Raw genomic sequence first — 273,978 nt, 5'->3', positions numbered from 1 at the left:
ACAGAAGAAGTCCTACTGACACATTTCTTCAACTTGAAATACCTGCAAATCATCCAAGCTTAGGTTTAGACTTCCGGCTTGAAATATATAACATGCAGCTAAATCACTTGCACAATACAAAGTCAAAATGGAAAGAAAGAATACTTCAGTTAAAGTCTTAATTTCTTAATATCTGATAAAATTCTAAGAAACTGAGAATGCATTTTGAGAAGAATTACCATGCATAACTTGGATCATCTGATTCTTGACACAATTCAAGCCCAAACTCATTCTGGTTGGGCAGACATGATTCTCCGACAGGCTTCTTCCAAATGACAGTGTTTCCATCAACAACAATCAACTCATAACACAAGGCTCTTGCCACAGCCTGGAGGTCTGCCCACTCCTTGTCTTGTTTAGGCCACTGTACTGGGGGACCAGAGATGACTAGGTATCCACCAGGCCTAAGTAATCGATCCACCTCAAGGAAATAAGTGGCATCTGCAGAAGCAAGACTTCTACATAAAAGGGAGCAAAATACAGGAAGCAAAGATGATATACAAACCAACAAAACAAAGAACTCACTATAGGCAGTAAATGGAATCAAACATCGAGAGCAATGTACAAAATCAAATGAGAAGGCAGGAAACGGAAGTCTGCGTGTGCCAAGCATGGCAACAAATGCTGGTATCCCTCTTTCTAATGCAAACTGTATCTGCGCTTTGTGCGAATCTCTGGGAGCGAAGGAGAGAGTTAAAATATCTTCCGCCAACAAAGATCCCCCAAAACTGGCAACCTACAAATGGATTAAAATTTCAAAATCTTCAAATAAAAAAGAACGAAGAAGCAATAAAAATGAAAAATACAAAAAGATTCGTACCCCACATCCCATATCAAGGGCAGTCCTCAGACTTCCCCCATTTATGGGAATGTACTGTTTCAATTTGTCAATGTATTTGTCGGCACCATCGGTGAACATGGTGCCGCCACCAGGAAAAATGAAATAAAGGCCACTTTCTTTCATCCAACCTTGGTGACCTTTTCTGTCTGCAATTTTATTGTATGGCATGTTGGCATGCCATATCTGCACATCACAAAATTAAACTTTTAGGAACTCTGCTCATCATGAACAATTAATTTTTTTTTTTTTTTTTAAAAAGAAGCAATCTTAAACCTTGCCCAAGCTCTCAGGCCAGTGAACAGGAACTCTATAGCCATCGGGAGGAGGAATCAAACAAAGCGGGGTTTCATCGGGTAAGGGACAATGCCTTTCTCTATAGAAATTCATTTCTCTACTGAGTTGGCTATTGCGCCTCGGATCCTCACACGGCATGTAATCTACTGAGTCAGCAGGACAGGACTCGATAGGTTTATGGCGGTGACTGGCCTCAACTAAAGCCACCAATCTCTGGCGCTGACGTGGATCGGAAGTGGAAAGAAGCAAAGCCTGTCGGCCCGATGCGGCAAGAGAATCGCCGAGTGGAGTGAAGACTAGGAGGAAGAACAAAAGGACTAATCCGAAGAAACTGGCGGTGACTATGTCTAGGAGTTTCCATTGACGGGCGTTGCGCTTAGATGCAGGTAAGTTAAGGTGACCCATCTGAATGTGATCTGCTTTTGACTAAATGCAGCACATTTGGATGCCCACAAACAGGTTTCTTCTTCTTCAAGGGTTTGTGTTTAAAGATCAAAAGTAAGCTAAGCTGGAACACAACACAGACACTCACAAAGAATGCTAGTGTTGCAGGGTTTTGATCTGAGAGACTGAACTGCAGTGTGTCAAGCGTGACAGTAACAGCTAAAACAAAACACTACATGAGGATGACGGTGACTCAAACAAGAAATCCTCTATAAAAAAGGTCGGATGCGGTGAGGTGGGCAGCCGGGGTAGATTTCAGTGGATTGGAGCACGAAAATTTTTGAACAGTGGGACTCAACGCTACCAGATAATTTAGTATTTAAATTTATAAATTATTCGGTTAATTAAAGAGCAAACCTTATCTATCTTACATTTGCCATTAAGTCCTGCGCACTTATAATTAAATAAAAATCTATAACATATAGTAGCTAATAACTAAATAGCCACGCCACCAGAGTATTTAACATCAAACTTTCCAATTTTTTATTTATTAATTATAAAAAATTTAAATATTTATCAATCAATTAAATTTTATTATTATTATTGAGAATAAAATCATTATTTAAAAATTTTATTTAAACTTATATTTTAATTTATCCTAAAGTTTTAATTTTTTTTTTATTTCTAACCTTATATTTTTTAGGATTAAAAATGATATTTTTCCTATAACTCTAAGGTTTTAAACTTTTATATTTTTTTCATTATAATTGCCCCCCTAGCTTTTTAAAACATTTTAATTCACCCCTTCTCTCTCTTTCAGTTTTCAAATTTGATCTTCAACAATCATCCTTGTCTCAAACCGTTAGTTCTCTCCCTCTTGCCTTCCCTCCCCCTCCCCTCTGTAGTCATCTTCAAGACAATTAGTATTCATTTGACGAAAACTCATTTGATGAGACTCTGTCAGACAAAGATGAAGACAGTCAAAGTTGGAAGGGAGAGCGACCAGTAAGATAGGAGGGAGAGACCGACAGAAAGAAAGAGAAAGAAAGACCAGAGTGCAACTAAAATTTTTTTAAAATCTAAGGGGCGATTGTAATAGAAAAAAAGATAAAAGTTAAAAACATAGATTTGGGGGACAAAAATAAATATTTTAAAACTTTAAAATAATCAAAAATATATGTTTAAATAATAATTTTATCCTTAATAATAATAATAAAATTTAAGAAACAGATAAATATTTAAATTTTCAATAATTAACAAAAAAAAAAAGAAGTTAGATTTATATCAAACCTTGGGTGAAAATAGTCATTTGGCGTAACTAAATTAGTATTTACTATAAATAAATATAACATTATAAAATATACTTTAATTGCCTCTCAAGTAGGGTTAGATCTAATTTAAACCAATCCCACATAAAGGATGATATGAAATCTATCAAAATTTAGATAAATCAATTTGAGATAATTAAGTTTAGACAAGAACTTAGTTAAAAAATATAATAAAATTATGTATATATTTTTTTTTATACATAATTTATATATATAGATGTTGTGTTATTATATAATTAGATGATTTTGAATTAAATATATATATATATATATATATATATATATATTACTCTAAAAAATAATATAATTTTGAAATCAATTCAAATTAAGTCGATCTTAAATATTTTAATTAATTAAAATTCAACTTATTTTTTATATATAAACTCAATTTTTAATTTAAATTCAACCCCAGTCAATTTCAAACTCAAACATCTCATATCAAATATAACCCTAACCATAAGAATGGTAGGGACTATCAGCCCCACAGACTAAGAATTAATCTTAGAAAAGGCGCACACAAAATTATTTACAAGGCGAAAGAACTATGTCCCACCCAAAGTTTAGTGAAAAGACACAAACCTATGGGTGATCGAAAACTCAAATACCCATGCAAAATTTACTTCATTATTATACATCCAAAAATTTTCAATCAAGACTATTTTACTAATAATATTAAAATAATTAAAATATATCTCTTTTTTTTTATTCGAAAAATTAACAATTTATTTTTGGGATTTAATTTTAAAAAATTCACTTTTTTCTCAAGGCTATTTTTTAGTGAAACTTCTCCCTCTCTAGCAACAGACATTATCTAACCATCTTTTTCCCTTTTTTCAACCTTATATTTGTCGAAGAAGATGAGTTTTTGTTTAGATAAAGACAAATCATCTTCATCCAAACAAATCAATGAGGCCATCGATTCAGCTTCGTTGGTTGGAATCAACAACCACATCTGGAACCATGGGCTAGGAGAAGACCAGAGGGTGATGAAAATGCTACAGGTTGCGATTGATTTAATGGAAAGCGACAGTCTTTGATTCGTCTGAAATTTGTTTTCAATTCATCATCGACCGAAACTTCTTTGCATGTCATCAAAGTCGTGCGGTGGTAAAGGGAGAAGGGAGGACAAAGATAGTAGTCATCGTTGGAGAGAAGAAAACCTAAGAATTTAAGGGGAGAATCGTTTTTCAAAGTTGAGACCTGAAAGTAAAATGTCACTTTTTAAAACTTGAAAAAAATAAGTAATTTATATATTTTTTAATATTATTATTAAAATAATAATTTTCTCTTTATATTTAATGATAATTTTAAAAAAAAAATTAAAGACAGATAAATGTTTGAATTTCTTAACTCCCACATGTATGTTTTTGCCCATTCACCAAACGTTGGGTGGCACAAGATAAGTTTTGTTCTACCACTTTGGGAAATTCATTAGACTCTCGAAGCAGAAAATTATGTTTCTAGATCAAGGACTAGGTCTCCAGCTAAGTGAACTCAATTTAACAAGAGTTAATAGATAATTAGGCAGTTTACATGCCAATCGCATCTTGACTGCTTGACTCCGGTTGGATTGAGAGTCCGTCAAAATTCTTTCTACCCTGTGCTTTTATGTACAAAGGCATATCAAATCTTACGAGGGTTACAAAAACAAGTATCCAGTACAGTTTTCAATTTTAGTTGAATACATTCAACAAGACATTACACTCGGAAGGCGTAACACAGGAAGCGAAAAATCCTAATTAATAGAAAGTAACAACAAATAGAAAAACGAAGAATTGCAACTTTGAAAGTAATTCTGTGTATATACAGTAATGAAACTGTCGGATGTTTGTAACTGTTGAACATGAATCCTAAAATCTTCCAAATTCAATTTCCCATGGACAACCAATCTTCTTTCACTGTGTCTAGGGACCTTGCTTCCATGCTAGTAGACCAAGCAAAGGAAATAGATCAAATGATAGACAACCTCAGCCAATTGCCCAGCAGTATTTGAGATTCAAAGTTTCCTAGAAGCCCTAAGATTGTATTCATACTTCAGAATATTTGCCCTCAGCAACATTGCCCTTAAATCCTGATCAAATTCTTTGCCAGTCTGCAAAACCCGTTGAAAAGTCGCATTTCTTTGATCAGCATGTCTTGCATACAGAATCTTGTTGTGTGAGTCAATGCGAGCCTGCAGAGGTGTGAAGGCTTGATCAAGAAAAACAATTCCAAACACTTAACCCAAATCCTCCTATAAGAACTTGATTCTAGGCCAGGACTCACAAAAATATGATAACTAATTTCTTTCACATTGAGATTCATTGACATAGCAACAAATTTATGTATATCCACAGCATATTAAAAATTCTAACGGAATTGCAAGGGTTGTTTGTCTCACAATGAGCCCCTAAGGATAGAACAATCAGAAGAAAAGGGGTATTGTATTGTTAAAATTCTCTGAGAATTGCAAGAGTTGTTTGTCTCACTATGAGCCCCTAAAAGATAAAAAAATCACAACAGGGACTACCATACTCTTGGGATACCGAAACTGTTCCAATAACACTGTAGACAGCAACAGAAGTGTATAACTGAGTTTTCTGTGCTCTCATTACTCATGGAATATTTATCATATTCAGATTGAAGCATCTTAAAAAGAGAGAAATATATAAGAAAACAATAATCAAACCTGTATCTCGTTGTCAGTAATCAAGGTTTCCAGTTCTTTCTCTAACCCCGCAACACTTGTCTTGAAAGCATTTGCCATCATTTGCAAATCAACAGACACAAATGGATGTGTATACTGGATAAGGGCTTTATTACGGATTTGATCATATAACGTCTCAACATGGTCATGCAAATGGATATCCAGTAATAGGTTTGCTTTAAGATTTCCAAGGTAATCCAGACATGATGCGTAATGGCTGAAATAAGAGGATAAATTATAAAAACTAGAACAAGGCAGAGGAAAGAGATATACTACCCAAAAACACACCATTCACTCAAAAGGCCTACCAACAGTCGATCAGGACATGTACTCATGTCACTACATAGAAAGTTAAAAAAAAAAGCTCTATGCAATGATAAAACTAGTTAAACAATCTACAGATTAAGTTTAAAAAAAAAGAGGCAATAGAGAAAAAGGGTAAAAAGAACTTGTGCTTTGAATTAACAGAAATGATGAATAAAAGAGTTCAAAAGGGCATTTATGTGCAGATAAGTTAAATTTGAACAGAGTGGAAAAGGAAAAGAAAGCTTCTCTGCATACAAGCTTGAAGCACAACTACAGAATTCACTAATTAGCTGATCAAATTTTAACAATGAGACTACTTTTTACCTTGAGTGGAAATCATTAATAAGCTCCCTAACTTCGGGAACCAACTCCAAGAAATTCCGGAAGCTCACACTGTCTATAACTTTGCTCTGCCAAATAAAAACATCAAGTCAATAAATGATCTCTAAAATGCAAACCAATGGATTTAAGATAAACACAATTATTAGAGAGAAAAAAAAATGATGCATGCCTTGAGCTCAGCCCGATCAAAACTTGCTAAAGCACAAAGTCCCCCATATGTTGCAACATCTTGAGAAGCAATCACCTCGTTGTAGCTACTTCCCAGATCAGGACCCACTTCCAGGAACTGCACGCATGTGAAATACAAGTAGTAAAACATTTCTTAAAGAAAAAAATACAAATTATCTAAACATGCCCATCATACAATTTCACCACCCAAAAAAAATTCCAAAAGAAACCAAAAGGGACCAGACCTCAGTTCATTTAAGTCACTTTCCATCTCCAGCTGAGATTCAGTTAACTAATTTTTAACACTTACACAAGTTAAGAACAAACACTATACTAGCAAAAGTTCAGTAACAATCAAATTGAGACAAGAAAGGATGTTAAGATATGAATTGACATACCTTACGAGCTGCAAGCTTGTACTTTTTAGCCTCCAAGTGAGCCAATCCTGCAGCACAACGTAGTTTTGCAATTGTAGTAAGTTCAAGAGCCTCTGGCGTTTGCTCTGCTTTGCTAACGTAGCTTGCCACATGAGTAAATTGACCCATCTCAATGCTAACCAAAATCGTACTCATACACATATGAATAATATGCTTGGATGTAGTGCAATAATCACGAGTACGAACATAACTTTTAAAAGCATCCCCAAGTGCACCATGAGCATAGTAAAAATCTCCAAAATCGTTGTAACCCATTCTTATGCTCTCTTTAATTAAATTTGTCTGCATCGACAGTGTATAAAATTAAACCATTTGTATATGATGATGAACAGATCCATGAATATACATATATATAACTTTCGTAACAATAATTAATTTATAATACAAACATAACATTATAAAAGCTCATACCCTATAAGCATTGAGTTCGTTCTCAAGCTTCTCCTTTCGCTGTTCAGCTCTGCGATCCACTGAATCGCACCATGCCACGTCCATAGTATAACTGGGGCCCAGTCTTCCATCAATTTTCTGCACAACCTCTCTGAAGAGTTGTGTGTTCTCGCCTTTCTTAATCTCGTCGTAGGCCATTCGTAGCGCCTCGAGCTGCATCGAAGTGTTGTCGCAGTGTTCGGCAATAAACATAAGGCGAGTGATCTTTGTCCGCCCTTGGTAAAGGCTGGCGTAGGCTTCGATGTCTAGCTGCTCACCGCTTATGATTGGCCTGTTACGTGCCGATTCCTCACCGCCGTTAGAATAGATCTCCTCCATCATTGTATTTGATTGTTCGTCTTCCGTTTCCATAGCGTTAGAATGGCAATTTTATGCTTAGGGTTTGGCTGATGGAGAAATTTCTTTCTAATTCACCACGGCAGTGACAGAGTTGGGATGATTTCGGTGCAGTCCGTGGAGAGGGAGATGGCTTCGCACGTGTTCTGCTTTTACCTTTATGTGCATCAATATCTGATAAACGACCCGTTGATAAAAGGATTACTCAATTCACCCTTCAAGCCCAAGCCCAATACTTGAATTTGTACATTCTACTTTGCTGACGTGTTAATGTGCACACCTTTGTAAAATAATAATAATAATAAATAAATAGATAAAAACTACCTCCACAGCTTTATTAGTATAAAACCTATCACGCTCGCTATTGTAATTCTTTTTTTTTTTATTGATTTAAATTTCAATAAGAGTGATTTTAGAAAATTAAATTATCTTATTATTACTAATTATTTCACTCTCATTACAATTCAGATTTATCATTTACTTCCTCTCCTCCCTTTCATTATCACTCTTTCTTCCTAGTAAATGATCTGGATGGGTTTGGATTTGGATTGACAACGATTTTGATGGGTTTGGATTAGGGTGAGTAATGGTTTTGGTGGGGTTGAGTTTGGATAGATAATGGTTGTGATGAGGGGTGGATACGAACCAAAATCGAATCAAGTCTGAACATCTCTCACTCTAACGAAAAATGACTCGATTCAAATTCGTCGAGTCAATATTAAGAGTGATTTGAGTTTAATTAGCATGAAAATAGTTTAGTTTGAGTTTGACTCAAATTTATTGCTTAAATTCATGGCTAGGATTGTGGCTTCAAATTTGTAAGTCATTTACTAAACGATATTGTTTAACAATTATTTAACATAGTTCAAATCAAGCTATGAGCAAAGCTTCAATCGAATCGAGTCATTTATCTAGTTCGTAAGTCAAACTGAATCAAACTCTTTATAGTTCAAGTTCAGTTCGATTTTAAAATAAGTCGAACATTTTAACTCAAACTCGATTTATATTTAAAGTAAACAAATTTAAACCGAATCAAACCAACTTTTTAGTTCGAGCCAGCTCTATTGGGGTCCCATCTCAGTGATGAATAAAGGTTTTCAAACTTAAATTATAAGGATTGAACAAAATATTTTCATACATATAAAAGAATTATATTATCATATTTGAGTGCGTCATTGTGTTCAGGTTTAGGTGGGAAGCATTTATGATGGTCAAACTATCATGTTTAAAATAAATTTTGTAAAATATTCAGTTTTCTCCTAATTTTTTTTTAAATAAATGGACTCAGATTTTAGAAATTTTAGGAGAGAAAGAGTGATTTATATATACATAGGCTAAAAAAAATGTTTTAATTGCTCTTTCAGTAATGGTTTATGGCTAACCCTAAACCTCCACCCTGTAAAACACTATCGCACGTGCTCTATGTTTTCAGTATAGAACAGTTCGTTCTGTAGCTTTCATTATTCAACTTTCAAAAGTATTAGCCATCTATATATGTATATGCACTTCATACACTCGAAAATACTGTAACAGAAAAGCTCATGTTAAAGTAGAACAGAGCTCTAATTTCACGATTATACATGTACAGTTGATGGCTTGTTATACATATTATCTTTGTTGGAATATGTATCACTGGCCAGACTATTATTTATTCTTACTAGCTTGAGATTACTCTCTACACTGTTTACAGTATATCATGGCTTCTGTTTTTCTTCTCCAGAAAGCTTCTAATCATGTCTTCTCTCCAGCAAATTTATGTGCTTTGCATTTTACAGTCCGACTCCGGCCTCCTCTCATTAGTTGAACCATGACCTGACGGTATCATCGGAGGCTTTTTTTAGTATTAACAGTAAACAATATGAGAATATTACAGATTTTTTTAAAAAAAAAAAAGAAAGGTTTTTACCTGTATCTTGGGAGGTGTTAGTGGAGAAATCCTTGACATTGATTTCAAGAACACAGAGAAATTGATGATCTTGAACATGGGTGACAAGTAGTTGGACCCAGTAACAAATCAACTGGGTAATAAGTAGCAAAACTGCTACCAGGCAAGTACAAGCGACGACCAGCATGCTTTCTTCTTTATTTATTGGTAAGAGATAGGGGAAGCAGCTTGCTTTTTATAGATAGAAATGGCTTCGTTGGTGGAGCTTAATATAGAATCATTTTTGTCAACACAGTTGTTGGATTATAGTTAGGCGTTAGCGTACATTAAGAGCATTTAATATAAATGGACGTAAATAAAACAGTCTGAATAGTCGAAGTTCAGGCAGATGCTGCTATTGGACTCCTGCATGCCACTTGGTTTCTTTATATATACATTAAGAGAACGTTTGATTTGAGTAATATTTTATTACCAAAATAGAAATATTACCTTGAAGATAGATTACTTAGAAGATTACTGGATATAAATGATTACTATGTTTGATAAAATTTGATAGGTATAAATAATTATTGTGTTTGGTTAAAGATAATAAAAGATTATTGATAAATTATTTTACTTAAATACACTTGAATATAATTATTTTTAAATATTTTTTATATTATTTGTCATATTAATTAAAAATAAATTTATTTTTATCTCAAAAAATTAATAAATAATAATATAATTATAATAAAATCAAGATTACCTTAGTAATCTTTAAATACCTAAAGTGAATGTGGTAATCAGATTACCGCCTATATTACCTGTCACGTCAGCATTAGTAATAGAAGATTACTGTAATATTTTATTACTGACAAACCAAACAAGGGAATAAAAGGTAGATTACCAAAGTAATCTTTAATAACTTGAACCAAACGCCCCTAAGAGCATTTAATATAAATAGACGTAAATAAAACAGACTAAATAGTCGAAGTTCAGGCATATGCTATTGGACCCCTGCATGCTGGTTAGTTTTATCAGATTTAAAAGGGAAAATGACTATTTCCCACCCAACTTTTAGGCCATTATCAAACCTACACCTACAGGAGATGAAAACCTTTTATTCTCACCCATGACCAAACTGTTGTCCAAATTTTCAGTTAAGCATAGGGATAAAATTGTCATTTTAAAACTTTAAAATTTCATCATTCCCCCTTTCAGGTTTTAAAAACTAACACATCAACCAATCCTCAAATTTTAAAAAGTTTAGATTTCACCCTTAGGGTTTGTTTCCCTCTTCGGCCACCACCGACGGCCAACGTATTTCATCGATCTCTCATCTCTAACTACAAAGGATAACCCTTCGTCTTCCAGATCTGGATGACGAAGCGTTGTATAGATCTGAAAGAACAGATGAAGGATGACGCTTCGTCGTCGCGTCATCTAGCAATGAGTAGTCTTTTGTTGTCTGGGTGGAGCGACAAAGAGAGACCTCTTTGTCGCTCTGTGCAACAAAGAGATCTTTGTCTCTTTGTTGCATCGTGCGACGAAGAGATCTCCATCTCTTCGTCGCACCATGTGATGAGGAGATGAAGATCTCTTCATCGTACCACTGTCATCCCACCAGGAGGAAGAGGCCAAAGACGACGTCAGAAGATGAAGTTGAAGAATGACATTGAAACTGCTATTTTTGAAAGTTATAAGGGGTGATTGCGCTTTGAAAAATATGGAAATCTTAGGTTTAGGGGTAAAAATGTTACTTTTTTAAGTTTAAAAACTTTAGGTAAAGATGAAATGTTAGTTTTTAAGACCTAAGGGGGTGAAAAGTAATAAACTTTGTAACTTTTTAATATAAACAATAAAATAACTATTTTATCCCTCCCTTTAACAGAAAAAATTAATAGAAGTTTACCCATGGGTGGAAATAGGGGTTTTTCATCTCTTGTGAGTGTAAGTTTGAGAATGACCTAAAATTTGGGTGGGAAATAGTCCTTTTCCCGATTTAAAAACTCTAAAATTTCATCTATAAACTAATTATTATTAAAATTTTCTATTAGAAAGATAGATAAAATTATTATTTTATTAATAATATTAAAAAATATTAAATTTATTAATTTCACCCATAATGTTTTAAAAACTAACAATTTCACATATATATAAAGTTTTCTAACTTTGAAAAATCATATTTTCCCGTAAATTTAGGGTTTTTTCTTCTCCCCTCTGACCACTATTTCTAGTGTCGACGACCTCCTCTCTCTATCCTAAAATGTTGACCGATGAATGATGAGACACGACAACCTCCCCTTTTTGACGAAGAGATCTCTAAATCTCTTGGTTGGAGAAGAAAAGACGAAGAGATTGATCTTTTTGACAAAGAGATCTGAAGCGAAGAGGTCGTCCTATGTTGGCCAATGTTTTAAGGTGAAAAGAGAAGGTTATCAATGTTAAAGATGATAGGTGGAGGGATGAAGAAAAAAACTTTAGGTTTGGAGAAAAATTATAATTTTTCAAAGTTAGAAAACTTTAGGTAAAAATAAAATTATTAGTTTTTATAACTTAGAAAAATATATATAATAAATTATATATTTTTTAATATTACTAATAAAATAATAATTTTATCTTTACTTTTAATAAAAAAAATTAATGATGATTTAGTTATAAATAAAATTTTAAATTTTTTATGAGTATACTTTTGAAAAATAATCAAAATTTGAGCCAAAATAAGTCCTCTGGCCTTGAATATGTAATAAAGATGTTTGAAAATAGAGTGAGCTGAAATCTTTAATGATCTCCATGGAATATTATGCAGAAATAACATTGTATTGTACTTTACTACCAACAAAGCCCGTTTGGTCTACCCTTTTCAGCCTTTTCAATTGTCTCATCCACCCCTATGACTTTGCACACTCAAATAATTAAGATATCATTCTTGTTTTTAAAACACCATTTAATGGGGACCCAATGTCTAATATTATTCTAACCAAGTTTCAAATTAAATTTAGTCAATGAATGAATTTATTATTCGATTTAATTCAAATAGAATAAATTTATAATGTTTAACTTGCATTTTACTAAGTTGTTAGCAACATCATATAAAAGATATCAACAAAGTAAATAATGTGGTGAATAGTTGAATAGAGAAGAGGGTAAACAAAGTTCCTGAAAGATGTTATCAAAATGATCATTATGTTTAATTAAAGTTAATAAAAAAATATTAATAAATTATTTTATTTAAGTATTTTTTAATATAACTTGAATAAATAAATCAATTAATTATATTTCACGTCACACACACACACATATATATATGTTCTCAACCCAACATGTTTGAAATATGGGTCAAAGGACTATTTCCCATCCAAGTTTTGATGTCGTCAAAATTATATTTATCAAATTTAAAAAACTCAAAATTTCATCAGTACGTCAATTATGATTAAGTTTTCTGTTAGAGGTATGAATAAAATCATCATTTTATTAATAATATTGAAAAAATAAAATTTATTATATTTTCCTTCGTAAGTTTTAAAAACTAATAATTTTATTTTTATCTAAAGTTTCTAATTTTGAAAAGTTATATTTTTTATCTCAAACATAGGGTTTTTTTTTTTCTTCTCTCCAACTACTATCTTTGATGTCAATGACCTCTCATCTCTACCCTTAAATGTTGATCGATGAATGATGGGACATGACAACCTCTCCTCTCTGACGAAAAGATCTCCTCTAGATATTTTGATCGGAGAAGAATAGAAGAGATAGTCTCTTCGTCGAGACGAAGAGATCAATCTATTCATCAAATGAAGAGATCTCCTCTACATCTCTTGTCTTTAGTGAAGAGATTTGGAGCAAGGAGATTATTATGTGCTAGCCAATGTTTTAAGATAGAGAGAGAAGGTCATTAACACTAGAGATGGTGGCCAGAGAAATGAAGAAAAACTCTTAAGTTTTGTAGGGGGGAATTTGACTTTTTAAAATTAGAAAAATTTATGTAAAGGTGAAATAATTAGTTTTTAAAATTTAAGAGAAAAAATATAATAAATTTTATATTTTTTTAATATTACTAGTAAAATAACAATTTTACTCTTATTTATAATAAAAAAATTTAACAATAATTTAGTTATTGGTGAGATTTTAATTTTTTTTTTAAATTTAATGAATATAATTTTGAAAACGTATGAAAACATAAACAGAAATAAGTCCTTTGGCCTTGAATATATATAACAAAGACGTTTGGAGATAGATTGAGCTTGAATCTTTAACGGTCTCTCCGTGGAATAGCTTGCAGAAATAATATTGTATCATAATTTTACCGGTACGAGAGCTCACTTGGTCTACCCTTTTGAGTCTTTTCAAGTGTCCCATCCACCTCTATGTCCTTTGCTCACTCAAATAATTAAGATATCTTACTTATTTTTAAAATTGGACCACACTATTTAATGGATACCTAATTATCAATATAATTCGAATCAACTTGTAAAAATAGAGTAATCATTCTATTAAATTCGAATAGAATAAATTTAAATAAAAATTAGTTTAAGTTTCACTAAAATTTATAATATTTAACTTACATTTTATTAAGTTGTTAACAATGTCATATAAAAGTTACCAACAAAGTAAATAATGTGACAAATGGGTTAAACAAAAAGAAGGATAATCAAAGTTATTGAAAAATATTATTGAAATAATTATTATATTTAGTTAAAACTAATAAAAAAAATATAATAATAAATTATTTCACTTAAATATCATTGAGTATAATTATTATAAAATATTTTTATATTAATTAAAAATACGATTATTTTTATATTTAAAAATTAATAAATAATAATATAATTATAATAAAATTAAAAATATATTAATAATTTTTTAATAATTAGATTATCATTTATATTATTTGTCATATCATCATTAATAATAAAAAATTATTGTAACTTATATATTATATAATTATTTAAAATTTTTATTATTAATAAATCAAACAGCCCATCAAATTAAACAGTCAATTTTATTTCGTTCAAAACAAATATAGATTCGAATCCAAGTGGAATTAGGTAGAATGGACCGTAAGATTTGAGTTTCAAGCCATGCTATGAAGCTGGGCCAAAGACGGCAGCTGCGACAATCAAAAAGAAGAGCGGGTAGTAGCATGGACGAATTTCTTTATACGTGTACGTTGGATCTGTTGCCACGCATTTCCTCGGATGCTACTTTATCGGTTGATACGAAAGTTAAATAAAGGCGCGCGCAAATAATTTATATCTCTACAATTCGCATTCTTACATTTCGTACACAAAATCCCAATCCAGTTGAAAGATCTCTCATTTTAGAACGTTCTCTGTTTAGATCCAGAAACATCATCGATACAGACGGTAATGGCGAGACCAAATCAAGAATCAATCGAGACTTTCATGAGAATCACCGGATCTTCCGAGTCAGTCGCGCTTCAAAAATTGGAGGTGCGTTCGTCTTTTTCTTTTACTTGCTCAAGTGTCGTCTTCATCGATCAGATTAATCTGTAGAAACAAACATTGTGTATTTTGAAGAACGTAAAGAAGTTGTCTCCGTAAGATTCTTTATTTAATTTTTTCTTAATATTATAGTCACTGTTGTAATTATTTAACTATAAAAATCAAGAAAGAGTTCTCTGTTTATTTTCTACGGTTTCTTGGTTCTTTTGACTGAATAATGCTTATAAGCAGAGTAGATATGCAAAATGTGGTTCGTGATTGTGAATTACTTCGGCTTTTAACTAAGTTTTTATTCGATGTTTAATTCTGCTACTTCACTGAACTCTCTATAGCTTCCTTGATCTCTACGGCAATAACACTTTATATATAAATGGTTGGGTATTAACGGGTACAAATAAATTGGTGATTTTGAATTATAAATAAAATAAAGAATTAAATCATCAAATCTCACGATGACATATCAAATTGTTTGTACTTGTTAGTATGTACTTTTGTTCATATAGTATTACTTTGTTTAGAGTTTGTAGTTGCTTTTACAGCTTAATTTACTTTATGATTTGTCTTTTAAGCATCTGTAAGATAATTTTTGTAATGTGTTATACAATGTAATACTCATGCCTTAGACTAATCAAGATTATTCACTATAATCCAATTTTTACGTCTCATATGTATAATACGATAATGTATAAAATATGTACTCTCAAGATATTTGATTGCTTGTTACATTAACAGGCATATGGAGGCAATCTAAATGAAGCTGTAAATGCATATTTTATTGAAGGGAACAGATCCATGTATGGCATTTCTTCTTGTAGCTTTCTTCTGTAAAATTATTTAATTTTTTCATTTTTATTAATCCTAGATTCCTCTTTATATACTTAAATTTGGCATTATGTTTAACTTGTATTATCTGCATGTCTGGTTGTTCATTAGCCATCATTTTCACTCTGCATTTCTGTTCAGTTCAAATCCACCAGCTGGGTTTTCTCCTCCAAATAATATCGTGGATACGAACAATCGAGTTCAACCTGGGCCAAGCAGACTTTTACAACTTCTATCTGCAGCTAGAACTTTCAGGCCATCATTGTTACTTGATCCCAGTTACAGGAGAAGTCTAATAAATGAGTTTGGTGCTTCCGCGTTAATTAGCCATACACCTGTTTCACGTACAGGAGGAATGGTGGGGCTCCCTGGAGAGTTCAATAGTTGGAATGAGCAGCCTCATCATGCAGGATTTATGCCATCTGACTATAATGGACGAATATCTCCATCATATCAAATTATGGGCACTCAGGGGAATGTCTCAAGAGATGATGATTCACATTTGGATGGCAATGATATAGAAGAAGAAATGATTCAAGCTGCTATTGAGGCTTCAAGACGAGAGGTTAAAGAGGGTTATCTGAATAAGCAATTTGGTTCCTGGATTATGGTCCATAGATTATTTTACTTTTGATTGAGCCCTTCGTTATCTTTTTTCAGTTCTTTCTTTTTACTTTTTGATGCAGGATTCATCTGGTATAGGAGTTATGCAAAGGCAACTTGACTTAGAAGATGATGAATTATCTTGTGCAGTTTCATTGTCTTTACAGGTGTGTAAATATTGCCTATTGTTTTCGTTTATATTTCTTGGCTGCTTTTCTTTTCTTACTGGTCTTATTCCTCATGACTTGTATCAGACAGCAGAGCAAGAGAAAGCGATGCGTGAACTAGTTTTGAAAGACAAGGATCAACAACTCAGAGTTTGCGGTTTAGGTATGCAAGTGGATAAAAATGACTGTAGCAATAGGAAGGTAAGAACTAATCTTGTTTCTCATCTTTTCATATGGACTCTTGGGCATATCAATGTGACGATGTCCTTGACAATTGATATCTCTGATCTGATGGAAGTTGCCAATAGTATATTATATTTGTGTATCATTTCATCTAAGAAGAGATACCGTTTTTAGTTTACACATGGAAACTCATCAGTCCAAGAGGGAGCTAAAGATGTGCAAGCACGATCATCTGAAAGTTACATGTATAATAGACACAACGCTGGTGATCATTCTCAAAGCAATAAATATGTTTTACCTTTAGATGAGGTATTCTTCTTTGTTTAACAACATTGTCCAATTTACTTTGATGATAAAGAGACTATAATACAAAATGTATGACTTCTATGATTACTTGTTTGGATCATGTCCTTCTTCTGGACATTCAAGTGGGGTGGTATATCTCCGGAAGAGCTTGATGAAGCAGTTAGGATTGAGACAGAACTTTTTGGTGACATTCCACATCGCTCTAAGCATGAACCTCAGCCACAAAGTGCTCCCGACACAAGGGTGGGTCCAAAGTCTCTGCCAGCTCCCCACCAACCATCATTATCCTTAATGGAAAAGCGGTTATTACGTGAACAACAGGTGAAAATTTCCCTATATCAGTTGCATGCTTGATGATGTTTTATTTAAGACATGTTGTCTAAATGTGCTTGCAGGATAATGAGTATTTGGCATCTCTGTTGGCTGACAGAGAAAAAGAAGTGAATGCTTTGAAGGAAGCTGAATCTCTTTGCTTGAAGGAAGATGAGTCTTGTAAAACATTGCTTGAGGAAGAGGTGATGTTTCTATTGATTTGGTTACCTGATCTATTAGATTTCAGTGATAAGCATCCTGACAAGATAATCAACTGTCCGTTTTTTTTTTTTTTTTGGTGGAATTTATGTTAATTGATATCTATCTGAAGCTCCAAGGAAATGGTTTGTACTAACATGAAAAATAATTAGAAATATTGTCTTAAGGAAACTAATGTGAAAAAGGTGATTGGAAGAGTAAATCAGTTACTTTTGATGCTTCCCTTTGTATTTTGACCCTTTTTTTCCTTTTTTCAGTACTTGTATTATTAGGAGAAGTCATTATGGTATGTAAATCAACTAATTGACTGGGGATATATTTGGGCAGATTATGTATGTGGTAAAGGGATAGTATTAACTTAAAGCTCACATAAGCATGCTTGATCAACATACCATTGTCTTTTGCCTGTGAACTTGAATATAAAAAAGGCTATGCTTAGTGAAATGTTGATCATAGCCAATTCTTACTTAACTGTTAAAGTCCTTTTAGTGTGTGGTTCAGTATATGTGTTATATAACTTGCTTCCTGTTCACATTTAAGAGAGAGAGAAAGAGAGAACTGCCTTTTCATTTTGGTTGTTCATGTTGATGCATTGATTTGCATTTGGATTTCACCATTGACAGAACTTGGAAAGGTGGCTACCTGTAAAAGAAACTTCTCTCCCTCCTGAACCAGCATCAGAGGATGAGAATGCTGTAACTCTTCTTGTTAAAATGCCAGATGGCAGCCGCCGTGGCCATAGCTTTCTCAAGTCAGACAAGCTTCAGGTAGAATGAAATATTTAAATGATTGCTCCATTGTCTTATGGCTCAATTGACTGTGCTTTGTTCCTTTGTAGTTTCTATTTGACTTCATAGATGTTGGTAGAGTTGTGAAGCCTGGCACTTACAGAGTGGTAAGTTTTCTTGAACCCCTGTTCTAGTTATTTTCTATTATAACCAACGGTGGAATGATGAAGTCAATTTCTAAGTGGCACATATATTTTTTGTATTTCTTTTAACGTTAAAGAATCATATATGCACTTCAACGAATTTCTCGATTCTCCTGGGCAGGTGAGGCCATACCCACGACGTGCTTTTGATATTTGTGATGCCTCGTTAAGTTTTAGTGACCTTGGCCTGACCAGCAAACAAGAAGCATTGTTTCTAGAGCTCATATAGCATATCAACTATTCACCCAATGTTTGACACGAAATTTGGTTGGATTTCAGAGGTATGTGGGCTTTGGTTTGAATGGTTTAATCTCAAGCTTTCAGCAGATAGGTAAAAATTTGAAAGCATTTTTGTATGTTGTGGGTAGATAAGTGCAATGTTCATAGCAATCATGCTACAACTTCACAAACTACTCCAGAGCATGTAGAAATATTTATGGTGTGAGAAAATATTCAGTTGTTTGTAGAAGTAAATGAATACTAGCAGAAAGCCCATCATGACAGAATCAAGGCCCATGTATGTTATTTTGGCATGGGATTGTATAGTTGTCAGTGGTGGATTTAATCCAAGCTTCTCTAATTCAGACGGCCAGCGGAATTTGAACTGAAGAAATTTTAGCTAAAATTTGGTTCAGTTCAAACCATCTCTTTTTGAAGGTATCGATGGTTGAGTCAAACTCAAAATGCTTAACGCTGATGCAAATGTGAGAGTAAGATTATTTACGTTGCTATCGCCCAATAATTCGACATTACCGGTTGACTTAAGGTTTTTGTATAAAAATAATATTTAAAACAATCGTACATAATTATTAAAATGAATAAAACGAAAGTGACCTTTAATTGATGTATAAAAATATATATTTCTACCAACAGGAGCAGATATATATTGACTATGAAGCTATACCACCGGTCCCTTGGTCAGAAGCGGGGGCTGTCCAGTACTGTTTAACTGCAAATAGGATCTTTTGCCTGTGATGGGGGCCTTCTTCATGATCGGCAATCCTGCCATCCCATTGCATGCCATCTGTCAAGCTCTTGATCTTCACCAATGTATCAACATCGTCTCTGATAATTACACTCCCTTCTGGCCTTAATAACCTATCCATCTCTATCAACATATCTTCCATTTCACATCTGTTACAATGAGTTACAATTAGTTCTTTTAACTCTCTGATATGAGATCGGCACCAATGGACACCATTTATATTATTACCTGTCCTTGTAGAGACTGAAAACAGAGTCAGCATGTATGAAGTCGTAAGTCCGTGGATAATTTGACATGGCCTCGCACCTACAAAAAGACATGGATGAGAACTAACGGATTAACAATTATATCATTCAATTATATTATGATATATTATTGAAAAAATAATTCCAAGAAAAAATAATTTTAGATGTATTGTGGGCTAGGGGTTAGTTTTTCTGCTACGGTGCTACCAAGGCTACTAACATCAGGCATACAAATAGAAATCATTAAGGTAGACATCAAAGGTCAATTTTCTGGTGAACTTAACATGTGCAATTGTTTATTAAATATTATCCAATGTAACGTACCAATTCTGATATGATCCTATCAAGCCACGTTCATAGATGATTCCAAGGGTATTGATCTCAGCTTCAACAGGGACCATGTTCATGACCCACACTGGATCATCAACTAAGGCTGCTGCAAAGCCTCCCAAATAAGAATTCATATCAAGTAAGTTCCTGTACCTCCCTTTTTGTGCCAACTGATGGTCCACAGCTTTGTAACGTGCCACTCTTTTCTTCCACAGTTCCGTGTCTTCTCTAAACACTTCAGCTGTAATTCCGTTCAAACTTCCTCTGTAAATCCTAGGAGGGACTGCAGTCAACCTCTCTGGCCATTTTGCTAATTGCCCCCCTGCGATTTCCTTTACATCGGACACTTCAGGCAATTGGGTTAAGCAAGCCTCCATTTTGGTGTACCTGGTTGTAGGAAACAAGGCATAAATTCAACTGAAGTGTTAAATTTTGAAGGGATAAAGAAGGGATTAATGGTGTTACCATGCCATGTCTGGATCTTGAGCTTTACAAAAGTGTGGCTGTTTAAAGACCTTTCTGTTAGCTTGACAATGGAGATGATTAGTTGGCTTTTGCCAAATAGCGATATCGCCCTTCTGCTTCAATTTTTTCCAGCATAAACTCTTGGCAACAGTTTCTATTCCTGACTGTTCTGCTTCAAGATCCTCAGCCGTTCTGTTCCACCCTCTCCAATGATTTTCCCAGTTCACCGGTGGTCCGGACAGAATCCAGTACCCACCAGGCCGTAAAATTCGATCAACTTCGATCAAGTAAAGTCCATCTGCTCAAGCCAATTCATTAACACTAACTCAAAACTTTACAATTTGAAAGTTGTGAAAATCAAGAAGAGTGATTGATTTCTTAATTACCGTACTGGCCCCAAGGAATGAGGCAACGAGAACAATGTGCCATGTCAAAAGCTCTTGAAGGGTAAGGAAGTCTCATAGAAGCCATGATCCCAACCAATGCTGGAACTCCTCGTTCTAAAGCAAACTGCACCTGCGACACATGAGTGTCTGTTGGCGCAAATGACATTGCTATAATATTTCTTGACAGAAGAAAAGCTCCCCAACTCGCAACCTGGAAAGTTTCAATTTTGAACATCGAAAATATAATAATGTCATTCAATTTCAGTTGCCAAACGGTTGGTAAAAATATGGTATGAGTTCGTTTCATGTCTAATATGGTACGTAATAACGAAGAACTAAAGTTCAGAGAATTTGTCATAAAAAGTGTGATAAAATAATTATTAATTTTGGTCAGTTTTAGCATTCAGTTGCATTCAACTGCAATGGTTTGGGTGGAAACAGCTAGATGGTCATCCAAAAACAAGAATCGTGAGTGAGACAAGGTTCGATTTGAGCCAAGTTAAATTTCAATTGAAATGTTTTTTGTCAAACCTGACTCGTTTGAGTCGAATAATATTGAGCAACTCGCATCAAATCCCCCCCTACATAAAAATCCCTCTGTATGTTATCACTTTCAGACTAAAGGCATCTTTCCTAGCATTCAGTTGCATTCAACTGCAATTTAAGTTTTATTTATTTTTAAAAACCATATTATAAATAATTGGAGAAATGGTGAAAACTGAAATCATGATATATCTAAACTTAGAATGGCCCAAGTGGGTAACTGTTTAATGTTCATAATTGGGAAAAAAAAATAGCATTAATTCTGAGATCTAGAATTATATGGTAAGGAATGACAAAAATGGCATATTAACTATATTTCCCATTTCCTTCTTTCTTACCAAAAGAATAAAACAAGAGAAAATTCTCAAACCATCAGAATTCAACCTGCCCCGCCGGCCTAACCTAACAAGCAACAACTTGCTTGCTCAACTCTGGCAAAGCAAGCATTTTCATGAACCAATGAACCGTCCTGCTCATCTTACACAGGGAGGGGCAGTCAACCATTGAAAAAATATATAATAATGATGGTAATGAAAGAAATATTATTATTATTATTATTATTTATTTATTATTATACGTACCCCGCAGCCAGTATCAATGGCGGTCCTGATGGAGCCATCTTTGAGATTGATCAACTTGCCGATATCATCAATGTAAGCATCAGCACCACGAGGAAACATTGTCCCGCCTCCTGGAAACCTGAGCCGGTCTCCTTCAACCCGTACCCAATTCTGGTTTTTTTTCTCCACTGTCAACTCCTTATGTGGCGCATTAGCGTACCAAGCCAACTCTCGACTTTCTGGCCACTTAAACGGCACCTTGTAACCGTAGGGAGCCGGTATACGACACTTCAACAACTCGTTCTTTTCAGGGCAATGTCTCTCTCTATAAATAAGCCTGTCTCTATCAAATTTCAACGATCTTTGAACGTCATGGCATGGGATGTACTCTGTGTACTTAGAGCCACAGGGAGGGATCTGGGTGACACGCGCCGTCGTAGCAGGAGGGTCCGCGCCGTAGTGATGGGCTGAGAAGTCAAGAATGTGTTCTGTCGTTGTTGTGTTTGTTCCATATGAGGCGCATGAAAAGGATTCGATGAGGCTGGATTTTTTTGCCGAAGGATTTAGAGAGCCACCAGAGTGGTGCCATACGCCAACAAGAAAAGAGATTGTGCACAAGATCGTTATCAGAATTATGTAATACAGATTGGTTTTCTTGGTTTTGACATTCAAATATGATGATCTCGATGAGAAAGACATAGCCATTGAAACTGAAGCAAAAAGATAGAAGAAAGAGAAAGATGGCAGATGAATGAACTGAGACTACGTCTGTGTGTATATGTAGAGACTGGAGAAGGAGAAGCAGGGTTCAACTTAAGGGTGACGACGAGTGAGCTTTTCAAGGCTCATGAATGAATTGGTGGCTGGTGGGAATTCAGAGAGAAATAGGTATGTAAAGGAGCGTGACGGTGACGCTCTCTTCTTATTGTAAGAAAACACAAATATCGCTGAACAAGAGCTTGCTTGTCTGCATTTATATAAGGTCTGCGTTGAAAATCAATGTAATGGAATAAAATAAAGGCCAAAGGTCAAATTTCCCACTCGAGGTTGAATTCAATTTCAAAAGTATATATATTATTGATATAAAATTTAAATACTTATTTATAATTAATTGTTATTAAAAATAAATATAAAACTATTATTTTATTTATAAATTTTAAAACGCTCAAAATTTATTTATTTTCCTTCTTTAGTTTAAAAATTAACAATTTTTTCGAGAATTAAATTTTAAAAAATGCATTTTTTCTTTTAAGGTTTCGATTTTTCTATTAAATCTCTTTCTTTTTGACAACCATATTGTCTGGCCATCTCTCTCCCTTCTTTTAGACCTTTGATCTTTTATCAAACACTTAGAGGGGGATAGATATTAGCTAGCATCTCCCCATCTTTTGTGTGAATTGTCTCCCCTTTTTTCTCATGATTCGTCTTCTTGGAATCATTGTCATTGTTGTCCCAATGTCTCTCATAGTTATTCGACATAATCCCATCGTCGTTGTGTCTGAGATCGATGAATCGCACAATGTTACCCCGAGCGTTAGACAAAAGATGGGTGATCGTCTTTCCTTCTTCTTCGGTCACAGATGAAAAATGGGTGGGGAAAGCCAACTTTGATAGCTGGAGAAAAAACCCTAAAAATTCCAAACCTTAGAGAGAAATTGTAACTTTTCAAAGTTGAGGTTTAAGATAAAATATCAATTTTCAAAACTTGAAGAGGAGAATAAGATAAAATTATATATTTTTTAATATTATTATCAAAATAATAGTTTTACTCTTACTTTTAACATAAAATTATAATAGAAGTTAACATACGAGTTAGTGTTTGAATTTTTAAATGCCTATAAATATGTTTATAAAATTGAGTTAAAACTTGAATAGAAAATAGTCATTTGGCCTAAAAGAAACAATTTTTTTACCCTCCAATCGCACATGCATCCTTTAAGATGGAGTAAATTTCAATCAATATCAAATTAGAATAATTAATTTTGCTCTTAATTAATTTAAACTTGAAGACTCAATTATGAAAACAAATTTAATTTTTAAATTAAATTTAGTTTATTTTATCTAAAATTGAATAGTTTAATTAAATTTTAATCTTATTTAAAGATTTGATTGAAAGAGAGGGAACGAGAAATATCTCGTCATCTTAAAGTAAATGCACATGCTTGGTGAATATGATACGGGGCTATCTTGGCAGCTACGCTCGACCTTTCTATTATCAAATAAACCCATTTGGTAATTAGATTAATTAAGAAGACATTATATGGTTTCAACATTTTTATGTATGTTAATAAGCAGCACAAGAAAGTGCGATACACAGTCTGAAAGCGCGTCTAATAGAATGTCCCCCTTCTCATTAGTCCAGTCCAGTCCAGTCCAGTCGTAGCCTGAAACCTGTACTTATTTCTGTTGATGATGTATTCAATTAATCTCCAGTTCTCCATTATGGCCTTTTGATCAAATTTTAGCACAAAGACTAGTCGAACGAGAGATGCCTGAAACATGAATGTGTTGTTGATGATGCAGTGGGGGTTTTGTTTTGGATTCGTGCGGAGTAATCCATAGCTTTGGGGCTGAGAAAATGCGATTTATTGTGGATAGTTTTTGGGCGTCGTTTAGGTAAGATGGGCCATGAGCATGACAGTGGTTTCTTCTCGTTTATTAGTTTGACTTTTCATTTTTTATATGGAAATATTTTATGAAAGTGGATGGTTTTAAGACTCGAAATCTAATATTAATTACAAAAATTAAAGGGGCCACGTGCATCCATTGAAATTACAAAGGGCTGCGCCACATGTTACTACATTTTTGGTTGGCAACTTGGCGCCGAATAACTATTTTCGATTGAAACTTCCATGAACTGATGACATTTCTTGTCCTTTAAGTTTGAGAAGATCATATTTCACATGTTTGTAAATTTTATTAATAAATTATGTTTTTTTTTTTTTATAAATAGAGACAAAAAATCTTTTTCATTTCTATAATAAAAATAAGACAGAGATGAAGATTAATACCTTTTATAAGAATGAAAACAGAAAAAAGAGTATTCAATTCTATCACTTTTTGTTGTCATCTCTATTCTTTAGTATTTTATTTCGATCAATAAATGAGAAAAAAAAAATGAAAAAAGGAAGATGTGAAGAAAATATTTGGCTCGGGGTAAAAATATTCATTGACTATTAAAACTAGCGTTTAACTTTTACAAATGGACAAGGAAATAAGCTTTCTAAACTTTAGAGGTAGGATTCTGTTGAATCAAAGTTCGGGTGGGACATGGTAATTTGGCCTTTTGGCAAAATTTTATTGTTTGGTTTTCATTCATCATGTTTGTACTCTTATCTCTGGTTACTTATTAAAAAAAGAGGTTCAATGATTGGTTAATTGTCTCATCTTGTATGAGGCATTTGATCTTAAAACTCTAGTACAAAAAAAGGTGGGGTGTTTATGTTCATGGCTTGTTCTATTGTATGCCATGACTACTACACAATGACGAAAATGCAAATGATTAGTTTAGTCTCGTGATGGCATGCGATATGAACATTAATAGCCTATAATTAATAAAAAAATATTATATTATATGTATTTAATTTTAAATATTTAAATAATATATAATTAGATATTATTTTATTTTTAGTTTAAATTAAAAAAATTTTAACGATTAATTGGGTTATCTGGGCTCCGCACTACTGCCTTCATCATCTTGATTAGGCCCAAACAGGACATGACCAGCCAACTAGTCTTGTTGGATAATGAATTTACTTTAATTTATCAAAAAAAAGAGGATAATCGTTTCTCTGTCTCTTTCTACATCTCTCCATCGGGTGACCATATTACACGTCAGATGATTGCCACGTGTTGCCTTTAGATTCTGCTGGCTCATCTACCCATATATAATAATATTTCATTTCTTAATTATTACCTTCCAGTGAAAAGTAGTGGTGTTATTAGGACAAGTGTCGTTAGGAAATTATTTAGAAAAAAAAAAAAAAACACAAGTTTTCAATTGGGTGAAAGGGAAAGAAAGTGTAAAATTATATGATTTGATTGTTTAATTACAATTAAAATGTGGACAAGTAAGAGCTCAATTGGATATCATCACTCTTAATTTTTTAAATTTAATTATGGACCTCTTTAATAATTAAATATATTAGAGCTAGGTATATAGTTCGATCCGAATTTAAATTTAAACAAAACTTAATTTAAAATTAACTAAAACATAAAAAAAAAAAATAGTTCAAAATGATCTATCAATAAACTAATACTTAAATTTGACTTTAAAAAATTGAACTTTAGATTTAATATGAATCTAAAATGAAAAATTAAAATTAGCCCAAATGATAAATAATAATATCAGATGAATTATAAGAGAAAAAAATAAATTATTTAAAAAAAAAAACTTCGAAAACTCATTAAAAGAGAAAAACCTCTAAAAAATAAAATCGGTTAAAGAATAAGGATAAATTGAGGTTTGAATTTTAACTTGAAAAATAATTTACCGATCAAAATCTAAAATGATAAGCACAAGCCAATTTGAACGATAAATATGATAAATTATTAAATAAGGAAGTTAAGAATAGTTGCTATAGAAAGAGAGTTCCATTAAACAATTATTGATAATTTCTTAAATTCAAATTAAGCTATTAAATTAAAAATTTAACTCGGATTTAACATGGTGGAATTTAATATGGATTTGAGCTCGCCAACCCACCCCGGCCAAGACAGTAAATTGCAGGCCCATCATATAAATCATTGGGCGACAGTGACGTCTCTGAGACACTGCTCAGGGAAATCATAAAGAACTCTAAAGGCCAAAGCACTATTCCCACCCAAGGCATGCCTTTTCAACCCTACTCCCTTCTCCCAATTAACTTTGAAAATCTAATTTATCTACCAATAAATAATTTTAAAAAATGATTATAAAAATAAAATCATCATTTTATTTATAATATAAAAAATAAAATAAAATATTATTTTTTTCCTTCAAATCCTAAAAACTAATAATTTTCCTCTAATTCAAGTTTTTAAAAACAATATTTTTTCTCCTAAGGTTTTTAAACTTTCAGATTGAATTTTTCAGCAATGATCAACAATCTCCAGGTGACGTTTCTTCCTCCCCACCGTCTTCTCTTTTCGACATTGTGACATCTTTCCCTCTTAAGTGTCATCGTCTTCGTTTAGAGATGAAGACTCTTCGTCGTTGATGATACCACATGACATCAGAAGATATATGATCGGAAAGAGGGGTCATCAAAGAGAGAGAGTAGATGCTTAGAGATCATCGATCGTCATCAGAAAAATGAGATCTGGAGGTTTGAAAACTCTAAGGGAAAAATATAGTTTTTGAAAATTTGGGATGAGAAAAAATTGTTAGTTTTTAGGGTTTGAAAGAGAAAATAATATGACTAATAGATTCAGTTAATTTTAACAACTCATAGGTGGATAAATTAGATTTTCAAAGTTAAAAGGGGGAAATTTGGTTAAAAAAAGCACACCTTGGGTGGGAATAGTGCTTTGGCCAACTCTAAACTATAATTTATGTCTTCTGTCTGCATCCCCTCCATGGCGACGACCATCGGCATACATTTCTTTCTTTTTTTCTAAAATTTGTTTTTACTTTTCTTTCATGCTCTGGGTTTTGGCCTTTTCCAGATTTTACTCGTATTTCTCAAAGGTAAGTATTAATTTATCCTGTCCCCGTATTATATTTTCAGTTTTTTTTTTTCTCTTTTTCAATTTTCATTCTAATATCGAAATATTTGTGTCTCACAGTTTATGTACATTCATTTATTCAACCTTATCCGCTCCATTGAATCATTTATCATCCGAGTTCCAGTTGATTTCTTCAAATTTGTGTTGGGTGTATTAACTCCATTGGAATTGTTGTTTATGTCTTTTGAATTTTCTAGTAAATTTCATGATTTTAGTTATGTGATTTTTTCAGAGCGCCTGTGTGTGCCTTTTGAATTATGTGGATTTCTTCAATGTTTATTTATTTTTCTTCGATTAATATTTTAAAGTTATCTTATGCTGTGTTCTTTGCTTCTGAGTTCAGGTTTTGAGGTTCCAAGAGACAGCTGGGCTGCTTATTGTTTCAGTTTGTTTTGTAAAATGGAGAATCCTATTGATTTTTTGAATTGTCTTCATCTCGATATGTCAATGAAGATTCTCATGTGTTTGGATGATCTATCTGATCTTGTTCGTGTTAGCTGTGTTTCACGTTCTTGGCGACATCATGGTAAGTTGAAGTGTTTGTTATATATTTATGGATTTTTGTCACTGCTTGCTTTATGGGAAAGAAACAAGAAATTTTTTATGTATAGCCTCGCTCAAGAAATCATGTATTAGCCATTCCCAATTGTGTTATTGTACCAACTTTATGATTGTAATAATTTTGAAGTTTAGTGTTATTGTGTGTTTATTTTCTGATTGTTTTTCTTTTAGTGATGGAAAAGAGTAAAGAAAGCTACCCTGTTTGCAGAAAAGATAGTAAAGGAACTTTTAGAAACTGTTGTATTGTTAATTAAAGTAACATTAACATATGCTGTTCTATGTTTTGCAGTGATTGCTAATGGTCTCTGTAAGCAGCTGTGCTTGAGAATGTTTCCGCAGTTATCTAAAGTTGATCGTGTAGTTGAACCAAGCTACAGTTTGAAAGAGCTTGCTGAAGGTGCATCTGAAAATTTTGTGGAAGGGCAGAGTTTAGAGAGTGAGAATAGAGTTTATACCTTTTTAGCTCGAGGCTGTACATCGTATCCTGTAAGGGGATTGATTTTTGAGCCAATCTATGCTTCCAGCACTGATAATTATCCAGAGGAAAGCATTCACAATACTCTGGAATCTAGGGATAGGGTTCGTAGGACAGCTTCATACTGGTCAAGCAAAGGCCATAGCAATCCTGTGGTGCCTGAGACACTGATATATAAATTGGTTGGTGATCTGTGTGTTATTTCTGAAATCAACATACAACCTTTCCAAGGTTAATACTCTAAAGGGTTAGGGAAATATCCACTCTTCCAATCTATCCTAAACTTTAAATTCTCATAATTGATGACGTTGTGTTTTCGCTTCCAGCTTATTTTCAGTGGAATCAACCCATATACTCAGCCAGAGCTGTGAGATTCCGAATGGGTCATGCCAAGTCTCCAATAGATGATCCAATGGGTGAGTCGATCAATGATTATGCTGATGATAAATTTGAATGGACTTATACTTCACAGGAGTTCCCAATGGCTCAGGTAAGCTGTCACACTTGGTTTCTTTTCTACTATCGTTTTAATTTTACTTTCCCCTTTTGTTGCAACCACCAGAAGAGATTATGATAAATTAAATGCACGCTCTGCTAAAATTTTTTCCCCAAAACTTGACATAACGATGATATTCTTTATTTTTACATTTAAGCTGCCTTTCATGTGCCACTGTGAAGGAGTATAGGGCTGATGAGATGTGCTTTTGTAGCCCGACCAACTTTGGGAAATTAAAAATAGTAGCTTTCTAACACACGTCTGTCTACATTACTTTAATTAAATTAGACTAAACAATGTATATAGCATGCTCAGGGGCAGCTGGTATAAAAGCTGTATTAAATATGAGATGCTCAAACTTGGTCTGCATCCTAAGGAAAAACCATCAAAATAATCTTTCTTACCCAGAACTTACTACTCTACCAATAGAAGATTGTCTTGGCCTGTAAAATTCTGTTACATTCTGTGCACCAATCATGGTGGAGCTTCCAATAAATATTTGATCATGAAGTACAAATTTTGCTTACTGACACACAAGTTTCATTATCTAGTATTAAATGGTTTTTTTTCGAGGCAGTTCAACAAAATTTATGCATATATTTGTCTGTCAGAATACACCTTTTTGAGATCTTTTCTTTTTTCCTTCATTTGATTTCTGGGAAAATGAACTACAATTTAAAATCTTAGCAGCTTACCCTTAGATGCTGGAAAAAATTTTAGGTTTGCAAACTCAGTATGCTTAATAAAAAACTGTTGATGATCTCATGGCTTATGGTTCAAATTCTCATTATTTATTTTTCCATTATACTTATTTGTTCTTTGAGTGGCTATGCAATTCTCATTGTGATTACATGGTTTCTTTTCCTCCTTGAACTGCATGATAATGTTCATTAACAAAAGGTTAATCATTCGAATGACATCGTGAACAGGAGAATAGGTTGCAAAATTTCAAGCTTCCAGAGCCGGTTATGTGCATTGGTGGGATTTTGAAGATTGAGCTTCTGGGTAGGGTTCAGCGACAAGAAATAGATGGCTTGTACTATATTTGGTTAGTAGCTTGCCTGCTTTTTACCTGGCTTTTCTTAAACTTATTGTGAAATTGTTCTGTTGAAATTGATGGGCATTTGCATGACTGTTGGTTGGTACATTGTTGTTGCAGAGTTAGATGATTCATTTTGGTATGATTTTGCTGAACTATTTAATGACATTAAAAATTCCTGCACTTTATTGGCATATTGCAGTGTGTCTCATGTTCAAATTCTGGGACGCTCATTGTCACCTGCCTTTGGGGTTGATATCCTTGAACCCTCGGGAAAATTTCTGTTGAAGGTTAACAGTTATGCCCGACCCAGTGAGTGTGAAGATTTGTGTGAAAACCATAGTGTAAATTTGCGCAGTCGGGTAAGAGGTTTGGGACTGATTATAAGCATATTGCGGGGCCCACGCTTTTGATGCACCGGGAAATGAGTTTGCTCTGTAATGGCTGTTATATATAAATTAATAAGATCTTTTGTTTTGGTCCCAACTTTCGTACTGAATAAGATTTCCTCTGGATTCTGGAGAGTGAAGAGACATTTACCAAGCCTCTCTAAATGAGGGTGGTGAGGCAGAAATGTATGTCTTTTTGGTTGTTTGTATCTCCTTTACCTTTCAATTTGGAGGTGTACTGGTAATATCACCATTGTCAATTAAAAGTTTCCAATTGTGGTGGTAGCCGGTATAAATGACATCTATGGATGCAGCAAACTGTGAATAAATAAGATGGGTATAAATAAACTGATTTATCATTATGTTATTGTATTATTTTGAATTAAAATTAAAGTTACACTTGCTCCCATGATGAAATGTCAATTTATTATATGTTAGGATTTACTGTTTGAATATTTAATATTACTAAAAAGTTATGGCTTAAATGAGAATAAATATAAGACTTGAAATTTCAAAGATTCTTAATCTCAAAATTGGCATTGATGACTGAATCATGTAATTTGATGTAATTTGATGGTTTTAAAATGAAAAAAATAAAAATAAAAATTACATCACTCATGAATAAATTAGTATGTAGTTTTATTCTATAAATCCATCAACCAGTCTCATTTCCTGGGTAACCTGAAACATAGATTAAGAATTACTAATGGAAAAACAACATATATTATTACTACTATAAAAAAAGACAAAATAAAGTGTGACTGCCAAGTTGCTAAACGTAGAATTTAATGTCGCCATATAAGGTGGCAAATTGCTCAAAAGCTTACACCAAACATTTCATTTATATAACAAGTAGGAACAATTATTTGAATGACATCCAAGCTTTGTTTTAAGAAGAACAAGCTTCTGTTTCAGTGTGCCTTGGCTTTTGCTGGAGCTGGAAGTAACTGCATTATAGAAAGCAGAAATCTTATCACCACTTGAAACATCCTTTTACAAGATGAACTGGACCATTTACAAGTACAAGCTGACCCAGAGGACTAAATTGCGCACAGGTTACAATCTCAATTCTGGGTATAAAACTTGTAGCTTGTATTTTCTATTTACCAGACAACGAAGTTTTACATTTAAGTATTTCACACTTGACATGACAACACCTGTTTTGATATGGTAATTATGATATCCATAAGAGATTAACAGTATAGAATTGGTACCTGGTAACAAGAGATGAGAGAACTAACAAACCCAAAGGCTCCAGTTACACGAGGAGTGACCTTTTTGGGTGCTAATTGAAGCAGTCCAACAGCCACCACAATGTCCATAGCCGCTTTGACAAGGGCAAGGGACCTATCATTTGATTTTTGAAGTTTAGCCTGGTATTGCTCATTCTGCATTAATAGAGCACAAGGAAAAAGAAGAGGCAAGAGAAGTTGTGGTTAGTTGATATCTCATGGGGCCAAACATATAAATTGTCAACTGATCATGAAGATCACTTGAACTCACTTTATACTTATCGCTGCCCTTGAGATCCTTTAATTTTTTCACAGATGCAGAAAGCCTACTCAGCTCCCCAATCTGCAGATGACGGGATAGAATGGATAAGCAAACTAGCAATCAGGGAAAATATAATATAATCCAGCGGTTAAAAGAAACAGTAAGCTACAAAGCACAAACCTCAACCAAGGTGCTGCAAATTGAGGAACCCATCCAACAATAAAGAGATATCTGACCAATCAACTCAGCACGTTCTTTGTTCTACAGCAAATAAAATCTCATAGTTAAGCCTTGCTAAGATTTCAGGCAGAAACCAATAAAGAACCTTAGGAACTGAAGAAAATGCGAAGCATGACTCACCTTATAGATGCCTGATCTGCCAAGCCAAACAATTTGATCCAGAAACAAGAAAGTAGACAATAAAGCATTTTTTGACTGCAAAACACATAGGATTAAAATATCAATAAGACAAAGAGGAAGAATATATACAATTACCAGATATAAACCATTTCAGTAGTCTATTCATACCTTTCCCAGCAAAACTAGATGAAGGGGACTTCCTTGGGGAACTGGGCTAATAAGTGCATGCAAGTCATTCACAAACTGCAAAATTGACACAGAAAAAAACACATTATGCTAAGTTCAGTATCAGTATTTATCCTAAAATTTCAATTCTAAACGTGAAATAATATAAGTAAATATCATATCAAGGGTATTATCGTTCAGTTCTTATGTTTCTCGTTCTCTACAGAATTAAACCAAGACAAAGGAAATGAAAAGCAACTTTATAGCAGTTAGTTGATTGACGCAGGAGTAGAGAATAAAGTACCTTAAAAAGACGGAAAACTTTCCGGGCTAAGCTGGTGTTTTTGTCAACAGTTTGGGCAGTACCAGGCTGCCCATTACTTAAGAATTTTGAACCATATTGTATAGCCCTGCATATCTTATCTCTGGTTTCAGCCTTATTCAAATACAAAACTAAAAGAGCAAGCTCAGCTCTAGTTGCATCTAGTGTACTCATTTTTTAAACCTGCAAATTCAGACTTCATCAATAACCAAACAAAGAAAACTAAGGCTAACTGTGTACTAAAATTAGACCAATAACCTAAATATTAAAAAGCATAGCAACAACCCTGAAAGCAACACCCATATACACAGAAAGGCAATCACAAAACTCAAACAGATTAATCAAATCAGAAAATCCCAGTTTAAACCAAAACATACATTAGTAAAACCCAATACTAAAAGAGCAAAAAAACAGTACCCAATTACAAATCAAACCAGTACACAAATCAATCGAAGCAAAGCACAAAATAAACAAAATCCCAGTAAAAACCGACTCTTTTCAATACCTTGACAAGGGAAAATGAATGAAGAAAGAAAAAATGATTTTATATTACTGAGAAGGACATGGCTACATGGGTTTATACATAGATGGATAAAAGCGAGGATTACCGAGAAAAGTGCCCCACGAATTGGCCTCGAAAAGCACAAAATTGAGTGATATTTCGTAAACTATTTCAGAGAAAGAAACGTTCAAGGCTTCTCCGCAGAGCTTAGCTTTGTAGCGTCAGCAATCTTGTGCTTTTTGCTCTTGCTGTTGCTTCTCTGTCTCTCTCTAATTCTATCCACGCTTACTTCTTCTTGATAAGGCCTCGTTTGGTCCTCTCTTCTCCACTATAATCAAACAAAATTTTAATTCACGATACGATTTTATTTTTTGACCTTTTTAATCAGGGCCCACGTCAATCCATCATTGATATCCTCACCGTCCGTTCAGTATAAAAATTTAATAGACGGCTATTTTCAACGAGTCTCTTTCACCACTTACATGTATTATTAATTAATTAATTTTTTATAATAATGCATGATGAAGTTTCAAATTTTATCATGACCAAATTATTGGATCCCAATTTCGAGTTTGGACTAAATGAGAGGACTTTAGGTCAATGAATAAATTCATTTTCATAAAATGAGTTTTAGTTAGATTTTATTCAAATATTCAAAATAAATTTAAAATAAAATTATTTTTAAACTGAATTTATATATTAACTTGTTAATCTTAAACTATTCGTAAAAAAATTCTTTTAAATTTATGTTAATCTAGAATTGAGTTTTATTAGACTCTTGTTGGATTAGATCCAAACCTTTTTTTCAACCATACATGAATTGATATAATATAAAAAAACCGTTTAAATTTAAAATAACCAAACTCATGGGTTCCACACTTAGATTAGAGGTTGGCCCGATGATGGGGCCCGATGAGCCAACCAATGGTCAATTTGGTGAACTATTTAAGGATAATTTTGTCTCTTTTATTGTTAAATTGATATATATTTGATGGTAATCTTATTGTTTTTATTTTGTGCAGTAACCGAAGTGAAAATTTCATTTAAGAGTATAAAAATGAGAGATATCAAAATCCCTAGCCACGAACAAGTGATTATTTAGATTTTTCTTTTCTATCAAATAATTTTTCTCATTTCTAACTCTATTTTGTATTGATATCTTTTTTTATAGCCCCTCTTACATTAATTTTTATTTCTAATTGTCATCACGCTATTCTTATTTCTAATAAGTCCATCTCATGCTGATCTCATTATTTTCAACTACGTTCACTTATTCTTACTTTCGGTGATTTACTCAAAAAATCCTAGTTAAATCAGTGATTCACTTGTGAACCAAAACAAATTTTACTCTTGAAAACCAGTTCAATAACTAAAACTATTAAGTTGTCACTTGAAACCCCTGCTACCTTGGATCTTGGTCGACCTGGTTGAACCAGTAATTTGATCCAGAGTCTTAAAACCATGACCAAAACACATCAAGTAGTGGATTAGGTTTTAATGCATAAAGAAGTATACAATATCTCTGGTGATTTCAGGTTTGTTCCAATATTTAATTAAGCAAGGCTGCCTCACTACTGCAACAATCTCAGTTTTTGGGTTCTGGAGAAATATACTCCCTCCCTTTCCTGTAATCAAGAACATTCATTTCAGAAGGTAATCAAGTTATAAATTTTATCAAGTAGCATTATTGTAGCCATAAACGTCAAGCAGCTGCCTTTTTTTCCCATGTTTAAAGTTCAATTCCAGTCACTGTCAGCAATGAGAATTATGGTGACTCGCTAGAGGTGCAAAATATGGTTTCTTTCTTGCAAATAAAGGAAAGGTTGAAGCACTTGGAAGAGATGTATTGGCGGCGTGGCTGCTGGTGCTGGTAAACAACCCTGTTCAAGAATTCAGTTACATACTTCACCCTTCTTAATATATTTATACATACTTTCTAGGCATTTAAATAAGAGACTGGAAACTCTGTCAAAGCAAAAGTGCACAATTATCTTCGGTTATGTAATCGGGAGATGTGAGCAGCAAGAGGACTTGGCTGCAAAGCGTCATCGACTCATACAAGAGAAGTGAAATAAAGAAAAAAGTTACACATTTATAAATATTATTGCATTGATATCTTAATTAGCATAAAATTCGGCATCAACTCTTAACAGATATCAGTGATACCCATGTTTCATACAGATAATGAAACAGCAACCATACACAGAATTATCCCTTTGTCTATTTCCTGGAGAACAAACTTCTCAACTTCCCTCTTTCCAATCGCTCAAGTAGCTTCTTACCACCTGGGATGTCCATCTCTGAAAGCTTTTTGAGATATCCAATTGCTCCATATGAAATCATCAGCTTCTTACATTTTTTACTTGACGCGAGAGATGCAAGGCAGGAAACAGCATACTTTTTTGCAGTGTTTTGTGGACTTGGGTCAAGCAATTGGACTAAATTTGGCACACTTTTAGCATCCCTTTTTACTTCTCTGCAATTGTGAGAATGAGTTATCAAGCTTGAAATTGCTTGGGCAGCAGCCTCTCTAACACCGTTTGATTTAGCCTCAAGCATCATGACAAGCAGAGGAATGCACCCTGCTTCACCCACCAATTTCTTCATCTCTGATGTGGTGCTAACCTTACAAATAGCTGAAGATGCAGCCTGTTGTGCACCCAATGATCCAGCTTTAAGCATGTGAACTAATCGAGGAAGGAAATTAAGAGAGATCAAAATCTCAACAGAAACTGAACCAACTAAATTCCTCAATGCCCCAACTGCAGACTCTTGAGGCAAAGGACCGTCCAGGTATGCCAATAGGCTTCGGACTCCACCTTCTGAAACAACTGACCTTCTTAGCTTCTCATTGCTGGCAGTGAGATTCTGCAGGCACTCTGCGGCATATTCTTTGGACCCTAACAAAATTCCACAATCTAATAGATTTATCATGACCTGGATGATCCCTTCTTCAGCTAGTGTTTGTCGAACCTCAGGGACAGCTGATATGTTCTTCAAAGTACATGCTGCAGCTGATTGTGAAACAGAATCACCAGTTTGACAAATCTCAATCAGAGGTCGAACCCCACCATGCCCAACAATTGCTCGGGCTGTTTCTTCTGACATTGACAATCTCTGAAGAGAAATTGTAGCCTTCTCCTTACCCACTGAGCTCCCAGATTCAACAAGCCTAATTAGAGGTGGCAAAACACCTTCTGAAACAAGCCAATTTTCACAACTACCTGACTCTGCAAGTGAGCACATTACTGTTGCAGTTTTTTCTCGTATTTTTGGAGAGGTTGCTGTCAACAGTTGGACTAAAGCAGCAATATTGCTCCTCCCTAAAACTGACAAAACATTCTTGTCATCCTCTTTCATGACCTCCAACAGGCTATCGAGAGCTCTGTGCTTCGCCTCCAAATGCCCAATCTGAAGCCGTGCAAGTAATTCCCTTAAATTGCCATGAGCTGTAGCAGTTTCACCTTCCGCTGAAGCACCAGCTACAGACAAAGGCAAAGTAGCCTCACCAAGCACCCCTGTCTTGATCAAAAGTCCACAGTCTCTTAAATTCAAATCCAATTTCCCCAATAAGGCATCAAGATCACTCTGCGTCTTAAGCTTCCCTTCATATTTCTCCTTCACACACAAGTCTGCCAATTCAATTACTTCCTTCAAGGTCTTTGACACTGCCTGCAATTGCTCCTTACAAAGTGCATTTTTGGAGAAGCAAGGATGGCTTGACAAGTCAGATAAATGAGATGGGATCTGCTCCAATTTCAAAATTATCATCTTCCACCTACCAGGAAATCCTTTAACTTCTCTAGCCTTGTCAAGAGCCACTGGAACAAGCTCTTGTGCATGTAACAACCAGTCATCAGCTGATTGAATATCTGCCAAGACCCTATTGCCACCACCTTCCACCATGATTTATATCTGTTTTCCAATCAAATAGGTCAGCGAAGTTCTTTCAACTGAATTTAAGAGAAAAATCAAACCTTTAGATGATACCCAGATGAGAAAATATATAAAGTCATATTTGGATAGAAAATCAAAAGGAAATGGAGCGGTTGCAATCATCAAACAAGTAAATTATCAAAATTAAGATTGCAATTGAAACAAGACAGAAATAAACAAACAATTAGGCCAACGCCAAGAGCCTCGAGAACTTTGTATGATCACATAAAGCTCGTTTGCTGAAAACAATAACAGACCAACAAAATCTTAGTACCTATAGATGCCCCACAATATTTTCCATCGCTTCGTCAAGTGACCATTAAATGTCAACTGTAAACAGTACTACAATTATATTCGTGAAAACGAAAGAAGTTACTTTTTCACTGCGAAAGAGTGCTGATGAAGAACGTCAGCTAGTAATTTATTAAGCATCAAAACAACCGATTTTCAATCAAAACCGGTAGGTATGGTTATGTATCAAGCAAAGCCAATAAGTATTAGTCATTTCGTGGGGCATATTGACAAGAAAGAATCAAGACTGCAACTTTACTTTTCAACCCAGAAGAGATTTTATTTGGCTTTGATCTACATCTAACGTCAAGTTTCTTTTGAAGGAGAAATAAAATTTTAAGTCTTAAATGTATTACTATTGTTGTCCCTGCCAACTGAACTAGCCAGTTTGAGAAAGAAGGAGGCTTTACTTGGAAGAGAAGACAGAAGTCTCTATCTACAGTTGTATACACGTAGAGTGTACTTAAATTCTCCGAGATGGATCAACCCCACAAAAAATTGCTTTGACTTCCCTTCAAATTTAAATCACACACACAGATTGAAGACTACGACAGCCAACAAGTTTGACTGATTTCAAAGAAATAAGAGATGAATAAAACAAAAGAAACCCAACTGCAGAGGAAAAGAACAAAAATTAGAGAGCCTTTTTCTTCTACTCACCGAGTAGGAACCAAAGAAAGCTAGAAACCAGAAAAAAAAAAAATTCAGGACCAACCTTTAAGACTTAGAAACAGGTAACTTGTTCCTTTATTTTCCGCCGAAAGCAACCCGAATATAGCTTGATCTTCAAACTTCTCTCCCAACTACACCAAAGAAATGATTCCAAGAATGGGAAACTCTATTTTCAATCCTGTTCATCTCTCTGCCTCTGCACTTAATCCCAATAATGCCTCCAAACTCAGCAATCAACAACAGCTAGGTCATCAAAACTCTCTCTCTCGCAGACTCTCAGAACAGAATCAGAAGTACCCACAAACTCTTCTTGTTTCCTGTCAGTGAAACAGACACCAAACGGTCGAAATTACTCAAAAACAACACCAAAGAAAACCACAAGAATCTTCAACTAAGCAGAAACTTAGACTTGCATAATAAAAAAATGCAATAAAATATTTAAGCTTTGACAATCACAATAACATCCAAAAATCAAATTACTTCAAATCTCTATCTTCTTTCTCTTATCAAACAAGCTGGCTGTGTAAGTCTCTCTGTCTCAGTCCCTTGGATTCTGTCTGTAAAAGAGATTTTTCCATTTTTATATTCTACACACCAGCAATTACCAATTTTGGAGAGAGAAAGTGAACGTTATGGAGAGAGAAAAGCGACATGATTCAACACAAAGATGCTTAACAGTGGAGCATCAATGCTATCGTACGGTCCTGATTGCTTCTAGAGAGAGGATTCGATTTTGACCGTTGGGATGGGGTGAAATTTGAATCTGCTTTTCGAATTTTTCCGTTACCGAGATGATGACGATTATGTGGCTGTTAAACGCCACGTGTGTGTATGACTTTTCAAAGTAAAGTTTAGTGTTCGAGGTTGGTAAAGTTGGCACATGTGTAAACGATAATTCGTGGAAAACGTTATGACTGTGGTATCCAATTACAGTTGTGCACTTAAACAGTAGAATAGAATTTCGAAAATGCCACTAAGAGGTGATTAATTTTTATAATTGGGATAGATGGGGCCTGCTAATTTATGTAATTTGATCCAATCATAATGTATTATTTTTTGACAAGTTGGCTTACTGGTTTATCTATGGCAGACTTTTTTTTTTAAATTTATTATTTGATATTTAAATTTATAATCAAATTCAAAATTTTGAATTACGCTCTTATTTTTGTTCAGATTCAGACCATCCTTGGCAGCATGCACGAGAGTAATGCAAAAAAAAAAAAAACCCTACTATTGGGAAGTAATGCCAGTATGGCCCAGGCAGTGCGTAGACAGGACATTAATCTCTTTTCTGTATTGTGTAGGCCTGTTCACTGACAATCTTGGCTTTTTGTGCCCACCACCCTCACACTGGAAAATAATCCCGAGTCCCTGAAAGGTTAAGAACGACTTACGTTAATAAAATTGAAACAGTAAAAAAGAGACGGACGGAGCCATATGTTTTTGTTACTACATGGCTCATCCAGCGAAGTACAGGAGAATTTGGGGGAGTCGGTAGGATAGGGCCAATTAAGTGATGACCACATATGCGAATTGAAAGCTTACCAACTCAATTATACGTGGAGATCTTACCAAATGCAATATGGTTATCTTTTGATGTTGGATCTGGAAACATTCAACCTATGGACTTTTGGCGTTTCATAAAAATGTTTTCATATGTATACCAAAGTTATTCGAATCCGACAGCACTACTTGTGGAATTTGTATTGGCCAATCCCCGAATCCAAGGGTGACAATTTGATGTATAAAATTTTACTTGATGCTGAGAATTGAACAACTTATAGAGTATGGGAGCATGCATGAGTATTATCAAAGTCCAATGCCTCGTGTGTCGGTGCGTGTGGAAAAACTGCAAAAATGGACCCATTTTATTTTTCTCACCTCCGAAGGGTTACCTAGGAGGGAGGATTATGAAACGTGTCAACTCTTACAAGCCTAATATTGAATTGATCTTGGATTAGAGTTTTAGTCTGGTCAGATTAAATTCAGGCTAATTCATTTATAATTTATCAATTGATGATATGATTTATTTTATTAATAATATTATTTATTTATTTTTAAAATAATATTTATTTTAATAGTAAACTTTTTATAATATTTCATATCCATTCGAATGAATTCAAACACAAATTTAAAGTTGAACATTATAAATATGATTTAAGCTAAAACTGACCCGTTACATGGCTTAATCAAATCCACCCCTGCTTGAACCTCGAGGGTGAACTCTTAAATAGGTTTTCCAAGATTGTAACTTGTTGAAAAAGTCTCACAAAGCCACCAGCACTGGGAAAAGTGAATCCATATGATACAGTAAATCAAAGATTAAAATAAAAGATTGATAAAACATGACCTAGGGCAAAGGACTTAATCCCACCCAAGTTTTAGTGCAACTTCAAACATCCACATATGGGTTTTAAAAACCTATATATCCATCTATTATTCAAGTTCTATTAAATTTTTTGATTAGTTATAAGGGTAAAACCGTTATTTTAGTATTAATATTAAAATTAATAAAATTACATCTCATTTCCCCCTCTTAGTTTAAAAAACTAAAAATTTTCTCTCACTTAAAAATTTGAAAACTTGTAATTTTCCCTTAGTGCTCAATTTTTTTAAATCTGGTGATCACTCTGGGAAGGCTGTAGCCCAGCCTTTCCACCATCTTACCCCCCAGTGGTTTTTTGATGTGAAAACCATTAAAATAGTTGGCAACATTGTATAATTGTCACACAGATCTATGTAACGTTGCATAGATTTGTGTGACGTCATTGGCCACTTTGACCAGCTTTTTAGCGATTCTCACGCTAGGAAACCACTGGAGAGAAAGGTGGTGGGAAGGTTGGCTAATGGTCTTCCCAGAGTGATCACTAGATTGGAAAAAATCAAACTCTAGGAGAAAAGTTGCAAGTTTTCAAACTTTTGAGTAAAAAAAAATTATTAGTTTTTTAAAATAAGAGGGAAAACAAGATGTAATCTTAATATTAAAGGTAAAATGATGGTTTTACCCTTATAACTATCTGAAAATTTTAATAGAAATTAGTTTATGGGTGGGTATTCGGAAATATACTAAAACTTGGTGGTAGGGCTGGATTGGTCGAGCTCGAGCCGCTCATATATTAACAGAGCCGAGCTCAGCTCTGTTAATATATGAGCGGCTCGAGCTCGGCTAAGACCGGCTCGTTTCGGGCTCAAGTTTGACTCGTTTTTCGTTATCAAAACGACATTGTTTTTAATATATATTGATCAAAACGACGTCGTTTTGTATAAAAAATTTTAATAAAATCTGTCAAGCTAGCTCGAGCTCGGCCAAGCCTGGCTCGTTTTGGGCTCGATCAAGTCGAGCTCGAACTGGCTCAGCTCGATCGAGTCAAGCTCGAACTGGCTCGGCTCGAGTCCAGCCCTACTTGGTGGGAATAAGTCTTCTTGGCCCCATGATCTATCCAAAGTTCACAGAAGCAGGTATTAAAAAAAAAAAAAAAAAGTGCCCATTATCTATAAATCCACTGTCTAGCTTTATAAGCCATTGAGTGAGAATGACAACCCACTTCCAAAAAAGTTCCAAAAACACTTTGTCGAAACTTTTACTTGTCTAAGATTTTATAGTTTGTAATAGCTTACAACTGAGAATCTTTGCCATTAATTGATCGTTATTATAATAATTGATTTTGTGAAAACAAAGTTAGGCAAAGGTACGTGTAATAGTGAGCTTGATTTTATCGATTTGGTAAGCGATAGAATACTTTTATAATCTAAGTTTCCTCTTCACCTTCATTTAAGAAATTTCTAAGAGATCATCACAAAGATTGTTAATCTTAATATATTACTATGTAACAAGTAACATGTGAACTGAAAACTAACCATGATTTAGACTGATTGTGCCATGTATAATTTACCCCGAAAACACTCTAGTAAGAGAACTATGGTGTTTGTCCTTCACATGGTTTGTTCTTGCGTGTATATGGTAAACTCCAACATGTGAATTAACAATCCCAAGAGTGACTAACCATAGAATCAACATGTCTCAATTATCTTACTACTATAACCTATTTTGTTTAAGGCTATGTATTGCTTTACTCTTCCCTGACCTAAAAGCGTTTCTCTTGACACAGGACTACTCCTGATCCTCAATTCCCTTCTTTCGCAAGCCTAATAAACTACTGCAAGTTCTGCGAATTTAGTTACAATTATTAATCAAAGTGAGATTCTCAAGTGTACCGCTCTTGTACCTTCATATTGTACAGTATGTCAATACAAAGACTATAAGTATCGGAACCTAGGAATTACATCCAAGCATGATGTTAGCTCAAAGAAAGCTCGAAATTGTAGTATAAAAAGGCATATACTGTTGGAGATATAGCAATCAGAAAGGCCGCCAGACGTCTTGTTGATTACCACTGCTGCACGGCTAGCGCCGCAATAGGAAGAGAAAAAGAAATTTATAAGTTACAGTAAAACATTTCAAGAACTGTGCTGGGATGCTTGTTTCGCTTCTTTCTGGGCTCTGGCTATGACTTAATCGTTAAGATATTATTGCAGATCACATCTCACATAATATAAAGAGTCTCCAAAGGAACATTTAGAATATATAGTTATCAGGGCCGCTAGCTATAGTTCCATTTTAACCATGCATGTTCAACGGTCTCTTATTATTCCCAAGGGTCATAAGTCTTACTGTAATTGTTGTCAAACTTATGTTCATCATCAGTCAAAACAGCATGCAGCAAGTTCAAACTTATTTGATCTACATGAACATGATTCATAGCCATTACTTTATTCTTCTATAATAGAACTCCTTTCGTTTCTCCAGCACTAGGTGGAAGCCCACTAAATGTTGGAGGAACCACAACTGAAGAAGAAACCTTTAGCCTTTTACTCCCCCAACCCTCATGACTGCTATTAATTTCTGGGTTATCAATCCACCCCATCATTTGATCCGTGAACCCTTGATCGCCAACGCTAACTTCTCCAGCATCTGACACGTATGAATCCACCCCAGGTTGCCGGAACCCGATCCATTCACTACTCCAATCTGAAACACCATAGCTTTCCCAAGAATATGGCTCGTCCGCTACATGGGGCACGATTATGCTAGGTTGCACCGCTTTTTCAATGTTCTTTATATCCATTGGGCTTTGGTATTGGTAGCTCCTGAAGTGGAATATATTAGCAAAGGTACAGTGATCACTCACTCTACTTTTTGTTGACTTATTATTTTCTGAATTCCTAGCCACGATACTTTGTAGGTTCTTGCTCAATTTTGCCTTCAAAGTAGAGAAGCTAAGTCCAGCCTGCTGATCATTCGATTCAGATATGAACCTTCCGTTTGGAGGGGGCGAACCTGGTTGACTCGAACGATTAACCAAGGCAAAATTGGTTCGAGCATTTTCCCCACGTAGGGCCCGAGCCGCTTCGTCATAGGCTCTGGCAGCTTCTTCTGGTGTATCATATGTTCCTAACCATAATCTCACACGTTGAGACGTGTCCTTGATTTCCGCCACCCATCTACCCGACGGCCTTTGCCGGACTCCAACAAACCTACGAACCGTTTTCCTGGTTGGTTGAGCCTGAACCGTGGTCTTGCTAGTTGCTGTATGTTTACTTGTTTCAGGCCCCGCCATCAAAACCTAAGTTACGATGAATCCAAGCTCTAGCTTTTGATTAGGTTTTCCAAAGTCAGGTGAAGGGAGAATAATTTTTTGTACTATGAATGAAGGGTACAAAGTACTAACCTGGTACTATATATATATATATATATATATATATATATATATATATATATATATATATATATATATATATATATATATATATATATATATATTGTGGTCACTAGCTCAGACTATTATTTATAAGTGAATAATAACCATATGCATATAATATTCGCTATATTGTCTTCTTCCTCAAACATCTTTTTAATCTTCAATCGTGTACATGATGAACTTTGCAAGCTCCCATTGCTTGGCTCAATGCTGATGAACTAGGCTTTCAATAATTTCAGAGATCCATAGTAATCTTTCATTATCAATTAATTAGAAAAGCAACTACTAAATATGAAATTTTATTTTCCAAATTGATATAGCCAATAGCTTTCAGATAGAAAGCAACTCCAATTACGTATAATTTACTTAAGTTAGTCAGAGAACCCCATTTCCAGCATGTAAAGATGATTTAAGTTCCGTAGTGGCAAGAACCACTAACCCACTTGCTAGAGAAGGCCATCAGCTTAAAAGTTCAAGAGCAGCGGCTTGATGAGATTAGAACAAGCTAGATCTCTCAATGGTGTAAAATTACAGAGACAAAACGACAGAAGAAAGGCGGTCCGATTTTGTCAGCTTGTAAATGAAGAAGGGATTTGGAACGTTAAATCCCAATTTCCAATTTTAATAATCCGGCAGGAAAATTAGTTTAATTGAGAGTGACGTGGAGTTTACCGTTGGATTTTAGCCATTGGTACCTGAGTGAGTTGCGTGTGGGTTCCATAAACAACTCTGTATCGTGTCTTTTACACTGGTTGTTTACTTTATTTACTAAATTGCACATGGTTTTGAACAGAATTACAAAGTTACTTATGGGTAACTAATTTGTTTTGGCATTAGATTTGTGGGTAATTAAGGAACAAAACTTTGTCTTAATGTTAATCCGTGGCCCTTGGATTATGACTATAGTCGTGTAATGCGGCCTTAGATTCCCAATAGTTTCTTTCCTGTAAGTGAGAATTTTGGTGATTAGTTATTGGATTTTGTGGTTAAGACACGTGTACGTCCCAGAATTGTAATTATCATATTACTTTCCACTAAAAATTAACAAGAGGGTTATAACAAATATGAAAAAAAAATTTGAAATTATCATATTACTTTTAATTATATCATTTATTAGAGATTATCATAGTATCTTAACTAAATTTATATGTAATTAAAATATTTAATTTTTTTCTATGCCTCTTTCATTATCTCAAATATTATTAATTTGATGTATTAATTAAATATTCAGAATAAGAATGATTGTTTAACTAACTCTTTAAAGATAATTTCAGTTTAACTGATAAAAAAAGAAATTTCAAATATAAGAATACAACTCACATCAGTCAGAAATCTTATAAACAAAAAGGTTTGCTCTTTTTTTTTTTTTTTCACAAATATATTGCCATATGATAGAACAAATTTATCTTCTAATGATTCCATGATCTGTTGGCTTTTTTACTTCCTGCCACTTCCCAGCGGCCATTCATAAAAAAACACAAGGTATGATCTCGATTAAATGGAAAAAGTTACGATAATTCCATGCTAATACCCATTTGTTTTATAGGATAAGCTCTTCATACAACCACCAGAAAAGCTAATTGAATATTTGGGCTAAAGGATAGAATGCGAGCTTCTATTTCATCATACAAAAAATTGGGCTTCAATTTAAAGACTTGTTTGGCTCTGGTGCTTGACCTGGTAGAGTGGTAGCTGCCTGCATCTAAATTTTTGTGGGATGGCCTGTGGTCTTTTAGAGGTTTGGATTTTAGATGGTAATTGGTGGAAACAACTTGTTTCTGAAGGATGTTTGAGTTAGAGGTGGCTCTTTGTTGATGGAGAACTGGGTTCACTGAAATTAGCTAAATGCATTTTGAAAAAAAATAATAATAGTAATAATAATAAAGGTTGGTTTGAGTGAGATGTGAGTCATTTCATATTTTGTGTGATCAGACATACATTCATTCTCAGAGTTTATCTATGTATACACCTATTATAGATTGAGCTCATCTTCGTATGTGACAGTCATTTCGTATATGACAAAGAAAATTTTTTGGCCAGAGTAGACCACTTTTATAACAATAAATTGAGCTCATCTTCTGAATTTTCCAAAACTATGACAATTCTATTGCAACAGCTCAAATAGGCTTACATTGGAAACATTGCCAAAGAAGCAAAAGCAATAATCTTCTGAATTTTTTGATGAGTTGATTCTAATACTGCAGAATCTTTTTTTTTGTTAAATTTAATAGTAGAAGTAAATCGTTTACTTTCAGTCTTTATTAAAGATTTTAAATGGTGAATTGAAGTCTAATAATCATTACACGTAACTTATCTTATAGTTTTTTCTCTCAAAAGATAGATAAATTTTAATTGTATTTTTAACAGAGAAAGAAAGTGTGAGACACTTGGAGAATTGGTGAGTGGTTATAAGATTAGAAATTGTTCCTGTTACCCTCATTAAACAACACAGGAGTTAGAAATTTATAGAAGTAAAGTTTTGGTTATTGTAATTTTGATTCAAATTTTATATTTGAGAGAAATAAGATGGAGAATTTATGAACAGCTGAGGAAGTGTTGACATGATAATAACTTTGACCAAAGGACAAATCTATCTCTGGTTAGTGCCCATTAACCTTGATACCAAACACGTCTCCATGTTCTCAAACTGAGCTCAGCTTTCTCTGAAATCAAGCCAATAGAAAGGAGACACCACACAGACACAGGCAAACCACCGCTAAGTCTAACTGTGTCGTGTGAATGAGATAATGGTTGCAATAGCGCACATGGGAATTCTCTCTTTTTGCTCTTGCTATCCTTGTCTTCCCTCTCCTCGCTCCTTCAACAAACGCACAACATTTGCTAGTAATTTTATTCTTTATCCTTGTCTTGGTTTAGCTGTTTTTATAATCCTTTTTAGATAGTGAAATTATCTGTTCTTTATTTTATCACCCCTTTTGATGAATTCATTTTTGAGGCTGTTGGGAAATTTCTGGACATGGGTTTTGTTACTTTTCTGTTGTAATTTTACTTCACAAATTACAATGTCCGCTTTGGAGGCACCCCATGTATGTAGCTGTTTTTGAACAATTTCAGGGTTGTAAAAAGAGTTAATATAGATTTTGCTCTATCACACGAGGAACAATCTTGAATTGCAGAAGTTATAAGCATCATTTATGTGTCTGTGCTGTGAATTTCTGTTAAAAATTTTGATTTTTGGATATCTGACAGTGGCGGCAATGAGTGATGACCCAGTCCGTGAATGGATTCTCTCAGAAGGAAAGGCAACCCAGATTACAAAGATTAGTCCTATTGGTGGTGGCTGCATCAATCTTGCTAGTCGTTATGACACTGATGCTGGTTCATTCTTTGTTAAAACAAACAGGTGTGGTATGTGATGCTTATAAATTGAATATATTATGTGAGTTGAATGGGTTCTTGATGTTTCATTATTACTATTTTTACAAGGAAGAAGAGATATTGGAATGATATATTCGATGATGTTGAAATGTTGGATTATCAGGGGTATCGGACCATCAATGTTTGAGGGAGAGTCTCTTGGTCTTGGTGCAATGTATGAAACCAGAACAATCCGAGTACCTAGACCCTTTAAGGTGAGGAAGTCTTAGCTTATTCTAATATAGAACTGCTTTCCAGCCACAAATCAATATTTCTTGGTGGTAGTTCTAGTATTTTACTTGGGGGATAAAATCTGTGCATAACTGTTGTAGGTTGGAGCCTTACCAACTGGTGGATCATATATCATCATGGAGTTCATTGAGTTTGGTATTTCTAGAGGTGATCAGGTGAGGCTCGGGAGTTTTATGTTAAAATTATGATGGCACTATTGATTTCTTAACCCTTCGTTGTTCTGCAGTCTGTTTTAGGGAGGAAGCTAGCTGAAATGCATAAAGCTGGGAAATCCAGTAAAGGTTTTGGTTTTGATGTTGATAATACCATTGGCAGGTTAGTTCAATAAATTTTATTAGTTGTCCTAGACTAGTGCTAAAGCTTTGAGGAATTCATGATGGAAACTAGACTTGAAAATTGATTGATTTCTAGCTGCCTCATTTAAATTGCTTATGTAGTACTCCGCAAATAAACACATGGACGTCAGATTGGATTAAGTTTTATGCAGAGCATAGATTAGGTTACCAGCTGAAGTTGGCATTAGACCAGTACGGCGATTCAACTATTTACCAAAGAGGTAATGGCATTCTTGACATAATTTTCTCCTTGTCGAAATTTCTGCCCATATGGTGTGTTTTAGCTTTTCTCGAACTCTGCAAAAGTTGATGCTTAAGTGAAACTTTGTTAACAGGACAGAAACTGATGAATAACTTGGCACCTCTTTTTGAAGACATTGTCATAGAGCCATGCTTACTACATGGAGACTTGTGGAGTGGGAATATCAGCTCTGACAAAAATGGCGAGCCTGTTATTCTTGATCCAGCCTGTTACTGTAAGTCAGCTTGCATACCATCTAGTGGATCAACAAACGAGACTTATGTTGGCTTTATTTTGACAAAACCCAGAAATGGTCTGGAGAAATCTGGTTTAGAACCGTAAAATGTTGTGACATTTCTATGCTTTTTGCCACCAATAGCATGAAGTCTGACCTCAAGAAGTTAAGATTGAGAATTTGTTCCTTCGCTTTGTTCATTGAATCACTAAAAGCATGAACTCGTTTAGATTCATGATGCAGTAATTCTCATGTATTTGCTGATAATGTGATTCTGTAGATGGACATAATGAAGCCGAATTTGGAATGTCATGGTGTGCTGGTTTTGGAGGATCATTTTACAAATCATATTTTGAGGTATCACTGTTTCCATACAAATAAACTATGATGAACTGACAAGTAAACACTGCATTGACCAACTCTAAGGCTAGATTGGTGTAAATCTCATTTCAAATTAGATTTTGCACTTTCAGCAACAAGGAGTATAAAGACGCTTGACACCGGTGTCAAGCTAATTAGTCTCTTGACTCTTCAAGTTGCAACTTTGTCTCAGACTGAGTTGGAGACTTGGTTCTATTTATCCTCCTCTCTTTTTATCAATTAATAGGCTATTTGCATTTGCATTTTACTTTGTGTTTTCATAGTTGGTCTTTCAATATCGTGATGAAGTATCTTTAATTTATCAGGTGATGCCGAAACAACCAGGCTTCGAGAAAAGAAGAGATCTTTACATGCTGTACCATTACTTGAATCATTACAATCTCTTTGGTTCTGGTTACCGTTCATCGGCCCTGTCAATAATAGATGATTATTTAAGGATGTTAAAAGTGTAGGCATCTGTTAAAAAGCGATAGCCATATGTAAGTATAACCCTTTTTTGGATTAAAATATACGTATGCTTTGAACCAAGCTGAGGCTTATTTGTGTATATGTGTCTGCTTGGATATATTAACAAACTTAGCCCCATCTTTAACAAATTCGTAACTGCATTCGTGAATGACCCTAAATGTTTTTACGGTGGGTTGGAATTTGGCAACTCTAAAGTACGACATTGAGACTGAGGAATGTTTCCTTCTGATACATTGACAAGGTTTCGTAAGTTGCTGCAGAACCAAGCCAAGAAGAGTTCTTTATTGTAGACGGTGAAGAAGATGTTAGACTATCTCTGCACAAAATGGGTCGAAAATTAGAGCTATTTTCTTACCAATAAACCTCAAATCAATGGGTGACTATTGAGTAATTTTAACCTGTAAATTTATCCCGAATAATATGCAATGTCATATGCAGGGATGAGATCAAGCTGAATTGGTTCAGATTTGAATCCATGTTTGGTTTGAATGAGTTATACTCTAACTAAATCTCTAGTTTGATTTGAGTTTGAGAGTTTATCGACAATTCTTTATTAGAGTTCTTTGTCTTTAATGAATCTCTTTTTCTATTTACAGCTTTACCTATAAGGTTGGATTTGAACTGAGTTGACTAGATCTTAAAAACCGGTTCGATTTGATACGAATTTGAATTGAGTTCGATGCAAAGGAATTGACTTGCATTTCAAATCAAGTGAAACTCAAGTTAGTGGGTATATGACTTATGTGATTTGAGGTTGGTTCAAATTCATAATTTAAATCTATAGTTTAGATTCATGATTTAATTTTAGTTTGAATTTATAAATTGAGTCTAATATAATTTAAATTCGAGCTAAATTTATAAAGTAATATTGTTTTATCTGTTATTGAGTCATGGTTTCAAATATTCTCACTAAATTATCACCCTTTCCATGTCTATTTTATTTTCTAGTATCGTAAAATTATACTATTCTAATTTAGAATCTATTAAAATCATTTGGTTTTATTACAATCATAATATTTCCTTATTCTAAAAATTATCATAATCTTGAATTAAAAATGTAATTCCATTATTTCTATTATTATACGATATAGTAGTCCAATCAGACTGCAACGAGATGACTGGGCAAGTAAAAGATGGACCACGGTTCTACAATGGATTGGGAAGTATGCGTTAGAGGAGTAATGGATATAAAATTTGGGAAGGGTACTGAGGAACAAGAAGAAATGCTGCAAATTGGGATTGGAATGTTGACCCTTTTGTGGACGAGGCATTGGCTGATTTCTTAATATGCTGAATCTAAAGCAAGACAACAGGCACAACTCAGGCCTACACTTGTCCCCATGCGGCCACCAGCCCATTCTTTGGGCCTCGTTAATAACAAAAATGACTCACTCGCAGATTTAAAGGTCGAACAGTTCATTATTTTAACCATGTGCATATATTTAAATTCCATTTAAAAAATAATTTAATTATAAATTTGATTTAAATATAAATATTTAGATTATTTTAAACTTATCTTATTTTATAAAATGAATCTAAATTCTAATTTAAACTCAATTTATTTAATATAATTTCAAATTTTAACTCGAATTAGTTAAATTAAATCCAACCTTTATGATAGTTTTGAAGAAACCAAATAAAACCAAAATCGAAGAGCAACGGCATATGCACTTTCCTGTGTCAACGGACCCACCAAACTTTGAACGGCGAAAGCAGTCTATGCAATACAAGGAAGGATTGGATATTTTCCAGCTGTAGGCGGTTGTTGATTGAAGTAGAAAGGAGAGTGTAATCTTTCCATTCCTTAAAAAGCTGCCAATCTGCCATGTGTTCAAACGGCTCCACGTGGCATACAGTCTCGATTTCGAGACTCATTATATTGGGTCCTCAAATCTGACTTCTACTTGAAAAGTAATGTACCTTTATTACCTGCAGCCTGTCATATGACATCATATTTCCTAACTTATGATTGAAAAACCTTTTTTAAAGAAATTAATAAAAGAGACGATTTAATTTTTTTTAAAAAATTTCTTTTCAAAAAAAAAAAAAAAAACAACTCGAGCCCTTAAGTCTAGGAATCTCAACCTGAACTCTATATATTTTTTAAATGGGTTATTTGTAAATAAAAAATATTGATGGAGTCATCTTATTTTATTTAAAATATAAACAAATTTGAAGATTTGAAACAATCCAAAATTTTTCTTAAAAAAATTATCAAGACTATATTATTAAAAATGATGTCATATATAATAACAGCTCAATATTTGGGTTTAAATTATGTTGGATATGCACAAAATTATCTTTCCAAGTTTGAATTTCTACTTAAAATGGCCCACCATTACCATGAATTATCAAATTATAGAGTGGAATAATCCTAAAATTTTTAATTAAAATTTAAAATAACAAGAAAAAGGAAAAAAAAAAAAGGCCTAAATCCCTCTTTTATTTCAATCTTAAAATAGGCTATGAGCATGTTTGGTTGGAATTTTCCCTTGATCAAATTTTTTTTTTTTCTCTTATAAGCAATGTTTCGAATTCAATCCAAATTTGAAGAGGAATATCAGACTTTTTTTTTTTAAATTTTCCACTTAATAATTTTCTAAAATATTTACATGAAAAGAAAAAAAAAAAAGAAAATCTCTTATAAAATCTTTAATTATTACTTTCTTCCCATATAACATTTTTTTTTCCATAACAAAAATCTCTTTCTTCATTATTCTCTCCCTCTCCTCTGCAATCTCTATATTTTTTTTGTCATCTTTTTTTCCATATTACACTAAACTCTTCCTCTTTGTAGGACTGTGATGTACAAACTATAATTTTTATAGGTTGTTACAGTCACCAAACCGACTCTTTTTTTTTTTTTTAAAAAATTCCTTCAGTTTGCCTAGAGAACAAGCAAATGCATTGCAAACTGGGTTGATATAGTTACCGTGTTTTGATCAAGTTTCATTTCCAAAGTTCAGAAGTTCCTTCCGCCTTTGAGTACTCAACAGGAAATTGAAAATGAGAAACGAAGGACAAGCTCGGTCTTTGTTTGGAATTTCTTTATCTAATAGACCCAGTTGGCAACAATTCCTTATTTGCTCTTCTGGTTTCTTCTTCGGTTACCTTGTCAATGGTATCTGCGAGGTATTTATTTCTCTATTTTTTTTCCTTTCAGTTTTATTAGAATCTGTGTTCCTGATTACAAAGAAAATAAAAAATGGAACTTGGCGTTTAATGTTCTTTTTGTTTCCGTTTTCAAGTATTTTGATACGGCGGTTGAAAGATATGGGATTTTTTAGTCTTGCGAAATATGTACTCTATTATTTTTTTCCCCTCAAGTTTCTCGGCTGCCAAACAGAGTTGAAAAAGCGAGAATGTTACAGTCTCTTGACAAGAGTTACATTTTGTTCGTTCTAATTTCCTAAATTATCTGATTCACATGATTGTAAATTGATTATCATGTAATTTGCAGGAATATGTATACAACAGACTCCAATTCAGGTATTTTTAATGCGTGATCCGGAATGTCAGTAGTTAGTTTGTGAATCATGATTAATAATCGACGCCTTTTATTTTCCCAGTTACGGTTGGTACTTTACATTTGTTCAAGGATTCGTTTATGTTGTTCTCATTTATCTTCAAGGCTTCACCACTAAACAAATGGTGAATCCATGGAAGACTTACGTGAAGCTCTCTGCAGTCTTAATGGGTTCTCACGGCCTTACCAAAGGGTCTTTGGCTTTTCTCAATTATCCTGCACAGCTCATGTTCAAATCCACAAAGGTAAATGACTCAAATTAGCTCATTGACTCTTGCTATGCCAATCAAGTTTGGTTATAATTGGAAATTTGCTTTATGCTTTTGACTTTGTCATCTCAGGTTTTGCCTGTAATGGTTATGGGTGCTTTCATACCGGGCCTCAGAAGAAAATACCCAGTTCATGAATATGTATCTGCACTACTTTTAGTTGTGGGGTTGATCCTTTTTACATTAGCAGATGCACAAACCTCACCAAATTTCAGTATGATTGGTGTTATAATGGTGTCTGGTGCTCTAATCATGGATTCTTTTCTGGGTAATTTGCAAGAAGCAATCTTTACCATGAATCCTGAAACCACCCAGGTGACTAACATGTGCTAGTTTGCTTATGTGTTGTCCCTTAAATGTGACAAATATGTGTTCCATTAGAAGATTGTGACTCTTATGTTGGTTTTTGTCTCTGTATCCAGATGGAGATGCTGTTTTGCTCAACTGTAGTCGGTTTGCCTTTCTTGATTCCTCCCATGATTCTCACAGGAGAGTTATTCAAAGCATGGAATTCATGTTCTCAGGTAAACAAGTTCAATCTGGGTATTATGGATTTAATCTAAGCTCAAACTGACTCAGAATAACAATGAATTCTCTCTACTTTCATCCACATAGTGTATAATTTCCAAATAAATTTTGTTAATGGCAATGCAGCATCTATACGTGTATGGGGTGCTGGTCTTCGAAGCTATGGCCACCTTCATCGGCCAAGTCTCTGTGCTTTCCCTTATTGCCCTGTTTGGTGCTGCTACTACAGCCATGGTACATCCCCACCAAGGCCTTCTGGTTTTATAATATCAAATCTTATGATCATGGATGGATTTTGATTCTGTTGTTTGGTTCTTTGGTTGGTTTGGTTACAGGTGACAACGGCAAGAAAGGCAGTAACATTACTGTTATCATACTTGATATTTACAAAACCATTGACTGAGCAACATGGCACTGGACTTTTGCTGATAGCTATGGGCATTGCATTGAAACTCTTGCCTGATACGAAACCTACTAAAAGAGTTGCAGCCTCAACTACCATTTCCAAGACTGGAAAAGATGAAGAAGAGTGTAATACTGGATTGGACCATGAAGCGGAAGAAGAAAATAAGCCATTGATATAATTTTAATACATTCTCTGATATTTAATTTTCTTTCAAATGAATTATACTGAGGCCTACAACTTTTTAGTCTCAAATTTGTATATTTTCTAAATTTTAATTGAAAAAAAATTAAAAAGAATAAAATGTTTTGATCAATTGATAGATATCGGAAAATAAATATTCCTATTAGAGGTGGATTTGAATTGGCTGCTTAAAGTCGAATTTAAGGATAATTAATTCAAGTTTAAATTTGAATAAATATTCATTGAAATACGATCTTAAGTCAGTTTGTATCAAAACTAAATAATTTAAACCTTAGAAATCCATGTTTACTGGCTTGAAAGGACCTCATTTTTTGTTTGGCCACGTGTGATTTGATCTACATGCATGTTGACACGTAAGTTTTAAGTTTTAAGTGGCATTAATGCCTTTATATGGAGCGGTGAAAACTGAACAGGCGAGAGAACTGCGGAGGGTAAACACCGGTTGGCAGCAAAAGAGTAAAAAGGACCGAACCAAATCAAGGGCTTGACATGAGTTGGCATGATTATAGCGCCACCGTGCTACCACAATCAGATAACAGGGAAAAAAATAAAGAAGAAGAATGCAGCCATGCAGCAATATTCTTCTCTCTCAACTCTTCCATGTCTCCTCTCCGTCGTTCTTCTGGTAATTACCTATCCACTTTTATCTATTTTTTCAAATGAAAAATGTTATTGCTTTGTACAGCGACGGTGGCACAAAAGCGCCCACCGTGGGGCTCGAACCCACGACCACAAGGTTAAGAGCCTTGCCCTCTACCGACTGAGCTAGACGGGCTGTTTGCCGTTGATGCTCATATTGTTATATTGATCCTTAGATAAAGTAAGGATTTCCGAGTCCTGTTGCAGTGGCACACGGGATAACCATGAAGTTTTTAGATTTCGTGTCCAGCAGCTCTTAGAAAGATACCGCAGCCAATGAAAGGGCATCAATGGCCACCTGTTCACATGAGAGGCCATTTGAATTTCATTGGACTTTGATTTCTTGCTTCAGACACTATTTTGCACCACACTGTAATTAATCCTTACCTAAAGCAATTTCTGTGTGTGTTTTCCATCTAAACTTTAAGCTGCATTATCTTTTCTTGTTGCTTGCAATTGTAAATTATATTCACTATCTGACTGTGTTTGCAGTGACTGTCCAGGAGATGCTCCGGCGGTTTCAATGAATTTTCTTTCTTGTAGAAACGAGTGGAATAAGATGATGACCAAGTCAAGCTTCCAGCTTCCAATGGTTGAAGCACCAAAAGAAGAAGAAAAATAACTTGCCTAAACTAATCATTGACGTTTTAAGTTTTAAGCAGACCAGCCGAATTATTTGTCTCCTGCCTTATAGTAGCATCAAATCAATTCATTCTTTGGACTGATCAGAAAAAATTGCTTCATCTCAGTGTCATACCGTATTGCAGAACTTGCTTCTCGGAGACCTGTATCAACGGAAAGATTGCTAATCATTGTAGACCCTTGGCTACGCTGGGTGGGCCGGGCCCAATTTGATCTTGACTTTATTTATCGATTCAATTCTTCCAACATGTACCGAGGAATCAACTTTATTTACCAATTAATCGTATAAATAATAATAATAATTGAAAGGAGAATCTATTATCACGAAGGGGAAACGGAAATCCATTAGCAAATTGATTGTTTTTAATTCCTTTACACGTAGTTGATGAGAAGTGGATGAATTCTGGATCAAATTCAAGTTAAAGTTTTAGAATGATAATCCAATTCGAATTTGATTTGTTTTATCTTTCAATATACTATTTTTTTTTTTGAAGATTTTGTTTATTTTATTAATAATATTATTTATTTTATAAATAAAAATTTGGTTTTTTTTGATGTTATGGTACATTAATTTGAATCAATCTAAAATTAAAAATAATAAAAATTATCTGCAAAAATCCAAGCACGGCTCAGGACCCGGTCGGGCCTCAGATTTTGCTATTCTGACAGCCCAACATAGCCTCCAATTTGGTGGGCCTTAACTCGGCAAAGCCATTGAACCCAGCTGCCGTGCCAAATCAAGCACGCCGGGTCCAACTACTCCAACCCACAGACCGTTTGAACCGTATATATACCCTTCTGAGCGGTAAGCACAGGACAACCAAACCGCTTTTAAGAATTTTCCTTGTTACTTGCTTAAGTTGTAACATGCGTACTTGATGGTTTTAACTATCAACGCATGTACTTCTAAACAATAGGGACGTGGGTTAATTATATTATCTCATCCAGATGGCAGACATCCAATGGCAAATTGGTGTAGTAACCGTGTCCCTTCTCTGCAGAGAATACGTGAAAGCAAGTTCCATATAGATTCTCTCTCTTTAAACAATCAACCATATCGATTTTGTTTGTGAATCAACAATTCTCCAAAGTCAGAGCTTCACGACTGCAATTTCGGTTTTCTTTTTCGGTTTCTTAATATCAATCGAGGGTAAGTTGTTTTTACTTAGGGTTTCCTTATTGCTGTCAGCCATTAATGGATATCGAAGAAATTATTGTCGCTAATATCATATTGATCATAACCGAAATTTTACATCCATCGGAATACAACTTTGTAAAAACCGAGAACATCAATCGATTTATTTGGTCTCATGCTATCAATTAAAGTACTACCTGTATGTAAACGGCCGTATATGAAATCTAATTTTTTTTTCTCGGTTGTGATTAGTTAATTGTTTCCGACAAATTCATTATAAGAGAATCATTTTTTTTTTGTGATGTTGGTTGACAGCATAAGATTGGAATTTAACGGATTGGGTGTTGATAAATATTTTCAGGTAGAATTAAATTCGTTGCTTGTTGTATGAGTAGGGATTGATATTTTCAGGTGAATTTTCTGTTTGTTTCTGGAAGCCAAACAGACAATTTTGACATGTGATTCTCGTATCCTTTTATGAAATTTTGTATAAATGGTACTAAGTGTGACTTTTGCTTGTGGAGAATTGCTTAGTTTTTATGTGATTTCAAGGAATAAGTACCTTTTATTGCATTTAGAAGATCTGCTGTCTTCACATTTCGCCCAAGAAATCTGGTAATGGTTTTTGTGATATTTATGGGTCACCCCACTTGCCTAAAGAAATCTAGTAATTTTTATTTGATTGTCATATATAACCCTCTAGCCCAAGTTGTAGAATTTTTTATATTTACTGGACTTTATTTTGTACATTTTTAGCAAGATCTTTATTGACCCAGTAAAGGGAAAGAGCAAGGTAGGGTAGCGGAATCACAATTAAGTTATTGTTTCTTAGTATGGTGTTTGAAAGCATCCACATGTTTTCTCACCGTAATGTTTATTATTTACTATTTTTTTTATGCATAAAAATGACAGAATAATACATTTTGGAGGATGGCTGATAGTGAGGAGGGACCTGGGAATGCTTCTCGTGGGAATGAATGGGAAGTTGTATCACTTACAGCGTCTGCATATGCTGCTGCACCTGGTCCTGCAAATGTTGAACCAAAGAATGATGATGAGGGTGATGCAAATGGGGAGACTGAAGCAGAAATTACTCGGGCATTGTTCATGTCTGGGCACTTTGTCTTTCCACCCAGTGAACATGAAAATCTGCCTTTGGATCCTGGACCTGCTAAGAGTGAGATATGTAATGAGACTGTAGGTAAGGATGTAATCAATGAAGTTGGAGCTGATGAAGGGGCTAGATCCAGTGGAAAAGATGATGATGAGAATTGGACTTTTAAAAGGTTGAGTGTACATAATGAGTTTCCAGGAATCCAGTTTTTAGATGAGAAGGGCAACAGGCTATCCATTCCTGGCACAGAGTTTGAAGAAGGGACACCTCTACCTGGATTAAATTTGAGTGATAAAGAAGGGAGTATTTGTAGTGCAGCTACATTTGGTTCATTTCATAGTGAAGCAGTTTTCGGTGGATCAACCATGTATGATGAGAACATAGAAACTGAACAAACTGAACATTCTGAGCAAGGCATTGATCTTCCTGCAGATGCATCAAAAGCCCTGAAGCATGTAAAAGATGATAAATGTGCTGCATCTGACCTTCCTTGTGAAGCATGGTGGAAAAGAAGGGCAAGTTCCTTGTATGCTCATGCAAAAGAAGCAAATGCTGTTTGGTCCATTTTCATTGCAGCAGCTGTCATGGGTCTTGTACTTATTGGGCAGCGATGGCAGCAAGAAAGGTGGCAAGCCTTGCAGCTGAAGTGGCAGCTTAGCATCAGTGAGGAGGTACGTGGATTGCTGCTTTCCACTTAAATAATTATGAGTAAACAGTCAACTATATAGTATTTACAAGTCTGTTCTTTTTGGTGTTTTTCTTCTGTCCTCTTTCTCTATTTGCATTGCAATGTCGTGGGACTCTATATAATTAGTTAATATGTTAATAAAACCAACATGCTTGCATGGTACATAAACTAAAATGTGAAATTGGGAGCTTAAAGTTTTCCAGATATTATTTTCTTTGTTACTGAACTGGAAAATGAGAGGTTTAGAAATTTCTTTTTGGTTATTTACTAGCATCTTCTGCATGTTATGTATTAATTGAGTTTCTGCATCACTGCGCTTGACACAAGTAAAAATCTCAGGAATTAGCTCTGATCCTGAAAGTTTCGGCTTAACTTTTTTTTTTTCCACAAGGAATAATGCAGTCTTACTCTCTTGATTTGATGATTAGTTGGATGTTTAAAATTCACTTAATAGAGTTTACAAGCCAATCATAGCATTGCTATCTGTAATGATATCCTTTGATAGATTTTGTAATTCAATAATATGGAGGACTTAAACCAAGATGACTATAAAAAAAATGTCATGTATGTGATATTACACATGTAAGTCTATTGTCAAGATGATGTAAATAATTAACTGCTGATTCTTCAAAAAATAAACGATTCAATCTTCTTTCATTATTGTGTGACATATGATTCTTTTTTTACATCGATGATAGAGTTGACAGTCTCTCCACTGTTCCTTTATTGTTGAGAGCACAAAAATTTTCCTGCTGCTCTTAATTGATAATTTGGTTTTGGTGGATTTAATCCTGACATCTATCCTGAATCAGTGTGAAAACCCACCTGATAATGCTTCTTAACTTTGAAAGCTCATTGCTAATTTCTGATGACAATCATGCACAAACATTTTCTACCTTCTTGTAACGGTTTCAGTTAATTTTGTGGGAAGTACTTCTAGTTCTTGATTATATGTAGCTTGCTAAATATGCTCAACTTAAGCTCATTGCTAGTTTCTGATGACAATCATGCACGAACATTTTCTACCTTCTTGTAATGGTTTCAGTTAATTTTGTGGGAAGTACTTCTAGTTCTTGATTATATGCAGCCTGCTAAATATGCTCAATTTTGAAGAAATAAAATTGATATGCTTTAGAAATCAGGATTGATTAAAGCTTGTAGGCAAACATATAATTATTTATCATTGTCCATGTGGTAAGCTGCTCATTGATGTGTGTGAGTTGTTATATTTGAAAATCTGTTAGATGTTTGTCTCTGAGTTTCCATCAACTTTTTGTTATTTCTATTGACTTTATTTGTAATCAACATTTGAGCAGAGGGCTAACAGGATGCTCCGTCCGATAGCACGCCTTAAAGATGCCATTGTGGGTGGCCACCGCCGTGGTTCTTTTATCAGGAGCAGCTCTTCCTATGATAACTGAGATGATGAACCGGCAAAAAAAAGAAGAACAAGAGATGAGAGATTGGTGTCAATGTTGTTAATACTGTAGTTTGCTGTGTGGTTCACTCATTCTCACGAAAATGTTACACTTAGCTACATGTCAAGAGCTTGATGATAATGTTATGCTGTTGTATTCTATTATTACTATTGTTAAGTTGTGCTATGTAGGTCGATATTCCTACTAATAAAATCAACCAACTGTTGCTGCATTCTGAATTATAGTGAAAAGGGCACTGCCATACGGCAATATCTGCTGTTTCCTCATGATTTGGTAATGGGCAGAAAAGACGACAATCATGTATATATGTCAGACACTCAATTCTTCATCTGAACTAAATAACGAGGACCTTTTCAAATCATACAAAACCCAATTTGTTATCTACGTTTCCACAAGCAGACTCAGTATTAATTTGGTAAGAGGTCGGCTTAGGTATTGAATGATTCGTTCAGAGACTAGATTGGTTACAGATTAAATAAACACGAGATCATTGTCAATGGCTAATATGTCTATGCTGCTCATTGATCCTCTCTCTATATCTTTCTTCATTATAGTGTCGACGTTAAGGTACCAGGAGACTTTCATATCGAAGGAAACGATCATCTTTACTTGTTGGACGATAGCCTTCTAGCAGCATATTTTGTAAATTCGATATGCTTAAGAAGTGCAATATGGAGAACCCTGTAGTCTTTTGCATTCACAACCAACAACCCCTTGTATTAACCCTGAAATTTCAAGTGAGTTACCTGAAAACTGGCCGAGGAAACATCCCAACTATGGTAGCCGAAAGAATGTATGGACTTCCAGTGGGTCAGAAGATGGAATTAGGCGTAGTCGAATCAGAAAGATCCCTGATTATAACAGACCAAAGAACCCTTTGACTTCTTCTACTCGAAATGTTGAGTCAGGAAACGAAATAAGTACTCTGAATACTCCAACAAAGGTCTGTCAACACTGGCTATCTGGAAATTGCGTGAAAGGTGATAACTGCTGGTTTATACATTCATGGTTTTGCAGGATTGGGATCTCAATGCTGGCAAGGCTTGACCCGGCACAAAAAGGTATGCTTGTGGTCTCTGATCTGTTTTTCAGGTTACGTTTATTTTTAACCTCTGTTTGGCTTCAATGAAGGAGGTAATTTGACAGACGTGTACCAGTTCATTGCATGGTTGATGGATATAATGTTTTGGTCTCATATTTGGCTTGTCAATTTTTATTATTATGGTTTTACACTTCTATAATTTATTTATGATTTTAAGGAAACATGTGGAATGTTTAAATATTCAATGGCAGGCTTTCAGTGGGATTGCCCTTCCTTTAGGGTCAGACAAGCTTTATTCAGGCAGTAGAGACGAAACCGTACGACTTTGGGACTGTCATACTGGTCAATGTGCTAGTGTAATCAATCTTGGTGATGAAGTTGGTTGTTTGATTTGTGAGGGGCCATGGGTCTTTATATGCATGCCCAATGTTGTTAAGGTTAGCCTATAGCTAATTATATTTCTTTGATTCCTTTATTGTAATCTATTCCATCTTTTAACTTCATAGCTTTGTCGTCAAAGTTGATTTTGTGTTTGTTGCTAATGTTGTAGGCATGGAATATTGAGTCCTCAGCTGAATTTAACCTCAATGAACCAGTCGGCCAAGTCTATTGCATGATTGTTGCTAATGAAATGTTGTTTGCTGGGGCACGGGTAACTTAAACAATTTAGATTATTTTCTGCAATTGATATAGTTTTTAGTGTGTTCATTATCAATAAAAGTTCTGTTGATCTTTTGACAGTGAAAACATTCTTGATGTCTTTATTCACCACATATTTTTGTGAATTTGATGTGCCCTGTTTGTTGTTTAACACATCAAAATCAAATTTGCAATTTGGATTTTTGCACAATCTTTTTTGGTCATTAAATTGGTCTGGAAAGTTAATTGATTCATTGGGTTTTGCAGGAATGTTGGTAATTTGTTATGGAAAGGCAGTTCTGGAACTGAGAATCCTTATTTTTGAGCGGGATGTCTAAGAGGTCACTGTTGTGACATATTTAATTGTTGGGCGCAAAATGCTTTACTCTTTCTATGGACAGTACAATAAGGGCAAGTTGTATTTTGTTATGGAGATGATGTCTATTTAATTTTTATTTTAATATGCATATGATATTGAACTTATCCATATATATGTTTAACCTGATGTAGAAGTATTAAGAAATATTTGTTGTTTGGTCTAGTTTAAGTATTTCCTGATTTACAGTGTGTTATGACACTAGACAGCCATACTGATACACCAATATCTCTTCTATGTTGAGATCAATATATGTTGTCCTGTTCTTTGGACCAGACGATAAAAGTTTGGGTTGCTACTGAAAGAGGAAACTTGGAAGTAACCTATACGCATAACAAAGAACATGTATGTGGTAATTTTATTTTGTACTAAATGATTTTGCTTGTATGTTCATTTTCTTTCTGCACTTGAACTGTGGGCTCCTACGTTCTTATTCCTCTGCTTTTGTTTCACCTTGTAATTTGATCCCAGTTCTCTTTAAATGTGATGCATGATAGTTTTAGGATTTAATAAAAAATATCCCACCTCCCACTTTTCCAGTTTCTACCTTCTCTTTAAATGTGATGCATGGAAGTTGTTGACAAAGTCGAGTAGTGTGGATGAGCCTCACTAAAGTTTGTACAGTAATTTGCCTTGGATCGAACATGGGGTCTTTTAAGGTTAAATATTATTATATAAAAAAGATCACAATTGGATTGTTGTAGTTCTGTGGGTTAGGAGACAAGCAGGTGGGTTACGTTCACTAACACTTGACTATCGCTGCCATTTTTATTCAATATTCCAACTACCATCCATTAAAACCGCCAAAACTGACCCTCATGCCTTCAACTTCGCTGCCTTTATATATTTAACTCCCCATCATCTCTTCTTTCTACTACTTTCCCTTCTCTTCTCCTCTCTAATCTCTCTCCTATTTTAAAAAAGTTCTCCATGGCTTCCAAGCTCTCCAATTCAAAGAGGCATATGCTCACTTCCAGAGCTGTTGCTGATTCTGTTGCTTGGTACTGTGCCTTTGTACTTGTAGCTCTTTTTTTGCTCAGCATTTTTAGAGAGTCAAGAAGTAGTACTAGTCGTCCTAGTATCACTTACGATGATATAAAAATCAAAGGTAGCCAGTTTCTAGTGCGACCTTGTGATGAAATTTATGTTGTTGGAGAAGGAGAAACCCTTCACACCATCAGCGATAAGTGCGGCGACCCTTTTATAGTTGAGCGTAATCCTCATATTCATGATCCTGACGATGTGTTCCCGGGACTTGTGATCAAGATTACTCCTTCTCAACCTAGCATGCTCACAAGGTAGCTTGCTTGTTGAGATCATAACATTAAGAAGTTAGATTAGTTTCTTTTTCTCTTTTGCTCTTCTGTTTTCTCCTCCGTGAAAAAAACACAAAGTACCTTGTAACAGGATGCAAAATATCACACAAAAACTTTGTTAGTAGAATTTGCCCTCTTTTCCTTTCTTGTTGGGAAAACCCGATGAAATGTATAATAATTTTGATAAATTTGTCGCATTGAGTAACCATTCTATAACAAAAACCGTATCGATATAAAATATATAAAAAACAAATATATCATGTTCATATAGAAAAAACGCCATGTTTGATTTTATGAGTTGGTTTTGAGTGATAAAAGGCTAAAGATCATTTACAAACTTTCAGAATTCGAATAACCTCAATATGATATACAAAGTGCAAAAATATGCATACAAAGTGCACCTTCCTTTGGCACAGGCTGCACGCAAACTCAATAAAACAGGAGAATCATTTTCTTTTCTCAGTATTATATAAAATAATTAAAGGTAAAGGCAACAAAAGCACAAGGCAATATTATATAAAAAACAAGATGCCAACAATCTTTCCTTCTTCATCTCCAATATTTGTTCTTCATATATCTGTCACTTTGGCCAGTCCATGGGTTGATACTAATGTCTCTACCGCAAATCAGTTCGGTCTGATAATTAAAGTAAGTTTTAATTGTGACTCAAACCAAGTTTGTTATGAGTTCCCGGCCGGTCCGATACAGGTCGAAAATGCTGTATAGAGGATGGTAGGTGAAGAGATCCATTTGCCTTTTTCCAATAGATATATACTTTTCGAAGGAGCACATTGATGATAAAGTTTTCTTTATTTGTATTCAATTTAAATGAGCTATAATTTATGTTTGTTTGACATTATGTTTTGGATTTATGGTGTATAAATGTAATAGTAGGTGTTTTAGTTGAAATAAATATTCAACTTGTAAAAATTGTGTTACATGCATCATTTTAATTGTTCAATTTATGGTGGTCAAAAAGAAATCTAGAAGAGCTTTCCGGTTTGTTTGAACGTGCCTCTTACATAAGGGGGGTTTCACTGTATTGGAGTTATTGTATTATATTAATTTTTAATACATTCTAAATTACTTATGGTTCTTACATAAGTATGAGAGATTGAACCTTAATACAAGTCAATTGATTTTGTGTAATATAAATTTCGATTTTTCACACTTATACCTTAATTCCATACTTATAATATATTGTATATTTATCAAACATGTAATAAACTAGCAAAATTCTACTCATTACGTGACAGTGACACATATGCACATCAAACACATGGGAATAGGGCTAGTTTTTGTTGGTGGTATATCATAATTCCAGTTATGAAATCTATTGGAATATTGACATAAATAAACTTAAACAAAACAAGAACACGCAGATTTTCTCAGAGAACTCAAGGAAGGAAAAACCAGTTCTCAAAGAGCGGTTGAATCTGTCTCTCTTCTCTGGATACAAAAATTGAAAACCCTAAAAACCTGCTAATCTTTATAGTACACACCACCCTTTAATACAAGTAGACCGCTGTATAAAGAAAGGTTCATTCAGAAGTCACCAAAATAGAATACAGGGACGCTGGCAGGAGGGATAATTGTACGTTTTTCATTAAATAAATGATTATGTGGATTGAGAGTCGTTTTTGGGGTCAATAAAAATAGAAGAAGAGTGTTGGAAAGTTGGTGATGGGGTCGATTCTTGAATCCAATAGATGTAGATGACATGATGTTTCCTTTGACTTGTCATATAAATTACATTCCATTCAGAATTTAAAGTTTTAAGCATATCATGTCTTTTTTTGTCATATAAAATGTAAAAGTATTCGTCAATTATTCAATCCAAAAGTAAGAAGAAGAAGAATTGTAAGCATCTTGAATCACAAGAATCGGCTTGTTATTATCCACTCAAAAGTGGAAAACGATATTTACCGGGTGGGCTTGTCTTGGCCACATTATTGGCCCAAAAAATCTGTCCCCATCAATTCATGCTTAGCTTGAGTCATAAAAAAAACCCTAATTGTTGATGAATTCACTAAAGAAATTATCTAAAAACATTGAAATGAAAAAGAATAATTATTAAAAAATAAAAATATTTAAAAAAAATGAATCTGTTGGTGACTTTCTAATTTGAGTTTAACTCATTTTAGTTAATATATAGTTGAATTTGAGTCTATTACAATCCATTCTTAATCCCTATCTTAATATTACAAAACCACATATCTCTTTTGTCTCGATAACCATCTACCACTTCAACTTATTGATTATCTTCAAAAAAGTTGGATTTTCATCAGGGTTAACGCAAAGTTAAAATTAGTCTAACTCTTTAAAATTCAAGCTTAAATCAAATAAGTTAAATTTGATTTCAGATTTTTGTTTAATTTCATCAACCGAGTTAAATTCAAACTAATTTGAATATTTAAGTTCGATTTGTTCAAATCAAATTCAGAATTAAATTGTTTTATAACTTAATTTGAGTTTTATTTTATTGATCTTAAACAAATCTCATATCAAGTTTATTCTATTTGAGTCAATATCAAGATAAGTCTTGTAGTTTAGCCCAATCTATTCCAGCCATAGGTTAAAAGTTTGATTTTTCTTTTAATCGACAAAATATCACATATTGAAATCTATCGATATCAGTATATATTGTAATCGATTTGATGATCTGAAACCTCCACTTGGAGTGATTGCTTTATCTTAGTTATGTCTCAATACTTCCATGATGGAGTTTTTATCCACCAATGGATCCTTTATCCTAGCAATACTAATCAGTCAATTTGTCACTATGTTCTCCTCCTCCTCCACAAAAACAATAAAGAGACCACAAGATTCAGGTTTGCACAAAAATAATCTATTGCCACTCACAGTCAGATGCACTTTGTTTGGCACAGAATCTTTTGTTAGTGCTGGTGTTGACATTACAAATTACAGAGACCAGGAGAGGAGACGCACAATCACTAAACAACTGGATAAGATCAAGTGAACAAGTGGAATAGGGTCTTCCACCTTTTTAACTAATGTTGTTTGTCTCTTGCTAATTAAGGCACCATAATAATCCATTCTAGTTCAGCTTTTGGTTTCCCCTTTTTCCACAGCTTTGGCCAGTATTTTATTTTGATGCTTGAGAATATGCCATATCAATCATTCCAAGTAACTACATTGCAAACATCCACACTGAATTATTAAAACCAAGAAAGTAATAAAGCTCTTTTTGGAGAATTTAAATACATGAGTTGGTAGTGGATTTCATCCTATCTTAATTGAGTTTCACTCATTCGAATTTGAATCAAAGCTATAATATCAATTCAATTTTGAATTTAAGTTTGTTTGAATTGATATATATATATATATATATATATATATATAAAATCAAATAGTCATCAACCAAATAAAAATTTTCGTAAGGAGGATAACAATATTATCAATGAAATGAATATTATGACTAAATGAAAAATAAAATTGATCTCAAATCAAACTATTCAACTAATACTTTAACTTGAAATTAGCTAGTTTGAACTAAATTATTAATTTGATTCAAATAATCTTGGATCGAATCCACCTTACCTGTTGAAGACACTAGTGGAAAACAGGGTTGAACTCGAACCAAATTGTCTTGGGCTCAAAAGCCGATTTAGCTTTATTTTACTTGGTTCGAATTTATTTACTTTCAATATAAATCGAGTTCCGATTAAGAGCTTCGACTCTTTTTAAAACTAAGTCAAACTTGAGCTATACAGAGTTTGACTCGCAAGCTAGATAGATGGGTGATGTCTCAATTCGAATTATGTTAAATAATTATTAAACGACGTCGTTTTATTAATAAGCTACGAATTTGAATAATAAATTTGAACTATAATTTTAAATTAAACTTGAATTAAATTATTTTCATTCTAATCAAACTCAAACAATCTTTAATATTGATTCAATAAATTCAAATCCAACAATTTTTCATTTTAATTAAACTTGAACTAAAGAGTGTTCAGGATCGGTTAGGTTGGGAAAGATTTAAAAAAACCCAACGAGTGAAAGATTGACACGTGTATTGGTAGTGGTGGCAAATAGCGAAGACTTTTTACTCGTGAACCAGCAAAGAAGAACAGTCATTTCCCAATTGATCCATATATCTCATCTTCCCCTCTTGCTCTGGTGCAACTTTTGTTAAAAGTATAACTACACCTTGTGAAGCTTCCTTTCAAAGCAAATTCGGTCCCGTTTGAAGCCTTCATAATCTGCACTTCTTCTTCTCAGAAAACACCGACTGTAAGTCAACTTCACACCGCCTGCATGTGCATGCATGAATATTATAAAGAGCAAGAGTGCAGGTTTTTCATATTTCTTTAATCTGGAAACTACAGTTTTAAACTTCTCAAGTTTCATTTTCAAACAGAGTCACCATGACCAGAAGTCTGAGCTTTGTAAACTAATGCTGGTCAATTTTTATTTTTTACATGGCCACAATTAATGGTAAAAATTAATATAAAATATTAAGTATATAAATATTCAAAAGGAAAATAAAAAAAGGGTAGGAATTGTACTGGGGTCACACAATCATTTGAGCTATATACTCATTCTCGTATAAAGATTTTATTAACTACAATACAAATTTTTTAGCTGCATTATTAAGTAGTGATCGGTGATATCTCTTTTTACTTATATTATTTTTATCTTTTGCATAAAAGTTAGATTTGATCTGAGCTTATAAAATTTTGTTTTAAATAGGTTTGAATTTAAAAGAATAGTTTTGAGATCCTTAAACTAAAACTTTTGTTGCGTTGAATTCATTCAAACTTGACTTCTTATATCCCAACTCAAATTCAAATTAGGGTAACTCAGATTAAATTCAGTCCTATAGCTATGTGTCAACATGATGTTCAAGAAAAGGGTTAATACTGGTAATTATTCTTATAGTGATAACTAAAATTCTTTTTCTATTTTCATTGCTTGATTTTATTCTTTCTTGGATTTTCTTTATTTCCATTTTTGGGTTTCTTTTCCTTTCCCAGCTCACGTGACAAGTGTAACATTTCAGGGTTTTTTTTTTTTTTTTTTAAAAATAAACTTTGTACCTGAATATTTTTAGTGAATATCTGAATATTTTGTACCTAAATATTTGTTTTCCACTGAAATCTGATAGAATTGTGTTCTTTGTTGTGTTTGACAATCTCAGTTTTTTCCCTGAAAGATGGTTGCCTTTGGAAAGAAGTTGAAAGAAACACAAATTCAAGAATGGCAGGGGTATGTAGAACATGTAACTTTCAGAAATTATTATTGACAAATTTCTCATTATTTTTTTCTGAATGATTTTTTTTCAGATACTATATCAATTATAAATTGTTGAAGAAGAATGTAAACCGATACGCGCAACAAATTCAACTCGGAACTGAAAATCGCCTTCATGTTCTTCAGGATTTCGCAAGAATGCTTGATGCTCAAGTAAGTGTAATATTTTTCACTTCCTTCCCACTTGAATTTTCATATTGAAAATATTTTGCTTCTTTCAAAATTTTCAGATTGAAAAGATTGTCTTGTTTCTGTTGGAACAACAAGGAGCAATAGCTAGTAGGTTATCAGTTCTTGGAGAACAGCATGATGTCCTAACAGAGCATCAAGATGCATCAAGGATTTCTGAATTACAAGAATCTTACAGAGCAGTTGGAAGGGATCTTTTAAGGCTTCTTTTTTTTGTTGAGATGAATGCTACTGGGTTGCGTAAGATTTTGAAAAAATTTGATAAGCGCTTTGGCTACAGATTTACAGATTACTATGTCAAGACCCGAGCTAATCATCCTTATTCCCAATTGCAACAAGTGTTTAAGCAAGTGGTAGTGTATCCAATTTCCAATCAAAATTCTTCTTCTCAATATAATTGTTTATATCATCCAAATATGTATATGTAGGGCATTGGAGCTGTTGTTGGAGCAATATCTCGTAATCTTGCGGACCTTCAAAACCACCATGGGAACTACGTATCAATATATGATCAGCCTGCTTTATCCCACCCGGTTTTCTCTTCCACCCATTAATATTATTCTATGTTGTTATTCTTCTTTTCCCTTTCTGAACAATGTGGAGTTTAAAATTTGAACGAATTCTTTTTATGAGAAATGGTTGAACAGTACGAGAACAAACTTTTTAGCTGATAGACACAGGACACAGAATTACAGAGGATGTTTAAGCAGTCACCGCATGTGTTATTCTAGGAAGGCTTCATTAGTCCTGAATTTGAGTACGAAGAAATCCTATTCAGGACTTCAGCATGTGTGTTAGGACATGATTTTTTTTGACGTTAATATTGAGCATAAATTTGCCCTTATAACTGTCTTATGTATCTATTTACTGCATTTTATGAATCAATAATCCATGTTTTTGATTGTTTCAAATTGTACTTGGTAGAATTGCATATTGAGTGAAGAATATGCTCTGTTAAAAATTTGCAGGATCCTGTGGTTGATTCTATTAAAGCAGCTGTTAACAGGTTATCAAACTCAACAAATTTCCTTGAGTTTTTGGGAAAGCATGCTTTTATCATGCCAGATGAGTTACCTAGTCCATCTGAAGACTATGTTGTTGAGCAGAGATATCATTTTATGTCGCTTCTCCTGAACTTGGTGAACACATTTCTATATATGGTCAATACATATATTATTGTCCCTACTGCGGATAACTACTCTCTCAGCCTTGGAGCTGCGGCAACCGTTTGTGGTGTTATAATTGGGTCAATGGCAGTGGCACAAGTGTTTTCCTCCATTTATTTTAGTGCATGGTCAAATAGATCATACCTGAAACCCCTTGTTTTCAGTAGCATCGTTCTTCTAATTGGAAACACCTTGTATGCACTGGCTTATGATCTTAATTCGATAGCAGTTCTTCTGGCTGGTCGACTATTTTGTGGGTGAGTGATGCATGACCAATTTGGAACTCATTTATCTTTGACAGTCTAACCGATTGCTGTTATCATACTTCAGGTTAGGTTCTGCAAGAGCTGTTAACAGGCGTTATATCAGTGACTGCGTTCCGCTTAAGTTGCGAATGCAGGCTTCTGCAGGTTTTGTCAGTGCCAGTGCACTAGGAATGGCTTGTGGCCCTGCTCTTGCTTGCTTATTTCAAACTAATTTTAAGTTTTACAAATTCACATTTAATGAGGACACTTTGCCTGGTTGGGTCATGGCTCTTTCATGGCTTGTCTATTTATTGTGGTTGTGGATTTCCTTTAGAGAGCCTGCTCTAGAGACAAAAGAGAATTCCATACAGCAGGATTCAAATGCTGGTTCGTCAACAAGATTGAATACTTGGGTTCTGCAATTTGCATAATACTTTTTCTACTTTTATTTTTTTTTAATATTTAGTTTATGGCATTCTATCTCTTCTATATGTTTAAGTAAGGATTTTCTTACCTCATAATCGATAATTTAAATTTATCAAGGTATCATCGAGGCACATAAAGAGACATGTTTGTTATTAAAACTTTATTGTTTCATCTTATTCTACTCTCAGTCCTAGTCCTACTTCTTGTCTACATCAGTCTAGTGGCTGATAGTATTAACTATATCAAGGCATATTTTACTCCTTTTGACTTGGAACTTTACAATGAGTAGGGCTGGCCTAGACACGGTACATTGCTAAGCAGAAAATGAGCTGGGCTCTTTCAGATATTTATGTTGTGGTTTTATGTAATTGATTGTGTCTTGCTTCTTGCAGGGCTATTGGTAAGTTATGCTGTAGAAAATGGTTCTACCCATCCTTTGCTTTTGAGCTCTGAAGCTAAGCAGAAAGATGGGCATGAAAATCAAGAACTTGATGATGATGACTACGACGATGAGTCTGAGAAAATTCCCAAACCTGTCACTTCAATTGTGTCAGCATATCGGTTACTTACGCCATCTGTTAAGGTGCAAAGGAGCATAAGCTACATAAAAGTTTGACAATCTTATTGCGTATTGAAGCTTTACTGATTTAGAGTTACTTCTATTTGCTACTCTGTATGCACTAGTTAAGCATTATACATGACTTCTTATCATGCTTTTCTCTTACTGTAGGTTCAACTGTTTGTTTATTTTATGCTCAAATATGCAATGGAGATTCTGCTTGCTGAATCAAGTGTCATCACTCAACATTACTTTATATGGTCAACCAGCAGCGTGGCAATTTTTCTCGCATGTCTTGGGCTAACAGTGCTTCCTGTAAACATCATTGTTGGGAACTACATCAGCAATATGTTTGAAGAAAGGTAAATCTTCAGTTGTGAGGAAGTCACTATGATTATGCTTTTTGCTCATATTAAAATCAACAGCATATTTATTTCTATGCCGATGGCAGGCAAGTTCTTCTAGCATCTGAAATTATGGTGTGCATTGGCATACTCCTGAGCTTTCATATATTGGTCCCTTATTCAGTCCCTCAATATGTTGGCTCAGCACTTATCACCTTTGTGGCAGCTGAAGTTCTTGAAGGTAAGGGCCTATATATAATACTTAACAGCTCAATGCACTTGTTCGATGCGCCTGCAGTTGTCCATTATTAAACTGAAACTAACTGGGTAAGTACACAAATTCATTTCATTCAGGTGTGAATTTGTCGCTGCTATCTCGGGTCATGTCATCGAGGCTTTCGCGAGGAACCTTCAATGGTGGACTACTTTCAACAGAAGCTGGAACCCTGGCTCGAGTAATTGCAGATGGAACAATAACACTATCTGGGTACTTGGGTGAAAGTAGGCTGTTGAATGTAACCTTAATTCCTTCACTCTTCATTTGTATTTCCTCCATCGTTGCCACCTGCTTTAACTACAACTCTCTCTATTAATACGTTATAGCACAATTACAAATATATCCTCTGATCTTTCGACCATGGTGATGTACTTGTCCCTCTTTAGTCTTATATCTTTCGGTGATTGATCCCTCCGTAGACTGATCGTTAAATAATCTAACGGAAAATGACAGATGTCAACTGGACAAAGTGAGTGGAATTGAAGAAACTTCAAATGTCTGTAATGCCCTTGCCTTGCCTGTTTTATATTTTCAGTTGAAATGTCACATGTGCCCTTAAATTTGAAATTTCTACCGAATAGATTTCTTCACGATCTTTGTGAGCTGTTTAATCATGGATAATATGTGAGAAGACAAAAACCGCAAGTATACTAGGGTTTTTTTCTTTTTTAATTTTAAGGTTATAAAATATAAAAGATATAACTAACCTTTATGTAAACTTTTAGGACAGTATAATTATTAAAAAATCTCTCTTAAATTCAGTTTCGAAGCTATATGAATAATGATTGATAGCTAACCTTACGAAAAAGTTATTTATGTTTAATTAGTTTCACACCCTAATAAAGGGTTATGTGAAAATAAAAGAAAAAAAATCTTGTAATATAAGTTTAACACATATGGTATAATGTATCTTTTCGAGTTCAAATAAATTTAACTAATTGAATTATATAAATTATTAATTATATATTATTATATAATTAAATAATTTTAAATTAAATATAAATCGACATGTATAATTAAATGGAGACAACTAAACTGAGGAGTGGGTTTTGTGAGTAAATTATGATATATTTGGATCCATCCGATAATATGACAATCATGAGGGGTATTTTGAACGGTTAATTAAGTGGAAACTATTTACTCACCGTTGCGTTCTTCGCATGGTTAAATTGATTGGAATCGTTTCTTCGGAATTGAGATTGAAAAGAAGCAAACCGTATTAATTGAAAGAATAAAAGATGGAAGATCAAGAATTCCCTGAGGGAAGCGTAAAGAACATATTGGAGCAGGACAGCCTCAAGTGGGTCTTCGTTGGAGGCAAAGGCGGTGTTGGCAAAACGACATGTAGTTCGATTCTCTCGATCCTTTTGGCCGAAGTCCGACCTTCTGTTTTGATCATATCCACTGACCCAGCTCACAATCTCGGCGATGCCTTTCAGCAACGCTTCACCAAAACTCCTACTTTGGTTAACGGCTTCTCAAATCTTTATGCTATGGTACCTTTTTATTTTTCCTTACCGCTTATCGGGCTTGTTTAATTTATTGGGAATTTCGATTTTTTATGATAAATTTGTCATTTAAGTATTTGTTGGTTCGCCATTGTGGGTTTCTTGGTCAATATCTGAGATTTCTTTGCTGGGTCTCAATTGTCTATAGGAGGTGGATCCTGCTGTTGAAGAAGACATGGGATCTAGTGACGGGATGGATGGCTTGATTTCTGAGCTGGCAAATGCAATTCCTGGTATTGACGAGGCTATGAGCTTCGCAGAAATGCTGAAGTAAGATTCTTGCTTCTGTTCATTTGATTGCATATCTTTATTTTTCCTAGTGGATTAATCATTGTAAGGATCTTAGATCACTTATATTTTATTCTTGGTCTTGGAACCTACATTCTTATTTTATCTCTGAGAGCTAATTCGAAATATTAATTTATCTAATTTTGCTTCGATGCCAAGAAATAATTAAGTTTACAGGACTCAAGGGCTTTCATTCATTTTTAGTTTCTTGAACATTAGTTAGAGTTGAGTAGACTAATCAAATAGAAACTGGGGAAAAGTAAAACCTTGATGTGTATCCTCTCAGCTTGCTTCATATTCTATTGAATTAATTTATTTACCATCTATAATCTAATTCTGTCTGCACTTATAAATTCTGCACAGATTGGTACAGACAATGGATTATTCTGTTATAGTATTTGATACAGCACCAACAGGCCATACACTCAGGCTATTACAATTTCCGTCAACTTTAGAGAAGGGGCTTAATAAGATGATGTCTTTGAAAAATAAGTTTGGTGGATTAATGAGTCAGGTACGTACTTACACTTTGTCAAGTATAATTTTGAGGTTGTAGAAAATAGAGGTTTGGCCATAGCATGTCTGTGGTTAATGACATGAGGGGTCTACATTTGGGAATTGCCAAAACTTAAGCTTCTATGTCTTTTACGTTAGCAACCAGTTTTTCTTTTCTTCATAATTTATATGGAATTTGGTCATTTGTCTGATTTATTATTTGTCTTCTCATACGATAATTTTGGGAATTACTCAAGGACATAGGATGCATCAACTAGTATGCTTCGCCACTTTGAAGTTTCTGTTACCTCTCTCTGATCATATGGAGTGTGTAATCTAGTGTAGTGTAACAGTAATGCCTAATTTTTTCATATTTAAGCTTCCTTTCTTGTTAAGATTCTGATACTTGTTGTTTTTGCTTATCTATTATCACCAGCTGAAACCAATATTTCTCATTTTTGTTACACTGTTTTGATTTACCTTTTCTGTTATCAGGTTTTAAGAGGTGCTTACTTATTGGTTGTCATCATATTAGTCATTTAACATGCAATTTTTCCATCTAGGTTTTCGTTTAAGTAAATTTAGTTCAAATTTAATCCACCACGAGAAGAAGTGCTAGATGTGGGGGGTGGGCTTTGTGTGTGTCATCTTCTTTATATGTTACCGTCTAGCTGAGATGTTTATTCGTTTAAAGCTCTTACTTTTGATATCTGAGAGTAGTAAGGTTATGCATCTATCATGTGTGATGGTCAGATTTCTTCTGTTGTTCTTCTTTCTTTTCACTTGGACACAATTACACTGTTTTCATATGCAACAACTACTAAACTTCTGTAAGAACAAAGATGGGCCTTATTTATTTTGTAATTGCTGTTGAATAGCTGGTCTTGCATAATTGTTATATGCTTGGTTCCATGTGAACTTGGGAAACTAGATGTGATTTTATACTTTTAAGTGTTTAGATATAGACTTATCATTGTCTTCTATCATTTCAACTTCTGGTTAATTTTAAGATGTGATTGGTTAATTTTGAAACTGTTCATTACAGATGACCCGTATGTTTGGTATGAATGATGATTTTGGGGAGGATGCTCTCTTGGGAAGGCTTGAGGGCATGAAGGATGTGATTGAACGAGTTAATAAGCAGTTTAAAGACCCAGTAAGATCCTGTGCACAAGTTGTATCTCTAATCAGAATCTATTGCTGATATAAGTAGATTTTCTTATAAAAGAAAAGAAAATACTAATTTTTTATTTATTTTTTAATGTCACATTCTTTTATGAAGTTCCCATACCATGTTTCTCTGCTGGCAGGACTTGACAACATTCGTCTGTGTTTGTATTCCAGAGTTCCTTTCTCTCTATGAAACTGAGAGACTGGTGCAGGAACTCACCAAATTTGAGATAGATACACACAATATTATCATTAACCAAGTACTTTTTGATGAGGAAGGTTTGTATTATGGCCCTAATTTTGCCCTTTATATTCTTGTTTCTATAAAAATCTTAACCATCAATAGGTTTGTAATGCAATTGTAGATGTTGAATCCAAGCTGCTTAGAGCTAGAATGCGGATGCAACAAAAGTACCTTGATCAATTCTACATGTTGTACGATGATTTCAACATAACTAAGTTGCCATTGCTCCCGCAAGAGGTAAATTACTAAGGCTTTATGTTGAGATTTATAAAATTCTCAACTTTTTATTTGCCTCGTTGGTTTAAGCATACAGGATGCAGTGTTATCTTAATTTTATTGATCTGATAATTTTGTGAATATCTGGATATCTTAACATTTTTTTATTCCAAAGCATGACTACCCATTGCCTGAAAAATATAAGCCCATGGTATTCCTGTGATCGCTCCAGATTTATTATCAACTTAACTGCTCATTATCTCTGTTCTTTCTGCTCTTAATTCTGGCTTCTTTAGATGTATTTTTCCATTTAATTCTGTAATTTGTGGGGCTTGCTCCATAATGATTTTTAAAAGCTGAAGTTGGTTATCGTGTATACAGTTAAGCGTCACTATGACTATATATATATATATATTAATGGTTAGATTTTGGTTATAATAGGTCACCGGTGTTGAAGCTCTTAAGTCATTTTCACAGCATTTTATGACACCATATCAACCATTGACTAGTCGAGGGTCAGTAGAAGAATTGGAACGGAGAATAAGCAATCTAAAGAAAACGTTGGAAGAAGCTGAAGAAGAATTAGAGAGAGTAAGAAAAGGAAAACAGAAGGCATAATAATGAGCAAAATGTTTACACCCCACTTGCTACTTTTTTCTTATGCAATTTCCCGAGTTAACAAAAGGAGGCTGGTGACCTCTCATTGAATTGAGCTGCCAAATGAAACCCCTTTTTGTTGTTTTATTTCTCTTTGGTGGTTTCGTTACCATGACAATCTCTATTATTTTTTTTTATTTTTTTTAACTTAATTGTTGCATGGCACAAATACGAATACCCTTGATATTTATATGGATGTGGTTTGATGTATCCAATGGCACAGATGTCTGTGTCTCGTAAGGATATCTAAACCACATACAAAAGTTGAAGTAGGTCTTCAGCTGTAGATTTGGTATAAACCAAATGCCAATTCTGCCATGCGTGCCAGCAATGTTTTGTCTGGCATAGGCAGTTTTGAGTCCCCTTCGATTGAAATGAATTGTTGTGCAGTGGCAATTTAAAATATAATTTGTTTTGATCTTGTAATTATTAGTCTTAGCGTTTGCACTTATCGTCCAAAGCTGACACAGCCGAGTTGGTCTAAGGCGCCAGATGAAGGTTCTGGTCCGGAAGGGCATGGATTCAAATTCCACTCTCAACATTAGTCGTATTTTTTATTTTTTATTTTTGGTCTTTTGTCATATTCTCACTGATTGACTTCACTCCCCTTTTATTTCAAATCCCGCCCTCAAACATTAACATACGTATACATACACCCCGTCACTCAACCTCTTAATATAAAACCCAATTCAAGTCAAACTCAATTCGAAATTGATCGAATACAAAAAAATCAATTTGAGATCAATGAACCAACTAATGCATAATACTTTATCACGCAATTCGATTCAATCCAAGTCAAACCTAAATGAAACTCAATTCAAAATCAATCAAATACAAAAGAGTCAATTTGAGATCAATTAACCAGTAAATGCACAATACTTTATCATTTGATTCTAAGACAAGGTCTGATCATCGAGGTGTCTAGGTTTGTATCTAACAATTGTGATTGAATTTGATATAAGTCAAATCCGAACAAAACCCAATTTGAGATCAATCGAATAAAAAAGAGTTGATTCGAGATAAATGAATCATGGCTCAAACTCAATTTAAAAATAATTTAATTTTAGATTCAATCTGAAATAACTCAAACACAAATATTTAGATCAATTCAAACTTAGTTTTTTTTAATAAAAATAAGTCTAATCATTGAATCAAACTCAACAGATTTGATTCAAACTCAAAATTTGCATTTGAAAAGCTCAAATCAAATCCAACCTTAATGGCAGGCTAGCAGTCACAGCATTTCACAAGCTTCAATAGTTGACCCAAACAAGTCGTCTGGTGCAACCCACCCATCCTGTATCACAACTCAAACACACTGCTTACCATCATGCTACACAAACAGTCGGGGTTCTGCCTGGTTAATCTTAGTACCTGTTTGAGCATAAATGCTAGATCTGAAGAAGAATATGTTTTTAGAATGAGCTTGATGTTTTTACAGGGCCAATGATATTGTACTAACATTGCACTTAAAAGAACAAAAATTACTGGGGATTTCTAAGTGTGGAATGTGCTGAAGCCTTGCTCACATTCCACCCACTTCAATACAACCTTTCTTGCAGAAGAGTGTTAAATCCATGCCACTAAAAACTACTCATGTCTTTCATGCTGTTGCTTGAAGGCTGTGTGCGTGATAGAATTAACATGAAATAAGGCAATTAGAGGGATAATAAGATAGCAAAATCCTTCATTTCACTCTATATGTTTCAATAATTCATCTTCAATGCCCAAACAAGGCTACAATGCAAACTTCAAGAATCTTCTAATAACAAGTGAAGTGCCTATCATCAAACATTTTGACACTATCCACCATGTAAAGTTGAAATAAAAACAACCACATCCTTGTCTTCTAATGTCATGTCGAGCTGGCCGCTCAGCTCCCAATCACAATCATTGACAAGTACTAGAACACCAGGTCTCCTGCTTGACATCCCAAAGCCTCAAGTAAGAAAAATGCATGATATTAGTTTCTAATAAGAGGTCCCAAATATATTTGGTATTATATTGAGTAAAGGTAAAGCTCCTGCTTTCCTCATTACTGCAATATTTTATAGCACCAACATAACTCAAAACTTACACAGTATCCGCTTTCATGAACATTTCAGGCCTCTCCTTTATCAGATTGGTGCGAACCCAAGAAAGCAAATATTTCATAGTTAACTGAAAAGTACAATAACAAAAAATAAAAATTTAATATACTAGACTTTTTAGAACAATTATGCATATGAAAAATTCACCTTCTCTTCTTCCTTTGGTGGATCAACGTTGACATTATGGACCTTTATAGACTCACAAAGAAGCTCTAACCCTCCACTGCATTATGTCAAAAAAAAAGAATTTAACCAGAAAAAGTTTCAATATTTCATATGGCAGGACACGATAGAGTGCACCTGAATTCACTGCAGATATAAAGCGCATGCTTGATAACACTTATGCTTGTTCGAATTTCAATATTTCATATGGCAGGATGCTTATACTTCACAAAGCATGGATTTTTTTCCTTATTTTTTCAAAAATAAATTGAACCCAAAGAAAAAATTAAGATCAGAGTCAAAACATAGATAAGTTCAGATTCTTCAGAATAAAGACAGAATAATAATTTACCCGAATTCCAGCGTCAGTTGCATGTTTGATGATTTGAAGAAAATTCAACAGAGTTAGAAAAACCCTAGAAATACGAATAGTGATCCTCTTCGAGCCTCCGCTTCGTGAAAATATATCTTCAGTGAATCCAACGACGTCGTTTCTAGTTCCCTGAGGCGCTCTCACTCAACGTAATTGAATATTTTATTTTATTTTAGTTTCTTTGAATTATCTCGGTTCGGTATTATACTATTATGTTTGAAAAGAAGCACAAATTGTAGATTTGATTAGGGTTACTCGAACTCATACTTTGTGTTAGTATTAGGATTGAAACAAATTGAATTGAGTTGGGAAAGACTAGTTAGAGTTCGAAGTAAATCCATCTGGATTTAGCAAATCATCAAAACTTCTATCTTTTTTTGGGACTTTTTATGTAATATAATCACATGATAATAATGTAAATTCTATTATTAATGTGATGTCAATTGGATGATGACGAGAACTACTATCATATAATTAATATGTAAGAAATATAATATTTATTTATTTTTGAATAATTATATTAAAAAAGATTCACATGTACGAGATAAATTTGATTTGAAAATACATGAAATGAAAACGATTTATCATGCTAAATGGGTTTGTCAAAGCTTTGATAGCTAATCAATAGTGGATTTGATTAGAGTTACTCAAATTCATACCAATGTTAAACTCTCAAGAATTGAGCTGAAATTGAAAAAATCTTAGTTCGAGCTCAAATTTTTTTATTATGTCGATGTCATCACACTAAAAAATTTACTCACTAAAATGATTGATTCGGAAATTCATGAAATAAAAATGATTTACCAGGTTATACGGGTTTGTCAAAGTTTTGATGGCTAATCAGTAGTGAATTTGATTAAAGTTGCTCAAACTCGTATCAATGTTGGACTCTCAAGAGTTTAGTTGAAATGGAATAAATCTTAATTTGAGCTCAAATCCTTTTATTATATCAATGTTATCACATTAAAAAATTTACTTACTAGAAGAGTTGGATCCAAACTAAGTCAGCTCGACTCAATGTTTGGTTTGATTTAAGATAAATTCATATTAAAGCTTCCATTTGATTGAAGTTTAACTCAAATCTCTTTTTAGTAATACTATTTATCCTATTAATGATATTATTTATTTTATCAGCAACTTTTCAATAACATTTTCAACTAATTTGAATGAGTTCGAGTTTAAAGTAATTATTATAGATTTGAGTCGAGCTTGAGTCAACTCATATTATATTAAACATTAATCAAATTTTATTTATTGGTGATTCTTCTTATTCTTTATAGTTTTTAAACAATTATTGATTATTCTTTTTTTTCAAAGATTTAAATAAGTTGAGCTAAAACTTGAACAAGTCAATTCTGGAGCATTCTGACATCACAACAATCTGGAGCATTCTGGAGCCAGACCAAAGATTCAATATAATAAGATTGATCTCCGTACGACCTGACATCACAACAATCTATATCGTCCATTCTGGAGCATATGTAAGAGGTGGTAGACACTAATCCATGGGATAAAAGTCTGAACTTTATTTTTGTTTTTTAATGTGGGGTATGAAGAGATAGTCCGGTATATAAAAAGGACCAGGTCCAGGCCCCATAAGTAGATTGGTACCCCCACCAAATTGATATAAATTAGAGAAATGCGTGTCAAAATTCCATTAGTGGGGTGGTGTCGCTAGGCAAAGTGGGTTTGTATAGGTGGTGGGGTCCAATAAGAAAACACAAACAGGCAGGTCCATCCGTAACTAGGGTCTCTATCCAATAAAACTGAAACGGGCACCGCCTTGAGCAAGTGGGTCTGTACCCACGTCCTTAGTGGCTTACCCAGGTTGTGGTTCCCACTACGGTCGGAGCAAACCAGTGAAGTTGTATTAGGGCCAAACTCATATTAGGTATAAACTCAATTTGATTGGATATATATATCATGTTAAATAAGTTTAAGATTTAAATATTTGAATTTAAATTTAAATTTAAATTAAAAAATATTGATTTTAAATCAACTTAAAATATTAATAATTAAATTTCATAACTTATATATTATTAATTATATATTATATATTCAATTAAAATGGAAATAATTAATTCAAATTTGATTTAAAAATTATAATTATATTTTGTAATTTAATTATTTATTAATTATTTTCTATATGCAATTTGAAGAAATGAAATTTTAAGACAGGCTGGTTAGTGTCATAATTGAACCGAATAGCGAGTCTGCTCGAGGGGTCGTCCCCATGCCTGTAAAAATGTAGGATCCGATCCACCATCACAATTTGGTCCACAACAATTGCATTCCACTTGCACGGATAGGGAAGAAAGGAAGGATGGCCTATTTACTTTTATTAATTAATTATTAGAATCTAAAAATAACGTGGTAGGGTCCACCTAGAAGTGAGATAAATGGTCGTGAATCCATCTGATTGACAGATTGGCATAGGTCCCACTCTATATTTGTCGCCGTACACAAAAAGCTGTTTTGACATCCCAGCAGCGGAGTCCCCAGGATTAAGCGCAACTGTGCAAGCACTGCCGTCTGTAGATTTCCTTTCTTTTAAAGTCAACCGAAACTTTACGCCATCTTCGTCATCTCTGGTATGTGCGTCAGTACAAATCGTCTTAGTAGTCTATGGCAGCCATGGAGCCAAGACTATTGGTGATAATTTTTAATATAGTATAAAAAATATAAGATTATGATTAAAATTTTTAATATAAAATTTATTTTAAATTAATCTAATTATATTTAAAATTAAATTAAATAGTATTAATATTTATATAAAAAATAATTTAATATAGTTTGAATTGATATAAATATTTTACAAAAATATTATTTTAATAATTATATATTTATTTAATTATAATTATTCTTATTATTTTTATTTAAATATTTTTATTTTATTATTAAATAATAAGAATTTGATTTGGTTAATTAGATTATTGACGTATTTTAAAAATTTTAGTATATAAATTTTTAGAGTATTTGTCATTAAGACAAATATTATATCGTGTATTTTATTAATAATAAGTTGAGGTAATTTGGTTAAAAAAATAAAATGATAAAAATACTTTAAAAGTGAAAATAATAGATAATTTCATAATCATATTGGATCGGATCGGATTAATTCAAATATTATAAGGTCAAGTTGGGGTTAAAATTTTTAACATAATTTTTATCTAGGTCAAGTTAGAGGTGAAGGTTTCTGATACAAAACCTGAATTGACACAATATGAATATAATCTCATGACACAAACTATCAGATCACTTCTCATCTATGTGTCATATCATCGCAAGATGTTCAGATTCATTGTATTATGATATAAGTGTGTGAAATTATGTATTTACCCTATTAACATTTTCTCTTTTCCTATAGGATTAGGATTGCATGGAGACAAAGGAAGAGTAATTTGTAATCAAAACTGTCACATAATCAAATTGACGCTAAAAAACTTAAATACCATATCAATAAACTTAGATTTTCAAATAGCAAAATAAACAATTTTAAAAGCATATTGATTATAATCAATCACTTGTGAGAGATTACGTAATTTTCATTGGTAGAATTTCATAGTACTTGTTAGATAATAGGCCAAATGACTATTTCCCACCCAAAGTTTGATGTTTTCGCAAGTTTTCGCAAGTTTTCACCCTTTAACTATAGAAACACCAAACACTCACGCATGACCGGTTAGATTTAACAAAACCCTAACGGTGGTAAATTTAATCTCATTTTCCACTCTAAAAATTTAAAAACTAACATTTTTTCTCAAAGCTAAGTTTGAAAAGATTACATTTCCCCCCTTAGGGTTTATTTTCAAACCCTTTCACTTTCTCCGGCGTCATCACCGGCCGTCTTCCTCTCCCGACGGTTTCTCTTCCACCGACGACCGCCCTCAACTATTGCACTACGCATCCGACGCAAAGAGAAGTCGTCTGGGAAGAGAAATCATCTTCCCAAACGACGAAGAGGAGATTCTCTTCCACCGACGACCGCCCTCAACTCTTGCACTACGCATCCGACGCAGAGAGAAGTCGTCTAGGAAGAGAAATCGTCTTCCCAGACAATGAAGACCAGATCAATCGATCTCGTCTTCGTCGTTTGGGAAGATGATCGTCTTCCCAAATGAAGACGACTCGTCTTCCCGAGGACGACGAGTCGTCTCGTCTTCGTTTGGGAAGACGAAGAACTTCGTCTTCCCCGACGAAGTTCTTTGTCTTCCACGGCTTCTCCGACTCCGATCGGACGTTCAAATGGGAGGAAAGAGTTCGTCGGAAGGAGAGGAAGCTTCGGGAGAGAGAGGCCGTCGGCAATGGAGCCGGAGATTTCAAAACGAAACCCTAGGGTGAAACGGTGATTTTTTAAAACTTAGGCTGGGGAAAAATTTTAGTTTTTAAAGTTTAGGGGGGCAAAATAGATTCTATTTTAGTTTATTTTTAATATTATAGCGAAAATAACGATTTTACCCTTACCACCGTTAGAGTTTTGTTAAATTTAATCGACCATGGGTGGGTGTTTGGTGTTTCTATAATTAAAGGGTGAAAACTTGAGAAAACATCAAACCTTTAGTGGGAAATAGTCATTTGGCCTAGATAATATACCACTCCAACTGTCTTAGCCTATAACCAACTGAGATATGAACTCCTAGATCCCAATTTGATGGAAAATTCTTTTCATGTGGATGTGGTCGGATGAAATGGATAATATAAAGATAGCTACATATAATAACATAATTATCATACCACCTATCATTTGATGCCACGTGTTAAGAAAAAAAGGAAACTATTGGAAACAAAGTGTATTTTCCATTTTATAAATAATGAAAGGGCAGAAGAGACAAATGAAAGAAAGAAAGTAATTTGAGAGCATCCCGGGAGTCTTCTTCTTTGGGGCTATCGTCACTGCCCATGCACCTTGGAAAGGTTAAATTCGTAATTCGGTACTAAAATTAAATCCAAGAATTTGTCCTTGGGTTTGCCTCGTTGGATTGGAGCAATCACCACCTTCGACCCTACCCAACAAGATTACCTCACAATCCCGTGAAGTGGGGACACAATACGTGTCATCATCTTCTGGGTCTAGACACTTTGCTGAAGGATGGACAGCCGTTGCTTTTCAAAGCAATAATATTTGGACGAATACATACATTGAATTCTATATATACATGCAAGGTTTTCTCATCATTTACAGAAATGGTTGCGGTTTAGAAACAAAGTTGAAGAAGACGAAGAAACGAGAACCGTTGAGCGAAGAATCAACGATTCAGAATACATAGAAAAAATTCATAATCAAAACTGCATGGACCCCACGTCAAATTCACCACCGACTCCACCGTTTGAGCCCAAGGAAGAGCCAGCCACAGAAGAGAGGTCACCTTCAGGGTTAGGTATTATGCCGGTTGCAGTCCACGTGCCGGCGGCGATGCCTCTGCCGTTATCTTCGGCGCCATCTGCGCCAAAGAGAGTGTCGACGAAAGACCGCCACACAAAGGTGGAGGGTCGTGGTCGGAGGATCCGAATGCCAGCCACGTGTGCAGCTCGTATATTTCAGTTGACCCGGGAACTTGGCCATAAATCGGATGGGGAAACAATCAAGTGGTTACTTGAACACGCAGAGCCTGCAATTATCGCGGCGACCGGAACCGGAACAGTTCCCGCCATCGCCATGTCGGTAAATGGAACTCTCAAAATCCCAACGACAAGCAACGCCAGTTCCGAACCAGGTGACCAAAGCGTTAAAAAGACGTGTAAGCGACCGGTGAATAGCGAGTACGTGAATGTAAACAATGTCGTATCAGTCACATCTGGTCTGGCTCCTATTAGTACTGCTAATAGTGCCCAGCGGCAGGCTAGAGTAGCACAAGTGCCACAAAGGCTGGCACCCATGTGGGCCATACCGTCAAACGTCGTCGTTCCCGGTGCATTACTCATGGTGCCACAAACTATAGCAACCATTGCTAGACCTTCCAATAATCAGCCTCAGATATTCGCATTCCCTGCAACTGCTACGCCACTAATAAACATAGCTGCAGCTAGACCCATTTCTTCTTTCGTTTCCTCCATGCAACATGCCACTAATTTAACCACCCCACTTCAAATTCAAACAAACGCAACAGCAACAACGTTAGGTTCAACTGTTTCCGCTTCAAAATCATCCAAAACAGTTTCAGTTATGGCCCCAAGTTCAGCTTCCGCTACTACTACTGCTACTAATACCGGGACAACGCAGATGCTGAGAGACTTTTCGTTGGAGATTCAAGATAAGCAAGAGCTTCAACTCATGAATCGCTCTGCAAAGGAATGAAATCAAGGAAAAAAAAAGTGTTTCCCGTGTAATATATCTAAGATAACAGTTCATGGTATCATGCTGTACTTGTTATAACTATATCCGCCATTAACGAGCCTCGAAGTTGGCCTCCTTTCTCAATAAGAGCCTCTCTCTATTACTCATCAGAGATGGGTGAAGGGGAGAGAGAGAATGCACGTGCTCACGTGAGGGAAGTTGAAAAGGCGTGCACGTGTAATGTGGGGTCGAATTAGGGGGGGAAAGGGGTCCACTTATGTCGTGGGTCAACACTCAACTAAAAAGCAAACGGACGATGCTCCGTGGTGGACCGTGCAAAACCAAGATATTATTTATTTTTGGCAGAGTAGAAAAACAGGCGCACCTCATCTCCCTCTCATGTGATGTGGCGCGGGTCCCAATGACAGGAGAGAAGTGAGCGGACGTGGGTCCAGTCTATCTAGCTAGCCTAACGGTACCGTTTCCACATTGTTTCCAAGGCAGCCGCCTACTGGTTCCCATATTATTGGTTCGGTGGTCCGTCGCTTTTAAGCGACACTTGTCTTGTTTAGCTGTTTTTGGTGCAGTTTTTTTTAGTTGGACACGTGGACTCTGTTTTTGGATGGCCCACATTTCACGTAGGAGATGCTTTACAAAAGAGAAATCATGATAACAATGACGACGAAGATGATGATAGCATCAAACGCCACTGGATTTTTCACTTTGCTTCTGAACTGATTGTAAATAAATAATAATAAAATTACTCTAGTCCTTCCTGGTCTGTTCACCGCCATTTCTGTGCGGCCTTTTTATCGTGATCTATTAATAGGTGGAAGGATTTGATCCAATTCTGAGCTGAGTTTGGAGAGCGTGGATAATAATTTGTATAAAATATTACTGTAGAGTCGTTAATTAGAAAAATATTATGTGTGTTGAAGATTGAATATATCAATAATAAAATATACAATATTATCGATAAATATACAAACCAATTTCAAATTAAATTAAAGTTTTAAGACTCAGCTTAGTTATTATTGTAAAAGCCAGTCGTGGAGTTGGCTCAAAATTGAACAATTGAAAGCATGGTGGTGGCAGCACTTTCTGCGCAACGTGGCATTAAGTAGTCAAGGTGCTTCATTTGGTGGCAATAAATCTCGACCGTTTAAGTTTAAAAGAGTCAACGGTTGATGGCATACAGTAATCGCGTGAGTAGGTAGTAAAATATAATATAAAAATGTTCCACCGAAAGCTGGGTCCACAATAATAAGACAGTCTGGATTTACACATAAGTGGTCCAAGTGTAAGTTAAATATTGGCTTTGCTCTTTTACCCAGTTGCCTATCCGGATCCTACCGCGTGACAACCACTCTCTCCATTCCTGCACAATGATTGGCGGAGCGTGGAAGAAGAGGTAGGTAAGGTTGTGGCATAAAACTGTCGTCTGAAAAATATTGGGTCCCAATTTGCTTTTGTGATGGACCATCGACTGTAAATATAAAGTAGAAAGATGATAACGGACGGACAAGAAGTAAGTCTGAGAGAAGAGGGAAAGGGGTTTCATGTCTCATAATAGTAGGAATAAAATCCATTTGTTTGAAGGTTAGAAAGTGGATTGGAGAGGTAAGCAGGGTAACAGACTTATTGCGGCCTCTTTTTCAGCTTTCAAGTAACTCTGGTGGGCCATGGATCAATGGGCCCCGTTCATAAGTGAGCCCAATTGGAGTATGCGTTTTCGAATGGGGTCCACATAAAGAAAGTCAGAAAATAGAAAAAGTTTTGGGCCGTGTTGAAGTAATCAATGCTCCTGGGCCAATTGGTGAATAGAATATTGCATATCAATGGATTTGAATTCAGCCACATCCAAACAAATTCCAGCTCCCATACAAAACTGTCAGCACGAGCTCAAACTTATAAACAGTAATATCCAATATTTTTAATATTTGACTAATAATCAAATGGGATAAAAAAACTAATCAATTTAATTTATTATTAAATTATAATTAAAATTTTAAATAATATCAAATTAATTAATAAATTTTATTTAAAAATTTATAAAAAATAAAATTAATTAGAGTACTTAAATATATAAAAATTAGAATATATCTTTTTTAAAAAGTGATAATTATTCATTTGATTTTAATATAATAATTACATAAAAAATGTCTTCATCTCATAATACACAGAAAAAAATATAATTTTATAAATTATTATCTATATAAGACATTATAATAGAATTTAGGATAATTTACGTATATGAATTGTTATATCCCCCAACCCTCAACAAACAAAACACAAATGATTTTTGAATTTGTGTCCAATTTCTGACTATTTACCTTGGTATTTGGGTTGTTTAAATGGTGAGATTCTCCTGAATGGCCAAAAATGAACCAGTTATACATCCTCCTACGTCTGGGAATGTTTCATGTCCTGGAATTGGCTTCACCTTGCCCTTTCGATCAACTTCAAGAGGATACTTTATAAGGTGACTCCTCATTTCCGTTACATCGTCTGCTACAAATTGTTTCCAGTTCATCTCCCCCATTGTTCTAACCCTTTTTACACATTCCAAACTAGCTGGTTCCATAAAGCAATCCTCGATAGTTCCAAGATGTTCTGCCCATAGTGACATTCTATATCCGTAGATCTACCAAACAAGTTTCCAAACCAAGATGCATATCAAAAACCAGAAAATAAGTACACACTACTTTCTCACTTTATTTCCATTTATAATTGCGATCACATGCATAAATAAATTTTGATGTCTTTTGATAACTAAACAATATAATAAGATTTACTTAATGCGGAAAATCTGAATAATTTAATAAAAGTATGTGTATGGACTGTCAGGGTTTTTCCCCTAAACATTTTATTTTCTCTTTTTCTAGTGAATCGATTACCAATATTATTATAAATTAGCATGTTTGATTGGAAAAGAAAAAACTTAATCTCCATGATTGAATAACAAATTTGGAAACTAAAAATAATACACAGTTTACCTGTCCATATGGGTTTGATAATTTTCTAGCCCATGTATATTGGGGTTGGTAGGCTCCCATTGCAATTTCTGTGTCTCTTGTGCCTTCCATAGATCGTTGATTGATATTTGCAGATCCCAGTAGTACATATTCATCATCAACAATCATTCCTTTAGAATGAACATAAATCATGAACCGACGGCTCTTTTGACTAAGGATCTGAAAAGTGTAAACATAGTCATTAAGAAATCTACAAATAAAGTGGCACAATTGGCTAAGGTTACCCAGTAAATATTGAAATGTTATCTCTAGACGTCTTGATTTAGGGGGGTTGAAGAAATACCTCAGGGGTATTTACGGCGGGAGGACTTCCCATAATTGTAGGTTCACTCCCATCCACAGCCTCTCGATTGCCAAGACAAAAAAAGTTCAAGTAATCTTGTGGTGAAAATGCATCTTCAAGCCCAACCTCCACTAAAGCCTTGTAAATTGTCTCATACATCATTTGCATGGTTTTGTGCTGCAGTAATTGATGACACTTTCAAACACATAAATGACCCCAATATACTCATTCCTCATCAAATGAGCCGTACGTATCATTGATCGGCAGAGCATAGACAACACAAGGGTTAAGACACAAACCTGCCAAAATAAAATCCTCTGTGTAGCAGCACCAGTTGGAACACCTTCAGGCCACATTGGAAGAACTATATATGCAGCAAATCTCTCATTCGCTCTGACTTTATTGGCAATCTTAAGAGCGATTTCCATAGGAATCAAATTATTAGCACCTAATAATAGAAAGTAACATTATGATTCTCTCTATCACTAACCAAACTGACGATAAGACATACAAGCATTCATTGAAATACATAATATTATCCTTATGTGAAAAATATATACTCACCCAAGTCTTTATATGTACTCCAATTATATGAGGACCCAATAAAATATTGATTCTCTATATAAATGAAGTGTTGAGCAGAACGAATAGCCTTCACATATGCAGAATGTATGCTCATGTCAATGAGTACATTTTTGCCACACATTAGATTCTGTTTCAAGAAAAGATAACTGATCAATTTTCACATGTGACAATATGCTTAGAAGCAAACAAAAGCTTGCATATTAAAACTGCATACATTAATTAGTAAATTTATCACCAAAGCTTTTCTTACCTTGCTTGTAGCAACCTTAGGATCCTTTGGGAAGCCTTTAACTGAATTAGAATCAATTGAACGGAAAATCTGCATTTGGAGCACACAAACAAATGATACAAAGATTTACCCTAAGACACACACTATCCTATCAAATCTAAATACTGTTCAACGAGAAAATACCTGAACATGCCAACCTTCAGGATCATCTGCATCAATAGAAAGAGAATCAGCTGCACTTATGATATCTGGAATTCGGTCTAGCCTGAGCAAAGCATCATCATATGAAATTTTCAGCTTTTTGATCCCATGAGGTTTTGCGGCCTTTAGCCAGCGCTCCTCAAAGTTGGTTAAAACATCATATGCTGCTGGACCATCAATTCTAGAGTGCAAGTCATGCCAAGGTTCTCTTGGGCAACCAACAGTACTTCCCTTGTCAATCAATACAAGTCATGACAAGATAATTAATAAAAAACATGATATAGTCAAACAACAGTTAGCCAACAAAACAAGCCATTTCTTGAGCATGAAGTTATTAACCCCACCGGTCATAAAACAAATATATATATGACTCCATGTGCTGATTAAACAAAAATTCAATTCTGAATGGTATAACACTATTGAAATCCATAGATACTATCAATACAAACTACCAGATAAGATAAGGTTTGGAGTTACCGTAAAGGTAGGGTTGTGATAATCATCCATATGTAGTGTTTCCAATGACCTAAAAATAGGATGATGTGGGTTGTCATACCGCCCATCACATAAATCAAGGCCACCGACAAAAGCTATGATTTTCCTTCTATTATTTCCAGCATCAGCGTCCACTATGACTGTTTTCTGGTGGTGTGTATAGATTGTCCCAACTTCCTGAAAATTTTAAAGGTAAGAAGGAACTCAGTGCAAATTATCACAAGAAATTCCAACTGATTTAAGACATTGATTCAAAAATGAATCGTACATTTAGTGTGTGGCTGACAGACAAACAACCAAATGCATCCCATCTCACTAATCCATTTATAATATGCAATTCAGATAATAAGCTACTAATTCCAAAATATAGGTGTATCAGTCGATGGCCTAACTTAAAATAATACAGATGACGCAAGTGTGGCCATCTTTAGAGTTAAGAAAGCAGTGAAAAAAGTCAATACTTAAACCTCACCTTTTGTTTGGCCCAACTATGTCTTTTTCCGGCCATGCGGGGACAAAGAAGTACTTGCACAGATGAGTGCTTGAAAAAACGACGTGTTTCCTCATCATGGGTTTGCATGACTCCATCCTGCAATCAATAACGTAAAGGAGGTTCAATAGAAATTTTTTAAATTTTTTGATAGGAAGTTTAATACAAAACCTTTTAATTTTTCGATCGGAAGTTCAACAGAAAACTATTTCCAATGAAGCTTTTTAAATAGGAGTTTCGTAAGCATGAAATGTGCAGAAAAATTCATGAAAGAGTTTGAAAAGCACAACTAAATTCCAGAATTATGGATAAATTCAAAGATATAGAGCTAATCAAGTCTTACTCATGGCTCTAGAATAGAGTAATTTTAAAATATATCAAAGCAGTAACACACAAAATTAAAAACAAAATACCGGGCAAAATTTTTTATTAAAGAAAGAAAAAACCCGTTCTTCAAACCAGCTTATGAATCAATTATTTTTGTAACAGCTAACCATATACCAAAATTATAATTTCGCACACTTTAGTGACAGACTTTTATAAATATGATAGGCATGTAATGATAAACTGAATTTATGAGACCATTTTCTGAAACAGTTACCTCAGTTTTCAACCAACAATATTCTGTTAATATGCCCACCATTATATACCTATATCTGGAGTAGGCATATTCTTTAATCTGATATATATATATATTTTTACCATCTGAATCTACTTATCTTAATTGATCATATGCCCCCACAAGACACAGCACTGACATGGAGGAAATTAATTAAAAATAAATTGCTCTAATTCCTGTTCATTTACAAAATTTGTAATAAAATACTCTCCATCCACACTGCTGTACAAGTCTGCAAATACAATCTTTCACTATCATTCGAAGTGTTAAACACATGAGGTCCTGTTTGAAAGTGTTAAACATTAAATATTGAAAGCAAATTATAAATGCACTTGCCTAAACATAAGGAATTAAATTTATTGTATAGCTGCAACAACTAATTCTTACAGGCATAATCACTGATTGTAATTCCTGAAGGTAGTTATTGAAATGAAATGGGAAACTGGTAACTCACCATCTTATAACCCAAAATGCTCCTTGAAGTAGGGTCATCCCAAACAAGAAGTAGCACTCTTACTCCTTCCTGAGACTTTGATCTTAGAAGCTCCCCTAGGGTGGAATCAAATGCCGGACCAGCATCCCGAACCAGTTTAACTTTGTGCCACACTGACCATCCTGTTATGTAGATTAAACGATGTGCCTCACTTATGGCAGTTGAGATGTCAGACCAACATTTCCCATGCTCACGATAAATTCCACGATTAAGCTTTATTTGTGGGAGACAACCATCGGGAACATGGGCATCTTGATAAAGAGTTACAGTACCACCCTTCCTAAGAGGAAAATATGTGCCAGGGACACCAATATATTCAGGACCTGCTCCTACTCCTTGATAATATATGCTCAGATTCTCCATCGGGGTGTACTGTATTGAAAGAGTCAGAGAAGCTCCAGGCTTACAAGGTTTCCCACTGCCGTTTAGGATTGGATAGATTCCTTCAACCTTTGCACCCGAGTATATTTGTTCTACTGGAATTGCCACAACTCCTATCAACTCTGATCCAACAACATCACTATCTTTAACAGAAAAACGCACTTCGGCAGCATAATGTGCAACCGGAACATAAAAATGTTGCTGCCAAGCAGGATCTTCGTTATTGTTTATCACATAGGTCCTTCCAACCACAGAACCTGCTACTGACACTGTAACATATGGATCACTAGTAATCTTCTCACTCATCTGTGACCCAAACACATCCCCAAAAGTCTTATGAAACTGATCCATGTTCGGAAGATTCATAGCACCGTAGATCCAAATATCTAAATTTCCATGTAAGAGCAAAACCTTAAAAGACCCCATTGGCACAATCTGTGAACTTGGACTATGTTGAGATCCATCAAAAGAATCTGAAGGTGCTTCATAGTGACTCGAGAAGGAATCATTGTTATTTCCATAAAAACCCCCATGACTGTTCAAATTTGAACTCTGATGACTTAAAGGGAAATCAGGCAATAGTGGCACTGAAGGTGCAGGTGACGAAGGAGGGACAGATGGGCAATTATCATTTTTGTTATCATGATTAGTATCAGATATTCGGATCTTACTCATGTGATCATCAATTGTAGGAAGAGTATCTCTATTAGATATAGCATCCAGCCTATGAAAATTAGGCAAACTATCGCCTCTAGCCCGCAATGGGGGATCAGTTTCAGGTTGCTGATAGTGGTAATGTGACGAGCCATATTGAAAGTTGCTATGACGTTGGAGGTACGGTTGTGGAGAATTGTACGGATACTGATAAGGAGATTGGTGATATGGATCTGGATCAAGCGGTAGCGGTGGCGGTGGCGGTGGTGGAGGTGGTGGTGGATGCCCATAATTTAGTTGAGGAGGCGGAGGAGGATCATAAGGGTAAGTATATGGCTTGTTATCATTATTCGGGTTATTTTCCATGGATAAAACACTCAATTATGCTTAATTATCTTGAAAACATAAACAATGCACATGACTACATGAATTAGAATTAAAATTTCAAACCAAGAAAACTATTGGTCAACCAAACACAATAAGAAATTTCAAAAATGTTGAAAGACAAGGGAAGTTTACCTATTTTAATCTGATTCTGATGATGACATGATAGAACCTGAAGAAAAAAATAATATAAGGAAGAAGAGTAAAATCCTGTCCGTGTAATCGACAAACAACTGAACACAGTCTGTTCAATTTACGATCTTCAGCTGAAAAGGAAGAGCCTTCAAACAAATAGTCATTTTATCGTCATTTTCAACTTCTAAAAAAGCTCTTCAATTGATGGGATTCACAACAGCATCTACGTAATTTTATGGGAAATTCCTAGCTCTACGTAATTTTATCAACTTTCTAGAAAGTAGTATATATAAGGTGGTGTTTGTGCGGAAGGTGGCAGGAAGGATTCGAACCGAGGGTCATGCAAAAAATTAATTTAAATAGATTAAAATAATGTAATTTTAACTTTAACCAATTATTTTTGTGTTTTTTCCCGGTTATAATGCAAATATCAAACTCACTTTGGCTAAGTACTTTAACCCAATTCAAACTCAATTTTTCTAATTTGAATTGAATTTAAATTAATTTAAAAAGAGTTTGACAAATTCAAACTCGAATACCCTTAAATCAAATAGAATTCCAATTGATCAAATTGGTTATTGTCATTTTGCTTATGAAAGATAATAATTTTCGCTCACAATGGAAATTACAAGCTTGACCTGCTATTCATGATTTTTTTTCTTTTAAGTAAATGTGTATAGTAATAAGAAAGACAACAAGACTCCCAAAAGAGATTCGAGGACTATACAAGTTTAATCTAACTAAAGAAATATTAGCACAAAATTATAAATAGTCAAAGCCTACAAAAACCTGAAATCAATGTTATTCATGATTTGGTCATTTTTTTAATACTTATAATAAGTATAAATTTAAATATTAATAATAATATAATATGAACCGTTTTTAATTAAAGAGGAAATAATATTTAATTACAAAAGATATAATATTATTAGTATCCTGATTGATATTTAGGGTAAGCAATATCACAACTTAATAAAATATTACCATTGAGTAAGATGAATATTTTGGCAGCAACTTGAAAAACGAGTTGGGGCAAAGGACCCAAGTGATGCAATTGAATTTAAGCATGGCAAAAAGCCTTCACCTTTGAGCAATTATTTGCTTTCTTTACCCATCGAGAAAAACTACTTCCAAGTTACTGCTATGGGGCTTCTTACTCTATATTTACCATAAACCCAAGTTAAGGATCCAAAAGATGGACTAAACAATGTTGCTGTTGGTCGTTTTAAGGAAACAAAAGTCACCTTGTAGTTCAATTTCTCCCCCAACTTCTGAAAACTTAAAGTCTCAGGCTTCACACTCATCAATACTCCACTGGGCTGCTCAACTTGAACCGCATAAGAACACTCAGGACGACCAACATTTGTCACTGTCCTCTGGTGTATCTCAGTAATATTTGGGGCATTTCCCTTGAAATTCACTGCAAAGGAAGGGTAATTCAAGTCACTTGGCTGAAAGGCTCCAGCTTTAGGACAAGTGAAATTCCCCTTTGAAAATACAGATATCTGAGAAGAACTGTAATTTAGACTACATAAAAAGTTTAGATAATCTTCAGTGGTTAAATCATAGATTATTCCTGGATCAGAAGCCCTTTCTGGGTCAACATGGCCTGAACCATAGGCAAAAGGTGTAGCCACAGAGTGGTATGAACCAGCATCAGAAATTGGAGCCCCTTTGTTGTTTAGAGTATATGCTGTAGTCATTAGAGCTGATTTAATGGCGGCTGGTGACCAATCTTTGTGGGCTGACTTGAGAAGGGCAGCCAGGCCACTAACATGAGGACAGGACATTGAAGTACCTGAAATTATGTTGAATAGTTCACTTGCGCTGGTCTTCGAGGGCCATGCAGCCAATATGTCCACCCCTGGTGCAGTCACATCTGGTTTGATCACTTGCGGTGCAACGGGACTTGGACCTCGTGACGAGAAAGCAGCCATCACTGGTGCAGGTTTACCAAAAACTGTTCCTTCGAAAGCAACGGAAGCAGTTGGATCTTTTGTGGAGTTCAAATAGTTGGTAATGTTTACAGCTGATGAGGGTCCTACTTCAGCAGCTGGCAGAACGTGGGGTTCAGCCACAATTTCTTCAACTTCATTAATAATATTTAGTAATATCATTCCAGCTCCTCCAGCTAATTTTACTTGCTCTCCTGTTGCAGTTCCGCTATTTTGCCCTCTTTGGCAAACAACAATCTTCCCTTTCACAAGCGTTTTGTTGAGTGAACCCTCAACACAATATTCAGCTCCTTCGCCTCCTGCACTTTTTCCATAGACAAGCGGCAGTTGATTTGTTGCATTACCAAAATATAACGTTGAACCTTGAAAAGATTGTCCATTGCCAAGCTTGACAATAGCCAAGAAACTTCGATCAATGTAGTTTGCGGCCACTGTAGTAATCCATGGTGCGGTATTGTCAACAGTTGAACTAAACGGGCCCGAATTGCCTGCTGAACATGAAACAAAAACCCCATTTCGAGTTGCTTCAAATGAGGCTATAGCTATACTGTCCTCATAAAAATTCTTTGGTTGTGCGTCTCCTATAGAGATTGATAACACATCAACCCCATCAGCAACAGCTTTGTCAATTGCAGCTAGTAAATCAGAGTAAACACAGCGAAAAAGCCCAGTTATCCAGCAGGCTTTGTAAGCAGCAATTCTTGATGTGTAGCTCATTCCAGCAGCAGAGCCATTCGCTAAGCTAAGAAAACTGGCATTTGCTACCATATTACCAGCCGCAGTTGATGCCGTGTGTGTACCATGACCTTGTGAATCTCGGGCAGATCGATAATCCAATGTTTCATCGATTCTTCCATAAAGGGACTCATAGCCTTCGAAGAAGGCTCTTGCACCAATGAGCTTGTTGTTGCAAAGTGATTGTGAAAAGTTGGTACCTGCTTCGCAAACGCCTTTCCATTTAGAAGGCGGTGGAGTCATTCTTGTATCTTGAAAACTGACGTGTTCTGGCCAGATTCCAGTATCTATAACCCCAATTATCACATCTGATGCTAAGTATGTAGGATTCCAGAGTCCTTTCCCAATCTCTAGGCCAAGAAACTTGGGGGAGTATGTGGTGTGGAGAGTTAGAAATTCATCAGGAGTGGCAGAGATAAAAGCATCGACTTGTTTTAATAAATCAAGTTGTTTTGTCGAGAGTTTTGCCGCAAAACCAGAAAAAACAGTTTCATACCCATAAAGGACCTTAGAAGGTATGTTTTTTTGTTCCTGTGCATCGGTTTGGGATGACAATTCGGTGATGGAATTGAGCATTGCTTGATAAAATTGTTTGGAACTGCTGAGAGAATGATTACCTAGCGCTGCCATCCTGGTCCTGTCCATGTGAATTATGTATTGTTTGCTTGTAGTAGCAATGGATGAGCTAGCCATGGCCATGAAGGCTATCAACAACAAACACATCTTTAGCATCATGCTGCTGCAAAAAAAAAAATTACAGAAGAATGAGGTCAAATATGAATCCTAGCAACTAAGATTTCCATGTATAATAAATGTTAAGACTAAGACAGACAAGAAAGCTCAACCATATATCTGGGCCTTGGCTTCAAAGATTAGAAGAGAACAATAATTTCTAAGTTTAAGACAAGAAATAGGAACTCTTATAGACCAATATATCAAGCTTTTTCAGTCACTGATATCATGGTTATCATTATTGTTTTTATCATATGATTAACTTACCATTATATTAGCCTATTTATGGAAGTACAGGTAGTTATCCTAATTATGGTTCTATTGTGTTACCTTAAGTGATTGATTTAATTATGATTTGTAATTATACCAATTTAATACACAAAATGCAGAAATTATTGTGTTCAAATCCAATACACAAAAATACAATTTTTAAATTCAATGTTTCTAATCAGTTGTTTTATCTACTGGTAACATGTTATCGTATGATTAAAATGTTATTTTATCTCTAATTTGAAACTTTATAATCATATGGTGATATATCATAGTTTGTGTATAAAGTTATACATATTATTTGTGAGTTTAATCATTGGGGGTGGGGGGGAGAAGTGAATTTTTCAAAGTTTCATCATAGAGAAAAATTGTAAGTTTTATAAATTAAAAATAGAAATAGTATAAATTTTTAAGGTTTTAAAATTTAATTTTAAAATGAAGATTTTTTTTTTGAAACAGAAATTAGTAAATAGATAAATATTTGAATTTTTAAAATATCGAAACGTGTTTTTAAGGAAACGCTCAAACTTGGATGAGAAATAGTCTTTTGCCCTTTAATTTATTTGTCAAAAAGAATTTGACGAAGCACTTCTTAACTGTATAAGCTTTCTCTTTCCTCGTATATATATATATATATATATATATATCAATTCCATTACGCCAAGCTCAATCATAAATATTTTGTCTCACCACATACAAAAATTCTTCCAGCCAGGACAAACTTGGTGACCAGGGAGGCATAAGATAGTATTACTGTATTCGTGTGAAAAAAGAAATTAAAGAAAACCCGTTTATTCATGATCCATTTTGAGAAAAATGGAAATTTAAGTCTAGCACAAGCAACCAGTTTGTATCAAGGCGGCATCTGAAGGGGCAAGCTACAGCCCAGCACAGCCTTTTACTTTGTAAGGATGTGGAGCTTAGCTTTGCATTGTTAAATACTCAAGTTAGTGGGTGATCCATTATCTATGATTGTTGCGTTTATACATTTAAACAAATTAGTTTTGTTACAGTGATAATATAATAAAACTGTAAGTAAAGTGGATTCGAGCCAAACCCAAACAAAGGGTAATTCGAGTTTGACCCGAATCAATAATGTTTAACTCAAATTCAATCTTGTTCAAATTAATATATAATATTATTAGATGATTGTCGAAGATGTAAAAAATATTATAAAAAAGTGAATAGTATCATGAGAAGAGTAAACAATGTCATTGGAAGAGTAAATAACTACATTAAACCTGAGCTATCAAATTGAAATTCTAACTTGAATTTGATTTATTCAAACTGAACATGAATTTAAGCTTGAACTGGTTTGGTTCAAATTCTCCCAACATAGAAGTAGCTGGTAATAAAAGTTTAAATTGATAAGGCTTTTTCACTGAGCTGCGAAGCTATTTCGATAGTGCATTCTTCCTAACAAACATTTTTCATTTTGCTGCAATGCAACCATTCTGTCTTGACCCCTCAGTTAAGTGGTGACAATGTAATTGAATAGCACTGTATCTTTCTGGTTAAAATAATGGGTTCTAGCTTATGTCTATCAGTTGAAGCACTGTCTAGCGATTTTACTTTAATCTTATCAAAGTCATAAAATCTTAGAGCACCATTCGGAACTTGAACTGAATAAGATAAGAGATTGAAAATTTGAACTGAACTATCTGTGTAATCAGCAAATCCACTGGTGATTAGAAAAAAACCTCTATTTTTTTTTTATAATACCACTATAAGCGTAAATATATTGCTCCAGGAGTTGGAGACAATTTTAGTAGTGTTTGATGAGAACATTATGCCTGTGCATGATAAAGAACAATAGGACTCCTAACAACATGTCGAGAGCTTTTCCATACAAGTGAGCCTGACAACACTTGTGTAGAAGCCGGCACTGGATTTGCTTTCACCACAACTGTGAAACTCCTTTTCTGCTTCCTGCGAGAGAAGGAAAGACTCATAGGCTTGACAGAGATTTCCACTCCTTCTGGAGCTTTTAACGTGGCATTGTAGACGGAAATAGGAGTGCCTACATTGGTAACTGTCCTCCGAAAAATTGCAGTGGTCGGTTGTTTTTCATTATTCAATTTTACTTGCATTGTTGGATAGTTAAGAGCATCATAGCCAAATCCAGGAATTAATGAGGAACAATTTATGGATTTCGAACCAACTATTGCAGCCAAAGATGATCCATTATAACCCTCATGACACAAAAATTGGATGTAACCCATTTGATCTGTATCGTAAATTAACCCAGGGCTCACAGCTTTATGTGGGTTCAATTGGCCAACACCATATGAAAATTCAGCAAAACGGTCCATCCTCCGGCTCATAGGTGTAGCTTGATAAAGATTACACAAAACCATAAGTCATGGTCAAATCGAAATTTTTTTAACGTTTCCAAGATTCCAAGAAGAATTAAGAAGCTTATCAGTCTCCTACCAGAGGTCAAGATAGCCGATTTTATTGCTGCTGGGCTCCAACTTGGATGAAACGACTTAACGTAGGCTGCTGCACCGGAAACATGAGGACAAGCCATGGAAGTCCCAGACATGATGGTGAATTTTGAAAACTGGGTGTCTCCTTCCAATCCGGTTAGTGACTTCAAAGGTGTGTAAGCTGCCAAGATGTCAACACCTGGTGCTGCAATATCAGGCTGTGTAACACACGTCAGACAAAAGAAGCAACTTAAGTTACTTAGTCCCAAAACACGAGAAAAGTATCGCGTAGATGACTCAGCAGAGCAACCTTAAGAATGCGTTCTGACCCAGGATTCGGGCCACGGGACGAAAAGGAACCTATAAACGGAGCAGGGATTTCTAATTGCTCGGTTTTGTATATAACGGCTAAAGGTTTCCTGCATTGAACAAGAAAAGTTCATCATTCATTCTGTCAAATTACCATATTCATGAAAATTTAATACAATTTTTGTTAGCAACACAATAAAGGTGTCATTTGAACAGAGAATTTATCTATCACTTTGTGGAATTAATATAGCTGGTGATGATGTTGCCATCGCTGTAATTGACCATGGTCCCTGGTGCCATAAAAATCTGGGCTGTATCAAGAAATAGCTCACTTTCAACTATAGTGCCTACCCCTCCAATCCCTTTAACAACAGAATCAACACCCCAAATCTCTAGCTGGCAGAAAACAAGCTTTCCCTTCACCTTTGCAGGGTCCAATGAGTCCGAAATACAGAACCTGTATTTATTGTTAACTGTTATTAATACTTCATTTCTCTTTAAATAAATAGGCATTACAACCATGGAAATTAAAGAAAGCTAGTACCTTGCACTCTCTTTTTGGTCGTCGTTTCTGGCAACATCAGCCCCATTAACTAGGGGGTATAGTTTCTGCTTTGGTTCAAATGAATTGAGACCAATTCCCTAAAAAAACATGTAAAATAATAATACTGGTAAATTACATACTCATATAAAGTCATCTTAAAACATTATAATAATTCTTCCAGCCATTTCACATCCTCCTCTCTCTGTGAACTAACCGATGAACCCCGTGAGAGGATGAGTCTTCTGACTCAACATATAAAAGATACTGGCAAATACGGAACTTACTGAGATAATCTTGCCACTGCCCAACTCAACTTTGCTCCTAAACTGCCTATTAATGGCACTAGCTGCAACGGTGACAAGCCACGGAGCGTGGTTACTTACACTGGCCAAATTGGGGCCATCATTACCAGCTGAAGCCACAGTAATAATTCCCTTCTTCAAGGCATGAAATGAACCAATTGCTATTGAATCTGAGGAGTAATTTCCATTGGTGCCACCAATGGAAATCGATATAACGTCCACACCATCATGAATAGCAGCATTAAATCCAGCAAGTATGTCAACATCAGAGCAACCTGAGCTGACCCAACATACTTTGTAGGCCGCCACTCTAGCACTTGGCACTGCACCGCGTGCGGTTCCCTTGGCTAGCCCAAAAAGGTTTGCGTTTGCTATATGATTTCCTACCGCAGTTGATGATGTGTGGGTTCCATGGCCTTCCACATCTACAGGCGATAAGATGTCGTTAGGATCATCTGTGCCATCCAGTTTGTAGTATTTTGCTCCGATAAGCTTGCTTTAATAATCGCCAAAAATACAATATGTTAAATCCTGCTACCTTGATGTGTCTATATATTTGATATGTAAAAAACAATGAGCCCATTACTTGTTGCATCCGGAGAAATTAGCGTAGTGTTTACAACTTCCTTTCCATTTTGTGGGCGGAGGACCGAACCCAGTATCCTGAAAACTTTCTGATTCTGGAGTGATCCCTGCCAAACCATCATTAAAATTATTGGGAAAGAACTTGATCGCATTCTTTGTTAATTATAACAATATAATAAAAAAAGTGAAGAGATTGAACAAAAATTTCCAAAACCTGTATCCAGGAGACCAACAATTATATTACTCTCTACTTTCAAATTCCTCCTCGCTGTTAGCGGAAGCCCGATGAAATCCCATGATTTTGTCGTCTGCAACTTGTGATACTGATTCGGGTACACAGAAAGCACTTGGTCCAGCTCTAAACATTAAAATATTTATTTAACTCAGTTGATTTCAATCCGAAACTGCAAGTCCTCAAACATTGACCAGATTGTTCAAGCAAAGAATTTTCACCTACCCATCAATTTGTCGACTTCATCTTTTGATAGCTTTGCTGCAAATGCGTTGAAACTTTTTGTATAGCTATAGAGTATGGACTCTTTCGCTTCATTTTCAATAGCATCGGAACTGGATTGAGGCTGGAGACTGCAGTCCAAGAAAAGCACCATATTTGAAAATAAAATGTCTAATATGTTTTAAATAATAGAAAAAACTGCAGTCAATTTACCGGATCACTGTGTTATAATTTAAAAATTAAAAATTTCCCAATTTTTCTAGCCAGACCGGAAATTGGGTAGGTCAAACGGTCGGTTTGGGTGTTAATAAATATAAAACTATATATATTAAATATATTTATCATAAAAATTTAAACGAAAATGTTTACAGCTTATTGGTATTTGTATTTGATCAACATAACGGTTGAACCGACTCTTATCTAAAGACTAAAATAAGTTTTATCGTTAATTCAAACTGAATTGAATTAATGATCAGGTTTTGATTAAACTGATTCAAATTTAAAAAATGAGTTTAGTTTGGATGTACCATAGTTTTACGGATGTGAGGATTTCGATGTGTGATTGATCAATCTTAGAATCATCGTCATCGTCCTGGTGCAGTGGATCCCGGTTCACCGTATCTCCCAAGTAAACAACATATAGATTCTGTAAATTTTACATCGTGCAGAATTACTGGACATGGACGATGAAGATAGAAATAAATAATTAAATAAAGCATGGGAAGGAAGAGATGACAAGAAGAAGATCTGCGAACCGAATGCTCTTCTTCATCAGGAGCAGCTGCAAGAAGACAATGAATTAGAAGAAGTTGATAAAAAAAGAAACATAAAATTCTCATCAGCCTCTCCTCCATGCTAGCACCATGCAATAGTCCGTCAAGCTTTATATATATATATTAATAGCACGAGACTGTAAACACACTTCTTATTGATCAAACTGTTGGGAATTGGACATTTTCTAGCTACAAGATTATTTTCAAGTTCAGGAGTTGCTTGAAGATAAAGAGCTCATTAACCCCCTCTGCCTTACATTCCAATTCAAGCAATGGCGCTCAACCTTTCAGCATCACAAAACACAATTACTCTAAAGACTTCTCTTAGTAGACTTGAATCATTGTGGTCAAATAAATTGATTTAGTGTTAAAATATATTCATTTTAGATAGATAATTTGTCATAAATTTGTTTTTTTTGTGCTTGCAACTCAAAACTCATCTCGTATTATCATATTCAAGTTACATAAAATTTCACTAGAGATATGTTATTAGGAAAATAAGAATAAAAAATTGTCTATATTTTATTACAAGTTAAGCTTGATGTTTAACATTAAGACCTTTACAAGGATATTATAGAAATGTAAACCCTAAGGCAAGATTATTGAAAATATAAAGAGTTACAGTTCTTGTGCATAATGAAGGTTTCTTAATTATAATACTACTTGTAATTTGTTCCTTTTATATGTATTTATAATAAGTATCAATAACGATGTTTCATTATATGATTGAACAATTTTAAACTAAGGATAAAATAAAACTATTCACACGGTAAAACATATTATTGATTCTCTCATTAATATTCATTTTTTTAATAAAATATTTCAGATGAGTAGGTTCAAAATTTTGGCAACTAAGTTAAAACAAGTTGGGGTGAAAGATCCAATCCAAGTGATGATGTTGAATATCCGCATTGCAAAAGTCTAACAAGTATATAAAACTTTAGCTGGGGTTTTGGCCTCTTATTATACGGATTACTTTTGAACATTCCATGGTCAATATGAACCTTCAAGCAGTTTTTGCATTCTTTGCACACCAAGAAAAACTACTCCCAAGTTACTGCTATGGGGCTTCTTACTCTGTATTTACCAAAAGCCCAAGTTAAGGATCCAACAGATGGAGTAGGTGGTGTTGTTGGTGGCCCTTTCAATGAAACAAAAGTCACTTTGTTATTCAATTTCTCTCCCGACCCCGGGTTTCACACTCATCAGTACTCCATTGGGCTGCTGTACTTGGACTGTATAAGAACACTTAGGAGGGCCAACATTTGTCAATGTCCTCTGGTGTACAGCAGTAATATTTGGGGAATTGCCCTTGAAATTCACTGCAAAGGAAGGGTAATTCAAGTCGCCTGGCTGAAAAGCTCCACCCTTAGAACAAGTGAAATTCCCCTTCGAAAATAAAGATACCTGAGAAGAACTGCAATTTAGACAGCACAAAAACTTTAGATAGTCGTCAATGGTTAAATCATAAATTAATCCAGGATCAGAAGCTCTTTCTGGGTCAACATGACCTGAACCATATGCAAAAGGTGTAGCTGAAACAGAGTCCCCTGAACCAGCATCAGAAATTGGAACCCCTTTGTTGTCTATATGCTGTAGTCATTAGAGCTGATTTGATGGCGGCTGGTGACCAATCTTTATGGGCTGATTTGAGAAGCGCAGCTAGGCCACTAACATGGGGCAGGACATTGAAGTACCTGAAATTATGTTGAATAAAACTCCTCTCGTCGGTTTTAAATCCACTTTGGCTGATCATCGGAGGCCATGCAGCCAATATGTTCACCCCTGGCGCAGTCACATCTGGTTTGATCACTTGTGGTGCAATGTGACTTGGACCTCGTGATGAAAAATCTGCCATCACCGGTGCAGGTTTACCAAAAACTGTTCCTTTAAAAACAATGGAAGCAGTTGGGTCTTTTGTGGAGTTCAAATAGTTGATGACGCTTTTAGCTGCTGAGGCTGCTAATGCAGCAGCTGATAGAATGTGGGGCTCAGCCAAAATTTCTTCACCATCATAAAAAGAATTTACTAAAATCATTCCAGCTCCTCCAGCCAATTTTACTTTGTTTCCCTTAAAAAGTCCGCTAAATGGTCCTCCTCGGCAAACAACAATCTTCCCTGTTACAAGCGTTTTGTTGAGAGAGCTACCAAAACAATACTCAGCTCCAACGCGTCCTGCATTTTTCCCTTAGACAAGCGCCAGTTGCTTTGTTGCATTACCAAAATATAAGGTTGACCCTTCAAAAGATTGTCCATTGCCGAGCTTGACAATAGCCGAGAAGCTTCGATCAATATAGTTTGCAGCCACTGTAGTAATCCACCGTGCAGTGTTTTGAACAGTTGACCTAGACGGGCCCAAATTGCCTGCAGAACATGAAACAAAAACCCCATTTCGAGTTGCTTCAAATGATGCTATAGCTATATTGTCTTCATAAAAATGCTTGGGTGTGCCTCCTAGAGAGATCGATAAGACATCAACCGCATCAGCCACGGCTTTGTCAATTGCAGCTAGTATATCAGAGTAAGCACAGCCAGAAAAAGTCGCAGCATTCCAGCAGACTTTATAAGCAGCAATTCTTGATGTGTACCTCATTCCAGAAGCAGAGCCATTGTCTAAGCCCAAAAAACTGGCATTTGCTACAAGATTACCAGCTACTGTTGATGTTGTGTGTGTACCATGACCTTGTGAATTTCTGGCAGATCGATAATCCAATTTTTCATCGATTCTTCCAAGCTCGGACTCAAAGCCTTCGAAGAAGGCTCTTGCACCAATGAGTTTGTTGTTGCAAAGTGATGGCGAAAAGTTGGTACCTGTCTCGCAAACACCTTTCCATTTAGAGGGCGGTGGAGTTATTCCTGTATCTTGAAAACTGATGTGTTCTGGCCAGATTCCAGAATCTATAACCCCAATTATCACATCTGATGCTAAGTTTGTAGGATTCCAAAGTCCTTTCCCAATTTCTAGGCCAAGAAACTCGGGGGAGTGTGTGGTGTGGAGAGTTAGAAATTCGTCAGGAGTGGCAGAGATAAAACCATCAACTTGTTTTAGTAAATCAAGTTGTTTTGTTGAGAGCTTTGCCACAAAACCAGAAAAAGAAGTTTCATAGCCATAAAGGACCTTAGGAGGCATGTTTTCAGGTTCTTTTACATCAGTCTGTGGTGACAATTTGGTAATGGAATCGAGCATTGCTTCATAGAATTTTTTGGAACTGTCAGGCGAATAATTAGGTAGCGCTGTCATCTTGGTCTTGTCCATGTGAATTATATATGTGGTTTGTTTGCTTGTAGAAGCAATGGATGAGCTAGCCATGACCAGGAAGGCTATCAGTAACAGAGACATCCTTAGCATCATACTGGCTGTAAAAACAAGAATGCAAAAGAATGATCAAGGTCAAATGTGAATCCAAGCAAGTAAGATTTGCAAGTGTAGTAAATGTTAAAACTACAATTACATAACTATGATGATGAGGAAGGTTCAACCATGTAACTATGCATTCAAAAGAGTAGAAAATGCATAAACCTCTGCCTTGCCTCAGTGATCAAAAGAGAATGAGAACATTAAGTTTAAAAGAAGAAATGTATAGACCAAAATGTCATGTTTTTCAGTCTCTGTTGTCATTGTTACCATTATGGTATAGCATGACTGACTTATCATTAGATAATCTATGTATGACATGTACAGATAATTAGTCTTATTATGGTACCATTGTGTTACCTTACAAGTGTGTTTGGTTTGAATAATATTTTATTATTGAAAATGAAAGATTATTACAAAAATAGAGTACCTGATAAATTATTAGCTATAAATTTATCACTATGTTTAGTTATGTTTGGTAAAATTGATATGTATAAATAATTATTATATTTGATTAGAAGTAATAAAAGAATATTAATATATTATTTTATTTATTATAGGAAAGATTAATGAGTATAAAAATATTTTTTATATTATTTATTATTTTAATTAAAAATTAAAGATATTTTTGTCCTAAAAATTTAATAAATAAGATAAAATATTAATAATGATTAAAATTATATTGATAATTTTTTTAAAGATGTTAATCAAATTAAAATTATTGTTAGTAGCATAAATAAATAATCGACAAGTTTTGTACTGGACAGAAAAGCATTGTTGTGGCTTATCTCCTTCCTAGCCCATTATTATATTTCATAAAACATCTCCCAACCATGCGTTTTGACATTTAGTTCAGGTGATAACAATCAAAATGCACCAATCACGCCAAATGTATGAGCTATCATTTTCATTTCTGCTTGGAATAAAACTAGAAGTTGCTTTACTCTTTAGATTGAGTTAGAGCTGGATTCGAGCGGAGCCTATTCAAGCTCAAGCTCAAAACGAGCCAACCCTAAGCTAGCTTGAGCGAGCTTGAGCCAATGTTTTCGAGCTTGAGCTTAATTGTCAAAATTTATAAATTAATATTTTTGATACAAAACAACGTTGTTTTAATCAATATGTATTAAAACGACATCGTTTTAATAACAAATATTCAAATTCGAAACGAGCCGAGTTTGAGCTCAAGCATAATGAGCTCGACAAGCTTGAGCTATATTATTATTAAGTCGAATCGAGCTCGAGCTCGGTTCAGATCGAATCCAACCCTAGATTGAGTTATAATACCATAAAAAAATCCCTAAACTAGAAGTTTGATCTTGGGTCTGAAAATTTAATATTTTCAAATTTGAGCTAGAGGTTTAGGGGTGTTTAACTTGTCAAGATCACAATCCTAAAAAAATCGATATAAAATAATATTGTTTTGATTAATATATATTAAAACAATATTGTTTTAATACTAAATCGAGCTTAAAACTTGATTTGAGCTCAAATATTTTTCAAGCGAACTCGAACTTAATTTCACGGAAAACAAGTTGAGCTTAAGCTTAGAGGAGCTTAAACTTAGTTTGACTCTAATCCAATTCTACTTAAAAGTTAAGTTGTCATGTTCCTTTCCAAAATTTTGTAAAAATAATAAATGAAAAATAAATCAGAAGCACACAAGAAAATATGTTGTTTGACAAATTGTCTACTAACACGATCATTGTAGGGTGGTAATTTCACAAAGGAAAATAGTTCAAGATAATATGTTTTCTCTATTCTCTTTTCTGTTCATCATGTTAGGTTTTTAGTGAAAATTTATATTTTAAGATTTTAAAGAGCAGAATTTTGTGACTTTTTCCAAACCTTGGGTGAGAATATGATATTAATACCTTTTTTAAATCAATATTTCATCGGTTAGTTCCAACCCTTTTTTTCTATATTCCCACCATTTTATCACTAATAAACTTTTTAATGAAAATTTAAGAGAATTTCAACTGTAATTAATTATCAATTTCAAATACAAGATATAAGACTTAAACTTTATATCAAATTGTCTGACCTCCTCAATTAAAGTAGTGCCCATGTAATTGAATAACTAATATTTTATATTAGCATTATATATATATTGGTCCAGAACATTGGACTTCGAGATATTTTTAATAGTATCTTATGAGAGTCTTATGCCTTCTTTGCATGATAAAGAACAATAGGAGTCCTGATAACATGTCGAGGGCTTTTCCATACAAGTGAACCTGATAACACTAGTGTTGAAGCTGGCATTGGATTTGCCTTCACCACAACTGTAAAGCTCTGTATCTGCCTGTTGTGAGAAAAGGAGAGACTCATAGGCTTAACAGAGATTTCCACTCCACTTGGAGCTTTAACGGTGGCACTATAGGCGGATACAGGAGCACCCACATTGGTGACTGTCCTCCGAAAAATTGCAGTGGTTGGCTGTTTGTCATTATTCAATTTTACTTGCATTGTTGGATAGTTAAGAGCATCATAGCCGAATCCAGGAATTAATGAGGAACAATTTATGGATTTCGAACCAACTATAACAGCCAAAGATGACCCTTTATAACCCTCATGGCATAAAAATTGGATGTAACCCATTTGATCTGTATCGTAAACTAAGCCAGGGCTCACAGCTCCATGTGGGTTCACTTGGCCAACACCATACGAAAATTCAGCAAAACGGTCCATCCTCCGGCTCATGGGTGTAGCTTAATAAAGATTACACAAAACCATAAGCCATGATCAAATCGAAAATTTCTTAACGTTTCCAATATTCCAAGAAGACTAAGAAGCTTATCAGTCTCTTACCAGAGGTCAATATAGCCGATTTTATTGCTGCCGGGCTCCAACTTGGATGAAACGACTTAACGTAGGCTGCTACACCGGCAACATGAGGACAAGCCATGGAAGTCCCAGACATGATGGTGAATTTTGAAAATTGGGTGTCACCTTCCAATCCGGTTAGTGATGCCAACGGCGTGAAAGCTGCCAAGATGTCAACGCCTGGTGCTGCAATATCAGGCTGTATAACCCAAGTTAATAAAAAGAAGCAACTCAAGTTATATAGTCCAAAACAACAAAGAGAAAGGTAAATGTGCAGATGACTTCATAGAGCTACCTTAAGAATGTGTTTTGATCCAGGATTTGGACCCCTGGAAGAAAAAGAACCAATAAACGGAGCTGGGACTTCTAATTCCTGGGATTTGTATATAACTGCTAAGGGTTTCCTGCATTGAAAAAGAAGAGTTGTTTATTATTCATTCTGTGAAATTACCATATTCATGAAAATGACCATTTAAACAGATAATTTCATCATTTTACCTTGTGGAATTAATATAACTGGTGATGGTATTGCCGTCGCTGGAATTGACCACGGTCCCTGGTGCCATAAAAATCTCTGCTGTATCGTAAGATTGATCACTTTCAACTATAGTGCCTACCCCTCCAATACCCTTAACAACAGAATCAACTCCCCATTTCTTTAGCCGACAGTAAACAAGCTTTCCCTTCACCTTTTCAGGATCCAATGACTCAGGAAGACAGTACCTATATTTATTGTTTAACCGTTTTTATTGCTTTTGTTTTTTTCTGTTTTAAAAGAAATTTTCTGCTCTAATGGACAGACTGGTACCTTGCGCTGTCCACGTCGTTGCTGTTGGCAGCCTCAGCCCCACTGATTAGTGGGTATAGTTTCTTCTCTAGATCAAATGCGTCAATCCCAATTCCCTAAAAAACATGTAAAACAACACTGGCAAATTACAACAAGAAGCATTGAAAGTAGCCCTTCTAAAACCGTTATAATGCTGAAGAACCAAACTTACTGAGACAGTCTTGCCATTGCCCAATTCGACGGTGCTCCTAAACTGCCTATTAATGCCACTAGCTGCAACTGTGACAAGCCACGGAGCATGGTTACATAGAGAAGCCAAACTGGGGCCACTATTACCAGCTGCTGCAACAGTAATAATTCCTTTCTTTAAGGCATGAAATGAGCCGATTGCTATTGAATCTACCGAGTAATTTTCCTTGAAACCGCCGACGGATATTGATAAAACGTCGACACCATCATGAATAGCGGCATCAAATCCAGCCAGTATGTTAACATCAGAGCAACTTGAGCTGGCCCAGCATACCTTGTAGACGGCCACTCTAGCACTTGGCACCGCACCACGTGCAGTTCCGTTGGCTAGCCCATAAAGGCTTGCATTTGCAACAGCGTTGCCTACTGCAGTTGATGATGTGTGAGTTCCATGGCCAATGACATCTACTGGCGATATGATGTCATTAGGATCATAATTGCCTTCCACATGGAAGTATCTCGCTCCGATAAGCTTGCTTTAAAAACCACATAAGGTACCCAAAAAACAGAATTATTTCAGATCCTGCAACTTTGATGTAACATTTGATTATATGATTCTAAAATAAGAAAAAAAAATTAAAAAATTGTATCAATCAATCACACGTTACATGGCGACATATGTGAATAAGTTAATGATTTCTAAAACAATAAGCCCATTACTTGTTACATCCTGAGAAATTAACATAGTGTTTACAACTTCCTTTCCATTTTGTGGGTGGAGGACCGAACCCAGTATCCTGAAAACTTTCTGACTCTGGAGTAATCCCTGTCAAATCATCATACAAAATACAAATTATTGTACAAGAACTTGTTACCTTCGAGGGAAGTTACTTAAAATATAATGATATAAAAACTTTATGATTAAACCTGTATCCAAGAGACCAACAATTATATTACTCTCTGCTTCTAAATTCCTTTTTGCAGTTTGCGGAAGCCCGATGAAGTCCCATGATTTTGTTGTCTGTAACTGGTAATGCCTATTCGGGTACACAGAAAGTACTTGGTCCATCTCTAAACATTACAAATTCATTTTACTCAGTTGATTTCAATCTGAAACTTTGAGCCAAAATACATTCACCAGTAACCTAAGTAAAGAGTTTCACTTACCCATCAATTTGTCGACTTCATCTTTTGATAGCTTTGCTGCAAATGCATTGAAACTCCATGTATAGCTATAGAGTATGGACTTCCTGGCTTCATTCTCAACAGTATCTGGAGTGGACCGTGGCTGGAGGCTGCAGTGCAAAGAAAAGAAATTTGAAAACTCTATTGAAAATTAAAGTCTAGTATTGTCAAAGTAAAGAATAAACTTCTGGCACTCTAATATGTTTGTGCTTGCAAGTTTGCAGGAGGATAATGGAATGAATGTACCTTAGTTTCACGGATGCAAGGATGTGTATGTGTAATTGATCAATTATAACATCATCATCATCCTCCAGGTGCAGTGAGTCTTTGTTCACCATATCTTCCAAGTAAACAACATACAGATTCTGCACATTTAGCACCATGTAAAAGCACTGGACATGGATGATGAATATAAAATTATGTAAAGCATGGAAAGGAAGAGATGATAAGTAGAAATATACGAACCAGTTGCTCTTCATCAGGAGCAGCAAGAAGACCTGTTATCAACATATGAATTAGGAGTAGATAAAAGAAGAAGCACAGAAATCTGATCACCCACTCCATGTTAGCAGGAAATTGAAGATTGTTTATTAGTCGTAATTTTTTAAATTATTTTGAAGTGTTGTCATAAATAGTCAGATTATATGCAAGAGCTCTCACATATAATAATGCCTTAATTTATCAATCTTTACCTTACATTCCAATTCAAGTAATGGTTCTCAACCTTTCAGCATCAGAAGACATAATTACTGACTTTGCTTATCTATGAAATTTTAGCATCATCTAGAGTGATTTACATTTTCCCATCCAAGGTTTGACTTTAAAATACACTTCCACACATGAAATGTATAAAACACATATTCCAATCTAAAACCTAACTCTGTCAAAATAATTAATGTCACAAAAGAAAAATAATAATTTTTTCATTCAAAAATTTCATAAAATTAGAAAAATAGTAATTTAACTTTGTGATACAATATTAAGATTATTTTTTGTTGATGAAATTACATTTTAAGTGTATAAAAAAGGTTTTCAAGGCTAAATCTTAGGTGGGAAAATGTGAATCGCTCATGAGAAAAAAAACTTACCTATTTTACAGCTAATTGAGTTTGATTCATAAAACCGTAAGGCAAGATTTTGAAAAAAAAATTAAAAATGTACCATCACCACCCACTAATTTTACTGTTAAGTATAGGTTCATTGTAATGATAAAACTTACATCCTCCTAATTATTTATTTATCTATTAATCAGGTTTCAAAAACCTTTTCATATTTACTACATAGTTTGTGATTTAAACATTATCTGTTAAGAATGGATTCTTGTACCAATATAAACGGCAAAGTTTCCTATGTCCCTGTTTTTTCCCAACACCCCTAACAAGAATTATCAAGCTTACATTTACCCAAACAAACAAATGAAATTTCAATAAAACTCTGATTATACAGTTTTGAGTAACTAATTGAGTATTTAGATAATACATTTGATTGATTGATTTTAAATTAATTATATGTAACACCGTATCACATAGATTACATATCGTCTAAATACCTAATTATATAATTCAAATAGGTTCTCATCATAGTTAGGTGCAAAAAGATTAGAGTTGGAGCATGTTGAGCATGGCATTGATTACTCCATCTTTAAGATATAACATACATGGTAGTATTGGATGTGAATAATACAAATTCTATCAGCTTTGTGCTTGATACTGATACAAAAGAATAGGACTCCTAATGCGATGATGAGGGGCTATCTATACAAGTGAACCTGGTAGCACTGGAATAGTGATAATTCTGACATGAGCTTCTCTGAAACAGGCAAGTTGTGCGGCACTTAACTATTTTTCCGAGCTAAGTCAGTTTTTTTCTGTTCTGTGATTGATGCTGAAAATACTAAAGGAATGGAGCAAAATGGTAAGGGAAAGCACCGAGAAGAGAACACAGAAAGTGAGAATTGTGAATACGGGAAAGTGTGCTCTATTGCTTGTATTAATTGTGCATACAAGATTACCAGCTGCAGTTGATGCTATGCATGTACGATGACCTTGTGAATCTCTGGCAAATCGATAATCCAATTTTTCATCAATTCTTCATGCTGGGACTCAGAGCCTTGGAAGAAGGCTCTTGCACCAATGAGTTTGTTGTTGCAAAGCGATTGTGAAAAGTTGGTACGTGGCTGGCAAACGCCTTCCCATTTAGAGGGCGGTGGAGTCATTCCAGTATCTTGAAAACTGATGTGTTCTGGCCAAATTCCAGAATCTATAACCAATATCACATCTGATGCTAAGTTTGTAAGAATCCAAAGTCCTTTCCCAATTTCTAGGCCAAGAAACTCAGGGGAGTGTGTGGTGTGGAGAGTTAGAAATTCATCAGGAATGGCAGAGATAAAACCATCAACTTTTTTTTAATAATTCAAGTTGTTTGTTGAGAGCTTTGCCGCAAAACCAGAAAAAGCAGTTTCATAGCCATAAAGGACATTAGGAGGCATGTTTTCCCTTTTTGTACATCGGTTTGGGGTGACAATTTGGTGATGGAATCGAGCATTACTTCATAGAATTGTTCGGAACTGTCAGGCGAATAATTAGGTAGCGCTGCCATCTTGGTCTTGTCCAGTGAATTATATATGTGGTTTGTGTACTTGTACAACCAATGCATGAGCTAGCCATGACCAGGAAGGTTATCAGTAACAGAGACATCCTTAGCATCATACTGGCTGTAAAAACAAAAATACAAAAAAAATGATCGAGGTCAAATGTGAATCCTAGCAAGTAAGATTTGCATGTGTAATAAATGTTAAAACTACAAATACATAACCATGATTATGAGGAAGGCTCAACCATGTAACTATGCATGCAAAAGAACAGAAAATGCATATACCTTTGCCTTGTCTCAACCATTAAAAGAGAATGAAAGCCTCAAGTTCAAGAGAAGAAATTTATAGACCAAAATATCATGTTCCTTTCATTGATTTACAATCAAAATACATTAACCAAGCCAAGTGTATAAGCAGAGTTGTCATGTTCCTTTCCTAAACTACAAATATGAAATCTCTACGCAAAATTCAACTTATTAAAAAAAAAAAAAAGAGAGAAACTTAATGTTGTAAGCAAGGGTTGTCATGCTCCTTTCCAAAAGCTTGTGAAAATAAAATTTGAAAAAGGAAAAAACAGAAACACAAGAAAAGATGCACTCCCACAAATTGTTTGCTACCACAATCAATGTAGAATACTAATTTATCAGTTTGACATTGTGTTCATAAATTTTTTTTTTATTAACTATATTCGATTTTGAGTGCAAAATTGTAGATTAAAATTTCAAAGGGTAGAATTTTGTGATTTCTCTAAACCTTGGGTGAAAATATGACATAAAAACCTTTTTTGAATTATATTTCATTGGTAAGTTTGAACTTTTTTTTGTTGTTTTCAGTCATTTCATCACTAATTGATCTGATCTTGGTTAGTCAAACCCACAATCAGAAGATATAATCCAAACATTTTTTTAATGTATGTGTTTTTTTGTGCTGCAAAACACAGTTAAATTATTCTCATACCAGAAATATTGAATATTATTAAAATTATGAAATTTATATTATAATTTAGATTGACTTATGTCCTTAGAATAAATATTTTAATTGAAAGAGAATTCCAACTAAAATTAGTTAACGACCTCAAATTCAAGGTAAGAGCCTTAAATCTTAAATCATATTGTCTTTTTCAATTAAATAGTGGTGATCCAATGGAATAACTATTATTTTATATTACCATTATAATCATAAATATATTGGTCCAGAGTATTGGACTTTGAGATATTTTTAGTAGTATTTGATGAAAATCTTATGTCTCTGTGTGATAAAGAACAATAGGACTCCTAACAACATGTCGAGGGTTTTTCCATACAAGTGAAGCTGATAACACTTGTGTCGAAGCTGGCATTGGATTTGCCTTCACCACAACTGTGAAGCTGTGTCTCTGCCTGCTGCGAGAGACGGAGAGACTCATAGGCTTGACAGAGATTTCCACTCCACTTGGAGCTTTAACGGTGGCATTATAGACGGATAAAGGAGCACCCACATTGGTGACTGTCCTCCGAAAAATTGCAGTGGTTGGTTGTTTGTCATTATTCAATTTTACTTGCATTGTTGGATAGTTAAGAGCATCATAGCCAAATCCAGGAATTAATGAGGAACAATTTATGGATTTCGAACCAACTATAACAGCCAAAGACGATCCCTTATAACCCTCATGGCATAAAAATTGGATGTAACCCATTTGATCTGTATCGTAAACTAAGCCAGGGCTCACAGCTCTATGTGGGTTCACTTGGCCAACACCATGCGAAAATTCAGCAAAACGGTCCATCCTCCGGCTCATAGGTGTAGCTTAATAAAGATTACACAAAACCATAGGTCATGATCAAATCGAAAATTTCTTTACGTTTCCAATATTCCAAGAAGAATTAACAAGCTTATCAGTCTCTTACCAGAGGTCAATACAGCGGACTTTATTGCTGCCGGGCTCCAACTTGGACGAAATGACTTAACGTAGGCAGCTACTCCGGCAACATGAGGACAAGCCATGGAAGTCCCAGACATGATGGTGAATTTTGAAAATTGGGTGTCTCCTTTCAATCCAGTTAGTGACCTCAAAGGCGTGTAAGCCGCCAAGATGTCAACTCCTGGTGCTGCGATATCAGGCTGTATAAACCGAGTAAAAGAAAAGAAGCAACTCAAGTTATATAGTCCCAAACAACAAGAGAAAGGTAATTTGCAGATGAGTTTGTAGAGCTACCTTAAGAATGTGTTTTGAACCAGGATTTGGACCCCTGGAAGAAAAAGAACCTATAAACGGAGCAGGGATTTCTAGTTCCTGGGATCTGTATATAACTGCTAAGGGTTTCCTGCATTGAGAAAGAAAAGTTGATCATCATTCATTCTGTTAAATTACCATACTAATGAAAATTGCCATTTAAACAGATAATTTCATCATTTCACCTTGTGGAATTAATGTAGCTGGTGATGATATTGTCGTCGCTGGAGTTGACCGTGGTCCCTGGTGCCATAAAAATCTGTGCTGTATCGTAAAATAGATCACTATCAACAATAGTGCCTACCCCTCCAATCCCTTTAACAACAGAATCAACACCCCGTATCTCTAGCTGACAGTAAACAAGCTTTCCCTTCACCTTTTTCGGGTCCAGTGATTCAGGAAGACAGTACCTGCATTTATTGTTTAACCGTTTCAATGCCATCTTTTTTCAGTTTTAAAAGAGTATTTCTGCTCTAATGGACAAACTAGTACCTTGCGCTGTCCTTGTCGTCGCTGTTGGCAGCCTCAGCCCCATTGATTAGTGGGTATAGTTTCTGCTTCGGATCAAATGCGTCAATCCCAATTCCCTAAAAAACATGTAAAACAACACTGGTAAATTAAATCAAGTATGAAAGTAGCTCTTCTAAAACCATTATAATGCTGAAAATCAAACTTACTGAGAGAGTCTTGCCATTGCCCAATTCAACCGTGCTCCTAAACTGCCTATTAATGCCACTAGCTGCAACGGTGACAAGCCACGGAGCATGGTTACTTAGACTACCCAAATTGGGGCCACTATTACCAGCTGCTGCAACAGTAATAATTCCCTTCTTTAAGGCATGAAATGAGCCGATTGCTATTGAATCAACCGAGTAATTTTCCTTGAAACCGCCGAGGGATATTGATAAAATGTCCACACCATCATGAATAGCGGCATCAAATCCAGCGAGTATGTCAACGTCAGAGCAACCTGTGCTTGCCCAACATACTTTGTAGGCGGCCACTCTAGCACTTGGCACCGCACCACGTGCAGTTCCATTGGCTAGCCCATAGAGGCTTGCATTTGCAACAGGGTTGCCCACAGCAGTTGATGATGTGTGAGTTCCATGGCCACTGACGTCTACCGGTGATAAGATGTCATTAGGATCATAGTCGCCATCCACATGAAAGTATCTTGCTCCGATAAGCTTGCTTTAATAAACCAAATAAGGTATCCAAAAAATAAAATTATTTTGAATCCTGCAACTTTGATATAACATATGATTATATGATTCTAAAATAAGACAAAAAAAAAAAAAGAAAGTGAATATTCGCAATGAGCCCATTACTTGTTACATCCTGAGAAATTAGCATAGTGTTTACAACTTCCTTTCCATTTTGCAGGTGGAGGACCGAACCCAGTGTCCTGAAAGCTTTCTGACTCTGGAGTAATCCCTGCCAAATCATCATACACAAAACAAATTGTTGTACAAGAACTTGTTACATTCGAGGGAAGCTCTTTCTATTGTAAGAAAATAAAAACTTTACAATTACACCTGTATCCAAGAGACCAACAATAATGTTACTCTCTGCTTCTAAATTCCTTTTTGCAGTTTGCGGAAGCCCGATGAAGTCCCATGATTTTGTTGTCTGTAACTGGTAATACCTATTCGGGTACACGGAAAGTACTTGGTCCATCTCTAAACATTACAAATTCATTTTACTCAGTTGATTTCAATCTGAAACTTTGAGCCAAAATACATTCACCAGTAAGCTAAGTAAAGAGTTACACTTACCCATCAATTTGTTGACTTCATCTTTTGATAGCTTCGCTGCAAATGCATTGAAACTCCTTGTATAGCTATAGAGTATGGACTCCCTGGCTTCATTCTCAACAATATCTGGAGTGGATCGTGGCTGGAGGCTGCAGTGCAAAGAAAAGAAATTTGTAGATTGTATTGAAAATTGAAGTCTAGTATTGTCAAAGTAAAGATAAACTTCTGGCACTCTAATATGTTTGTACTTGCAGGTTTGCAGGAGGATAATGGAATGAATGTACCTTAGCTTCACGGATGCAAGGATTTGAATATGTAATTGATGAATTATAACATCATCATCATTGTCCAGGTGCAGTGAGTCTTTGTTCATCATATCTTCCAAGTAAACAACGTACAGATTCTGCACATTCAGACCCATGTAAAAGCACTGGACATGGATGATGAACATATAATTATATAGAGCATGAGAAGGGAGAGATGAAAAGTAGAAATATACGAACCAGTTGCTCTTCATCAGGAGCAGCAAGAATACCTGTTATCAACATATGAATTAGAAGGAGTAGATAAGAGAAGAAACATATAAATCTGATCACCCACTCCATGCTAGCAGGCAATTGAAGATTGTTTATTAGTCGTAATTTTTGGAACTTTTTTGAAATGTTGTCATAAATATTCAGATTATATACTGCAGATCTCGCATATAATAATGTCCTAATTGATTAATCTTTACCTTACATTCCAATTCAAGCAATAATTGTCAACCTTTCAGCATCAGAAAACACAATTACTGACTTTGCTTATCTATGAAATTTTAGCATCATCCAGATTAATGTACTCTTCAAGCCCACTGTTTGGCCTAAAAATACATTTCCACACATGAAATGTATAAAACACATTTTCCAAAGGAAATATAATAATTTTACCATTTAAAAGTTTTAAAAAATTAGAAAAATAGTAATTTAACTTTTTGATACTATATTAAGATTATTTTTTGTTGATGAAGTTAAATTTTAGGTGTAAAAGATTAATTTATACATCCAATGGGTTGTTGGGTTATGAATCAAAAATAAAAAACAAAATACATTACCTATTTTACCGCTATTTGAGTTTGATGTATAAAACCCTAAGGCAAGATTTGAAAAAATAAAAAATAAAAAATGTACCATCAACCACCCACTAATTTTATTGTTAAGTATAGGTTCATTGTAATGATAAAACCTACATCATCCTAATTATTTATTTATCTATGAATCAGGTTTCAAAGACCTTTTAAATCTTACATGAATTTATCCATTTTCAAATAAAATTAACAGTATATAGTTTTGAGTAATTAATTAGGTATCAAAATGATTCATTTGATTGGTTGATTTTAAATTAAATATAAAAAACATTTTATCACATAATCATATATCAGCTAGACCTAATTAGATCATTAAAATAGGTTTACATGATAGTTAGGTACAGAAGAACAGAGTTGAAGCATGTTAAGTATGGCATTGATTGCTCCTTGTTTAAGGTTTAACATACATGGTAGTATTGAATGTGAATAATACATGTTCTATCTGCCTTGTGCTTGATATTGATACATATGAGTAGGACTCCTAATGTGATGATGAGGGGCTATCCATACAAGTGAACCTGGTAGCACTGGAATTGTGATAATTGTGACACGAGCTTCTCTGAAACAGGCAAGTTGTGCAGCACTTTACTATTTTTCCGAGCAAAGTCAGTTTTTTTCTGTCCTAGGATTGGTGCTGAAAATACTAAAGGAATGGAGCAAAATGGTAAGGAAAAACACTGAGAAGAGAACACAGAAAGTGAGAATTGTGAATACCGGAAAGTATGCTGTATTGCTTGTATTAATTGTGGGTAAGAGCTGTACAATTGAGGCTTTATATACTCATGTCCCTTATAAGAAAAATCCTAGTATTACCTAAGGATTACTGCACACTACAAACAGATATCAGACCCAGCCAGCAATTTTTGGAAGCTTCCTCTCAACTATCTCAAATGTTGGCTGGAATCTTGGGCTGTCTCTTGTCTTTCTGTGTGGGCTAGACACTAGATTAAAAATAATGCACTGGACGGTCCACTGGACAGGACAAAAACTGGCTGGTGGCGTTGGATTTGCCTTTACCTCTCAGTTTCCAATCCAGTTAGTGACTTCAAAGGCTTGTAAGATGCCAAGATGTTAATCCACTTACTAATGCTGAGAGGAAGCGGCAATAAAATCCGCTACAAACCCAAGAAAAGGCCTGTGATATCATTAATGTTGTGGAGACCTCATGAGCCAATATTTCCCAGGCTGATCAAAACTACAATTGATGGTCTCAGAAAATTATAAGCCCTCAGAAAATGCAGGACACTTCCTCATACATAGAGAATTATTTGAGGCGTTGGACATAATCACTCAGGCTGGAGCGCCAGCATACAGGGCTTCCTCTCTGATGAGATTGAATAGTTGTAAGCTTCAAACTCAATGTTGTTTGTTGGACTTGGCCAGTCAGCCAGTTTGCTCCTATTTGCCTATGTAGAATATTACAGGAAAGGAGTGCATTTAACTCATCGAAAGCACAGTACGTATGTTCAATTCTCTTTGTTGTGTTTTGAGGTATCACTCAATTGGTAGACCTCTTAGATCATTCCAAAAACAGTATTGGGCATATTTTCAATATTGGTTTATTCTGCCCAGTGCCCACCATTCATTAGGTGAACTAGTGTGTCCTAGAGCCAAGATTTGTGGACCCATAAGAAAGGAATTGGGAGAACAGGTGGTTTACAAGGAAAAAAGGAGTGTTAGCCTTGCCTTTTGAAAGCTAGACAAATTAGAAAGCGATTCTAACTTTTCGAAAGCTAAACCACGGAGGGAGGGAAAATTATTGGTTTTGAAAGCTTGACTATATTTTGTTTTCATATTTAAATGGTATGAATAAATTTATAATATTTTTTAGGCCAAACGGCTATTTTCCACGCAAGGTATGTTAAAATGTCAAATTTTCATCTTTTATCTTTTATAATATCAAATACCCACTCATGAACAGTTAAAATTAACGGAACTTTAACCCCTTGAAATTTTATCTATTTTTACCTCCCTAAATTTTAAAAACTAAAAGTTTCCCCCGCTTAAGTTTTAAAAAAGGGAAATTTTAAAAATTAGTCAAAATTAAGGGGGTCTAAGCGAAATTACCCAAAATATTTAGGTTTAAGCAAAAATACCCAGGTTTTGTGAAATGACGAAACTGCCCCCATATATAAACTCAGCAAATTTCGTTCCTTCCCACGTTAATGTTACTGTTTAAATTCAAAGAAAATTCAAAATTTCCAACTCTCCCACGTTTATCCGGATTTCCACCGATTTTCTTGGTTTCCGGCAACCGGAAATGGCAAATAAGATTAGTATATCTCCCGTAATATTGTTTGAATCAAGTTATTGCTCATATTATTGAGATTTGATTGAGAATTTGCGATTTGAAATTTTAGGGTTTCGAATTAAACAATGCTTAAAATGTTATGATTTTTGGTTGTTTTGGTTGAATTGATTGAGGGGTTTTATGTTATACAACGTGTAGATTTGATTTATGCAAAAATCGGAGGCCGAAACAACAAAATTTTGGCCGAAAATGGTTGCCGAAGTGATCGGCAGTCCGACGTGGGAACAGTGTTTCCCACGTCAAGCACTTCATCCCACGTTCAGCAGATTTTAGGGAGGGTAAATAAGCTTTTTTAAAGTATTGGGGTGTCGTGGGAAAGTCTATAGCCCACGTCGGGTTTTTTTGAAATTGGTCACATAAACGTGAGTTTGGCGAAATTACGAAACAGCCCCTGGATATAAACACAGCCAAATTTTCTTATTTCTCACGTTAAACACAGCCAAAACTCACGTCACCACGTTCATCCCACGTTCGACCAGATTCCGACGATTTTCTTGGTTTCCGGCAACCGGAAATGGCAAATAAGATTAGTATATCTCCCGTAATCTTGTTTGAATCAAGTTATTGCTCATATTATTGAGATTTGATTGAGAATTTGCGATTTGAAATTTTAGGGTTTCGATGTGAACAATGCTTAAAATGTTATGATTTTTGGTTGTTTTGGTTGAATTGATTGAGGGGTTTTATGTTATACAACGTGTAGATTTGATTTATGCAGAAATCGGAGGCCGAAACAACCAAATTTTGGCCGAAAATGGCTGCCGAAGTGATCGGCAGTCCGACGTGGGAACAGTGTTTCCCACGTCAAGTGCGTTCGCTCACGTTCTAAGCAAATTTTGGGGGTATAACTTAGCTTTTTTAAAATATTGGGAAGCCAGGGAGATTCCTTAGAACAGAGCGGGTTTTTCTGAAATTTTTCATATAATAGTGGACCTTTTTAGAATAGGAATTTTCATGAGGGGGTAAATTGAGAATTTTCTTATCTAGGGTTTCTGATAGGGTAGTTTTCAAATTTTATATCCGTTTTTTCTGTTCTATGGGTTTTCAACTTTTAGAATTTGAATTTCAATTCCGTTTTTTCGAATTTCACCGTTTTATGAGATATCGACTCGTATTTTTCAGATTTCTGAAAGATTTTTCGATTGTTGCTATTCTAGCGTATTTCAACTTTTAAAATTCGAATTTCAGTTCCGTTTTTTCAGATTTCACCGTTTTACGAGATATCGACTCGTATTTTTTAGATTTCTGAAGGATTTTTCGTTTGTTGTCATTCTAAGGTTTTTCAACTTTTAGAATTCGAATTTCAGTTTCGTTTTTTCGGATTTCACCGTTTTACGAGATATCGACTCGTATTTTTCAATTTCCGAAGGATTTTTCGTTTGTTGCCATTCTAGGGTTTTTCAACTTTTAGAATTTGAATTTCAGTTTCGTTTTTTCGAATTTCACCGTTTTACTATATATCGACTCGTATTTTTCAGATTTCCGAAGGATTTTTTTATTGTTGCCATTCTAGCGTTTTTCAACTTTTACAATTCGAATTTCAGTTCCGTTTTTTCGAATTTTACCGTTTTACGATATATCAACTCGTATTTTTCAGATTTCCAAAGGATTTTTTGATTGTTGCCATTCTAGCGTTTTTCAACTTTTATAATTCGAATTTCAATTTCATTTTTTCAAATTTCACCGTTTTACGAGATATGGACTTGTATTTTCCAAATTTCCGAAGGATTTTTTGATTGTTGTCATTCTAGGGTTTTTAAACTTTTAGAATTCGAATTTCAATTCTGTTTTTTCGAATTTCACCATTTCAGGATATATCAACTCGTATTTTCTAGATTTTTAATCGATTTTTCGTTTCTTAACATTCTAGGGTAGTTGAACGTGTATAATTCGAATTTCAGTTTCATTTTTTCGAATTTCACTGTTATCAGGCAGTTAAATCTTGTTTTTTAAAGTTTCTCATTTCCTTTTTGATTATTTGATATTTTTCATCTTTTTATGTTTTTTCCACGTATACATTTGTTTACATATTTTTTTTTACGCATGAATCCACCAAATCCAACAATCCTTCAAAAATCTGGAAAATACAAGTCGATATCTCGTAAAACGATAAAATTCGAAAAAATGAAATTGAAATTCGAATTGTAAAAGTTGAAAAACCCTAGAATGACAACAATCAAAAAATCCTTCAGAAATCTGAAAAATACGAGTCGATATATCGTAAAACGATGAAATTCAAAAAAACAGAACTGAAATTCGAATTCTAAAAGTTGAAAAATCCTAGAATGGAAACAATCGAAAAATTCTTCAAAAATCTGAAAAATAAGAGTCGTTATCTCGTAAAACGATGAAATCCGAAAAAACGGAACTGAAATTCAAATTCTAAAAGTTGAAAAACCCTAGAATGGCAACAAACAGAAAATCCTTCAGAAATCTGAAAAATACGAGTCGATATCTCATAAAACAATAAAATCTGAAAAAACAGAACTGAAATTCAAATTCTAAAAGTTGAAAAACCCTAGAATGGCAACAAACGGAAAATCCTTCAGAAATTTGAAAAATACGAGTCGATATCTCGTAAAACGGTAAAATCTGAAAAAACAGAACTGAAATTCAAATTCTAAAAGTTGAAAAACCCTAGAATGGCAACAAACGATAAATCCTTCAGAAATCTGAAAAATACGAGTCGATATCTCGTTAAACGGTGAAATTCAAATTCTAAAAGTTGAAAAACCCTAGAATGGCAACAATCAAAAAATCCTTCAGAAATCTGAAAAATACGAGTCGATATCTCGTAAAACGGTGAAATTCAAAAAAATGGAACTGAAATTCGAATTCTAAAAGTTGAAAAACCCTAGAATAGAAACAATCAAAAAATTCTTCAGAAATCTGAAAAATACGAGTCGATATCTCGTAAAATGATGAACTCCGAAAAAACGGAACTGAAATTCAAATTCTAAAAGTTGAAAAACCCTAGAATGGCAACAAACGGAAAATCCTTCAGAAATCTGAAAAATACGAGTCGATATCTCGTAAAATGATGAAATTCGAAAAAACGGAACTGAAATTCGAATTCTAAAAATTGAAAAACCCTAGAATGACAACAAACAAAAAATCCTTCAGAAATCTGAAAAATACGAGTCGATATCTCGTAAAACGGTAAAATCCGAAAAAACAGAACTGAAATTCAAATTCTAAAAGTTGAAAAACCCTAAATGGCAACAAACGGAAAATCCTTCAGAAATCTGAAAAATACGAGTCGATATCTCGTTAAACGGTGAAATTCGAATTCTAAAAGTTGAAAAACCCTAAAATGTCAATAAACGGAAAATCCTTCAGAAATCTGAAAAATACGAGTCGATATCTCGTTAAAAGGTGAAATTCAAAAAAACGGAACTGAAATTCGAATTCTAAAAGTTGAAAAACCCTAGATTGGAAACAATCGAAAAATTCTTCAGAAATCTGAAAAATACGAGTCGATATCTCGTAAAACGGTGAAATCCGAAAAAACGGAACTGAAATTCAAATTCTAAAAGTTGAAAAACCCTAGAATGGCAACAAACGGAAAATCCTTCGGAAATATGAAAAATACGAGTCGATATCTCGTCAAACGGTGAAATTCGAAAAAACTGAACTAAAATTCGAATTCTAAAAGTTGAAAAACCCTAGAATGGCAACAAACGAAAAATCCTTCGAAAATCTGAAAAATACGAGTCGATATCTCGTAAAACGATGAAATCCGAAAAAACGAAACTAAAATTCGAATTGTAAAAGTTGAAAAACCCTAGAATGGCAACAAACGAAAAATCCTTCAGAAATCTGAAAAATACGAATCGATATATAGTAAAACGGTGAAATTCGAAAAAACGGAACTGAAATTCTAATTCTAAAAGTTGAAAAATGAAAATGCCTTTACAATGTAAAATATCCAAAAACCCCTCATATTTATCTAAAATTATTTAACCCCCATAATGAGTGAGGGGAGTTATATAAATGAAGGGAAGGGTAATTTTGACATTTTAGAAAAAGTTTGAAATAAATAAATAAATATCAAAATGCCTTTATAATGTAAAATATCCAAAAATCCCTCATATTTATCTAAAATTACATTAAAACCCCATAGTAAGTGGGAGAGTTATATAAATATGAGGGGAAGGGTAGTTTTGGTATTAAAAAAAGTCATAGGCATTTTTTTTTTTGGAACAATGATTTTGGGCATTTTGGCTTGAAAATAGTGATTTTGGGTATTTTTGCTTAATGGGAGGATATTTTGGCCATTTTTTAAAATTTCCCTTTAAAAAATGACAGTTTCATTCTAGGGTTTCGTTTTGAAATCTCCGACGCCATTGCCAACGACCTCTCCCTCCTGAAGTATCATCTCCTTTCGACGATCTCTTTCTTCCTATTTGGAGGTCCGATAGACGTCAAAAATGCCTTGGGAGATAAAGAACTTCGTCGGGGAAAAAGAAATTATGAGATTTTTAATCCTAACGTGAAAAATATGATAATTTTCTAAATTTTTTAGTAATTGATTATTTAACTCCCGATTTTAACTAAGATTTTTAAAAAAAATTAAATCATTAATAAATATTTAAGTTTTTAAAATTTTATTAATATGTGTTTATCTTGACATTAAAGTTTTGGCTTTTCTTTGACACCAAAAATAATCTGCCTCACATATAGAAAGTAAATCCTTGGTTGCCGACTTCAGCTTCAACTCTTTCTTTTCCGTTAAATTCAAACCACTCAAAAAACAAAAAATTATCTGGCAATATTAAATATGTTAAATTATTGATTTGTGACTTAATAATAGTATATTATCTTATATTTGAAAAAATTAAATAGTAAATACAAGTTTAAAAAATATAATTTACCCACGTGAAAAGCACGTGACCAGAATATAAAAATTATCTATATAAATCGGAAAGCTGTTTTTCTTCTTTCATCGTCGCAAGTTCAAACTCCGAAACTCTCTGCTTTACCCTCCTAGACCTCAATAATGGAAGACCATGATATTTCTTCTCCTCTCCTGCAATCTCCACGCGCAGATCATTCCCAAGTTATCATCGCCGTCGATGATGACTCCGTTGCCGAACCGTTGGATCAACTTCAACCCTCCACAATCGAGCACGACCACAACCACCTTTTTCCTAATTATCAATCCGATAACTCCGGAAACCCTTATGAGTTTATCGGCTCTGAAGGGTTCTCGGTATCTGGTTCGTCCACTTTGAATCCGTTTCTAAACGACACGCCGGAGATTTGTGGTTTTTATGAGGTTTTAAAGATTGTCTTGTGTTTCCCAATTTCATTGATTAGGCTTGTGCTTTTTGTGCTGTTTTTGTCGGTGGGTTACCTAGCTACGAAGTTAGCGTTGGAGGGTTGGAGAGACAAGCAAAATCCTATGCCCTTGTGGAGGTCTCGTCTCATGTGGGTCACTAGGTTTTGTGCCCGCTTTATTCTCTTCTCATTTGGGTATGCTGGTTTTTTAACTTTTAATTTAATTTAATTTAATTTTTTCATTTCAAAACTTTTTTATCAGGTTTTGGATTTCAAGGGCAATGAATTGGGTTCTTGTTAATTGGTATTTTATTGCTTGCAGCTATCAATGGATAAGACGGAAAGGGAAGCCTGCTTCAAGGGAGATTGCCCCTATTGTTGTATCTAATCATGTGTCATATATTGAACCAATCTTCTATTTTTATGAATTATTCCCTACAATTGTCGCGTCAGAGTCACATGATTCTATACCCTTTGTTGGAACTATTATCAGAGCAATGCAGGTAATTTTAAGAGGTTTAATTTAATTGTCTTTATATTTTTAGTTTCTAACACTTTCTCTCCTTCCCTTTCAACACTCCTTATTTTTTAATTCACTTTCTCAGGTTATATATGTAAATAGGTTCTCACAATCGTCAAGGAAGAATGCTGTTAATGAAATAAAGGTAAAAGGTTTCTATAGTTTTTTGTTAACATCTTCCATTGCTTTGATTGATATTGTTTTCTTATCTATTTGTTTCTTGATGGGCTCTTGTCATGTCTCCCCTGTTCTTTCTAAAAATATCATTAAATTTGAAGAACTCTCAATAATCATGTGTAGGTTGTGCTAAAAAATCAATTTCACAAAGTGTCTAAATGGTATTGAATTTGTTTGCGTCAACTTTTTAAAGACTTCTTGAAAAATGGGCACAATCACATTCAATTATGTTTACACTAAAGTTAACTTTATGAAACTAAATTGGATTAATTATTATCAATTCATAAGCTATTTGATATAGAAATGTGCTTTCAAGGATCTGAATACAGAGAAAGGCTTCCTGCAATAGATTTCCTCGTGTGCTATTATTTCCTGAGGGAACCACAACAAATGGGAAGGCTCTTATTTCGTTCCAACTTGGTGCATTCATCCACGGTTTCCCTATTCAACCAGTTATTGTCCGCTATCCCCATGTGCACTTTGACCAGTCTTGGTATGATCCTGTTTCATTTTCTGTTGGAAATTTCTTTAGTTGCTGTCTCTATAGTATTTACCTTACTGCCTTTTTTGTTTGCTATGTCATCTTTCTCAGGGGCAATATATCCTTGGCAAAGCTCATGTTTAGAATGTTCACACAGTTTCACAATTTCATGGAGGTATATGCTTTTTTACTATTGGCTTAACTTGAATTTATGGTAACTTTCAACTTTGTAAAGATTTGTATGGGTTTATCCGTTAACAATTATTTTAATTTGAACAGGTAGAATACCTTCCTGTTATTTATCCAAATGAAAATAATAAAGAGAATGCCATCCATTTTGCTGAGAGGGTGAGTATTTGCTTGTAATTGATTTATTTTGCCACTTTGTTGTGCCATTTCCACATATTTTTGGAGAGTCTAAGTGTGCAAACCCGTAATATGCCTGTTGTAAACCTGTTGGAGACCTTGGTATCGAATAAATTGTGTGCATTCTCTCTCTTGATTTTATTAAATATGAAAAAGTTGGGATTAATAGTTCCTTCCTACATCATTGTTTTTTTGCTGTACAAATTACTTGCTTTCTGTTTTGATATGTATTGTTGATTTATAAGTTTATTCGAAATTGGGTGTCAACAGACCAGCCATGCTATTGCTTCTGCTCTCAATGTAGTACAAACGTCTCATTCGTATGGAGATCTAATGCTACTCAACAAAGCATCTAACTCGGAACAGGTATATGTCCTTCTATAGACAGATCTTTCTTCTTCTTGTTTTATGTTTTTGGGGGTTAAAACAGCCATAAGGTTTCTGCCATCATGCTTAAAATTCGTTACTTATTGTTGAAGAGGCACATGCTAGTATACTATTATAGTTTTCTTCACTGCTTAAAAAGCATGTTTCTTGGGCCTTCTCTTCTCTTTGTTGCACCTTTAGTTTGAGTTTTATCTTCTTATTTGTGTATATTTTGTTTAGGTTTGTCTGGTAAAGGGACATCACGCATCATAGAATCATGCAAAATTTCATCATTCTAGTTTCAAGGACCCTCCCTGTTTATCTGCATCTCCTCGTTGACATGCTTATCGAATATAAAGTTTGCTTCGTTTTTGGAGCTACCTGACAATGTTGTTACTTTTGTACTGATATTGTTAATCTTAATCTTTGTAGAGGAATTCGTCAAGTTATATGGTTGAAATGGCAAGGGTTGAATCTGTAAGTCCTTACACTTGAATGCCTTATTTTGAAATGTTTTCTTGTGTTGCTATTTTAAGAAGCTAGAACCAAGTTCATATTGGTGGATCTTTGCCTATGCACAAATGGTTTTCGTTATAGGTTTCTTTTTTTTTCACAAAATTGGACGCTTCATCTTTCAAGTGACTGCATATTACAAGCCAATTTTTTGTTTTTGAATGCCAGATTATTTTATTCAAATTTTACAGATTTAGGAGTAGAAGAAAGCCTTGAAATATATTTACATTTTGATCAATTATTCAGTGTTGCCTCTTATAATATCCTTTTAACAGAAATATGATCCAGATATCTTTTTTTTTTCAGTTATTTCATATAAGCAGCTTGGAAGCTGTAGACCTTCTGGATAAGTTTCTGTCTATGAATCCAGACAGCAGGTATTGTTGAATTATTTTATCTTATTGATGAAAAGAAAATTTAGTGCTCTTTTAGCTTTGGAGTTAAATGTTATAAATCGTTTTCAGTTGTGAATAGTCTCTTCTTTTGGCTGTTAAGGATGAAAATGTATTAAGTCCCACATAAGTAATTTGGCCGTAAATAGTAAGGGACAGACCCAAGTTCTTTTCACAGTTTCCATTATGTCTTGTATTTATTGGGGCCAAAATAACTTTTGATGGTATATATGTGCTACCTTTTGGTGGAAGACCATTAGGTATTTGAATTTTGATAGCTGTCTTTGGTTTTCCTGTTATTGGATTCCTTTTTTTTTATTAAAGTTGCTGCCCAAGATAATGAAGCATGTTTGAAGCATTTGGAATTGTACAGTTTTTAATGTGAGGCTGTTATCTCTTTTTCATGACTTCTGATTAAAATGCAATAAGTTATGGTCATTACCAGAGTGACCATGTTTTATTGAAGTCTCCATTATGCTATTGGAATCTTTTCATGATATTGATGGGAATAAATTTCTGAGTCTTTTCCTATTACCCATACAATGTGGGATTCAATGTGTCTTTTGCACTACAATTTGCATAAATACTCTGATAATGCACATGAAATAATAATTATAGGACCCTTTTTGCAAATACAGACTCATATAACTCACTGTTTAATTGTATTTGCAGTGGTCATGTTAAACTTCTGGACTTCTTGAGAGTTCTACGACTCAAGTCTTGTAACCTTTCTCAGGAGGTTTGTGTCATGCAATTATAGCTTCTTCTGGTTGACTAAAATGTGTGTTTTTGCTCTTTTAGTACTCTAGAACGAATGGAAAAAAATCCAAAGTGGCTTGTGCAAATGATTATGGGTACACAAGTTACAATAAACTGCATATGTAGAACATAGATGCTTTTTGTTGCATCTAGATATGAAATGTTGTTCTGGGAGGTATGAACTACTCTCTGTATTTATGTTGGAGATTTTCAAACAGCATTTGCAACTGTTCTGTTGACAACTGCTTTTGTCTTTATTCCAAGTAGTGTAATCCTTTTTTCTGGTATTAATGTTTGTATCCACTGTTCTTATTTCATATCAACTGGCCTTAATTTTTAGTTGGAAAGTATTTGCTTTGCATTAAGAATGTGGATACACATATTGAACTTGATGCATAGGACCTGAAACTTATGCATCGTCATTTGATACTTTCTCTCATGTGTTGGATTTCAGATATTTGGATTTGTTGATGTAGATAAGAATGGATCGATCACATTCAAGCAGGTAACTTCTGCTACTCTTCTATTGTGTGCTTATGTATGTGCTACCAAACTTGGTCTACTTTTAAGGGATGTCTTGTCATGAGAATAAAATTATGAATTAAATTTGCGAAAAACCGTACTATGGATATCTCCCATGCACTGGCATTACATCCATGTATCCACACATCTTCATTCATCTCTTTGGTGTTGATTGCTGTGGATTTCACCAAAGGCCTCTTGTGCTGCAAATCCTATTGTCATAGATGGTTAACTTCATACTATTTTATTTATGTTACAGTTCTTATATGCGTCAGCCCATGTCATGAAACTACCATTATTCAGTCATGCCTGTGAACTAGCCTTTGCTGAATCTGACACTAAAGGAAATGGCTACATTTCAGAGCATGAAGTACGTTGCTCTTTCCATTATAATTTTGCTGAGCCTATGATCTCTGGTATCCTTTGCAAAAATTATGTTCAGATGAATTCTCACTTGCATTATCTTGGTTTCTGTTTGATTTTGGAAAACAGTTGGAATTAACCATAAGAGCTGCTATCCCAGATGTGAACAAGCACGAGGTAAAAAAAAAAAACCTTGAAGATATCTGTTTAAAATATTATTGCAGAAATGTTTTGATAATTGTTTAAAGAATAATACTGCACGTACAAACAGTTGGTACTACTAAAGAGTATAAACAAATTAGTGTATCATCGTATAATTGGATTATCTAGTTGTTTATTCAAGCAGTAATTCAAAAGCACCCAACCATTTGTGCATAAAGTATTGTTGAATTGCATAATAATATCAGAAGCTATCTTATGTGAAATTTGGTGCATGTAGAGCCATGGTCTTTTCAATTTATTTGACAGCAACGGCAATGGGAAGGTGAGCAAGGAAGAATTCGTGTCCTGCCTCAGAAGGAATCCTCTTTTAATAGCCATTTTTTCACCTAGTTTGTTGCGGAAAGACTTGTCAGAAGCTGACAATAGTATGGGGGAGATTGTTTGATTTATAAGTTTTTATTGCTCCTACTGGTTGGGTGTTGTTGTGTACCATTTGTATCCATATTGGTTGCTGGGTTTGTAGCTGGGGAAGTAAGAGGGAAAGTATTTTTAGTAGCAAATGTAGCGGCCCTTTTATATATTAACATTTCCCCATAAATTTTGATAATCTATTCAAGTATATAACTATTTCCCACCTAAAGTTCTGAGAAAACTAAAAGCTTTGACCCTTTGAATTCTTAAATATAAATTCATATAAAAGACGTTACTTTGACAGGAGGAAGATGAACTTTGTCATTTGTTACACTGCACTAGGTCTGATGCGATTCTCATAATTGCTCTAGATCTGTCATTGCAGTGGTTGGAATCGCACTATGTCTATGATTCAAGCCTTACATAGGTGGATCAGGGCGGTGTTTGTGATTTTAACACAATGATGTAACCGAATGATTTAATTGCTCATCTTATATCTATCTTGTTTTTTTTTTTTTTTTTTTAACTCTTGGCGTCCTGCAGATGGCCGAGAAAGTAAAGACCAAGAAGGGCTGGATAATTTATCAAAGTGTTTTAAATGTTTAACAGTTTTGGTTGCAACAAACGTTATAAATGAACACATAAATCGTCAACATCGCACATAAATAACGTGTACAATAGTGGGGAGTAGTTGATTTTATATGAATTCCAACTACCTATTTGTACCACATTAATAAATAATACACGTATAATAATGAATTCAACCTTTAAATTGTCAGGTTCAATCTTTTGAGTTGATACACGAAGTAAATAATATTATAAATTAGATAAACGATATTATTTGATGAATAAATGAGTCAACTTAACTTAAAGTATAGGATTTATCCCACCATGCTTTATTCTTATACCAAATTTTTGTTTTAGAAATGAATGATTATCTGCCCTACCTGTGTTTGATGAGACAAGAATTTCCTTGTTGCGTCCAGCACAAGGCAGCACCCGCGGGCTTTATTTTGGGTCATTATTGAGCGCCCAGTGTTGGTTTTGCCTTTTCAGCGAAGCAAATGGATTGAGTTAGTTGATACTGATTATACAAAAGAGTCAAAATATTATTATGAAACATGCCCATAAAATCTCAAATTCTTTTTAATATATGTAATTTTTGTCAGAAAGTTAAAATCTTACAAATTAGGGATAAATTTAAATTAAATTGAACTTAAAAAATAACTAATTGGAAATCAAACTCAACTTATTTAAATTGTTAAATCGTTAAAAAAAAAAAAACTTGAGAAGAATTAGCGAAAAAGGATAAGAAAGCTTTAGTACTTCAATGCCGACGAGACAAGAAAATTGAAGTTGATCCAAACTTGAGCTATTTCGGATCAGATTTAGACTTATTTTAAAATTTGAAAATGGATAAACATCTTATAAGAATTTGGTTTGTGTAAAACATGGAAAGTTTTGCTTCAATTATTGATTAATTTCCACCGTAAAACCCGGGATGTTCCGTTTCATATATATCACGTCTCTGTTGAAAGTGTGATAGAGGATTGAGACTGAAGGCTCCTGGTCTTAAACCAATATCATTCTCATCACATGTTTAAATTATGTGAGAAGTGGTCCAATTCCTTTCCGCCGATTATTTTCTTTCAAGTTGTATTCGGGCGGGGGCCCAATTTTACAAGGACCACATCTTCACATTATTCAATTCAATGAGACGCAAACGCAATATATTACAATAATAATAAATACATTTTATACATTAAATAAATTTATATATATCCATCAATATTATCACACCCACATCAAGAGGTCATTCAAACCGATGAATTATTTAAATAATATATGTGTGTGTATATATATATATATATAATATTATTATTTTGATAAAGTGATCTTTGACTAAGTCAAAACTCAATTTAATTATTAAAATATTGATTAGAACAATAATAATTATAAAAAATTATCACTTGGTGATATGTGGGGTATAATATTTTTTTATTCAAATTATAAATAACATAATATATTAATATTATTCTGATGATTTTAATTTAATTATCAAATTGTAATTAAATTAGTTTAACCAAACAATTTAATCTAAATTTTAAATCAATAATAAATGAGACAGGGCCAATAATGTATCGGTCGAACGTTAAATCTGGAAGCAGCCACATTTGGGAAAAAAATGACGCCACAGAAGTTCCAAGTGCATGACGTAAAAAATATTATATATATATATATATATATATGAGTAAATTGGAAAATAAATAAAATAATTGCCATGGCATGCCATTGGTCCCAACTCCCAAGACAAGCCACAGATGACTAGACGCTTGGGCCTCTGAATAGTCTGACCAAAACATATACCTTAAACCAGAAGAAATGTTCGTCGGTGTCGACATGACAGAAAATTAATCACCACCCCTTATTTTTCAGAAATTATTGGAGAGTGATTTTCCGTTCTACCCATTTCCCACCTTGAATCTTAAACTCTATCACACACCGCCCTAAAATCTGGAATCATAAGGTATTACATAGTTTTTTTCACAAAATATTTTTATTTTTTCTTTAAACCAACTACCCTAAAACAGGGCCAAATTGTTTTAAAAAGAATCATAGTCTAACAAACAATGACAACCCAACAACCAACAAAATCAAACAAGTAAATTGGTTAAATTTGACACATCTATCAATGAAAATCTAGAAGAGTTAGGGTTTAGGACGGTGTGTAACATATTTATTTAAATTTAGGGTTCAATTTTATTAAAATTGAAAAATATATTAAAAAGGTTAGTTCTAAAAGTTCAAGGGTGTATAGTGATTTTTTACCTTCTCAAACGCTTCACCATTTGCTGGTAACTGTCGGCAGCAATAAAAACAATAATAATTCCATCAACACAAAAAGCCAATTTTCATACACAAAAATACCCAAATAAATATTACAAGACTTATTTTATTATATTTATTAACTAAATCAAATATTCATATAACATGTGAATAGAGAAATAGAAAGGCGTCAGGATTACCAATTGACCCCCAAAGTTTTAACTAGTCTCTCAAACCAACTTTTCGAAATTTATATGATAAATAGAAGATATCTTTTTTTTTTTTTTTTTTGTAAAGATGAGAAAAACATGTAATTGCAAAACAAGAAGCACATGTGCTATTGACAAAATCACGTGCCACCAATCAATGTCAGGCTGCGCATGATAGGTGGGATCCAAAACAAATTGTTAACTAAAGATTAGAGATATTTTTATGAAACACCTCAAAAATTCAAATTTAAATTGATTTTAATTAAATTTAAAATAAAATTATTCTGAGCCGAGTTTAAGTTTTAAATTCTGTTTTATTCATTTTCTTTTTTAAGGTTATTCTTTGATGATTATACTTTTTTTTTTTAATTTTAAGCAATTTTTTAAAATTATTTTTTATAGCTTTTTTCCAACTATTTATTTCATTATGTTTGAATTGGGTTTTTTTTTATATTAATTTAAACTATATTTTAATTAATTTGTGGTACTAAAGTATGCTTTATATTGTTATAGTAATTCGTTTGAAGTGAGTGGGCAAATAGTGGAGGAAGATGAAGAGAAAGAGTTTTGTAAATTGGGTGGGGAGTGGATGGAAAAGTGGTAGATAATGTCTGACAGACACAGACCACAAAACTAGGTCTTGGATTTTCATTACAGCCATAATGATGTTGGTCTTTGCTTTATTCGTTTTCCATCTGCTATTGGCTTAGTTAGTACGGTCTTTGTACGGACGATGTTGATTGGTTTGCCATTTCTATTTCTATTTTAACCACTTGTGTGCCCCCTTTTTTTTTTTTGGGAAATTATTTATTACTATAAAAAGTATTTTTTTTTTTTTAGTCTTCATTGCACTCCTCCACTTTTCCTATCTTCCCTCTTTTAACCTTTATTCTTCTTTGCTTCGACTTTTTTTTTTTTTCCTTTTCCGTATAAATTTTCTATCCAGGGTTTGTATTGTAAGTGTTACCAAAAGAAGAAAAGGAGGAGGATCTGTAATTTTCGTATATTTTGCCATTTATTTGTTTTCTTTAAATAGGTAGACTTTGAGGATAAAGCAAAGGAAAGGTGGTTGAGTGAGTGGGCGATGCTTGCTTCCCCGGTAGTGTTTTGAATAATTATTTTAGAAATTACAGGGAAAAAAAAAAACCCTAGTCATTTTTTTGTTTTCTCTCTGCAATATCTATGGCTGAAAATCCTTAGATTTTACTTATTAATTTTGCCCCCTTTTTCTTGCCAGTTGGTGAGTAATGTTTTCTTTCTTTTCTGCTATGTTTTTGGCTTTGTTCAGATGTGCTTGGATTGAGGAAGAGTCAATCAAAACTGATTATATCTGACTTATTTGTCTGATATTTTCTTACAGCTCTCAGATTTCCTTGTCTATTTGGCATTTTCTCTTCCCTTTCCTCCCATTAACGCCTTGTTTGCCCAGCTATTTGGTAAGTTGTTGAATCTGAAAGCCCAGACGTAGATAAATTTCTGATTTTCTCACTCTTTCTCAGCAAAACTTTTTTCTGGGTTTTGCCCAACACTTTCAACTCGTGTCTTCTTTTCACACGAATATATTAATGAATCTACCTTTTTTTTTTTTTTCTTTTTTTTGAGTAGGCTAGTCAAAATGGTGAGAGGCAAAACCCAAATGAGACGCATAGAGAACAATACTAGCAGGCAAATCACCTTCTCAAAGCGGCGAAATGGGCTGCTTAAGAAAGCCTTTGAGCTCTCAGTTCTTTGCGATGCCGAGGTTGCCCTTATCATCTTCTCTCCTAGAGGAAAGCTCTATGAATTTGCAAGTTCCAGGTACATATATACAAACCTTTATCGTACTTGATATATAGGACTGAATGATCTAATAAGTATCTTCCTCTAAAATCATCTCCAGCACAAAAGAAATTTGAATCCACATATATAGTTGATGATAGATTCTTGTTTTCTCCCATCTTTATATCCCAGTACTCACTTGTCAAGTTTTTTCCGGTATGATAACAAGAGGGTACATGACATATGCTATTTAAGGCCAAGTAAAGGACACAGTGTTATGGTCAATCTCAGTATGGCGGAGTTTATTCTTGTTAATAGTTTTTTTTTTTTTCTTTTTTGGGACCAAATGACTCCAGTTGTCTGGATAATTACACTGTACGTTCATAGAATTTGTACAACTCTAGAGTTATTGGCTGTTTAAATCTTGGACTTAGTACGCTGCACCGAAATCACAAACAATAAAGTGGAAAATCAAGGAGAAGAACACCTTTTCATGGAGTAACTTCCTCCAGTAATAATACATGTTTAAATCAATTGGGTACCAACTGATACTCACATGATATTCCGATTAATTAAATAAGTTTATAGTAACCGGGAAAAAAAAATCATGTCTGTACTAAATTACTAGTATATTCTTTAACCACTTTTATGGCTTGTCTTGTAATTAAGTTCATTTTTTTGGTAATAAGTTAAACATTCTCAAGAACATAATATCTTTTCGATCATAAATTTTTTGAGGATGGATTATCAAGAGAAATTAATATTGGATTAATAAGACTGCATATCAACAATAAATACTGTATTATATACTAATAATAATAATAATGTGTTGTTATGATATTAAATAACTTTTAATTTAAAGTAAAACAATATTTAATTATATTATAGTAATAAAACACATGCTATTACTTTAGTATTAGATAACCTTTACGGTCTAATCACGCTTATGCATTTGTGACTTTCTCACTGACAAAACACAATCATGGAATGTCACCAGTTCCTCAACTGTATGAATTCAATTGTATTTCCTTGTGGAAATAATGTTACTGCCAACAGTTTTTGTCCTGCTCTCTTATGTACTACTAATGAAGGTAGCTAGCTGGGTAAAAAAAACCACAAAGGTAGTATGGTTCAACCATTGTGTTTTTCTCTGATTGATCTTAGAAATGTTTAAGTTGTGATCATCCCTTGAGCCTTCTCGTGCTAAAAGGAAATCACTTAATTATGGTGTCTAAAATTTAATAATCTTGTTCGCTTGTTTGTAAGTTTTGGCCATTATGAACATAGATAAACGTAGATATGATGAATTTTATCTTAGCTATTCAGGATTGATTACTTTTGTGGCTCAGTTCAAATCCTTCTCACTAACATTTATATTTATAGTATTAGCATGGTAGATAAAGGTGGACTTGATCCGAATTATTTGAGTTCGAATTGTTGTTTGACTTAGATTGAACCTTTTTGCAAAACACTGACATTGTTGTATTAAAGCTCATCTTTCTGAGGATTCTTCTTCTTTTTTTCTTCTTTAATGATTTGTATTTTTTTTTCGATGATTTGAGCAAGCATAACTCTATCCCAAAGTGATCGTTTTGAATTTAAACCGAATTCAAAAAACCCTTGTTCGAGACCAATTTGACTCGAATCTACCTATCAATATGAATAGATATTATATTGTATGATTGTTTGGGGGTGTCATTTTGATTTTAACTCAAGCTAATATTATAATATTTTGAAATTTACAAACCGGTATATAAACCTGTGATGTAAATCAATATTATGGGAGATTTTCGATTTACTTGAGGAGGCATGATAATATTTTGCAACCACAAATGACACTTTAACACATGCTTTAAAGCAGTCGACTTTGTTAATTCTATCTAAACTAATTTCTCGAGAAAAATTATTTTCAATTGGGCATTATATTACGATCTTTATTCTTTGAATGAATATGACATAGTAAATATATGTAGTGATTGTGTTGTGGTTGGACTTTGTAATTCAGCATGCAGGAGACGATAGGACGTTTTTTAAGACATACAAAAGATTCTCGAGCCAGCAAGCGGCCGACTGAAGAAACCATGCAGGTTGCATATTTATACACTCAGCCTCTTTCTCTTTGTAGTTTGTACTACCATAAAGTGTTTGTAAATAGAATGTCTATTCCAGCACCAATTAGGAGTGGAAGGCCATCTGAGCTGGGTCCTTGTTAAACTCAAATGAATTGAGTTTGATCTGAAGAAATTTTAGCTCGTTGATCCCCGAGTTTGGTTTGAGGTTGATGCTTTGCCTGTGTAGCCTCAGTTCGTTTTCTTAGCTATTTTCTCCTTCTTCTCTACCAGCAACTTTTCTTCTTATTCTCCAACATTACCATGCACCAATTAAACAAACTAAATTCGATCATGAGTTAGCTATTTTTTATTTGAATGGAGCCCAAACTAACCCTTATTCAGACTCAGTTAAGTTAGAATCCCCTTAGCTCCATAAAGTTTTGATTGTAGACATTAATGAAACATGAATCATAGTTATATATGTATGTATTAATTGGTTGTTGGGATGTATGGCACGTCTCTGGAAACATTCATTTTTTGTTTTCTCACAGACGTTGCTTTGAAATGGCAGAATATGAAGAATGAAGCAGCTAACATGATGAAGAAGATCGAGCATCTTGAAGATTGGAAACGGTAAAAATCTTACTGGAACATAATTTTCATGGTTCCGCGACTTAGTTTGATCAAAGAGAGAGATGAAATTTTTGTTGTGAAATGCCTTAGGAAACTGTTGGGAGAAGGTCTGGAATCATGCTCTATTGAAGAACTACAAGAGATAGAACAACAGTTGGAGAACAGCGTAAGCAACATTCGCGCGAGAAAGGTTAGCCTTACTATCCGTTTCTCCTAATCTCCTTTGTTTATTTAACCTTACGGATGGAAGAGTTGGTTAAGATGTGAAATCTTAAGTGTGGAGTAGAAGGTTCAGATCGACTCCACACTCGACTTTGGTACACGTATTATCATCTTTTTATATATATTTGTATTGAAGTGGGTTATTAAAATAGTCTCTCAGGATTTACAATGACTTAGTAGTCAGGCTCCCCAAAGTGGGTTCTTAGTCACAAAAATAAATCAACATACTAATATTTTTCTTGTTATGTTTCAGACAGTACTTTTCAAGGAACAGATTCAGCAGCTTAAAGAAAAGGTAAGATTCGGGACTTGAAAAAATTACTAATGAATGTTAGCTCACCCCATATCAATCAATATCTAGAAGACAAGCTATTGTTTCTCACTCTCATTCTTCTAAAAAGAATAATAACTTTAGTGACATACTCTTTATCTGACTCTATTGGAGAGAAGGAAGAGGATGTTTTTATACTTCATTTGTGTTGTGCCTGGTTGTTGTACGGTCAGACCGTAATTACTCAGGATCATACCTCTGATTCTGCCTACTTTGTGTTAAGTCCTGAAAGAGTACTTATCGCTAACTTGGTACATTATTTCTTTGTAATTATATCAGGAAATCGTCCTAGCCGCTGAAAATTTAAGGCTGGCTGAGAAGGTGAGCTTCCTATATATAAATTAATCTCTAGTAAACTGAAGAGAGTGAAGTATGTGTAAAAAATGAAGAAGTATGTTAATTTGCAGTGTGGTGGAATGCAAGTGGAAACATTGAATGGATCAAAAGAGCTGGGAGAAAGCGAAAACATTGGGGATGATAGTAATCCAATTTCTGATGTGGAGACTGAGTTGTTCATCGGTCTACCGCCGGAAAGAAGAGCAAGGCGTTTCCCATTCCGCCGCCCATGACCTCAACACCCCAACTCTTTCTGTCACTGTCTTCACTTCTATCAATAAATATACTTTCTACTATAGTGTTAACAGTATAGAAAATAGAGTCAAAGTAATTGTGTGCCTTTATCATTTGAAACACCTTTCTCATTTTTATCATATAATGCTTCTGCTTAATTGTATGTAATATTAAAAAAAAAAAAAATTTCTTCAGATTGCTTTTCAAATGGTAGTAAGTAATTTATTTAGTTGTTTAATTCAATCATTGTGTTTGATTTAATTTCATGTTAATGCCACAGTGACATCGAATGATTAAAATTTGTTTTAGAATTTTCATTGATCTATCAAATTCAAAAACCAAAAAAAGAAGTTATTTTTAAGTCAAATTAAAACCTTAAATCGTCCTCAAACCTACACTTTTAACATTTGGATAGTGGTAAAGATAAAAAACCAAAACACGGGAAGACAGATAGTACAGAGAAATGGTAAGCAATGTCAATGGGAGATATCTTCCCGGCCCAATAATTCGGACCAATCCCAGTAGAGAGTTTGCACATCCCAACCCACTTGAGTCAGAGAACCACAACAATTTCTCTGGTCGGTAACTTTCAGGCTCATGCAACATTCAGCCCACATCAAAAAATGTAGTAGTCAAACGATTATATTGCATAAGATATGTCTTAGAAGCATTTTAAGCACATTAAATGCTGTATAAGTATGTGCCAAATATCTCGCCAGATTAGTACTAATCCTACATTATTTAGTAGAAAGAAAACTTCATAAATACCTACAGATCTATATAAGGCATGATTATGATTTCGTTTCTGAGTGTTCAAAGGACCCATCCTTGGATGAAGTTGGTCTCACCAACCATAGTCTTAGGCCCCGAAGACCCTTCAGCAGGAACATAGTGCTGGTACCTGCATCCATAACTAACATTTTAATCTTGCTGAGATTCTGTAAACATTATTTTATATATATATATATATATATATATGCATGAGAGGAGTGTACCCAATCTGTAAAGTAGGTTCGGGTTCACAGTTGATGGTGCTTTCATGAGAAGGATGAAGAGGGAAGTTTGTAGTTCCAGCAGCTGCTGCACTGGAACCCCATAAATCTTGAATGGCTTTCAGATTTAGTCGTTCTGTCTCCAGCTGAAAAGCAATAAATATATATAGGGTTATTCGAATGATTATAGAGACTGACTTATTCATTGTCATGATTAATGAAAACAGTTCAAGAACAACCTTCATCTTGAGTTGCTTGTTTATGTCTCCAAGCTCACGCTCCTATCACCATTAACCAGAAGAAGGTTGCAATTATCAGACAATGATAACAATTAAGTTTACATTAGACCCAAAAAAAAAATAATAATAATAAAACAATAATAATAGTAATAATAACAATACATAGATACTTGGTATGATTTCTGAATTTAAAGATTTACAGAATAAAGCAAAGCCAAATGAATTAAATGAAAGATAGCTATAGATCAAAACTCATATTTTTTTATAATTATTATGAATAATACTATATGCATTAATAAATTATACAAATGCAATCAATCATTATATAATTGAATATTATTTTATATTAAATTTAAAATTACTAAATCATATGATGACATGTCAATTTTTGTATTTTTATCTATTGTTAGTGCATAAAGTATTATTATTAATGATAAGCTTCTGACAAGCATGCATCAACTTTTTTACACAAAAGCTTCATTTATCCTTTTTAATTAACTTAAAAAAGTGATAAAGATTCTTAATCATTGGTCCAAACATGAGTATAAACATTGATATACTATCAAATAATTAAGTAATTATGAACTAAAATTAAAGTATTAACCAATCATATATAATAACACATTAACTTTTGTATCCATTATTAGTGCATACACAAAAATGAGATATGACTTAGGCATACCCTTTTGCGAAGCTCTTCCATTTGTTCCACCATAATCTGAGTCTGCAGTTACGATAAACGAAAAGAATAATAAAATCTAGAACTTAAACTATAAGATCAGTTAGAATATGTTCTTCTTATTCCTTTGGCATACATAGGCAATATTTATGACTTCATCTATATGCTTGTACAGTCATTACAAAAGTAGAATAATAATTATAAATGATAGTTTGCATATACTAGTTGAGCACATGCATGCATGCACCTTCCTCTGCCTAGCCATCGCAAGAGCTCCTTCAAGCTGTTTCTCAAGATTTTGTAGCTCTTTCACACTCAGTGGTCCGAGATCCTCTCCAAGCAAATTCCTAAGCAATTTATACATCACTTACAAAGCAACGAAAAACACAACTAACAGCTTTTCTTTCTAAAACATGTACATATAATTAGTGAACTGAACAAAACCTTTGTGTGCGTTGAAGAGATTCATATTTTGATTTCAACTTTGTCACCTCCTGGTACCAGCTCTGCCAAAAATTAACGTAGTAATTAGAAACACAGTAGCGAATGTGTGAAGTTCTGAAGTATTTATATGAGTCTTTAATATTGAACGACTGTTTACTCGATTGGCAAGCTTATGTCAATCAACACAACCTTTAAGTATTCTGAAATGAATTTTGAGGAAAGATTATCATCCCATGATTTGGAAATAATGTTCAACTTAATATTAAATATAGGAAACATGACAAATTGACAATAAGTTTATGAAAGAATAGAGAAAAGATAAACCTGCGTTTCACGTTCGATGCTGTTGTCCTGAGGGTTGAAGCAGCAACGTTGGTATCGTTCAATGGTTTTACTTATCCTATAGAGACAAAAGGCAAATCGTCAATTAACATGTGTTTGTTCAGTTGCTTTGCAATATGAATGATTAGAATATTGAATAGATAGATAGATGTATAGACAGAGAGAGGTAGATTTGATCTGGAAGGCTGGCAAGCACCTCACATATTTTAATAAAACAATTATGTTTTGACCAATTCAAAATAACACATTTTGTGTCTCTATTACATTATGTAAGCAATACGAACGATATCCATTCACTATATAACTTAATATTAAAATGACATCATTTTGTTTTAAGTTATTGAGCTTGAATTTGACTTGCATGGATACCAAATCCATATGAGATGAGTTAGAGCATCACTGTTATATTGAGCCCGAGTTTATGTCCTTCAAAACTCATCTAAGTTAAAAATTATTATATGTGAAACAGACTCCATAGAAAATATGCAACACATGCTTCAAAAAGTTCAATCATCAACTAAAAAATGCCCAAGAGAAAATACGTTGCAAATAACTACTATTCTAACAACTTAAGAAAATGGCTAATGAACAACTTCAATGAATTTTTGCTCTCTCAAAACTATATAATATGTATATCATTTGGAAATTAGACAATGCTAAGCTAGTATTCTTTTAGCTGTGGACTGAAATGTTGTAACTTAAAGTTGCAAGCAAATTGTGAATTACAATTCATCATACTCTAATAATTTAGAAATGTACATATGAATTATTTCTAAATAGCAATATAACTTCCAAGGGAAAAGTTTGGGTTTTAGCCTTTACAATACTTGTGAATCCTGAATTATCTAATATAATAATTATAGGTTTGGTTACTGTATTCTGAAGTTTATTCATCCAATCAATTCAGATAGGATATAATATTAATTATATATAATAATATTTTAAAAAAAAAATAGTTAATACTAACCAATAAAATAAAATTATGAATAATTATATGATCAGATAATTTTAAGTTGAAACTAAATAATTAAACCCCTTATCATAAATAATACCTCTATTTAGTAGTTTCCGTTAGTGTATGATATTTATAAATATAATATTACTCTAAAATATAATAACAATCCATATACAAACAAAAATCTTTTTGTTCAGTATATCTTTTGAGCATTTGCTATTTAGAAACAATAGTATTAGATGTACTGAAAGCATACGATTCTCTGTTAAAACTTTGTTTCATATACAAAATCCAACTCCATAGAAATCATTCTGAAAAAATTTTAGAAAAAAAACTAAACATAAAGTCATTTTCATTACTCTCTCTCGTCCTAATCCTTCATTAGCCGTATGCTCAGAATCAAACCCCAATTAAGATCTGCCTTGACACAGAAATGGGAAGATACACTTAGGCTGGAAGAGTTACTAAAGTTTTAGTTTTTGTTTATATATATATATATATATATAAATAAATAAATAAATATATATATATATATATATATATATATTTATTTATTTATTTATTTATATATATATTTATTTATTTATTTATTTATATTTATATATGTATTTATGTATATATTTATAAAAATTGTAATGTTTCGGGAAATAGAAGTAATGAGGTTGCTCAAAATCCACTCCTGAGGAAAAAAAGTAGCAGCAATTTGTGCCATCAGAAGTTTTGTTTCCCGAAAAATTGCAATTTTTGCGTTACAGACTTACAGCATTACATATCTATAGCAAGCCTAACAGTTTCCACTTGATCGATTTTTTTCTCAGTTATGGGCACACGGCACACATACAAATGAAAAAGAGCATTTCTATATATGAAAAACGTTGAAGATCTGGGAAAGAGCATAGAGAAAACAAACCGGCGATGGAAGCAAGAGATCTAAGAGGAAAGATTCAGTAATGAAAGTTGAAGTTCTCTATGTCGCTACCCAGTTTTAGAGTGAGAGAAAGAGTGATAACAAAGAAGACGTAAAGATCAAAACTATGATATGATTCATTTTCTAAATTTGAAGAACACCAGGCACCAGCTATGGCGGATTTATATTCCAAATAAAAAAACCCTTATGGCAGGAAGATATAAATTTTCTTTGGCTTGATTTGCCACGATTAACAATAGAAAAAAATATTATTAAACAAGGGAAGAAATGGGGAGAACATTTAAATAACCAGAAGATCAAAGGATCAAAAGTGAAGAAGACAAGAGTCAGGTCCATGAACTTTCTGCTAAGTGCTTGATAGTCTACCACTGAACAACAGTGTGGAAGCTTTATAAATTATAATAATGTTTTTGTGTAGTCAGATAAAAAGGGGCAAAACCCTAGATCTTGCAGTGAAAAAAAATTGAAGGGGAAAAAACCTAGTGGAGTCTGAACAAAAGCTAAGTTCAGTTATGTGGGTATCTCCTACAAACGCCAGTCTCAGGCTCAGCTTACAAAGGACTATGAAACGTATCGATCTGTCATTGCAACAACAGCATGCTGATTCGAACAAGAAACAAGCAGAAACCCACCTCAAAAGCCCCAAAAAGTGATATTAACGAAACAACCTGAAGATAAAATCAAGAGTTCTTGAAGAAAAAGACATACATACATGCATGGTGTTGTTTTTAACAGGACTCACAAGAAAAATTCTACAGATAAAATGAGAGAAGCAAATGATAGAAATATACCCAGCACTACCAAACTCGTAGAGTTTGCCACGGCTAGAAAAGATGATAAGAGCAACCTCAGCATCACATAGTACAGAAAGCTCATAAGCTTTCTTCAACAACCCATTTCTTCTCTTAGAGAAGGTCACCTGCCTGTTAATCTTGTTCTCAATTCTCTTAAGCTCCACTCTTCCTCTACCCATTTTTCGCAATTTTGATTTCTGTTCTAACAGGTGTTTTATATAAGAGATATATGTATCTAAATGTATCTTCTTCAAGAAATTAATTTGGTGCTACACGAAAATGGAGCTGAGAATGAAAGTGTATTGATGGTTCTTTGTATATGAGAAAAGGAAGTTATAGGTCGTAGTAACAGAGAAGGCAGACTGAGATCTTCGTGAATTTGCAAAAAATGGAAACTCAGTTATTCCTGTGTCTTCCTTAGGCGAGAAATTCAAGTTCCACCCCACAACTCATCTGAGATGCGTGCGCTCACTCTCCAGCGAATGGTAACCACTACGATGTCGTTTCTGATTTCTTTGTGCCATGCCGCTGACAATTATTTGGGTACGATCTAATTATTATTTCTGGTCCAAGTAATCATCAAGAACCTAATTAGTATAATTCTTAATTATAAGAGAAAACATACTATAATTTACATGAAAAATTGCGTTTAGCTTCTTATTTCCAAAATAAATTCTAAATTAATTTTTTATGAATTAAACCTAAACTGTTTATAGGTTAAGATGCTCTCCTACTCGCTTGTTAAAAATTAGGGCTCCTAACCACTGAATGGTCAATGAGACCCTTATGCTTCACACTTTATAGGGTAGAAGGTCACCAATTTGAACACATACTGCCCGAAATATTTAACTTTATGAAGTTAACATATGATTTATAAATCGCATTTAGGCCTAATAACAATACTTATCATTACCTTATCAAATGTAGCAAGTAAAATTAATATTTAGAGTAACAATTTTGTGCACTTGGTTTTGAACATTTAATTTGACATATAAATGATATGTTATAATGTGATTAAATGATTTTAAATTAATAATAAAATAATATACAATCATATGATGATTCATTATTTGTCATTATATAATTTGATGATTTTAAATTCAGAATAAAATAACATTTAGTTACATTATGATACAAATAAGTTTATATATATTTGTATTCAATATATATATATATATATATATATATATAAAATATTACTTTTTATTTAACATTTTATTTTCAAAGATTAAAAATTAAAAAAATTAAAAACACCATAAATTGCTTAAAGAATTGTTGGACGATAGTTGTAGGTACTAGACAGATTGTTGCCAACTTGCCAAACATCTGAGCACCATCGTTGAACAACTGTTTGAGCAATTTACAATGTTTTTAGTTTTTATATTTTTATTTTACTTTTCTTATATATCATTTTATAGAATTGAATAAAAAATACTAAGAAATTAGATGCAAGAATCCCAAAATAAAGTTTTAAGTAAATTGAGAATTATTTAGTGCAGTCGATAGGGGGCAGAGCAGAGAGAGGATGAGAGGGATATTGAAGGGTGACTGATAGATATGGGTAGTGGCATCATGTCGACCACGTGCTGTCATATGACAGGTTTAATAACTTATAATGGTTATATTTGAGGGTGGGTATTCAAAATATGTCCATTTTCCCCATTTTCATCATTGTATATTGCGATTTCCTGTGGAAGCACGAAATTACTGTTTCACCACCTTTGAGTTTTCCTTTTAAAAAAAAAAAATTTATTAATGAAGGTTTAGGAGGGCTACACTGGAATTTTCGTTGTTTGATTTTGATAAATTATTCTCAGGCCCGCAATAATTTTAGACTAATCATGCTAAGGTTGAAGAATCGGTGAGAGAAGCCTGTGGCAATGGTAAACGAAAGGGTGTTGGAACAGCAGCAGCAGCAGCAGAAGCCAAATGGTTGAAGATTTGATTCTAAATCAATTGAACAGATTAACAACCCATACATTGGAATTCTTGATTTGATTCTAAAAACATTGGTTTGTCATAGATATTGTGTCTTTGATAAAAATGAAAGGTAATTCACCGTCACCGCCTTTCCGACCGGCAGCGTGCTAGAATCCAAAAACAGGAATTATCATTAAGCTACTATTTCGCATGTTCATAATTCCAAAAATTAAATTCAATAAAAAATGGGATGGAATGGCAGTGACGAAAGTCAGTAAAATGGCATGGGCGTGATCAGTCACATTTCACAACACAGTGGAATCGAATTACTTGGACGGTTGGACAAGAATCCAATCTTTAATTAGGTCTAGGCGAAAGACTATTTTTCACCTAATTTGGTATAAATTTAATTTTTTATTTATTAACTATTAAAATTTTAAATAAATATTTTTTTATTAAAATTTATTATTACTATCAAAATAAAATTGATATTTAACAAAAATATTTTAAAAAATTTAAAAATTTATCATATTTTCTTTTTTTAATTTAAAAATCTAATAAGTTCTCTCATCCAAAATTTAAAAAATAATATTTCTCGTATGAGATTTTTCTAACCATCGTTGCCAGTAATCGCATTCTCTCTCCCTCTTATCTTATTCCTGCTTATCACTAACTCATGAAAAAGATTAACAAAGTCTTCATTTCCATATGAAGACAATATATCATTGTCCTCTGAGTGGCGATGAGAATGCATTGAAAACATGTCTAGAGATAAATGAATTGTTTTCGTTAATTGATAATAATCAGAAATGAAGTATGACTGAAAGAGAAGCTAAGAGAGATGTTGTAACATCCTTCCCTAGAAGTACTACCCACCGAAGGAGAAATGTTACGAATTAATATTCGGAGCGTCTATTTTTTTCTTTTTTAAAAATACTTTAAAATAAACGCATCATTAAAAGTGTTTAAGAAGTATTCTAAGAAAACTGAAAATCTGAAAGCGAATAAAAGATGTATATACTCATATGAAGACTCATCTGAAAGTATCTGAAAATAGGGAGTAATCATATGTAATTGTACCATAATCTGAAAAAGTCAAAAGTCGATAAGAACATGTCACTGTATGCATGTAATATAAACCAGAGATAACCTGTTCCAACCGGATCTACCTACGCTGACCTGACCCTGCCTCGCAGCTACCTCGATCACCTGTACCTGCAATCAGGAAAGAAAAGAGAATGAGTGATAAGAACACTCAGTAAGGGGAAAGAATCAAGTAAACTATCTTTTTTCCTGTTCTAACTCACTTTTGGGACTCAACCTCACATCCTAACCTCTATAAGAGATTGAAGGGGTAATTTAGTTCACTCTTTACTATTTAGGTCATACTTTGTCCCATCTGGTGTCTATTTAATACTTTCTGGAAGCTAACTATAGGGATTTGACACTTTTCTAAGCTCAAACTCTTTTTCTTTCACTACACTATTTCTGAATCTGAATTGAGCTCTACTGCGAGCATGCTCTACTGTGAGCGGACCCTACTGGGGGTCTATGTCCTACTACGGACGTGTCCTACTGCGGACGTACCCTACTACGGGCGGTGTAGTGTAAAGTGCCCCCTCATAGTTTATAGCATGCATGCGACTCTTATATCTTACTAATTTTGCTTCCATATAAATTTATTCATAACTCACCAGACATTACTCTTGGGACGACCCTTGAATCTTGAGTCCCAACCTTTTCTTACTTTTCTTTTTCTTTTCTTTTTTTTTTCCTTTCCTTTCCTTTCCTTTCCTTTCCTTTCTTTTCTTTTCTTTTCCTTTCCTTTCTTTTCTTTCTTTTTCCTCTCCAAACTGTGAAATACTGTTCACAGCCCTGTTCATTTGACAGGGCAGCCTTCTTTTTCATACAATTTCACATTCCAAACGGTTCCTAATTCATACAAGCTATATATCTTTGAAAAGAGGATTCAAAGAGCTTTCTAACAAGCTATAATAGCACTCATAATTCATTCAATCAGGCAGTCAAAACAGCAGATAAAGTCAGTGGCAAAAACTGCCTCCCCTGTTTATTTGATAAAGCAGTCCTTGTGGTTCATGCAATATTTAACAATCCAAATGATTCCCAATTCATGCAAGCTATATATCACTGAAAAGATAATTCAAAGATCTTTCTAACAAGATATAATATCATTCATAATAGATAAGACAGTCAAAACGTGAGATAAACTCAGTGACAAAACTGCCTCCTCTGTTTATTTAGTAAACCAGTCCTTTCCGGTTCATACAAATCTTTAACAGTCCAAATGATCTCTAATTCATACAAGATATATATCATTGGAAAGAGGATTCAAAGAGCTTTTCAACAAGATATAATAGCACTCATAATTCATCAAATAAGACAGCCAAAACATGGGACGAACTCAGTGGCAAAAACTGTAAATATTATGTAACTTTCTGTCATGAACAAAATCACATACATAGACATCCCAAATGGCAAAACAATATTCCTCAACATCAAAATCAACATTTATAACATAGATCTAAGGAACCAAAAGCCTAAAACATGTCACATATCAAGGATGATATCTCTTACCTTGTTTCAAGTCAAATCTTTGCAAGTTAGTTTCCTCCTCTTTGTTTTACTTCCTTTATCACCAAGATCACTTTAAATCAATACCAAAACACACTAACATATTCACATAACATGCATATAAACATAGATGAAAGGGAAAGGAAAGAGATCTTTGGTTCCCAAAACTTCCAAGTGCTTTGTTTTCTTTTCTTCTTATTTTATCTTCCAATATCCCTTCAATTTCTTCCTTTGGCTTCAAGAAAGCAAAGAAAAGGCATGAAGAAATGGTGGCTGCTGGAATATGGACGGAATGATGGAAAAGTCTTCTCTTTCTCTTTATATAATAAGCCTTATCTCTTTCTCTTTTTCTCTTTGTCTTTTTCCTTTTCTTTTCTTTTCTTTTTTCTTTTCTTTTTCTTTAGCTATATATATATATATATATATATATATATATATATATATATATATACACACACACACACACACACACACACACACACACACACATATACATGTAAAACAAATATATATACTTAAAATGAGAAATATCTCTAAATAGAGTCAAAAAACATAAATACCTCTAGAACATATCTGAGGGTATTACAGATGCAGAACGTTATCATCACTGGTTGCCAACAATATATTAGAAAAACTCAAAAGGAAAATATAAGTGTTTTAAATTTTAAATAGAAAAAAGTTTTAATTTCTAAATTTAAAAATAAAAGTATAACAATATTAAATTTTAATAAATAAATAAATATTTAAATTTTTGATAATTAATAAACTTCGATGACATAATCATATGGCCATTGGTCAATTCGTAATTTTTAAGACACTCAGATATGTACTGCAACGCAACCATTCACCGTGTTTGTCACCTCCATTTTTTACTTATATGATGCTCACTTACCTCCTGATTGGCCCGTGTTTCCACGATTGTAACTATTGGATTTGGCGTCTGTACTGTAAAAAATTCCGGGACCAAAGGGTGCAGACAGCCTTCCCTGCAACTTACATAAAGTGACAAAATCGAATTATCAAACAAGAATATATATTGATTATTTAGGAATGAAACTATTTCAACATTTAGGCCAAAATTATCACAAATTAAATAATTAACATTCCTTAAACATGATTTCTACTAACTTTGTTCTTAAGTTGTCACCTGTGTTTATTTTGTAAAATTTTACAATTAATGAGCTCGACTCATATACACTCCAATATCATACCACAATTATGTTTATTTATATATATTTTTAATATGTTTTTGGAAATTAGGAGAAAAATATTAATCATAAAATTTTGTTAAAAAATCTTAACAATTGCAAAGAACATACACTATACTATCGTACCAAAATTTTGTTTTATTAAAAATTATTTTAAAAAATATATAATATCATCAATTTAATTTATCAAAATTTAGATCAATATCTGGATTAACTCAATTCTCAATACATATATAAAAACATTAGTTGATAACAATATTGCCCGAATCAAATAAAAAGTTGTTTGGCTAAATTTAGATTCAGCGTGCCATACATTCTCCAATTCAAGCCAATGTGTCATGGTTTAGGTTAGTTCCTACATGCATATAGCTTTACCTTATGATAAATTTTCTCTGTAGGTGCCATAAGGGTTGCCCAGCGTAGGGCTGGATTCGAGCCGAGCCGAGCTCGGCTCACAGCCAGCTCGGGCTCGGCTCGGCTTTTTAAGGGCTGGCTCGAGTTCGGCTCGTTTTCAGTTCGACTCGGTAACGGCTCGGCTCGGCTCGTTTTTTATATCAAAACGACACCGTTTTGTATATATATATGGATTAAAACGACGCCGTTTTGTATAAAAAAATTTTTAAAAAAATATACCGAGCCAACCCGAGCCAGCTCGGGCTCGGCTCGAGCTCGATCGAGTCAGGCTGAGCCCGGCTCGTTTCGGGCTCGAACCGAGTCGAGCCGAGCTCGATCTCGAGCTGGCTCGGCTCGAATCCAGCCCTAGCCCAGCGTGCTAAATTTTAACAACATTGGCATATGAATGTATTCGCTTTTTGTTCCAATGTATAAAACCAAGCCCCCCTTATTACCCAAAGTCAAATTTGCTACAAATAGTTCAAATAGGACAAGGAAAGTGATTAGTCCCAGCATTAAAATTGGCTCATAATTTCATACTACTTGTTTGTGGTCCAACTAACTTTTTGAACAAGGCCAAAAGACTTATTCTCACGAAGGTGCGGTGAAATTTCAAGTTTATATCATTTAATTTTCACAAATTCAAATATCCATCTATCATCTAAAATCTGTTAAACTTTTTTATTAGAGTCAAAGATAAAATTGTTAATTTACTAATAATATTAAAAAAATTATAATTTTATTTATTTTTCTCCCCAAGTTTTGAAAAGTAACAACTTCATCCTTACTTAAACATTTCAAATTTTAAAAAATGACTATTTCCTTCTATCAAGGTTTTTCTCTTCTCCCCTCTCCGGCTACCGCATTGTCATCGGCGCCATCTTCTTCCCACCCTCACTATTGAAATCGTCCGGACAACCATTGTGGGAGGCTATTTGACGTCTCTTCGTCTCAGAGAGGGATGATCATCCTTGTCCCTCTCTATCTCTTCAGAGACGCATCTCTACTTCAAATGAAGAGACGACATCTCTTCGTCAAACAGTCTCCTACGAAGGTTGTCTGAATAATTCCAACAGTGAGAGTGGGAAAAGGATGGGGCCAATGACGTTGTGATGGTTGGAAAGGGGAAAAAAGAAAAACCTAGGTGGGGGAAATAATCATTTTTTAAAATTTAAAATTTAAAATATTTAAGTATGGATAAAGTTGTTAGCTTTTAAAATTTGGAAAAGAAAATGAGATAAAATTATAATTTTTTTAATATTATTAAAAAAATAACGGTTTTACTCTTAACCCTAGAAAAAAAATTTAATAAATTTTAAGTGATAGGTAAATATTTAAATTTGTAAAAGTTGGAGATTATGAATTTAAAATTTTATTATTCCTTGGATGGGAATAAATCTTTTAGCCTTTGAACAATTATAAGAGAGAAAACTATTCTTATAGCTTACGGCAGGCAACAAGATGGTGGTTTAGGCTTTGTCATTTGAAGAAAACTTTGATTGCGCTGAATAAAACTTCTTTAATGCAAAATTGTCTATTTTTCGTATTGGCCCTTCACTGTCATCTGAGTCTTACAACTATTGCTGCTAAGCACGCTGTGTTTGTTTCCTTCATTGACAGAATAAAGAACCAATAGTACACCGCTAGCTAGCCCAAACACAAGACTTCTATGGGTCGTCTTCCCTTTTATGGCAATGCAGCTCATGTGCGTGGGGCATATATATCATATGTTTCAATTCCTCTGTATTAATTGTTTTGTGACCTGTTCTCCAGGATGCAATTAACCTATAAATGAATCCGAATTAAATCAAATATAAATAAACATCAGTTTGTGCTCAATTGGGATTTAGAGTAGTCAATCAAATTTAAACTCAGTTCAATTAACTCGTAAAAGGAAAAATTATTATTAGCATAGAAGAAAAATAATTATTAAAAAAGTGAGAAAATTATCAAAAAAATAAAAGAATTGTTGGCAAGCTGGTTTTCCTATACAATGAGATCGAATCAAATTAAACATTGATATGAGTTTGAGTAATTCAGATTAAATCCATCCTAAATCAACCCACTAACCATCTTAATACTTTGTAGTCTAAAAAATAACACAATGTTAAGAATAGTTTAGATTTTTATAATAGAGAGTTACGTCAAGTGAAACATTTATTTTAATATAATGATATAAATTATGACAAAAATTAAATAAGTATAATTTATAATTTAGATATCTTTAAATATTCAAAGCCTTTTATCACAATTTAAAAAATTTTTCCTGTTATATGTTAAAAAAATTCAACACTAAAATTTTAAAATTTTTGAAACTTAAAAATAGGGTTGCCTTGAATTCAAACTGCCTAAGTTTGGATTGAATGAATCTATTTCAAATAAAGTATTAGATTTATTTTTATAAAAATAAATCAAGTTTCAATCCGATTCAAACTAAAACCAAATATATAAAATTATTTTTTAACGAAATTGTTCACCAATTGCAAACTGATTATATTAGAATTGCTCTTACATAAAAGTTTATTTAGACCCGTTACTAACTTTTGTGAAGTTTTTGTTACGCTGGTCTTACTCTTAGCAGCCCAACAGGCCCAAACTCGTTGGGCGAGCTCAGCACCGAGCACATTTTCAGATTTTTCATTTATGTTTTGGCAGCCGAACTGCCTACAAGAGACGAGCAATGAGAATTAGAGAAACAGGAACTAGGAGAGATGGCGGGAGTAACAGAAACAGAAATGAGACAAGGAGGCAGGCCGATGTATCCTTCTGCAAGGGGCCCTCCACAGTCTCGACCTCGTTTCGGGCCTGTCGATCGCGAGAAGGTTCTCACTTCCTATTTTCTTTCATATGCCTTGTGTTTTAGGGTTTTAAAGCATAGGTTATTTTAAGTGTAATGTACTGGTTGAATTTCTTATATTTCTTTTGATTCATCTAGATTAATGAGTTATTCAGTTGTTAAGTTTGTGATTAAGATCATTTGGAGTCTTAATTTATAACAGCTAGATTATTTTTGTACCAGATTTGTGTTTTACATATACTGCATGCTAATGTGCTTTTTTTCCCCTTTGTAATGCAGACTTGTCCTTTATTGCTTCGAGTTTTTACTAAGGTATTTCTATTGTTAAGATTCCCAGTTGTATTTGTTGCTCCAGTTGATATAAACACAGGTTGTTGTTGTCTTCCAAAATTCATACTTGCACTTATGAAGGGCGGTTTATTCATTATTCTGCGCAAATTATTATGTGTTATTCATTGGTTCATCTTGTTCTCTTATGTGTGATATAATTTTACTGTTTTTTTTGTGTTAAGTGGGCTGTTTAATAAACCCTATAGTGCTCATTCTTAGCACCTTTTATTCTCCATTTGGTTGAAGATTGTGTATACTCACATTTTTCTTTTCCTCCGGCCACCGCTTGGAAGATAATTAAGACCATTTCTTTTTATATTTTGTTCATGCATTGTGATTTTGTGTTCTATGTGAAAGTTACATTTTGGCTTATTCGTTAGAAGCTTTCCAGATTGGGGGTCATCATTCCAGGGAGGATTTTGCAGTTAGAGGGAAGGAGCCTAGGGATGAGGTTCAAATTTACACATGGAAGGATGCTACTCTCCGAGAGTTAACTGATCTGGTATGTTAAAACAGTGTTCTGCATCTCCCTTTCACTATTTTCTATTTACTAATCTCTTCCCTTCTTCCGTTTCTCTCTTTGTCTTGGTGTGGTGAAGGAATTCTGATAACTTATGAGCCTTCTTTAGGAGCTTGTGCATTTAGATACTATGAGATAGAATATGAAGCTGTTTAATTTCATGAAATGAACCTGAGGGCTGTTCTGATTATTTTAATTTGTTCAAGAGTTTCTAAGGAATACATGGTTTAACATATTTGAGATGAGAAGACACAAGATTTCTTTAATCTTGATGTAGAAGCTTGTGTGCCATTGCTCAGAATAGGACTTTCTTGTACTGACATTAAAATAGGAGAGTAGACAGAGAGAACCAGTAAATTTTTACTGACATTATAACATTATCAATGTTTCATACTCTTATCACATTGAAATGGTTACTGAGTATTGCAAAGTTGCAAGGGATGAGTATGTTGTGGTTTCCTCTTCTTAGTTGGTAATTTAATACTATTTTTCCAGTTATTTTGGCAGCATTAATTAAACATGGTTCCTTTACAGGTCAAGGAAGTAGCATCAGCTGCTAGAAGAAGAGATGCGAGACTGTCTTTTGCTTTCGTGTATCCTGATAAGAATGGTCATTTTGTATTGAGAGAGGTCTGGCTGTTTCTCTATAAACCATTTGCCTACATTTTTTTTTCTCATTTATTTGTTTTCCTTTCTGTCAGAGTTGCACCAAGTAAATGATTTTGCATGCTCGTCACCAATTTGCTACTTTTCATGGTTTCATGAATATTTTCGTGGTCAGAGCGTGCAATTAATTGGTGAAATTTTATGCACACCTTACTTTTTGTATGGGTCTATACAATGTTGGTAGTGAGCACGCATTAAGTGCGCTGGTTGATGACTTTGCAATGTTGGACTGAAATGTGATTTATTGAAACATATTGGAGTGAAATGAATAAAAGGGTTACAATAATAGTGTGATTTACTTGTTTGTGAAGGTGGGGAAGACTTTCTCATATGGAAATGGAAGGCGACTAGATGATGGCAAAGCATTGGCTGAACTTGGTTTTGAGGTAAAAGGCAAACTGCCTTTATGCTGTCTGTCTGGATTATATTTTCTTTTTGTTTTTCCTTATAACTCCATATTCCTCTTATCCAGATTGGAGACTACTTGGATGTGGCGATTCTTTAAAAGAAGTTTTCAACCGTAATAACTCTTTTATAGATTGGTTGTCGTGATTGTGAAACATTATCATGGAAGGCTTTGCCTGCAATTTTCGCTGATCTTTGGCTTCACATGTGCTTGAGGTGTATGGTGTTATTAACATGAGTTGATGTTGTGGTGAGTGACGTTTTTAGAACATTAGGAAAGAAATTGGCCATGGTAGATGATTTTTACTTTCAGTTTGGAAATCAAACTCCCCGGTGTAGAATGAATCAAAAAACCCCCCACGATGGGTTTAATAATTAGAAAACTTGATTAAAATGTTTTTAGGTCATCACATCTTCACTACCATCACGATTTTCTTATAACTAGAGTTAAATTTAATCTAAATCGAATCTAAGTTTAATTTGAAATCAGATTGAATGTAAAAGAGTTATTTTGAGGTCTATTGACTGAAAATCTGAAACAAAAAATTATTATGTGTTTTTGGGCCTAGATATCTTTGTTAGTTATACTGACGCATATTCGTTTGAGTCAGTGTTGCTGCTGGTGGTCGGACTAGCTTTGATTGAAACTGCATTAAAATTGTATATTTAATTGCATTATTAGAGATTTTCTTGTTGATTAGATGCAAATGTGAACCTAAATTAAGATTTCAAATAATAATAATAATTTGGAAATTAATTAATAATTCTTTATAATTCGCCTGAGAATGGAAAAAACTAACAAGTGATAAAGTTGAAGATAACGTTCCTTTCCTTGCCCTACTTATATAAATATATATTTCTAATTATATGATAACTTTATGTCTACGTATACATTTATATAGCAAAAATGTGTATACTCATGTCTGGTCCCAGGCCCAGCAGAGGCGCAGCGCTGAACGACGCCGTCTAGTCCGAAAGCGAAGATCCGGTGCTTCCCTCCATTCCATGCCATTGTTGGCTGTTAATAATTCTTTGAAAATTTATATTGGCTCTCAATCATATTATCCCGCACTGGTGTCCGCTTTTTTCTTCGTCTATTCGCTTTCTTATGCCTTGCTGCCGACTCTTACTCAACTCGTCCGCCAGTATTTCTCGTCTCCACATTCTTTCAAAATACGCTCTATCAACTCTCTCTCAGTTTTGACTTTTTTTTTTTTTCCCTATTACTTGATTTCAGGAGGTTTTGATAGGTAATGACGTTAAGCCGGGGAGTATCCAGTACAGGTCTTCACAGAAAAAATGGTGGAGGACCTCGATTGCCTATTGTACTCGTCATTTTCTTCTCAGTTCTAGCGCCGTTAATTTTCTTCATCGGCCGAGGGATTTACACTTCTACATTCTTTGGTTAGTTTAGTTCTTTATTAATTCTGTAATTAATTTCTCCATTTTTTGTCTGTGTATTCAGATCTCAGTGATTTCACTCGCACATTTTACGTTGTCTTTAGTGTGTGTTTTGAATATTTTGTCCGCCTGCTTTCTACACATACTGTCCGCTTTTTATTTCATTTTGGAAAATGCTAATTGTTACATTGTCGCTTTTTGATTATCTGTGTTTCTTTTCTTGTTAGCAAAGTTCAAGGTGTTACAGTTTCTGCTTTTGATAGTAAAAATATTAGGTGCTCTAATTGACAAGAATTACAATGATAGTCACAGTTTACAAATTTCTCGGCTCAATATTTTCGTTTATCACCCCACATATAGTCAGTATAATTTATTAAATTGTTAAAGGTATATGCTTTATGGTACTGTAAAAAATATATTATTTAATTATCATTATACCAACCTTAGGCATCCTTAGGCACAAATAATATAGTTTTAGTGCTATTATTCAGTCATCATTTTTTGTTATGCATTGTTGCCCTAAAATAGAAACTATTATATAATTGGATGTGAAAACTGTTAATTTATACATTATTGTGTTCTTGCCATGTTCATTTTTCAAATCTTTTGGGTTTTGTGTTTGTTTTAACTTACTCTCATGCTTAGACTTATTTATATTATTTTATTTTCAGATTCAAACATATGTACTGTTTTGTGGTTATCTTTTGGATGATAGATTCTAGTTTCTCTTTTATTTCCTGCGCTAAGGGAAAGGATGAAAGAATTATTGATAAGGGAAAAGTTTTTGGCTGAATGGTGCAGACTTTACATTGGAGAGAAAGGTTGGCATTGGCAATATGTTAAATCTATTTTCTTCAAAGAGGCATGTGCAATTTGGTGAAAAAAAATTTTCAAGTTTTTTTTGTTCCTAATTTCTCAAATTAGTTGTAGTATCTTGGCTTTAATTTTATTAACTACTTGGAGCTCTATTTTAACAATTTTTAAGGTCATTGATGTTATTGAGGCCAGCACAATTGATTTGGGCCCCTTGAGTTTTGATTCTTTGAGAAAGAACAACATTTCTGCTTGATGGAGATTTGTTGCAGTAGAGACTTCTGTTGAGAATAATGCTACAACTTCTGAGGTTAGGATAACTTGGCTGTTTGGTTTAATATAGCACACACTTTTAATTATTCTTTGCTGCAAACTTATCACCTTATAGTTGCTGACCCCAATGATGTTTTGGATTGTTATTTTGTTCAAAGCCAGATCAGATAGCAAATGTGAGAAGAGAAACACCCAAGTGGAAACATGACAATTTTTTGGCTGGTAATGTCTATTGTTATGATTATGTGGATGTTATTGTTGATACTTTATTGCCTGTGGGCTGATCTGATTGTGCCTTACAGATCATTCTCAATTCATTGATACACCTACAAATCAATATCGGTGGGTAAATGGTCTCCATATCTTTCATGCTTTTAATAATCATATGGTTCTTGTACTGCTTATATGTATCTTATTGATTTGATGTTATTAAGATATCATTTCAGAAACAAATAGCAATTTGATTTTGTGAGTTTGGTTTTGATGGTTAGGGCTAGACTCAAACCGAGCCCGTTCGAGCTCGAGCTCAGCTCGAACAAACCCGAAATGAGCCAGTCTTAGCCGAGCTCGAGCTATTCACCAAATTTTCCAATTAAAAATTTTGATACAAAACGATATCGTTTTGATCAATATGTATTAAAACGACGTCATTTTAATAATGAAAAACAAGCCGAATTGAGTTCGAGCTTGGCTGTCACTAACTCGAGCTCACCTATATGTAAACCGAGCCGAGCTTGAGCTCGGTTCGGCTCGAATCCAGCCCTATTGATGGTGAAAGTTCATCAGTCTCTGAGTCATAACATTGTTTCTTTGAGGCATAATGCAGCAATTGAGAGATAAAAGGCATGAAAAGCAGGCTGCTGAGATGTTGTGACAAGATGATGAAGCTATTGTGAAGCTGGAAAATGCAGCCATTGAACGCTTCAAATCTGTAGACTCTGCTGTCCTGGGAAAATACAGCATATGGAGGAGATAAAATGAGAATGAGAATTCCGATTCTTCTGTGCGGCTGATGCAAGATCAGATGATAATGGCAAGAGTATATTTAAGTATTGCAAAGGTTTAGGAGAGGCAACAACTGATGCGGATTTACATATCAGGTGGCTGCACTTTGGATCTTTAATCTTGACTGGATTCCATTTAGTTTGCTTTCATTTTTTAATTTTTCCTGTGGTTCTGGCTTTTTTAACTTTGTTTTATTCGATGTCTTTCATGTGTGGCGAACCTGAGAAAATTAGAGCAATGGGTCAAGTTCTGTCAAAAGCAAAGAGAGCAATTGTATGACTGTAAGTTGGTTACTGCAAAGCTGAGAGAGCTATACTTCAAACAGCAGATGAACAAGTTAGAATCTTAAAGAAACAGAGCACATTTTTGAGTCAGTTGGCTGCCAAAACAATTCCAAATGGAATACATTGCTTGTCTATGCGCCTTACCATTGAGTACTATCTTCTTCCTCTAGAGAAAAGAAATTTCCTAGAGGTGAGAATTTGGAAAATCCAAATCTCTATCATTATGCTCTCTTTTCTGATAATGTCTTGGCTGCATCAGTTGTTGTCAACTCAACCATCATGAATGCCAAGGTGATGTTCACTGCTTGGCCTGTCATATTGTCATAAGTTCACTCTATTTTGAAGGTTTAAAATATTGTGGCACCCTTCAATTATTTCTGTTTTTCTCATTTTCTTAAATTTCATTGAGACTGAGTTCTCCAATCATTAGGCAAATGTCATGTATCTGCAAAGGGGAAGTTGAGCATTATGAGAGCTTGACCACAATATGCTTCTTGCCTTCTATTGCAGGATTCCTCAAAACATGCATTCCATGTTGTGACCGATAAACTCAACTTTTGAGTGATGAATATGTGGTTACTTCTCAACTCTCCTGGAAAGGCAACTATTCATGTGGAAAATGTTGATAAATTTAACTGGCTTAACTCATCCTACTGCCCTGTTTTGCAACAGCTTGAATCTGCCTCTATGAAAGAGTATTATTTCAAGGCAGATCATCCTGCGACTCTTTCTTATGGGTCTTCAAATCTGAAAGTATCGTAACCCAAAGTATCTCTCAATGCTTAACCACCTCAGGTTCTATCTCCCTCAGGTCTATCCTAAGTTGGAAAAAATCCTGTTCCTTGAAAATGATATTGTTGTCCAAAAAGACTTGACCAAATTGTGGTCAGTGGGTCTTCATGGAAAAGTGAATGGTGCTGTAGAAACCTGTGGTGAAAGCTTTCATCGTTTTGACAGGTACCTAAACTTTACAAACCCACATATTGCAAGACACTTTGATCCAAACGCTTGTGGATGGGCATTTAGGATGAATATGTTTGATCTGAAGGAGTGGAAAAAGAAAGATATCACTGGCATATATAACAAGTGGCAAAATATGGTTAGTCTTTCAAATCTCTGATCTGTCATAAACGGGTTTCTTTTCTCATTCCATTTACAAAGATTATTATGCATGCTAAAATATAATTTTTACTCAAGTGTGACAAGGAAATTCTGCAACTTCTACTTTTTTTTTTATATATATATATATATACAAACTAGCTTCAAACTGATTCATTCAATCACATATATACTAAAAGTGATTTTCTGTACTGATTTTTGGCCTTGAAATTAATATTGAGATCTTAAAAGTTAAACTATTTTGTTTCACCATGTTGAATTCTAACACCATGCAAATAAAAGAGCAAACAAGTACAATCTTACAACATGATGACTTTCTTTTTTAATGTTTCTTTCTGTCCCCCTAATTAGAATGAAGATAGGACACTTTGAAAGCTTGGCACATTGCCTTCGGGACTGATTACATTTTATGGTCTGACTCATCCACTTGAAAATCATGGCATGTCCTTGGTTTGGGTTACAATGCTAGTGTTGATCAGTCAGAGATTGATAGTGCTGCAGTTATCCACTATAGTGGTAACATGAAACCATGGCTGGAGTTGGCAATGACAAAGTATCGATCATATTGGACCAAGTATATAAAGTATGTTCATCCCTACCTTCAGAGCTGTAATGTAAGTGAATAAACCTGGTAATGGGCATTAAGGTAGTGTCAAATGCTCTCTTTCTTTCTCTCCAGGGATGGAATTCAGTTTTTCATGCTACATGTACCTTCTCTCTATTCGGCATTGTTTACTGTTCTTTGTAATTCATTAGATTCATTCTTAGTCATCAACTGAAGCAAGATAACAAATTCTATGTTTACCTGTAGAATCACCATTTTTTTTGAGAGATGTTCAATTTGAACAGGAAATAGTGAACCTTATATAAATGTGAATTTTCTGTGTTCATTAAACAGATCTTTCTTTAGAGAATATAATATGTTTTTATTTCTCTACTTCTATCAAGGCTTTCTTTGCTTCTATCAAGGCTTGCTGTCTTTCAGCCATTATTATAGTTAACTGATCATTGGTTTTCTAGAACCTGACTGCTTTAAGGAATGCATATGCCTTTACTTTTCTTTGATATTTTCTCTGTATTATCCCACTAAACTAGGTCATTCTTCAATGCATGGTTCTGATCAAAATTTCTTTTGCGCCAAGTTCCACTTTTGATTCATTATGTAAAATTAGCTACTCTTATTTTGTAGTTATTTTTTTAATTTGTTTATATAAGTTGATTTAGTGTTCAGTTTATAGTAAGTATATCATTTGATTGGGGTTGGCGAAGACAGTGCTGAGGAGGTCAATTTGTGCACTCAAGGTTGCTGCTAAGCTAGTATTCTTAGAGCTGGGATACTTAACAATTTCATGTACAGCAATGAACCACCAATGTCTGTGAGCTATTTTAATTCCAACAGAAACAGCATAAGAATTATGAATCATGATTTTAATTTCAAAATACTCTTTTATCTTCTGAAAAAATAATATATATTTTCAATATTTTTTTGAGGACTTGGTATTTACCAATGCATCTCAGTGTAATTCACTCGGAACCCTCTGGTTGATGCTGTTAGAAACATGGATTATCTTGATTCTAGGTTGTTTATATTTTAGATTATATGCTCTCGACATTATTTTTAATTTATGGTTTTAGAGGTTGTAATTAACCACTCGGTAAATTTTGTCAAGAGTTTTTCTTGTATTATTTAAAGCAGATGTAATCCCAGTACAGGTAACTGCCGAAGGGAATGGGTCTTCTACCTTCCTTTCAATCCTTTGGATTTTTTATTCACTATTATTATTATTATTTTTAAGAAGAGAAAGCTGTGAGTTGATCACATGCATATGTTATGAATCTTATTTTCATAATGATGGCAGTTTTGGCCTGGAAATTAGATTATTATGTCCCACTCAAAATCTAGCCAATGGTGCGGTTTTAGAATCAGGGTGTAGTTTTTGTCATTGCTGTTATGTTCTTCTAATTGATGATTTTTTTTTTGCTCTCTTGGAAAAGTAAAGAAGTTGCTGGGGACTCAGCTGTGCTAAATGAAAAGAAAGAAAAGGAGACGTGTAGTATTCTGGGCCGTTTCTTTCAAGGCTTTTGTAAGCAGTACCTCAACATAAATTGCTATTTTAGGACCTGCCGATCTCATCTTTGCTCTGGATGTGATTTGATTCACTCTACTGGTACTAACTTCTTTTCTGGAACACATACATTGCATGAAACTGTGTTTTCTCTCTCAAAATTTTCAAATTCGAGATCAATATCAAGATCATAGTTTTACTCTTCAATTGAATCCAAACTCATTTGTTCAAGAAATCCGAGAATTTGTTCTCTGTCCCCCATTATAATTAATTTTGTGGACAGTGGAAGCCTTGATAATGCCATTATCTTTGGACATGTCAAACGATTTTATTGGGTAAAACTGAGAGTAAATATTAACTGTTTGTCTTCAGAATCTTCTTGTGTATGTAAAAGATGTATGTGCATAGAGTAAGGATAGGAAGCATGTGCAGCAGGGCCAGGGAATTTTGTCAAACTACCACTTGTTGGTTGCATCCTTTAGTAGTCTCCTGTGGACTAGTCAATGCTAATAAAAATATGGTGGTTTCATTATACATTCTTTAATAATTTATGTATTATCAGTTCAGTTGAACCGTTGTGCTGACAAACCCATTTGGTAAGAAATATGTGTTATATATCGTAAGTCACAATTCTGTTTAGTTGAATATTCAGTTTGACCGATGATTTGATCAGTTAGATTGGCCAAGACTAGCCCTTTAATTTTGATATCTATTATATTTTTCTGTTGTTACGAGTATAAACTATGCTCATTTGAGTAACATATATTCCTGTTTTGACAAAATATAGCTGGTTTGATTGGACAATGGGTGAGGGATTACGTGGGTTGTTCAGGCACCATGTAAGAATGGAATGAGCTAGCTAGCTTATATTGAGCTGCAAGATCCAAACAACTATTGGAAACGTGATTGTGATTGTGATTCAATGATTTGATCCATCTTCTTTACAAAGAAAATGCCAGAACCCCACTGACTAAATGGATTCTTAAAGGGTAGATGTCCGAATAACTTCAAACTTGGACGTTGGAATAATGGGAAAGCTTTATACTTCTATTATCTTCTTCCATTAAAATATCGTCAACAGTATCATTATGATTTCTAGAGCGTACTGCTACGACTCTCACTCTCACTCTCACTCTCGTCTTTAGACGATGCCTTTTATTTCTTTAAAGAATTTCCCAATCTGCTCAAGTTCTATTCAACATTTAAGACTGAGAGGTTCCACTCCAGACCAAATGCATCCACCGCCGGCCGATCTCATACACTTGTAGGCCATGATGCGACCTGAGCTGCTTTGAGTTCAACTCTTAACTTAGATTAACTAAGTCAAATTCGAAATCATAATGATTTATCTCAAGAAAAGGATTAGGTTATTTTTATAAATCAATTGATTCAAATATTCAAGTTTAAATTCAGTTTGGGCGAAATTTAAAATCAAATTTCTTCTGTGTTTAGTTCAAGTTTTAATTTTATAAATTAAATTGAGTTTGAGTTAAAAGAAATTTTAATTAGATCTCAAATTGATTTTAAGTTGACTTTTGAGTTTGATTACATTCAAATCTAGCTCTATTCACTTGATCATCACGTTGTGCGGCTTATTTTGCATGGTTTAATTAAGTATGAGTTAGGTTCCCCATTTAATATGCAATGTATATTCTTATTGGATCTTTACTTTATAATTTATTAAATATTATTATCTTTCAAGAGTAAGTAATTAATTATGATTAGGATAATACTATCTATTATAACGGTAAATTATCATATGGTTTTGATAAGGAATTAAAGAATCATAGATGAGCATCAATTTTTTTAAATTTAATAAGTAAAAAATAATAAAAGATTAAAGTTACGTATTCCAAAAATAGTTTTTTTTTTTTTGGGGGTGGGGTGACGTGAAGATGTAGTACAATAGCATCATTGCGAGCCTCTTGTCTTTCTTGGTGAGGATTGGACACAAAAATTTATATTATAAAATATATATATATATATATATATAAAATTAAAAAAAAGGACTTTACATTCGTGAATGGAGAAGAGAAGTTGGGGGGGTGGACAGAAGCAAAAGCACGGCGAGTACCCATTTTGGTAATACCAACGCGCAATGGAGCCCATGCATTCAGCTCTTTAATTATTTCTAAATATGCTTCTTGCTTTCAGATACGATTCTCCAACACAAACACATCATTACACAAAAATGACCTCTTTTTTTGCTGGTTCTGTTGCCTTTTCTTTTAGTACTTTTTCCACCATCATAATACAAGCACCAAGCCTCTCAATCTGCATTATAATTAATGTATATCTCCCTTCATATTCATATCTGGCCCTCCAACTGATAAAATCCTTAACAGTAATTAATATAACTCTTCAACTTTATGGTTACCCTCTTAATACTTGCTGCTGACCATGAAGCCAGTGAGAGAAGGCATCAAGAGTTTTCATGTCAGCTCGATAATATTTCTGTGTAAATTCCAGCAAACTGGCCCACACGAAGTCTGGATACATTCTTGGATTATCAGCATCAACTAAACCTTTTGGGGGTGTCACCACCTTGTCCATCTTTGGACATAGAAAGAAAGCAAGAGATTTCCTTACAGTCGTATTATTCACCACCGCTCTGTGCAAGCAACTCTTGTAAATGCCATTTGATAGAGCCTGCAGAAACATCAGACAGAAAAATAACCACAGTTTAATCATACTTCATTCTAATTAATTTCTTAAATATTTACGACCTTGATTAATTACATCAATTAATTTAATTACCATGAATGTGTCGCCAATGTTAACAACGAAAGCTTCTGGGTTGGGAGCAATGGACTGCCATTCTTCATCCACAAACACTTGAAGTCCACCCACTTGGTCCTGGTGAAGGATTGTTAAGGATGTGGGATCACAGTGAGGGCCAGTTCCTAGTGTCAAATTAGGTTTTTGGCAAGGGGGATAGTAATTAAGTCTCATTATCGAATCATTTCCTTGAAAAAACTCCTTAAAGTATGCTCCCCCGACCCCTAGACTAGTTCCCAACAGCTCCATGATCCCAAGTGAGAGACTGCTCATGGCCTCACAATATTCTTGGTATACCTTTCTGCACAAATCACACATCCATATAAAATAAATTAAAAAAAAGACAGTTGTGATTTTTATTATATATGCTAGTAATCTGATGGCATAAAAGAAGATTTCTCCATGTTCTTACCCGAATTGCCTGAAATCTTCAGCCATTGAGTTGGAGAAATATTCTTCCACAATGTTGGAGGACTGTTTATCAGCGCAATATCGAAAAGAGAGTGTTTCTTTCCATGGAAGTTTAGAAGAGAATCTACCAGTGAAACTACTGGCATATCCACAGTGTTCTCCAATCTTTCTTTGAACTTTTTGCTTCTGTGAGATTTGCATGCCAAAGAACAAGTCCATGTACTGGTGAGCTTTTTTTATAAGGCTTAAATCAACACCGTGATTTACAACTAGAAAGAATCCATGTTTCTTGCATGCCTCATTGATAAGATGTGATGTTTTTGAGATGGCAAGAGGTTCTCCGGAGAGGAAATCCCCCAAGTCAATAGGAGTAATCATCAATTGTGGAGGTTCAAGTTCTGGTTTTTCATGGTCAGGCCATATGAACTGTGAAGGTATGCTGGACTGATATTGAAGAAGTGATGCATCAAAAACCAAAGGCTCATGTTCATCCTTTGCTGTCTGCAAAGAAGGGTTATCAGGAGGCGGCATTGTCATAATTGAAGAAGCTCGACAATCTATTGGCATAAATATATAAAAATGTGCACCCACTTTCCTCACTTCTATAAGACAGTTTTGGCTTGAGAGTTGAGAGAAAGTTGATAGCTAGGTAGAAGTTGGAAGGGTTTAATAAGAAGAAGGCCAAGGCCAAGGCCAACTCCGCTCACTGGGGGGATTGGGTCGGCAAACAAATATATTGGGAATCTTATTGTATCACTGTTGCGTATTTTAAATATTTGTATTATTATACAGAAAGGGGAAAAAAAATCTTAATTGGAAATCAAGAAGAGAAAATTAATTACTTGAAATAGGCTGTTTTAAAATATAAGTGGAGGCCTATGAAGATGAGGTTTATCTTTCTCCGATGCCAATTAATTTCCACCACCTAGACTAGATTCTCCTTTCATCCAGCCTACTCGAATGAACATCTTGACCAGTGATCAACTAAAAGACCAATAGGTAAGAAATGCGGGTAGGTATACCAGCTTAGACAGAAATTTATTCATAATAATCTACAAGGAATTTTCAATTTCTTCTATGAGACATACCAAGAGGTCTCTGGATAGTGGATACACAATGTATGCATCCTCCAAGGGTTACTTCCTACCCAAGTTTTGATACGTTCTCAAAGATACATCTATGAGATTGGAAAAATCTAAAATCTCATCTATAGGTTATTAGAAGAGGTAAGATTAAAATTATCATTTTATCAATAATATTAAAAAAATATAAAATTTACTATTTTTGTCCCCAAAGTTTTTAAGAACTAACAATTTCACTACTCTCTAAAGTTTTCTAGTTTTTAAAAGTAATATTTTCTCTTCTAAAACCTAATATTTATTTTTTTGAAGCTTTCTAACCATTGGAGACAATGTTTCAACCTACAAATCTCTGACCACCTTTCATTTCTCTTCTTTGTCGATTCTAGAAGATGAAGTCACTATTTTTATCGATTCAGATAAATCAACGTATCTTCATCACGTTTTCTTGCACCAAAGAGTGAAGATTTGATGGTCAAAGATAGTGGGTTAAAGTGTTATTGTCTATGACCGAAAATGATGGTTGGAGAATGTCTAAAAAATAAATTCTAGGTTTTAGATGGGAAAATATTACTTTTACAAGTTAGAAAACTTTAGGAAGGGATGAAATTGTTTGTTTTTTAAACTTTAAAGGAAAAACATAATGAATTTTATATTTTTTTAATATTATTGATGAAATAACGATTTTATTCCTATCTTTAATAGAAAATTATAATAAGAATTGACTCATAAATAACATTTTATATTTTTAAAATCTCGTAGATACAATTTTAAAAACACTTTAAAACTTAGGTGAAAAATAGTTCTTTGGCCAATATTCATAAGCTAATAATACCTAAATGATGTGCGTCTCATTTATTTATTTCAATTAAGTATATATTATTTACGTCTGGAGGCATTGCTTTGCTATCATCCGATTCGGTAATTGGTGCGGGTGCAGCAGAATGTCGGGCGGGCCCTATTAAAAGAAGAGATTCGTTAGTGGAAAACTGGAAATGACAACAACAAACCGAAAAAGGGAAAGATTTACGCACTTACTAGTGGTGGAGCAAACTATGCAACTGGCAAACCACACTTTGATTTTGACTGATTTGATGTCATCAACTTAATTCACCCATTTTGGTATCCTTTCTTTTTTCCATTTTTGAAACTAATACTAATTCAATAAAATTATGTGTACTTATTTTAGGTATACATATTTATATATGTCATCATATAATTAGATGATTTTGAATTAAGAATAAAACAATAATCAATCATATGATAACACATATGAGTGTGTATATATTTATATACCCAAAATAGATACACATAGTATTACTCATACTAATTACCCCTCACAATTATATAATACCTTTACCATGTCACTGTAAATGCTTCAGTTTACCCACAAAATTTCACCACAAGAATTTCAAATAAAATTTAATCTAATCTAAACGCCCCTTTAATTACTCAAATTGCTATCCAAGATTTGTTATTAAACAGCTCCAACAGTATCTAACAACCTTAGTATATGATATATTGTTTGTTTATCAATCGAGCAATCCACACTTAACATCAAGCTGACCCTTTTTCAAAATCAGTTCGACTCAAATCCTATCCTAATCTTCGTAACTAAAGTTTAGTACAAAGAAATGACAAGACCGAGCAGCTCTAGGCATTTGTTTGTTCAGAGATGATTATTCCAATTTTCCCAAATTTAGTGAGTCCAGGTTCTCTAATGTGGTGGAGTGAGTAGGCATTTCAGTTACACCTCTGAGTAGAAGAAGGATATCGTCTAGCTGTGCTAGATACTGTTTCTTACTAAAATATAATTTGGTCACGTTTTAATGCCCAAGCTTCACACATATGTTAAAGATTCTATATAAAATACCCTAAGGCCCATTAGCCTATCGTTGTCACCCTCAGTTTCTCTTGCAAACAATTTTGATATTGCCGCAACTAAATTTGCACGCATGGCAGTCTTTTGTCTAGACAAATCTAGATGGAAAGTTACGTCAATGTTATTATGTCAAATACAATTTTCTGCTGTGAGTTGCAGCGCCATACAGATGAATTATGTATGTCAAAATCTTGAGCCAAAGATTTGGATGTATTCAAGGTGGATTTGAGTACCTAAACAAAGGGTAATTTGAGTCGACAATAAATTCATTGGAGAGACCATCAGAAAGTGTCAGAAAAAAAATAGAAGGATTGCTATAAATGAAAATGAAGAATTGTTAGAATGTTGTCAAAGGAGATGAATCTTTTGTTGACTTTCCAATCAAGCTGTGGATACCCCAGCACGTAAGATTAGCTTAAATCTTTACAATCAATGCAAGATTAATGACAAGAATATGTATCTCTTAATATGATACTATATATGTAGGATAAAAAATAAATAATGTTATAGAGATTTAAACTGACAGTCTTACCACCAATCACTTCCAAAAGGACAATGAGTGTTGTACATGAGATGGTTTTCCAAATCCATGATGAACAAAATAAAATCTTTCCTAAAATACATCAGTCATCCACAACTGGAGTGAGTAGTGGTTTATTTGAGAAGAAAGCTTCCAAGTTAGCCACCACAAGTTTTTGCCTATCCTGGAAAGTTTCCGATGTAAAAACAGCACGATGAGGCGACAGAACAACATTGTTCATTGCAAAAAGCTCTTTAGGAACATCAGGCTCATTCTCAAAAACATCCAAACCTGCACCTTTAATCTCTCCTTGCACTAGACACCGAACCAATTCCTGCTCATCAATAATAGCCCCGCGTCCGATATTAACGATGACTCCTTCCTTCCCCAATGCTGACAGAACATCCTTATTGATCATGTGGCGTGTTTCTTCAGTTAATCCACAACAAATGATGAGAACATCACTATTAGCAGCAAGTTCCTGGACACTCGAATAGAAAGGGTATGGAACAGATGGTTTTTGCGTTCTTGAGTTGTATGATATGTGGCATCCAAAGGTGACTAGCCTTTCAGCAACTAATGAGCCAATACTCCCCAAACCGACAATCCCAACTCGCTTACCACCAAGCTGAAAAATTAGCAGTCATCAATAGAACAGAACACTAATTATGAAGCAAATCTGCCTTGTAACTAGAAAATAGTTTGAATTTTTTTTAATTTGGGTGATCGGGGAACCCTATCCAATTTGATTGGATAGATAAACCCAAGATACAGTGACTAGATCAACAACTATTGTATCAGGTAAATAAGTGTTTCACAAGTGTAATAGAGGCTCTCAAAGTTCTAATGTTCTACCAGTTTTGTTATCCCTGAGGTCTAATTTGATGAATTTTAACCATATCTAGATCACTATGAAATGACTACCCCTCCAAAGTCAGAACAGAAATAATATGCATCTGCATCTTACCCTCCCTTAGCATATACAACAATGATCATGCCCTTGTTTCTCATCTTAGTTAAAGTAGAAATACAAGAGAAAAAAGTTTAGTTCCTGGGAATTCATGGACACATCAAATATCAAGATTAACAATATGTAAAATGATTCACCTTCGGCATAACTTGTATACATCCACCATAAATAAGAGAGGAATATATATCAAAACAAAGATACAGATGCCATAGGAGCACTAGTCAAAGCTTCAAACTGATGATATCCCAAAAAGTGTTTCCCAGCCAAGACTCCCCTACATGACAAACTTTGTGAGGCCCTTACATATTTCTCTCTCTCATCAACTATTTGATTATCAATATCCTAGATTTACATGCTAATAAAGAAATACAATTCCTCTTAGAAAACACATTCTTAATCCATGTAGAATAAATATACCTTGTATAATTGTATATATTTCTATTATAACAATTTTTTTCTAAATTAATACAAACTCTAACTTGTGGCAAGCAGCAGTATGCAAAGTCATAACTAAAAGTGTCAATATTAAGTGGGATAATTGATTAATTTCCTTGTTACATCCTGTTAACCTGAATACTAACTATAAATGGATTATTTCCATCTACAGAGGATCTCTTCAATTGAAAATGAAGAAAAGCTTCAATTATATATATTATTATTGGGAAAGAAATTGTTAAAATTATCAAATAAATGCTATAAGTATATAGGCATCATTCCAAATGTCTCAAATCACTAGCAAATTCCAAATAAACTGAATAAAAAGAAGTGAATCTGACAAGTGACAACCTTAGAACCCAGGGGATAGTCGCCTTTAGCAGTCCAAAGGCCTCGTCTAACATACCCATCTGCCGCAGACACGGTCCTCAATACATCAATCAGCAAACCAACGGCCAAATCCGCCACATCTTCAGAGAAAACATTTCCAGCATTAGCTATAGAGATGCCGCGGCGCCTGCACTCCGCTATGTCTATGTGATTCAAGCCAGCACTGGTGGTCATGACTAATCGAACCGCTGGCATTAGCAGTAAGATCTCGGCTGTTACGGGGGCGCCGCCGGAGGACAAAATGGCTTCAACTGACTGGGCATGTGTTTTCAAGAATTGATCGAGAGGGAGTGTTGACTTCCATACTTTCAAGAACTGAAATTTTTCTGAGGGAAATGCTTCCTCTCCAAACAGTTCGAAGTCAGGCGGTGGTTTTAAGAGTAGCACTTGTGGGAGATATTGGGATTCCTTTTCATGAATTTCCATGTTTGGTTCCTGCAGGTTAGTGATCGGCTCTAGTCCTACTGAAGTACCAGGGCGATGATATCTGGTTGTTGAAGAAAGAGCATGGGCTTTTGCTGTGCCTGAATAACATGTATCTACCCTGAGTTTGGTGAAAATTTCTTGGCATCCCTTAGTTTGAAATTCGATCAGTATTCCACCCATTTGTTAAGAAACTAAGAGTGGATTTAATCCAAACTAAACTAAGTTCAAGATAAATTTGAACTCACATCAAAGCCAAAATATTCAACTTAAACTTAAACTCAAATTCAAATTTATTTGAGCTAACGAACAATATCATTAAAAGATTGTTAACAAAATAAATAATATTATTAAAAAGATAAACAGTAGTATCAATTAATAAAATAAATCGATTTTAAACTCAAATATTAAACTAGAGCTTTAACATGAAACTAATTTGTTTGAACTAACTCATGATATGATCAACCCTTACAAAATATTACAGGGGTGTGCATAATTCAGTGTAAAACGTAAAATCGAATCAAATCATTTAAAAATTATGGTTTAATTTAGTTTAAATTGATATATTTTTAAAAAATAGTTTTTAGTTTAAAATGCAATTTGAATAATTTTCAAATCAAATTAAACATAAACTATATTTTTTAATATATATAATAATAAAAAATTTTAATAAGTAATTAGATATATAATTTTTTCATATTTATTTTATTATTTTTTACAGATATATTATATATACATTTCATATTTATTTTATATATTTATATTATATTTTTAAAAATTATAATTTTATTAAATAATATATATTTAAAAATAAATTATTTTTATAAGTTTAAACCATACTTTAAATTAGATAAAACTCTATTTTTTCAATTTAATTTAGTTTAAAACCGAAAATAATTTGACTTAATTTGAAAACTTTTTAATCTATTTTTTCCAATTTAATTTAAAATACAAACAACTCTTCAATAACGTCAATATCAGTGCTTTAAAACCCGGCCAGGTCGAGCCGGTTTAACCATCGTGCTAACATAGGCCAAATTATTCTTGTAAAAATTGGCACAATCCATCTGGTGCAAGGACTATAAACTGATAATGATAATTGTGTTAATTGAAAGGGTCTATCAAGCAAAAGTCTTCTAAACCAATAATCACACGAATAAAAAAGGCCGAGCCGCTAAATACAAAAATGCTATAAACGGAAGGATGAAACTGAGGAGGATGACTGAGAGGCCTATATATAAGCTTATCAAAATCTTTAATTGTAATTACATCTAACAAACAGAACCAAGCCTTAGACAAGTCGACTAGGAACATAAGGTTCAAAAAGTGCCACCCAAGGATTCGGATCACACTGCATTATATCAGCAGCACGTTCAAACTCCTCCCTTAGGATTTTTATGCTGAACTTGTCCACCACTCGACCAAGGTCATGAGTTATTTCAAAGGGATCCTCTATGCATATTAAATGTCGATCATTACCAATCCTCCTCGTCCAGTCTTTTTCTTGTTTGCTGTACAGTAAACACAATATATACCAATCAGCCAATTGTAAGGAAGACAATGACCTACATAAATGAGAACGCGAAGAAAATTTTGTGTGACACAGCAGGTAACACAGGCATTACTTTGGCTATCCACCTTAAAATCATTTGAACACCCCAGCTTACAATTTGATACTTTCGTCCATTAGTCAAAACCCCGTAATCAGTAACAATGCCATGTTTCAAACTTGTTATAAATCTTAAAAATAAAACAAACTATTTGTTGCTAAATCCCATGAATGTTACCAAAATTATATACTAAACAAAATGATACTATCGTTTACCAGAATTATATACTAAACAAAATGATAATATTGTTGTAGATGCAGGCATTCTTTACTGGAAGTAAGGACTTGCTATTTATGTATAACATGCTTGTAAGTGAAATACCAATCATGAAAACGAAGAATGACATTTCAACTTACCTTATTTTGCTTCCTGCGCGTACAGATATCACAGAACTTGCATAATTATGACCATATGCCCAATAACTGAAAAACGACCACACAAGCTGAGCAATAGTTTCCTTGCTACGGGACCCAAAATCGCGTAGCTTTTCAACTTGATCAAAGTAAGCGCATTCAATATCATCAACAGTCACAGAGTAAGTTTTCCCCATTCCCTTCAGCAAGCACCAAATTATAAAATGAATGGAATGTTCAAAATTAAGACTAGTATAAACTGCAAGAAGAATAGCAAGAATCTATTTCATGTCAGCTGTCCTCCAGACATGTACCAATATTTAAGATACAACAAATCAATACAAAACCCAAAGAGAGACTACAAATTTAGCAACACGATTAATAGATTAATAATAGCACAATGATTTACAACTGAATGAAAAAGGAAAAACCAAGCCACCTGCACAGAAAAGCTATATTTTCACAAGTCATTTCCTGATAGAAATTTCATTCACTTGACAGAGATTACATTTCATCAGCAAAAATATTCCAACTAGACAGGATACATAGTCCACAAAGTCAACTAAATAATGGTACTGATATATGTTCTAAATACTCTGAACATATATAAGTACCATTAACTAATGCATCAAATACCTGAATCAGGCACAATTCACCCAGATTAGGAGGGTGAGGAATCGATGTCAGTGTATATTTTTATTTTAGTTTGCATTTCATAAGCAAAAATATTCCAACTGGACAGGATACATAGTCTGCAGAGTCAAAATACTCTGAACATATATCAGTACCATTAACTAATGCATCAAATACCTGAATCAGGCACAATTCACCCAGACTAGGAGGGTGAGGGATCGGTGTGGAATTATAACATGAACATAAAAGAATAGAGCTCTTAAACTAAAATAAAAATATATACTGACAGAGCTCTCAATTAAAAATTAAAAAAAAGCCGTCTTTCATGCCATATTTAAAGAAGGAAAGAAACACACCTGTAAACATGGAAGAATAGCAGGTCTACGCTGCTGTAAGAAATGAATGCACATCAAAACATACCTGAAAAGCAGATACAAAATAAATGTTATAAAAAAAGATGCATGCTCACTGAAAACACTAACATTCAACATAAGTAGTATTACACAACTGTGATTCCAATATGGAAGGAAGAGCAGTCTAATGACAAACATGAATTGCATCTAATTAAATATATATTATCTGCTAAATTTGGTAATGCAAGTATATTCTTAATAGATAACTTACGCATAGCTTGATAAGGTTCCATGATAAGTTTCATTAACTCCTCTTGATTTGGCCCAATGCTTAACAATGAATGCCAGTTGCCGCAATCGCACATCAATTTGAGCATAATCCTGAAGAAGCTTTGTATTTACAACAGCCAAGAGATTGTTGATGCATATGTCACAAGAAATTCCAGTCACTGGATCCATGAGCTTTACTATAGGGACCCTTGCTCGTGTTAGTGCCTGTAAAGAAACTTAGGCATAAGAAATTTACATTAGAATTTAAAATCAGTGGTATAATGCATCCATAGAAAGTAAACCAACCACAATTGAAATATGTTATAAAACATATAGCACATTTCAAGAATGGTAGAACAAAAGTTATTCAATTCACCTGCACATTCTGAAGATTATCTGATTCCAAGATATCGGCCAACTTTAACAACACCTCAGATTTGTTGATGTTAGGATCATCAATTGCAAGGCAAACATCAATGTCACTTTTAGAAACTCCAAATGAATTAGCACAGGATCCATAAAGATACAACCGAGCATCAGGCCATTCTTTGCAAACTAATTTCTCCAATGATGCTAACAACTGCTTCTGCTTTGCCTTTTCTTCCTCTGGCGGTATTAAAGACTCATAAATTGCAAGAAAAGGAGAATTCATTCCATCTATATTACTGCGACATTGAAGCTGCCATTTTAAGCTTCTCATCCTTTGACTAAGTAGCCTTTTTCCTCTATTATCCCGTCTGGATTCCTGATGAAAAAAAACACAAGCAATCCCATATTTAAACAACATATCCAAACCATGCAAAAGTGAAAATCTTTCCGTAAATAATCACCTAAAACGTTAGTTGTCAGGCAAGAAGCATTGAATAAAAAACTATTATACAAAATAATACAATGTCTACCTTATCCCGCCGCGGCTGTTTCCTGTCGTTAAGGTCATTTTTGTAATCAGATGCATCGTCAGGCAACAAAGAATCCACCGGTTCTCCATCAAAATCATCCAAATCTTCACCTCCTCGACCATAGCCAGGACCAGTCTCCCTCCTCACCTTCTCCCGCATCCGATGCCTTTCTCCATCCTCTCTGTGCAAATCCGACATGGACTCTTCAATACCAGATGCTGCGACCGAATGAAGGTTACTTCTTGAAGGTGGGCCAGGATGGTCAAACTGTCCAGTGAGCCCTTGGGCATTGGTACGTTCAGATGGCAATCTAACCACTCTCCCATTCCCATCTTCAACACTGCAGTTCACCTTCTCCTTATCCACATTAAACTGAGACCCCCTCCAACTGTTTCCTCCCACTATTCCTCCTCCTCTTGACTTTTTCAAAAACCCTGGAGGCGGCGCTGATGTATCATGCTGTTTGCCAACTGAATTGTCCAAATGTTGAACAAAATTTTGATTTGGAACAGGACTTCTTCGCGGCTCGAATTGATTGTTCCAGTCTAATCCGTTTGGAAAATCGTATTTCAACTTATCCAAAGAATCCAAATTGGAAGGTAAACCAGCGGGTGGGTTTTGGGCTTGAAGAGAACCAAACAGGAGTTTCTGGTGTTGCTCTTGAAGGTTTTGCTGCTGCGGAACAACAAGATTTTGAATTGCGAAACTGGCGTTCGAAATCCCTAATCGGCTAAAATCTTCATTCAAAACTCTCTGATTCCCCGGAGGCGATTGCCAATGGTTTTGAGGAAACCCTAGGAAATTGTGGGGAAAAGGAGGCGAGAGATTGTGGGACCACGGTGGAGGAAGATCGAAACCTTTGGATGGCCATTGTACGGGAAAATTCAATGAAGGACCCACAGCTGCAACTGCTGGATCGTCAGGCAATTGTAAATTTGGAGAATTAATTGGTACGGGTGAAGAGGGTAATTGATGAACATTTGATTGCGTTTGTGGTTGCTGTTGTGATTTTTGAAGTAACGAGAGAAGAAACTCGCCGCCGTTACTCCAAGGTAATGGTGGCTGCGCGTCACCGCCACCGCCAGTCATGGTTGTTACGACGACCACTTGAGTGAGGCTTTCGAAGTTGAACTCGGAGCCCGTTATCAGTTGCTAGTGTTTCATATTTTATTTTATTTCTTTCCCTTTTATACAATTTAGATCAGTCGTTTCCTATTGGTATTTAATTTTATCAAAATCTGCATTAATTAAAAAGCCTGTTTTATTTGGATTTGCCTTTGCAAGATTTAGTTTCAGTTCTGTTTGAATCTCAAGTCATGAATTTGAGATCAGACTCTGTTTGTTTGAATTGTTCAATAAAAGATGAAAATTTGTTTGAATTAAAAAAAATTGTCCATAGAAAAGAATAAGAATAATTTTTAACAAAATGTATCAACATTGATGGGGTTCAATTAGAGCTTAACCAAGTTCGAAATTAGAGGTGAATATAAACTGAGTTAAACCTGAATATTTTTTTAATTTAAATGAAAAAAAGTTCTATTTGAGTTTATAGTTCAAATTCATAATACGAGTTTATCACTTATTAATACAACGATATCATTTTATCTAATAATAAATAAAACGATAATATTTCGACAATTATTTTATATAACTCAAATTAACTTATGTGTCAAGTGTAAATTAAATTGAATTATTTGCTAAACTCTCGAACTAAACTCATTTTAACTTGATTTACTCAATTTTAAAAATAAGTCTACCCTCTCAACCTAACCTTGATTCAAATTCGAGTTAAATGAATTCAAATCAATTTGGCTTTTAAAATCAAGCTACCTTAGTTCGAGTCCAATCCTACTTCAAATCATCTGAATTTAAGCAACTCTAGTCTAAGCAAGTGATTGCAAATAAACTGATCCTATCCGTCTCAGAATGGACATGTTGATAATTAGGCTAAATTTTATTGTAACCCAGAGTCCGTCGGCCTACTATCAAGCCCATGTATAGTCTTTATAAATCGAATCTAAATATTTTGGACAAATTCATTGGCAATGTTGAAATTAATAAATGAAAACAAGAAGCTAGCAAGCAGGTTTGAACCCTAATCTTATCTTATTCTCTAAAATTACATGATATTATTTATTTTTATTCAGTTTAGAAAAAGCTAAACATAGGAGATAGATAGATTAGGGACTGAAAATATTTATCAATAATGAGAAATAAATAAATAAAACTGGAGAAGATGGCACCAGTCGAGTCGACTTTACAAAGTTGATTTGGTAGCAGCTGCAGCATATGTATTGATAAATTCCTTGATAAATTGGTACAAAGACTGAGCTTTCGAGGGATCAAACAGCTCGCAGCCATGAAATCCGTCGCCAAAAGTTGTTACCACTTCCACTCCACGTGTCTCTAACATTTTCACAAACTCCCTTTGTCTGTCAACCAACGGATCCCCTTCATGTCCACTCACCAGAGTCATTGGTAACCGTTGAATTTTCTGATCGGATGCGCCGATTATCGGATTGCAGTATTCATGATCACGATCAGCACCCTTGGGCAACGATAGAGCCCACATAAGATCGTTAGCCGTCAGTGGCAAAATCCGATCGTTGACGAGTCTTTTCTGTGATTCACTTCTCTTTTCGCCATCAAAGAATGGTTGAACAAGTATCAGCCCTTTGATTTGAAGAGGCGAAAGATCGATATCGATAGCGCGCAAACATGCATTGTAAGCAATGTTGCCGCCAGAACTGGAACCCATGATAAAGCACTGTGTAAAATCAACGCAATCTCTCAACCAGGGGTCACAGCCGTTGATATCAAGCGCCTGTTTGCGGACCCACATGATGGCTTCAATAGCGTCGTCGTAGGCCGCTGGAAGGCGGTGTTCAGGGGCAAGACGGTAATCGACTGACAGGATAAAAGCAGGGAAAACAGCCGTCATGCGGTTGCAGGAGTCGTGAAAAAATACAGTGGCATTACTGTAGAGAATGAAGCCCCCACCGTGGAAGTATATTACGAGAGGGAGCTTGGTTTTTTGAGGAATGTTTTGAGGCTTGAATAAGCGAAGAGAAGTTTTGTTGGTTGGGTTCAGAGGAATGTCTTTGGAGAGGGCGGGTTGGGGGTTTGAATCAATGATTTCAGGAGTTGGAGGTGCATTGGGGGTTGGGAGGAGTCTGGTGAGTGAGCCATCCGGGTTAGGGACGATTTTAAGAAGTTTATAGGGATCTATGGAGGCCATGGAAGTTGCAGGAGAAGATTGGTCTGCCATTGTTGAAGGGTCTGTGCTGTGACTTGTGTGGTAGCAATTGTTGACAGAGAGTGAGCAACCGAAGGCATTTAATAAGAAATGGGTAGGTGTAGAGTCATAATTCGTTCGGTTAAGAGCTGCTCTTTTAGTTGTAGGTAATAATTTTGGTAATGGAAAAAATAATTTAGAACGTGTGACTAGGAGAATGCAACTTGAAACTCGTTCATAGTAACTAACACGAGTCTTCTCTTGACCATGATTTTAGCATGAACCATTCGGATTGGACGTGGCCTAGTGCACTTGTTTGTCTTTTAAGTTTGAAGTCATCAAGCCCAAGCTTGGGTAGGTTAGTTCGCATCCCATTTGGGCGATGGCGGCCATCATCCAAGTTGCTTGAATTCAAATTCAAGTTTAGATTAGACAAATTAAATTTAAATTAAAAATCAAACTTATTTTGATAAATAAACCAAATTAAAGCAGATTTAAATATTTCAGTTCGAACCAGTTTAGATCAAATCCATATTTAAATTATTTTCAAACTGCCCATTTCATTGATCTCAAACTGCTTATATAGATTCATTTTGAATCAAATTCAATCTTAATGGCAACCAAGCGAAAACATCAAATAACGAAACAGTGGTGTATGTATCAGTATGAATTTTAGATTCGTTTCAAGTACAAATGTTTGATGCATATTTCTCAGACTTCTTGAATTCGAGTAAAGCTTATGCAGACTCCTGTTTTAGCTTTATTAAGCTCAAATTCATTCCTATTTGAGTTCTTATTCATGCAATTTTCAATAGAAGCACCATAATTTTATAAGAGAAAAGCAACAATTAATTGTTATAACAGGCGCTTGACAAACAGAAAGTATTAGGCACAATATGGTCGCAGTGCTCATCTCCATGGGTTGAAAACTGATTCAAACTACAATAACCAGAAGCTAACTTCTCATGCCATTTTAGAGAACAATGTAAAGAAGTCAAAGGCTTAACCCTGTTAACTATTGTTCCTAACAGAAGTTTCATGTTCACTAGAGCGTGCATACAGACAGTACTAATATGCTGCTTTAGTCAATTCTAAAAAGAAAAATATGGGACCATAACTGGGTTCCTTCAACAGAATTTCATTTTACTTAAAGCTAAAAAATCACCCACTCTTGCAAGCTGTATCAGACAACAGATCTTCTGGACCCAATAGGTCCTTAAAACATCAAATGCAAAGCGCTGATTTAGGCCCCCCAGTACAAGTCGCAAATATATCAACAAACCTTCAAGATGGCATCAACATCTGGAAAGCAAAAGCTATCTCCTCTTCCATATATTTATAACTTTACATTTACCGTTAAGCCTGGGATTCCTAAGATTCAAAAGTTTGTGCGAGCAAAAGTCAAGTGGGGTTGTAGTTGTACCTAAAAAAATCATTGTAATTGAGAAAAAAAGATGATATTGAAACAAAATTCGGAAGGATCAATTGCCCAAGTGAACATCTAGACAAACACGCTATAGCTGGATAAACTCAGGTGAATCCAAGTAGAACCAAACTGGAGCTGTGATATCCCCGGTTCAAGCTCAAGTCAAGCAAGAAGGCGGAAAGTTGTCAGTATATTTATCTTCTCAAACAACATTTTAACATTTTTGGCGACAATTTTGCTTTTCGTTAATTTTTCTTATTTTTCAACTTCCACTACTCCTCATCAATTTCTACAAAACATAATAATTACAAATGACCTCCCACAATACACTCTACAGTCAATGATAATGAAACGTCACCAGAAAATCCAATAAACTTATCGAGCTTTCTTTCGAGATTTAAATGGAAAATTACTTGGTGGCGACGGTGAGAATTCAAATGGCAAATGTGGTGGCTCAGCTTCGCCGGAGAACATCTGAACAATTTCTTTCATTGTAGGCCGCTTGCTTGGCGATCTCTGCAAACAGAGAAGTGCAATGGTAATGCAGAGCAATGCTTGATCCTTATCCAAGGAATGAACTGATAAATCTACAAGATCCAGAAGTTTCCCATTGTAAGCTAATTGCCTAGCCCACGAAATCAAATTAGCCCTTTCAAATTCTGACATTGGAGAAGCTGTAACTTGTAAAGGCCTTCGTCCTGAAATCAGAACCAAAAGAAGGACACCAAAGCTATAAGCATCACATTTCTCTGATAACAACCCACCACCACCATACTCAGGGGCAATATAACAAACTGTTCCTCTCATGCTTGGCGTACTACTAATGCCACCACTCTTGGGTATGTCTCCACTAGCCCAATCTTGACTATTTCTTCTTCCACTCCTAAATTCACCACTGAAGCCATCAAGCCACCAATCAATGCTACCTCTACTAGACTTATTCTTTCTTTTCTTTCTCTGTTGGACCACTTCCTCATCTTTTTGCCACCACATTTCACCACCATGACCGGAATTCAATCCTCTTTTCTTCTTCTTTTTTGTCAGCTCTTCACAGAACTCTTCCTTCCACCATTCTCTTGGCTTTCGGTTCTTTTCTTTCTTTCGAACTCTTTCCTTCTTTAACTCTAGATTGGAGCTCGAACCATTATTTTCAGTGGAACTCGGAGAAGCTATCCATTCATTTTTGGGTCGATCCTTCTTTATTTCACTCCCAATCCACTCCATAACATAATCTTTCACTCTCCCGGACTCTGACCCTCCTCCATTGTCCTGTTTCCACCACCAATCTCTCCTTGAACTACACTTTTTACCATTTCCAATCAAATCCCTCCCACTCTCAATACTAACACCATCAAAACCCGCTTCTGATACACTCCCTTCATCAGCCCCAACTTCAGGGGACAACACAACAGTCTCAGGAGAAACCTCGGGATCGAACACTCTAAAAAAGCAACCCTCCGGCGATCTATCAATACCACTGCCGCCGCCGCAAACACCACCACTCTCTTCATAAGTAGTCACCACACTCTCAGTCTCCTCCAAGATCGAGCCATTATCCTCCACAACATCCATCTTTCTCCCACCTTCACCTTCCACAAGATCCTCAGTTTTCAACCTCGCAAGACCAAAATCTCCAATCTTTGCATTAAAATCACCATTTAACAAAATATTACTTGGCTTAATATCGCCATGAATCACAGGCGGATCGCAAGAATGATGTAGGTACTCGAGCCCCCTGGCAATATCAAAAGCAATTTCAAACCTTTTATTCCACTCCATAAGTTCTTCACATTTGCGATCCAATAATGCGTCCTGTAAGCTCCGGTTCTCCATCAGCTCGTAAACTAAAACAAGCCTACGCCCACGCCGATCGGAAGCGAAACCAAGAAGAGAAACAATGTGAGGTGAGTTCAGAGAGGAGGCCAGAGACAGCTCGTTGTGGAACTCTCGCTCGCCTTGGAGTGAACCAGAAGAGTCCAGTATTTTGACCGCAAGTGGTTGCGAAGACGACGGAACTATGGCTTTATAGACTGAGCCGAAGCCACCGTGGCCAAGCCGGTTAGACTGAGAGAAAGACGCCGTTGCTCGACGGATAACACTGTAAGAGAATCTCCGACAGTGATGGTGGTTCGGAGATTTCAGGTCTGATGGAGCCGTACGGTTTCGCGAGAGTTTCCGGTAACAGAGAAGGGTTACAACGAGCAAGATGAAAAAGACTAGGACTAGGCTTCCGGCGAGGATTTCGGGAAGTAGATGAAAACGATGGTTGTGGTGATGGTGGATGAGAGGTGGCACCACCGGTGATGGCGGTAACGAGAACAAAGAACGTGATGGCATGGCTGTAAATAGTAAGGAATATGGAGGGGAGATTATAGTAACAAAGTCATGAGAGACTCATTGATTCGGTAGAAATATAGAGAGCGAGTTCTCTTAATTTTTTCTCCCTCACACTCTGCTTTGTAAGTGTTTTATGTCCTCTGATCTGATTCACTGATAAGTGTTTCCTTGGTTCTGTACACAGAAGTGGGCCCAATTTTTTTTTTTTGTTTTTCTATTGGCAAGGATGTTGGGTGACGTGGAACTTTCAGATAATGATGCTGAGAGGGCAATTAGTTTGACTTTTTCTGCAAATGTGGTGATATCTCTTTGGCTGGTTACAGATTTACTGTAACTGTCATGTGATGTGAGAGTTTGTTGTCACTTAGTGATGATTTGATGAGTAGTAGGTCGTTTTGCGGTTGAGGATGGCTACTCACGCACTTTAAGATGCGCGTGGTAAACGTGGAGTGAGAATGTGGATCAAGATTCTAGATCTAGAGCTGTACCTGTATGTTGAGAAGGGCATGACGTAGTTTTCTAATCTCCCAACGCGCTTATGGAGGTATGAGTTCTTTGTATTATTCTGTTTATCGATTTAACCCTAGTAAATTGTGAAGTTAATCTGCCTTGAGTTATCAGGTAAAGTTGTCCTGGATGAGGTTGGACTTATAGAATACAGTCACTGTAGCAACAGTAAATCTTTTCAATATCAACTTTTAATTGAATTGTGATTATCCCAATTTAAGTTTAATTTATTCAAACTGTGAAAATTAAATCAATACCAATTCAACTCTGTTGACATTTATTTGATTAAACACCCATGATTTATAAAAAAAAAATATTTAAGTGTAGAAAAAGAGCGTTTGGGTAGAATAGGACGGGTAAAACCATTTTGACTTCTGTGTGTTTGCTTGGTAAAGGAATCCGTGTAAAACTCACGAGAGGAAAAAGTTTAGGTAATAAAACAAGAAGATAGAGATAGAGTGAATAAGAAGAAGAGAAGAGTGAGATCATGTGAGTCCCACTTTTTGGTTCTCTCAAGAGTCTTATTGGCTGCACTGATAAAAAACTCACAGCCCACGCCTGTCGGGAGGGCTGACCCCGTGACTCAGATTTCCCAGACTAGTAAGTGATGATCATGTCTTGAAGAACGGGGTTAAGCTATTATAATATAATATTTTCTAGTCTTAGCCCTGACCCTTGTTTATTACGCTATATGTGGTAGTTTTCCGTTAGGTGGGGTACTGACTAGAGATGGCAGGCAAATTTACTAAAATAGTTTTTTACATTTTTAAATAATTATAAAAAAAATTGATTTTAATATATAAACTCTAAGCCTGCCTGCCTGCCTGCCTGCCTCCTCTGCTTGCCACCTTTCTGTACTACACAGACCTCTCACTATCTTCCAACTCTGCTCAAATCTTTGCGGGTAGAAAGGGGATTAATATTTATCTGCATGACAATTAAGGGGATCAATATATTCCCAAAAAGATAAGAATTCCACCATCGCTCTGGCAGGGACGGGGCAGGGCGGAGAATGCCGATAAATGGTACTGACTCGGGGCTTGGTTTGCGTTGTCTAATACAGTACACAGGTCTTGGAGGTTGTTTGTTTTAGTATAGTTGAAGGGCCAAATTCTCTTGATGATTAATCAGGAATATAAATCTGGTAGCTTTAAATATATTAACTTAAAAATTTTAGATGCAACCCATACACCAAAACTGCTTAAAATAAAAAAATTAATCGGCAACCCAGAAGTTGATATGTATAAATCAACAACTTGCAAATTCAAATACAGCTCAAATAGGGTCTTACCTCACACTGCATGATCTCTGCAATAATTTTCCCACAAGTAGTGGCACTGGCAAATGATTTACTAAGGCATCAGATATAAATAACAGGATTTATGACTAACATACACAATTTTGTACAATGTTTGAACATCTATCACATATTCAAAGTCACAATTACACAACAGAAGATGATTGGCTAAAAGGCAAGTTGGGCTTTTTTTTAATCAAATAAATACAATAATGCTTGATAACATAAAATTTCAATTTCATCTGAGCCATAAATCCTACAATATAAGAAATATAACAAAATCAAACTTTGGTTTGTAGAACTAGCCATTATTTCCTATGAAGAGGTATGAATTCTCAAGATATGTCTGCATGGTACATAATTATATTATCTACCATTTTTAGGCCTGAGCTCAATTCCTTCAACGATAATGCCATACGTAAGCTTACAATCTGCAAAATCAAACACACTACAAATCAAAGATCCATCATCACCATTTTCATTGAAGAACTCACCCATCTCAATTTCCATCCAACCATCTCATCTATTTACACATTGTGTTGGTGTATTTCTTGGAGGATCTAAAAGCACTTTACGCCTGTCCCCTTTATCCATACCTGCTAAATAAACACCTAACTCCACAAGTCTTCTTCTGAAACCTTTTCTATCTTCAGCAAGCTTAAACACAAAGTAAGCAGCATTGGTGGTTTTGGGGGACAAAATTTTGGTGTCTATCTCTCCCTTCACTGTTGTACTGTTGTTGACGATGATAGATGAAGATAAATATCCTTCTTGGACAACAAGGACAACGAGGCCGAATTGGAAATGATCTCCCGATAATCAGATGGCAGAAACATCTCCCGCACGGCATCTGAATCTGCAGCTGGTTTGAACCCGGAGGAAACCGCTGAGAATCTGCATGCATCTCGAGCACAAGTCAAGGAGATGATTTTGGATATGCATTCCTCTGGCAGAACAACACTCATATCCATTTTCCTTTTCTTTCCCACTCACCAAACACCAGAAAGGTAAGGCGCTTTTCTGTCTAAACAATTTTTAGGGAACTTTGGCAAAGATTGTTGATTGTAAAATACTTCGCCTATAAGGTTTGACAAACAACTGAAAAAAATATTGATGATAAATTTAGAAAAATATTATTCACTTTTCTTGAAAATCATAAAGCATTTAAGATGCTAATAATTATTAAAGTTTAAGACTTAGGGAATTGGGTTTTCGTGATCCAAATTTTTTATCACTAAACATTATTCCCAAGATTTAAAGGTTGTTATAGGTGTAAAAATAGAGTTTTAGATTGCAAACTTGCTTTTAATGGATCCTTCAAATCAGAATCTATCCCAAATTCGTCTCAAACACTTTTATCATTTTCTACAACTTCATAGGGTTTTTACTCGTTCACACAGTAACAGCCTTGAACAACAATGTAGAGGTTTGTCTGAGAGATAAGTAATAGTCAGATCACAAATGATTGATGAACTAGGAGTAAAAAGTTTGAGAGAAATCCTTCGGGCTGGGCAGTTAGGGTTTCACAAACTCTTTAATTGTTGGGTTATGTGGATCATGATAAATGTACATTTATAAGAGATAAATAATAACCCTAATCCAACTCTTTTTACAGTTGATCCCAAATAGTGTTGATAATTGGACACTGTTTTGACAGTGAAGTAGAGACGGTGAAATCTTATCGGCAAAAGATATTGAAATAGCAAAGACAAGTTTCTGATAGATTACAAATTTTGGGTCGGCGCACAGGCTTGTAATTGATACTGCTTTGGTTGAGCTTACTTCTGTCGTTTTAAATTTGGTCATTTCAGATGGCACATCAGGTGTGGTAAAATTATCTCTGTGTGTGGGTTTTCTTTTCTTATTGTTAATCTTGGAAATGTTTCATCTGATGCTTTAATTGGTGATGCTTTTTTTATTCTAACATTCAGATTATGATAAAGAATGGAATTATTTTTATGCAGAGGTGGATTCTACAAAAGCTATAGTTTGTTTTATTACATTCCTTCTTAGAATTAAGGAACATCTGTTACATGTACTGCATTCTTACCATTTTGAAGTTTTTAGCATTTACTTTTATAAATCTTAATCTTCTTCAGAAGGGCAATTTTATTCCTATTTAGTCCTTCAATGTTATTGCTATGTATTTCTTCAATGTTGGATCTTCTGTATCAGATTCTCAGTCCTGGCCTCTAAAAAGTGATTTATCATTCTTTACTTCTAGAGAACCAACGATGCTATAAAGAATATTGTCTGTTAGAAGAAACTCAAACTATTTTAGGAAACCCAGGGTTGGTTAGGTCCTGTAGCCATATATGGAGGTCATATCAATGGTGTAAAAAAAAAAATTTCTTTCTTTTATGATCTTGGTGTTATGGTATTCCTTTTTCTTGGAGAAAGTTTGCACAAATTTTAGAGCTGTGGGTCATTGATAAATTTTACTGTAATTTAGTGGCATGTTTTTCATCTTTAAAATACAGCTAAAAATGTATAAATCGGCAACCCAGCACCCAATATTTATAAATCGACAGCTTATAAATTAAAATACAGCTCAAATAGAGTATTGTCAAGACTTTGAACTGATCTAAGGCATATAATGTTAAGTCTTACCTTACATGGTATGATTTCTGCAATAATTTTCCTAGAAAAATCCAAGAAGCAGTGGCACTGGCTAAGGATTTACTTAGGCATCAGATACAAATAACAGGATTTAGGATTAACATACACAATTTTGTACAACATTCTAAGTTACAATTACACGATGACCTAAACCGAAGATAATTCAGTAAAAAGCAAGTTGAAGAATACCGGCTTTTTTATTAACAAATTCTCAAGCTAGGAGAAAGAACAGCATAGCAGAAACTACCAAGGAAATAAAATAATTCCACCCAGTAGAGTACATACAAGTATATTTACATTCGCATACCTTGCACCACCATTTCAGCGTTGTAACGACTTTGCACCACCGTTTTCCTGGATGCTAGTCACTGGAGTATTGCTGCCACTCTTTTTGCTGGAATGCCCTGTCAAAGTCCTGCCCATAAACTTTCCTGCTTTGCTCAAGCCACTGCCCACAGCTCCAAGGCCACTCCCAACGATTCCGACGCCAGCACCAACACCACTGCCCACAAGCCCAGCTCCAGCACCAATTCCAGTTCCAACAAGCCCAACTCCAGAACCAACCAGGGAGACTGCTTCATCAAGTGCATCCATTGTACTCCCAATAACACCTTCAGCTTTCAGCTTCTTTCTTTCTTCCAGGATCGTCTTCTCTGCTTCTAGTGCGGCCAACTGCTCCTCTTTATTAAATTCATGGTACAATACCTGAAAATTAAACCAAGATATTATTACAATGGAAAATAACTAAATAAAAGGAAATACAGGCCAGTATAGCATTCTAAATTAAAATCTCCACCTTGGCAAAGGATACAAATAGCAATGGGCTACCCAAGGCCATCATTCTAAGAAATGTTGACAAGCAACAATATTCAGTAAATTCTTATTGCAAACCTTCCCCACAAACAAAATAATTTAATAGGAACATATCATAAGGTATTAGGGTAAGTAACAAAACATTATTGATTGCTTAAACCACGTACATGGGAAGCAAACAGGACATGCCATATTATGAGAAACAACAGAATGTAATAGATTATATATATTTATACCCCAAATAAACTACAGTGTCATAACTATATCTGAAATCACTAACATCAATAGGATAAAACCATGCTGAGCAAAGTGCCTACCTTTACAGCAAGGGTTCCTCTGTCCCTCTTGTCTTTTATTTTCAACATATCAAGTGATGGTTGAAGTCTCAATTCAACCTCATTTGGAGTCTCTGCTCCAATTTCAATCAAAGGCAATTTGGCTATTCCCAATCTCTTATCTTGACCAATGTCCTGATCGAGAACCTGTATAAGAGGTTTAAGAATATTACTTACTTGCACAAAGGAAAACAGATGTAGCCATCCTTAATCCTTAAAAAAAATAGCATTAATAATACATAAGAGCATTAAGAACTTCCCCTCAATCAGATAGCATGGATAGAGGCAACCATTAAAAACACGTAGCAATTTTCATATTCTACACCCCTTCCCCCCACCCCACCGAAAAAATGGAGGCAATAGACCCAGATGCATGGAATCAAGGCTTTGTTTGAGTTGAATGATTGAGGTCCACTAACTTGAACTTCGTAATCAATCTCCAGCTAAAACAAAAATTCGCACACAACATACTGAAATGTTCTGGGGTAAGCCCAACTATGTGTATGACTGTGTACTGGCACATGCAGACCTGATTGTGACTAAAAATTCAAACAAATTATTGTGTAGCATTAGGGATGGACAATTGTTGAAAGTCCGCATGACATTTATAATAATTTCCCACTCATAATGTGAATGCAAAGATATAACATGCATGCTTGCATGTACACATATCCATCAAAGAGGCCACATATTGCGAAAAGCATAAACAAAATAGAATTACGTAAGAAATAAAAGTGTTTGCAGGTTAAAACCTCAAAAACAATTGACTCTGTCTCTTTGTCTTCTGCAATCAACTCAAATGCTTGGTTCCAAACAGGATTGAGGTTGTTGTCAACAACATGTGTTTTAACCTTGAATAGTGGCCGAATATACAGAACCACATAAGGATCAGATTTTCCAATCATCTCCATGTTCTTCAAATTATTTGCTTTTACGACAGTAACTGTAATTTTCCCCTGAGGTTTAAGCTCCAATTCACTGCATACAGAAAAAGAAACACTTATATAACACCATTAGAAAAAACAGAATAAAATAACTACCTAGTATCCATATAATGAAATGAAATAGATTAACTCTAGCACAGGTAATGAATTAAATTGCTCATCCACTATGGCTCAATTCAATATTTTCTAGGGGTTGCACTCTTGCATAGTGCATAGCAAGAAAGAATCCCAAGCAACCGAGAACAGGAATTTGTAGATTAAAATTTACCTTGTATCAACAGGTATACCACCTATTGGGACAACAATCCTATGGGGCCATTGAAGCATGTCTGTGACAATTGTATTCACAGTATCCTAAGAAATGATAAAAGCAGAACAATAAGACCAAGCAACAGTCTTAAGTCAAACAGGACTATTTAATCAAAATAATAATAAAAATTCAAATACCAAGAATAGAACTTACATCAATCATATCCGAAATTCCGGGAATGGCTGTTAAGCTTCCACCAATAGCCTTGAGAGTATAATCAATTCTTGGCTTTGGCTGATTAAACGTATATGAGAATTAGTCAATATGCATAACAACACTAGTTCATGGCAGTGTTAACAAGTGCACAGAGTCTCCAGTCATTATGTGTGCATTATGAATTTCGGACAGACTAAATCCATGTGGGAATTTCTCATCCATTTTAAATCATATGATATAAGCACGAAAATCATATTTAAAAAAAATCAAACAAACACCGAAAGTGCTTAAAACCATTAAGAATGAGAAAATTTTCTGTAGACAAATAGTCAAAACTAATAGATTGTTAAAACAGCATTAAGAATGACTCACAACAGTACCAACAATCTGGATAAAAGTAACAGGGTTGCAGATGTTATTTGTACACATGTGCTCTGCTCACCATAGCTAACACTGACGAGAAGAACTAAACACATTTAATTATCTTCAAATTTTAACTTAAAAAGCAGCACACAACTTTTTAATTTGATTTTTTGTTCCTTTTGACATAGGACTTTGGTGGAAGAGAAGAAAACCACTGAATCCACTTCATATTTGCACACCATATGAAAATTTGTTGAAATATACCTCAGAAAGTAGAGCAACGACAATGGCAGAAATGCATGGTATCTCTTCAGCAAGTTGGAAGATAACACGAATAATGGTAAAAACTTGAAGGTCTTTCAACTGTAGATATAACACCATGGCAATACTTTGATTAGTTACCACTTGTTTGTTAAAATTCTAAATGAAAAAGACAAAAAAAAAAATTATATGGCTTCTAAATGCAACAAAATTCAGAATGAAGAAAAAAGTATCGTTCAAAGTCGATGCACTAACCTGAATGGGTATTGAAGCTACAAGTGCAGCTTCAACACCTAAAATGATGCTTGGATCACCACCCCAACGGAAATCAATATCCATAGTAATTTGACCTTCCTTAAGACTCTGAACACGGATACCTGCATTAAGTAATTATACAGGTTCAAATACCTCAAAAGCAACCAGAGGAAATAAAAAAATATACATATGAGGGATGAGATGAACTTCAATAGTGACAATATCATTAACACACTCAAATTTATGTGAGTTGTGGCCAAACCTCAAGCCAAGGATCAAATTTTGGTAGTGACAATATTAGAATGGGCACACAAGACAGAAACTAAACTTACAAAACATGAAAAAGGGAAATATATACATGGAGGGAAAAAAAAAAGAAACAAAAAAGAGAAATTTTCCCCTTAAAGAAACATGAGATGAAATTCTCTCTTGTTAGCTAAAGAAATCGAAGAAAAGAGAAAATCACTCACCTTTGTAAGTATCCCTATGGCAGCATTAAATTTAAAAAAAAATTGAATCTTAATGCAATTTTATATGAATTTGGGATTTTGTAGTATGTAACAATCTTGGAAGATCTACTTCCAGAAAATTTGAACTGATGTTTTCAAGTTATTATGTTTCAAAATAACTAAATAAAAATCCAAGAAAGGTACTCTGAAATTTACTGAAATCTCCATGAAATATGATACAAAAGTAACCTTAAGAGTTAATAAGACTGGTTGAGCATTAGAACTTCTAAGGTGAAGGTTTGGGTTTGAGCCTCTGTCACGTTTGTAAAACCTTGACTTACCTGGTACAATAGTTGTGGGTCCGATCATTGTGCCCTGAGTTTACCCCTGGGCGAGTCCTTGGTTATAAAAATAAATATGATGTAGAAGTAAGAACGATATTGGAAAAATTCAAAAAAAAAAAAGAAACAAATGAAATAAACTGAAGCATACCTTCAATTTTGGGTGCCACATTGCCAAGAGACAACTTGCTAAACTTTAATGACGTAATTCCTGGAGGTCGGTATTCTTCCAGTAGAGGCTCAACAGATTCTTTTATCACCAATTCTGCTGCCTGAAAACAAACACATTAGCATTGCCTCATATTTGTATTCTCTGGTTCTCTCTCCATATTGAGATCCATTAATCCTTTCTCTTCTTCCTTTACCTTCACTGATAATTTCTCTTCACTAAAATATCTTATATATCTACTAAAATAATTGTACTCCTAGAAAGAAGAAGCCAATAACCTATGATAGAATCATGGCTTTTGTCAAATAGTTCCTTCACATTCTTCGAACCTTTTATTTGCAGTAGTTTCATAAATGAAAACTCTTCATTCATTGTTGAACACTAAGGAGTCCACTGATTTATCTTATCTCATGTTAAGATATATAGTAGGAAAAGCAAGGAGCTTACATCTGCAACATATGGCCATAATTTGCTCAATTCCTTGTTCAACCATTTCACCTGAGACACCCAACCATAGTATATGCACAATAAGCTACATTGGACACGGGAGGAAATCATAGTGATCAAGATAACTTCGGAAGCATACTATTACCAGATATTTCCCAATAAAATTGCTTTTGAATTTAAAAGCACATATCATAAACCAAAAATATAGCACAAAAAGCATAACTATAGATCAGAACAATTTCCTTAGATAACTTATTAAGTAAATTGGGTCTTTCATGCATTAAATAATTAGCAGATGATACTCTTCCTTTAATATTGGCAGCAAAAACAAATAAATAAATAAACCAGCAAAGTGACTTTTCAAAAACCCAGAATTCATCAGATCATACTCTGACATTTTTGTTAAGAAACTTTTACTTTTAAAACAAAAGATTAATTTGGAAATTTTTTGTTTTCTTTTTCTGTTTAAAAAAATTATATATACACTAGACAAAAATGAAAAAAACAAAAAAGAAAGAAAGAAAAAACAGCCAACCTGTTCATACTCAGGGAATGATATCCATTCAGGAAAATTGTCACCACATATTTTCTTCAAATCATCTCTTTTAAGTGACCCAAGAAGTTTAATGTCAACTGCCTGAGGGAGCAAAATAGATAAAATGAATAACCGTCATGGAGAAAAGTAGAAACCAGTCAAAATAGTACTAACCTATGAACAAACCACAGAGAAGCGATAAAACTGTTTCAAATACCCAAAATTCATTAATATTACAAGAATATTGCCCATTTTTACTCGATAAAGTGCCTCTGATGATGTGAAGAATGCTACTATGCTCGTTTGGAAGATAATTCTTCAAAAACTCAAGGCAAAACTAACAGTGTTTGGTACTCTACTACTTCAAATCTTAATCCAGACATCAAGAGATAAGTAAATTCAAGCTATATATGGGTAAAAAATCAGTAGAGCAATCCTATGTTCGTTTTAATTCTTTAATCCATAACTATCTGTGAAATTTTCAAAAGGCTAAAAGAAAAAGCTTGTTTTCCATAAAAAAGAAGTTGAAAAAAATAGCTTACCTTTGCAACTCGCTTGTTGCTTCGGTACCTCATCATGTGCCGCCATCCAGCCATTAATACAATCCCAAAGATCGTCCCAAATAAAATCCCGGAAATCAACCCCATTTTCCTGGAATCCAAACAGAATTTCGATTAAAAAAAGAAAAATCAAGAGAATCGAAGAAATTTATTTTCTTCAAGAGAGAGAGAAAATTACAAGCCGATTGAAGTGTGCGGTAAATGAGTTAAATAATTTGTGGATTAGAAATGAGAATGAAATTTAAAACGTTGATCTCACAACCCTCTACAAGTTTGTCTCCAACTTTTCTCTCAGCAGACGCAAAGGTTCCGATTCGTTTTTGCAATTTGGCGCGTCAAAAGTATGGACTTCTCGCTCTAAGCATCGACATTTGTTCAGAGAGATAAAAGCATTCAACCGGTGCAGGCCAGAGCCAGAGCAGAAAGAAACTCACAATTGCCAACTGCAAAATTACATGTCCCTCTGTCTGTTGCATTGAATTTTCTGCTTTCATTACTTGCTTAACCGACGTCCATACTGCGCAGGTGGAAATATCCTTATCCCGTTCTGGATTTTCCATTAAATTTTGGATTTTCTATCCTTTTCGCTACATTTTGTCTCCTTTACTGCACTACCTACTGAAGAAAAATCGCTTCCTTCCATAACGGTTGAAAAAGTAAGACCGACACCCAAAAATTGCAATTTTTGTTTAATACCCACAATCACAAAATATTTATTACCCATTGCCATAAGATTCATTCACGATTAAAGATTGTTTCGTTTTGAAATGTTTGAATTTGGATTGAACGAACCATGTATGAACTAAAGATTAGGCTGATTTTTTAATGTGATTCGGACGAATCGAATCACATAATAATTACGATTTTAATTGTTTAATTGCATATAAAAATACAATTTAATCAGATTTTATAAAATTTTATTTATTTAATGTGATTTTAACCGTGGATTTGATTGCTTTTTTACGTAATTTCACACAAGTTAACATATTTATTTGTCTTTCTAACACATTATGGTTCTTTTCAAATACTGAATTTAAATATTGTGGCTAAAAATTAGAATTTAGAAATTGGTCAAGGACTATTTTTTCCCTAAATTTTAATATAAAAATAAATACATATTTACAAGATATTAAACATTTTAATATTTATTGGTGACCTTATATCTGTTAAAAATTTTAGTTAGAATTATAGATAAAATCATTATTTACTAAAAAAAATTTTAAAAATAAAAATGTTATCATATTTTTTTTTCGAGTTTAAAAATCTCATAATTTTTTCTTTAGAAGTTTTCAAACTTTAAAAAATAATTATCTCACCCAAAAATCCTTGTTTTCTTTCTCCCTTCTTCGATGACCATCTTTGACAATGACTACCATTGGAGACGAGATAAAGAGCCTACAACTATGTCTAACAATCAAAGAGATGCGTCTGTCGACAAAGAAACATCATCTTTTTGGTTATCAAAGATGGTCACTGACTCTCTATCTTATCTCTAGATAGTTGTCATCACAAGATATGACAAAGAAAATCTAGGAATTTGGAGATTAAATATTCACTTTTTAAAACTTGAAAACTTTGGATAAAAAAAATTGTGAAAATTTTAAATTTAAGAAAAAAAATTTGATAAAACTTTAATTTTTTAAATGTTTTTAATAAATAATAGTTTATCTCTAATTTTAACTGAGATTCTTAATAGAAATTGAGTCATTAATTAATAATTAAAATTTTAAAATCTCACAAATATGCATTTATCTTTGTATTAAAACTTAGGTGGAGAATAGTCCTTTGACCATTAGAAATTAAGTGGGTGCCAAATTATTTGGCTAAACCTTGGGTGAAACGTAATTTACCATCTAAAATAGAAAATTGAAATAACACCGTGTACTTTTCGGAATGACGTTAATAATAGATATAATACGACATCGCTTAATGATCGTTAGATCAAATTCGAAATTATGACATTATTAAGCGAACAACTTGGCGCGCGACATAAGCTATAAAACCACTCGGGCCTCCTTTTTTTTCGGTCTTAATTTTCTAACTTACAAACTGCTCCTTCTCCTATTTACAAATCATGTTCCGACCCATATTCTACTGACATCTTCAAGTTTCTCCCAATCTTTACTGAATTCTGTGATTCAATTTCCAGGTTCTCTTCACCTAATTGATTTCCCGTACAGTGAATTTCATCACAAATTCTTACATGATCCGTGAAATGGTTCGTAAAATCTAAATCGTTTCCATGAATTTCAAATTTCCTTTTTCTTTTTTCCTCTTTGAATTTAAACCTGAATAAATTGTTTTTGGTTAATTTTGTCAGACATGAGTTTCCTCAAAGGCATCATTGATTCTCTAGGATCAATTTTCCCAAACGATAATTCGCCCTATGAATCTGGACAAAACCCTAGCTCTTCCACAATGGATACTGGAGCAGGAACTTTAGTCACAAACGAAAGAACAGCATACAAGCTTAAAGGATACTTCGATTTAGCTAAAGAAGAGATTGACAAAGCGGTTAGGGCTGACGAATGGGGTTTGGTTGACGATGCTATTATTCATTACAACAACGCCCAACGAATTTTAAACGAAGCTATTTCGACTCCTGTTCCATCTTATATCAGCTCTAGGTATTAAAATCTAGGACATTTGTGTTGTTTGTTCATTCTCTCAAATAGTTTTGATAATTGGACACTGTTTTGACAGTGAAGTAGAGAAGGTGAAATCTTATCGGCAAAAGATATTGAAATGGCAGAGTCAAGTGTCTGATAGATTACAGACTTTGGGTCAGCGCACAGGTTTGCGATTGATACTGTTTTCTTTTCATTGACCATTTTCTTTTATATCTTTTTAAAAACCGGTTGTGCTTACTTTGGCCTTTCTAATTTTGGTCATTTCAGGCGGCACATCAATGAACAAGGTACGGTAATATCGCATCTCTGTGTGTGGGTTTCTTTTCTTATTGTTAATCTTGGACATGTTCCATCTGATGCTTTAGTTGGCGATGCTTTTTAACATTCTGAGTATGACAAAGAACGGAATTATTTTTATGCAGTGTTTGATTCTGCAAAAGCTATAGTTTTTTCTATTCCTTCTTAGAATTAAGGAACATCTGTCACATATACTGTATTCCTACAGTGTTGAAGTTTTTAGCATTTACTTGTATAAATCTTATCTCATATTAAGGCTTCAGAAGGGCAATTTTCTTCCTATTTAGTTCTTCAAGGTAGAATTAATGTTTCATAAGGGCATTTTTATTGCTATTTAGTTCTTTAAAGTTGAAACAAAGAACTTTGGAATTTCTGTATCAGATTCTCTGTCTTGGCTTCTGAAAATCATATATCAAACTTTACTTCTGGAGAACCAACGAGTTTATAAAGATTATTGTCTGGCAGAAGCAGCTCAAACTATTTTAGGAAACCCAGGGTTGATTAGGTCCTCTAGCCATATATGGAGGTCATATCAATGGTGTAACAAACTTTTTCTTTCTTTTGTGATCCTTACGGATACTGGTGCTATGGTTTTGAGAAATGTCTTTATTCTTTTTTCTTGAAGAAAGTTTGCACAAATTTTTGAGCTGTATGTTATTGATAAATTTTTTACTGTATTTTAATGGCATGTTTATAATTTTCAAAAATATTTGCAGAGCACCATCCCTCGTGCCCAAACTGCTGCAGTTTCATCAACATCAAATTACAGAAAAAAAGTGTCACAAAATCCTCTACATTTGAATAAAAACAATCCAGTTGCAAGGAATCAGACTGACAAAGCTGTAAACTCTAAACCTCTGCAGGAATCTGGTAGCAGATATGAATCAAATTTGGTTGAAATGATAAATACAGCAATAGTGGATAAAAGTCCTTCTGTGAAGTGGGAAGATGTTGGTGAGAAAATTTTCTTGCTTTCTCCCTTTTTTTCGTAAAAATAAATAAATTAATGAATATTTTTTTATCACATTATAATTTCATAAGCACTGGATCTTTTGGCAGCTGGCCTTGAGAAAGCTAAGCAAACTTTAATGGAAATGGTTATTCTGCCAACCAAAAGAAGAGATTTGTTCACTGGCCTTCGGAAGCCAGCAAGAGGTACTTATTGATTAATCCAGAAAATGATGTGTTAGCACTTAAGACTTGTTACATGGACAGAATTTCTTTATTTTGGTTTTCAGGTTTGCTTCTCTTTGGTCCACCGGGAAATGGGAAGACCATGCTTGCCAAAGTAGTGGCATCAGAGTCACAGGCAACGTTTTTCAATGTTTCTGCATCTTCATTAACATCAAAATGGGTTTGTCCCTGTCCATATTGTTTTGTTTCTACTTATTATGCAAATAGCGCTTTTCTAAGTTGTGTCCTAATCAGTTCTGCTGTATATTAGGTGGGCGAGGCTGAGAAGCTTGTCCGGACACTGTTCATGGTTGCTATATCAAGACAGCCGTCTGTAATTTTCATTGATGAAGTATGCTGATTTGTCTGGAAAATCTATTCAAAAAACCTCTTCCTGCTCCTGTCTCACAAGTTGCTTCTGCTTTGCATGTTATCATTTGTTACTGTTATTGTTGTTATTGTCATCAACTTTTCCATTTGGGTAGTGGTATCACTGTCACTGGTAGTACTTCCATAACTTAATTTGATATGTCAACTTACTTTAGCTCGTTCTTAGTGATCTGTAAGAGTTAAGGAAGTAATTCAACTGCTAGAATATTCAATGTGTTGCTTCAGGATGCTCATCTCTTTTTGAAATAGCATATTATTAAGTTCAAACATCTCAGTGCAAATATTGTCTAACACAACTGTTAAAACTAGCAATACCTCCAGCATTGCTCAACTGCAATATTTCATCTAAAACAATTTTGTGTATGCAAAAATTTGAGGATTTGTTGTCAAGTTTGCTTGTCAATCTGAGTTTAGTTAAATTTTACTGTAATGATATCTATTCATCCCTGGTTTCTATTAGATGGTCATTGACTGTGCATATTTCCTTTGTTGCTTTAAATAGATTGATAGCATAATGTCAACAAGGTTAGCTAATGAGAATGATGCAAGCAGAAGGTTGAAGTCTGAGTTTCTGATACAGTTTGATGGAGTTACATCTAATTCCAATGATTTAGTGATTGTCATGGGTAAGCTTCATATATTGTATTATTGACCAGTTGAAACCTTGGTGGTCTCTTGGACTCGTCAAGAGTGTAAATCTTGGCAACCTTGTTCCTCATAATGTTTATTTTAGTTTTGATATGGTGATTGCATTTCCTTTTCTTTTTAAAATTATCTTCAAAATTGATTATGTGCATCTCCTGACCTGAGATGATATATGATTTTTTTTTTTTCAAAGGGAGTACTTATAGGAGTCCCTTACAATTTTGTAATTTCTTGGTCTTCATATATTGCAGGTGCTACTAATAAGCCACAAGAATTGGATGATGCAGTTCTTAGGAGATTGGTTAGTATGTTAATGAATTAATTTTTGAAACTTGACTTATTATTGGAAGTAGATGAGAATAGTACCAGGTTGTGGTTCAAAAGATTTTCTTCTAGGCCATTAGTTATAGTATTATGCTTCTCTCTTTTTCTTAAATTCTGATGATATTCTTAATAGCAAATCCTAAAAATTATACTTAATGTACCAAGAATAATATTATTTAAGTCCTAAAAATACCCATGCAGGTAGATTTTTTATTTTTTGGTCTTTAGCTAGGAGACGTAACATTGCCATTAGTTGTAGCCTTAATTTGGAGGCAGTGTTGATTCATGTTCTACTGTTTAATATATTTTTCCTGCTGCTTCTGCTTCATTGATGCTATTGATGTCTAGACAAGTGATTTTTAAGAGCTGAGTCTGTCCAAATATTCTGGAATTTTGTTGCCTTTTTGTTTAGAATTGTTCACTGTTATGAGTGTATGTATTTGTATCGTAAAACTTATCCATAAATTACCAGCTAGAGTGGCAAGAGAGAAAAGATAATGGATATCTAGAGAAGTATGTTTGAAAAATGTAGGGTGGATGAAGCTGGACGTAATGTACTAGTTTTTAAACTTTTCTGTTCTGTTCCATATAACAAGTCAGCCTTGTCAGTTATGCTGCTTACCCCAACCCTTCCCATCCCCGTCCCAGTTGCCTGGTCTCCATGGCTTAGAAAATGTTGACTTGTGACAATATAGTGTGGCCATTGCTGTGCATGTCGAGAGTCATATTCTCTTTGTTTTAAGTGGCATATTATTTGACATTAGTGACTCATTTAATGTGAAAACCTGAACCAGGTGAAGAGAATATACATACCTCTACCTGATGAAAATGTTAGGAGACTTCTTCTTAAACACAAACTGAAGGGCCAAGCATTTTCCTTACCTGGTAAATCTATCGAGAAGAAGGTTTTTTTGGTGATCAACTGATTTCTGCAATCTTGGTCTTTGGTTGTAAAGGACACTGTTGAATCTATGTGTATTCTGCAAATAATGTCTGTTTATAATACAGTTATGGCACTGTGTATTTCACAATCGTGTATCCCTTGCATTTTCTGTTAATCTGCTGTCTTTACTGAACTTTGCTGATTCTTGTCATTATCTGTCAGGTGGAGACCTACAAAGGCTTGTGAGGGACACAGAAGGTAAAATTTTTATCTGTATGATAACATTTTCACTAATATTTGTTTGGATGGTAGTGGTATAAACCATTTTAATTGGCAAAAATTAATTCAGCCAAGATTGAGACGGTTTGTGTCTTGCAGCCAATGAACTTGTTCTGTCAAGACACTTGACACAGCCTGATGCAATCACAGTATTCAGAATATTTTATACTTCAATTCTGATATACAAAATGAAAATTTTAATGTGGCAATGTGTAATAAACAGGATACTCTGGAAGTGATTTACAAGCATTATGTGAAGAAGCTGCAATGATGCCAATTAGAGAGCTTGGTGCCAACATTCTGACTGTCAAGGCAAATCAGGTAATCCGGCTAGAAGATTTTGGACCTGGTAACTTTTTTTTCCATATTTTGGAGAAATTAATATTTGATGCTAACTGTTGTTTTTTTTTCTTTTTCTTACTACCAGCTAAGACCTCTAAGATATGAAGACTTTAAGAAGGCAATGGCTGTAATTAGACCCAGTTTAAATAAAAGCAAGTGGGAAGAACTTGAACAGTGGAATCTGGAGTTTGGCTCTAATTGAATTCCAAATCATCTCTAATATGCCCTCACGATTTAAGAACTTTCTGGAATGTAAATCCTTTATTTTTATCCCATGTATCATCTCATTGCTGTTATAGAGGATATCATATGATCGAGTTGTCTGTAGCTAGTACCATGAAGTTGGTTTCAACAGTGGTTAGGTTATAATTTGGTATGATGTGAGATAGATACACTCGCCAAAGGATATTTAAAACCCAGTAAAAAATTTTATAATTGTTAGGATTCATTACAAGCTTATCTGGTGAAGATATTACGTCCAACCCAGGAAAAAATTTGAAAGGCAAAGTTGAAGTTTAACATGTAATGACACGTGCATATTACCATCTTTTTTAAAGCCCAAGGTCCAACTTCAAAGAAAATACATTTAAGAAGGCAAGAGACGGTCGAAATTCGAACCCAAACATATGACGTGAAAAGACCACAATAACCCGCTCATCATTAAACACGTCCGACAGAACTGTTTTCCGTATTGATGGAAGTCTCATTTTTCATCGACCTGGCTCTGTCTCTCTCTGGACAGTAACGCTCGACAGCCGAGTACCGCCTCTTTCCTCCATTTCTCAGTTTTCTTCACGGTCATTGTTACCTGTCGGTAGACCTGGCGACGGTTCGTGAACCATCGGTTTCGGTTTAAAACTGTCGGTTCATGGTTTAAAAACATAAGGACCCTGAATCGAAACCGTAATAGGACGGTTCGTCTACGGTTCGGAACCGATGGTTCCGGTTCATGGCCCCGGTTCAGAACTGACGGTTTCGATTCGAAATTGATATTGAACCGTCAATTTTAATACATGATTTTGATTTAATTTTTAAATTATTAATTACAATAATTAAAAATTAAAAAAAAGGTTTTGACTTAATTTTTCAATTAAATTTCTTCCGTATTTTCTTAGGGTCTATAAGTTGATTTTTATTCACATCTGATATATGTAAATATTGACCAAATCTCTTATTACCGAAAGAATTTTCACTACTTAGCATTTTTTGATAATAAATAAAATTAATTATATAAATAAATTATTTGATTAATTATAAAAGATAATAAATAAATAAATAAAATTAATTATATAAATAAATTATATAATTAATTAGGAAAGATAATACAAAAATAATAAATAAAATTAATTATATAAATAAATTTTATAATTAATTATAAATTGTATAATAAAAATAGAAATTAGAATTAATAAAAAATTAAAAAGGAATTTAATTAAATTTAAGAGAATTTGATTGAATTGAAATATTGAGAAAGTATTAAGAGTTGAAAGAATGAGAATGAGAGTTTGAAGGATTGAGAGTGAGAGTAGTAGAACGATTGAAATTTGAAATAATGAAATTTGAATTGATATATATATATATATATATATATATATATATATATATATATATATATATATATATAAAAATTGAAAAAATTAAAAAAATAAGGGGGTAAAATAATTTAAGAAATTGCAGGGGACTCTATGAAAAATTTGCAGGGGACTTGGTCCCCTGCAATGTCGCTGAAAATTGTCCCCTGCAGTTTTTCTTCAAACTTCAGCAAGCCAACGGTTTAAGGGAACCGTTGGCTGTTTAAGTAAAATTTAAAAAAATTCAAATTTTTTCGGTTCAGCACAGTAACATCCGGTTCATAAATCAGTGTGAACCGACGGTTTTACGGTTCCAATTTATGTAAACCGAAACCGAACAGCAAAACCCCGGTTTTGATTCCGGTTCATTCCGGTTCCGGATTTGCCGGTTTTATCCGGTCCGGTTCACGGGCCAAACCGGCCCGTGGCCAGGTCTGCCTGTCGGAAAAAAGAATCATAACTCAATCACCATCATCGTCTCAGTCGTCATTCTACTTGTAATCCAACTGTTTCGTAATTGTGTCGTTGTTTAAGTCGTCATTCAAATCGCTTGTAAGTTGTTCTTCTTCCCGATTTGTTTTTCATTTATGAATCTATTGTTTGGTGTGCATATTCTGTTTGTTACCTGTATATTATGTTTGGTAGTTGTATATTCTGGTGGTTTGGTGTTTGATTTTTTTTTAGTTTATATCCTTTTTTTTTTTTTTTGTGTGGTGTTTGGTATTAAAAATGAATATACTGTTTGGGGGGGGGGGGGGGTGGTGTGTGGTTGTGGGGGGTTGGTTTGGTGCTTGATTTCGAAGGTTTCGGTTTTTAGGTTGTTTGGTGTCTGGTGTTTGTCACTCTACACACTAGCTGTTTGTTATGTAATTAAACAAGAAGAATAGGAAAACTAAAACAAGGTGCAGAAAAAAAAAGGAAAAAATGATGGGCAGGCAGGCACAATATGGTGAACGGATCCCTAAAAAAAAGTAATCAGAATCAGTGTTTTAGTAACTTTGATGCATGTGTTTCTGCATACTTGGCCTTCCTTTTTCTGGATTCTTAACACCATCAACTAGGTAATGCAAGAAGTTAAAAAGAATCCTGCAAAAGCCAAGAACATGATTTTGATATTGATGTTTATCTTGGACTCTGGTAGCCAGAAATTCCATTAATCTATCAACTGTATGGTATATTTAAACCTTACGCCAAACATTCATCTTCAGGGTACAAACAAATAGTATAACATCGCATAGATTGGATGCCTTCAATTCACCATAAAAGGCCAAAACCTTGTTGGGTTTTTGCTAAAACTGAAACACCATTTATTTTTTTCCCTTCTTCAACACACCAATCCCATTCTCATACTGACTTTAAAACAAGACAAATTTAAGTTGTTGCTCCTGTTCTTCTTAATAGTTGGCTGTTGTGTTGTACCAATGAATCATTCAATGATAACAAAATAATTATGAAATATCACTGAATGTAATTATCTAGTGCTTTGAACTGCAGAATATTGAAACAGAAAATTTCTGTATGTATTTTGATCCCTTGGGATGTTAGGGACACCATTGAAATAGGTAACTAACCAAATGCGACAAGTTATTTCAAAACTAGAAGAACTGATTATCCAGTTATATGAATAAGTTGCATAATATGCATGAGAATAGTCCAATTTAAATTTTTTTTTTTTTGCATAGTTGATGCACTTACCGTTTTATTACAAATGATTTACTGCAAAAGACTCTCAGGAGAGGAGTTTTTATTCCAATTTATACAATTTTATTGCACCTTTTAATTAGATTTCAAGATATTTTTATAAAAAGGTAGATTTACATGGATGGTATATTCAAGTAGGGGCTGCCATAGTCCCCTACTCGGATCATCTAGTGATATAATTGAGGTTGCTCTACCTTACTATTCAAACTGCAATCAAGAAATTAAAATGAGGACTAAATTGATTATTTTGTCATGCTACATGATGTAGTCATTTAATATTTGAAGGTTATCTTTGTTTATCTAATAATATAGTTTACCAAATTTTGTAAGATTGCACACATCAATGATGAGTTCCCGCTACGAAAGAAAAAAAGTTCATCTTCCTTACTCAAGTTGAGAACAATGACTGTAGTTCCTTAACATTGTGTTTTGTTTTTCTTTCGAGTCCAAATTTTGAAGTGAACACATTATGTAACTCTATCTTTTGTTTTTTCTTTCTTTGGACGTGTTTACTTAAACCTTCTTAGTAAAGAATTCCCAAACCGTATTTTTTTTAGTTTGGTTTGATATCTAAAATGGTTTAGTTTTGCTTAGAATTTTTTGAAACCGTTTTTTCAGTTTTGTTTGAAAAATGTCTTAAACTGCACAAAATCAAACTGTGCACACCCCTAGTTTCAAGAATTCCCAATCTAGTATCAGCCGAAATTTGGAAATTCCACGAATGAATTCGGAAACTGAAGCAGGAGAAAATCCTGGGAGACAATGGTCCTTGCAAGACTTTGAGATCGGAAAGCCCCTGGGCAAAGGCAAATTTGGCAGAGTATACCTAGCTCGAGAATTCAAGGTTTGTTATTTATTTTTATTTTTTCACTTATTTTTCTGGTTTCAAGCTAATTTCGTTTTGTCATTTTTATTTGATCGGGAAATTTTGTTGAGTATAGAGCAAGTACATAGTGGCATTGAAGATAATATTCAAAGAGCAGATAGAAAAGTACAGAATTCATCATCAATTGAGAAGAGAGATGGAAATACAAACAGGTCTAGTTCACCCTAATATACTGCGCCTCTACGGTTGGTTTCATGACGATGAGCGAATATTCATGATTCTTGAGTATGCACATGGTGGTGAGCTTTACAGAGAGCTCAGAAAGAGAGGTCATTTCACTGAAAAGCAAGGCGCTACGGTATTATTTTAACGATTTTTAAATTTTGTTCTTCATTTTATGGGTTTTTTTTTTCACTTAAATTTCTTTCTTGAGATATCATATATAATTTTCACTTTTTTATTTTCAGTACATTGCAAGTCTCACTCATGCCTTGGCATACTGTCACGACAAGCATGTGATTCATAGAGATATTAAGCCAGAAAACTTGTTGCTGGATCATGAGGTATACTTTAAGAATGTTTAGTTTCTTTTCCTGTAATTTCACTGCATGTTGTTAGTTTTTCAATCGAATTTGAAACAGCACATTTTTGTTTGGTCTAAAACAAAGTTTGGGTGATCTGATTGGTAAGATTGTTAAAGGTAGTTGGGTCAACATGGAGAAGTTTGATAAGTTATCTGTCGGATTGCTAGCAGATTCTTCTATTTTGTTAGTTGTTGAATATTTCTCACCAAAAAGCCAAATAATTATTCTATGAATAATTTCTAGTGATATAAAGTTGTCACATGGCATGTCACAAACGAATGACTGTAAGTCTTTTATCTTAGTACTCACATTTTGAGTGAAAGATCTTTTGTGAAACTCAAAGCAAATCCTTGGATTATATTTAGTATTGTACTTTGTTACAACTTTTTTGGAGAAATTAAGTAATTTATAAAAACAAAAATGACGTGCAAGAATACGAGGGACATACCCCAAGCAAATGTCAAATGAGTCTCATAATAAAACAAAATGAGCACACAAGCTCCCGATCCCAAAACTAATCTTAATACTTTAGAAAATAAGAATTTGAAATCCTTGTCAAACCAGAGTCTGCCAGGTGATGTTTTGATTATTGTTAGGAAACAGCAGCTCCTACTCAAACTTCATTCTGGCAGGTGTTTAATTATGGGGTAGCCCCCACTTTTGCTAATTGCATGCTTGAGCACCAGAAATATATGGATGGTTTTAAGGATTGTTAAGGCAATAGTAGTTTATTTTTCTGTGTATAACCTCATCCGTGGCTGCTACTAAACTTCAAGATGCAGTGCTGTGGTCCAGTCCTTATTCATGATTTTGTTCGGAAAATCCCAGAAGTAGAGACATAAACAGCCCCTATACTTATGTCCTTATTCATGATTTTGTTCGGAAAATTCTGGAAGTAGAGACATAAACAGCCCCCTATACTTATGATTTAGTTAATTTGCTGAAACTAGATTTATGTGTGAATATGTTTCATGTATAGGGTCAATTAAAAATTGCCGACTTTGGATGGTCAGTACAGTCAAAAAGCAAGAGAAACACTATGTGTGGAACATTGGATTATTTAGCACCAGAAATGGTGGAGAACAAAGCTCATGATTTTGCAGTTGATAACTGGACATTGGGTATTCTTTGCTACGAGTTCCTCTATGGTGCCCCTCCATTTGAGGCTGAGAGTCAAAATGACACATTCAAAAGGTCATAGAAGGTTATGGGTATGCTTTATTTAGGTTGGATTGAGGTATATTGTGAATGGGTTTTAATCATACAATAAAATCATTTTGTCTTATACAGGATTGTGAATGTTGACCTGATCTTTCCTTCCACTCCTAGTATCTCATCAGAAGCCAAAAATCTTATCAACCAGGTAAGCTTATCCTCTTCTATTACCACAGTGATATGGAGTTGAAAACAAGTATTGCACTTAATGACTGAACTGTGTTCCTGAAAGCTTTTGCAGCTTCTGGTGAAGGACTCCTCAAAGAGACTTTCTCTCCGGAAGATTATGGAGCACCCTTGGATAATTAAGAATGCAGAGCCCCTCTAAGGGTAGCTGCAATTTGTAAGGTCTTTGAAGTTCTAATCTCATTCTGTTTTTTGTATTAAGTTTTAAACTAATTCTACTAAATAATGTTGAACTTAAAATTTGTAATGCTCGCGAAAATCAAAGCTTCTGTATACGGTTACATTCTTAGGTGTTTGTACAAGGGTCAGATTGCTTTGGTTTTTTTTCCTCAACGTGGAAATGTAACCATTCAGATTCAAGAATGTTGAATGGATCATACTACTCGATATTCCTGTTTTAGTTCACTTCAGATTGGATTCAATCCAAGTTGCTTAAGATTGATTTGAACAAGCCAAGTTTGAGTCAAGACTTGGGTTTGTTTTTATGAAACGAATCGATTTTAAACCGATTTGAATGTTTGATTTTGTACTGTTTTAGATTGAACCCAAAATAAGAATGTTTTCGAACTAAGTTTGAATTTTAATTCATCAGTTTAGAGCTTACTTTTTTTGGATTAGAGTTGATTTTGAGTTAGGTCTGGCTTGAGCTTTGATTGAATTCTGCCCCAACTTGGAGCCACAGCTATGGATGCGAAGTCAACAAAATGTGTTTGTATTTCATTCCAATTCATGAATTTTCTACGTAATATATTGCATGATCTTTCTTAGGGGTAGATTCGGGCTCTAGCTAGCCTTAACGAATTTTGATAGAGCCAAGTTTGAGTTCAATACGAAAGAGATAAATTTTACAAAATATTGCTTTGAATTAAAGAACATGTTTTCTTTTATCTCGAACTCTAGCTGGAAAAATTTCTAGAACCATGAAACTCTAAGCAGCAACAGTAAGCGCGAACTGCGAAGTAAACAGTGTTTGTACACTGTAAATAATTTAAAAGTAAAACTAACACATCTACGAAACAATGGCGTCGCCCGGACTCGAACCGGAGACCTTCAGTGTGTTAGACTGACGTGATAACCCACTACACCACGACACCTTTGCCTTTTGTTCTTCACTTTTCCTTTTAAGATTTTAAGTAAGGAGAGGCTATTATTATTCATGGTCCTATAAGCGAGCGGTAGATGAAATCTTCTTTACACTCCAATTCCACAGAACAAACGGTATAAGATCAAAGTATCAAACTACTGTATACAAATTTTTTACCTTTATTTAATATGATTGACAAATTATAATTATCCATTGATTTATTTCTCAAGTCAATGAAATTGCATTAATTTCACATAACAATTTTGTATTGCAAACAGTAAACAGAAGAGAAAACAATTGAATGCTGGCGACCTCTCGAATGTGCTGCTCACTATACTTATGATCAGGACTTACATTCTTAATATACCTCCGTTTCTTTCAGTCAGTTCCTCTGCACCTCCATTATGTTCCTGCCACTGAAACATTGGGGAAGTTTTGTAGAAAGGTTATATCAAATTCTTCACAGAAGTTCACATTAACAGAGAAAAATCAATATTATGAAACATGTATGATAAATTTCTGTCTACAGCAGAAAAACAACAAAAAATTTACAAACAAACCTGAATTCAGAATTCACGGTATCCCAGCTTAATTCACTGAACCAACATGCATATCGTTTGCTTTTACCAAACCCATAAACATTCTGAAGAATATACATATCTCAAACACCAATATATACTTGTAAAATTCATCAAATCCTTTTCTTCACCAAGCTCCTTGGTTGACGTTGCTCCTTCCTCCTCGCTCTTGTGGATTTCACCGCCACCGCCTTCTTCTCCTGAAGAAGAGGTTGAAATTTCACTACTAAGAATCTTTGAGAAAATTTTAACCAAAAAAAAAAAAAATCACATCGTAGCAGCCCAATACTATCAATTAAAAACCAAACAAAAAATCAGTTTGCATAGCGGTTGAGGCTCCAGCTCCATTGTCATAAGAGGATTTATATGATTGATACAACTGAATCAAACCCTAATCTCTTGATCAAACACCAAAAGGATGATCCAGTTAATCTATCGAAATATTAATCTTTCATTTTTGTTTAAAAAAGATTAAACCAAAGACAACTTAAAAGTCCATTAAAATGAATTGAGAAATCCAAACATAGCAGATAATCAACTTAAATAAATAACACTGATGGTGAGTGAGCACTGTAGCCATTGTCACAAATTTTCTGGCAGTTTCAGCCTTCTGCAGTTCTACTACGTGCTAAATTTCTGTGAATCTCTCATTCGACAACATGCAAAACAGCCGGGCTTAAAGAGTGCATGTCTTTTACTGTTCTAAGTACAGTGTTATGATGTATTCCACGCGCCATGTCAGACTGCTTGTCTGGCACTAATATAGACTGTGATGTGATACGTCAAGTGGCTTTTTCTATTTTGTGGGCCATGTTCAAAACCATGCTTTAATTTCAAGGACCCTTCTCCTCCTCATCGATTTTATTTGACAAGTGCCTGACTGGCTTCTCATAGCGAAACGGGTGTCTCCTTTCATTGGCATTGCAAAACCCATAATAAGGGGAAAGCACTATTTCCCACCAAAGTTTTAGGGAAAAGAACAATTTCCCACCCAACTTTTAGCCTAATTTCAAACTTACACCCACGGGAGATGAAAAACTTAAACTTTCACCTATGACTAAACTGTCATCCAAATTTTCAGTTAGGAACAAGGGTAAAATAATCATTTTACCTATAAACTTTAAAACTTTAAAATTTCACCATTTCTCCCATCCAAGTTTTAAAAACTAACACCTCAACCCATCCTTAAAGTTTAAAAAGTTTAGATTTTACCCCTAAGGTTTGTTTTCTTCTCCGGCCACCATTGACGGCTGACGCATTCCACTGATCTCTCATCTCCGACTATAAAGGACAACGAAGGACGACCCTTCGTCGCCCAAATCTGGACAACAAAATTCTCAGTTAGGAACAAGGGTAAAATAATCATTTTACCTATAAACTTTAAAACTTTAAAATTTCACCATTTCCCCCTCCAGGTTTTAAAAACTAACACCTCAACTCATCCTTAAAGTTTAAAAAGTTTAGATTTTATCCCTAAGGTTTGCTTCCTTCTCCGGCCACCACCAACGACTGACGTATTCCACCGATCTCCTATCTCTGACTATAAAGGATAATGAAAGACGACCCTTCGTCGTCCAGATTTGGACGACGAAGAATCATCTAGATCTAAAAAAACAAATAAAGGACAACACTTCATCGTCGCGTTTGAATGATGCAACGAGTGACGAAGGACGATTCGTCGTCTGGGTGGAGCGATGAAGAGAGACCTCTTCGTCACACCACCGTGCGACGAAGAGATCTTTGTCTCTTCATCACACCACCGCCGTCCACCAAGAGAAGGAGGAGGTCGGAGAAGACGTCAAAAGATGAAGTTGAAGAATGGGGGTGAAATTGCTAATTTTGAAAGATATAGATGGCAGCTGAGTTTTAAAAAATGTGGAAACCCTAGGTTGGGGGCGAAAATGTTACTTTTTAAAGTTTAAAAACTTTAAGTAAGGGCAAAATGTTAATTTATAAAACCTTAAGGGGGCAAAAAGTAGTAAGCTTTATAACTTTTTAATATAAATAGTAAAATAACTATTTTACCCCTCCTTTTAACAGAAAAAATTAACAGAAGTTTGTCTATGGGTGAGAATAGGGGTTTTTCATCTCCTGTGGGTGCAGATTTGAAAATGGCCTAAAAATTGGGTGGGAAATAGTCATTTTCCCAAAGTTTTAGCCTAATCACAAACTCATATCAATACGAGACAGAGACAAAATTGTCATTTTATCTATAAACTTTAAAAATTTAAAATTTTTATCATTTCACTCTCTTCAGATTTTAAAAACTAATGCGTCAACTCATTTTCAAGTTTAAAAAGTTTAGATTTCACCCCTAAGGTTTGCGTCATTCTCCAACCACCACCAACGATCGACGCTTTCTATTGATTTCTCATCTCCAACTACAAAACCTAAATCTGGATAACGAAGCGTTGTTTAAATCTGGAAGAACAAACGAAAGGCGACACTTTGTCGTCCTTCATCTTTTGGGTAGTGCAATGAAGAGATATCTCTTTGTTGCATCACCGTCGTCGCACTAGGAAAAGAAGGAGCCCAAAGACGATGTCAAAAGAAGAAATTAAAGAGTGAGAGTGAAATTATTGTTTTTGAAAGTTATGGGGGGCGGCTAAATTTGAAAAATATGAAAACCCTAGGTTTAGGGGTGAAAATATTAATTTTCAAAGTTTGAAAACTTTAGGTGATGGTGAAATATTAGTTTCTAAAACCTTGGGGGGAAGTAACAAATTTTATAATTTTTTAATATGAACAGTAAAATAACTATTTTACCCTTATTTTTAACAGAAAAAATTAATAGAAATTTGGTCATAGGTGGGAGTTTAAGTTTTCATCTCCTGTGAGTGTGAGTTTGAGTTAAAACTTGGGTTTTTCCCCCCATAATAATGGGTTAATTCTTTAATTAGTCTTTAGGCCCCATATATTCTCACCTTTAGAGGCAGATTCGAATCAAACCCAATCTAAATAAGAGTCCGCTTAAGATGTCATTGAACAAGAAAAAACATTAATAGAGATGAAGCAAAAGAATAGTCATTCAAATCTACAAAAACAATTAAAAAGAAAAAAATCATCAAATAAGAAGAAAAATCCTTTAATAAATATAAAAAATAAGAATAATTAGAAGAGACAAAAAGGAACCCTCGATGAAGCAAGCTAAATTCAAATCGAATAATGATTCAAACTCAAACAACTCAAATGGGATCCACCTCTACTTAACAGGGAAAATTTTTAAATTGGAAATATGGTGGACCATGCATAGGATTCAGATGTTGGAATGGGCACATAGTCACATGGCATCCCAACCGAAACGATCTCATAGATTTTCCATATTTTGATGTATATGTGATAATGTTGCCGACAATTTGAGTTCGCGTGAGAACCAGAAGCAATCTCTTACATTTATTGTAAGCTATGAATATCTTTCTTCAGGTTTATGAAAATTCATTGATGGCCATTAACAGCTGGTGGTGGTTCGTCTCTTTTCTGTATCGCAGAGATTCACAATAACATGAAGAATGATGAGACGAACAAAAGGAATTAAACATACTTATCTCTATCGCATTTGAAAATTGAAAGGGCCCTCTGAAAATATGAAAAGGAAAGAAAGATGTTGATTTATTGTCTTTTCTCTTGTTTTCTCTTTACTCAGTGATAAAGACTCATTGTCTCAAGTTAAATTTTTTTTTTTTTTAAATTTTTGCTCTGCATCAATATTTTGAACCCCTGAAGATTGGTCTTAAGGTAACAGTGCATTTAAACCCATTTAGCTCGAGTTCGATTATTATTTTAGTTCCATCAAATTCATAACAAGCATATCATAAACATGTTTGAACTTGGGTTTAAGGAGTTTCATAATATTAAGTTCTAATTTTGGGGTGTTCAAAGAAAGAGAGTGAAATTTTACGATGAGAATAGGGATCAGCGTATTGAATCCAATCCTCTTCAGTGTCTTCTCTAGTTTTGTGACGGAAGATGGCAAATTGAGAGTTGGTTATTCTAATGCTCACTTGCACAGTTTTTTATGGCCGAACGACTGTTTCCCACCCAAGGTTTGATGTTATCTCAAGTTTCCACCCTTTAACTATAGAAACACCAAACACCCACCCATGACCGGTTAGATTTAATAAAACCCTAACGGTGGTAAGAGTAAAATTGTTATTTTTGCTATAATATTAAAAATAAACTAAAATAGAATCTAATTTTGCCCCCTAAACTTTAAAAACTAAAATTTTCCCCAGCCTAAGTTTTAAAAAAATGACAGTTTCACCCTAGAGTTTGATTTTGAAATCTCCGACGACCGTTTCGGCTCCATTGCCGACGGTCTCTCCCTCCCGAAGCAGCCTCTCCTTCTGGTGAATGTTTTCCTCCCATTTGGAGGCTCGATCGGCTTCGTCTCCCCAGACGAAGACAAAGCCGTCGTCTTCGTCTGGGAAGATAGTCATCTTCCCAGAGGTCTTCTTCTGGGAAGACGATCATCTTCCCAGACAAAGACGACGACTTCGTCTTCGTCTCCTAAGGCATCTCCGACATCAATCGAACCTTCAAATGGGAGGAAAACATTCGTCGAAAGGAGAGACTGCTTCGGGAGGGAGAGGTCGTCAGCAATAGAGCGGAAACGGTCGTCGGAGATTTCAAAACCAAACCCTAGGGTGAAACTGCCATTTTTTTAAAACTTAAGCTGAGGGAAAATTTTAGTTTTTAAAGTTTAGGGGGGCAAAAAGAGATAAAATTTTTAGGCGTTAGGGTTTTGTTAAATCTAACCGGTCATGGGTGGGTATTTGATATTTTCATAGTTAAAGGAGGGACTTTTGAGAAAACATCAAACCTTGGATGAGAAATAGCCGTTTGACCCTTTTTTATTCCTCCAAAACTTGTGTGGGAAGTAGTACTAGCTAGTTTCTCCTTTATTTTTAACTCAGTTTTCACTTTTAATCATGGCGGGCCACCGACTTAATTGGTTTTAATCTGCCCATATGTAACGGAAATTTAGCTCCGGTAAGTTGGTGTAGGTTAATCCTTAATTGGTTTTGATTTGCCCATATAAAATGGAATTAGCTCCAATAAGCAAGATCCCAATTGTTTTAAGTTATAAAATTTAAGTTGATTTAAACACTTAGGTTTAAATTGAATTTGCTTCAATTGAGAGTTAATATATTTTTAAATCGAGTTTTACTTGTAATTTATTAATTTCAAACTAATTTTTAATTTAAATCGATCTTAAATTATATTTTATTCAAGCATGACTCAATTTAAACTCTAAAGCAATAGTAGATATATACAATTTTTAAATATATAATTAGATATATAAATTATGAGTTATATGATTGAAAATTATTTTATTATTAATTTAAAAATCATAAATTTATAAAATTATATATATCTATTTTCGATACACAAATAGATATACATTTAATATGTATGTGATTGAATAATTTTAAAAAATAAAATAATATTTAATCATATGAAAATATATCATATCGATACTTATTTATATATCTAAAAATTAATATTTATAATATTATTTATATAATAATATATCATCTACACATTAAAAAATTTATTACGTAATTTTATTTAATTTTTATTGGGATTTGATTTTATTATAGATAATAATAATAATAATAATAGGATTTTGAAGAAGTTAGATCCCGCATTCAAAGACTGTTATCTAAATTCGGACGAAAATCTCATTACCAGGTAATGCTAGATACGAATCATTACTTACCGCAGATTATTGACCTTTCGATAGGTTGCCGTTATGGATCAAGTCCAACGTTCCACTGAACGGACCACGACCAGGAGGTCGTTGGTTTATAGCCGTTACAAAGCCATGCTGACATAATCTACCATCCAAAGGCAAATTTGCCCTATTATGTCAAAAAACAAAAAGGCAAGGCCATTTCTGTCATTTAACCAAAAGCCTAGAACCACTGCATTTCCAGCTGTGACCGAAGCATCCTTGCCTCCCCACATGGCCCCAACCCCAAAGTCCCAACAGACTCAACCACTGACCATAGTTAGCTCACATCTTAACTCTAGTTAAAATTCTGTTCCGTATTCCTTATTAAAATAGCCCTCAGGCGTTTTCACCACTCGGCCGATCGATTCATGGCATACACGATGAGCTCTGCGCGAAATCTCTTGTCCGTTCTTATTCTCTCTGTAATAGCCACTATCGTAGTAGCCCACAACATCACCGACATTCTTAAAGACCACCCCGAGTACTCACAGTTCAACAGCTACCTCACCCAAACAAAACTCGCCGATGAAATCAACAGCCGTACAACAATCACCGTTCTTGTCCTCAATAATGGCGCTATGTCAGCTCTCGTAGGCAAAAACCCTCTCTCTGTCATCAAGAACGAGCTTAGGCTTCACGTTTTACTCGACTACTACGATGGGCAAAAGCTCCATCAAATCTCTAAGGGAACAACACTCACTACCACTCTCTACCAAACTACCGGAAATGCCCCTGGAAATTCGGGTTTTGTCAACATTACTGACCTCCAAGGTGGCAAGGTCGGTTTCGGTGCGGCTACTCCCGGTTCAAAACTCGACTCATCCTACAGCAAATCCGTTAAACAGATTCCTTATAATATCTCTGTGCTTGAGATCAGTTCTCCAATAATTCAGCCGGGAATCTTGGCGGCTCCGGCCCCTTCGGCTTCAGACGTTAACATAACGGCTTTGCTAGAGAAAGCTGGATGCAAGACCTTTGCTAGCTTGCTTGTTTCTAGTGGTGTGATTAAGACCTACGAGTCAGATATTGCTGATGGCTTGACTGTGTTTGCACCGTCTGATGAGGCGTTTAAGGCTGAAGGTGTTCCTGATCTAAGTAAACTCAGTAGTGCTGACATGGTTGCTCTCTTGGAGTATCATGCGGCCTCTGGCTACAATCCAAAGGGGACCTTGAAGACTACTAAGAGTCCAATCTCGACCTTGGCCACTACAGGTCCAGGAAAGTTTGATCTGACGGTTACAACAGCCGGTGACGAGGTAACTCTGCACACTGGAGTCGCATCGTCAAGAGTTGCCGACACTGTGCTTGACTCAACGCCGTTGGCTATTCTAACCGTTGACAATGTACTCTTGCCTACCGAGTTATTTGGAAAGGCACCGTCTCCAGCTCCAGCAGGTGAGCCAGTGGCGTCTCCATCTCCGGCCCCAGCTGTACCATCGCCAACTCCTGCTCCAGCCTCCGTTGAGGGGCCGTCACCGTCAGCCGCGTCACCGCCAGCTCCTCCTACTGAGACGCCAGTGGAAGCGCCAGCTGAAGGTCCGGCCGGGTCGGAGAATAGTACCGCCGACAATGCTGCCATTCACGTGAACGCACCTGCTTTCTTCGCAACGGTGGTGACTGTTCTTTGCTCGGTGTTTTTGTCCTGAATCGTAATTACGCAAATCTGTTAATTTATTTTTATTGAATTTTTTACTGTTGTTATTTTTAGGGACCGGAGAGGTTTATTTTTTTATTTTGGAAATTTTTAATTTATGGAATTTGATGAGGCGCACTGTAGCAAGTAGTGGATTTGCGAGGGGTGAGAACTGTACTTGTCGTCTTGATGATTATTTTGCAGCTTTCTGTTAAAATGTTTTGTTTTTTAAGATATTATTATCTGGGAATTCGGGTTTTATTATTTTTAATTTATTATTTATTGGGTTTTACGTTGAACGTTGAGGATCTAAGAGGGATTTTGAATTTGACTGTTACTGCACGTGGTTGTGTGGGCTCCATAAGCCTCAAGCCTGTGGCCCTATTTTTCAATGCTAGGCATATTATTTGGTTTGGCGTTGCAATATATATAGATCTTTCCAGAAACTCTTCATCTGCATTTTGTGCGGGAAGTGTAGTAGTTTGTGTTTATTCCTGTAAAGAAGCAAAAGTAATTTCACTTCAATTTTCAGCCTTTCAATAATTTTTTTCCTGGTGGCAAGACAACTGGTGGAATATTAGTCAGAAAAGCAGCTAGTAAGCAAGTCGAGTAAGACAGCTAATATTAAGTCGAGCGAGCATTAGTTAATACTTAAAAAAGGCAAAAAGCTAAGGATTGATCTTGTGGAGATGACAGGCGCTTAGCTATCGGAGCTCCGTAGTCCTCCTTAAAACCACTACTGATTCCTGAATAGAAAGCGGTGTGCTTGCAAAAATCTTTACCCCTTAATCTCTGTAAGAGAACTGGTGGATTGCGTGTCAAACACCTTAATATATGTTCTTGCAGGGTCTCTGATACAGGAAGATAGGAATCCTTGTCCTCTTGTAATGTAATAGTAAATTTTCTCTTCCCTTCTTTTTTATTCTTGTAGCAAAAATTTTTTATATTCACTCTCCTTTTTACTTAAAAAAATAATAATAATAAAATATTTATTATCTATCAGAATGGATTTAGAGAAATATATCAAGCAATAGACAAATAAAAGAGATAACAAATTGATAATATATTTATTTTTATTTTTATTATATCTTTTTTAACTATTAAGATTTTGACAGTTCTTATCAGAGATTCTCGTTCCCATTTCAAAAGAAAAAAAAGGTCAAAGGTGCGTTTCCTCAACCAAATAAACGTCTCTAACTTAGTTTTATCTGATTTAAACAGCGAGAGTGCCATAATTAACGATGCCACTATAATATGACAAGGCTGTAAATGGTCCTGTGTTAAGTTCGACACAGCAATATTTTTATGACAACGTGAGGTTGGGGTGGATCATTATGACACAGCAATATCCACGATTCATCCTTGTTAATGCACGTGTATTTCAAGTTTATCTGGATTGGATGCACATGCCAGTGGGTTGCATTATCGCCCATCTGACTTCCACTATCGCAACTGGACATGAAAGTCTATTTATTTAAGTAAAACATGTACCCTTTGTCTCCACTTCTAAGTCTCTTTAGCTGTCTATTTGATTCGGGCTTTAGCCTGATACCAATGTTTTATAATTCAAATCAAGTCAAAAGTTTAGTTTGGACTGGTTTAATTAATCAATCAAATTGATGATATTAACATGATCCAGAAGTAGTCCTCCCTCACCAAGCAACCCTCTTCCTTGGTTGCGCCACCCTTACCCCACACTAAGAGCACCGTGGTTGGCATCTTGTGATTATGCCACTCCCACCACCATCCTTACTCTATTTTAATATGTTGTCACCACCTTGTTTATCCACCAACACCCCCATCTCCCCCAAGACCCATAATTTGATATGATTTGTTCAATTCGTTATTTGATTGATCTAGTTCAATGACTTTAATTAATTTTAAAAAAAATCAAATCAACCTAATTATTACATCTTGATAAAAATAGTTTTATTTTATTTGTATTTATTAGTTCGTAAGATAACAAGTCATTTTGATTGTATTTATCAATGAATCCACTATCAACCTTTTGTTTCTTGAATAAAATTTTCCTCCCCTGTGTCAGACTAAAATTGTAACCAAACGATAAAAGATTAGTCTAAAAAACACACTTCAGCACATCAAAAGTTATCCGGACGAAAATATTGTACCCTATTTTTCAAACGACGTCGTGTATGCGGAACTCCATCCGGTGATACTTACATTGATAATTATCACCAAAGCGAAACATGAAATGTAGTTGGAGGTCGCGAGTATGTCGACCGAATCCCTCGTCAGCGCCACCTTAAAGACAAGCACCACTCCACAAGACAAACGACACCGTTCAATCTTCGACCTCTCACCGGACTTCTTCGATTCTTGTCGTTTACTATCTCTCTCTGCAACTTTATCGTCCCAGTACGAAGTCAGCGCCGAGAATTCCTCTTGCAAGACCATTGACGACACCAATGGTTGCGTTGAAGATGAAAAATTCAAATACGGTGTCGGTTTAAGCAGATGGACATGTAATACTTGTAAGACCGAATTCGAGTCTCTTCAGGACCAGCGTCAGCACTTCAAATCCGATGTTCATCGTTTCAATGTAAATTTCGTCTTCTTTTTATTTCTGTATTATTTCAAGATTCAAGGTTGCGATTTATAAATTCATAAGATATTGTCGTAGAAACGAATAATTCCTTATTTAATTCTTTTTTTTTTTGTGATATCTAATTAATCAGAAGTTTCAATGCGAAAAAAGTTAGAAAAGTTGTGTTATATGATGTATAATTCTATCGAAAACATTTATAAAGAAAATAAATAGTTATCTTTGTTGTCTCCTGCAATATGTTCTGCACCTTAATTGATTTTATGCCATTATAGGTAAAGCTAGTGCTTGCTGATAAGGATATTGTGAAAGAGGAAGATTTTGACGAACTGACATTTGATTCTCTTAAAGACTATGATATATCTAGCATATCAGGATCTGAAGATGAAACTGATAAGGTACCCGACCACAGCAATGATTCACATGGGGAATTGGTTGGAAGTGTTCGGAAGAAATTGTTTATCCTTCTTAAGACCGGAGAGAGAGTTTCCATTTGGAAATGTTTGCTATTGAATGAGTCTGAAAGTATTTCATGTGAGAATGATAAAGCAATTTTGATCAGTAATGATGGGCGATTGGGAGAGAGTGCAGTGATTGAGAGATTGAAGATTTTGGCTGGTGAGCCAAGAGATAGTACTCAGTTTAGGGTTGTGTTACTTGCAAGAGGTGGGCATTTTGCTGGCAGCATATTTGATGGTAACTTGGTTGTGACTCACAAAACATTCCACAGGTTGGTACATTTAAGTCTACAGCTTGAGCATTCTATTTCTGCTAGAAAATGACAATCTAGATTTTTGATTTAAATCATTTTGTCTAACTTTTCTGCTTTATGCTTTATTAGATATGTGGGTTTTTTCTTTTTTCCTGCTTTGAGTTATGCTTGAATACCTTTTCTTTCCATGTAGATACGTTGTGAGGGCCAAGGCTGGTAATAAACAGTCATCAAAAGATAGAACTGGCAGGCATGCACATTCTGCTGGAGCTTCTCTTCGACGACATAATGAACTTGCTTTAAAGAAGGTATCACACCCTATGTCATAGTCATATACCTTCCGTTTTAAGTTTAGCTTATGAAATCACTGAATTTACACTTTCAACCATGCAAATTATGATACATTTTAATGTGATTGTCCTTCCAAATTTTAAGTGCTTTTAGGAAAAAAATAGTGCAAGACTTGTGCCATGTATTTTCTGTTGTGCCAAAAAAAGAAATAGATTGATCCTTATGTTTTGTTAAAATTGATTCTCAAAAGTTACTGAACATTTTCTCATTAATTTTTTAGGACATACAAGAACTTCTTACATCTTGGAAGCGTTATTTTGATGCATCTGTTTGTGTGTTTGTTTATGCTCCTTCAACAAATCATCAACTACTTTTTAATGGAGATAAACCCTATTTTAGCCATCAGAGGTGTGCTATTCAAAATATTCCATTGACTGTGCGGAGGCCTACTTTCAAGGAAACACAGCGTATATATAAGCAATTGGCACAAGTTGCATATGAAGCGGATGAAAAAGACATTTCATCATGCTCTAATCAGGAATTAAATTTAAGTGCTGACTCCATTACTAGCAACAATGTCCCAAGCTCCAACAAAGAGGACTTGGAGGACAACTTGGACTTTAAGAAAACTTCTGACGCTTTGAGTTGCAAAAAACCTGGTGAACAGTGTATGTCAAGTGAGAGTGAAAATGAAGTCATTGGCAAATCAACAGCTTTACATGAAGCAGCAGAGTCTGGCAATGTTCAGAAGGTTTTGGAACTCCTAGAACAGGGTTTGGATCCTTGCATCAAAGATGAAAGGGGACGCACTCCATATATGCTGGCTGATGATAAGGAAGTTAGGAATGCTTTTAGACGGTTTATGGCCTCAAACCTTAATAAATGGGATTGGCATGCGGCTAAAGTACCTAGTGCATTAACAAAAGAAATGGAGGAATCTCAAGCTGCTAAACAGGTGCTTTTTTGTTTCTTTTCTATTATCAAAAGTTTTTTCTCCCCTGCCTGTGCTCTTGATGCATCTATTATGCTTGAGTGGCTGATAGTTTTAGTTGGTTGATCTTTCACTGGCTCTTCTAAAATGAATTATTGAGATTATTGTGAAGCGAGAAAATAGAAGGCTTATTGTTGACTACTATGAGTTTGTATTTTGAAGATTTGCTGATGGTCTACCATTCTCTCTGGTTGTTCAGGCAGAGAAAGATGCCAAGCGCAAAGCAAGAGCTAAAGAATTAAAAAAATTGCGTAGAGAAAGAGAAAAGAAGGCACAGGTACATTCTTCAGCCCTAATTCTGTTATCTAGTAAAGTCCCACAACATCTGCACTCTTGGCTCTATGCAATTGAATTTTTACTTCAGTATGATTAATTCCTATTTAATACTTATTACCAGTATTTCTGGTGGTAATTTTTATATTGTCCATTGTGCATATTTTCCATTTGTACCCTTCACTACTGTTCTGATTTCAACTTTGTATGGGATTACATAGGCTGAGGCTGCACTGTCCCAGAATTCCACAGCAGTTGTAGATAACAGCTCAACACCATCTGCAGTTATAAAAGGACAGTCTCAATCTGGGGTGTCACAAATCTCTAAAGAGGTTAGATTAATTTTTTTTTCCGTGATGGTGCCATGATGGCTACAACTTCACATAGTTTGCTAACTTAATTTTTGTTTTATTGTAATATTTTAGATGTTGCTGGTTTTTGCTATTATATACTCTGTTTCTGTTACACTTGGTCAGTATTTTATGTATTGTACATTTATTAATCAAAAAACCAGGAGGAACTGAAAAGACAACAGGCTGCTGAGAGAGAAAAAAGAGCAGCTGCTGCTGAGAGGAGAATGGCACCAGCTGCTGCCCTCGGTACTCAGGGCAATAACTTAACCACCACTGGAGTGAGCACTTCACAGACCAAAACAGGGCTAGCAATGAACATTAACTGTTCATGTTGTGGTGCATCATTAGCTGGTAAAGTTCCTTTTCACAGGTATAATTACAAATACTGCAGCACATCATGCTTGCATGTGCACAGAGGGATCCTTGAGGATGGATAACATAGACAGCAATAATGTTTTATGTACAAACAATTGGGTATTAACGGAGATAAATAAATTGACTGTCATTATATGATTGAGTGATTTCGAATTAAAAATAAAATAAATAATTAGATAATTCAATTACATGATGTCATGTTAGTTTGTTTGTATTTGTTATATACTTCCATTTGTACATATAGTATTACTATGTAAACGATTGCAGTTTTTATTTTGTATTTTTAAATTTTTTTTATAATTGGGTATAATTGTCTTGTTCATTTATAAGACTTGCTATGTTTTCCCTACTGCAATAAGCGGTGAGTCATTCTATTTGAAAGGATATAAGAGTTTGGAGGTTGAAAGGCACCATTGTAGAGCATTTGCTTGCCTTTGCATATAATTACAAATAAGGATTATGTTTGAGTTTTCCATGAAACTAAACTTGTTATTCCAGCTTCTGAAATTTCTGGTTAATTCTTGTGAAATTTATCCAATTAGATGATGAGATGTTAACTGTTAAAACCCTATAAATTACTTAATCGAATTATAACAAGCTAAAGTTAACTAACCCTTCAGTATCCAATTTTTTTAGTAACTGATGTATTAATGATAATCACATAGTCAAATCCAAGTCCAAGAAAAATATACAGTGTGAAACTGATATTTCATGAGCAATCTAACTTTTCAATGAAAAACAAGTTGCCATTAATGGAGAATGTATGTAGTCGCAGTTTTGTATTGTTTTTCCTCTGTCGATTACATCAATATTGTCACTGAAAGCATGGCAGTGTGACTGTTTCCTTTTCTATTTCTCTTTCTCTCCGATGCCTACGAGGCAAATTAGTAATTTTGGACTGTAGACTGCCCCCTATGTGATATATTGAAGATTAAAGGTGAATGGTGAGGCCCGCTTTGTTGCGTCTGCAATGGAGTCTATCAGGATCCCACTGCAAACAAACATGACCAAGCTTTGGACAAATAGTATACATCAATTACTGAATCTCTGTAAAATGCTTTATTCATGATATTACTTTCCTTCTAACAACTGAATCTCTTTCTCACCCAGTTAGGGGTCAAACAATAGTTACTTGGACAAATGGAAATTAGTAAAAGAGAAAATTGAATTGGGTCAGATGAATCCAATTTCCTTCAGCAGCCACTCTTAATATAGAAGCTTCCTTTGGATACTTCTTTAGATGTTCCTGTTTCAGAAACATCAATTACTGGGAGAGGAAATGAGATAGATACTCAAATATGTGTACAGCAATTTATCTTGTAACTACACTACTTCCCTTGATCGAAAAATTTTATCATCTCCTTGTGATTCATAATATTCTGTTTTTCTAACCTTACCTCCAGTTTGAACTCTACAAATTCAAATCAAATCGGCTTCAGGCCTGAGCAGGCACAGCTCTTGTCCAGCCCTGGCTGGAAGTTGGAACTGCCCCACTATCATATTGGTTTCTTTATATATTTGAAAGTGTACTCAACGACAACGTTTTACCTTTAACATCGGGCAGAAAAATTTTAAAAACCGATTGAGAACGACGCCGTTCCCCCCGTCCTTTATATATATGAAAAAAATGTATATGAACAGGCTCGTCTCGACCGATTCTGGAGTCTACCGAAGTTGAGAGCATCCATTGGACGTTCCACAGCTGGTGAGTTTTCTTTGCGCAATGTCATGAAATATCTTAAGTTGGTTCTTGCAGGTTAGTTAATAGATATTCGTTTCTTGTAGTCAGTAACTCTACACACAAATCTTGGCGACATCAAGTGCGAGATTGCTTGCGACGAGGTCCTCAAAACGGCAGAGGTCACTCAGTTTTCTCTATGTTTCAATTTAAATACACAAGTAACTCATTGTTGCAGAATGACTTGAACTTGGTATACATAACGGTTTTAACTTACGTAATAGCAAATGCTTCTGGTCACATCGTTAGGTTTTACAACCTAACAGAATCTTATTAGAATGCATTAAGGGATTCAGTAATAAATAGCTATTTCTGATCTGTTTTCATTGTAATGTTTCTCTCCTAAATAATAGTTATTTCAGTGTCAATTAGGGTTTACTGCTATGGAAGTACTTTGGTGTGCGACATTGTGCATGTATGTGCTGTCTGAGTCCTTAACTAGTAAATGAATAAAACTAAGTGGCACAAACAAATATTGTTAACTTATTCATACAATTTGACATAGTAATATGTGATTGGGGATGTGATTTTTTGCTCTTTCTCTCACTTAAAAATCACTCAATCACATGTTTTCAGGTCAGTTTGTTCTTTGTATGAATAATCTGGTAATATTTGTTTTTACATCTAATATTATTCTTAGTATATAATATGTTCAATATTCTCACGTGTGTAACTGGTCACAGAATTTTTTGGCACTGTGTGCCGGTGGTTACTATGATGGGACAATATTTCACCGGAACATCAAAGGTTTTATGATTCAAGGTGGGGACCCAACAGGAACAGGGAAAGGTGGTGCTAGTATATAGGGGAAGAAGTTCAATGATGAGATTAGAGTCTCTCAAGGTATATCATTTCATTTTACAGTCAAAAAAGTTTGCTAAAGTTTCGTTTCTCTGGCTAATCCGGAAATCTCTATAAAAATTGTTAAATGTGTTATTGTTATGGTTATTGTTATTATTTTTGGAATTTTACTTCCTGTTTTTGTATTTGTAGTCAGTCTCTAGGAATGATAATATGCCTGGAGGAGTACATTTTCAGTGTCTGTTTGTAAATGACTATAATAGCTATGCAGTGCTTTATTGATTGGACTTTTTGTTCTGCTTTCCCCCTTGTTTTTTGCTTCTGGTAAATTGCATCTCAAAATAGGTCCATCAAGGTCTAACCACATCGGCATAATTATGATTGATTCTTTTGACTGCAAAAGGTCTCAAACATCTTTAAATTGTGAGTATGTTTATTGAGCCTCAACAATTGCATAATTTTGCATTACACATAGTTTAATCATTCTACTTCTTTTTTTTGGCACAATGCAAGGGGGATATTGGCAATGGCCAATAGTGGGCCTAATACTAATGGAAGCCAATTCTTTATAACTTATGCAAAGCAACTGCATCTTAATGGATTGTACACTGTGTTTGGCAAAGTGATCCATGGTTTTGAAGTCCTTGACCTCATAGAAAAGGTACTTTGTACTTGAAGGACATAAACTATTTTATAATCCATTTTTGGGGAAATAATTGTTGTATTAAGCTATACATTAATAATTTCCTAGGCATTGATGGTTTCTAACTCTGAGGCATGATCTGATTCTTTTGTTTTTGTGAACCTTGTCCACTCAGTTGTCAACAGATAAACTTGCTTGAAGTTCATTGTTGAATCCATGTTATTGTGATTATTAATATTTGTCTATCCGACTTTATTGACTGATTTTTGTTTTGCAGACACAAACAGGACCAGGGGACCAACCGCATGCAGAGATCAGACTTAACCGTGTGACCATGCATGCTAATCCACTTGCTGGCTAAGCCCAAGCATGAGTGCTTTTGGCTGTGATTTTATTCGAGTGAGGACCCCTATACACTAATGGTTTTTGGACCATAACCTTTGCTTATTTACTTTGAATTAACGAGTAAAGTTTGATAATGAAAATGGTAGGATTGCATCCTTGATAGTTCAATACCATTATGTTATTGGAATTTCAGTTGTATAAGTCACATGAAAAATATGTGGTCTGTAGATGTTATTGGTGTCAGTCTACTAGATTTTCATTTTTACAGATGATTTTTGTTGGATTAAAAAGAAAAAAGGAACTCTCAGTTGATGGTAGTTTTTCTTCATGTAAATAGTTTCTTCCTTTACTAGGATGTAAACAAACCTGGGCCCCAAGTGGTGTGGCCCAGGTCCGGCTATATTATATACGTAAATCTTTGAGGATCCCTGTCTAAAAATTCATAAACCCCTTAAAATGACATTAAGCCTCCTTTAAAATTTTAAATAGCATGCAGATACTTTTTATCATGTATAATTTGAATTGACATGGCAGGCAGCCAACATTGTCCACTATTTCCTTTTTTTGGCATTAAGGATATCATTGTACATTAAAGTTTTTCAATTCCCGTTGTAATGCCGAGGGCACCTTGCTGGTGTATAAAAACTTCAGGTGTTAAGGTTTACTTGAGATGTGAAAGTTTTGAACTCTGAATTTCCGTAATAGAAACTCAATGTGGTACCCCCGTATAGTTAGGGTATGTGCTTCTGTCTCTGGATATTTAGGTCAAATATTATCATAGTATGGCAGTGATAGATCCGAACTGGACTGGATGAGACCCATGATTGATGGTAGAGGTGGTGGGATAGTCGTCATCATCATCACCAATGGTGCTTTTTTTCCTTCATCAAAGGTGCAAGGTCTCTCTTACTCTTGATTTTATACATTCTTCTAAACAATCATCATCTGTTTTTCATGTCTGTGATTTAAGAAATAAATATCTTTTTAAAAATTTTTTTAATAAGACCAATTATACAACAATTGGTTAAAGTGTGAAATTTGAAAACCTAGATTCAACTTTACACCCATTTAAATAGACCTCAGTGCACATATTAGTACTTTTATATGTTTGTATTGAAGTAAAAAACCTTGATGGTAAGTTGTTAGCTAGCCCTTTGAGGTTTATCAGTTTAATGGCCGGGCTCCGCCGAAGGGTTTCGAGTTAAAAGAAAAAAAAAAAAACACAGTGCCAAATATAATGATGGAGGTCCAGATATGCCCAGCTGAAGAATCCAAATATAGAGCAATAAGAATTTAGAATGAAGAGGATAGAGTTTGATTTCATTTTTGACTAGCTACACTTGATCCCATAAGGTAGATGCATATAATGGCTGTAGTTAAGACAAGAAATGAGTAAGGGCTACTCACCCCAATTCCTACTTCTAATCAAATACCTCCACCATTTCTGTCCAGAATGCAATAATGTGAGTTGTATATATATATATATGCATGTGTGTGTGATACATTATATATGTGCTATGTATTTGTGTTTAACCAAACCCTTAACAGCCAATGTTTTTAGCCAAATCTTGTCTTCACCCAGTTGAAGGGCTAGTCTATGGTTTGATCGGCTAATCGGATCAGTGATATCAATATGATATAATTAAAATTATATATATTAAATATTTTTATTATACAGTATTCATCAGTATAAGTTTACAGTCTAGTGGTATTTGTCATATTGAACATGGATGGAATTGGACCTAATAAACAGCCACTAGATTCATCATCATGATAATGTCTCGTGGGCAAGAGAATGTGATGATGATGATGATGAAGAAGAAGAAGAGGCCAAATTGGTTTTCATTTTCTAAATAAATGAGCATGGCTTTAGTACTCAATTACATGTAGAAAAGGGCCACCCAAAACAATAACCTAATCACATTGACTACTCCCTCAAATCCCACTGCCCCTTTACCTTTCCCACCAATCTCACTCGGAGTTTCATCTTGGCTTCTTCTGCGTAGGGCTGTTAGACTTGAACCTCATTTTAACAAAGCTATTTATTCTATTTATTCTGATTCTGATGATAATATTATTAACTTATAGATAATACTATTTGTTTTAGTGATACCATCTTTGAAACGAATTTGAATTTAAATTAATTATAGATAATACTATTTGTTTTAGTGATAGTTTGAATTTAAATTAATTATTTAATATTTAAGTTAGAATTTGAACCAACCCATGTTAGAGTTAGGCTCAGGTCATAGCCAGCTCTACTTCTGCTCCTCCAAAAGTGTGCTATCTAGTCAGCACTTAAACGAGAAAAATATTAATAATCGTGAAGGCGTCGATGTAAATGGAAATGATGAACCATAATGAGGGGAAGAAAATAGAGTTTTGGGTTTACACTGTTTGAAATTGAAGAAACCTAAGATGCAAATAATACTTAGTTTTATATTTGATTTTGAAGCAGAACCTGTGTGTGAGGCTGTTTTGCAAAAGATAAACCCTTTCGAGTCTTTGACCATATGCCATTTACAAATCTCTATTCAAACTGACTGCCCAATATTCCTTTTCTTTTGGTTGATGCATGTTTTGCGCTAACAACTTATGAAAGGATTTGAAATAACTTAGGATGTTGTGATTAGCCTCATGAATCTAATTTTTTTCGCTGCACGTTAGTTGATAAGCTTAAACTTTCACTTAATTGATCCTTGACTAGGGATAGTTTTGATTCGAGCTATTTAAATTGTTGTTTAGATTGGATAAATTGAGTTTAAATTAAAAAAATTTTAGTTCAAATTTAATTAAATTCGAAGACTCTTGTCTTGTTAAAATCACTATATTCGAACTAGTTTTATTAGAAATTTTTTTTTTTTTATAATTTTTGTAATGATTTTTTTTTTTTAATGATATTGCTTCCTAGTCAAATATGATTTCAAACTTGGTATTATTAATTCAAATCGAATTTAAATTGGTATTTATTTAGATTAAACCCGGATAAGATCAATCCCCACCCAAAATTGTGGGCGGATGAACCTGGACTTTCAATTTGGACTTTTTGGTGTCTGTTATTGTCAAACAAATCTGCCACGTTAATTCCAAAAGCAAATCAGTATGTTGTATACTTTTTCGAGTCTGCATTAGACTAAATCTCTACATTTAAATTTATGTTGTAACTTGAATCCGCATCACAAGTCAAATTTTTACTGTGTGGACGCTTGGATTTTGCTTTTCTTGACGTTGAAGACTCATTTGTTCTATTTTTAACCATAATAATTGTTCATCATTGTTTTGACAAAGCACATGGAAACGTATGTTCCGTTCCGTTTTGGGATTGGCAATGTAACGAAATTAGCTAGATCTTGAACTCAAGGGGACGAATTTCATAAAGTAATGAAGAATGAAGTTGCGTTTTGGTTGGGGTAAGGGATAGTGATAATCATTTTCGTGTTAAAGAGTCATATCTGTATTGGATCTTATTAAAGACATATTGTTTCAGTTACAATATTCAATCATGATATAAATCTTTTCCTGAATAGATTATCATAAAATGTTTAATCCGTATTAGAAATAAATTAGGGGTTATACAATCTATTCGATCAATTTTGATTGAAAAAACATATTTTATATGATTTATAATTACATAATACTCAAATTAATGGACTCTAACCTATTCTAATACAAAAATAACACAATTCAAATATAACACGATACTTATATATAATATAAGATATATTTAGGTTATAAAAGGTCAACCATTCAAATTAACACAAATGTTATTTGTGCAAAAAAATTGCTAAACTCCAATCCGCCTTTTTATGTGTTGCATCGGTTAGTCGTATGGCAAGTTGAAAAAGTAATCAAATAGACCAAAGAAATTTAGAAGAGAACGAACCCCGTTTCCTTTTAACTTACTGTTGTTCCCTCTTGCCACCGTCACCATGAAAAGTCTCTTTCTCTCTCTCTCTCTCTCTCTTATATCAGATTTCATGAACAATATCTCTCTTTCCTTCTATATAATAATCCATTCACATATATTATCTACTTATCTGTCTTGTCTAATATCTCTATAAATGCGACTCCAAGAAGTTCATCCTCTGTAATTCTCCTTCTTTCAAGTTCTCTTCCTCTTCTTCAACAAAAGGCATTTACAAAATTAGCTTGCTCATCTTCGAGGATACAAAATGTGCATGAACTCTGCAAACTTGAGTTCATCATACACCATTACTTCAACGTTATTTACTTCTCGCTATGCACCGCCATCATCCAAGCGACGCAACCTTCGAGTTTGCCGCCTAAACAGGTCAGCTTGTTTCTTCGTAACCCTCCCTAGATATAGCTAATCTGACAATTTGTGTCGTCTTATCATTTTCATGTCCAATAAATTTGTGTCTTGGGTTAAACACAGTTAACCATAACTCGATTTTTAAAATCGTATTAAAATCTCTGAATTTTAATTTGGTTAAAATTATGTTGGGGTGAACTTCAAACGACCCAAATTGACCAAAACTACAATATTTTCGAAGTTTTATTATTTTTTTCCTCAAATTATTCTGAACTATTATTAATAAATCACTCTTACAAATGAACCAAAATAATTTTATTCTCTCTCACTACCAAAATATAAGATAAATTTTTGACAAAAATAAAGAATAATTAAAGTTGGTATAACTAAATAGAGATACAGAAGAATTTAAATTCTTTTGACACTTTCCTTCAATACTTTTTTGATGTATTTCTAACAAAAATAAATTAAAGTAACAATTTTTTAAATATTTGAGTCAATTTGAATTAGTTTAGTATCAATTCGGATAAAATCTAATTTAATTTTGAGTTATATTGAATTGATTTGAACTAATTTTTATTTAAAAAGAAATTCAACCCTAATCCAATATTTTACTGTCTTTATGGGATTAAGGGGTATTGAGGAAAAATACCAACTCTAAGTGAGCTATTATTATTTCTCTGTATATTTATGATATAACAAGAAAGGTATGCAACTTAACAGGAGAAGAAGATCATCGAAAGAAGCACAAAGAAAGAAGAAGATGGAATTAATAAACCTGAAGCTTTACAGGAAGAACCAAAGCATCATAAAGCAGAACGAGAAGCTGAGAAGAAAAGCACTTCTTCTTCGTCAAGAGAACCGAGCCTTATTATCTCAGCTACAAACCCAGTTCCCGGATTATTCACCGAACCAGTTGCCCCCACAACCATTTTCAGTAATATAATAAGCATAATCAAGCTGAATGATTAATAAGAATGAATGGTGCATAACACAGTGGTCTCTGACCACGACCAGGAACCAACTCGAGTTTGGATCTTGACATGTTGGTGGTTTTTATTCCACTGCTTTCTTCTAGGTTTGATCCTTCTTAATTTAGCTTAATTATCACCCTCGTTTTGTTCTTTTTTATTTCATTGCTGGAATTCATTGAATTGGGATATTGAGGAAATTATGGATGTAACCATTTTTCCCTGTCTAATTGTTAGATAATGTGCGTGGAATCAATAGTAAAAAAAATGAATACTTGGATTTTATCACAATTCATCTAAAATAGATTATATCCCCCCCTCATCTCTCTCGTTTTGATCATAATGAAAATATCTATTAATGAATTACTATATCACTCATACAATAAAATAATACAATTATATACTAGTATTCTAAGAAGATTTTTATTTATAAGAAAAATCTTATTAAAAATCTTTTGTGGGTTGAGCTCAAATTATTTATGGGTCGTCTAGAGGTGTTGCCCTTCTTCTTCCCCTTGTTTATTAGAGTGCAAAGCTCCTATCCACTGATCGGATAATAGGACCATCAATCATATTTTATAGATAAAGTGTTCATTAATTCCAATAATAAATACTATTTATAATGAATATTATAGAGCTTGTTCAATAACAGGCACGATTTTATAATCTTCTATGTAAAAACTATATCAAATGAATGTGCATAGATATATGATCTTCTTGTTTTTCGCATATTCTCTACAAGAAATGCTATGCTGAGCTGCACTTAGTTTAGTTGTATATCTTTTTTTTTTTTTTTTTTGAATTATCTGTTTAAACCCAAATCATTGCTTGGTTTATATCAAATTGAAGCTTATTTTATTGACGATTCTTTTTCTCCAATAAGTAGAACAAGCCACTTTTAATCTCAAAATTGATTATGTTGGATTAAAACTGCGCTTAGCTTTGACGCAATCCCAATCCACTCTTGGTCAAATTATTGCAATATAAATTTGAAACATAAATTTTGCGGCATTTAATAGAAAACCCAATAAGATAAAGCCGAAGAGGCCGCCAATCCTCAATAGCCTTAGCCTGTGCCCGGCCTTAAAAAAATTTTGTCGTCGGCCTCATGGGCCTTTTAACTAAGGATCAGTACAGAAATAAAAATTAAATAAATCCAATCCGAATTATTGTCAGAATTGCACTCAAATTCATTAGCTTTGTATAGTTCACCACTTTTTCGACACTGGAATCGACAGTTGAAACGGGCCCATGTGTACTACGGTATTATCAGTTCTTTTAGCTTCAAGCAAGACCAGCATATCAACAACTAATTACTTTCTACATCAAATAAGGTTACCAAGTCAAAAAAAAAAATTTAATTTGTGTTTAGTTTAAATTTATAATAATTAATTTAAAATTAAGTTTAATTTGTTTGATTGATAAATAATACCACTGAAAACAAAGAAGAAATAACATCAAAGAAAAAGAATAATAATTATAAAAAAAAATATTCATTCGAATTTAGAAAAATAGTCAAAGAAGATTCTTTTATATTAAGAAAAAGAAAAATATTCATGCGAATTTAGAAAAATAGTCAAATAAAATTCTTTCATATTAAGAAAAATAGTAAAATATATAAGTTCAGATACATTCAGATCATTAACAAATAAACAAACCACACTTAAGAACATTAAAATAGGAATTGTTTTTTATCAAAATTTAACTGATCATTTTTAATATATCATGCATATATTTCATTGAAAATTAAATAGTTACATTATTATAATATGCATGAATCATAATATAACTAGAAGAGATATAAGAGTACCTTGCTTTTGATTTGTCAAAATATTTTGAAAGAACAAATTTCACAAGTTTGAAAGAAAACTTATTTTATTTATCTCTCTTATATTACAACTGATTATCTCTTTATATAGATAGAAGAATAGTACTACTCCGGATTCTACTCAATCTTAAATCCATAAACATAATAATAAACAACTTTACACGTGGCTTATCAATCAACGCAAAATGATACATAAACAATTTTACACTTGGCCTGTTAGTTGACGTAAAATGATAAATATACAAACTTTTTATAACAACATTGGGGTCTCTATTTCCCACGTATTTTATTTCATAAAAGTAAAGTATTCGAGTATTGGTGGCATCTTAGATGTTGATTCGTTGGGTGTCGGTAACATCTTATCCTTCTATTTCTATTATGTTTATTGGATACATGTCACATCTTACATGTCAATCATTTGAAATTGATTGAATCTCCTTCCCTCTTTTGGGCCTTAGACAATATTATCTATAGAGTCCAAAGGTATTTTCGTTTTCTTCTTCCTCAATTGGGATTTTAGTTTGGGCTTTTGCTTGGGCTTCAACCCTGACTTTTGCTTGGGCCTCAACTTTCTAAGTTAATATGAGCCAAAAAGTCTCCTTTGTTGTCTCCATCAAGTTTGTTGAGAGATATTTTGGATCTTAAATCCATCAACTATCTATTGGAGTTGAGTCTGATTCCCTTTGAACATAGTATCTTGAACTGTTGTGTATTTATTTGGTATGGTTACTATAAGTCCTTTATCCTTATGAACTATAGTATCCCTCCACAGAAGTTCTTCAATTTTGGATTGGACTTGTAATAATTTACCTATGTGAATTCTTGTCCAATACCAATCCTCTTTATCAAGGTTCTTTTCTGTTTGTTGTAGTGTATATCGTCCCATCGAGACGTCCTCCTGAACCATTAATCTATACCATGGTTTTCCTACAACAAACTATTATATTTATATAAGTTATATATCATCATCTTCTTGGATGGAAGAAGTGATACTCCTAGTGAAGGTATGGAATTTCCTATCTAAAATACACAATATTTGCTTCACTGCATCTAATATATGGGGGTCCACATTGCTTTCTGTACATCTATTTTCATTGCATCTATCCAACCTCTTTTTAAGAGGTGTTCACAATTTTCTCTTCTAAAGAGTTTCTAAGGAACGTGCAATTTCACAACTCCATTTGAAAAAACAAATAGTCTTGCTAAAAGATCATCTATCTCTTCTTTTTGCTAATGAGCTATTAATATTTCTATGGTGACTAGATTCAAATAAGACATTAAAATCTGTCATCTCCCTAAATATCCTAGTCTTTAGAAGCAACTATTTTTGAAGAACAGATCTTCCCATAAGTTCTTCTTTTTCATAATATACCTATCAGCTTCAAGCCAGGCTAGCCTTTCTACTAACTCCACATTAGTTGACTAAGCTCTACTAGCCTCAAGCCTGTTGCAATAGCTATTCGGCATTGAGCTTCTAGGTCATCCCACAATGCTTTACTAGCTTTTGTCAGCTTAAGGGTTTTAGGAAATTCAAAGCTATCTACAATACTTATCATTTCCTACAGTTTTTTCATTTTCTTTTCCTTTTTTTGCCACAGGTATATCCTAACTCTAAGCAATTTTAATTCTTTTAGGTTTTCCTCCAGTTTTTTCGGAGTTTTCCTTCTCGTTGGTGACTACATTAATTTTTATTTCTCTATTTAATATAGAGTTTTTATTATTGTATTCGCCAATTTTGAAGTTCCCCTTTTTATCAGAGTTAATTTTCTATTGCATTGCTACTTTTTGTTGCACTTCTACTAAACAAAATAAGAATATTCAAAATTAAACTAAATTTAAATTGAATGTTGCTCTAAGCTAAAACAACTTGCATCATATCCATCCACCCCTACTTTTTTAAGTGAAGTAATGTGTAAAATGAATTGATACTATAAATGTGATTGAATTTAATCCACACTAAAATCAAAAAAGTAAATTCGAAATTAACTATAATATAAAACTAGAGGAACCAATGAGTTTTATTATTTAAAAATAATTAAACCTTATATTCAGTATAAATTAACGAATTTGCAGTACATCCAGGCCACGTCCATCCCTAGCTATAAAATCGGTGTCCAAGTGACAGTTAGAATTACTTTGGAGTTAACGAAGGATAATTTTGTAATTTGATACAATTACCCGCACCACAACCCGAAGGTCCAGGACATGTTGGCGGGACTTAGGAGAGTCATGGCACGACCGTCTCTGGAATAAAGTAATAAGGACAAAGAATACAACTTTTTAGTAATTTAAACTTATCAGTATTGAATCAAGTAGCATTAGGACCCACTAACCTGCGACCGCCTGTGTCTCTTCCCACTCATCTATTATTACTTTTGTTTGAAATCTTTGAATCAAGCCGAACTGAAAATCCCAAATCTAGCGCTAGCTTATCTCTGTTCAGGCTTCACTTCTGTATATGTTCCCAAGATATTTTGAACTACAATTAGGAACTGACTATGACTTCCACTACTTATAAAAACGGTGCGGTTCATAAGGGAAATGTGAAGCCAATTACTGCAACATCTTCAAATTTGAAATCATCTTCTTTCAAACCTAGGCTTAATCCATCTCAGTCGCCGGGATCAGCTCTTCGCCGCAGCAATCCATCATCTTTTGTCGCCGCTGCCGGAAATGACGGAGGTCAGTTACATTCCACATTCTGACTATAGATTATTGATTGTGAGCTCAAGAATCTCGATGCACGTATTGTTTATTTTAAATTGATATGTTCTTGCTTTTGTGTTTAGCATTTGAGTTTAGTTTGCGATTAAGATTAGTCGTAGTTTGTTTTTCCAATTTCATGAGCGTGTATATGGACTTGATGCATATGCCACGAAGTTGAATGGAAACTTTATAATGTTGTTAATGATTTTAGTCTCAATAGAGATGCATGCAACTGGAGAGGCTGTAAAAAATCATAAAACTGGCTATAAGGCGTGCTTATAATTCATATGTTGTGTGATTGCCCTTCTTTGATTATTGATTTAGGTGTAAGTTGATGGACGGTTTTGAGATTTTTATTTCTATTGCTGATTTGAAAACAAGGTGAAAATGATGAACTTTGAGGTTTATGTTATACGAGGAAGGCAATGAATATGCGATTTGTGGGATTTTTAACTGTTCAACTTGCTGCTTTCCTTGCTACTGTTGAAACACCCTAATAAAAGTTTACTGTTATCCTTTTTCTTTTTTTGGACAGTACCAGGAAGGGTTCGGGTGGCAGTGAGATTGCGGCCTCAAAATGCTGAAGAGTTGGTAGCAGATGCAGATTTTGCTGATTGTGTGGAACTGCAACCAGAGGTGGTTTTATTCTCGTTTTAGTTACTTTCAACTTTGGGTAGCAGTCAAAAGTGTCACTTGTTTTTCTCATAGATGGTGTTTTGAGCTCTGTGCTAGGTTATAGCTTGGTTGTGGTGCCATTAATCATTTTGGGTTTTTGCTCTACCTCAGCTTAAGAGGTTGAAACTTCGAAAGAACAATTGGGACTCTGACACTTATGAATTCGATGAAGTTCTTACTGAATTTGCATCGCAGAAGCGTGTCTATGAAGTTGTTGCGAAGCCAGTTGTGGAGGTCTGTTTATGTCTGATGTATATCTTTAATATATCTTAATCAAGTTAGTTATGCTCTATCAGTTGTATACATGGCTGAATGATCCAACAGTGGATGAGTTGGCTTTGCCTGGACCATGTCTATCAGTTATGTTTTATCAGAAAAGTTAATCAGTTTGTGCTTTCTTTTTTCTCAGCTTCAAATTGTGCCATGTCCCCTGGAAGATATATCTTGCCGCATTTAACTAATTTTTCCTTGTAATTTTGTAGAGTGTTCTGGATGGCTACAATGGGACTGTCATGGCTTATGGTCAGACTGGCACAGGGAAAACTTTTACACTTGGTCGATTGGGAGAGGAAGACACTTCTTGTCGTGGAATTATGGTCCGGTCAATGGAGGATATTTTAGCTGATATTTCTTTGGAGACAGATTCTGTTTGTGTCTCGTATTTGCAGGTTGTTGGGCTCTTACCATGTAATGATAAATTTTTCCTGTTATTGAATTGGAACCGTTTCACTTTATAATATCTTTCCTTTTTGGCTCATTTTTTAGTACTAGTTTATCAATTTTGACCTTTTTATTTTATTTAGTTAGTTTTGATAATATCAAAGTTTATGTATACATCCCACTTGGGCTTCTTTAGTCTGCAAGTATTCTAATAATTTGTTCTCAATAAATATTTGTAGCTTTACATGGAGACCATCCAGGATCTCCTTGATCCAGTGAATGATAATATCTCAATTGTGGAAGATCCAAAAACTGGTGATGTTTCACTGCCCGGGGCAACAATTGTTGAGATTAGGGACCAAAAAAGTTTTGTGGAATTGCTGAGGCTGGGGGAAGCTCACCGAATTGCTGCTAATACAAAATTAAATGCTGAGTCTTCTCGCAGCCATGCTATTCTGATGGTGTGTGATAATTGTTCACTATTTTTTTTTTTCCTAAATGCCAATGTATTAATTATTGTATGTTAATTGCTAGTATCTGTTCGTATATGTTTCCTATGATATCTATGTTATTTATGCAAACACTGACATTTATAGCTCTTTACAGATACATGTTAAGAGGTCAGTTGGAGGAAGAGATGAATCTTTTTCATGTGAAACTGAGAATGCATCTCACTGGGTAAAACCTTCAAAGCCACTTGTACATAAAAGCAAGCTGGTTATAGTAGATCTGGCAGGTTCAGAACGTGTTCACAAGTCAGGTGCTTATTGCAATTAATGGGTATTTTTTATTTTATTTTTTAAATTTTAAGAAGAAAACATTCTTTTTATCTCAAGATTTTCCTTCAGAGCTAATTTTTTCCATTATGTGCTTCCACTTGTGAGAGATTGGGAGAGGAGTTGGCAATCTGACCAACCTGTGCATGCCTTTTTTTGTTGTAAATGTTATTGGAGTTTGAATTGACTGATTCAGACCCTCATGTTTGTTGTGCTATTATGAGATGGATTGTTAAGAAATTTCAGTTGTCAATCTTAATACCATTTTTCAGAGAGGTTTCTTGGACCAAATTATACTATTCTTATATGGATTTCGCTTGTAAAATGCTGAGAGAGTTAATGGAAGGGCTTGAGATGCGGCATTAAAAGCATTTAGAACTACTTCCAGTCTGCCTTCAGTGAAGAATTTGAAATTTTAGCAAGTAATTGTTTTAGAAGAAAGTCTTGTGGGATTACTGCAGTCTTGATAACTGCAAGACCATGGAGTATTCAAAATAGAAACAAAAGACACCTGTGATCTGAAAGTTCCAGAAATGTAAATTCTGATTATTAATTGTTGCCTCTTGGTTGACGTTTAGACTTTTATGATTGCATTTTTTCCTTCAAAATGCTTTATCTTGATTTTGGTCATTGTGCTTTAGGAGTTAGAGCTACATTTGCAGTGAATTTTTATTCTCTTCCCTCTTCTGGCAGGAAGTGAGGGGCATATGTTGGAGGAAGCCAAGTCTATTAATCTTTCACTTAGTGCATTAGGAAAGTGCATAAATGCTCTGGCAGAGAATAGTGCCCATGTACCAGTTCGTGATTCGAAACTTACAAGATTGCTTAGAGATTCATTTGGAGGTGAGAAGCCTTTTGTATATATTAGTTGCTCAGGTTTTGACATGACTAGAACAAGCAGCTCATGAGATGCTCTGTGTTACAAACATGCTTCTGTGACACCGTTAATATAATTGTTTTGGCCTATTGCACTTTTTGGTTTAGTAGTAAAATTTATTTTAGGCCTTCATACAATGGATCCCAATTTTTAGTTTTTACTATATGCATGCCCTCATAGCATTTCCTTTTTAATGCATCAAATTATTCTCATGTTGATTATCTTTGTTTCTATGTTTCACTTGAAATCTGTCATTGTGTTGCAGGAACAGCAAGAACCTCATTAATTGTGACCATTGGTCCATCTCCACGTCATCGAGGAGAGACTTCCAGTACCATATTGTTTGGTCAGAGGGTTAGTTTTTCTTTTAGAACTGTTTAGCATATTGTTGCTTATTGTTTGCATTCAAGCTACCATATGTTTATCATAATTAAAATTTGTAAGCAAATATTTCTTAGACAGTGGGAGTGATGATTGGTAGTGTTGTTCATTTCCTATAGGCTATGAAGGTGGAGAATATGCTGAAAATAAAAGAAGAGTTTGATTATAAAAGTTTGTCTAGGAAGCTTGAAATACAACTGGACAGGCTCATAGCAGAAAATGAAAGGCAACAGAAAGCATTTGATGATGAAGTTGAGAGAATAAATTTAGAAGCTCAGAGTCGTATTTCTGAGGTTGAAAGAAATTTTGCTGATGCCTTGGAGGTTTGTTCTTTAATTTTATATATTATTTTCTTGTAAAAGTTGTTGCTGTCTTTTCATTCATTTTGGTGATTTCTCATAACATCCATTTAACTTTATTTGTGTGTGAGACATGGTAATAGTCCTTGTTTTTTTTTTGGATGGAAGACATGACATTTTGTGTTTGTTTTCTTTTAATGGATCTTATCTTGTTATTCTAGGTTAAACTTTTAGAATGATGACACAAAAACAATAAGAAATGACTAAAAATTACTTAAGAAATACGCTTTTTGTAGAATCTTTCCTGTTTTTCCTCCTAGTTTTTAAGATGTAAAACATTGATGTTTCAGTTCTTTCATATGGGTGAATCAGCATATGATAAACATGTGGTATTTTTTGTAGAAAGAAAAACTGAAGTGCCAGATGGAGTATATGGAATCAGTAAAGAAGCTGGAGGAAAAGATGGTGTTAAATCAACAGAAGCAAGAAAGTAATGGCTTCATTAGCGATAGATGTAATGGAGAGGTATGCTCTCTGTAGAGACATTTCTTCCTGTTTCTTCTGGTTTTTAGAAAAAGTTGTATCAAAATTATGTTTAGCTAGGCAAGCCTTAACTGTGATGGACTCTCATGTGAATATTATTGACACCTGTGAGAATTCACACATTGCTCAATACAGGCATGTTATTTCTATAATATGGGAGAAATATTGGTTAAAAGCTGTAGCCTTTTCTTCATAGAGAAATATCTTTCCAAAGCTGTAGACAGTTGATAATTTTATTTATTTATTCGGCCTTTTTGAAGTGCTATATGTTAACTTTGTCAAGGCCCTTACAATGTTAATCATTTTTCTTAACAAATTCCCATGGACAAAGGTTAAAAGCTGCGCTTTTATATGTAAATTGTTTCTGGATTTGATTAAATATTAACTTCCTAAATGTATTATTTAATAATGTGAATATATTGTATTGCTTTTAAAATGAATCTGTGAATGTGAGGATCTTTGGACTGCAATGGCATTTCAGTGGCTTTTGCATTGTTGTGAATGTGCTGGCATTATGTGTACCACTTTCTTACTATTGACATGAATTTGCCATCATTTTTAAATTCCTGGGTTATGTTTTATTTTTATACTCTGCAGGTGCCTGGAGTTGCTGTTGCTGAGGAAGTTGCAGAGATCAGAAAGTTACTTCAAAATGAAATGTATATGAGAAAGACAGCTGAAGATGCGCTCACCAAGCTCAGGAGTCAGTTTGGGCAATATATGCAATCAGCGGTATTATCTCATATTCTGAACCGTACAGAGTTCTTATATTAAATTCTTTTGTCTTCCTTGATTTCTGAACTATATCGAAGGGATTATTTTTGTGTTTCAGTCATGTGAAGATACAGAAATTTCAAAGCTTCAGAAAATGCTGGAGGATGAGACACATCAGAAAAAGAAACTTGAAGAAGATATAGTGATATTACAAAGCCAATTAATGCAACTGACTTTTGAAGCTGAGCAGGTATTTGATTTCATGATCCTCTTTATGCTTGCATGATTTCCTCTTTGTTCATATAACTGATGATGACGCTCTGATGATTTTATTGCTTCTGATCTAATCTGAGAGTAGTTGAACACTTAACCGTTACATTATCTAACAATATTGTGATTTGGAGGCTGCGCTGATTTCATGTTTTTTGTAACTGAAAGATGAAGTGGAGGGAAATAAGAAAAAAACTCAAGTTTATCCCATAGTTTGCTTCTTGAGGAATCCAATTAAAAATATTCAAGTTTCAATCTGTGTGAGATCCTTTTTGCATAGGATGACTGATATTTCATATTATGTGTGAATTGTGATCTTGAGCATACATCAAAGTCCTTTTAACACAAGATCTTGTGCTAAGTTTTGACTCAATTTGTCATTATAGATGCGAAGATGTCTTGGTGAGTATGGAAATACTTATACAGGTTTGGATAGTCATTCTCGATACAGTGAGACTGGGAACAGACTGAAGGCACCAATTAGTACCCTTTTTGAACAAGGTTGTAAATCTGTTAGCCATGTTTAGTGCAGCCATGTTAGGTGTATTTGTTTCTTATAGTTTCTCTATTAATCAATTTCACAGTGGGGTTGCAAAAGATATTGGCATTACTTGAGTCAGAAGATGCCAATGTACGAATTCATGCTGTAAAGGTGGTGGCCAACCTAGCAGCTGAAGGCGAGTAATCTTTTTTCTTGGAACCTTTTTTATTAATATCTGCTCTGATGTGCTGTCTCTTGTAGAATTTGAGATGTTTGCTTGCTCCTTCAGGTTGAAGATTCTAGGTTGCTGCAGTTGTTTCTTGTTTTTGGATCTTTTCTGAGGAGCTTTGGTTAGGCCTAGCAAATTAGTTCAGGATATGTCTGTTGAGTGCTTGTAGCCTTGTGTTATCAGTGTTTTACTCTTGAGCTAATGCATCATTCTACTTGTGTGCATGGATAACTAATATGCTACCCCCTTTCTCTTTATTTAACCAGAAGGATAATATGTTACGGAAATTCTTCTGTCATTTGTATATATGCACTGGTATTATTCACGGCTATTTGCTTTGACATCATTGTTGCTATGATCATTATTTCCAATGTCTCCTATCATCTAGCAGGGGATTTTAGTGTCAGAGTCAAACTACAACTCCCTGTATGTGTTATTCATTCTTTGAGAAAATTATTACTTGCAGGAGGACAAAAAAGTTGTGAGAGTATGTGCAATTATGCACAATGTTTAGAATTGTATATTACTATTTCGCTTAAACCGAGAACTGATGTTTGCTGCCGTGTACTGATCAGAAGCAAATCAGGAAAGGATTGTTAAAGCTGGTGGTCTTTCTTCCTTGCTGATGCTTCTTAGAAGTTTCGAGGACGAAACTGTTCGCAGAGTAGCAGCAGGTGCAATTGCCAATCTTGCAATGAATGGTAATAGTATATTGATTCTTGTCTTATCTTCAAGAACAAGGGGGCCTTTCTTTTTTATTTTATGAATTACTTCAGGCTTCATATCTCATCTGTCTTCCAATACAATACAATATTCTTTTATCGATTGCAGAGTCCAATCAAGAACTTATAATGCAACAAGGAGGAATCAGTTTGTTATCTATTACAGCAGGCGATGCTGAGGATCCTCAAACCCTACGCATGGTTGCTGGAGCTATCGCTAATCTATGTGGCAATGGTATACAGTATTTCTTTTGTCATCTCATTTGTTATCTTATTTTTTCTGTCACTCATGTTGTAGAACTGCTTAGGTGTTGATAACTGGGAAGGACATGTGGTAATTCGTTGCTAGGATATGTAGATGAGCCCTTCTAGAATCAATTGCAGCAGAGCAATATATGCTTCTGACACCATTTATAATCATGCTTGTTGCTGTGTCGTTTCAGCTTCAATTAGAGATTTTCTGTTTCATTTTTAGTATTTTAGTTGGCCAAGAATTCTTATTTTATTTCAAACCATTTTTATGCCTTGAAACTCTTTTTTGTTGGTTGTCTCATAGATAAGCTTCAAACAAAGCTGAGATCGGAAGGTGGAATTAGGGCCTTGCTAGGAACAGTGAGATGTGGACACCCAGATGTTTTATCTCAAGTTGCACGAGGATTTGCCAATTTTGCAAAATGCGAGTCCCGAGCAGCTACTCAAGGTTCACCATTTTTCTCACATGTTTTTTTACAGTTTTAAGTAATTTATTTTAATGGTCGGAGGTTGCACAGAAAATATTATTTTGATACCAAAATATTTATCTATCTATAAATGATGCTTTACTACAGGGATAAAAAGTGGCAGATCTCTGCTGATAGAAGATGGTGCACTTCCATGGATTGTGCAAAACGCAAATGATGAAGCTGCAGCAATCAGGCGACACCTTGAGCTTGCTCTCTGTCACTTAGCACAGCATGGTAAATTTACTTGAACCTTTTCTTGGAAGAAATTTAAACAAATTCCCAGGGAATTGTTCCTCAAGTGAAGTTATTTTCTTTGAAAAAAAATTCAGAAGTAAATGCTAAGGACATGATAAGTGGAGGTGCCCTTTGGGAGTTAGTACGAATCTCACGGGATTGTTCTCGAGATGACATAAGAAATCTTGCTCTTCGGACTCTGAGTTCCAGTCCCATCTTTAAAGCTGAAATGCGGCGATTACGGATAGACTTCTGATTGTTGCCATAGTAATCAGTTTCCTCTCATCGTTTCTCTTTTGCCCACACTTTTGGGATTGGGTGATGAATAGAATCTTGCTATGTGCTGGCTCGGATTTCATCTCATTTTTCACTGAGTTACCAACCAAATCCGGTCTCCATCTTTGTGCACATAGAATGTCTCCTTATGTTCTGGTATCTGTTGTATGAATGATTTTATACAAAGTCTTAGAATGCACGACCCCTTTTTTAGTTATTTGTTTGTTGTATAAAATTGATTCATATAAGAATATTAGAATGCAAGTAATTATCTTTTAGTTTCTACCAGACTCTCAAATTTTTAAATAGCTGTTATCTGGTAAACCAGTATGGATCTTTAAGGCTAATGTTTGTGATGTGGGTTTGTACAATTATTTCATAGGACTGGATTCCCATCTTCAAAATTACATATTTTCAGTGGGTTGGTTAGGACTGGATTTGATTCAAGTTACTTGATGTCAAATTTGAGAATAAATAAAAAGAATCATGTTTGATTTAAGAAATGGACTTGTTTTTGTAAATAGGTTAAATTTGAATTAATCTGAACATTTGAATTTAAATTAAATTAAATTGAATCTACAATAAATTATTGTTTAGTTGAGTTTAACTTTAAGCTAGTTGATCTCAAGTTTCAGCCTTATTTGAACTACATCCTAATTGCATACAACCTTAGATCAGGTAGTCATTTGGGCTAAAGTTTACTTTCCTTCGTAAACTTCATACGGATGAAATACAGTATAAATTCTCGCCGACAATAAAAAGGCCTTACATACACATTTGATTGTAGGCAACGAGCAGTAGTGTTGGGCCTCTATCTTGCAATAGACGGCTAAAGCTGGACTATTATTCCGTAAAATTTTTATTCCAGCCGACTTCTAAATTCGATCTGAGTGCGTCTAAATAACATCCAGTGAAATATCAAGTCAAATCTAATACACCCTATTGATATCGACTCAAAAGTTTGAATTGATTTAAACTCTATTCATGTATGAAAACAAGCTTAATCATTTGCTCAAACCCAGCTCTTTTTTTTTTTGTGAGCAACAATTTGAGTTCATACAGTTTCAGTTGAATCTAACCCTCCTTGACTTGAGCTTACTGATTGTAAAAACCATTCTATATCCTTTAAAACAGTAATCAGTGTCAGTGTATTTCCTGTTGAATCTTGATGTGGAAGTCTTGGAGTTACAGTCATGCTGAAGTTAAGTAACAGAAAAATTGTACCGTCAAAATTACCAACTCCTGAGAAGCAAAATATAGCTTAACATTCATCGCTCGACCCTCAACCTGCCAGTTAAAACAAAAGCTTGATACATTGTTCAGCCATCTGCAAAAAATGATGCGTTTCTAGCTTCCGTACTAACATTAATTAATGGTAAATACTTCATGAATTTCTTTTAATCTTACCAGTTATAGGCCCTAATCCTTCAATGACGCAGTTTTATAACCAATACTAGAACCAGGAATTTGAATTATCTGATCACCCAACATATATAAAATACTTTTATCGCGCATTTCCTCCGCTGATTCTTCAACTTATTGCATGCAAGACCTTAACCCTGCAACGTGGACTCAATTTTTGCTTTCATGGTGTTTCCATGCGTTATATTTCCCTTACAAGTTATGACATCGCAATACATGAAATATCCCTATAAAGATCGTAAAAACATAACAAGTTTTGCTGAGACTAAAAATGTCTCTCTTGAGTATGTAACTTCAGCAACCTCTGGTCAATAGTTTTACCGTATTCAATAAATAAAAATTAGACGGATTCTAGTTTGAGCTGTCCATGTTTGATTCAAATGAATTGATCTCAAAGTGAAGTTCTAATTTAATTTTAGTTCAACCCATTCACTCATTTGGATACTGTTTACTCTGATGACACTAGTTATTCCTTCGACAATATTATTCATCCTATTGACACATCTTTTAGTATAACTATTTATCAATTCAAATGAATTTGAACTTGAACTAATCTTTATCGGGGCTCCAAAACACTCCTATATTATTCACAAGAATGATATGCTGGTTTTAATTTAGATAATGGCAAGGGGACAAAGCCACAAGTTTTTAGGGAGAGAACGAGGAGAAAGGCAAACATTAAAGCCTACAAAGGGTCCACATGATGATGGTGGTGATACGGTTAAATCGGGGCATTTGGCAGATTCTAAGAATTCATCTTCAATTATGCAAGACATGGTAAGCTATAAAGTGGAGGGTTCTTTTTTTTCATAGATAGATATGAATAAAGCAAAACAAAAGTAGGAAAATTATGAGTATAAACAGTATCCTAATGTTTCATATGTACTGATAATCATTGAAGTGAAGTTCAAAGAACCTAGCTAGACAGACAAGTTCATTATGAAGAACCAGATCAATATATATCATCTTCTTAAAGCCACCATCGACATATGGTCCACCCAATTATCACTTCCAACTTGTACAAGACCCCAGGTCACAATATTTAATCTTTATATTTTAAGATTAAAACCTGGTACATTCACGAAGTTTACAAATATATAGTTTGTTGTGTAAAGCGGTCTGCAAAGATGAACAAACCTTCTCTTTAAAGAAGTATACATAAAATTGTGCACATTGACAAAAATTTGAAATTCATTTAGGGTTAAGGATTTGAGGAAGTATAACAAAATAAACATATTTCAAGGCTAATAATATGTGAAATAAATCATCAGTTATACACAAAACACAATATTTAAAGTAGGTAAGTATAACCCATCTACATTCATGAATGAAAGAGAAATAGATTATTATCACAAAATACAAAACACTAATATTCCAAATGCACAATTTATCTAATCATCAAACTAATTTCATTTATAAAAACTCTCTTATATGTCCACAAACTTTATGATATTCTTACTTATTTCTCTTCTATAAATTATTTGATTCTCAACATTCTATATTTATAGAGACTAATAAAGATATATCTACTATGAAATACTTTTCTAAACCTTGTAGAATTGTTCTTAAGCTTTATGTAATTGTAATTTTATTATAACAAGTTCTTGTAAAGAAATACAAACTCAAACTTCTTAAAAAAAAAAAAAAACAAACAAAAGACGAAACAAGCTACAATCCTCAACATTCAAGTTCCAACATAGAAAAACATAAGTATGAGCCTTATTAGCATCAATGAGCAAGAATTTATGTTGAATAATCAATAAATGCTGGATAAAAATGAAAATATTCAAGGAAAAATGAGCAGCATATATAGGAGAAAAGGAAAAGTGAAAAGCTGAAGAAAATATTAATATAGTACAAACAAGCAACTACAAAGTTTTAAAGTTAAAAAGATCGAACTAGAAGAAATTCAAAATATAAAAGACTTTCGAAACCTTTTAAAAGTAACAAAAAAGAAAATAGTTACAATAATAAAGAACTGTACCCCTTTTAACAGAAGTAATAATGGCTCAAGCTATCACATACAATTCAAAGAAATAATGCTCAAAGCAGCAAGGAAATATTGCTAGTAGCTAGAGTTTTATGAACAATATAGAGAACAAGAAGATTGATTTAGGGTTTCAAAATGAAGACAAAGTGTTTTATTTCATGGCTTACCTCACAGCTTGATTCACTAAGGCAGGACCTCTTTAATTTCTCTAGTGATGAAGGGCAGTTTTAGAGAGATAGAGAGAAAGGGAGAAGCTTTGACTTTGTGTTTGTCTTGGTTGTTAGTTGCCTTCATATGGAAGTGTAGCTGCCTCGGAAAAGAGCTTTTACAGAGCAGCGCACGTGTAACCCAGTATTCTATGCTCATTTCAGCTACTATAATAAACCCTAAACCAGTCAATGATAAAAACAACAGACAAGAAAACCCTAAGCCCATTCCTTTCATCATCACTCTTCTTTCTTCAAGTGATGATTTGCCATCCTCCCACCGACCTCACAGTCAGAGTCAATAATAAAATTAAATATATATGATGAAGCATAATTAAAAATATCAATCTGGGAAAGTAAAAAAGGGCTAAATTTTTGGGCATAATCACAGGTGATTTACTGACAAGATCCTGAATTTCTAAGACACTTTCAGCTTTACATACATTTATGGAAAATATAAATGAAGCTAAAACATTGTTATAAAGAGAAGAACATAACATTATTATCTCTTTCTTTGAGCTTTTGATCATGCAAGAAAATCTGAAACCTAAAACCTTATAGGTGGTTGCTTTTCCTCTTTTTTCAGCCAAGACTGAAAGATCAATGTCAAGCAATTGCTAGAACAGCTTCTAAAAGCAAGGAGAAGGTAAGAAGAGATTAATGGTTTTTCATCTTTTATCACGAGTTGGGATGAACAGAAAAAAGTGCCATTAATTAAAAGCAAAAACCATTTCATCAATTTTTACATCCTTCTTCAATAAAAGGTAGCTGAATTCCAAGATCAACATAACATAAACTAACTTATAGAAGAAGAAGAATGAAAGGTGATTAAAGACCTCAAACAAGTATGAAGAAAAAAGGAAAGAAAAAAAGAAAGAAAAGGAGAAGAAGTAGCATAATCTGTTTTTGCGTTAAAAAGAAGGACGACCTGTGCCCCAATAGGCCTCAGCTGGTAATTGCACGGAATTTAGAAGATTTGGTGGTAAGCCATGAATGAAAGAAGCATTAGGATCTTGCATCAATTGCTGTGGTTGTTCTTGCTGCTGCCCTGGTGGCTGTTGCCCCAAAAGTTCCGGCGACCCTAGGGGTCCACTCCCAGGCATGGAGCCCACCGGTGCCTCTTCTTCCTCCAATGGAAGTCTCTCATACGCCGCATTACCAAAAGAAGATGCCATAATCACCACTGGACCTGATGCAAGAAGCGGGCCCAAAACACTTCCCCCCACCACCTGACCCTGACCCCCGGCTAAATATATAGTGAGACCTGAAGCAGCCGGTGGCGCAGGAGGCGGTAAAAATGATCCTGCAAGCGATAAAATCTCGAATCTACCATGTAAGGATACAACTGCACCGGGTGCAGCCGGTTGTCTTAGAGTTACATTAGTTACAGTGCCACAACCACTCAGAATGCAAATCCCTCTTTGTCTTCGCCTAGCAAATGTAGATACACTTTCCATTATATCACAGCCGTTGGCGATTTCCATGACATGAGATCGGAGGGCATTTGCGCTATCACGGGTTATGATGATAGGTGGCTTAGGCTTGTTTTTGGAGCCGGTCGGTCTGCCTCGGGGTCTTCTATTGATTTCTCCTTCTCCTCCAGGGACCATGGCTGATTCGTCTTTGTTTTCAGTTATGTTTGTGTTGTCGGTCATTGTTGTTGTTGTTGTAGTGTTGTTTTCATCACGATCTCGTTTTTGGCCACGGTTTAAGCTTCCGTTACCGTTTTGTTCTTCATCAGAATTTTGTCGGTGAGAGTGTTGAAATTGGTGGTGGGGTTGTAGATGAATATCTCTTGTGTGAAAGGGAGGAGGAAGAGGACGGCCATGAGCTGTAACTGGATTCATATCTTAATTTGGTTTACTCAAACCCTAAATCTCCCACAAATCCACCTGAGTTGAGAAGAAGAATGAATGAACTTGAGCTTCTCTGTCTAAATTTGCTTCCTTGGTGGCTCTGAATCTTACCCTTTCTTTATTTGAAACCTTGATGGATTAACTGATAAAAACTTTCACTAACAAAGGAAAAAAGAAAGGACCTCTAAGCATCAGTACCAAATTTTCAACTGAAATGGCTGGATCAAGCCCATCTTTCTAATGTCTACCACTCATAAGAGCGAGGAATTGGTTCTTCTTAGCTGAGGTTGAATCAGGTGAGGTCTCTGTGTCCTAAGAAGAAAAGATAACTAGTTGGATGGAAAAGATGAAGAAGAAGAAGAAGAATAAGATGAAGGAAAAGAAGAAGATGAAGTAGAAGAAGAAGAAGAAGAAAGAAAAGATAGAGGTGGTATTTGGGCTGGTGGTGTTATTTTTGTTTTAACTTTTTGGGTATAGAGTTAGTGTTAGTGTTGCCGGGTTAGGGTTAGGTCAATCAAGGTCTTGGATCGATGATGATGGGTTTAGTTTTGGTAAGACAGCGTGCGCATGGGCGGTGCTGTGGACCTCACCTTCTCTCTCTTTTGTCCCTCAGAACCCAATGGGTCCCAACACCCCATGTTCCCCCTCTCTCTTGAATTAATGTCAACTTCAACAATAAACCTTACTATAACATCATCCTCTTCTCTTTCTCTTCCTCTTTCTCTTGCTCTTCTTCCTGTAGGTGCTTGAAATCAGTTTCAGCCTCTAAAACCTCAACTTTGTTCATGGGGGTGATAGTTTCTTCTTTTCAACATTGTTTCATCATTGACATCTATATGATTTTAATGTGTATACATATCCATTTTAAGCCACATCTATATGATTTTAATGTGCATATATATCCATCTTTAGCCAAGCCAAGTATGCGATTCCAGTTTTTACGCACCAATGACAGAGTAAAAAAGTTATCATTGTGTGAAAAGACGTTATTTTTGCAATACAAAATGACAAGATGTCATAAAAAAACTGAAGGCTTAAGATGGTATTCCTCTGAGCGTTACAAGAATTACAGTGGCGAAGTGGGTGGATATACTTGTTTAGTTACTGTTACATTAATTTACAGTAACAGAAAATGAAATTTAGTGTAATTTGATTAGAAGAGAAAGATGAGATGCATGTGGTGGGTCATGGGAAATTGCAATGGACCCATCCGAATTACAGTTGGGTCACGACAGTAGAGTCAGACTGAGGGCGTGCCTGCATGAAGGGCGACTCTCAATTCTAGGAAAAAAAATTGCAACCCTTTTTTCTTTCTTTCTTTCTTTCTCTCGGGTATTTACGCATCCCATTGATGTTATGTAAAAGCGTCCACTTAACTGTTCATCATGAGACGTGTCTCCTCCCCACTTCCTCTTTATATATATTCTTATATTACTAAAGTCTGCTTGCTTTCTTCTTTATTTTTTCTTTTTTACCATTTAAACACCATCCATATGTTTCATCTATACTTCTAAATCGTTATTATTCTCGAAATAACGATGATAAATACAAGTGTTGTTATTAACATGCACAATTATTCCATTTCTACCTGCAAAAGTACTTTGGTTTCAAGTTTTCTGTGAAAGTCATTGAAAATGAAGTTGCAATTTCCTTCTGTATGCTGGGTGCAACCGCTTTAAAAAATTGACTCTGACTCTAGCCTATATACTGTATATCGTATCAAACTTTGATTCAAATTTACACCTGAAACTAATGTAACAGATAAAGAAGCTTCATGCAAGCAATCATCGGCATCCGTATAAGAGCAAATAATTTAACAATCACGTTTTCCTTCACCCATTACTTAAACCCTTGTTACTCTTCTTCACATATCACATTGGTTTCAAAATTATAATTGTTATTCTGAGCTTCGATTTGAAACTTCCTTTCAACTACTACAGAAAAAAAAAAAAACTTTATTCTGTGTGACACAAGAACAACATTATGGCTTTAAAAAATATTATCTCGTTTCCTTCCTACTATTCTAGATCAAGCTATAGCCTTTAGTGTTGATATGGGTTTGAGAATAAGAATTGCCTGAAGGATTTTATTATTCTGTAAGAGGACGTCTGACAGCATAGCGTTGGATTTGATTTTGATCTGTCTGAGTGTGGCAATAGTTTGCCAAGAATTCACGTTAAGGTAATACAAGGAGCTAGCTGCCAACTCATGCGCACTTGCATGAGCAACAGCACACCCACGGGAACCTTGCACGACGGAATATTCCCTTGCCGATGCAGATGATGATGATATATATATATATATATATGTCTTTATATACGATTGCTTTCCAGTCAAGTTACGGTTTTAATTATTTTCTACCTCCAAACAAAAGCGAGATCGACGTCCGATCCTCCACCCGTATAAATTTTCTTTTATTTCGGAGATATGCCTGCAAGTTGATCCTATTTGAGCTGGTTAGCGGATTTTGAGTTAAAGTGGCAGCTTGATATTCAATTTGAAATCAATTTGTTTGTTTATTTTATCGATAATACTATTTATCTTTTTGACATACAATTCTCTAATAATATTATATTTAAATTAGTTATTATAGATTCAATTTGAACTTAAATTAACCCCAAGCTTAGTTTGACTTACTCAAATCGAAACGAATTAACCCCCATTTATATGCATAAAAGCAACTTGTATCACTTTTTTCTTGAATTAATATTAGTAGAAGGTTGTTTCTAAGCTAGATATTTTCTCCATACTCTACCTTGTTGGCAAAATCTGTCATATTTAAATGACTCACCAACGCTGCCTCACCTATATATCTTGCTAGATCCCAATCTTTGAATTTCCATTCTATTTATGCAGTGCAAGATTTCGCTCACAACTTGAGACACTTTTTATTGATAGTTTTGAGTTGGAAATTGAAATAATGGATGCGTAGAAATTATAAAATAAGTAATGAAACACCGGATCGTTTGGGTTGAATTAGATTTGGTTAGTAATTTATTTTTGGTGGAATTACTATTCCCCACCCAAACTTTGGTGAATCAATTTTTTTACTATCTAAATTTGAAAAGTCCATTTAACTACCCGTGAATGAAATATGTTATGTGAAGAGGCCAGAAAGTTATCCTTTTTTTTTTCTTCATCCTTGTCTCCATCCTCAACCTCAAATCCAACAAGTTTTTGGATTTCGTTATCACCGAACCTTGAGCCTCCTTAACGTCCTTCCTTGTCTCCCTCACCCAACCCTAAACCTTCATCACCACATTTGACATTACCATGGATTTTAATTGTCAGTAGCTCGAAAGATAGAACTAACTAGTAGGCCACCGATAGTAGTGCACAAAAATGCAACATTATGGCCTTGAACAACAACTATCCTATCAAATGCCACCATAAATCGCCAACGAGGATACCAAACAACCCATGGATGCTCATCCAAAATCCACCACCAAACAATCTAAATTTGGCCATCCAAACACCAATCAACAACACAACATAATCATTAATCAACAACAAACAAATAAAACTGAGAATGAATTTTAGAGGAAGATAGTAGGAGAGGGTTTTGGGACAAATGACCACTTTGGTCTTTTTATGTAACGATTTTCATTAACACATAAGTAATAGCAAGTGAACAAACAATTTTTCAAATTTAAAGAATTGAAATTATTATTTCATCGGAGTTCAAGCGAGAAATAGTCATTTGGCCTTTATTTTCAAATAAAATAAGTTGAAGGGCAGGATCCCTGAGCCTAGGAGTTTGGAGAAATAAAAATGAGTTTGCAAACGTAGGTGAAAAAAGGTATAGAGTGGTAGTGGGGAAAGCATTAATAAAGAGAAGTGAAATGTGAAAATTAAAGACAAGGAAGCGTTTGACTGCATCGTTAAATGGAAGTGTATGGTGAATAAGAAACCAGGGCGTGTGGGCGTGATAGAGTAGAGTTGGAGAAAGGCGTGGGTGGCGCTGACACTTTAACACAGTCAAAAGACACTCAGCTGACACACAATTGAAGCTGAGGCCTAAACATTAACCCACTGTGTCCGTGTTTGTGAAATAGCAGGAGCACTAACACGAACAGCCATTCAAGAGATGGCATGAATGAATGAATGAGTGAATGCCAAAATTTTAATCAACCAATCCTACTACTCGTTTTCTGTTTATTCAGGAGAACCAAGGAGGTGTCTTTCCTTTCTCCACTATCTATCTGGAGACAATGCTTTTTATATCTTTTCAGTATTCACTACTGCTGCCATCACTATAACCTCCTCGGCCTGAATTCTATGAATCCCTTTGGTGCTTTCTACCTTAATTTCACCCACACTTTTTCTCTCTATTTCTAAGTTTGCCATCCTAACTCTATTCTGATTCATATAAATCATTATTAAACATTTTTATATATGTTTCAGTTCAATTGTAAAAGATTTAACTAATTTTTAACATTCTTAAATAGAGATAAATTCGATCTGAACCAGACTCAAACAAACTAAAATGGTCAGCTCAAGATCAAAATTGATGTGCTTAATTGACAATGAGATTATAAGACAAGCTATTAAAGGGAAAAAAAGAAAAAAGGTTGTCAGAGATAAAAAGCTAAAGAACAAAATATCACTAAAAAGAATCTATGGGTGATTTGATTGAATCAGATTGATATAATTCGATTTTGAGCAAAAATTACTTTTATTTAAGTTTGACTTATTTGAGTTAAACACTAAACTGAGCCTAAACTAACTTAGAGTGGATCCAACTCAGTTTCTACCTTGGTATAGGAAGAATGGTAAGAAAAAAAAAAAAAAAAAAAAAATCTTGTAAATGCATGTAGCTGGCTGTCGCTTTAGCTTCTTTGTTCAGCCCATGAATGGAATAAAATATAGAGAGGAGTTGGTGATTGGATGAGATGGATGGGTGTGCTGCGGGACAAATGGTCCGGCCTCTCTTCGTTTTCATGTTACTTTCGTCGATTTTCAGTAGATTAGACCCACCATTGTCTCTGCTACAAACCAAACAAGAAAATTTGAAGAAACTTCATGTTAAATATATGCATATGTATATATTAATTAATATTATATAACAAACCAATCTCTCTTTGGTGAAAAATAAAGAAGCTAGCAAACAAGACACATAAATTTATAAGGAGATATTAATTAAAATAACAAAAAATTATGGAGTCTATAAAATATATTCATATCACAAACTTTAATATTCATGTAACTATCATCAATAATCTTCAACATAATTTATCTTTTCAGTAATCTATTATTATTAATAATAAAAATTATCCCAACAAACCTGTTAATTATTTTTATATAAGCCCCATGATGCATGCATGTAATAGATCAAACAACCGTTTTCTCAAATAGTCAACTGTCCCCAACACCATCTTTGGCTGCCGAGGTACTGAAATCCAAGTCCTCCTCAGAACCAGTAACTCTCGTGAGGAATCCCTTTCTCTCTATATATTTATTCATTATTTATTTAATTTAGTCATTTCTTACCCATCACTATAATTATATCTGTCATAATCATCAATCTTTCATGGCTTTTTTTTAATAATCTACCAGCCCAATTTCCTGAACTAAAAAGTCTCATCAAATTGGTTTATACAATGATACAACAAAATGTTTGCCCAATTCCCAATAGTTCTTGCAATAATTAATTTCTGTTTGCTGGCAATCTAGAATCATTGATCAATTTCTAGTTGAAATAAAATTTACCATAATATCTATATTGCTTTTTATTTTTAGTTATTCCCAACTTTGTCTTGAAGGATTGACATTATTGAAAATTGGTTCCAGAGATTTTTTTCTATAGGCTCACAAGTCTAACTAATCAAGTTCAAACAGCGTAAGCTTCACGGGGTTCATCGAAATGAATTAACTATTTAAAAATGACTAAAATGTTGAATCTTGTGAACAGTAAAACTTGATTCTTTTTTAAAGAAATTAAAAGGCATAGTCTTCTCCTTATGAGAGTGGAAGAATTGAATAAAAGCTTGGAAAACTGTTGCAACTTTTGTCTAGCTAGCTAACGCAATTAAAATATTGTAATACTTATCAACTATCTTATTAAACAAATCAAATCTAATATCTTATTAAAATTGTAAAGCTAATCCAAGAAGAGTATGGACCACAAGATAAAGCCACTTCCATGTGAGGGGCACCTAAATCGCTTCGAATCAAGCATAATTTCGCATGTTCTCACTCTCTTAGTAGCCACTTTTCACTCAAAGTGACTCGAAATTGTTGCACCCTTTTCTTCTTCTCCATGGAAGGCCAATCTTAAAGCTTTGATTTTTGACTTAATTAATCAAAACTCATCGAGCACTGGGAATATTTTAGAGCTAAACAGCCGACCAAAACTGAGGTTGCCATGTGATTGATAGTGATCTGTTTGGCATCATTAAGTCATCCTTTCACCTGCTTAAATGACCTCTTTCAAATCAAACAAGCATTTCATTACCACCATCCATAATGTCAACATTTTCTTTTGATTTAATCATTAATATATTCTACACATAAACCTCAAGTTTACGCTGTTAATTTCCTTTGACATGTTTATACATAGAATCCTTTTCACTTTTAAAAGTTGCATTATGTTGTAAAGTAATTTTTATCAATGGGCGACTTTAACCACTTTGAAATTGTTTCTCGATGACAATTAGTGATGATAAAGTAGAATTTAGCATCTAAGCAAACCCTAATTATCAGATTGAGAATAGCTAGCTAGGTACATATTGAAATTTATACGTATATAGTATTGGGCATTGGCATCTAATTCTTTGGAACCTTTTAATATCAACATAGTTATTATTCTTATAGAGTGGAACTGTTATATATTAATGATAAATATTAACCAAGTACAAGTCAGTAGTTAATATTTATACGATATAGAACCCAGTTCCTGCATATTTGGGAGGGCTACTTATTGTTTGGAATATTCTAAGAAAATTTTATTCAGTTTAATTGGGACTTGAGAGAAGTAGCTATAAAATACACTGCTGCCATGATAACCATAATGAGAAAATTTGTAGATTGGAAGACAATGAAGCCCTAGATATGATAACAACTTTAAAACCCAACTTAATTTATCTTTCTTTTTCATTCTAAAAGTTATCAATGAGATGATGGATCAATTTGAAAATTGAAATTTGAAAAGCATGATAATACGATATATTGATTCTAATATTTTAACATTAGCAAAGAAAACAAAATGATCACCCTGTTGGGATGCCCATTGCTTTAATATCGGAAAAAGTGCGACATATGTCACCTTTCTTATATTATCTTGTTAAGATTATTCATTAAAATACAGCTAATGCATTATACTTAGTACATATACATATTATTACGAATGTATAGAGGTTTTGAAATGCCCCAAATATTAAAATTATATGTCATTTACTTACGTACGTTATAAGCATAGCAACTTGAATGGTAAGCTCAGGAGAAAGTTTGTCTTGGGCTTAATTTATTTTCTTTACAATGATTATATCAGGAGCAGATTCGAGCTACTCAAGTTTGATTTATATTCGAAACAATTAGCTTAAAATCAAGTTTGACTTGCTGAATTGGTAAATAATAATACTGTAGAAAAAGAAAAATCATCGAAGAAGAAGAAAATTCGTTGTTGATAACATTGGTAGGCATCAGTTTGATCAAACCAAGCTTGAAATCAATGAATTGAAATTTCTTCAGCTTGTATGAACTGAAAAACCATTCAATCTCGACCCAACTTAAATCGTGTCCACCTTTGAATTATATATTAAAATCCTAGTAGTATGCCATGCTGATCCCATTATTTTTTAAACTAGATTTCTCTCTTAATTTTATATTAGATTTAAAACCAATACCACTTCATATAAAGTTTTCTTTTTATTCAAAGAAATGGTTAACCCTTACCTTCCCTCCTGTTTTTATAACATATGATAAATTTTGAATACATTTATAAAACCATTTACAAGTAAATATATCAATTTGACATGAGTATCTTTGTACTCTTATGTGTAGATCATGATTCCTGGTCGTCTGAATTTCCATTTCCTGGATCTGGGTCATTAGTTTCTAATGTTTAGTTATCAATGTTATAATCTAGATTTGGTCCTGTGATGTGAAAAGACTCTGCAGGCCTCATTCTATAATGGGCCGAATATAGCCTAATAATTTAAAATTCCATAAACAAATTCAACCACATTAGGGAAGATCACTAGGGCCGTCTTCATGCTTGGATCTAACAAGTGAAGCTCAAATTAAGTATTATGTTTATTATCATAAAATGAGTTGAGTATGATTTGATTTGAAAATTTGGATTCAAGTCAATTTAAATCTCAACTCATCAATCTTAAATTGCCCTTATTCCAATTCGGTCCAAGCTTACTCCACCCAAAGAAGCACACACCATTAAGATTAAAAATTTCACATTTAATGCCCCCAAATTTTTTGTTTTTAATTTCTATCTTAGTTAGAAATTCATCCACTAAATTATGTAAATAATACTATATATATAAATTATGGATATTAACAAATACAAATAAATTAATATATTATTATATAATTAAATAATATAATTATATATTTTTCTTTAATTTAAAATTAATTAATTCTTTTTTATCCATAATTTGTAGATAAATTATTATAATTAGATGGAAGTAATCTGGTAACGGCGTTGACGCAATTGCCCAATGTGGCCGTTTGATTAAGATGGTACAACAGCCAAAATAAATACGAAACTAGGAATCAATCAAATCAAAGTCGTTTTTGGATAAATAGAATGGAATGAAACGTAAACTTGTTGAACTGAACACGTATTTAGTAGGACATATAATAGGCCAAAAGACTTATTCCTATCTAAGCCATACTAAAATCTCTAACTTCTATCTTTTAATTTTTTAAATTTTAAATACTTATTTATAAATAAATTTATATTTAAAATCTCAATTAAAAATTACAGTAAAATTATTCTTTCTAAAAAAAATTAAAAATTAAAATTTTATCATATTTTTTCTTCAAATTTAAAATTATCACAATTTTCTTTCAATTCAAAATTAAAAAGGTGACAAATACCCCTTTAGGGTTTTTTTCTTTTCTCTAGAGTCTATTTCTCATATCTAATAGTTGATTGTCCTTATTTCTGTCTTTGATATCTCTCTATCCTCTTTGCCATATTTGATCAAGAAAAAGACAAAATCATTTTCATTTTAATCAAAAAAGATCAAAAAAATAAAAGAAGAGAGACTAGGAGAGAGGATAACCAAATGTCAAAGACGATGAATTATTATTAGAGATAAAAGAAATAAATCCCTAAAAGTATTTATAATTTTTAAAATTTTGAATTTAAAAAATTATAAAAAATTTTAAATATAAAAGAAAATTTAATAAAATTTTAATTTTTTAAGGTTGATAAGTTATTAAATTTAAAAAAAAAACTGGAGGATAGGAATTTGAGTTTTACCTGTAACTGGGTGGGAACGAGTCTTTTGGCCTATATAATAAGTTTTTGGCTTATCGGGAAGAAAAAGCCGTGTCTCTGTTGTGATTAATATCCAATTTTGGTGACTCTAGTTTCCATATTTGATTGACACAGACACCTCCACTGCACTGGACAAAAGATGGAGGTCCCATGCATGATGAAAACAAGAGGAAAATTATCAACATAAGCAGATTTTTTCTTCCCCGCTACAGCCAAATGAAATTGCAGATATAGTTTTTTTGTAATTGTGTAACACCTCTAACCAAATCTCACACAGGTTAAACAGTTTGTAATTTTCTACAATATCCAGATAACTTAATTACAGGAAACTGAGAAAATTTGCATACCTGAACGGAACTATCAGATTTTATGTTCAATTTTGTGTCATCATTGAACGAAATTCTTCAAAACTGACAAACCCATCTCCGTCTTTGTCCACTCCTTGAATCATACGCTGACAATCTTGAATGCTGCATCTATCACGTCCAAGGTTAACTAGAACTCTTCGCAGCTCTCTTGCCGAGATGAGTCCGTTCTTGTCGGTATCAAAAATGAGAAAAGCATCCATTAGATGGTCTTCTTTGCTATTATCACTATGAACGGCATCCATAAATTCATCCAAGTCGATGAAGCCATCTCCGTTGTCGTCTATATGGGACACCAATACTTGAGCTTCTTTGGTGGCTTTCGACTCATCATAACCAAGGCAAACAAGGACTTCACTCAGCTCTAATGCTGATAATTTCCCATCTCCATTTGCGTCCATCACCTTGAAAACTTGTCTATATTGGTTGGAAATTTCCAAGGTTGTGAAGGATGAGGTTAACAGATCAATCCCAGATGACAGTCTCTTGTGTTTTCTTCTTCTCATTTGTTGGAAAAAGAGTTTAATCTTTCGATGCAGAGATATCCAGAAGGTCTTGAAAGAAGACGACATTGGGGTGTGGAGACAGTACGAAGAAGAGAGGTTGTTCGTGGGTGCGAATGTGAAATCACATTTACTGTGGGCTTTCGGCAGAATCTTAATTTGTCTTGTTGCGGGACATCAATTTCGATAAAGTCCTGTTCGGTGGAGTGGAGGACGCACGTACTTAAGGATTTTATCAAGTCCAGTTTGGTGGATGCCAGCTGAATGTGAATTGACTACATTGGATTGAATTTACCAATTTGCCCTTATTCCGCCGAGGGTAAAAGTCAAAAAAAGCATTAAAATTAGACTAATTGACATTCTATCTTTGGATTCTGATTTAGGATTGTATTCCCGCAGGGCTGGCTTTTAGCTCAGCTCAAGTTAAATAAATGGTTTCCGTTTGAGTTTGACTTCAGTCTGAATAATTTTTTTAGGATAAAAGAATATTTTGTATTTAAGTTTTATTCTAATTTAAAAAATATATTCATAAAATATAAAAAAAATAAATATTTATACATTTTTAAACTATAATTAAATTTTTTTTATTAAATACAAAGATAAAATTATCATTTAATAATAATAATATCAAAAAATATATAATTTTTTTTTTTCAGATTTTAAAAATTAATATTTAACCTCTATACCTGAACTTTGAAAAGTTATTTTTTTTCTCTTTTTCTCTCTCTCCCCCCCCCCCCCCCCAAAGTCCCTAATTTTTTCTTCACCTTAAACCTCCTCCCTCTAGTCATCGATGACCGATGTAGCTAGAGGTTAAACGATGAACGTTATCCTTCACTAAATGATGGAGCGTCATCCATTCTCTAAACGACTCTTGTCGTCCAAATCTAAACGACAAAACATAGTTTAAATCTGGATGACGGTCGTCATACTTGAAAGACAATCATTGTCCAGAGGATAACTTCTAGATGAAGGCTCTTCCACCATTGGTCAGTCATCACCGGAGAAAATAGTTAGATTTTAAAAGGGAAAAATGAATTTTTTAAAACTTAATTCAGAAAAAAAATATTAGTTTTCTAAATTAAAGAGAGAAAATAAGATAAAATTTTAATTATTTTAATATTATTATTAAAATAACAAATTTATCCCTTAACTTGAATAGAAAATATATGAATTTGTCCTAACAAAATAAACTTTAGATAAGTATTTAAATTTTTCATCTATTATAAATATATATTTATCATTTCAACCAAACTTAGGTGGGAATTCTCCCTTTTTTTTTTAATTTATGTTCACTATTTGTTGCCCAATAATTCACCATATAAATAAATCGAAAAAACCCAATCCCCAAAATTTTTGAGAAGGGAAATTTTGATAGTTTAGCTTGTCCATTAAAACTACGCTTTTGATATGTTATACAGCACAATTTAACTTTTTTATAATATCTTTTTATTATAGAATATAATTTTTTGAAAATTAATAATTAAATTTTAAAAATCCTACGATACCAAACTGAAATTAAGTTTGACTCATCATATTGAGTTCAATCTCAACTTCTTCCAAACTTGTCAAAGTTAAGCCTAAGAACTCAACTCCACTAACCCAAGCCTAAAGAGAGCAAGCCCTTATTGAGTTCAGCTCGGCATGATGCCTCCCTTACTGTGAATCAATCCAACCTGAAACAAATTATAAGCAGAGACAGCCTCAAGTATGCAAATTGAATAATCTATTTTTCTACAGTAAATTATTGTGTGAAAATTATCTGACTAGCATACAACATCAAAAGCTCCTGATGATATCTATGAATTCTGAGCAAAGAGCTACTAAGCTCCTGAACAAAATGCTTGAGCTTTACGAACACTAGCCACAATCCAGAATCATCACTAACTCTTCATACACTCTGAAACTATATTTTCGGACAAGAATTACACTTATAAACCAAAAGAGAAAAGAGAAAAAGAAAGAAACTACAAGATTTAAATGTAAAGAATATCGTACATCCCAAAATGTGGCATCTGACTCCAGTAAGATCAACATGACCGAAGTAAAACAGGACCCACGGCTGAGCTTAGCATATCGCTGAGTGCTGCCGGTACCTCATTTGATCCATGTTCACAGCTTATTAAGCCTGAAAGAAGAGGGAAAAACCGAGACAAATTCTTCTCGAAGCTAGTCTCTCCTAAAGTACAGATAGCCTGGAGTGTAGACACAATAAGGGGTGCCCGTGCAGCCAATTCCCTCCGTCTCCCTGAACCTAGAGGTATCTCCCAGTGCAATTTCTTATTGACATATGATTCAGTCGATTGTCCAGAGTGAGAGGTGTCAATATAGAACTGTAACACCTCACGACAAAGGTCAACCAGATAAGACTCCACTTCAGCCTCATCATAAGTAGGAGGCCTGTCCAGTATAAGATTCTGTAAAAAAGACAGACAAATCTGAAAAGACTCATTTTCTAGGCGTAATAGTGGGGGATCTTGCATTTGTGTCATAGAGCCAAATTCTTGTAGCTTTGAGCGTAACATGCCATTGCTATTGATCTCATGAGCATGGGCTGCCACATCATGCAAAGCCTCAAAGAGGACTAAGGTGTTTTTAGCAGAAAGACGAGGCCGATACATGTTGTAGATCTCCATCACAGCCTGCCAAATTTAATCAAACATTCACAACCAACACAAGACAAAGAAATTTTGCACAAATAATTCTAATTTTGCCAGCACTTTAAATATCAACAAACAAACAATCAGATAGGTATTTGATTTCATATGCCTAATATACCGCGTGCAGCTTTATCTAGGTTTCAGAATGTAGTTTTTAATTTTAATGTTTCATAAACAACAGGCATTATTTTATCAAAGGAGAATGGAAAAAAGAAACTTCAATAAAAAAAACTCAGCCAATTTCAAAAGTAACCCTGGACCCGACTCATACAGGCCATAAAAGTTCATCATGAAAACCAGGAGTACTCAGTGAAAAATAAGATGCAAACTGGAATATACTTTATGTTATATACATGACCTCATGTCATCAGAAAGGTTATAAATCACAAAAGATATTACCTGAATCAATAAAAGTTGTACAGCAGCCCGGCATTTCACATCAGCTATAGAAGTGTATAGACGATGTATCTTCTGGTTCTCAAAATCACCATCAGCCATACCAGAACCAGAAGCCTCCCCATTAGCTTGCCCATTTGACACATTCTCTTGGTACCTGACCATGCTCTCCTCACTAAGAATGTAAGAAAAATCGGGAGCAGTGGAATTGGCTGCTTCTTTTAACGAAAAGACCACTTCTAGCCATTTTTCATCAGAAAATAGATCCCCAGCATTGCTCATCAAACGGACAAAAGCAGCAATTCCAATACCAGCAAGGCTCTGATGAGGACGTTTGATAAAATTGACCAGCAGCATTAGCACCTTCTTCAAAAGTGGATTGACAGTGTTGTAAAATTTGACAAAAAGATCCACAACCAATTGGAGGGCCAAAGTGCATGTCTCATAGAGCCATGCATCTTGATCAAGTTCACCCACATCACCATCAATCCCTTGCCCATGCGAATTCTCCCCAGAGGGATCAATGGCATGCCGCACGTAGTCAAATATTGGAAATAGGACTGACTCAAACACCCGCTCCCACAGAGGCAATGAGAAAAGATGACCATGATTACGCAAAGTTTCGAACAGCACTTGTAAGGCATTCTCCCTGATTTCTGGCCTAGGGTCAAAGCTAAGTTCTGATAAACCTGCATGTATAAAAGACATAATTGAAATTTAGACAAAATTCTAACATAGATCTTTAAGCACAAACAAGTCCAAAAACTATAGCATATCCAAAAGTATGGCAATGTGAAAACAAATCAATATAAGCAGTTTCCTTACCAGCCAACAAAGGGAACCAGAAATAGAGATGATCGTCTTTATCAATCATCTCTCCATTATCTAGTTTTCCATCTTTCAAAGGTTGAGAGTTCGGAGAAATCTTTCCAGATGCTTCCTTGTCTTTTCTCCTTGATGAGGCACCTAAATCTCCTTCTGCAAGTTTAGTGGCACAGAACCGAAGAAATGCTATAGCATTCAGACTGATTTCTTTGTTGAATCTACTGTTTGTGAATGCTATTAGGCAATTAACACAATCTGTGAAGGTGGTTGTTTCTGTCTCAGTAATGTAGGGGAAGTAGTCTCGAATAATCTTCTCAATAATTTCAAAGGCCAAAAGTACAATGTTTTTGTGATCATCATACGCTGCCGTTGTGAAAACCTGAAATAAAAAGTCATGCAGTATCAAGTTACTAATCTATCAGGAAAAAACATGATAATATTTATAACATGAAATAGAAACAAAAGATAGAGAATCATAAAAATTTCAATACCATGAACATGCTTTTCCATCCTGATTTCACATTATTGACACGAGATAAAACCATCTGTGAGACACATCTGATGATTAATTCTCTGATTTCAACAGCACTACTCTTCCGCATCACAATAACAAAAGGCTTCATAAATTCATTCTGAAAATTATAATTAGCCAACTCTTCTCGCTCTAGGAATTTCATCGATAACTGACGCAAAGAATCCATTGCAAAAATTGCTATTGAGAGGTTCTCAGAGCAGCCAATGGTTACAAAGAAATCAGAGAGGACATGCCAGATGCTCGACCACACAAGCCTGATGCGGTTCATGTTATAGTGCCTGTCATAGAAATGAATCATATAAACCAGACAATTCAGTTATAATAACAAAGTAAATCAAGAGAAAAAATATATGCCAAAAGGAACAACAGAAGCAGAAAGAGACATACGCAATCTCGACAATTTTTGTGAGGCTGAAAACCCGTGGATCAGATGCAGATCGAAGTTCCTCCATTGAGACCTTGCAAAGAGCCTTAACAAAGTCTATTATTGCCTCACTGTTCAATTTCTGACTGCGTGTAAATATACGATTCATTTCAGAACTTCCAACTTGCTCTAACATGTTTAAATTGGTGACTAAATTGTTCATTAGTTCAGATGTGAGCACCCCAGAAGCATTGCCACCAATGCCTGCACTATCATATGCACCCCTCATCACAGCAGAAGCTGCATACTGAATCCTCCCAGGTCCTTTCTTTTTTAAAACTGGAAGGATGGTTGACTTAGCTTGTTTGGATTTTTCTGATTCATTCTGTGGAAAAGCAAAGAAAGTGGCATCTGGAGGAGCACCTTCTCCCAAGAGATGAAGATGCTCAAATCTGGATACACACGTCAAAATATGCTCCCATGCCTCCTGTAAATAATTTCCATCTTCATCTGCAATTGTGACTATTGCCTATGGACAATGTTAAACATCAAATTCAGAATCAGAATGAATTCAATTAATCATCCAGAGATGAAAGAAATATAGGTATCACCAAGAACGTCTACAGTGTGAGTCCATGGTAGCAAATATCATTGTGGGATGATTTTTTTTTTTTTGGAATCCCACAAGCACACTAGGTGGTATGAAAAACTACAGCTCCAAATGTTATTGGTATTTGTAACATTCAGATTTCATTCAACTAAACTGCTTTTTAATTTTATTTCAATTTTTATCTTCTACCAAATAGCTCTTTTGCGTCTCAGTGGCAGAAGTTAGGTAGTGGAATCTTATTGAGAATATCCTATATAACTCATCTTTATCATCAAACATAATAATTCTGTGTACTTTTAGTCCCTAAGTTTTTGCATGCAGCACCAAATTTCCCAGATGAGAGATGAAGATGCGGTAGGAAAGGTATAAGACCAGCTTTTATTAATATTATAATCTCATCCTAAAAACAGCTAAACAGAGATAAGTGAAACACCGACCTTGATGGCAGCTATGTTTTTCTGCTTGATGTCAGCAGGAGAGTGAAGAGAAGTAAATTTTGCTAATGAAGTCACAAAAGCATCCCTATGAGTCTTCATAGACATGACAGCAGTGACATGGATAGCATAACGAAAGCCTTCAAGACAAAGAGCTAAAATCACTTCATCATCACTCTGGTCAAGGGGGACGCTAAAGGCAGCCAGCATGGGTGCCCAGCATACTTCGATCATGAATCTTAGAATTACTACATCAGTTGCTGCGTAGTATACTGATCTGCATATTCCAAGACCAGTACATAGCGATAAGAAAAATCCAAAAAAAGCTTCAAACTAAGAAACACAGAACTTTATAATGAGTCCAAATATAAACTCTAGGAAAACAACAAGTTAAAACTGAAATAAATTCTGAGCAAAAATTCTGAATACTGTTAACGCTAGCCAAGCTTACTCAGATTTGCGAGCTTTTTCCTTAAATTGTTCTTGCATGTGCCTGATGAGATCATCACTGGTCTCCATATGCCTTTCTTCCCCTCGCTTTAGAATCACAATATTCAGAATACTGTCCAAGCCTAATATCTTGTTTGAGTTCATAGACTGCTTCTGTTGAAGAGCCAAATCATCTTCTTTCATTTTGATCTCATTTCTTGATATCCGATCAAACAATGACCTCAGATACTCCTCAGGTAAATCTTTTCCATCATCTATGCCACGATTGTTTCTTATAAAATCATCAGCCGACATCTATATAGATTTCAATAAGACAGGTGCAAAAATCTTATCAACATTGTGTCTCAAAATCCAATTGGGTCAAATGAAAAAAGAAAACTCACCTTGTTCTTCACCATAGGATTATGGGCATCAGTGTTGAGCATTATTACAGAATATGCAAGGACATAAGCTGTGTCAGCACTAATGAATGCCTTTGGATTACATTTACAATAACGTTCAGCAAACTTTTCCATTATTCGATCAATCTTTTGTGCCTCACCAGGCAACCTAAAGCCTTGCAAAAAGGCCCTGATTGCCTCATCAAACTCCATGCCTTGAAAGTCAAAAGAATCCACATATGCATGCATTACTTTAAGTGATAACTCCTCCCTTTCTCCTAGATAATCACCGATCAAAGTCTTGTTCAAATCGGAGGCATTTTTTAGAAAAGCTGCTATCTCCTCTGGTGAGTTGCCCACCTTATTTGCATTAATAAGAAATTCAATTCCTTTCTTGGGTTTCCGATTAAACAGAGATATACCTTCCTGCCACGTATTTTACATTACAATCCATAGGCAACAGTAAGATAAAATTACAGTTAGAAGACTGGTATACTTGTATCCTAATTATATATATCTACTTACCTGAAGTTCCAGCTTGTAAGCTCGACGTTGTTCAATGGTCAAAACTTCAGAAACCTCACTGGACACCTCAGATTGAGTATCTGATCCCTCAACAGCCTCATCCCCATTCCCATTTGCCACCGAAACAGTTGCAAGCTCGGGAAAGTTCTCCACTGCCTCATATTTCTTAGGAGAATGAGGATCTGGAATACGCAATTGTTTGTTCATCCAGTCTCCCATTGATCTCAATATAGCCACTAGGCACTTCATGGCTTCAAGCTTCATTGTCACCTCTTGAGGGGGCAATAGTGTGGTGGTCGTACCAGGAGGGACACCTTGAGCAGTTTTAAGAAGTCCATTGACCATTCTACAACAAAAGTGGAAGACATATACAGCACAAAGTCAATCACACTCATGAATGAAAACAGAGAGACTTAGCTTCAGAATTTGAAATTAGCATTAGCTCAATGCAATTATTCAATCGTATCAAAAAAAATTAAACTGCGAAGGATGAAACATAGATTACCTCTCAAATATGTTTGATGAGTTGACATCACAATCATAGTTGATAAAGATATCTACCAAAATCTGTGAATCAACACAAAGCTTCTCTAAAAACCGAAGCACTATCATCTTCTGTTGAAAATTTGGTTGAGCAACATTTTCCAAAACTCTGAGCACAATCATAGGAAAGAACACGCCAATCTCTGCTTTCAATCCAGCTCTAAATCTTGATACCAGACTAATGAAAATGGAGCAAGAAAGCTGGAAAACAATCATAAGAGTCGAAGCACTATTCTTCAACAATGACAGACACAGATACTGCTTAATGGCACCCAAAAACCTGCATACCCACCAAGCACACTCAGCAAAACATAAATATCAGTTACATGTTTTTTAACATAAGATAGAACATAGCTCACAGTATACAGGAGTAAACTAAAGGTAGAACAGTAATACTCACTTAATAGACACTGCAGCATTGAGGCATCTTATTAATACTTGCATACTTGCATCTTTTTGCTTAACTAAAAGATTTTGGTACCATAAGTGACAAGCAGTGAATAATACAGATCGTTAAATAATTTGCCTTATTTTTAGGCAGCTACTAGTGTTATCAACAACAAACTCTACCACATGGCAACTTCTTGCTGCTTCCGATGCCATGTACGCTTTAGGAAATTCTTAAATAGTTCCCACAATGGAATGTATCAAACTTTTCCATGATTAATTATTATTACATACAAGGATAATTAACAAAATCCTTCATACATAACAGCACAGGAATCGAAACACAATTATCATGAATATAACACACAACACTTAATGAAGGTATTGAGAAATTTCAGCGCATAGACAACAAAATATAGCAGATTAAGATGTCAAAAATGAGTACCTTTCACTGGTCCGAAATACAGCTCCAGCATTCTCCAAGAGGATCTTCAACAACTCAAGAGCCACAATCTTCCCTCTCATCAACTGGGGATCCGCCAATGCCTCCTTAGGAGGAGTCTTCATAGACAACTTGCAAAGTGCTCTAAATACCAAAAATGCATCCCGTCTCAACTTATTCCCAATCTGAACCTCCAAATCATCCTCTCTTTCCCCTTCTCCGTCAGCCAATTCCCCTTTCCTCCCCTCCAACGCGGTCTTATACATACTAATCTCCCAATACTTAGCGTCCAACATGTCCTTATCAGTTGAATCCAGTAAATCGGCTGGATTAGTAGTCTCCACAGTAGTGGTTTCAAATGCACCATCGTGACCTGCGGCTGAAATCTTACGGGGCGTAACTGGATTCAAAACTCCGTCAATATCTTGCATAATTTTTGTAATAAAACCTTGTACAAACATTGTCATGGACCCATCCGCATCAGATTTTTCTACTGGTTCCATCAATTCAGCAACCACAATTGGTTGAATTGGAACTGTTGAAGAATCTGCTTCCATTCTTCTAAAAACAATCACCAACATTTGGATCAGCGAAGCCTTAGCCGTCGTCTGATTAACCACATTTTTAGTTCCTAGATAAATGTCATAACAAGTCCTCACAATCTGCAACAAACAATCTCCGTGAATCCTTAACGACATCGACGTGACCGCGGATAGAAGCGTTTTTAGAACTAGTAACTCAATAGCATCATCACCTAAATCATGGCATTTGCAGACCGATTCAATCAATTTGGAAAGAAATATCGCTTCGGGACCTCCGGACGGGTCCGCTTCGCCGCGAAGATAACCATGGGCGATCAATTTTTGAATACAATCAACGGCAGGATCAACGATCTTGAGGAAGCCAGTACCGCACGCGTTGATCAGAGGGTTAAGAATGGACTCAGATTCTGAGAGCGAGTATTCTATCGGCTCGCCGTCGTGGAGTGGGCCAGGGATGGAGCTGTCCGGCTCCGAATCTGTAGGCGATGAGGGCGACTGTTTCTGAGCAGAAGTCAGTTTCTCAAGAACTGATTTACATTCATGAGCAAGTTTCGAATGTTTGCGCCACGACGCGTTTTTTATGATCTTTTCGAGGGCTGGAGCAAGGGCTTGGCTCAAGCGGGAATCGGCTTCCGAAGAAGCCATTCCCGAGCTGGGACTAGCTGTGACTCAGTGAGTCAGATCTGGAAGTGACGAGTAGAGTCGAAAAGTGAGCGTGGTCACTATTGGTTTTGATCGCATCAAAATTGCGCGGAACGAAGAGTTTTACCAGAAAGACGAGAAGAGGAAGCGTGAGTGTGAACTCTCTTTAGTTATGGGTTTGTGGTTTCAGATTTAGATCGTATTTCGTTTTTTTTTTTTTTTTTTAAGTTTTCATGGAAGTCCAACTTTGAAACTTTTAGACGCAAAATACCCTCGTTCTGATTCGGCGTCCGGGCTGTGTAGAAGGGTAATATTGTCGTGAGGGGTAGAGTATTTGGGTATTTCGGTTTTATGGTTGTTTATAATTGAGTCGTTAGCTAATGCTCATGGAGGGATGAATAAGATATAACGGAAATTGATGAGACCAGTCGCTCACTCAAAAAGATTGGTCACTACTATTTGCCGAAAGCTTAAGCAATACGACAATTCTTCGCTCGTTTTGAATCGCATCTGATGAATGTACAAATTTTCACTCTTGATTACACCTCAAGTATTTAAAGTCGTGGGTCAAAAGTTGTCGCGGGGTTAACTGTAAATGGAATTCGAATTAAATCAAACTAAATATAAATATAAATTATTTTAAATTTATAATGATTAATTAATTAAACATGTTTAAACTAATCAAATATATTATCAAAAAATCAATAACAAATTGAATAATATTATTATAAAATAAAATTTGTTATTGATTGAATAAACAGTATTATTATCAAAGAATTTTATTTGAACTATAATTAAATTATCAAACTAAAATTCTAACTTAAATAGAGTTAAACATCGAATCAAATTAAGTTAATTTAATTTGAATATAAATCTATCAACTAGGTTAATCAATTTAGGGGGTTGATTAAAGCTACATATTTCTATTACGTTAGTATGACATAATAATATTTTAAAATTATAAATGCCCATATGATATCAAATTTGATTTTGCTCACCATTTATAATTTTGAATTAATCGTATCTAAAAACGATGATTATCTAAGGGATTTTAGTAACTTTATATGATAAATATTATTTATGTCAGTTTAATCCTAAATTAATTTGATATAAAAAGTTTATATAATCCAATAGATTAGATTTAAGATCAATTTAATCTAAAAAATTGATCGAAGTAACACATTTGTATTACATTAGTATGACATGAGAATATTTTAAAATTATAAATGCTCGTACGATATCAAATTTACTCTTAGTAAACTAATTTGATATTGTTCACACTATTATAATCCTGAATTAATCAGATCTAAAAATAATGCTTATTTAAGAGATTTTAGTAATTCTGCATGATAAACGTTATTTATACCAGTTTAATCCTAAATTAATTTGATATAATGAGTTTATATCATTCAATGGACCAGGTTTAAGATCAATTCTTTTTTGGTATAAGTCAGATTTAAGATTTAAGATCAGTTACCGATGGGGCCAGCCGGGCTCCTCCGAATTTTAAGACAATGATGCTACACCATTTGACTTTCAAATATATTGATGAAATATATATAGCAGTACTTTCTCAATTTAAGCGATTGAATTTATAATTTCATTGCCAGGCTGTGTCCTTTTTTTTCCTCTGTTTGGCTAGATTTAGATACAAAATTACTCAAATTTAGGTTTTAGGCGGGGAATTTGGAGTTTCAGTGGGTAGAAAAAACTAGTTTTGCCAAATCTGGGTGGGAAGGAGTAATTTATTCGATTGAGGAAGACATTTTTTCTTGAGAAGCTTGGATTATTCTCTGCAATGGATTGGGCTTACGAACCCTTGAAATCAAATGGGTTTTGGAGAGTCCAGTTTTTAAGAACCCAGGGCCGCTTAATCTTGAACGCCAGTCACTTAATAGGTGCTGCACTGCAACTACAGTTATGAATTATTACACTTCAGCCATGGCTCCTCCGTATAACAGGGGACAGTACGGTTACAAAACCATCCAGTTTCTGTCAGTACCGGGGGAAGTTGTTATATCAAAAACCCGACAGACTGGGTTCGCAAAAGTCATTCTGGGCCTCCGTTATCAGTAAGTAATGTAGAAGAGATGGGAAAAGCACAAAGTCAAATAAGAAAAATCGGGGTTTAAGTGGATTGAGATTGGCCCCAATGTCACAGAAGAACAAAATCAAGCCATATGTACTTCCACCTAAAATGACTAAAAGAGGGAGGGCACTAATGAAGCAGATAATCTGGCTTTCTCCTGAAAAAGGATGTTTAGTGGACCTGTTGGCTGCTTGGGTCAGGAATACGAAGCCGAGGGGAGCTGGTTGCCTTCTTGTTTCCTTTTTCTTAAGGAATTGAGATTAAAGGAACAGCCGCTCTATCTCCAGGCAAAACTCTTTTTTATTTTTCAAAATCCAATCTTTGAGAATTTATTGCTTTCAAATTTTTAATGTTTGTATGGAGGATTGATAGTTGTTTGCTTACTTCGTTATTACCTTATTTTTCATGACTTAGTGTTTGAAGATAATGCTCCAACCCATAGTTGGGAGCATTTGAATTGGTTTATATAAGGTTAGAGCTTGAGCGTTCCACAAATTTGGGTCTAGATTATATATTTATCAATTAGTCTTCTATTGAAAGTTCATTTATGACGAAGGCTGGTCTTGAACCTAGTGATAGATGTGTAACATTGCTCCATTAGTGTTGTCTGTTTTTGAAAGGAGAACAACGTTAACAGGGCTTTGCAGTTTCTGATGGATTTGGAAAGTGATGGTATTATGGCTGGAAAATAGGCTTCAGGTGTATTAGCTGGATGGTTCAAAAGACCGAGGGTGGTGGATCAGCAGAAACATGTCTAGAGAGAATATGCTTTTACAGAAGCCACTTGCAAAATTCCAGCCTCCTACTCAAAATCCCCAAGTCCTTTCTGGTTTCAATCACGGCAAACCGCCTCAGGTCTCATGTGCAATAGGTTTCTTTTGATTACCCAGATGACATAGAGATGAAAGTCCTGTAAAGTCAGCAATTATCTTATGCATTCATTACCCATTGGCAATCTATTGTTTTTCTTTTCTGGATGTAAATTTCATGCTGATTTTAATTTTAGTTGCTTATTTTTGGCATACTCATCCTTGCTTCGTATTTCTTATGGCCTATGAGACTCTTCGTAGGTCCCTGCAGAATAATGATTAATAAGTAACAATTGTTCTCTAAGGAGCCAAAGCCTAATTTGATAGGACTACGCACAGAAATGAAAACTGGAGTGCGCCATTATAGTGCTTTTAACTAAAGCCCAAGTTGTTTTTCTAAGTCTAACCACCACCGCATCAGATAAGTCTTTTCCTTATACGTGTTTTTAACTAAAGCCCAAACTGCTCTACTGCCGATAGAAAACGCAAATGTTCTAAACCCGGATTGGAAATTGACCCTATGAAGAGAACGTAGAAATTTATTATCCATTTTGTCTAGATACGTCAACTGACGAAATAATCAATCAAAACAATTGACCATAAAGGTAAATCTTCTATAAAGTAAATTTGAATTTCAATAGTAATGTCTGAGTAGGGAACAAAAATATATAATACCAAAAATATAAAGATCGGTTATTAAGATTTCTTGCTCATGATGACTGAAATAACATGAAATTATAACTTTCTTGCAAATGCTGGAAATTGTTCAACATACATAAATTCTGGTGCAAATAGTACTTGTAGCCTCGGTGATCATTTGGAGAAAGATGGCGAAGATGACACATCAGTGCACGGGACGGATCTGGGTGGTGAAGACCCTGGTCTATGGAAGAGTTCTCGTGCCAATGCTTGTAGATCACCGCCACCCCCAACGCTGGTTGTCGAAGAACAAGGGCCTCCAAACTGACGTGGATCCATTTGGCGCTGCTGCTGCATGGCCCATGAAGGTTGCACTTGCACCATTGGTTCAAACAGGGAGGATAAATCATATGTGGCAGGCATGGAGGAGGCTGATGGGAGGTCGGATATTGAGAGAGGAGGCGATGTCATTAGAGGTTGTGGCGGAGGTGGAGGAGGTGGCGGTGGTGATGGAAGCTCGAGAGTTGTTAAATGGGCTTGTAAGTATGAGAGTTCGGCTTGCAAGTTTACCACCTGTACAAGAAATTTGCCCCCATCAAAGAAGAAAAGATTAGTTTGAGGTGCTTGAATAATGTGCATTAGAACATGGTGTTGCGGACAAATGAAGGTTTCTTGTGGCACAGAAATAACAAAATATATGACAGCTATGAAGCATATATAATTGCCCGTTGGTAAAAGAGAAGTGGAAGACCCAAAGCTGTTGGTGGTTGCATATTTAACCACTCAAGCTACGATATTAACAACAAATTAACATATACATACATACATACATACATACATATTTATTGGGATGCGCTACACAGGGAGAAGAAAAGAAAGAGAGAGAGGTGAAGGATCATAGAATTCTACTTTTACTTACAGAATAGGTTACTTGAAATGGCACTGAAATAACCTAAAACCAGTACCCAATTAGTACGAAATCTGTGGATTTATAAGTATTACGCAGCATCTTAATTGTTACTCCTTAAGCTACTTGAAGTTATAGACTTGTAACTCCCCCCCTTTAGCCCTCCAACCCCATGACCTTGAATTATCGAATTATTGAAATTATCATATAATTTTTTTATTAAAATAATCAAATTTTGTTTATTTAATCAAAATCACTAAGTTCTCAATTTTTTCTAATAAATGAATCAATTTTTTAAATTATAAAAAAATAAATTTTCAGTATTTAGTTATTTTTTATTGAAAATATTAAACAAAATAATTAGAATTATTTGTTTTATTTTATTTTAGAAAGAAAGTGTCCAATTTGATAACTTCAATGATGAATCGTAAAAATTCCTTAATCACTTTAATTGAACATTTTGAAAATTCAATCATTTCAATTGAAAAAAAAATAGAAGTTTGGTGTCTGGATCCCTGGTGTTACTGTCCATTATTAAACAAAGAAGTGAATGCATATTCATCAAAACAAGGAAGATAGACGAGATAGAGAGTAATAGTTTCCCCTGAATAATTTCGCTATTATGATAAATATGTTAACAGAATTGGCCATAAATTCTGTGCCGTGATTGGAACCCAAGAAATTCATCAGTGGGGGGAACAGGAAACTGATTTGGGAGTAGAGATAAAGAAACTTCTTCCAAGAACAAGCAAGCCGACCATCTCCCTAAAACCAGCAAAATATATACCCAACCAGCACAGAAATACAGCAAGAAACTGTTTGGGTTGCTAAACTTCTCTAGTAACAGCCGACCATAATCATTTCTTAATCAAACAAATAACCTTCTAGATTTCAGTAAACCACGAAACTGTCCACTGTATTGGAGCTCTGATCATGCCTAAATTTGTACTATCTTAAATTCTGTAAAAAATCCTAGTCATGTAAATCTTGTTCTGTGTGTACGTGATTTTAATTTTCAGTTTCATTTCACTTGATTCGCTTATTAACAAACTAAGTACTGCAGAATGCCCTATCTTCTAATCACTTAGAACTCCCTTTCTACCATTCTAACCATATTGCTTTCTCATATCACGCACTCTCAATTAATCTCTTAAATCCACAGCTACCCTTCATTGATCAGGCTATAAATGAAAAAACTTTGTACTAATTTGAGATGTATATGCATGGTGATGATTCATCAACTGTAAATAGATCAAAATAAGAAAGAAAGGAAAGGAAAGGAAAGAAGAATTTTCAAAGACAAATCATGCAACAAACAAAAATAAGTTGTCATTCTAGGATAAAAGCCAAGATGAAGACAAACCTTAACAAGATAAAGCAAAGATTGTTACCTGTTGCTGAAGTGCAAAGATGTGAGCAACACAGCCATAAACAGGATCTCTCAGACGAGCTTGAGCCTCAAAACATATGGTAACCACCGCATCAAGTCTTTTGTGAACGGGGATATGCAGAAGAAGCTTTGACACATTACTTGCCCCAAAAACCTTGTGCACTGCAGCAAAATGAGCTGCACCTTGTTCTGAATCGAAATAAGGTGCAAATATACACCCCGGCACACATTTCCTCCTCAAAAACTTGCACGCGCCACATGGTCCACTACCACCGCCACCTCCTCCACCACTACTGCTGCTACTGCCACCGCCACAGCCACCGGCAACGCCACCACCAACACTGCCACTGCTGCAAGGGTTTGAACTCATGATTAGAGTAATTATTCTTGACTTTTTTGTCTTCTTTCTTTCTAAATAAGTAACATCACAAGATTAGGGTTTGAGGGCACTTAAAAGAAAAAACAAAGAAGAAGAGAAGAGAAGAGAAAGAATAAGAAGGGTGTTCTTAGAGATGGGTTGGTGGGTGAAATAGATGGTGTTTTGTTTTTTCTAATGGGGATTTAAAACGCTAGATGAAGTCTTTAAAGCC

At 34.6% G+C, this 273,978-nt stretch overlaps 40 protein-coding genes, 4 long non-coding RNA genes, 2 other non-coding genes and 3 pseudogenes across 76 annotated transcripts in view; 19 read left to right on the top strand and 30 right to left on the bottom strand.

Annotated features, from left to right (window-relative positions):
- The window catches only part of LOC123224209 (probable pectin methyltransferase QUA3), a 4,076-nt gene extending 2,146 nt beyond the window's left edge, over positions 1-1,930 (bottom strand). The window contains exons 1-5 of the mRNA XM_044647807.1: positions 1,154-1,930; positions 860-1,063; positions 565-775; positions 219-480; positions 1-42 (exon numbers count right to left, since the gene is read on the bottom strand). The exon at positions 1-42 is cut by the window's left edge and continues 333 nt beyond it. Of these exons, the coding sequence (XP_044503742.1) occupies positions 1-42; positions 219-480; positions 565-775; positions 860-1,063; positions 1,154-1,579 (1,145 nt within the window). The 5' untranslated portion in view covers positions 1,580-1,930. The remainder of the gene's footprint in view (positions 43-218; positions 481-564; positions 776-859; positions 1,064-1,153) is intronic.
- Positions 1,931-4,507: 2,577 nt separating this feature from the next.
- Positions 4,508-7,772, bottom strand: LOC123224263 (COP9 signalosome complex subunit 1-like). Its single transcript, XM_044647878.1, has 6 exons — positions 7,237-7,772; positions 6,787-7,107; positions 6,390-6,506; positions 6,203-6,288; positions 5,555-5,789; positions 4,508-5,059 (listed from the first exon to the last, which is right to left on the bottom strand). The coding sequence occupies exons 1-6, from the start codon at positions 7,624-7,626 to the stop codon at positions 4,883-4,885; spliced, it is 1,326 nt and encodes a 441-aa protein (XP_044503813.1). The 5' UTR covers positions 7,627-7,772; the 3' UTR covers positions 4,508-4,882.
- Positions 7,773-9,133: 1,361 nt separating this feature from the next.
- On the bottom strand, positions 9,134-9,746 carry LOC123224411. Its single transcript, XR_006503957.1, has 2 exons — positions 9,518-9,746; positions 9,134-9,423 (listed from the first exon to the last, which is right to left on the bottom strand). It is a non-coding gene; the product is annotated as an uncharacterized LOC123224411 (long non-coding RNA).
- A 4,918-nt stretch (positions 9,747-14,664) lies between these two features.
- On the top strand, positions 14,665-18,957 carry LOC123223820 (plant UBX domain-containing protein 8-like). The gene is made up of 11 exons (XM_044647215.1): positions 14,665-14,928; positions 15,673-15,734; positions 15,904-16,327; positions 16,449-16,532; positions 16,620-16,733; positions 16,890-17,024; positions 17,145-17,342; positions 17,417-17,536; positions 18,176-18,319; positions 18,391-18,447; positions 18,605-18,957. The coding sequence occupies exons 1-11, from the start codon at positions 14,845-14,847 to the stop codon at positions 18,710-18,712; spliced, it is 1,530 nt and encodes a 509-aa protein (XP_044503150.1). The 5' UTR covers positions 14,665-14,844; the 3' UTR covers positions 18,713-18,957.
- A 282-nt stretch (positions 18,958-19,239) lies between these two features.
- On the bottom strand, positions 19,240-22,944 carry LOC123223819 (probable methyltransferase PMT15). The gene is made up of 6 exons (XM_044647214.1): positions 22,019-22,944; positions 20,895-21,105; positions 20,509-20,806; positions 20,038-20,430; positions 19,697-19,774; positions 19,240-19,617 (listed from the first exon to the last, which is right to left on the bottom strand). Exons 1-6 carry the CDS (start codon positions 22,700-22,702, stop codon positions 19,374-19,376), a joined length of 1,908 nt encoding a protein of 635 aa, XP_044503149.1. The 5' UTR covers positions 22,703-22,944; the 3' UTR covers positions 19,240-19,373.
- Positions 22,945-27,523: 4,579 nt separating this feature from the next.
- Positions 27,524-31,025, top strand: LOC123222887 (F-box protein At4g00755-like). Of its 4 annotated transcripts, XM_044645903.1 has the most exons (7): positions 27,581-27,665; positions 27,764-27,899; positions 28,047-28,229; positions 28,554-28,970; positions 29,066-29,229; positions 30,165-30,283; positions 30,477-31,025. In XM_044645903.1, the coding sequence occupies exons 1-7, from the start codon at positions 27,618-27,620 to the stop codon at positions 30,685-30,687; spliced, it is 1,278 nt and encodes a 425-aa protein (XP_044501838.1). In that variant the 5' UTR covers positions 27,581-27,617; the 3' UTR covers positions 30,688-31,025. The 4 variants fall into 4 exon arrangements, with proteins under 4 accessions (XP_044501840.1, XP_044501838.1, XP_044501841.1 ...); XM_044645905.1 differs by lacking the exon at positions 27,764-27,899 and having other exon boundaries at positions 27,524-27,665; XM_044645906.1 differs by lacking the exon at positions 27,581-27,665 and having other exon boundaries at positions 27,758-27,853.
- A 342-nt stretch (positions 31,026-31,367) lies between these two features.
- LOC123222885 (peroxisomal membrane protein 11C-like) lies at positions 31,368-33,843 on the bottom strand. Of its 4 annotated transcripts, none has more exons than XM_044645898.1 (8): positions 33,613-33,843; positions 32,987-33,187; positions 32,686-32,760; positions 32,518-32,592; positions 32,338-32,418; positions 32,167-32,238; positions 31,878-32,051; positions 31,368-31,610 (listed from the first exon to the last, which is right to left on the bottom strand). In XM_044645898.1, exons 2-8 carry the CDS (start codon positions 33,176-33,178, stop codon positions 31,575-31,577), a joined length of 705 nt encoding a protein of 234 aa, XP_044501833.1. In that variant the 5' UTR covers positions 33,179-33,187; positions 33,613-33,843; the 3' UTR covers positions 31,368-31,574. The 4 variants fall into 4 exon arrangements, with proteins under 4 accessions (XP_044501833.1, XP_044501834.1, XP_044501837.1 ...); XM_044645899.1 differs by having other exon boundaries at positions 33,510-33,810; XM_044645902.1 differs by lacking the exon at positions 33,613-33,843 and adding an exon at positions 33,422-33,520.
- A 1,735-nt stretch (positions 33,844-35,578) lies between these two features.
- LOC123222884 (protein CELLULOSE SYNTHASE INTERACTIVE 3-like) lies at positions 35,579-39,039 on the bottom strand. Of its 2 annotated transcripts, XM_044645896.1 has the most exons (3): positions 38,886-39,039; positions 38,449-38,722; positions 35,579-37,421 (listed from the first exon to the last, which is right to left on the bottom strand). In XM_044645896.1, the coding sequence occupies exon 3, from the start codon at positions 37,410-37,412 to the stop codon at positions 35,727-35,729; it is 1,686 nt and encodes a 561-aa protein (XP_044501831.1). In that variant the 5' UTR covers positions 37,413-37,421; positions 38,449-38,722; positions 38,886-39,039; the 3' UTR covers positions 35,579-35,726. The 2 variants fall into 2 exon arrangements, with proteins under 2 accessions (XP_044501831.1, XP_044501832.1); XM_044645897.1 differs by lacking the exons at positions 38,449-38,722; positions 38,886-39,039 and adding an exon at positions 37,717-38,313.
- Positions 39,040-43,183: 4,144 nt separating this feature from the next.
- On the bottom strand, positions 43,184-44,023 carry LOC123223323 (ethylene-responsive transcription factor ERN3-like). The gene has a single exon (XM_044646469.1). The coding sequence runs from the start codon at positions 44,021-44,023 to the stop codon at positions 43,184-43,186; it is 840 nt and encodes a 279-aa protein (XP_044502404.1).
- Positions 44,024-46,638: 2,615 nt separating this feature from the next.
- Positions 46,639-49,582, top strand: LOC123222882 (protein-ribulosamine 3-kinase, chloroplastic). The gene is made up of 9 exons (XM_044645895.1): positions 46,639-47,008; positions 47,375-47,528; positions 47,667-47,757; positions 47,875-47,949; positions 48,021-48,109; positions 48,232-48,350; positions 48,465-48,605; positions 48,886-48,962; positions 49,292-49,582. Exons 1-9 carry the CDS (start codon positions 46,912-46,914, stop codon positions 49,436-49,438), a joined length of 990 nt encoding a protein of 329 aa, XP_044501830.1. The 5' UTR covers positions 46,639-46,911; the 3' UTR covers positions 49,439-49,582.
- A 2,597-nt stretch (positions 49,583-52,179) lies between these two features.
- Positions 52,180-54,410, top strand: LOC123222881 (UDP-galactose/UDP-glucose transporter 2-like). The gene is made up of 7 exons (XM_044645894.1): positions 52,180-52,586; positions 52,915-52,943; positions 53,024-53,225; positions 53,322-53,564; positions 53,672-53,773; positions 53,904-54,011; positions 54,113-54,410. The coding sequence occupies exons 1-7, from the start codon at positions 52,461-52,463 to the stop codon at positions 54,359-54,361; spliced, it is 1,059 nt and encodes a 352-aa protein (XP_044501829.1). The 5' UTR covers positions 52,180-52,460; the 3' UTR covers positions 54,362-54,410.
- A 676-nt stretch (positions 54,411-55,086) lies between these two features.
- Positions 55,087-55,159, bottom strand: TRNAK-CUU. The gene has a single exon. It is a non-coding gene; the product is annotated as a tRNA-Lys (tRNA).
- Positions 55,160-56,518: 1,359 nt separating this feature from the next.
- Positions 56,519-60,252, top strand: LOC123222880 (ATG8-interacting protein 1-like). 2 transcript variants are annotated; one of them, XM_044645893.1, is made up of 4 exons: positions 56,519-56,815; positions 57,162-57,211; positions 57,713-58,585; positions 59,919-60,252. In XM_044645893.1, the coding sequence occupies exons 3-4, from the start codon at positions 57,731-57,733 to the stop codon at positions 60,021-60,023; spliced, it is 960 nt and encodes a 319-aa protein (XP_044501828.1). In that variant the 5' UTR covers positions 56,519-56,815; positions 57,162-57,211; positions 57,713-57,730; the 3' UTR covers positions 60,024-60,252. The 2 variants fall into 2 exon arrangements, with proteins under 2 accessions (XP_044501828.1, XP_044501827.1); XM_044645892.1 differs by lacking the exon at positions 57,162-57,211 and having other exon boundaries at positions 56,527-56,815.
- A 285-nt stretch (positions 60,253-60,537) lies between these two features.
- On the top strand, positions 60,538-62,470 carry LOC123223322 (annotated as a pseudogene).
- Positions 62,471-62,952: 482 nt separating this feature from the next.
- LOC123224510 lies at positions 62,953-63,538 on the top strand. The gene has a single exon (XM_044648198.1). The coding sequence runs from the start codon at positions 63,029-63,031 to the stop codon at positions 63,398-63,400; it is 372 nt and encodes a 123-aa protein (XP_044504133.1). The 5' UTR covers positions 62,953-63,028; the 3' UTR covers positions 63,401-63,538.
- A 3,964-nt stretch (positions 63,539-67,502) lies between these two features.
- On the top strand, positions 67,503-72,492 carry LOC123222754 (SPX domain-containing membrane protein At4g22990-like). Of its 2 annotated transcripts, none has more exons than XM_044645693.1 (11): positions 67,503-67,671; positions 68,579-68,646; positions 68,724-68,844; positions 68,922-69,233; positions 69,309-69,413; positions 69,849-70,303; positions 70,377-70,678; positions 71,110-71,300; positions 71,448-71,638; positions 71,728-71,861; positions 71,975-72,492. In XM_044645693.1, the coding sequence occupies exons 2-11, from the start codon at positions 68,594-68,596 to the stop codon at positions 72,211-72,213; spliced, it is 2,103 nt and encodes a 700-aa protein (XP_044501628.1). In that variant the 5' UTR covers positions 67,503-67,671; positions 68,579-68,593; the 3' UTR covers positions 72,214-72,492. The 2 variants fall into 2 exon arrangements, with proteins under 2 accessions (XP_044501628.1, XP_044501629.1); XM_044645694.1 differs by lacking the exon at positions 67,503-67,671 and adding an exon at positions 68,166-68,303.
- Positions 72,493-73,063: 571 nt separating this feature from the next.
- LOC123222590 (ATPase GET3A-like) lies at positions 73,064-76,562 on the top strand. The gene is made up of 7 exons (XM_044645440.1): positions 73,064-73,393; positions 73,554-73,675; positions 74,057-74,207; positions 75,234-75,344; positions 75,499-75,637; positions 75,724-75,839; positions 76,260-76,562. The coding sequence occupies exons 1-7, from the start codon at positions 73,136-73,138 to the stop codon at positions 76,434-76,436; spliced, it is 1,074 nt and encodes a 357-aa protein (XP_044501375.1). The 5' UTR covers positions 73,064-73,135; the 3' UTR covers positions 76,437-76,562.
- Positions 76,563-78,133: 1,571 nt separating this feature from the next.
- On the bottom strand, positions 78,134-79,409 carry LOC123222877 (ubiquitin-related modifier 1 homolog 2-like). Of its 2 annotated transcripts, XM_044645889.1 has the most exons (5): positions 79,080-79,409; positions 78,866-78,975; positions 78,713-78,777; positions 78,553-78,635; positions 78,134-78,395 (listed from the first exon to the last, which is right to left on the bottom strand). In XM_044645889.1, exons 2-5 carry the CDS (start codon positions 78,891-78,893, stop codon positions 78,278-78,280), a joined length of 294 nt encoding a protein of 97 aa, XP_044501824.1. In that variant the 5' UTR covers positions 78,894-78,975; positions 79,080-79,409; the 3' UTR covers positions 78,134-78,277. The 2 variants fall into 2 exon arrangements, with proteins under 2 accessions (XP_044501824.1, XP_044501823.1); XM_044645888.1 differs by lacking the exon at positions 78,866-78,975 and having other exon boundaries at positions 78,713-78,788; positions 79,080-79,404.
- Positions 79,410-84,239: 4,830 nt separating this feature from the next.
- On the top strand, positions 84,240-86,222 carry LOC123222879 (transcription factor TCP9-like). The gene has a single exon (XM_044645891.1). It carries the CDS (start codon positions 84,391-84,393, stop codon positions 85,393-85,395), a length of 1,005 nt encoding a protein of 334 aa, XP_044501826.1. The 5' UTR covers positions 84,240-84,390; the 3' UTR covers positions 85,396-86,222.
- Positions 86,223-87,635: 1,413 nt separating this feature from the next.
- LOC123223321 (phospholipase D beta 2-like) lies at positions 87,636-93,205 on the bottom strand. Its single transcript, XM_044646468.1, has 10 exons — positions 91,766-93,205; positions 90,675-90,791; positions 90,185-90,379; positions 89,690-89,938; positions 89,528-89,596; positions 89,257-89,404; positions 88,992-89,140; positions 88,693-88,869; positions 88,371-88,568; positions 87,636-88,018 (listed from the first exon to the last, which is right to left on the bottom strand). The coding sequence occupies exons 1-10, from the start codon at positions 93,203-93,205 to the stop codon at positions 87,725-87,727; spliced, it is 3,036 nt and encodes a 1,011-aa protein (XP_044502403.1). The 3' UTR covers positions 87,636-87,724.
- Positions 93,206-94,329: 1,124 nt separating this feature from the next.
- LOC123224483 (subtilisin-like protease SBT1.1) lies at positions 94,330-96,899 on the bottom strand. The gene has a single exon (XM_044648163.1). The coding sequence runs from the start codon at positions 96,781-96,783 to the stop codon at positions 94,483-94,485; it is 2,301 nt and encodes a 766-aa protein (XP_044504098.1). The 5' UTR covers positions 96,784-96,899; the 3' UTR covers positions 94,330-94,482.
- A 1,867-nt stretch (positions 96,900-98,766) lies between these two features.
- LOC123224315 (subtilisin-like protease SBT4.14) lies at positions 98,767-102,594 on the bottom strand. Its single transcript, XM_044647947.1, has 11 exons — positions 102,429-102,594; positions 102,201-102,319; positions 101,677-101,804; positions 101,434-101,577; positions 101,221-101,326; positions 100,617-101,130; positions 100,333-100,430; positions 100,021-100,245; positions 99,790-99,898; positions 99,484-99,697; positions 98,767-99,382 (listed from the first exon to the last, which is right to left on the bottom strand). The coding sequence occupies exons 1-11, from the start codon at positions 102,525-102,527 to the stop codon at positions 98,838-98,840; spliced, it is 2,301 nt and encodes a 766-aa protein (XP_044503882.1). The 5' UTR covers positions 102,528-102,594; the 3' UTR covers positions 98,767-98,837.
- Positions 102,595-103,489: 895 nt separating this feature from the next.
- LOC123222538 lies at positions 103,490-105,798 on the bottom strand (annotated as a pseudogene).
- A 2,163-nt stretch (positions 105,799-107,961) lies between these two features.
- LOC123223320 (subtilisin-like protease SBT4.14) lies at positions 107,962-111,349 on the bottom strand. The gene is made up of 11 exons (XM_044646467.1): positions 111,251-111,349; positions 111,032-111,150; positions 110,768-110,865; positions 110,528-110,671; positions 110,321-110,426; positions 109,623-110,136; positions 109,433-109,527; positions 109,123-109,347; positions 108,920-109,028; positions 108,610-108,823; positions 107,962-108,509 (listed from the first exon to the last, which is right to left on the bottom strand). The coding sequence occupies exons 1-11, from the start codon at positions 111,347-111,349 to the stop codon at positions 107,962-107,964; spliced, it is 2,271 nt and encodes a 756-aa protein (XP_044502402.1).
- Positions 111,350-114,576: 3,227 nt separating this feature from the next.
- Positions 114,577-117,765, bottom strand: LOC123223319 (subtilisin-like protease SBT4.14). Its single transcript, XM_044646466.1, has 10 exons — positions 117,629-117,765; positions 117,366-117,463; positions 117,126-117,269; positions 116,919-117,024; positions 116,268-116,781; positions 116,083-116,177; positions 115,776-116,000; positions 115,573-115,681; positions 115,265-115,478; positions 114,577-115,163 (listed from the first exon to the last, which is right to left on the bottom strand). The coding sequence occupies exons 1-10, from the start codon at positions 117,763-117,765 to the stop codon at positions 114,619-114,621; spliced, it is 2,187 nt and encodes a 728-aa protein (XP_044502401.1). The 3' UTR covers positions 114,577-114,618.
- A 7,962-nt stretch (positions 117,766-125,727) lies between these two features.
- LOC123224389 (lysophospholipid acyltransferase LPEAT2-like) lies at positions 125,728-131,319 on the top strand. The gene is made up of 14 exons (XM_044648031.1): positions 125,728-126,253; positions 126,381-126,561; positions 126,664-126,723; positions 127,085-127,248; positions 127,348-127,411; positions 127,516-127,584; positions 127,873-127,968; positions 128,401-128,445; positions 128,788-128,858; positions 129,546-129,612; positions 130,087-130,137; positions 130,414-130,524; positions 130,647-130,694; positions 130,957-131,319. Exons 1-14 carry the CDS (start codon positions 125,778-125,780, stop codon positions 131,122-131,124), a joined length of 1,671 nt encoding a protein of 556 aa, XP_044503966.1. The 5' UTR covers positions 125,728-125,777; the 3' UTR covers positions 131,125-131,319.
- A 3,697-nt stretch (positions 131,320-135,016) lies between these two features.
- Positions 135,017-139,933, top strand: LOC123222632 (MADS-box protein SOC1-like). 4 transcript variants are annotated; one of them, XM_044645498.1, is made up of 9 exons: positions 135,017-135,224; positions 135,486-135,561; positions 135,731-135,922; positions 137,889-137,970; positions 138,506-138,567; positions 138,658-138,757; positions 139,043-139,084; positions 139,400-139,441; positions 139,528-139,933. In XM_044645498.1, exons 3-9 carry the CDS (start codon positions 135,741-135,743, stop codon positions 139,687-139,689), a joined length of 672 nt encoding a protein of 223 aa, XP_044501433.1. In that variant the 5' UTR covers positions 135,017-135,224; positions 135,486-135,561; positions 135,731-135,740; the 3' UTR covers positions 139,690-139,933. The 4 variants fall into 4 exon arrangements, with proteins under 4 accessions (XP_044501433.1, XP_044501431.1, XP_044501430.1 ...); XM_044645496.1 differs by having other exon boundaries at positions 135,414-135,561; XM_044645495.1 differs by having other exon boundaries at positions 135,017-135,365.
- Positions 139,934-140,317: 384 nt separating this feature from the next.
- On the bottom strand, positions 140,318-145,464 carry LOC123222631 (agamous-like MADS-box protein MADS3). The gene is made up of 8 exons (XM_044645494.1): positions 145,061-145,464; positions 142,369-142,444; positions 142,045-142,106; positions 141,848-141,947; positions 141,604-141,645; positions 140,922-140,963; positions 140,686-140,828; positions 140,318-140,591 (listed from the first exon to the last, which is right to left on the bottom strand). The coding sequence occupies exons 1-8, from the start codon at positions 145,240-145,242 to the stop codon at positions 140,504-140,506; spliced, it is 735 nt and encodes a 244-aa protein (XP_044501429.1). The 5' UTR covers positions 145,243-145,464; the 3' UTR covers positions 140,318-140,503.
- Positions 145,465-153,829: 8,365 nt separating this feature from the next.
- LOC123223610 (histone deacetylase complex subunit SAP18-like) lies at positions 153,830-161,679 on the top strand. 3 transcript variants are annotated; one of them, XM_044646855.1, is made up of 15 exons: positions 153,830-153,998; positions 154,253-154,285; positions 154,695-154,805; positions 155,358-155,453; positions 155,801-155,875; positions 155,962-157,039; positions 157,132-157,298; positions 157,967-158,116; positions 158,281-158,418; positions 158,544-158,603; positions 158,684-158,723; positions 159,208-159,481; positions 159,620-159,961; positions 160,181-160,769; positions 161,141-161,679. In XM_044646855.1, exons 1-6 carry the CDS (start codon positions 153,888-153,890, stop codon positions 155,992-155,994), a joined length of 459 nt encoding a protein of 152 aa, XP_044502790.1. In that variant the 5' UTR covers positions 153,830-153,887; the 3' UTR covers positions 155,995-157,039; positions 157,132-157,298; positions 157,967-158,116; positions 158,281-158,418; positions 158,544-158,603; positions 158,684-158,723; positions 159,208-159,481; positions 159,620-159,961; positions 160,181-160,769; positions 161,141-161,679. The 3 variants fall into 3 exon arrangements, with proteins under 3 accessions (XP_044502790.1, XP_044502791.1, XP_044502788.1); XM_044646856.1 differs by having other exon boundaries at positions 159,208-159,860; XM_044646853.1 differs by having other exon boundaries at positions 159,208-159,961.
- Positions 161,680-164,906: 3,227 nt separating this feature from the next.
- LOC123224435 (gibberellin 20 oxidase 1-like) lies at positions 164,907-166,736 on the bottom strand. The gene is made up of 3 exons (XM_044648090.1): positions 166,046-166,736; positions 165,613-165,934; positions 164,907-165,504 (listed from the first exon to the last, which is right to left on the bottom strand). Exons 1-3 carry the CDS (start codon positions 166,609-166,611, stop codon positions 165,229-165,231), a joined length of 1,164 nt encoding a protein of 387 aa, XP_044504025.1. The 5' UTR covers positions 166,612-166,736; the 3' UTR covers positions 164,907-165,228.
- Positions 166,737-169,488: 2,752 nt separating this feature from the next.
- Positions 169,489-171,941, bottom strand: LOC123222676 (glyoxylate/hydroxypyruvate reductase HPR3-like). Its single transcript, XM_044645573.1, has 2 exons — positions 171,282-171,941; positions 169,489-170,153 (listed from the first exon to the last, which is right to left on the bottom strand). The coding sequence occupies exons 1-2, from the start codon at positions 171,924-171,926 to the stop codon at positions 169,629-169,631; spliced, it is 1,170 nt and encodes a 389-aa protein (XP_044501508.1). The 5' UTR covers positions 171,927-171,941; the 3' UTR covers positions 169,489-169,628.
- Positions 171,942-172,828: 887 nt separating this feature from the next.
- Positions 172,829-177,048, bottom strand: LOC123223914 (UTP:RNA uridylyltransferase 1-like). 2 transcript variants are annotated; one of them, XM_044647384.1, is made up of 6 exons: positions 175,862-177,046; positions 175,339-175,707; positions 174,964-175,187; positions 174,696-174,759; positions 173,710-173,906; positions 172,829-173,254 (listed from the first exon to the last, which is right to left on the bottom strand). In XM_044647384.1, the coding sequence occupies exons 1-6, from the start codon at positions 176,948-176,950 to the stop codon at positions 173,035-173,037; spliced, it is 2,163 nt and encodes a 720-aa protein (XP_044503319.1). In that variant the 5' UTR covers positions 176,951-177,046; the 3' UTR covers positions 172,829-173,034. The 2 variants fall into 2 exon arrangements, with proteins under 2 accessions (XP_044503319.1, XP_044503320.1); XM_044647385.1 differs by lacking the exons at positions 172,829-173,254; positions 173,710-173,906 and adding an exon at positions 173,909-173,965 and having other exon boundaries at positions 175,862-177,048.
- An 886-nt stretch (positions 177,049-177,934) lies between these two features.
- On the bottom strand, positions 177,935-179,237 carry LOC123222944 (probable carboxylesterase 8). The gene has a single exon (XM_044645971.1). It carries the CDS (start codon positions 179,127-179,129, stop codon positions 178,119-178,121), a length of 1,011 nt encoding a protein of 336 aa, XP_044501906.1. The 5' UTR covers positions 179,130-179,237; the 3' UTR covers positions 177,935-178,118.
- Positions 179,238-180,761: 1,524 nt separating this feature from the next.
- LOC123222322 (receptor-like serine/threonine-protein kinase At2g45590) lies at positions 180,762-183,002 on the bottom strand. The gene has a single exon (XM_044645015.1). It carries the CDS (start codon positions 182,857-182,859, stop codon positions 180,898-180,900), a length of 1,962 nt encoding a protein of 653 aa, XP_044500950.1. The 5' UTR covers positions 182,860-183,002; the 3' UTR covers positions 180,762-180,897.
- A 1,732-nt stretch (positions 183,003-184,734) lies between these two features.
- Positions 184,735-187,220, bottom strand: LOC123224231 (annotated as a pseudogene).
- Positions 187,221-187,361: 141 nt separating this feature from the next.
- On the bottom strand, positions 187,362-193,804 carry LOC123224228 (calcium-dependent lipid-binding protein-like). Of its 2 annotated transcripts, none has more exons than XM_044647831.1 (12): positions 193,480-193,804; positions 193,203-193,311; positions 192,661-192,762; positions 192,126-192,176; positions 191,661-191,781; positions 190,720-190,841; positions 190,468-190,566; positions 189,838-189,918; positions 189,643-189,728; positions 189,183-189,408; positions 188,413-188,577; positions 187,362-187,987 (listed from the first exon to the last, which is right to left on the bottom strand). In XM_044647831.1, exons 2-12 carry the CDS (start codon positions 193,305-193,307, stop codon positions 187,604-187,606), a joined length of 1,542 nt encoding a protein of 513 aa, XP_044503766.1. In that variant the 5' UTR covers positions 193,308-193,311; positions 193,480-193,804; the 3' UTR covers positions 187,362-187,603. The 2 variants fall into 2 exon arrangements, with proteins under 2 accessions (XP_044503766.1, XP_044503765.1); XM_044647830.1 differs by having other exon boundaries at positions 193,399-193,803.
- A 1,421-nt stretch (positions 193,805-195,225) lies between these two features.
- LOC123224229 (spastin-like) lies at positions 195,226-200,631 on the top strand. 2 transcript variants are annotated; one of them, XM_044647833.1, is made up of 15 exons: positions 195,227-195,438; positions 195,541-195,847; positions 195,924-196,015; positions 196,118-196,137; positions 196,864-196,923; positions 197,011-197,101; positions 197,207-197,302; positions 197,386-197,501; positions 197,592-197,672; positions 198,213-198,336; positions 198,607-198,656; positions 199,474-199,564; positions 199,785-199,820; positions 200,065-200,162; positions 200,269-200,631. In XM_044647833.1, the coding sequence occupies exons 2-15, from the start codon at positions 195,543-195,545 to the stop codon at positions 200,383-200,385; spliced, it is 1,377 nt and encodes a 458-aa protein (XP_044503768.1). In that variant the 5' UTR covers positions 195,227-195,438; positions 195,541-195,542; the 3' UTR covers positions 200,386-200,631. The 2 variants fall into 2 exon arrangements, with proteins under 2 accessions (XP_044503767.1, XP_044503768.1); XM_044647832.1 differs by having other exon boundaries at positions 195,226-195,438; positions 196,864-197,101.
- Positions 200,632-202,185: 1,554 nt separating this feature from the next.
- LOC123224230 (serine/threonine-protein kinase Aurora-3-like) lies at positions 202,186-206,666 on the top strand. Of its 5 annotated transcripts, none has more exons than XM_044647834.1 (7): positions 202,186-202,306; positions 204,074-204,299; positions 204,397-204,639; positions 204,749-204,844; positions 205,845-206,059; positions 206,156-206,228; positions 206,322-206,666. In XM_044647834.1, exons 2-7 carry the CDS (start codon positions 204,177-204,179, stop codon positions 206,406-206,408), a joined length of 837 nt encoding a protein of 278 aa, XP_044503769.1. In that variant the 5' UTR covers positions 202,186-202,306; positions 204,074-204,176; the 3' UTR covers positions 206,409-206,666. The 5 variants fall into 5 exon arrangements, 3 of the variants coding, with proteins under 3 accessions (XP_044503769.1, XP_044503771.1, XP_044503770.1); XM_044647836.1 differs by having other exon boundaries at positions 202,194-202,306; positions 205,884-206,059; XM_044647835.1 differs by having other exon boundaries at positions 202,194-202,306; positions 203,983-204,299.
- A 620-nt stretch (positions 206,667-207,286) lies between these two features.
- TRNAV-AAC lies at positions 207,287-207,360 on the bottom strand. Its single transcript has one exon. It is a non-coding gene; the product is annotated as a tRNA-Val (tRNA).
- Positions 207,361-207,567: 207 nt separating this feature from the next.
- LOC123222614 lies at positions 207,568-208,560 on the bottom strand. The gene is made up of 2 exons (XR_006503679.1): positions 207,911-208,560; positions 207,568-207,766 (listed from the first exon to the last, which is right to left on the bottom strand). It is a non-coding gene; the product is annotated as an uncharacterized LOC123222614 (long non-coding RNA).
- Positions 208,561-213,998: 5,438 nt separating this feature from the next.
- On the top strand, positions 213,999-215,545 carry LOC123222613 (fasciclin-like arabinogalactan protein 8). Its single transcript, XM_044645470.1, has one exon. The coding sequence runs from the start codon at positions 214,031-214,033 to the stop codon at positions 215,306-215,308; it is 1,278 nt and encodes a 425-aa protein (XP_044501405.1). The 5' UTR covers positions 213,999-214,030; the 3' UTR covers positions 215,309-215,545.
- Positions 215,546-217,375: 1,830 nt separating this feature from the next.
- On the top strand, positions 217,376-224,805 carry LOC123223513 (ankyrin repeat and zinc finger domain-containing protein 1). Of its 6 annotated transcripts, none has more exons than XM_044646676.1 (12): positions 217,376-217,855; positions 218,134-218,588; positions 218,764-218,878; positions 219,142-219,816; positions 220,052-220,129; positions 220,347-220,457; positions 220,640-222,172; positions 222,257-222,558; positions 222,639-222,713; positions 223,275-223,434; positions 223,738-224,053; positions 224,313-224,805. In XM_044646676.1, the coding sequence occupies exons 1-7, from the start codon at positions 217,529-217,531 to the stop codon at positions 220,913-220,915; spliced, it is 2,037 nt and encodes a 678-aa protein (XP_044502611.1). In that variant the 5' UTR covers positions 217,376-217,528; the 3' UTR covers positions 220,916-222,172; positions 222,257-222,558; positions 222,639-222,713; positions 223,275-223,434; positions 223,738-224,053; positions 224,313-224,805. The 6 variants fall into 6 exon arrangements, with proteins under 6 accessions (XP_044502611.1, XP_044502610.1, XP_044502614.1 ...); XM_044646675.1 differs by having other exon boundaries at positions 220,640-222,558; positions 223,738-223,815; positions 223,906-224,053; XM_044646679.1 differs by having other exon boundaries at positions 220,640-222,558; positions 222,643-222,713.
- Positions 224,806-227,994: 3,189 nt separating this feature from the next.
- LOC123222320 lies at positions 227,995-229,915 on the top strand. The gene is made up of 2 exons (XR_006503603.1): positions 227,995-228,671; positions 229,377-229,915. It is a non-coding gene; the product is annotated as an uncharacterized LOC123222320 (long non-coding RNA).
- Positions 229,758-231,505, bottom strand: LOC123222321. Its single transcript, XR_006503604.1, has 2 exons — positions 231,435-231,505; positions 229,758-230,944 (listed from the first exon to the last, which is right to left on the bottom strand). It is a non-coding gene; the product is annotated as an uncharacterized LOC123222321 (long non-coding RNA).
- A 2,302-nt stretch (positions 231,506-233,807) lies between these two features.
- Positions 233,808-242,302, top strand: LOC123224050 (kinesin-like protein KIN-UB). 3 transcript variants are annotated; one of them, XM_044647540.1, is made up of 19 exons: positions 233,808-234,134; positions 234,694-234,794; positions 234,945-235,067; positions 235,316-235,501; positions 235,733-235,954; positions 236,100-236,253; positions 236,963-237,112; positions 237,412-237,500; positions 237,647-237,850; positions 238,229-238,351; positions 238,967-239,101; positions 239,202-239,333; positions 239,740-239,854; positions 239,938-240,030; positions 240,639-240,764; positions 240,895-241,020; positions 241,342-241,485; positions 241,613-241,741; positions 241,837-242,302. In XM_044647540.1, the coding sequence occupies exons 1-19, from the start codon at positions 233,951-233,953 to the stop codon at positions 241,995-241,997; spliced, it is 2,697 nt and encodes an 898-aa protein (XP_044503475.1). In that variant the 5' UTR covers positions 233,808-233,950; the 3' UTR covers positions 241,998-242,302. The 3 variants fall into 3 exon arrangements, with proteins under 3 accessions (XP_044503475.1, XP_044503476.1, XP_044503477.1); XM_044647541.1 differs by lacking the exon at positions 234,945-235,067; XM_044647542.1 differs by lacking the exon at positions 233,808-234,134 and having other exon boundaries at positions 234,891-235,067.
- Positions 242,303-246,326: 4,024 nt separating this feature from the next.
- LOC123224250 (AT-hook motif nuclear-localized protein 22-like) lies at positions 246,327-247,873 on the bottom strand. Its single transcript, XM_044647858.1, has one exon. The coding sequence runs from the start codon at positions 247,480-247,482 to the stop codon at positions 246,547-246,549; it is 936 nt and encodes a 311-aa protein (XP_044503793.1). The 5' UTR covers positions 247,483-247,873; the 3' UTR covers positions 246,327-246,546.
- Positions 247,874-256,862: 8,989 nt separating this feature from the next.
- Positions 256,863-258,189, bottom strand: LOC123222709 (probable calcium-binding protein CML23). Of its 2 annotated transcripts, none has more exons than XM_044645627.1 (2): positions 257,299-258,189; positions 256,863-257,079 (listed from the first exon to the last, which is right to left on the bottom strand). In XM_044645627.1, exon 1 carries the CDS (start codon positions 257,886-257,888, stop codon positions 257,325-257,327), a length of 564 nt encoding a protein of 187 aa, XP_044501562.1. In that variant the 5' UTR covers positions 257,889-258,189; the 3' UTR covers positions 256,863-257,079; positions 257,299-257,324. The 2 variants fall into 2 exon arrangements, with proteins under 2 accessions (XP_044501562.1, XP_044501564.1); XM_044645629.1 differs by having other exon boundaries at positions 256,863-257,074.
- Positions 258,190-259,528: 1,339 nt separating this feature from the next.
- On the bottom strand, positions 259,529-267,846 carry LOC123222528 (brefeldin A-inhibited guanine nucleotide-exchange protein 2-like). The gene is made up of 11 exons (XM_044645362.1): positions 266,374-267,846; positions 265,504-265,821; positions 264,999-265,344; positions 264,477-264,899; positions 264,095-264,387; positions 263,647-263,920; positions 262,623-263,128; positions 262,192-262,513; positions 261,701-262,079; positions 260,879-261,564; positions 259,529-260,461 (listed from the first exon to the last, which is right to left on the bottom strand). The coding sequence occupies exons 1-11, from the start codon at positions 267,555-267,557 to the stop codon at positions 259,850-259,852; spliced, it is 5,343 nt and encodes a 1,780-aa protein (XP_044501297.1). The 5' UTR covers positions 267,558-267,846; the 3' UTR covers positions 259,529-259,849.
- Positions 267,847-271,100: 3,254 nt separating this feature from the next.
- The window catches only part of LOC123222529 (LOB domain-containing protein 18-like), a 3,058-nt gene continuing 180 nt past the window's right edge, over positions 271,101-273,978 (bottom strand). The window contains exons 1-2 of the mRNA XM_044645363.1: positions 273,390-273,978; positions 271,101-271,664 (exon numbers count right to left, since the gene is read on the bottom strand). The exon at positions 273,390-273,978 is cut by the window's right edge and continues 180 nt beyond it. Coding sequence (XP_044501298.1) covers positions 271,266-271,664; positions 273,390-273,758 — 768 coding nt within the window. The 5' untranslated portion in view covers positions 273,759-273,978 and the 3' untranslated portion in view covers positions 271,101-271,265. The remainder of the gene's footprint in view (positions 271,665-273,389) is intronic.

Source organism: Mangifera indica, chromosome 8 (genome assembly GCF_011075055.1).
Source record: "Mangifera indica cultivar Alphonso chromosome 8, CATAS_Mindica_2.1, whole genome shotgun sequence".
Taxonomy (NCBI): domain Eukaryota; kingdom Viridiplantae; phylum Streptophyta; class Magnoliopsida; order Sapindales; family Anacardiaceae; genus Mangifera; species Mangifera indica.
The sequence above is the reverse complement of the archived record's forward strand: the minus strand, read 5'-3'. Positions and strand labels throughout refer to the sequence as shown.

Bases quoted from the DNA above. Each gene is read 5' to 3' on its own strand.
- LOC123224263 (XM_044647878.1), bottom strand. From the start codon at position 7,626: ATGGAAACGGAAGACGAACAATCAAATACAATGATGGAGGAGATCTAT. The intron at 7,108-7,236 runs GTATGAGCTTTT...CTGTCGATGCAG, and splicing joins ACGAACTCAATGCTTATAGG to ACAAATTTAATTAAAGAGAG. The intron at 6,507-6,786 runs GTATGTCAATTC...ACATGCGTGCAG, and splicing joins ACAAGCTTGCAGCTCGTAAG to TTCCTGGAAGTGGGTCCTGA.
- LOC123223820 (XM_044647215.1), top strand. From the start codon at position 14,845: ATGGCGAGACCAAATCAAGAATCAATCGAGACTTTCATGAGAATCACC. The intron at 16,533-16,619 runs GTGTGTAAATAT...GACTTGTATCAG, and splicing joins CAGTTTCATTGTCTTTACAG to ACAGCAGAGCAAGAGAAAGC. The intron at 17,537-18,175 runs GTGATGTTTCTA...CACCATTGACAG, and splicing joins AAACATTGCTTGAGGAAGAG to AACTTGGAAAGGTGGCTACC.
- LOC123223819 (XM_044647214.1), bottom strand. From the start codon at position 22,702: ATGGCTATGTCTTTCTCATCGAGATCATCATATTTGAATGTCAAAACC. The intron at 21,106-22,018 runs GTACGTATAATA...GAAACTTTCCAG, and splicing joins CCATTGATACTGGCTGCGGG to GTTGCGAGTTGGGGAGCTTT. The intron at 19,618-19,696 runs GTAATAATATAA...TCATTGTAACAG, and splicing joins TTCAGTCTCTACAAGGACAG to ATGTGAAATGGAAGATATGT.
- LOC123222887 (XM_044645903.1), top strand. From the start codon at position 27,618: ATGCTCTGGGTTTTGGCCTTTTCCAGATTTTACTCGTATTTCTCAAAG. The intron at 27,900-28,046 runs GTAAATTTCATG...TTCTGAGTTCAG, and splicing joins TATGTCTTTTGAATTTTCTA to GTTTTGAGGTTCCAAGAGAC. The intron at 30,284-30,476 runs GTTAGTAGCTTG...GGCATATTGCAG, and splicing joins GATGGCTTGTACTATATTTG to TGTGTCTCATGTTCAAATTC.
- LOC123222885 (XM_044645898.1), bottom strand. From the start codon at position 33,178: ATGAGTACACTAGATGCAACTAGAGCTGAGCTTGCTCTTTTAGTTTTG. The intron at 32,419-32,517 runs GTGAGTCATGCT...TATTTGCTGTAG, and splicing joins GCAGATCAGGCATCTATAAG to AACAAAGAACGTGCTGAGTT. The intron at 31,611-31,877 runs GTACCAATTCTA...TCTATAATGCAG, and splicing joins CTCTCATCTCTTGTTACCAG to TTACTTCCAGCTCCAGCAAA.
- LOC123222884 (XM_044645896.1), bottom strand. From the start codon at position 37,412: ATGGTGGAAGGTGGTGGCAATAGGGTCTTGGCAGATATTCAATCAGCT.
- LOC123223323 (XM_044646469.1), bottom strand. From the start codon at position 44,023: ATGGCGGGGCCTGAAACAAGTAAACATACAGCAACTAGCAAGACCACG.
- LOC123222882 (XM_044645895.1), top strand. From the start codon at position 46,912: ATGGTTGCAATAGCGCACATGGGAATTCTCTCTTTTTGCTCTTGCTAT. The intron at 47,758-47,874 runs GTGAGGAAGTCT...TAACTGTTGTAG, and splicing joins GAGTACCTAGACCCTTTAAG to GTTGGAGCCTTACCAACTGG. The intron at 48,963-49,291 runs GTATCACTGTTT...TTAATTTATCAG, and splicing joins TTTACAAATCATATTTTGAG to GTGATGCCGAAACAACCAGG.
- LOC123222881 (XM_044645894.1), top strand. From the start codon at position 52,461: ATGAGAAACGAAGGACAAGCTCGGTCTTTGTTTGGAATTTCTTTATCT. The intron at 53,565-53,671 runs GTGACTAACATG...CTCTGTATCCAG, and splicing joins TGAATCCTGAAACCACCCAG to ATGGAGATGCTGTTTTGCTC. The intron at 54,012-54,112 runs GTACATCCCCAC...GTTTGGTTACAG, and splicing joins GTGCTGCTACTACAGCCATG to GTGACAACGGCAAGAAAGGC.
- LOC123222880 (XM_044645893.1), top strand. From the start codon at position 57,731: ATGGCTGATAGTGAGGAGGGACCTGGGAATGCTTCTCGTGGGAATGAA. The intron at 58,586-59,918 runs GTACGTGGATTG...ACATTTGAGCAG, and splicing joins AGCTTAGCATCAGTGAGGAG to AGGGCTAACAGGATGCTCCG.
- LOC123224510 (XM_044648198.1), top strand. From the start codon at position 63,029: ATGGCTTCCAAGCTCTCCAATTCAAAGAGGCATATGCTCACTTCCAGA.
- LOC123222754 (XM_044645693.1), top strand. From the start codon at position 68,594: ATGGTTGCCTTTGGAAAGAAGTTGAAAGAAACACAAATTCAAGAATGG. The intron at 68,647-68,723 runs GTATGTAGAACA...ATTTTTTTTCAG, and splicing joins CAAATTCAAGAATGGCAGGG to ATACTATATCAATTATAAAT. The intron at 70,304-70,376 runs GTGAGTGATGCA...ATCATACTTCAG, and splicing joins GCTGGTCGACTATTTTGTGG to GTTAGGTTCTGCAAGAGCTG.
- LOC123222590 (XM_044645440.1), top strand. From the start codon at position 73,136: ATGGAAGATCAAGAATTCCCTGAGGGAAGCGTAAAGAACATATTGGAG. The intron at 75,638-75,723 runs GTTTGTATTATG...ATGCAATTGTAG, and splicing joins AGTACTTTTTGATGAGGAAG to ATGTTGAATCCAAGCTGCTT. The intron at 75,840-76,259 runs GTAAATTACTAA...TGGTTATAATAG, and splicing joins TGCCATTGCTCCCGCAAGAG to GTCACCGGTGTTGAAGCTCT.
- LOC123222877 (XM_044645888.1), bottom strand. From the start codon at position 79,102: ATGCAACTGACGCTGGAATTCGG. The intron at 78,789-79,079 runs GTAAATTATTAT...GACATAATGCAG, and splicing joins CAACTGACGCTGGAATTCGG to TGGAGGGTTAGAGCTTCTTT. The intron at 78,636-78,712 runs GTGAATTTTTCA...TGTACTTTTCAG, and splicing joins CACCAAAGGAAGAAGAGAAG to TTAACTATGAAATATTTGCT.
- LOC123222879 (XM_044645891.1), top strand. From the start codon at position 84,391: ATGGACCCCACGTCAAATTCACCACCGACTCCACCGTTTGAGCCCAAG.
- LOC123223321 (XM_044646468.1), bottom strand. From the start codon at position 93,205: ATGGAAAATAACCCGAATAATGATAACAAGCCATATACTTACCCTTAT. The intron at 88,870-88,991 runs GTTTGTGTCTTA...CAATTACTGCAG, and splicing joins AGAGGATTTTATTTTGGCAG to CACAAAACCATGCAAATGAT. The intron at 88,019-88,370 runs GTAAACTGTGTA...CTTGTTTGGTAG, and splicing joins TATCAAACCCATATGGACAG to ATCTACGGATATAGAATGTC.
- LOC123224483 (XM_044648163.1), bottom strand. From the start codon at position 96,783: ATGATGCTAAAGATGTGTTTGTTGTTGATAGCCTTCATGGCCATGGCT.
- LOC123224315 (XM_044647947.1), bottom strand. From the start codon at position 102,527: ATGGAGGAGAGGCTGATGAGAATTTTATGTTTCTTTTTTTATCAACTT. The intron at 101,327-101,433 runs GTTTTGGAAATT...ATGGTTTGGCAG, and splicing joins TGTTGGTCTCCTGGATACAG to GGATCACTCCAGAATCAGAA. The intron at 99,698-99,789 runs GTTGCTCTGCTG...TGTGTTACACAG, and splicing joins GGTCAGAACGCATTCTTAAG to CCTGATATTGCAGCACCAGG.
- LOC123223320 (XM_044646467.1), bottom strand. From the start codon at position 111,349: ATGGAGTGGGTGATCAGATTTCTGTGCTTCTTCTTTTATCTACTCCTA. The intron at 110,427-110,527 runs GTTTAATCATAA...ATGATTTGACAG, and splicing joins TGTTGGTCTCTTGGATACAG to GGATTACTCCAGAGTCAGAA. The intron at 108,824-108,919 runs GTAGCTCTATGA...TGGGTTATACAG, and splicing joins GATCAAAACACATTCTTAAG to CCTGATATTGCAGCACCAGG.
- LOC123223319 (XM_044646466.1), bottom strand. From the start codon at position 117,765: ATGGGTCTGAATGTGCAGAATCTGTACGTTGTTTACTTGGAAGATATG. The intron at 115,682-115,775 runs GTGAAATGATGA...TTCTCAATGCAG, and splicing joins AGCTACATTAATTCCACAAG to GAAACCCTTAGCAGTTATAT. The intron at 115,479-115,572 runs GTAGCTCTACAA...CGGTTTATACAG, and splicing joins GTTCAAAACACATTCTTAAG to CCTGATATCGCAGCACCAGG.
- LOC123224389 (XM_044648031.1), top strand. From the start codon at position 125,778: ATGGAAGACCATGATATTTCTTCTCCTCTCCTGCAATCTCCACGCGCA. The intron at 127,249-127,347 runs GTATGATCCTGT...CATCTTTCTCAG, and splicing joins GTGCACTTTGACCAGTCTTG to GGGCAATATATCCTTGGCAA. The intron at 127,412-127,515 runs GTATATGCTTTT...TAATTTGAACAG, and splicing joins AGTTTCACAATTTCATGGAG to GTAGAATACCTTCCTGTTAT.
- LOC123222632 (XM_044645498.1), top strand. From the start codon at position 135,741: ATGGTGAGAGGCAAAACCCAAATGAGACGCATAGAGAACAATACTAGC. The intron at 137,971-138,505 runs GTTGCATATTTA...TTGAAATGGCAG, and splicing joins CGACTGAAGAAACCATGCAG to AATATGAAGAATGAAGCAGC. The intron at 138,758-139,042 runs GTTAGCCTTACT...GTTATGTTTCAG, and splicing joins GCAACATTCGCGCGAGAAAG to ACAGTACTTTTCAAGGAACA.
- LOC123222631 (XM_044645494.1), bottom strand. From the start codon at position 145,242: ATGGGTAGAGGAAGAGTGGAGCTTAAGAGAATTGAGAACAAGATTAAC. The intron at 142,107-142,368 runs GTTTATCTTTTC...AATTTTTGGCAG, and splicing joins GCATCGAACGTGAAACGCAG to AGCTGGTACCAGGAGGTGAC. The intron at 140,829-140,921 runs GTTGTTCTTGAA...ATTGCTTTTCAG, and splicing joins ACAAGCAACTCAAGATGAAG to CTGGAGACAGAACGACTAAA.
- LOC123223610 (XM_044646855.1), top strand. From the start codon at position 153,888: ATGGCGGGAGTAACAGAAACAGAAATGAGACAAGGAGGCAGGCCGATG. The intron at 154,806-155,357 runs GTATGTTAAAAC...GTTCCTTTACAG, and splicing joins TCCGAGAGTTAACTGATCTG to GTCAAGGAAGTAGCATCAGC. The intron at 155,454-155,800 runs GTCTGGCTGTTT...TTGTTTGTGAAG, and splicing joins GTCATTTTGTATTGAGAGAG to GTGGGGAAGACTTTCTCATA.
- LOC123224435 (XM_044648090.1), bottom strand. From the start codon at position 166,611: ATGCCAATAGATTGTCGAGCTTCTTCAATTATGACAATGCCGCCTCCT. The intron at 165,935-166,045 runs GTAAGAACATGG...TGATTTGTGCAG, and splicing joins GAAGATTTCAGGCAATTCGG to AAAGGTATACCAAGAATATT. The intron at 165,505-165,612 runs GTAATTAAATTA...ATGTTTCTGCAG, and splicing joins ACATTGGCGACACATTCATG to GCTCTATCAAATGGCATTTA.
- LOC123222676 (XM_044645573.1), bottom strand. From the start codon at position 171,926: ATGGGTGGAATACTGATCGAATTTCAAACTAAGGGATGCCAAGAAATT. The intron at 170,154-171,281 runs GTTGTCACTTGT...CTAATTTTTCAG, and splicing joins ACTATCCCCTGGGTTCTAAG to CTTGGTGGTAAGCGAGTTGG.
- LOC123223914 (XM_044647384.1), bottom strand. From the start codon at position 176,950: ATGACTGGCGGTGGCGGTGACGCGCAGCCACCATTACCTTGGAGTAAC. The intron at 174,760-174,963 runs GTAAGTTATCTA...TCTGCTTTTCAG, and splicing joins GGAACCTTATCAAGCTATGC to GTATGTTTTGATGTGCATTC. The intron at 173,255-173,709 runs GTAAGTTGAAAT...TTTACTGTACAG, and splicing joins CGCGCAGGAAGCAAAATAAG to CAAACAAGAAAAAGACTGGA.
- LOC123222944 (XM_044645971.1), bottom strand. From the start codon at position 179,129: ATGGCAGACCAATCTTCTCCTGCAACTTCCATGGCCTCCATAGATCCC.
- LOC123222322 (XM_044645015.1), bottom strand. From the start codon at position 182,859: ATGCCATCACGTTCTTTGTTCTCGTTACCGCCATCACCGGTGGTGCCA.
- LOC123224228 (XM_044647831.1), bottom strand. From the start codon at position 193,307: ATGGGGTTGATTTCCGGGATTTTATTTGGGACGATCTTTGGGATTGTA. The intron at 191,782-192,125 runs GTAAGCTCCTTG...GTTTGTTTTCAG, and splicing joins TATGGCCATATGTTGCAGAT to GCAGCAGAATTGGTGATAAA. The intron at 189,919-190,467 runs GTATATTTCAAC...ACGTTTAATCAG, and splicing joins TCGTTGCTCTACTTTCTGAG to CCAAAGCCAAGAATTGATTA.
- LOC123224229 (XM_044647832.1), top strand. From the start codon at position 195,543: ATGAGTTTCCTCAAAGGCATCATTGATTCTCTAGGATCAATTTTCCCA. The intron at 197,502-197,591 runs GTTTGTCCCTGT...GCTGTATATTAG, and splicing joins CTTCATTAACATCAAAATGG to GTGGGCGAGGCTGAGAAGCT. The intron at 198,657-199,473 runs GTTAGTATGTTA...AACCTGAACCAG, and splicing joins ATGCAGTTCTTAGGAGATTG to GTGAAGAGAATATACATACC.
- LOC123224230 (XM_044647834.1), top strand. From the start codon at position 204,177: ATGAATTCGGAAACTGAAGCAGGAGAAAATCCTGGGAGACAATGGTCC. The intron at 204,300-204,396 runs GTTTGTTATTTA...TGTTGAGTATAG, and splicing joins ACCTAGCTCGAGAATTCAAG to AGCAAGTACATAGTGGCATT. The intron at 206,060-206,155 runs GTCATAGAAGGT...TGTCTTATACAG, and splicing joins CAAAATGACACATTCAAAAG to GATTGTGAATGTTGACCTGA.
- LOC123222613 (XM_044645470.1), top strand. From the start codon at position 214,031: ATGGCATACACGATGAGCTCTGCGCGAAATCTCTTGTCCGTTCTTATT.
- LOC123223513 (XM_044646676.1), top strand. From the start codon at position 217,529: ATGTCGACCGAATCCCTCGTCAGCGCCACCTTAAAGACAAGCACCACT. The intron at 217,856-218,133 runs GTAAATTTCGTC...ATGCCATTATAG, and splicing joins CCGATGTTCATCGTTTCAAT to GTAAAGCTAGTGCTTGCTGA. The intron at 220,130-220,346 runs GTACATTCTTCA...GGGATTACATAG, and splicing joins AAAGAGAAAAGAAGGCACAG to GCTGAGGCTGCACTGTCCCA.
- LOC123224050 (XM_044647540.1), top strand. From the start codon at position 233,951: ATGACTTCCACTACTTATAAAAACGGTGCGGTTCATAAGGGAAATGTG. The intron at 237,851-238,228 runs GTTTGTTCTTTA...TATTTTTTGTAG, and splicing joins ATTTTGCTGATGCCTTGGAG to AAAGAAAAACTGAAGTGCCA. The intron at 241,021-241,341 runs GTATACAGTATT...GTTGTCTCATAG, and splicing joins CGCTAATCTATGTGGCAATG to ATAAGCTTCAAACAAAGCTG.
- LOC123224250 (XM_044647858.1), bottom strand. From the start codon at position 247,482: ATGAATCCAGTTACAGCTCATGGCCGTCCTCTTCCTCCTCCCTTTCAC.
- LOC123222709 (XM_044645627.1), bottom strand. From the start codon at position 257,888: ATGTCGTCTTCTTTCAAGACCTTCTGGATATCTCTGCATCGAAAGATT.
- LOC123222528 (XM_044645362.1), bottom strand. From the start codon at position 267,557: ATGGCTTCTTCGGAAGCCGATTCCCGCTTGAGCCAAGCCCTTGCTCCA. The intron at 264,900-264,998 runs GTAAGTAGATAT...AATACGTGGCAG, and splicing joins CTTACAAGCTGGAACTTCAG to GAAGGTATATCTCTGTTTAA. The intron at 263,129-263,646 runs GTCGGTGTTTCA...CATTGTCCATAG, and splicing joins AAAACATAGCTGCCATCAAG to GCAATAGTCACAATTGCAGA.